At 44.7% G+C, this 244,847-nt stretch overlaps 4 protein-coding genes, 5 long non-coding RNA genes and 1 pseudogene across 51 annotated transcripts; 4 read left to right on the forward strand and 6 right to left on the reverse strand.

Moving 5' to 3' along the window:
• Positions 1-440: 440 nt before the first annotated feature.
• Positions 441-16,220, forward strand: ZNF329 (zinc finger protein 329). Of its 4 annotated transcripts, XM_067019948.1 has the most exons (5): positions 508-564; positions 883-1,004; positions 2,093-2,171; positions 2,894-3,024; positions 13,113-16,214. In XM_067019948.1, the coding sequence occupies exon 5, from the start codon at positions 13,133-13,135 to the stop codon at positions 14,747-14,749; it is 1,617 nt and encodes a 538-aa protein (XP_066876049.1). In that variant the 5' UTR covers positions 508-564; positions 883-1,004; positions 2,093-2,171; positions 2,894-3,024; positions 13,113-13,132; the 3' UTR covers positions 14,750-16,214. The 4 variants fall into 4 exon arrangements, with proteins under 4 accessions (XP_058900690.1, XP_066876051.1, XP_066876049.1 ...); XM_067019950.1 differs by lacking the exon at positions 883-1,004 and having other exon boundaries at positions 500-564; XM_059044706.2 differs by lacking the exon at positions 508-564 and having other exon boundaries at positions 715-1,004.
• Positions 16,221-26,066: 9,846 nt separating this feature from the next.
• Positions 26,067-37,533, forward strand: LOC136793092 (uncharacterized). Its single transcript, XR_010837883.1, has 4 exons — positions 26,067-26,139; positions 27,236-27,759; positions 28,407-28,491; positions 37,241-37,533. It is a non-coding gene; the product is annotated as an uncharacterized lncRNA (long non-coding RNA).
• Positions 35,753-48,813, reverse strand: ZNF135 (zinc finger protein 135). 8 transcript variants are annotated; one of them, XM_067019928.1, is made up of 6 exons: positions 48,395-48,813; positions 47,928-48,016; positions 46,877-46,961; positions 42,100-42,226; positions 41,296-41,391; positions 35,753-39,251 (listed from the first exon to the last, which is right to left on the reverse strand). In XM_067019928.1, the coding sequence occupies exons 3-6, from the start codon at positions 46,907-46,909 to the stop codon at positions 37,537-37,539; spliced, it is 1,971 nt and encodes a 656-aa protein (XP_066876029.1). In that variant the 5' UTR covers positions 46,910-46,961; positions 47,928-48,016; positions 48,395-48,813; the 3' UTR covers positions 35,753-37,536. The 8 variants fall into 8 exon arrangements, with proteins under 8 accessions (XP_066876029.1, XP_066876028.1, XP_066876030.1 ...); XM_067019927.1 differs by lacking the exon at positions 47,928-48,016; XM_067019929.1 differs by lacking the exon at positions 42,100-42,226.
• LOC136793085 (protein S100-A11 pseudogene) lies at positions 35,760-36,064 on the reverse strand (annotated as a pseudogene).
• Positions 48,814-58,922: 10,109 nt separating the features above from the next.
• On the forward strand, positions 58,923-109,428 carry ZNF606 (zinc finger protein 606). 20 transcript variants are annotated; one of them, XM_067019870.1, is made up of 11 exons: positions 59,401-61,113; positions 73,502-73,675; positions 73,868-73,940; positions 87,329-87,436; positions 88,171-88,227; positions 97,136-97,262; positions 97,491-97,589; positions 98,062-98,105; positions 99,103-99,161; positions 99,964-100,182; positions 102,901-102,986. In XM_067019870.1, exons 3-10 carry the CDS (start codon positions 73,917-73,919, stop codon positions 99,989-99,991), a joined length of 546 nt encoding a protein of 181 aa, XP_066875971.1. In that variant the 5' UTR covers positions 59,401-61,113; positions 73,502-73,675; positions 73,868-73,916; the 3' UTR covers positions 99,992-100,182; positions 102,901-102,986. The 20 variants fall into 20 exon arrangements, with proteins under 20 accessions (XP_066875962.1, XP_066875963.1, XP_066875971.1 ...); XM_067019873.1 differs by lacking the exons at positions 59,401-61,113; positions 73,502-73,675; positions 73,868-73,940 and adding exons at positions 85,872-86,258; positions 88,857-88,945; positions 98,729-98,845 and having other exon boundaries at positions 102,901-109,428; XM_067019872.1 differs by lacking the exon at positions 99,964-100,182 and having other exon boundaries at positions 102,901-109,428.
• Positions 109,429-118,365: 8,937 nt separating this feature from the next.
• LOC131744841 (uncharacterized) lies at positions 118,366-150,564 on the forward strand. Of its 3 annotated transcripts, none has more exons than XR_010837875.1 (7): positions 118,366-118,539; positions 121,519-121,648; positions 122,316-122,386; positions 132,467-135,082; positions 135,876-136,005; positions 142,968-143,044; positions 150,325-150,564. It is a non-coding gene; the product is annotated as an uncharacterized lncRNA (long non-coding RNA). The 3 variants fall into 3 exon arrangements; XR_010837876.1 differs by having other exon boundaries at positions 135,879-136,005; XR_009332202.2 differs by lacking the exons at positions 135,876-136,005; positions 142,968-143,044; positions 150,325-150,564 and having other exon boundaries at positions 132,467-135,363.
• A 4,363-nt stretch (positions 150,565-154,927) lies between these two features.
• LOC136793088 (uncharacterized) lies at positions 154,928-161,418 on the reverse strand. 2 transcript variants are annotated; one of them, XR_010837878.1, is made up of 2 exons: positions 161,384-161,418; positions 154,928-159,912 (listed from the first exon to the last, which is right to left on the reverse strand). It is a non-coding gene; the product is annotated as an uncharacterized lncRNA (long non-coding RNA). The 2 variants fall into 2 exon arrangements; XR_010837879.1 differs by lacking the exon at positions 161,384-161,418 and adding an exon at positions 161,301-161,382.
• Positions 161,419-170,038, reverse strand: LOC136793087 (uncharacterized). Its single transcript, XR_010837877.1, has 3 exons — positions 169,889-170,038; positions 165,624-165,839; positions 161,419-164,562 (listed from the first exon to the last, which is right to left on the reverse strand). It is a non-coding gene; the product is annotated as an uncharacterized lncRNA (long non-coding RNA).
• Positions 170,039-170,256: 218 nt separating this feature from the next.
• Positions 170,257-202,346, reverse strand: LOC136793089 (uncharacterized). The gene is made up of 5 exons (XR_010837880.1): positions 202,111-202,346; positions 194,451-194,487; positions 170,992-171,140; positions 170,570-170,708; positions 170,257-170,322 (listed from the first exon to the last, which is right to left on the reverse strand). It is a non-coding gene; the product is annotated as an uncharacterized lncRNA (long non-coding RNA).
• Positions 202,347-204,378: 2,032 nt separating this feature from the next.
• On the reverse strand, positions 204,379-243,043 carry LOC131744773 (zinc finger protein 256-like). 11 transcript variants are annotated; one of them, XM_067019848.1, is made up of 8 exons: positions 242,738-243,043; positions 239,268-239,338; positions 238,802-238,923; positions 232,106-232,287; positions 226,965-231,690; positions 223,049-223,129; positions 221,209-221,335; positions 204,379-212,249 (listed from the first exon to the last, which is right to left on the reverse strand). In XM_067019848.1, the coding sequence occupies exons 7-8, from the start codon at positions 221,240-221,242 to the stop codon at positions 209,926-209,928; spliced, it is 2,358 nt and encodes a 785-aa protein (XP_066875949.1). In that variant the 5' UTR covers positions 221,243-221,335; positions 223,049-223,129; positions 226,965-231,690; positions 232,106-232,287; positions 238,802-238,923; positions 239,268-239,338; positions 242,738-243,043; the 3' UTR covers positions 204,379-209,925. The 11 variants fall into 11 exon arrangements, 10 of the variants coding, with proteins under 10 accessions (XP_066875949.1, XP_066875951.1, XP_066875950.1 ...); XM_067019850.1 differs by having other exon boundaries at positions 226,965-227,016; positions 242,738-243,014; XM_067019849.1 differs by having other exon boundaries at positions 226,965-227,198; positions 242,738-243,014.
• Positions 243,044-244,847: the final 1,804 nt, after the last annotated feature.

Here is a 244,847-nt window from a genome sequence, read left to right on the forward strand (position 1 = left end):
TTCCAAAAATGTGTAGCTTCTGTTTAGATTTCTAAGGAAATAACTATACTGTCAATGGATAATGAGTTGCCCTTATCTGAATTTTAACATATTTTTCTTTAAAGAAATGTAATGATATAGAATTATTTCAGCAAACTATACAGTACATAAAAATAAGGCTGCACAGTAATGATGTACCGGGATAAAGCGAAAATAAATGTCAGCGAATCCACACTGATATCAATAAATAACTGAATAAGTAAATGCGGCGAAGGGACAGACAGCTCTTCCTGACAGCACCGCTCTTAAGTCCCTGGGCTGGAGGCGAAGACTGGGCGCAGGGCGGGCGGTGGGAGACCAGAACCCTGCGGCCGACCCCCGCCCAGGGCGAGGGGACTGGATCCGGGGCGGTGCCGAGCAGAATCGAAATGCAGGCACTCGGGTCTCTACACCGCACGGGTCCAGCGGTGGCCGCGGAGTCTCCAGGGACGCGCACATCCGGGTCCCGGCGCGCGCACGCGCATTTGCACCGAACATGGCCGCTGCAGCTCCGCCGCTGCCGCAGGTGGCGCCGGCCCGCCTCCGGTGAGTCCGCTGCGCCCCTCGCCCTTTCAGTACCCCTATTTCCTCCCGAGGGCGGTGTGTGTGTCGCGGGGGGCGGTGTCCGCTGGGTCCTGGTGACGCAGGAGCGGAGCGTCTGCCGGCGGGTTTCCCGCGGGCAGTGGGCGCGTCCGACTCGCAGGGCCGGGGGTCCGCCCGAGGCGCGGCGGCCCTCGCGAGTGAGGACGCCCCCGGCCAGTGTAGACGCCTCCCTTCTGCGGTGTGGATGTGCCCCGGCGGGTGTGGACGCCCCCTTTCTGCGGTGTGGACGTCCCATGCAGTTGAGGACGCCCCCTCCGGCAGGTGTGGACGCCCCCCTTCTGCAGTGTGGACGTCCCCTGCAGTTGAGGAAGCCCCCCGGCGAGTGTGGACGCTCCGCTGCGGATGTGGACGTACCTCGGCGGGTGTGGAAGCTCCCTCTCCGGGTGAGGACGCCCTAGCGATTTCCTCCGCGTTTTCCGGCGGTTCCGCGCTCGTATTGAGCTCGTCCTTCCATAGGGGCCTTTTGCCCTTGCCTGCCGGGTGTCCTGGCCCGGTCGCTGGGGCGAACCCCGGGTCTGCCGCCCTTCTGCTGCCGGGTGGTGGGAGGGCCCCGTGTGGGCGTCAGTGGGTCTCGGGCCGAGGTGGCCGCGTTGCACCCGCAGACTGTGCCGTTTCCCACCACTCGGCAGACCGGGAGGTGTCAGATCACCTGTTTTTTCCCCACCTAATAGCTGCAAAATCAGATCTTGCTGCAGTTCTCAATGAGGGCTGCCTTTTTCCAGCTGTTAGTAGCCACTTCGCTCTCCTCTTCCTTGGTTTAGTGGGTTCGTTTCCTTAGCTCCTCTTCCCCCAATAGTTTATGATAAAAGTTTTTCTACATCTAGAAAAGTTGAGACACTTGTGCGTCCTTATACCAACTCATTAACTCTCTGCTCTACTTGCTGTATGCCCTATATTTGTTCCCTTTGTCCACCCTTTTAGCCACCCACAATCTTTTTGGGATACAGTCAAAGTAAATGGCAGATATCACTCCACTCCCCCCTCAAACACCTTACTATGCTTAACATCAATTAGAGTTCAATATTGCTTTTTAAATTTTTGAGGGAAAACTGACTTACATTGAAATGCACAGGTATTCATTGTATCACTGGATGAGTTTTGACAAATGCAGTCCAAACCTTTATCAAAATTACCATCACCCCAGAAAGATCCCTTATCCTTTGCCAATTAAAATAAATTGCTTGTTAGCGACTTGGGCTTGTAAAAATATGTTTTGAATACTAAGACTTTGTTATTTTTTCTACCCACAGCCAGTAACTTTTCTCCCTTCTATTGATTGTTTCTCTCCCTTAGCACCTGACTTTTTATTTTGAAGTTTTACACCTACAGAAATGTTGCAGGAATAGTTCAATAAACACTTGTAAAACTATCCAGATTATCAAGTTATTAATACTTTGCCTCATTAGCTTTACCCTTCTTTTCTCCCTGCCTCAAACACACATCTTTTTATATCTTACACACCCTCCCACAGGAAGACAAAAGGTTTATTACTCACGTAATGAGACTGTCTTGGAGAGCAGGGCAGACTTCCCATGATGATCAAAAAAAGGGTGAGTGGGGGCTTCCCTGGTGGCGCGGTGATTGAGAATCCGCCTGCCGATGCAGGAGACACGGGTTCGTGCCCCTGTCCGGGAGGGTCCCACATGCCGCGGAGCAACTGGGCCCGTGAGCCATGGCCGCTGAGCCTGCGCGTCCGGAGCCTGTGCTCCGCAACGGGAGAGGCCACAACAGTGAGAGGCCCGCATACCGAAAAAAAAAAAAAGGGTGAGTGGGACTTCCCTGGTGGTCCAATGGTTAAGTGTTCTCCCTTCCACTGCAGGGGGCATGGGTTCAATCCCTGGTCGGGGAACTAAGATCCCGAATGCCATGTGGTGCGGCCAAAAACCAAATAAACAAACAAAAATCGTGAGACAGCAGGAAAAGGAGGCTCGCTGGGCTTTTATAGTGATTAATGGAGTTGGGATGAGGGTGGCCTTGCATTGGTTGGGGCTTGCATGGTTTGAACTTCCTGCCAACACCAAGGAGAAAACACTCAGGCTTTCTTGTTAGTTTGCCTCGTTTGCAGAAGGAGAAGGGGCAGTAGGTGGTGGTGAGGACAGGGGTTGAAAGCTGTCAGCAGTCAGTCATCAAAAATGAAGTCAGGCTGTTAATCACAATTGGTAATGAGGTGGGTAGCTTTATTTGAACAGGGCTAAAGTTAGTGGCAAACAATTTATTTTTGTTAAAGAATGTATCATTTGAAGAAATAAACATTATCATGTGTGGTCCACAGAGATGGTAAGAACCATGCAGATGGGGTCAGGCATCTGGGGTCTGGCAACCATTGATATCAAACATCCAGTCATTGGGCTTAAGTGGATCCCTCTGCAGGGTCATAGAGACTGGGTATAAAGCCCTTCAGAGGTGAGTGCCTGGGAATGGAATTCTCCACAAGCTTTATTTTATTTATTTATTTATTTTTATTTTTGGCCACGTTGGGTCTTCGTTGCTGCATGCAGGCTTTCTCTAGTTGTGGCAAGCGGGGGCTGCTCTTCATTTTGGTGCACGGGCTTCTCATTGTGGTGCCTTCTCTTGTTGCAGAGCATGGGCTCTAGTCGCGCGGGCTCAGTAGTTGTGGCTCATGGGCTCAGTGGTTGTGGCAGATGGGCTCAGTAGTTGTGGCACATGGGCTCAGTAGTTGTGGCTTGCAGGCTTTAGAGAGCAGTCTCAGTAGTTGTGGCTCACGGGCTCAGTAGTTGTGGCTCACGGGCTCAGTAGTTGCAACTCGTGGGGCTAGAGCAGGGCTCAGTAGTTGTGGCCCACAGGCTCAGTAGTTGTTGCTTGCAGGCTTAGTAGTTATGGCTTATGGGCTCAGTCATGGCTCATGGGCTCAGTAGTTGTGGCTCGCGGGCTCTAGAGTGCAGGCTCAGTAGTTGTGGCACGTGGGCCCAGTAGTTGTGGCACATGGGCTCAGTAGTTGTGGCCTGTGGACTCTAGAGTACAGGCTCAGTAGTGGCACGTGGGTTCAGTAGTTGTGGCCTGTGGGCTCTAGAGCGCAGGCTCAGTAGTTGTGGTGCACGGGCTTAGTTGCTCCATGGCATGTGGGATCTTCCTGGGCCAGGGCTGGAACCTGTGTCCCCTGTGTTGGCAGGCATGTTCCTAGGCACTGCACCACCAGGGAAGCCCTCTCCACAAGCTTTAATCCTAAGATACCAGAAACATGCCAAGTGGAGTCTAGACCAGTAGTTCTGACTCCAACAGATTCAACACCTGCTTAATTGTTTAAATAGTTGTATCGAGATACAATTCATATACCGTATAATTCACCCTCTAAGGTATACCATTCAGTGCTTTTTAGTATATTCACCAGGTGTTGCATCCATCACCCAGATCAGTTTTAGAATATTTTCATCATCCCCCAAAAGAAAACCCCTGCCCATTAGCACTCACTTCCCATTTCCTCCATGCTTCTTAGCCCCAGGCAATTACTAATTACTTTCTGTCTCTGCATTTGCCTATTGTAGGCATTTCATATAAATGGTCATACAATATGTAGTACTTTGTTTTGGCTTCTTTCACTTAAAAATGTTTTCAAGGTTCATCCATGTTACAGTGTATCAGTACTTGGTTCATTTTTATGGCTGAATAATATTCCCTTGTATGAATATATTAATTTGTTTATCCATTCATCAGTTGATAGCCATTTGAGTTGCTTCCATTTTGGGAGTATTACGAATAATGCTTCCATAAACATTCACGTACAAGTTTTGTGGCAGTTTTTTTGTGGAAATATGTCTTCATTTCTCTTGGATGACCTAGGAGTGGAACTGATTGTAGCCACCCTGGGGGATGTGAAATGGTATCTCGATGTGTTTTTGATTTGCAGTTCCCCGATGGTTAATGATATTGAGCTGCTTTTCATTGTGCTTATTGGCCTTTTGTATATCTTCTTTGGAGAATTGTCTATTCAGATCCTTTGCCCATTTATGAAATGGGTTATTGGTCTTTTAATTATTGAACTGTAAGAGTTGTTTTTATATTCTGGATACCAGTGCCTTATCAGATATATGATTTGCAAATATTTTATCCTATCCTGTGGATTGTCATTTTACTTTCTTAGTAACATTCTTTGAAGCACAAAAGGTTTTAATTTTGATTAGTCCAGTTTATCTACTGTGTCACTTGTGCTTTTGGTGTTGTATTCAGGTTTCTGAAGAATTATGCCTATGTTTTTCATTTAAGAGTTTTATAGCTTTAGCTTATATATTTAAGCTTGTGATGCATTTTGAGTTATTTTTTCTGTGCTCAGTCTTTTTTGTTTTTTAAGGTGGATTATCTGAAGCCATTCTGTCTCTGCTCTTTCCACAGGAGGAGTTCTACTTTTTTTAAAAAATTATTTTATTTATTTTTGTCTGTGTTGGATCTTTGTTGCTGTGCACGGGCTTTCTCTAGTTGTGGCGAGCAGGGGCTACTCTTTGTTGCGGTGCATGGGCCTCTCACTGCGGTGGCTTCTCTTGTTGCTGAGCACAGGCTCTAGGCGCGCGGGTTTCAGTAATTGTGGCTCGCGGGCTCTAGAGCGCAGGCTCAGTAGTTGTGGCTCGCGAGCTTGGTTGCTCCGTGGCATGTAGGATCTTCCCGGAGCAGGGCTGGAACCCGTGTCCCCTGCATTGGCAGGCATATTCTTAACCACTGTGCTGACAGGGAAGCCCAATGCTCAGTCTTTATGATCAGTAGTTACAGTATGCCTTTTACTGTCCTGAAAAGAATTTTATAGATATTAAATATCCATATAACTTTAAAAAATAAATGTAAAGAATCAATAAAAGGAAAGGCATTTGTATTAAAAAAATTATTTCTATGTTTAAATGTTTGGCACAGCTACCTTGAAAACATAAGAAGCAGTCCGCTGTTGGAGATTGTAGGTTTGGATTAAGAGAAATAGGACAGTCAGAATTCATTGTCTTTAGTGAAGTTGCATGAGGTGAAGTATGGCCTGATGCTGCTGGAGCAGTGAGTGTTGTGGGTGGATCCAGACTAGGTGTATTAAATAGGAATGGAAGAAAGTACCTTGGTGGAAGCAGGTTCTAAGCACGTAACACAGTAAGGCAACCCAGGCTATCTGGATGATCTGGGGTGACAGGTGAAGGGTTAGTCACCCCCTCTGCTATGACCTGGAACAACATCAGGACAATTTATCACAGAAAACAGTTCTCCAAACAGACCTGAAGTCTCAACATGTGCTGGGGCAACATTCAGTGTATAGAAAGCCTTAGAGACTACCTTCTTCAGCGGCCATGGAGAAGAGAAGGGCAGGCTGGGGAAAATGAGTCATACTGGGGCTCCGGAGAACTGGTATTGTGAATATCTGAGGTCAGAGGACGAGTGGGGTTGGGGGGGGGAGATAGAGACCGCCCCCACCCAAATTTGTGAACAGCATCAAGGTGAATATTTTACAACATAGTTTTGGTATCATTGTACTGCCCAAAATAGCTACACAGATATGTATGAGGGCAATAATACAGGATTTTTAAAACAACCTTAATTAATGAAATTCAGTGTAGTTCCTGCATTAGATACCCTAATTTAATACTATTTCCCTGAAGTCTGTCCTAACGTCCTCCTGTATGCTTGTGATGGTTTGTTCTTTTTGCAGTAACCACTATGGCACTCAGGCCCTCATTGATTGAGTGTAGAGTTGGAATGGCCAGTTTTGGTCACGGAGAGAGATGCAAAATAGGGAATGAGTTCATGAATTCAGGGCTGTATCTGGACTTCCTTTCAACTTCCTTCCCCTAAATGAAGGCACCTTTTCCCTGATTTCTTGTAACACATGTAGTATTGTTCCGTAGTGCAGTACCCCAGGTTAATACCTGCAGGGACTTTGGTCCACCAGTTGGTCAAGCATCACGTGGAGCAGTCCCAAGTGTGTTAGCAAATATGCATCCCTGGTCCAGGCCCATCAGCTGCTAGCAGTTCCCCCTGCTTCCATCTTTGTGACAACCTGACACCTTCACAGATTTCTGGATGCCCCCAGGCGAAATACTGCCAAGGTCAAGCGCTGCAGGTCAGGCTAGGTGAAACTTGTCCCCTTATAGGTGTAAATTTACTTATCACAGCTTTATTGAGATATAATTCATATATCATATGGTTCATTCATTCAAAGTGCACAACTTGGTGGGTTTTAGTATATGTACGAAGTTGTGCAGCCATCACCACTATATATTTCTAAAACATTTTCATCAATCCAAGAAGAAACCCCATACCAATTAGGAGTCACTCCCCATACTGCCTTCTCCCAACTCCTGTCAGCCACTAATTGACTTTCCGTGTGTATGGAATTGCCTCTTCCGGATGTTTCACTTAAATGTGATCATACAATATGGAGTCTTTTTTGTCTGAGTTCTTTTACTGCATATAATGTTTTTAGGATTCATCTGTGTTATGAAGCACTTATCAGTATTTCACTCCTTAAGACTGAAGAATATTCCATTGTGTGTATATCCGCATTTTGTTTATCCATTAATCGGTTGGTAGACATTTATTTGGGTTGTTTCTGCTTTTGTTTATCATGAATAGTGCTGTTATGTACTCATAATTCAGGGAGAAGTTTATGTGTAGACATATGTTTACATTTTTCTTGAGTAGATACCTAGGAGTGGAATTGCAGGGTCATATGATAACTCTGTTTAACTTTTTGAGAAACTGTCAGACTGTTTTCCAAAGCAGCTGCACCATTTTATTTATTTATTTATTTATTGGCTGCGTTGGGTCTTCGTTGCTGCTCACGGGCTTTCTCTAGTTGTGGCAAGCAGGGGCTAGAGCATGGGCTCTAGGTGCGCGGGCTTCAGTAGTTGTGTCACATGGGCTTAGTTGCTCCACAGCATGTGGGATCTTCCCGGACCAGGGCTTGAACCCGTGTCCCCTGCATTGGCAGGTGGATTCTTAACCACTGCGCTACCAGGGAGGTCCCAGCTGTACCATTTTACATTCCCCCCAACAGTGTGTGAGGGTTCCAGTTTCTCCACATGCTCACAACACTTGTTATTGTCTTTTTTTTTTTTTTTTTTTTTGCCGTGCTGTGCGGCTTGTGGGATCTTAGTTCCCCGACCACGGATTGAACCCAGGCCCATGGCAGTGAAAGCCTGGGTTTTGATCAGCATTTCCCTAATGACTAATGATGTTGATCATCTTTTCATGTGCTTATTGGCCATCTTTATGTCTTCTTTGGAGAAATGTTTATTCAGATCCTTTGCCTATTTTTAAAATTTGCGTTGTCCTGTAATTATTGGATTATAAGAGTTTTTTATATCTTCTGCAAGTCCTTTATCAGATACATGTTTTGTAAATATTTTCTCCTGTTTGGTAGGTTGTCTTTTCACTTTCTTAGTGGCATGTAAATCTTATTTCAATAAAGGAAGTATCTATTATAGATGAAATGGACATTCCCTTTGCTCCTCTAGGGCTGTTCCCTTCCACACTCCCAAGACACTCATGATCACAGCATTGGTAGATGTGTTGCCAGGGCATTTTAATATTTTTACTTCGAGAATACTTTGTGTGTCTAAAAATTTTCACTAAGTGGTATCATCCTATATATATGTTTGACTTACCTCATTTCGTTTAAGTGCCACATACATCCTCCCCTTACAGACTTGTAGGGAGGTGCTCTCCATCTCTTGTTTCCACAGGACAACTGTAGGCCACCCAGGCCCCAGTCTACTCAGAAGGCTCAGTAGAGGAAACATGTAGCATGGTAATAAGGCAGCCTCAGGAGGTCTGAAAAGTAGGAGCAGCCAGGAGTGACAGCTGGGGATATGGTCCTCCTGGCCAGCTGGGCCCTCCGCATCACTGTTGAATGCTGTGGACCTAGCAGGCATCTGGGGTCTTGGCCTTGGCTTTAGACTGAACAATTCTCATTTTTCCTCACGTGTGATGTTTACCTTAATTCCCTGTGTTCATAGTTGATAAAAATTTTCATCATGAGTTGGAGCTTTCCTTAAAATACCTTATCAACTTATTGACTTAGGGTAAAGGGGTCTACTACTTTAATCTGAGAGCATTTTGATCAAGAGTCTGGGTGAGATTTGTTGAAATTACTTTCTGAATTTATTGAGATAGGATGTAGGGGGCTGTCTTCTATTTTAATCTGAAAATGTAGGGAATCGTATCAGTAGATGTTCTAATATTTCATAGGCCTTCTTTTGTAGGATACATCCAATGTTGCCATTTTGATGACTTTCTTCTGTTTCTTAATTAAATCCCCTTTTTATGACGAATATCACCTATGTATGCCTTCTTGTTCTTTATTTTATGATTACTCTTGCCAAAGGTAATTTCATTAGTCTTTTCAAATAACAGACTTTTGTTTTTTTTCATGTTCTTGGCTGTTTCCTTGTTTTTGGTTTCTGTAATTCTTGATCTTACCTTTATTATCACCTTCCTTTCACCTCCTGTTGGTTTTCTCTGTGGCTCTTTCCCTTACTTCTTAAGTCGAACAGTGATCTTACTAACTTTCAGTCTTCTCTTTACAAATACAAGCATTAGGGACTTCCCTGGCAGTCCAGTGGTTAGGACTCTGTGTTTCACTACTGAAGGTGCAGGTTCAATCCCTGGTTGGGGAACTGAGGTCCCGCAAGCTGCATGGCATGGCCACAAAAAACAAAAATAAAAACAAAACAAAACAAAAACAAAAAACAATAACAAAAAAAACCCAAATCAAACAAACCCCCCATGCATTAAATACCAACATTTTTTGCCTAGGAACTTCTTTAGCTGCATCCTCCTTTGCTACATGTTTTGAGATGTGCCATAATCATCAGTTGTTCAGTTCACCATGTTTTCTAAGTAGATGCTTTCTAATTTGCATCAAGATTTCTCTGATGTGTGAATTACTGAGAAACAGGTTTTCATTTTTCCAAATAAATAGGGTTTTTTTTTTTAAAAAAACTTACTATTATTTTTTGTATTTGGCATTCTTTCTGTTACTGGTTTTTAACTTGACCACATTTGTAGTCAAGAGACTGTGGTCTGGTCTTTGTTGAACTTATTCTTTGGCCTGGTTTATGACCAATATTAGCAAATGTTCCACTTGTGCTTGGAAAGCCTTTGGCTCTAATTGTTGGTAGTGGGTCTTCATTCAGCTGTGTGAGCAGGCTGGCTAATTACATTCTCTTATGCTTGTCTCTATTCAGTCTTTCTGCATTTCCATTTCTGAAGGAGGTTCATAAACCCTCCCAGTATGTTTGGATTTGCTGACTTTGCTCTGTGTTTGGAGGCATGCTGTTAATGTAGACGTCTTTGCCATTGTTATATTGCCCTGTTAATCATCCTTGAAGTTTATTGTTGGTTAGCAAAGCATCATTCAGTCTTTGTTTGGTTAGCATTTGTCTGTTCCAAACTTTTGCTTTTGTCTTCTGTGTCCTTTTGCTTTTGGTGTCTGTTACAAACACGTTTTTTAATGCAGTCTGACACTGTTTATCTTGCCCATCAAAGCCACTTACATTTATTATTATTGGTGATGTCCTATTTTATACTTTCTATCTTAACCTGTCCTTTTTGAGCTTTCCCCCTTAGCACCTTCTTCTGGATTGATCTGTTTTTTCTCCTTTTCTTTATTATTCTTTTCTCCTGTAACAGGGTTTTTCCACTTCGGCACTATTTACATTTGAGTTTTGAGGCTGGTTATTCTATGTGTGAGAGGCTGTCTTGTGTTTTAAAGGTATTTCACAGCATCCCTAGATTCTAGTAGCATCTGACCCCAAGTCATGACAGCCAAAAATGTTCCCAGATGTTTCCAAGTGTCTTTTGAGGGTGAAACCGTCTCTGGTTGAGAACCACTGCTCTGTGGGCTTGGAAGTTTTACATGACATTTATTCTTTTATTCCTGACTTGACCAGGTCTAACATGAATCATGAACAATATAAGAATGTCATGGCACTTAATTTTGCTACCCCGTTTTCATCTCATGGGCCCCTGCCATTCAGTATTTTAGTCCATCCCATTGTTAACCCCTGAGTCATTGTTATTGCTTCATTTTATGTGGTCAGCGCTGGATTTTATTTAGATAAATGTTCTCTCCATTCCTTCCTTCTGGGTTTTTTTTTTTCCCTGAAGAACATTTTTTTTCTAATTCTTTTGGCAAGTGTCCTTGGAGATAAACCCTGCTTTTGCTTTTCTGAAGCTGCCTTTACCTTACTTTCACTCTTTTTTCTTTTTAAAATTTTATTTATTTATTTAATTTTGACTGCGTTGGGTCTTCGTTGTTGCATGTGGGCTTTCTCTAGTTGTGGTGAGCGGGGGCTACTCTTTGTTGTGGTGTGCGGGCAGTGAGAAGCAGTGGCTTCTCGTTGCGGAGCATGGGCTCTGGGGGCATGGGCTTCAGTAGTTGTGGCATGAGGGCTCAGTAGTTGTGGCTTGTGGGCTCTAGATTGCTGGCTTAGTAGTTGTGGTGCATGGGCTTAGTTGCTCTGCGGCATGTGGGATCTTCCCAGACCAGGGCTGAAACCCGTGTCCCCTGCATTGGCAGGTGGATTCCCAACCACTGTGCCACCAGGGAAGTCCCTTACTTTCACTCATGAACAATCATGTATCTGACAGTTTTTTCCCTCGACACTTTGATGGTAATCTTCCATTACTATCAGGTTTCTATTTTTGTTACCAAGTTAATCACAGTACTGTTCATTCCTTCACGGGTGGTCTTTTTCCTGGTGGCCTCTAAGACCATCTCCTTAGGTATACCTTGATGTCCAGTTATGCTTGGGACTCAGGCCTTCTGAATCTTAAGACACCACCAAGTGGAATTGCACCGTGGCAGAATGTACCTGTTTTATGTTTCTATGGCGACTATCAAGTTACATCGCCAAGTGGACTGACCTCTTTACATGCCCACCAACTCTCTTCTTGCATGACATGCTCAAGCATTATATTATCATGCCTTATTTTACTTTTACTCGTGTGAAATGTGCATATTTTGTATTCTTAAAGTTACACTTTGTAAATGCCTTTAGGTGTGAATGAGCAAGAATTTCATGTATTCAGGACATTTCTATTTTCTCTCCATCAAGTTCCTCCTTGTATCCTTTACCCATTTTTTTCCCTTTTATGTGCTGTTCTGTAAGAATTTTTTTATAGATCTCCGGCACTATTTCTTTGTCTCTTTTATACTTTATAGTATCATCTCTCCACCTGCCACTTGTATTTTGACTCTTACTGTGTTTTTTGTTGTTTGGAAATTTTTTAAAAATCAATTCATTAATTAATTTTATTTTTGGCTGTGCTGGGTCTTTGTTGCTGCATGCGGGCTTTCTCTAGTTGCGGCAAGCAGAGGCTACTCGTCATTGTGGTGCGTGGGCTTCTCACTGTGGTGGCTTCTCTTGTTGCATAGCACGGGCTCCAGGTGCACAGGCTTCAGTAGTTGTGGCATGCAGGCTCAGTAGTTGTGGCTTGTGGGCTCTAGAGCGTAGGCTCAGTAGTTGTGGCACATGGACTTAGTTGCTCTGTGGCATGTGGGATCTTCCTGGACCAGGGCTCAAACCCGTGTCCCCTTCATTGGCAGGCGGATTCTTAACTACTGTGCCACCAAGGAAGCCCGAGAGCCAGTTTTCTTGATATCTTCTTTTTTTTTTTTTTTTTTTTTTTTTGTGGTATGCGGGCCTCTCACTGCTGTGGCCTCTCCCGTTGCGGAGCACAGGCTCCGGACGCGCAGGCCCGGTGGCCATGGCTCACGGGCTCAGCCGCTCCACGGCATGTGGGATCCTCCCGGACCGGGGCATGAACCCGTGTCCCCTGCATTGGCAGGCGGATTCTCAACCACTGCGCCACCAGGGAAGCCCTCTTGATATCTTCAAGTCAAAGGGGTGGGAGCATGGTTAGAGAAAGATCCATAACAGTGAAGACACTGGCAACCACTTACAGTACTGTCTGTTCTCCAGCTCAGAGCCAGCCTCACACGTGATGTAATTCTCGTAATAACCCTACAGGAAGGTCGTTGACAGATCTAGGAATTTCAGAACTTTCAGGTCACCAGGCCTATGTTGTGTCCCATCCACGAAGGCAGAACTCTGACCACAAAGGTGCGGTGAAAACTGCTCGTTCAATGCTATTGTAATCCCATTGTGAAGTGGAGGATCTGGAGTGTGTACTGTTTGTTGGTAAGGGAAGTGGGTGATGGGGACAAGCACACAGTGGCTGAGATGTGTTCCTGTGTGATCAGAGTGACACCTGTCCTCTGATCTCCCACATCTTAGGCTAATCCTTTTGGTGATATTTACCCCCAACACCATTCCCCCTGCCTGTTCTCTAGGAGGGTGGAAATGCCATGTGGCTCTTCTTGAACCTGTTCTTGGCTCCATCCCTCGACTCTCACAGTATCTCCCCCTCATATAGATATGAATTTCAAAAAGAAAACAAGTAAAAAGACACACAAACACACTTGACCTGTCACCATCTTTCATTCCTCTTCCATACATGGCTTCATGTACTTAAGTCTGTCTTTTTCATTCTTTGCTTTCCAGCCTGGGACAGAAGATTGAAAATGACAGCTGAGAACATTCCTGAGGAAGAACTGTTCTGTGACATGGAGATGGAAGGATTTACACGAGAGGGTCCTCATTTCTCCATTCTAGGTAACAGTTGGGACTGTGAGAACCAGGAGGAACATTTGAGGCAATCAGCCTTAACTCAGGAGGAACCAGGAGCTCAGGAAGCAATTCGTGAATATCCTGGATTTGGGGAGCATTTGAGCGTGAGCCCAGACCTCCCACGATGTCAGAGAGTTTCCACAAGAAACGGTTTCCATGTATGTGGCTCAGGTGTTAAAAGCCTGGATTGTGACCCAGCTTTACACAATTGTCAGAAAAGTTATGTAGCTAAGAGAACAGGTGACAGTGACACCTGTGGGAAAGCCTTCAACCATTCCGTGGAAGTTATTCAATTTGGAAGAACTCAAACTAGAGAGAAACCCTATAAATACCCTGAAAGTGTTAAGTCTTTCAACCATTTTACCCCTCTTGGTGAACAAAAAATAATGAAAAGAGGGAAGAAACTGTATGAAGGTAAGGGCTTTGGGGACATCTTTACCCTGAGTTCATCTCTTAATGAAAACAGGAGGAACAGCCCTGGAGAAAAACTGTACACATGTACTGAATGTGGCAAGTGCTTCAAACGGAACTCTTCTCTTGTTTTGCATCACCGAACTCACACTGGAGAGAAACCTTATACCTGTAATGAGTGTGGAAAATCCTTCTCCAAGAACTATAACCTAATTGTGCATCAGAGAATCCATACAGGAGAGAAGCCCTATAAATGCAGTAAATGCGGGAAAGCCTTCAGTGATGGGTCAGCTCTGACGCAACACCAGAGAATTCACACTGGGGAGAAACCTTACGAATGTCGAGAATGTGGGAAAGCCTTCAACCGAAATTCGTCCCTGATTCTTCATCAAAGAACTCATACAGGGGAAAAACCATATAGATGTAATGAGTGTGGGAAACCTTTCACCGACATCTCCCACCTCACTGTGCATCTCAGAATCCACACTGGGGAGAAGCCTTATGAATGTAGCAAATGCGGAAAGGCCTTCCGAGATGGCTCATACCTCACCCAGCATGAGAGGACTCACACTGGAGAGAAGCCCTTTGAATGTGTGGAATGTGGGAAATCCTTCAACCGTAACTCTCACCTCATTGTGCATCAGAAAATCCATTCTGGGGAGAAACCCTATGAGTGTAAAGAATGTGGGAAAACTTTCATTGAGAGTGCTTACCTCATCAGGCACCAGAGGATTCATACTGGTGAGAAGCCCTATGGCTGTGATCAGTGTCAGAAACTTTTCAGGAACATCGCTGGTCTCATACGTCACCAGAGGACTCATACTGGTGAGAAGCCCTATGAGTGTAATCAGTGTGGTAAAGCTTTCAGGGACAGCTCCTGTCTGACCAAACACCAGAGAATTCACACTAAGGAGACCCCGTACCAGTGTCCAGATTGTGGAAAGTCCTTCAAGCAGAACTCTCACCTGGCAGTACATCAGAGGCTCCACAGCAGGGAGGGTCCCAGTCATTGTCTTCAGTGTGGGAAAACATTCAGAAGGAGCTCTTCCCTCATCCGACACCAGAGATCACACCCTGGAGAACAACCCATGGATATTTAATGAATGTGGGCCACACTCATCTTCTGACTGGGTCTCAAAAACCTATGTGAGGGAAAAGTGTCTTCAGTGGTGGCTCCTCCCTGTCAGTGGAAAAGACTGCTCTGAGCTGTCCAGCGAACTGGTGGAAGTGAGACATTCCTTAGCCATCCTGTTAAGTCTATACATTAGGGAACTCTTGCAGAGGATACAGGATGGTAATTAATGTGGCAAAGGCTTCAGGGATGATTCAGCCTGTACCAAACATGATAGTGCATACACTGGAATAAAACCTGAGAAAGTCAGGTAGATACTTCCCTGGAGAACTCACCTACCCATACATCCGAGTCCTTAAACTGGAAAGAGCCTGTATAATTGGGAAGAGGAATCCTTTAAGAGGGAGTGTGTGCCTTACTGTATGTAAGCAAACTCTTACTGGAATCCAGCGAGGGAAGCTGTCGGCAGGAGCCCTTGCTATCTTAGCTGTGTCAGCAAAGGCATGCTGGTGAGAAACCCCACACAGTGCTCCAGCTCACAGCAACCACAGAATTACAACGGATTGACATTTGAATGTATTTCCACGTTACATTCCTGCCAGGTGTTGAGGACTTGTTTCAACAGGGGCACCTGGGTGAGGAAGTCGCTTGTGAATGAACAGTGATGTTATCCCTCTTAATATGGAGGCCAAAGCAGGTTCTCCTAAGAAGGAAAGGGCTGCTGCTGAGAAATATGCGTTGCTTGAGTTGTTGAGACAAACAACCAGAAAAACACTGAGTTGTTATGTTTACGTTGTCACCCCTCATTGTTCATTTGGGACATTTGTGATTTGTTCCATGCAACCATGCCAAACCATGATGATAAAGGTTTTGTTGCCATATTGAAAATGCTTATAATATGGCTGGCAACCAAGAGCATAAAATAGAAGATTTGCCATGTAAAGTGTGCACACGTATGGATGTAGGTTGGGAGTTGATCATGGAGAAATAAACATGGGGTCTCCTAAGTGACTGTTACTTGTGTATGATTTTTCCTCTATCACAAATCATACATTGTTATAATCATTTGATGAGGAATAAAAAGGTGGAGATAAAAAGAGGTGAGTTTGGGTTTTCTTTGGACCTTATTAAAACCAGAAGTGGCTAAGTCAGGGTCGCAGGGCAGTTGTAAGCATGGATGGGGGCATCTCGGCAGAAACTTCTCTGAATCAGCATCCCACAGCTCAGGGCCTAAGAATAACTTCTTTTTTGGGGACTTGGATGATGAGAGGGTGTTATTGTGAAGAAGAGGGTGGGTCTCCGGGAATGGGGAGTAGGAGGCTACAGAGAGGTCTGGGAGGACCTGGGAGCATCCCTCCTGAGGCCCAGCAGTGCTGGCTGGCTCAGAGCTGCTCACACTGGTTGGCATAGCCTCGGAGCCCCAGGGTGGCTCCGCTTGGAAGTTTGACTTGTTCCTATGGAGGCAGAGTCAGGGAGAAGGTCACTGAGCTAATTAAGGCTATGAGATAATAAATCTGCATTGTTTTAAGCTATATTTGTGGTACTTTATTATGGCAACGATAGAAAACTAGTACAAGCATTAAAGGAAACTCCTTCCTGCCCTTTTCCTCTTTCTTCTGGTCCTCCTTGCATTCTTTCAGCCTGCTCCTGGCTGAGACGCAGCAGGGCCGCTGATAGTCTACACCCCACCTTCATACAAGTTAGGAACACCAACCCCACCTTCCCCCCCACCCCCCGCAGGGCAATGCAAGAGGAAAACTCTCTCCTTGGAGCAGCTCTTGCTTTGGAGATGGTGCAACTGGATGTTGGGCTTCTCTGCACCAGGCGAACAGCTGAATCTGAGAGAGACAGGGCATAGCCTCTTTATTTATTTATTTAATTTATTTTTGGCTGCGTTGGGTCTTCGTTGCTGTGCGCGGGCTTTTCTCTAGTTGTGGCGAGCAGGGGCTACTCTTCATTGTGGTGCTCAGGCTTCTCATTGTGGTGACTTCTCTTGTTTCAGAGTGCGGGCTGTAGGGCGTGCGAGCTTCAGTAGTTGTGGCACGTGGGCTTGATTGCTCCGCGGCATGTGGGATCTTCCCAGACCAGGGCTCGAACCCGTGTTCCCTGCATTGGCAAGTAGATTCTTAACCACTGCACCACCAGGGAAGCCCCAGGGCATAGCCTCTTAAAAGCCTTGACTGATTGGTGGCCAGTACGGCTAGTTTTAACCATTCCTGTCCAGACCCAGGCCCTCTTCTGTTCTCCCACAGGCTGGGTTGCAATACTTGATTAACACAGCAGTCAGGAAGGTTTGATCCCTGGTTGGGGAACTAAGATCCCACATGCTGCGTGGTGCAGCCAAAAAAATAAAAATCAAACACAGCAGTCAGGAACCCTCATTGGTAGGCTGAATAATGGCCTCCCACATAGGTCTACATCCTCATCACTGGAACCTCTGATGATTTATATGGCCAAGGGACTTGGAAGGAGTAATTAAGTCAAAGATCTGAGACAGGGAGATTACCCTGGGTTATCTGGGTGGGCCCAGTGTCATCACAGGGGTTCTTCCAATAGGGAAGCAGGAGGATCAGAGTCAGAAGGGGATAAGATAATGGAAGCAGCTTCTAGAAGCTGGAAAAGGCAGGGACACTGGTATCCCCCCTGGAGCCTAGAAGGAACCAGCCCTGCTGACACCTTAATTTTAGCCCCATATGACTCATTTCATATTTCTGGCCTCCAGAATACATTTGTGTAGTTTTTAAAAATATATATATAAATTTATTTATTTATTTTTGGCTACATTGGGTCTTCCTTGCTGCATGCAGGCCTTTCTCTAGTTGCAGTGAGTGGGGACGACTATTTGTTGCAGTGCGCAGGCTTCTTATTGCGGTGGCCTCTGTTGTTGTGGAGCACAGGCTCTAGGCACGCAGGCTTCAGTAGTTGTGGCACGTGGACTCAGTAGTTGCAGCTCACGGGCTGTAGAGCACAGGCTCAGTAGTTGTGGCGCCTGGGCTTAGTTGCTCCGCAGCATGTGGGATCTTCCCAGAGCAGGGCTCAAACCCGTGTCCCCTGCATTGGCAGGCAGATTCTTAACCACTGTGCCACCAGGGAAGTCCATTTGTGTAGTTTTTGTTTGTTTGTTTGTTTGTTGCGGCACGCGGGACTCTCAGTGTCGTGGCCTCTTCCGCTGCGGAACACAGGCTCCAGACGCGCAGGCTCAGCGGCCATGGCTCATGGGCCTAGCTGCTCCGCAGCATGTGGGATCTTCCCGGACCAGGGCACGAACACGTGTCCCCTGCATCGGCAGGTGGACTCTCAACCACTGTGCCACCAGGGAAGCCCATTTGTGTAGTTTTAAGACACAAAGTTTGTGGCAGTTTGTTACAGCAGCCATAGGAAATGAATAAATTGCCCTTTCTAGTTCTTTTAGAACTTTAACCTTCCCTCCTCCTACCTGGAGAAGTATTTGGTGTGCATTCCCTTGCCCAGCAAGTTAAAAAAACTCAGCTTGAAAAAAACAAAAGGAATTCTGTGGCAGTCCAGTGGTTAGGACTTTGTGCTTCCACTGCTGGGGGCCCAGGTTCAATCCCTGGTCGGGGAACTAAGATCTCACAGGCCTTACCACGAGGCCAAAAAAACAAACAAACAAAAACCCTCTGGTGGTGTCTGTTTGCTGCTTTGAGAGTAGGCATGGCCTGCTCAGCCGAGTGCCCTTTGGGGAATTCCAGAACTAGTCTTGAATATTAAGTCCTATTAATGAACAGTCATTAGTGAAAAGAGATCTCAGAAAAGTTAAGGAAGAGATGCCCCATACCTGTACTCCCAGCTCCCGCCCCCTTTGCTGGCTGAGGGGAAGGCACCTTTCAGCATCCTAATAGAAGTCCATCTCCTAAGAATGTGTGGAAGTTCCAGATGTGCTCTTGGTTCATAGATGGCCATCTTCTCGCAGTGTCCTCACTTGGTGGAAGCGGCAGGAGAGTTGTCTGGGATCTTGTTTATGAGGGCACTGATTCCATTCATGAGGACTGCATCCTCAGACCTAATCACCTCCCGAAGACCCGAGCTTCACATACCAGCATATTAGAGATTAGGAGTTCAACATGAATGGGATGGGGTGCGGGACCACAAACATTCAGTCCATAACAGTACATAGGTTTTCATTCCTCTTGGTTAAACACCTAGGAGTGCGATTGTGGGTCATTACAGTAAGTCTGTTGAGCTTTGTAAGAAACTGCAAAGCTCCTGTCCAACGTGGTTGTACCATATTGCTTTCCCACCAGCAACAAATGAGACTTTGTGATGCTTTGCATCCTGGCCAGCCTTTGAAATTTCAATTTTAAAATTAGTTTATTTTTAATAAATAAATTAATTTATATTTTATTTTTGGCTGCGTTGGGTCTTCATTACTGTGCGCGGTCTTTCTCTAGTTGCGGTGAGCAGGGCTGCACTTCATTGTGGTGCGTGGGCTTCTCACTGCAGTGGCTTCTCGTTGCAGAGCACGGGCTCTAGGCGTGCAGGCTTCAATAGTTGTGGCTTGTGGGCTTCAGTAGTTGTGACTCACGGGCTCTAGAGTGCAGGCTCAGTAGTTGTAGCGCACGGGCTTAGTTGCTCCTTGGCATGTGGGATCTTCCTGGACCAGGGCTGGAACCCCTGTACCCTGCATTGGCAGGCGGATTCTTAACCACTGCGCCACCAGGGAAGCCCCATAATGTTTTAATTGATAGCCCCTGTCACCTCCCTGTTCCCTCTTCTCCCGTCTTCCCCTTGATCACTCTGTTCAAGTTTCAGTGGCCTCCCTGTTCTTCCTCATACACGCCAGGCATGTTCTCATGTCAGGGCCTCTGCAATCCTTGTTCTCCCCATGGGGATCCTCTTCCCCCAACACCTTCTGGCTCAGGTCCTCACCTCCTGCAATTCATCAGTCACACAGCACCTACTCAGTGAGGCCTTCCCCGAATTCTCTATTTAAAACTGCAACTGCCCCTGCCCAGCAGTCACACTCTGTCCTCTTTCCCTGCTTTATGTCTCTCCAAGGCATCAACCCATCCGACTGATACATGATGCATTGTGCTTGTTTACTTTCCCTGCAGGACTGTAAACACCTTGTTCTGTTTTCTGCTTTATCCCTGGCTGCTGGAATACTGCAACAAGTACTCAATAAATGTTTGTTGAACTAAAAGAGCTAGATGGAGGTACACCAGCACAAGTGAACAGTGGACAGCCACACCTTGGGTGCATGTCTTTGTTTTCTGATTCTAAAGTAATCCTTGCTCACTGAAAGCCACGACTTGCAATGTCCAGAAAAATATGAAAATAAGAAATCACATCCAGAGTCTCAGCTGTCACCAGCAATCATGATTCATGTTTTGGAAGACATCTTCCAGTTCATACAATCCACAAACACTTGATGAGCATCTCCGTTGTATGTCAGCACGTTGGTCCCTGTGGAGTCTAACTAGGAGCATGACAGACAGTGTGTCTAGCCTTGTGGAACTGGCTAGTTAGAAAGCAAGATGGGCATTTATCAAACTATCACAGAAGCATGGACCTGAACTTGAACAGGAAAAAGAAACAACGTAACAGCAGAGAGCTGTGAGGAGTGATTAACCAAGGGGTAGAGAAGGAAGACTGCCCCTACAGGGAGTGGTATGTGCTGATGTGGGAGGGGAAGTAGGGGCATCAGGGAGAAAGGGGTGAGGGGAGTGGGCAGGATGAGGTAGGTAGAGCCTTGTAGACCTCAGATTATGTTAGGGGAACACTCAGGGAGGAGACCCAGGAAGCAAGCAACCATGGGAAAAACGGAAAGGAGGCAGCCAGATGAAGACAAAATGGCCAAGAAGGGAGGAGGGAAGCTAAGGGTGGGTGATGTTATGGACCAAGAGAGAATGGGATTTAGGGAGGAGAGACCCCCTCCACTGTGGGAGGGGCAAAAAGTCATAGGTGAAATCCCTTCGTGGACAGCAGTTGGGGAAATGGCTTCACTGGAGAAGAGGTGGATATAGGGTTCAAGTCTGCCTTTGCCAAATTAAAACCCACATTTACAAGGGTAGCACTTAAGACCCCGAGATGAATGGGTTGAGAGTGTGTTCTAACCCAGAAGAAAATAGCAAATACATAAGTCTAGGATGTCTAGGCTTAGAGTGACCAAAGGAATTCCACTGAATCCTTTCTGGTAAAATAGATTAAACAATTTTTAAGTAGAAAAAAATTGTAGGTGTACAAATCAGTGGATTTTAGTATTTTTATGAGTTCATGAAGTCATCACCATTCTTTAATTCCATTTAATTCCAGTACATTTCATTACCCCCTCCACCCCCCCCCATTAGCAGTCACTCCCCATTCCCTCCTTCCTCCAGCCCCTGGCAACTACTAATATACTTCCTGCCTCTACAGATTTCCCTACGCTGGACATTTCATATAAATGGTATCATACGACAGGTGCTGTGACTTCACTCAGCATAATGTTGTCAGGGTTCATCTGTATTGTAGCAAGTGTCAGTACTTCATTCCTTTTTATGGCTGAATAATATTTCATCATATGGCTATACCACATTTTGTTTATCAGTTGATGGACCTTTGGGTTGTTTCCGCTTTGGGGCTCTTATGCATAAGTCTACTATGAATGTTTATGTACAAGTTTTTTTTTTTGGTGAATATATGCTTTCAGTACTCTTGAGTAGATGCCTTGGAGTGGAATTGCTGGGTTACATGGCAACTCTGTTTAACCTGTCGATGAAAATTCAATGAACAATCAAACTAAGAAGAGAGAGGGGAGGATTTTATTTGAGCCAAACTGAGGATTATAACCCAGGAGACAGACTCTCAAAAAGCTCTGAGAACTGTTCCACCTGCTAGAAGTCAAAGATACATTCATACATGGGCTTCCCTGGTGGCGCAGTGGTTGAGAGTCCGCCTGCCGATACAGGGGACACGGGTTCGTGCCCCGGTCCGGGAAGATCCCACGTGCCGCGGAGCGGCTGGGCCCGTGAGCCGTGGCCGCTGAGCCTGCGCGTCCAGAGCCTGTGCTCCGCAACGGGAGAGGCCACAACAGTGAGAGGCCTGCGTACCGCAAAAAAAAAAAAAAAAAAAAAAAAAAAAAGATACATTCACATACATTTTCGGTACAAAGGAACGTACATCAAAATGATACACTGATATTGTACATAAAGTTCATCAAAGACACATAGTCCAGGTAAGCACAGACAATGTGAGCAGTGAGTCACCACGACCCCCTATAGAGTTGGGAAAAAACCCCCGGCGCCTGGCCCCGCCCCCGGCGCCCGGCGAAGCCGCAGCTCGGAACCTGCGCATGCGTACAGCCAGGTGGCGCGCTGACAGGGACGAGCAAGTCGACGGTCTGGTGTCCGGCACTACGAGTTCCCTTCAGGTGGTTCTTGGGCCTCGGTTTTAAACCCCAGGGCGGGGAGAGAGTCCTAGGCCTTGCTGTGGGGAGCGTCAGGGCGTCCAAGGCGACTGGGAGCTGCGCGGCGGCCACCTACGGGCGGGAGCGGGGTGGGCGCGGGTGCCCGGGAGTGGGGGGGGACACCTTTGCCTGAGTGGCACGGACCCCCTTATCTCCCGTTCTCCCCATGGGGCGCGGACCCGGTATTCCTTCCTCCCATGCCGCGCAGACTTCCTAGTCTTCCCCCATACCCGTGAGGTACGGACCCCCTGTTCGCTCCTCCCCGTGATGTGCAGACCCCCATTCGCCTCTTCCCATGGGGCGCGGACCCCTATATCCCCCTCCTCTCCCTTCGTCCTTTCTCCTCCCGCGTGGGCGGATTCCCCTTCTTTCTCCCTCCCCCTGGGCACGACTCCCTAACCTCCTCTCGGTCCTTGCCTGTCTTCACCCTCTCAGGTGCGCAGCCCTCCGCCCCCCTGCCTAGGTGCAAACGCCTCCACCCCCGTCTCACAAGGTTTGGGCTTGCACAACCTGTTCAGTTTCCTGTGTCGCACTCCCAAGGATGCTTTCCCCTCTGTTCGTCTTCCTCACCCAACAGCCTTGTTCCGGCCCACCCCCCTTTGCTGCCCTTACCCACAGGCCCCTAATCCCCTGAAGCTGTCATCCACCCTCACCGCCCCCCCCCGGGTCCCCCCCGGACAGACACCTCAGACTGGGGTCCTCAGCAGAACCTCTGGGCCCCAAAGCCAGTCCTTCCGCTCTCTGCAGATAGCGTCTCCGCCTTCGGCCCACGTTCCTCACCGTCCGCCTTAATGTTTCCCTTTCACCAACCCCCACATCATCTCTGCCTGAAAGTCCCATGCCTGTACCTCCAATATAGTTCCAGAGTTCAGCCACTGCACCACCCCTTCTCCCTGTAACGGGACTGCTTCCTGCTCCGCTGACTCTGCCCTCCCCACCGTCAGTTCCCCAGTAGGAGCCCGTCAGCTCATGTGTCACATCACGTACCATCTCTGCTCCAAGTCCCCCATGGCTCCCCTTGCTCGGTAACAGCCGGAATCCTTCAGGGGATGGGGCTGCTGGCCAGGAGCTCTTTGCCCCTGGACTCCGGGTGGTAAGAAGCTTGCATGACAGTGAAAATCAGAGCCCTGCCTTGTTCCTTGGGCAGCGTGTTCCCTGAATCTGGTTGGTTTCTGAGTTGTGGATAGTGCTGGAGGTTGGAGCAGTCATGGCCACCAGCCGTAACTCCAAAAACTGACCCAGGTCTGTGCGCTGAGTTTGCAGTGAGTGTTTGATAGCGACAGATTTTGCATTTTGTCCTTTGTTTGCATCTTCCCCACCAGAATGCTAGCTAGCTTCACCAGGTGGAGGTCTCTCTTTTTTGTCATTTATTTATTGTTATTTTTATTTATTTATTTATTTTAATTAATTTATGGCTGCGTTGGGTCTTTTTTTTTTTTTAAATAAATTTATTTATTTATTTTTGGCTGCGTTGGGTGTCCGTTGCTGCTCATGGGCTTTTCTCTAGTTGCGGCGAGCGGGGGCTACTCTTCGTTGCGGTGTGCAGACTTCTCATTGCAGTGGCTTCTCATGTTGCGGAGCACGGGCTCTAGGCACGTGGACTTCAGTAGCTGTGGCACGCAGGCTTCAGTAGCTGTGGCTTGTGGGCTCTAGAGCACAGGCTCAGTAGTTGTGGTGCACGGGCTTAGTTGCTCCGCGGCATGTAGGATCTTCCCAGACCATGTCTTGGCTATTGTAAACAGCGCTGCAGTGAACATTGTGGTGCATGTATCCTTTTGAACCATATTTTTCTCCAGATATATGCCCAGGAGTGGGATTGCTGGATCATATGGTAGCACTGTTTTTCATTTTTTAAGCAACCTCCATACTGTTCTCCATAGTGGCTGTACGAATGTACATCCCCACCAACCGTGTAGGAGGGTTCCCTTTTCTCCACACCCTCTCCAGCATTTATAGTTTGTAGACTTTTTTTTTTTTTTTTTTTTTTTTTTTGCGGTATGCGGGCCTCTCACTGCTGTGGCCTCTCCCGTTGCGGAGCACAGGCTCCGAACGCACAGGCTCAGCGGCCATGGCTCACGGGCCCAGTTGCTCCGCGGCATGTGGGATCTTCCCGGACCAGGGCACGAACCCGTGTCTCCTGCATCGGCAGGCGGATTCTCAACCACTGCGCCACTAGGGAAGCCCTGTAGACTTTTTGATGATGGCCATTCTAACTGGTGTGAGGTGATACCTCATTGTAGTTTTGATTTGCATTTCTCTAGTAATTAGTGATGTTGAGCCTCTTTTCATGTGCTTTTTGGCTATCTGTATGTCTTCAGGAAGTTTTTGGTGCAATGGATCTATTCTTTGTTCTGATTGTGTTGGCGGTTATATAAGTTAAAATTCATGGAACCGAATACCGGAAAATGGGAGTATTGTTGTAAATAAATATGTAAAATAAACTGTTCAGAGAAACATTTTTTAAAAAATCAGCTTGCACAAAATGACAGCCTCATAAACTGCCCTCTAAAAAATTCTGGAATGGGAAGCAGCATCCTGACCCTGGCCCTGTCTACCAGAGTGGCAACACCTATTTGGGGTTTTGGAGGACATCACTCACTCCAGTCGCTTCTCTTACGTTTTCCTCCATTTCAGCGGCTCCTGAAGCCCCCAGCATGGCTAGTCTTCAAATTCTGTCAATTCCCTGGATATGCAGACCCCCCCCCTTTTTTTTGGCTGTACGCGGGCCTCTCACTGTCGTGGCCTCTCCCGTTGTGGAGCACAGGCTCCGGACGCGCAGGCTCAGCGGCCATGGCTCACGGGCTTAGCTGCTCCGCAGCATGTGGGATCTTCCCGTACCGGGGCACGAACCCGTGTCCCCTGCATCGGGAGGCGGACTCTCAACCACTGAGCCACCAGGGAAGCCCGCAGAACCCGTTTTTTTTGCCCCCACATCCCTGTCTCTCAGTATCCCCACCTCTATTTCTTTTTCTTTTTAAAATAAATTTATTTATTTTTATTTATTTGTTTTTGGCAGCATTGGGTCTTCGTTGCTGTGCGTGGTCTTTCTCGAGTTGCGGCTCACGGGCTTCTCATTACAGTGGCTTCTCTTGTGGCGGAGCACGGGCTCTAGGCACACGGGCTTCAGTAGTTGTGGTGCACAGGCTTAGTTGCTCCGTGGTATGTGGGATCTTCCCGGACCAGGGCTCGAACCCGTGTCCCCTGCACTGGCAGGCGGATTCTTAACCACTGCACCACCAGGGAAGTCCCTCACCTCTATTTCTAAGGCTGTAGGTCTCTCTGTCTCTGTTGTCTCCCCATTTCTGCTTCTCACCTTCTCTGTCTCCATCTCTAGGTCTTCTTATCTCAGGGTCTCTGTTTTCCCTATTCGAGGCTTGCCCATTTCTACCTGTCCCTGTCTTGGGTCTTTCTCCACATCAGAGTCTCCCAAGCTTTGGATCTCCCCTTCTCTGAGTCTGTCTTCCTCTCTTTCTCTGTGTCTCCATCTGTTGGTATCCTTGTGTCTGTCCTCCTCAGTATCTCACTATCTTGGGGTCTCTGGGCCTTCTGGTCTCTCCATCTTTGGATGTGCGCGCCTCTTGTCCTCACCTTTCTCTCCCTCCCTGTCTCTGCGTCCGTGTCTCCTTCTATGCCCCGCTCCCTGTCTCTGCGTATGTGTCTTTTCTCTTCCTTTCTCCGTCTGTCTCTTGGGTCTTCTCTTGTTTATGCCGTTGCCATGGCATCAAGGACGGCGCAGGCGCAAGGGGGGGTTCGGACGCCAGGCTAGGCTAGCTCGGCCTCTGATTGGCTGTCTGGTCTGCCGTCGCGTCTTCTCTCTGTTCCCGTCCGCTCCGATGGCCTGCTGCCTTCTGTGCGTCGCAGGTTCCGCGCACGCGCAGGCTGGCCCGATGCCATCGCGCCGGGCTCCCGGGGCCGCGGCGCCGAAGTAACGCAGGCTGGCGGCCGCGAAGTACCGTTCCTGACGGGCGAGTTGTAGCGGCCCCGCCCGTGTACGCGCGCAGCTGCGTCCCGAGGTGACCGGAGGGTCTTGACGGCTGAGGGTGTCTGTGGTGGGCGCTCAGGTGGGAGCCGGGGACGGTGCCAAGCCGCCCTGGGCTGCGGCCTGGAGCGCGGGGTCGTCTCTGCCGGCCGGTCGCCCTGCGTCTCTACCCCGTCACCCGGGCGTGGGTTCGGTTTGAGTGAGGTGCCTGCCTCTGCTCTGGGACCTCTTAGGTGGGCGAGGGAAACCATATCGGGGAAAAGGCAAGAATGGGTCAGCCGGCAGCGGGCATTGAGGACCACAGAGGATTGTTTTCTGGACCTTTTAAAAATAGTGTCAGATGGGACTTCTTCATACTCTTTGTTCAGATTCACCTGTTGGTATTTTATGTTTTGCACACCTCTGTCTCTCGCCCTTACCCCTCTCTCTCCAGTTTCTCCGCCCCCCCCCCCCATCCCATCATATTCAGACCTGTCTCTTAGCTGACTCATCGGAGACCAAGTTGGACAGTTCCACCATCCTTGACTCCATACCAGGGTCTGGTCCCTGTTCCCCCAGTCACCCCAACAACGTCCTGTAGACATGTCTTCTCCTGCTCCCCAGCCAGTTCAGGGCCCGGCGTGACACATTGTTGCTTTTCCTCTGCTTGCTCCTTGGGACTGTGACTTCCTTAAATTCCTGGTCTTGAGGCTTTTGGGGTGCCCAGGCCGGTCACGCAGGATGTCTCTTGGTTGTCTGTCTCTCTTCGTGAGCGGATCCAGTGTGCGCGTTCTTGGCAGGGACTGAGGAAGGCAGCTGAGATACTCAAGACACTCCTTGCTCCACGTGTTTTTCATTCTAAAGGCACTTTTTCCCCCTTTATAATGAGTGAGTAACCTCTGAGTGAGGCCAGGAGACGCTGTGAATACCCTGAGTCATCTGATGTGGAAATGTGGGGAGAAGGCGACATGGGGGTAGGGCTGGGCCTGGAGGTGGGAGCGAAGCTTGAGCTCTGCACAGCCCTGTGTGAAGGGGATTTGCCTCCACCCTTCAGGATCAGCTGGGGATGGGGAGAGGGCTGGCCAGGACCTGAACTCCCACTCACAGGCCCGTGCCTCTCACTGTGTGGGTACCTCTTTGTCCCTCTGCAGGTCTGGACTCTGGCTAAGATCCCAGAGCATATTGTCATCCCTGGTCTGTCTCCCTTGGAGCCTCAATCCTGTAAACTCACCCTCCACAACAGGCGCCTTGCATGTTTGGAAAGATGCTGCCTTTGGAGAAAGCGTTTGCCACCCCCAGGAACTCCCCAAGTCCCCTGGAATTGCCCACACTGGAGTCAACAGCTGGGGACCAGTAGGAGGGGCCCAAGACCAACCCTGGAAGGGCTCCTGCTGACCTGGAGTTCCCCTGCCTGCACTTCCGGAACTTTGTCTACCAGGAGGTGGCTCAGTCCCACCAGGCCCTGGCCCGGCTCCGGGACCTGTGTTGAGAGTGGCTGCAGCTTGAGGTGCACTCCAAGGAGCATGTGATGGAGCTGCTGGTGATGGAGCAGTTCGTGGGCATCCTGCTCGACAAGCTCCAGCCCAGGATGGTGGCAGAGCAGCCCAAGAGCTGCACGAAGGCAGCCTCACCAAGCCCCTGGCAGAGGACCTCACCAAGGCCCTGGCAGAGCCAGGTGAGGCCACCTCCCCAGAGGAGAGTATGCCTTTGAGGAATGGGAGGGGATCAGCCCTGGAAGGAGTGACACTGACAGCATGGAGCCCAGACCCCAGCCAGCGGGTTACCTGAGAGAGTTCAGTTCCCTCATGTATAATAGGCACAGAAGCTAAACACTCTGAGCTGGTGGGGCAGCTCCTCAGTCAGCAGGGATCTGGGCCCCACCACCCTGCCCAGGGGCATTACCCTCATGGTTGCCTCATGGGCCAGGAAGGCTGCTTGGGTTCCTGCCCTCACATCTACCTTCCAGATGTAAGGAAGCAGCCCCTTAAAAACTAAGTATGTATTCTCGGCACACTTCCGTCTCCTTATGGGAAGAAGGGGAGCACTGGGGCTGGGTGGGCAGTCTCCACCACATCTGAGGGCAAGGCCTATGGACTGGTGGTAATGGGGCCGTGGCGCCTTGGGCTCAGGGTCAGAAGCCTGGGTCCATGTTTGTCTCCCACCCCCAGCCCTTTGGGCTTACTGTGAACCTCTTGGGCTTACTCTCCCGTTAGGTGTAAACGGGGATGTCATCAAGATCTCACTTGGGGTCCACCCACAGCTTTGAGCAAGGCAGTGTGTCACAGGGAAGCACACTGAGTCTTTCCTGTCTGCCATTACCAGGTGGGCCGGCGAGAGCCAGCGAAGACCCAGAACCCAGGAAGACCCAGGCACCCCCGAGACCTGTGAGTGACCAGCCAGCTCTTGGGTACGTGTGGTGGGCCAGAGTCTGTGGTTGGGAAAGGCCAGGAGGGAGACATCATGCTGGTTCTTGAGGGAGCCCAAGGGAAGCCAGGTAGCTGAGGCCTGGAAGTCTGTGCTGTAATTCCGACTTCTCCCCACAGGCTCTGTGAATGTCACGAGTATTTTTAATTAAATTCCTCTTCAGAGATGATTCAGATTATATGTGCTTATCAGAAACAGTGAAAAGCATCAAGTTTTAAAGAAGAAAGTAACAATCTCCCCACTCCCTCACACCCTCTGCTAATCAAACCAAGGTGTGCACCCTGGCATTTGCCCCTTCGTGTTCTTTTGTACATCTCACCTGAGTGCTCACACATCTCACCCGTGTATGCACACATCTCGCCCACGGGCTCTGCAGAGGTTGGCAGCCCGTTTCCCTGGAAATGATGCCTGTAGCACTGGCTGTTTGCATGGAGCAACCCCTCACTCACCCAGGCCCCTCTAGGCAGTGGCTCGATATCCAATGCCATCTCCTACTCACCTCCATGGCGTTTCACAGGATCCACCGTTTGTTGTCCTAGAGTGGGAATTTTGCTGCCGTTAAAGTTTCTGCCTCTTCCTGTAAATCTGCAGTGAAACGTCCTCAGACATGTGCCTGGGTGTGGGAAGTTAGTTCTGTTTGGGTAGGGTGGGAGCCTCAGGACCATTGGACAAAGGGCATTTCCACATGGTTTTCCAAAAGTTCTATAGCATATATGTACAGTGCCAGCATACAAGGGTGCCTATTTTCCCACATCTGTGCCAGCACTGCATATTGTTGCTTTTTAAGATCTCTACCAACCTGATGGGTAGAAAAGTGTGTTATCTTCTTTGGGGCTTTTCTTTGAATATCTAGGGCCCCTGCTGAGCTTGACCTGCTTTTTGCTTTCTTCTTGGCTGTTCTGCTCTGTCAACTGAGGACACACGTGGGGTCAGTGGAACCCTGGGGCCTGCTGTGATGTGACCATGCTGGGGCCTCCCTGACTGGCTTGGGGGTGCCCAGCTGTGAGATCTAGTCTCCTCAGCTTTGTCTTCTCTTCTCCCCAGTCTCTCCTGCTCCAGACCCCGTGCTTCTGGAACAGGAGAGCATCAGGGAGGAGAAGACCAGAGAGGCCAGGTCCACAAAGGCTGAGCCAAAGGTGGGTGGGTGGGGGCCCACTTGCCCAGCAGCTCACAGGGCCTGTCCCACCCTGTCTTATCAACCTCCCTCCCTCCCTCCCTCATCAGTGTGCTGCCAGCTGCCCCAGGGAGGCCAGAGGACGAGGAGCGGGGGTGGGCTGAGGTTCCAGGGCTGGGCACCCAGGCTGCTGCCTCCCCAGGAAGCTAAGGGACGAGCCTGGCCCTGAGCAGTGGGTGAGGGTGGGGGAGTTCTCTAAGACCAGGAGGAGGGCTCTGACTCGAGCCGTCCCGCTGCCTCCTGGGGAGTGCTGGCCAGCTGGTCCCTGACTGCAGGCTCTCCGCCAGCCCACTTTGTGGTGACTCCATGGCCTCTTCCCTGTCCTTCCGGCTGTGTCTGGTGCACCCTGAGTCCCCCTGAGGGTGCACTGTGGCTGCCAGCAGCAGCTCCCCTCCTCACCCTTCCTGCTGCGTCTGCTGTCCCCAGGTCCCACCTCCCACCAACCAGGACTCCTGGCCTTGGCCGGCCCCCCACCCAGCAGCCGCCTCCCCGCCCTCGTGCACCTTGCTCTTCTGCATCGAGACTCAGGTTTTGTTGCCCTTGGGCCTCACAGGTCCCTCAGACCTCCTGGGCTGGGCAGAGTGCAGGGTCCCTGGCCACGTGGGCCACCTCTAGCCATGTGCTGCCCTGCAGTACATGAGCCTGGGGGGTGTCCCAAGGGACGCCCTAGGTGGGCAGCACTTGCGGGGAGACCTTTGTGTGGATCTCCCGTTCACGGATCATCTCAAGAGCCACAGCAGGAAGCTCTACACGTGCCAGAGCTATTGGAAAGCTTCCACTTCAGCCTGGCCCTGGCTGAGCACCAGAATTCCCATGAGGAGAAAGTCAGTGCATTGGAGAGCGCCCTGGGCGCCCCCGTGCTGCATGTGGAGCCCATGCCAGTGGAGGATTGGCGGGCTCCTGGAGAACATGCAGGGTGATGTTTGCCCTGTGCACGCTGAGGCACGGAGATGAGCCACTTTGCTGTAAGTGCCCCCAGAGAAGGACAACTACCTGCCTGAAATTTCAGAGTAACACACTGGGCTCCTTCGGAACCCTTGCGTGGCTTCCTGCGGTGTCTGTGTGGATGTGAGTCTGCTTGTTTTCTAAGCGAGCTAAGGTGGCTGAAGCACTTAGAGCCCAGGAAGGGCCCCCGTGACGCCCTCAGCTTGCAAACACAGCTGTAAAGATGCTTACCTGTGAGCACAAGCCGCCAGGAGTGAAAGGAGACTCTGCTTTTTTCTCTGACCATTTCAGCACCACCCACACATTGGAACATTGGTCTTTGTGCAAAGTGTAGAGTTGCCTTAAAGTGTGTGATTTGCCAGCTCTTTCTTGAGGTCAGCCTTGTCTGTTCCTCTTGTTAGAACGTCCCAGGGCTGCTGTTCAGAAGAAATCTTGCCCGCTGTTTTGTTTTTTTCGTAAATATGTGACGGCAGGTTTACTTCTGAGTCCTCAGTAGCGTACCGTTCTCCAGTTTAACTCACGTGGGTATGGAGAGGCTTACAAAGATCACAGAAACACTCGGAGCCTAGTAATGCAGTGTTTTCAAACCATGTCTCAGCCCATTAGTGAGTTGCAAACTTAGCGAGTGGCCACCGGCATCACAGAGCAATGAAATAGAATAAAATAGGTCAAAATTCATAATGTAGTAAAGGCAAATATTGTTTTGTGAAACTTTTCAGCCATACATCTAAACATGAGAACTGGTTGCAATGTACAATGTATATCTTACTAGGCAGGGAGTCGGGGGGACTGATCAAAACCAGTTGAAAACACCAATAAAGCTTGATGAGATCCGTCTATGTGGGCAAGGGGAACTTAACTACTTGGGCTACGTAAGGCGATCTTTTGAGTTTTGCATTTAATCTCAGGTTCCAGCTTTTCGTTGCCTGAGCATAAATTTAACTGCTTTCTGTGGATAGAGAAACTGGTGCCTCTTTCTGTCACTGTGTTTGGGCAGGCAGTCTGTTGTAATGGAGCCCGAATCACGGGGGCTCAACATAACAGAGGATTTATTTCCTCACTCACATCACAGTCTTGTGGTGGTTGCTGCTGCTTGAGTGTTAGTGGGTTCACACGGAGTGTCAGAGGGTAGCTGTGTTCATAGGGCTAGGGGGAAGGTAAACCACATAAATGGAAACCTGGCAAGATGGGAATGAGTTCCAATGGGAAGGAGATGCTTAAATACCTTCTGTAATGGACTGAGTTGCGTGCCACCGCGCCCCCCTTCCCACCTTCCCCTTGCCCCCAGCTCATATGTGGAAGCCCTAACCCCTAATTTAGAGATAGGGCCTTAGGGAGATAATTAAGGTTAAATGAGGTCATACGGGTGGGGCCCTAATCCCATGGGACCGGTGTCCTTATAAAAAGAAAGAGCAGAGATTGCTCTCTCTTGCCAAGTGTGTACAGAGGAAGCTAGGAAAAAAGGTCTCACCAGAAACCAACCCTGACAGCACCTTGATCTTGGACTTCCAGCCTCCGTAACGGTGAGAAAATAAATATGTGCTGTTTAAAGCCACCTAGCCTGTGTGTTTTGGTTTTTGTTTCTCATGGCAGCCCGAGCAGACTAATACATGACCCCCATTATTATTTGGGTTGGTGAGTTTTGTAAATCAGTGTCAACCAGTGCAACTATCTGGAACACAAACAGCCCAGTTGCTTAAGAACTACTTTGACATTTGTGTTCCTTGAACTTTCAATTTCAGGTGTGGTGATTTTTCCTAAAGAATTAGTGGGGAAAAAAAGGAGAAAGCTACATACATTGAGAGGCTGAAATCCTTTCTGGATCTAGGTGGAATACTAAAAGTAAAATATATACAAGTGACTAGGATACCTATTTACATGGAGTTAAATACCCAATTACAGAGGAACGATGACTTAAATTTTGGTAGAACCATTCAAAGGAATAATGAAGCATAATGATAATTAAGAAGACTATGTAGCAACATGGAAGAAAAATTTCTAAGTATAGCTCAAGAAGTAGAATACAAATATTTGTTATATTGTAACTATAAAACATGGTGGAATTTTAGCTGCATTTGATTTTGCTTTTTGAATTCCCTTGAAAATTCTTTATTTACAGCACTTCTATAATAAAATTCATTTTTCACCATTTTGAAAAAAATTCTCCCAATCATGGAAAACTTAAAAAAAAAAAAAGAAAGAAATGAAGTAGAAAAAAATTTTTCTCATGTTTCCAGCTAATAGGAACTTTTGACATCTCAGTATCTGTCCTTCCAGTCAGATTTTTTTTCTGTGTACAAAAAAATTTTTTGTGTGTACAAGATTTGGTATGTATGTGTACAAGATTTTTTTGTACACAATTTTTTTTTGTACACACAATTTTTTGTGTACAAGATTTGGTATGTATGTGTTCAGTGCATATATAAAATTTGTGAGCATCTTCATTATAAATGTGTGTGTGTTTCTTGAGTATCCTGAGTGAGGGATCAGTCCAGATTCATTGGGCCTGTCGCTCACACGACTGAGAAGTCCCTCTTTGGGAAGAAGAATTAAAAATTACTAAGATAGGGCTTCCCTGGTGGCGCAGTGGTTGAGAGTCCGCCTGCCGATGCAGGGGACACGGGTTCGTGCCCCGGTCTGGGAAGATCCCACATGCGTCGGAGGGGCTAGGCCCCTGAGTCATGGCCGCTGAGCCTGTGCTCTGCAATGGGAGAGGCCACAACAGTGAGAGGCCCGCGTACCACAAAAAAAAAAATTACTAAGATAAAATGAGGTGTTAGGCTTTGGAAGGGGTGCAATAGAGTGAAGGACCTTGGAGCTTCAGCTTCATTTACTTCATGGCCAATCCATGAAACCCAATCCTCAAAACATAATGTAACTCAGGGCTCTCTCAACCAGTGAGCACCTGAGTTTATAGAAAGGACAGTTTCCAGAAGTCTCAGTGAAACAACCAGCTCTCCAGCTCCAGCCTCTGGCCGACAAAAACTGTCTCTTGAGAGTTGGGCTCCTGAGAGGCCACACACAAACTGAGGCAGCTCTTAGGGAAACCCTCCCAGGCTTCCCAGAAGTGTGGGGAAAGGAGCGTGGCTTCTGCAGTAGGAGGTTCTGGTTTCCTGTAGTGGAGACTGCTCTGAGAGGGAGACTCTGGGACAGATAAATCTAATCCTCCCCAGGTTCTTACCAAGTTTCTTCTCAATGGTTCATGTCCCTGCACCTTTGGATGGGAGTTAAGACCCTCAGCACAGACCCGTTTTCCCTAATGCCTGACCCAACCCAGCTTCCCCTGAGGTTAACAAGTGGGACACCTGGCGATATGTTTGTCTCTCTGTAGAATAAATCATCCATTTGTGTGCTTTATCATGTGTTGGGCAGGGTGGTGATGGAAGAAGAACAGCAAACAAATTCTAAATTTCTTTTAGTAGGTTTGTTTTTTGTAGTGGTTTGAAAAAAGCAACTCTGAAACTATTTTACAAGTATTTTAGAATTCAGCAAATTAGTATGTTTATTTTAGGGGTCTCAGCATTCTCGCTATTGAAGAGGGACATAAAAACAAGGGGAGTCACAGATTGGAATGGGAGGTATTTCTGTGTATGTATATGCACCCATATACCTTTTTGTGTGTATCTATATAAGTGTTTATACATGCGCCTTTATTTCCTAGCTCAGCAGTAGACAACCTAGTAGCAATGAGCACACCTGGCACTCAGATTTGGTCCTGAATAGCATCCCCTACTAAAATGAACCAGTTCTTTGGACCTGCAGAAATATGGCTGATTTCGGGGCTGATTTCAGGGTAGAAACAAGATGAGTTTATAACATCTTATACTGAAAATGATGAAGCCATGTCACAGGGATGGCAGGAACTTTTCTGAAGGGACTGGGACAACATCTGGGACATCTGGGACAACATGAGCACCAAAAAACCTAAGAACAGCAGTAAGTCATAAAACAGGTGTTCACCAAGGCATCAGGGCAAGCCTCTAAAAAAGCCAACAAACCACAAGTGCAGAGGCTCCTAATGTGAGACCCACCCCCCCACCTCCCAATCCACCACACAATAATGCAGGTGTTATTATCTCTGGCCAATCTTCACTTTGTCTCCTTCTCTCTATTCTGACTGACTTTGATGCTGCTCTTCCCAGTACATCTAATTTCCTTGAGGACAAGAAGCTACACAAGGATAGAAGCACAGGGAAAGGGAAGAGGATACATGTAATAAAGGGAGGGAGGACAGAACACCTGACCAAAGGACCAAGGCTATTGAGCTGCCCTGTCCTGTACAGCCACTCGCTGGCTACATGTGGCGAATGAGCACTTGAAATGTGGCTACAGCAAATTAAAATGTACTGTAAATATAAAACACACACTGGATTTCAAAGACATAGTATAAAAAGAAAGCAAAATATCTCACTTGCGATTTTTTTATATAAACAACATGTCAAGGTGGTAACATTTGGGATATATAAGGGCAAATAGTAAATTAATTTCACCTGTTTCTTCTTTTTAAATGGGACTATTACAATATATTTCAAATTTACTGATGGGGCTTACGTTGTGCCTATTGGAGAGTGCTGCTATAAACTATTTACTGATTTTCTTAAGTGGTTTTTTTGTCACTCTTGTAGTATTCAACAAGTATTCACTTGTTGTGCCCCCACACACATTAGAAGGTAACCTCAGTGAAGGCAGGACCTTGTCTGTCTTGCTGACTGTATCCTCAGAGCCTATGACAGTGCCTGTAGTAGGGGTGTAGACATTTAATGAGTGAACAATAAGTGACGTCTCTCCATCAGTTTGAGTAATTTAGAGATGATTATGTTGGTATCATTAGTCATGATTATGTATACACCCAAGATGCATTTTTACTATTTACTTTGCAACTTCTGGTTACTGTTTCCATCAATCTAATTTATATTCCTCCCAGTCATCTCCCTCCCTTGCACAAATTTACTGACTCTCCAGTGTGTGCTTTAAAAAACAATATTGTTTTATTACTACCAGCAGGAGTGGCCTGCATGGGGTGGTGGGTGTGCCTGGCTCAGGGTATGTGTGGGCTGTGAGGGGTAGATGATAATTGGGATGCTGAAGGAAAGGGAGTGGGGCTGGAGGCCAAGTCCAAGGGCTCCTCTGATTTACTTCTGGGAAGAGGGAGACTTAATAAAGGAGTCATGGCAAGCTATGGCCAGGCCGCCAATAAGATAAGAAATTCTTGGAAATCTAGCTGCCCATCAGAGTGGAGGTCCAGTTTCTTCATCGTGTGGTCACACTAGGGTCCTTCTGGTTCTTTGTGAAGGCACCCAGCTCTGTATTCATGAAGATAAGGAACTCGGCCTTGGAGAGTTTGCTGTTGTTACCATCCCTTCCAGCACGCTTTTGGAAAACAGCAATCAGAAACAGTGCACCGCTCAGTCTCTGTAGGGCTGGATATTTTTACCATGTTCAGAGAGGAGCGAGGCACAGGGCTGTGAGCGGGGAGCGGTGCAGCAAGCCATGATTTTCTCACGTGGTTTTTAAATGACTGAAATTAAGTCTAAAAAAGAGGGGGCATTCCACAAGCATACTGAGGAACAGTATTCGAAGACTATTTGCAACATGGTTTCCCCAAGGGAGAAATTTCAAGTTAACTGGAAGCTTATATCTTAGCATTGTGATTAGAAAAGTTAAACTGATTGTTATAACCCTAACTGATGGTTAGTGACCAAAACCAGCCAATTCAATTTACATATGGGTTCTAATGAAAGTGACAAGTCACTGTTTAAGGATCACGGTTGTCAGGGTGACTGCTGTTAGTGGATTCAAGGTTCAGTGAAATACTATAGACTGCCTTCAAGTTAAATTTTATAAAAACAAAAGCTTATTAAACGCTAGGATAAAGAATCAATGAAAAAAAACTGTTCAAAAGAAGATTAAATTGTACATTTCTCAAGAGATAAATTTACAAAACATAGGGTTCCAATGTGGGTGTGCTCTTGCTCATAAGATGGTGGCTTAACAAAGAAAAAAAATCTTCCTCTTTTTGTGAAATAGCAACATCTGCATTTCTAATGCCTATGAGTCCTGTAGAAAAATTTATAGCAAGAACAGAGCAGCAAAAGCCATCTCAGAATCTGTAAGACTCCATAGAAGTGGCTTTACCTTTCAAGTCTTCCTATACAAATGTTTTCAATTCCATTGCATATAAAGATTAACTTTTTGCAACATAATGCATATTACTATAAAATCTGTTTATAGTACATGGATACTTTGTCATATGGCATTCACATCTGTGAGGCTGGTGGCCATGTAACTTGACCAAAGAATTTACATGCAAATCAGAAAATTTTGTACTGAGACAGCTGAATATTCATGGTGATTCCATAAAGTGCCACTCTCATGACTGGAACACTCTGCCATATTGTTTTTAGGGAATATCAGAGTCAAGTTGCACCATTCATAAGCAACCCCTGCCAAGAATGTAATGTACAATAATGATAAATTCTGACTGCGTTTGGTTCTTTTATATGAAAGGCATTTGCTGAGTTTGTCACCACTTTGAAAATCTCTGGTTTGGAATATGGTGAATCCTTAGAAGCCACCCCAGATCCACTACATTTTTACCATTTCTCTTTTGTAGGTTGTATAATGAAGCATTAGTGGCCACTCATGGCTGAAGGTCCTCAACAGTGATTAACTCCACACTTCCCTACTGTCTGGATGATCTGATATCCCAGGATGGATGACCCAGAGCTCGGTATTCCCACAATCATTTCCTTAAATGTGAACTCTCTGTGGGGGTGTGAGGAGTTTGCTGAGCATGAAGGCTTGTGTATAATGTTTGTGTTGTTTCTCAGGAGTATGACTGGGTCAAATCTAGTAAGCGATGCGCTATGGCTTAAGGCTTTGCTGTGTCCTGGAACATGTGGAGTGGGTCTACCCAGCATGAGTTCTCTGGTGCTTGGTAAGGGAGGAGCTGTGTGTAAAGGCTTTCCCACAGTCCCTGCACTCATATGGCTTCTCTCCTGTGTGGATCCTCCGGTGCTGAGTGAGGTGGGTACTCTGCCTGAAGGATTTTCCACAATCCTGGCACTCGTAGGGCTTTTCCCCAGTGTGTGTCCTCTCATGCTGGCTGAGCGATGAGCTGTGGCTGAAGGATTTTCCACATTCGTTGCACCCATAGGGTTTCTCCTTGGTGTGAATCCTCTGGTGTTCTATGAGGAGGGAGCTCTGGCTGAAGGCCCTGCCACACTCGTTACACTCATAGGGCTTCTCTCCCGTGTGGATCCTCTGGTGTTGAATGAGTGGAGCAAGCTGGCTGAAGGCTCTGCCACACTCGTTACACTCGTAGGGCTTCTCCCCAGTGTGGATCCGCTGGTGTTTGGTCAGCGACGAACTGTGGCTGAAGGCTTTCCCGCACTCGCTACACTCATAGGGTTTCTCCCCGGTGTGTATTCTTTGGTGCTGAGTGAGGTGTGTGCTCTGTCGGAAGGCCTTCCCGCACTGACTGCACGAGTAGGGCTTCTCACCCGTGTGCGTCCTCTCGTGCTGGCTAAGCGACGAGCTGTGACTGAAGGTTTTCCCACACTCGTTGCACCCGTAGGGCTTCTCTCCTGTGTGGATCCTCCGATGCTCGGTCAGGAGCGTGCTCTGGCTGAAGGCCTTCCCGCACTCGCTGCACTCATAGGGCCGCTCGCCTGTGTGTGTCCTCTGATGCTGAATCAGTGGTGTGATCTGGGTGAAGGCTTTTCCACATGCCTGGCACTCGTAGGGCTTCTCCCCCGTGTGGATCCGCTGGTGTTTGGTCAGGGATGAGCTGTGGCTGAAGGCCTTGCCGCATTCTCCACACTGGTAGGGCTTCTCCCCGGTGTGGATTCGCAGGTGCTGGGTGAGGTGGATGCTCTGCCGGAAGGCCTTCCCGCACTGACTGCACGTGTAGGGCTTCTCACCTGTGTGTGTCCGCTCGTGTTGGCTGAAGGAGGACCTAAAACTGAAGGATTTCCCACATTCACTGCACTCGTAGGGCTTCTCACCTGTATGAGTTCTCTGGTGCTGGATCAGTGGGGCAATTTGGTTGAAGGTCCTCCCGCACTGAGTGCACTTATAAGGCTTCTCACCAGTGTGGATTCTCTGGTGTTTGGTAAGTGCTGAGCTGTTTCGGAAGCCTTTTCCACATTCGTGACATTCGTAAGGTCTCTCTCCCGTGTGTGTTCGGTGGTGTTCAATGAGTGCTGAGCTGTGACTAAAGGCCTTTCCACATTCCTCACATCTGTAGGGCTTCTCTTTTGCACAGGTTTTCTGTTGAGTATCTGAGTCTGGATTCTCCCTCTTTCCATGTGTTCCCCACATGGGGGGGCCTTGCCTTTTAGGAGTCATTGGTTGAGTTGGGAGATCAGGCCTCAGACTCAAGTTTTCCCCAAACCCATTCCCCTGCTGCTGCTCCTGAGTGGGTGTCTTCACAGGCATGAAGGCAGCCTGCACCACATGGCTATCTGGCCTCTTGCGACCCTGTTCCCAGTGGCCCTCAGCATTTTCACCCTTGGAGTTCCACAGACTTTCCCACAGGAAGCTTTCTACCAGGGCATTATTGGGTATTTCTTCAGTTATGTCTTGCTTCACAGTTGATAGTTTGGTTTGTCTAGTTTCAAAGTCTGAAAGAAACAGAAAAATGGAAATGTCCCTTAATCCCAGTTCTGGGGGAAGAGTTTGTGGTGGCCGGGTGGGTGGATGGAAGAATAAAATTGATGGTTTTGAAAGGTCCAAAGAACACAGGTGGCTTTGTCCATTAAAAAAAATAGAGTTATGGGCTTCCCTGGTGGCGCAGTGGTTGAGAGTCCACCTGCCGATGCAGGGGACACGGGTTTGTGCCCCAGTCCGGGAAGATCCCACATGCTGCGGAGCAGCTAGGCCCATGAGCCACGGCCGCTGAGCCTGCGCAACTGGAGCCTGTGCTCCGCAATGGGAGAGGCCACAACAGTGAGAGGCCCACGCCCACGTACCGCACCAAAAAAAAAAAAAAAAAAAAAAAAGAGTTCTGCAAATCAGAGAAGAAACAGGAGAGGGAGGAGAAGCACAGAGAATAACCAGGGGTGGGGGACTTGGTGTAGGGGTGTGGATGAGGTTTTCAGGGGGAGCACAGAGAATGAGGGTGGGAGACGGTGCTGAGGAGAGAGCTAGCATCCAGGGAAACTGCTGACAGACGCCCCGGGCCTGGAGTACCCCCAGCCCAGAGCAGAGCTCAACAGGCACGCTGAACGAACAGATATATTTGCTCCTCCTCCTCCTTCATTTTGGCCCTCTCTGCACAGCCATGGCTTCGGTGTCCCCACCCTGACACCGAACTGGCCTAAAAGTGTGACATGGGCACCTTTCCCATTTATGTTACACTCTAGTGAAAAGCTAAAAATAAAAAAGGTCAAGCCAGATGTAGTTGGCAGAACAGTGGCTCCCAAATATATACACATCCTAATCTGTGGAACCTTTGAATCTGTGCTTACATGTCAAGGAAGAATTAGGCAGCTCATCATTTGACATTAGCAATCATCTGTGATTACCTTCATTGGCTTATCAGGGTGGGCCCAATGTAATCAGAAGAGTTCTTCAGTGTGAAAGAGAGAGGCAGGAGGGACATGATGTGAGAAGGCTTGACCAGCCATTGCTGACTTTGAAGCTGGATAAGGCCTGTGTCAAGGAATGTGGGAAGTCTCTAGAAGCTGAACAATGAAAGGAAACGGATTTTCCCCAAACCCTCCAGAAGAAACACCGCCCTGCTGACACTGTACTGTAGCCCAGGGAGACCCATTTTGGACTTCTGACCTCTAGAACTATAAGGGAATTTGTGTTGCTTTAAGCCACTAAGTTTGTGGTAATTTGTCACAGCACCAATCGGAAGCTGATATACTAAGTAAGGACTGGTTATTATTCGAGGCTAGGGAGACCATGTTATAACCCCCCCTACACACTGGCCCATCCCTTCTTAGGGCCTGGTGATGGGCCACTGCTTACATAGGGTCAGGGCCTGTCACTAGAGGGCCGGGACACTCCCACTCCCAACAGACTTGCCTGCTGGTCTCAGGAGCTGGACAAGAGGTATGAAGAGCAGAACTACCCAGCCAACCTACAGGCACATGGAAGAGCCCAGCCTGGATCCACCAGCCCACAGATACATGAGTCATAAGTGATTCTTTGGTTTAAACCACTGAGGCTGGAGTGTTTGTTACATGGCAAGAGCTGGCTATTGCACTGCCTTGGTGGCTTTGTGCTTGCTGTTTCCTCTGCCTGAAGTTCTGTCCTCCCAGATTGTTTCATGGTCACATTGTTCTCATGGTTTAGGCTTCAGCTCACACACCACCTCCTTGGAGAGGCTAGCCCTCATCTCTCTGCTCAGTCCTCTCCCCTAGTCCTAATCTCTACCTCATCCCCTGCTTCCATTTCTCAGCATTCATCATAATCTGTAATCATCTTGTTCACTGTTATTATTATTTTAGTTATTAATCGTGTACCCCTCTGCCTCACGAAAAATGTAAATTCAGTGAAGATGGGAACTTGGTCTCACTCACAGCAAAATGGATGCTTGGTGAATGTTCCCTGAAAGACTGAGTAGTTAATTTGCTCTGAAGAATCTGAGGGCAGAAATGGAGAGAGAACCTAGGGGGTGAATGGGTTCCCCCCAGACCTGCAGGGCTTTCATCTCACCTGTGCACACACCTCGGGGGGCTCCCTTGTCCACCAGCCACAGCTCTGCCTCGTGCTCCAGCAGGGAGATGACGTCCGGCTTTGGGAGCCAGTGTCCTGCTCAGGGAGAAAGCCATGGAGTGAGCATCTGTGTCCCAGGACCCTCCCCAGCCTTCTGCCCACTCCGCCCTCAGTCTTCCAGGACCCAAGTGGCTGGGGTTCCAGGAGGCCATGGTGTGGTAACAGCCTCTGACATTCCTTAGGGACCCTCCTCCCCTCACGCAGTCCCCGACCCCATCCCTGGCCCCGGTGTGGCCAATCAGAGCTCTGCTTCGTCCTGTGCCTGCTGGCAACAATGACCAGCCTGGAGGGGACCTGGCTGCCAAACCAAGACAACCCAGGGGCCTTCTGTGGGTGCCTGGGACACAGAGCCTGCCTCTTCTGCTGGTCTCAAACCTGGGAGAGGCACTCTCTCAGCTGTCTTGTCACCTTCAGAGGGGCCTGTCTGCGAATGGAGGCAGAAAGGGGTACGGGGGCAGGCAGCAGAGGGGGCCCGAGAGCATCACTGGAAGATCCAGGTGTACCCGGGGTTCTGTGGGCACGGGACCCGGTATGTCCCTCTTACCCCATGACTTTCTGCTGGCATTGTTAGCTAGGGTCTGTCATTCGTAACCAAAACATCCTAATTGACATTCTCTGCACTGAAACAGGTCCCTGAAGGCCAAGTATTTGCTTTTATGGCCTAGATCTACTCCCACTTTTAATCCCAGGAAAATTAGAATCTGTACTGTAGGCAGACCATCAGGGGCACGGGGGTGGCCTCACCCACAGAGGCTAGGAGCCCAAAGGTCTCCAGCATCACATCTCGGTACAGGGTCCTCTGGGCCGGCTCCAGCTGCCCCCACTCCTCCCAGGTGAACTCCACGACCACGTCCTCAAAAGTCACTTGCTCCTGAAACGTCACACGTGAGCATCCTCAGTGTCCCCGGCGTGGCTGCCAGTGGCAGCATCTGGTGAACGGGGGCCTTGGCCAAGTGGGTGGGAGGGTCTGGGGATTTGGATCAGGTTTTTACTGTGGGGCCTGGGACCCTGCTGGAGAAGAGTCTTTTGAAATGAGAAATGCTGCTGATGCGTCATCAGTGAAGGGGAGGACAGTCCTGGCGTGTTGGGTTCACAGGAAGTGTGCTTGTGTGGGTGGCCCCTCCGAGAAGCAGCTGGGTCTGGGCAGCAGGGAAGGAGCATCTGGAAACTGTCAGGTTGGCTCCCTGCCTCACCCTTTGGCCAAAATAACATCCTGATGGGTCCAAGATGCTTACATAATGAATGAAACAAAGCCCTCTTTAAGAGATGAGAGGGTCCATGCTGCCACGAGCACATTTTACAGAGACTGGGAAAGCTTAAGTGTCTTGCCCAAAGTTGTAAAGCTAGTAAGCAGCAAATCCAAGGACTGAATCTGGGTAACTTTATTAAGAATCTGTTCACGTGTAAATTAAATTCAAGTACATGAAGATCCATGTATACATGGAAAATCAGTGTGGTAGTGGGAGCATTTCGAAGCAATGGACACACCAGGGCAACTGGCCCTCTGTTAGGGAGAAAAATCAGTAGATCCCTACCTCACCATCAATAAAAATAAATTCCAGAAATATTAAAGAGATGAATGTAAAAAAGGAAAACGTTGGAAAAGTATAGGCCATGAATTTAATAAATGGGTGGTAGGGAAAGTCTTCACAAATAAAACATAAAACACTAAAAGTCAGAAAGAAGACAAATGAGTGTGGTAGGCAGCATTGTGTCACTACCATCCCTGGATTACGTGGCAAGGAGGAATTAAAATGGCAGATGGAGGGGACTTCCCTGGCGGTCCAGTGGTTAAGACTCTGTGCTTCCACTGCAGGGGGTATGGGTTCGATCCCTGGTCGGGAAACTAAGATCCCACATGCCATGGTGCGGCCAAAAAAAAAAAAAAAAGATGGTAGATGGCATTAAGGTTGCTAGTCCGCTGATCTTAAAATAAGGAGATTATCCTGCAATATCCTGGTGAGCCCAATATAATCCCAAGGGTCTTTTAATGGGGAAGAGGCAGAAAAGTCAGCCTCACAGTAATAGTATGTGAGGAAGACTCAAATGGCCAAAGCTGGCTTTGAAGAGAGAAGCGGGTCAGGAGCCAAGGAATGTGGGAGGCCTGTAGAAGCTGGAAAAGGCAAGGAAGTGGATTGTCTCTTAGAGCTGCCAGAAGGAACACAGCCCTGCTGACACCTTGATTTTAGCCCAATGAGATGTATTACAGACTTCTAACCTCCAGAACCATAAAATAATAAATTGTGTGGTTTTAAGCCACTAATTTGTTAGGATTTGTTACAGAATCGACAGGAAAATAATACATTCAGCAATCAAAATTTATGACTTCCAGATGACAAAGTCTTTACAAGCCACTTCAAGGACCCATGACAGCAGAATGAATATTTGCAACATAAATGGAAGGAAAAGGGTTAGTGGCCAGCACGCGCAAAGAGCTGACATGTCAGTAAGTCAAAGGCAAACAAGAGGACAGAGAGTGTGGTCCTTCTGAGAAGAGGCTGGCTTGGTACCCAGGCATGGATTACTTTCACAATTGGCAGGGTTTTAAAAACACATACACTTGTGACGCCAGCAATTCCGCTTCCCCTCCATCTCCCCCTTCCCCCGAGAACCTTGCTCCCCTGCTGCAACGTCGCAACAGGCAACTGGTAACGGCCTCGATGCCCATCGTGGCAGAGCAGCCAAAGTCAGGTTCTGGAAAACCTGCAGCCAAGCACAAGACGGGGGGCACTGATACGCACAGCTGGGGAACAACCTTCCACGTGGAAAAATCCTGGATGGTGGGACGTTGCCAGCCCAGTGCTATTTATGTAAAAGGAAACGAAGCTTTAATTCTAATATTTGTCTGAAAGTGTGTACATAGACACAGGAAAATGAGGCACGTGGAAGTGACAGCAGTGGCAGCTTTAGACGGAAGCCTGGGAGATGGGGCTGAGGAGCAAGGGGGCCTTTATAAGTGCTGCTTGACATTTTTATAATGAGAATATCATTATGGGATTGTGTGGCCTTAAAAAAATAAATAAGCCAATTCATCAACCTAGAAATCACTATGAAAGATATCAGGGTTTTTATACATTAAGAACTTTAAATTTGTGAACCTTAAAAAAAAATTCAGAGCAAACACATAGATGGTGCTGAAAGATGCACATGGATTGCTCACTAAATAACCCCAGACCACAGGTGATCACATCCAACCACTGTTCACCCGGGGAGGATGCCAACGAAGTCACCCAAAATCACCCAGGGAGAAAGGACTGAGCCAGGATTTGAACTTGGGTAGTCTGGGTCCAGCACGTCTGCCTACTGGCCATGTGGCTGAACCACCTCCCTGAAAGACAAGTGAGAGAAAAACACACCCCGGGGGTCAGAATGGAAGTTCTGGGCCGGCAAGGAACTCGCATCCTCCTATCGGTTCCTCCTTGGACAAACAAGGACCCCTGAGATGTCACAGCAGCAGCGACTGAGGGAGGGGCACGAGGGAGCCCCAGGGAGGCCGGGAACTTCCTGTGCCTCATTTGCACCATCCACTGGTGTCCGTACAGGCAGCTGCCAGGCTGCACACTCAGATAAGTCTACACTGTGCATAAATGACGCCTGAATACACAGAAGAGGGGCTGGGGAGACAAAGAGCCAATGGAGAGTGGCCAGGAAAATGAAATGGGTGGGGGTCTCCAGTGGCAGGACCCCTGAGGACTGTTTCCTACTCTTCAACTTTGGACATTTAGATAATGGGTTAATAGAACTACCATGTGATCCAGTAATCCCACTCCTGGGTATATATCTGAAGAAAACAAAAACAGTAATTCCAAAAGACACATGCACCCCAGTGTTCATAGCAGCTAAGTGTCCATCAACAGATGAACGGATAAAGAAGATGTGCCATACACACACACACACACACACACACACACACACACACACACAGATGGAATACTACTCAGCCATAAAAAAATGAAAATTGGCCATTTGCAATGGCATAGATGGACCTGCAGGATACTATGTTTAGTGAAATAAGTGAGACAGAGAAAGACAAATACTGAGTATTAGCTCTTATATGTGGAATCTAAAAAAACAAAGAAATGAATGAATATAATAAAACAAAAACAGACTCATAGATATAGAGAACAAGGCCAGTTTCTTCCGTGATCAAGTGTGTACCCTTGGCCCGGTGCATAGTGGGTGGTTTACCTGAGGACCCTCCGTTCCAACAGCTGTGCTGGGGGGCCCGGGGAGGTGTTATTTTCTCTCACCAACCCTCCCTGCTTGCTCCACACCTTCCAGACTCATTAGGTCTCGCTCAGTGGTTATCTGCGGAGTCCTACTGAGTGCAAGTCACCGTTCTGGGCACCGCAGAGGCCGTGGAAACAGGACAAACACAGCCTGCCTCCTGGTGCTTGTATGCTAGTTGCAGGGTCAGGGAGCTGGCAAAAATGAAAACCCCAGCAGAGGCCAGTGCTCTGGAGAAAATGGTGGGATGCTGCTGGGCAGCCACACAGGGATCTGGAGGAGGAGCCTCGAAGGCAGCGGGATGTGTGCTGGGCACTGGGGACCTCAGAGGGAGGGTGGTCTGAGCCAGGCCAGGGGTCCTGAGCTCACGCCTGCCTCAGCCACTCCCAGTTGCATGGCTTGCCCCTGTGCCTTGATCTACTCCTCATCCCACCTCGTGGGACTGATGTGGGGGCTGAACAGAGTGACGTGTGTCCAGCATTGACCAGAGTTCCAAACATTCATTGTTCACCCATTCACTGTGCACCTACTGTGTGCCGGGCCTTTGCACATGGCCAAAATGGCCAGAACTGCTTCCCGAGGCCCCAGGCCCCTGCAGCCGGCCTAGGAGACCTGGTTCTCAGTCTTCCTGCCACACGTGTGCCTGGTCTTCATGTTAGGTGCCTGCAGTGATCCCACCTCCAGGCCTTTGCTCGTGCTGTTCCCTCCACCTGGAACATTCTCCCTGTGGGCCCTGGCCTCACCCTCTCCTTTCCTGCAGGTCTGTTTGGGGGCCACTTCCTCAGAGAGGCCTCCTGGGCTGTGCTGGTTAATGCCTGGTCCCCAAGCCCACCCTCTTCTGGGCCTCATTTCCCTGCCCAACACTTGGCACGTTTACATTCCTCATATGGTCTGTGAGCCCCCGGGGATGGAGATTTCTGCTCATCTCGTCTGTTCCTCTACCTGGAGTACCTGGAACGGTGCCTGGAATGGTGCCTGCTCATTGGCAGTGCTCAGTACAGGTTGGCCAAGTGACTGGATGAGGAGAGTGAGCTGGGAGAACAGACCTAGAGCCCTGTGTTGAGGAAGTGCCAGACACATCAGTGGGATGGATGAACCATGTCTGCCAGGGTGGCACGGGGTGGGGGGGAATCCAGGAGGTCTTCTCGGAAGTGGTGAGGTGAGATGTGGAGGAGGACATGGAGCTGATTAAAGCACATTCCTGGTGAGGGCAGAGCCCTGAGGGCAGAATGAGCCTGGTGGGGACCACAGGTAGAGCCTGGGAGGCCTGAGAGTGAGGTGGTGGTGTACTCACCGGGTCCCTGGCAGTGAGGAGCCCGGCGGTCATTCCCTCCTCCTCGGGCCTCTTGCGGGAACAGCCAGCTCCTCGGCAGGCAGTTCTAGGGGGAAAGGGGATGTGAGAGACTGGACAGTGTCAGGTGACCAGTAACCCCAGGCCCTGGAAGCCCTGTGTGCAGGTGGAAGGAGCTCAGCACCCAGGCCAAACTCAACAGCAGTGCAACCTCAGCTTGGCATTTTCCGAACTCCTGCTGTGCACCCAGGTGCTATTCCAGGCACTGGTGAAGTATGAGCTCAAATTTTCCTTACCCATTCCAGACAGGAAAACTGACCACCAGGTGGGCAAGGAGCACAGTCTGGGTTGCACAGATGATTTCCAGGGTGATGACTTACTGTGACAGAAAGCCAGACGGTACGGGGGTCTTGGGCACTGTATGGTGTGCGTCAGCTTCCCTCTCATAAAATGAAGGTGGTGACCCAGCACAGAGCTTATGGGAATTAAAATGTGAAAACGGCTGGAAATGGAGCCCAGCAGGTAGCAGAATACACAGGAAGGCGATTGTTGCTGGGTGGCAAGTCTCTTGCTTCAGTCAGCATCTGTTTAGCATCTCCTACATGCACGGCCCAATTCCCAGTGATTTACAATCCGTTCCCTGGCTGATTGCCCAAAATGAAAGTCAGGCCAAAGGTAGGACATGTTTCCCTTCTCTCTGTACTGTCCGTTGACAACCCTGCCTATGCACCCCTGATTCTACCCCATCCAGCTTGTGCTCCGTTGTCTTCACTGCAGTTCCCTGGATGGGAGTTATCTTGTTTAGTGATGTTTTATGGACTTATCATCATCTCCCTGACTCTCCTGTGGCAGTGTGGAGACAATGTTGGGGGGCTCTAGGATATAAGATGGGCCTGGCATCCAGGACATATAAATACCTGCTTGTTGAATTAATGAAGGAGCCTGGATGGTGCCTGGCATGCAGTCGGTGCTCAATAAGATTTTAATACAATGAGTCTGTTTCCTGGGTCCCAGGTGGCTAGGATCAAATTCTGGTGCTTTGGCTCTCCCTCACCTTCATTCTTTAGACAGAAGTCCCTCAGGAAAGTGAAGCTCCAGAGATGACACTGTGGTGGGGCCTCGGCCTTACTCACTCTCCAAACCCTGGACGTCCCGCCAAAACAGGGAAGGGATGCAGGTCTGGCTGGCTCCAGGTTCTGAAGGGTCCGGCCAGCCAATCTCTTACTATGCTCGCGAAGCCAGAGACCCCAATGCCTTCCACCAAAGCCAGTACCCAACTCCTGCCCCAAGCCCTCCTCTCGGACCCTGAGACCACCCCCCAAACCCCTACCCAAACCGGGCCCCGCCCACTCGGCCCCGCCCATACTACCCCCAGCGACCCGCCCTGGGCCCAAAGCAGCAGAAGAGACAAGACACAGACGCGCGCCGTTAGGTACACACCCGGGCCGGGGCCCCATAGAAGACCTTGGACCCGCTCCCGGCTCGGCCTCCGCCGCCCCGGCCACCCCCAATCTCACTTACCCGGCGGACTGTAGGACAAAGGCCACGGCAGCCACCAACCAACCTGCGCCTGCGCAGGGACACCTAACTACATCTCCCAGAAGGCAGCACGTGCGCTTCCGGTCGTCTTCCGGCGCGCCCCGCCCCCGCCCAGAGCCTAGGCTGAGGGGTTCGAATACTGAGCTCTGCCTTTTCTCCCACCCTGGGACCCTCCCACGTCGAGCTCCTTCTTGGAATGGAGGACGAAGGTCACGCCCGCCACGGGCCGCTACTGCGCCTGGGTGGGCGGGCGCCGAACTACATCTCCCAGAAGGCGGCGCGTGCACTTCCGGTCATCTCCCTGGTCGCCCCGGTCATCTCCCTGGTCGCCCCGCTCCCGCCCGGGGCGAGACTGAGCGGCTCGGAACCCTCCTTCTGCTGTGCTCCATGGAATGGAGGAGGAAGGCTGTACCGCCAAGGGCCGGGACCGCGCCTGCGAGGAGGGCGCTGAACTACATCTCCCAGAGGGCCACGTGCGGCCTCCCTGCGCATGTGTCCCCTCCCGTTGGATTCATCTAGAACAGGGGTTCGAGTCCTGACGCCTGTACCTGTGTCACCGTCAAAAATATTCCCTACTCGCTGATGTGTGAGGAGCCTTATAACCGTGGCGCCGGCGCTCAGTGGGTGATTGGCTGGGGGACTAATTTTGGCAGAGGGTTCAGGAGTGAAAGGGAGCGATCCCTGGATGGGCTCTCTTGGTAACAGAGTCCTTTGTGTTCTCGAATTTCTTGCTTAAAGAAAAACTTTAGTCCACTGAACCTTCCCGGAGTTTCAGAAAGTCTGGCTTGAAGGTTAATGATCAGAGGAGTGAAAGCAAGCAGAGACAAAGAACAGAAGTCCAGCTGGAGAACTTGTAACAATTTAAATAGTGGATCAGCCATATAGCAGAGTCATAGGACCTTTAGTTCCTCCCTGAAGGACGTAGATAACAATGTCAGACTTGCATTCCTAAGTGGTTTGTACAGAAACCAGACTCCCATCAGATGGAAACTGCTGACCATAAGCACATAGACTCCAGGCCAGTTGGAACCAAAGGTTGATGATGTTGACTCCGAAAACATCATCCTGTTACCTCGCCACCAACCGATCAGAAGAAAGTCCGTGAGCTGCAACCCTTACCCCAATGTTGCCTTTAAAAACCCTTCCCTGAAAGCCAAGGGGGAGTTCAGGTCTTTTGAGCATGAGCTGCCTATTCTCCTTATCTGGCGCCCTGCAATAAACACTACACTTTTCTTCACCACACCTGGTGTCGTTAGATTGGCACATAGGGCAAGTAGACACGAGTTCAGTTTGGTAACACTATTGGAAACTATACTGTAAACTTTATTGTTGTAAAACAAACCAGTGTTTAAAAATACATTAAAAATTGAAATGAGAGACTTCCCTGGCAGTCCAGTGGTTAAGACTCCATGCTTCCATTGCAGGGAGCATGGGTTTGATCCCTGGTCGGGGAACTAGGATCCCACATGCTGTGTGGCGTGGCCAAAAAGAAAGAAAGAAAAAATTCACAAAAACTTCAAATACAAGAGCAGTTTACATTTTGCCACACTGACCCAGGCTTGAACAGTTGCCAGTATTTAGTACATGGTTGTAAGAAACATCACAGGCTAGACACTTGAACATTTAAAAACCACTTTACACATTGCTATGTAATTGTCAAAATGGTGCATTTCAACAGCAGCATAATATTCAAAGCTGATGTGCCCTCACATGATTGCATTCGCCATTTGGTGAACACTGACCAAGACCTACCAGGTGGCAGGCCCAGGGTACAGCAGCCAAGTGTACAAGGTGAGAACATTCCCCATTCCCCCACTTGAGCTGGACTTATTTTCACTAATGCAAGTGGAACGTGCATGGAGTAGTGAATGGAAAGAATCTAACCATAGCTGAGACATGTGCCTTTACCCTTTTAGGAAGGGACTGATTGATTCTGATCAGTTGGGGCTTGCGTGATGGATCTGAAGCTGAGAAAAAGTTTCAAGACAAGGGCATTTCTTTATTTGACTGAAACAACTATTTCTTTGGAAAAACTCTGACTCTGAAAACAGGAGAGAAGACAATAAGAATTCTCATGTTAGGAAAAAAACCTAGCTGGTTACATCTTCTTTACACGTATAGAGACACATGAAGAGATTTGGCTGGTTCACGTGTGAATGAAAGACTTTAAATCTTGTAAGCTCTATAACAGTGGTTGTTATGAGGAGACATGACAGATGGCTCAAAATTGGAATGCACTGATGTAAACAAAGCAAAGCCAAGCTTAGCAGCTTTTCTTTAAAGGTGTCCTGTCCTGAGACTATAACCTTTAAAATGCACATAAAACATCAGTTATCGGGCTTCCCTGGTGGCACAGTGGTTGAGAGTCCGCCTGCCGATGCAGGGGACGCGGGTTCGTGCCCCGGTCTGGGAAGATCCCACATGCCGCGGAGCGGCTGGGCCTGTGAGCCATGGCCGCTGAGCCTGCACATCCGGAGCCTGTGCTCTGCAATGGGAGAGGCCACAACAGTGAGAGGCCCGCGTACCGCAAAAAACAAACAAACAAAAAACAACAAAACAAAAAACAAAAAAAACATCAGTTATCACTTCCCTCACCCGCAAATCCAAATGCAAAAAAAGAATTAATTTTTTTTTCTGTCAACTTTTTCTTCCACAAACTGTGTACCCTTTTCTCCCCAGTTTCCTTTTACCAGATCATGAAGCATGAACACACTTGTCATGATGAAATCTGTTTCCCAGAGGTCTGGGCAGAGTCCTGGTCATGAGCTGTTGGTGGAGCCGTGCCAGGTTTGCCTGCCCATGAGGACACACCCCAGCCCGGACGTGGGCCAGTTCGCCCTGCTCAGCTCCCCTTGGATTTGCCCCTCTGTCCCCTGCCTCTGACCATCTAATTCTTGTTTTTTCCCAACCAACTTTCACAAGCTTAAACGCCTGCAGGGGCTGGGTTTTTTCCAAAGGGGCTGATACTAATGGCTCCAGCCAAGTGGTGTCATGTGGACAGGTAAGCCCAGTGTCCCGGGTCTGGATTTCTCAAAACAAGCCAAAGGTCTGCATTTGTGTGTGAAATCTCTTGATTTTAAAAAGCTGGCAGGGATTCAAAGTTTTTAAAAACACTCTGCCAGTCAAATAACATATACTGAAGGCTACCTCTGAGCTGACCTCACCCTCCAGACCACGATGTCACCACTGGCTGGGGCTTTTTGAGCCCAGTCTTTCTCCAACCACAGGGGGGCGCCTCCATGTATCTGTGACAGCACCTACCGTGAGCAGCTGCATTACAAATCAGTGTAACTTTCAAGGAATTCTATAATCATATCCTGGAAAGCCCAACTGCATTAAGCTGCATTTTTGTTAATTTGTTTGATATGTACATCTAAATATACTACAATGTTTACATAACCCTGGGAATACATTTTTTCCTTTAAAAAAATAGCATTTCGGGAGCCTCAAAACCTAGCAGTGCCCAGCCGTCCTCTGACCCCAGAGGCCCTGGCTGGGGTGGGGAAGAGTCCTCCGGTGCATGAGACGATGAGGGCTAGCAGTGCATTGCAGCACCCAGGACCCGGCTCAGCAGCTGCTGAGCTCAGACCCCGGGGGTGCGGAGTCTGAAGCCTCTAAGGGAAGCCGGGCTCTGCGGGGCTGGGTGAGGAAGGACTGATGGCGGCAGGGAGCTGGGATGGAGTGGTGCAAGATTATTCCACTTTCAGGTTGGGGATCCGTGGAATGGTGTGTTTGGCTGGATTCTGGATTTTTTGTTTCTTGCTAAACACTAGGTTTGATTGTAAAACAAACACCGCCGAATTCTGTAATAGTCACCAGAGCACCCGCCGTCCACAAGGGGGAAGGCAGGACTCCCTTCGCTCTTCTGGCTTGTGTGTGACAGCCCGAGACCCTCAGCAGCAGTGAGTCCTGCATCCTCCTCAGTGGCTGTGACCGTGACCAAGGATGCAGAGGGACTGCGTGAGTGAGAAGACCAGGACGTGTGTGTGTTGGTGGGTACGTTAGGGCATGTTTAGTACCCCCTCCCCACTTGGAGGCGTGGGCTGCCATCCGGAGGTGTCTAGATACATACGCTTGGGCTGGGCACCGACACCAGGACATTCCCAAGCCCTGTCTGTACCTCCAAATACAGGAAACATCCCGAAAGTCCCGTGGACCTGGGCTTTGATCATTACAGAGACTGCAAGGGCGGTGAGTGGGACCTGGGGACCCAGATCTGTCGTCTAACCAACGAAAGAAAAGCAAAGAAGAGTAATGGGGAAATGTGACTGCCACCTGGTTATTTATTGCTTTCAGGGACAGCAATCGGGGGGGGGGGACAGTCAGGAAGTGGGTGAACATGGTCAAAATGTACAAACTTCCAGTTATAAAATAAGTCCTGGGGATGTAATGTACAGCATGATAATTAGAGTTAATACTACTATACAGGCATCGCCCTTTATGGGGGTGAGAGGGGATGCATTCTAAGACCCCGCAATGGATGCCTGAAGCCACAGGTAGTACCGAACCCTATATATACTATGTTTTTTCCTATACATGCATACCTATGATAAAGTTGAATTTATAAATTAAGAGATTAACAACAATAACTAATAATTAAATAGAACAATTATAACAATAGACTGTAATAGAAGTTATGTGAAGGGAATTCCCTGGCGGTCCAGTGATTAGGACTCTGCGCCCTCACTGCGGAGGCTGGGGGTTCAATCCCACAAACTGCGAGGCGCGGCCAGAAAAAAAAAGTTAGGTGAATATGGTCTGTCTCTCTCAAAGTGTTATACTGCACTCACCTTTTTTCTTGTGATGTGAGACGATACAATGCCTACAGGGTGAGATTAAAGTGAGGGGAAAGACATAGGTACCGTAACCTAGCGTTAGGATGCTGCTGTTGCCCTTCTGGTGATACTTCAGGAGGCGGATCATTTGCTTCGGGTGATCCAGGATCATCACGGGATGATGTAGGTGGGTGGGTATCCGAGGCAAGACGGAGCAGGACTGCTGAGATTTCATCACGCTACACAGAAAGATGTGCAACTTAAAACTTATCAATTGTTTATTTCTGGAAATTTCCTTTTAAGATTTTTGGACCACAGTTGACCTCGGGCAACTGAAACCATGGAGAGTAGAAGCTTGGATAAAGAGGGACCAGTGTATTGTATACTTGAAATTTCCTAAGGGAGTAGATCTTAAAAGTTCTCATCACAAGAAAGAGATTTTGTAAGTACAGGCAAACCTCGGAGATATTTCGGGTTTGGTTCCAGACCACGGAAATAAAGTGAATGTCGCATAAAGCAAATTACACAAATTTTTTGGTTTCCCAGTGTATATAAAAGTTATGTTTAAACTATACTGTAGTCTGTTAAGTGTGTCTAAAAGCACAATATACATGCCTTAATTAAAAATACTTTATTGCTAAAAAATGCTAAACATCATCTGAGACTTCAGTGAGTCGTAGTAGTAACCTGAAAGATCACCAATCACAGATACCATAACAAATATAATAAGAATTTAAAAGTTTAAAATACTTTGACAATTACCAAAATGTGACTTAGAGACATGAAGTGAGCAAATGCTGTTGGAAAAATGGTGTCAATAGACTTGACACCATTGTGTCAAGTCTCCAATGCAGGGTTGCCACAAAATTTCAATATGTAACAAATGCAATATCTGCAAATGGCAGTAAAGCAAAATATGCCTGTGCATGTATGGTGATTAATGTTAGCTAGATATATTGTAGCGATCATTTCATAGTACAGTAGTCCCCCTTATTTGAGGTTTCATTTTCTGTGGTTTCAGTGACCCTGGATCAGTTGCAGTCTGAAGACATTACATGGATAATTCCAGAAATATGAAACAATTCGTAAGTTTTAAATTGCAGGAGACGACATTCTCCTTTTATTACAGGATATTGTTATAGTTGTTTGATTTCATTATTAGTTATTGTTTTAACCTACTTTATTGTTTTAGCCTACTTTATAAAGTAAATTTTCTCAAAGGTATGTATGTATAGGGACAGAACATAGTATATATGGGGTTCGATACTGTCCGTGATTTCAGGCATCCACTGGGGGTCTTGAAACGTATGCACCTTGAGTAAAGGGGGACCACTGTATATATAAATATTGGATCACTATGTTGTACACCTGAAACTAATGAAGAAAGAAAGAAAGAAAGAGAAAGAAAGAAAGAGAAAGAAAGAAAGAAAGAAAGAAAGAAAGAAAGAAAGAAAGAAAGAAAGAAAGAAGAAAGAAAGAAAGAAAGAAAAGAAAGAAGGAATTCGTCAAGCCCAGGCCTTCCTTGCTGTGCGTGGAGATGGCATGTGAGCATGTCTATGGGGAGAATCCAGGATGGAAAAGGAGTTCCATCTACACATCTGGCTATCTGACAGGCACTGGTATTCCACCCGGGGCTGACTTCTCCATCAAGCACTGGAAACCTAGTGCCCAGGACCCATAAAACTTTTCTTAGAAGAGGAGATTTCTTATGATAAGTTTTAAAATTTATTTACTTATTTATGGCTGCATTGGGTCTTCGTTGCTGTGGGCGGGCTTCTCATTGTGGTGGCTTCTCTTGTTGTGGAGCACTGACTCTAGGCACGTGGGCTTCAGTAGTTGTGGCTCACGGCCTTGGTTGCTCCGTGGCATGTGGGATCTTCCCAGACCAGGTGGATTCTTAACCACTGCGCCACCAGGGAAGTCTGTGATAATGTTTTAATTTCTTTTAAAATCAGACGAGGAAAAAAATGAACATAGTAACTACTACAGCCTGGAATATATTCACCTCTATACCAGCATGGTCATAAAATATAAGTTTTTTTTTTTTTTTTTTTGGCGGTATGCGGGCCTCTCACTGTTGTGGCCTCTCCCGTTGCGGAGCACAGGCTCCGGACACGCAGGCCTAGCGGCCACGGCTCACGGGCTTAGTTGCTCCGCGGCACGTGGGATCTTCCCGGACCAGGGCACGAACCCGTGTCTCCTGCATCGGCAGGCGGATTCTCAACCACTGCGCCACCAGGGAAGCCCAAAAATATAAGTTTTTAAAAATTGAAATAAAGTTGGCTTACAATGATGTTAGTCTCTGGTGTACATTAAAGTGATTCAGATCTGTATATACATATAGATATAGATATTCTTTTTCATATTCTTTTCCATTATGGTTTATCACAGGATACTGAATATAGTTTCCTCTGCTATACAGTAGGACCTTGTTGTTTATCCATCCTTTATGTAATAGTTTGCGTCTGCTAATCCCAATCTCCCAGTCTATTGGAGGCAGGAGATAGATGGGCTCCAGGCTAGACATTTACAACTGGTCTCCTGTTCACACTTCCTAGGGTGAGAAGAAGATGGACTCCAGGCTGGACATTTATTACCAGCCCCCTGTTTACATCTCCTGAAGCAAGAGACAAACGGCCTCCAGGACTACATATTTATGACCAGACTCCTGTTTATGTTTTGAGATCTGCACCTCTATATAAAAACCAGCAACAGAAATAGGGTAAGTAATTGGAGATTGGACATTCTTATGGCAGGGACAGAGTGGGACTAAACCCTGTTAAAAGATCAAGAGGTCATACATTTCCCATCCTTGGAGCAAGGGAAACATTGCACATGCGCAGAAAGGTTCCTTGGGGGTCAAAAAGGAGGGGGCACCACCCCATAATAGGTGATGCTAAGGCTGTCCCATAGGCCTCTGGGCTGTAATCCATCTTCAAAAAAAGTTGAGCACGCATGTTGGGGAGGGTCCTAGGGCAGGGCAGGTGTGGAAAAAGAAACCAGATAATTGGCCAGAGGTAAACAGAGACCCAGAAGAACTGCCCTATATGAATTACTTAACTGCCTCTTTACTGATCTCCTCCTCATTCGGGAGGATGCCCACACCCTTTCTCTCTGGGTTGTATCTTTGCCTTGCTTCTGGGGGCAAAAGCCATGGGGTGTAGTGGCCAGGATTCCTGGTTTTCATCCAGGCTCCCCAGGTTCAAGTCCTGGGCAGGGAATTAAGATCTTGCTTCACGCCACCACTCACTGCTGCCTCTCTGAGATCCTTCCCCACACCCCCTACCCCTTGGTAACCCCAGGTCTGTTCTCTGTGTCTGTGAGTCTGTTTCTGTTTCATAGATATGTTCATTCGTGTCATATTTTAGATTCCACCTATAAGTGATATTATATGGTATTTGTCCTGAAAGAGCTAATTTTAACTGTGTTCTGTTTCTTTTAGAATCTAATCAGATATATGACTATTAGTTTCACATAATGTTTAAGATTTTTAAAAAATGTAACCTGGGACTTCCCTTGTAGTCTAGTGGTTAAGGCTCTAAGCTTCCACTTCCAGGGGCACGGGTTCCATCCCTGGTCAGGGAAGTTCAACATGCTGCAGCACAGTGAGGCCAAAACAAACAAACAAAAAACATGTTCAACTAAGTTGAATGATCATTCTGACACATTTTTATATCAATAGTAATTATGATCCATGGGGTATCAACTGAAGGATAATTTTCAAGAACCTAACTTCACATTAAGAAATTGGACTCATGCTAATTTCTTAATTATTTAACGATCTTTGGATACTGGAACAATTTCTAAGTAAGACAGAACACTGAAAGTCTGGTCTCAAAGAATAGATTTGGTGTTTTTGTTTTCGTTTTTGTTTTGCCGCACCGTGTTGTTTGCAGGATCTTAGTTCCCTGAACAGGGATCAAACCTGGGCCCCCTGCAGTGAAAGCATGGAGTTCTAACCACTGGACACCAGGGAATCCCCTAGATTTTGTATTTCTACCTTGACTTCATATTTCTACACATTGTAGGGTAGCATAGATTTGGGTCGTGTTAATGAGTGTGTTTATTTTTGACACTTTAAAGTGTGTAGAGGATGTGTGTGGCTTTAGGGGGGTAACATCACGCCTCCCAACATACCCATCCTCAACAGCCTTTGGGTTGTTGGGTCTTTTGACGTGTGGCTGTGATGCTATCTCATTGTGGTCAGAACAGCAATTTAATCTCCAAAGGAAGGGGTGGCAGAATGGGTGAGAGTTGCTGTCCTAGTCGGCAAGGGCTGCCATAACAAAATACCACAGACGATGTGGCTTAAAGAACAGAGGTTAATTTTCTCAGTTCTGGCGTCTGGACATTCAAGATCAAAATGTCGACAGCATTGATTCCTTCTGAGGTCTCTCTCCTTGCCTTGCAGATGACCACCCTCTTCCTGTGTCCTCACATGGTCGTCCCTCTGTGCATGTCTGTGTCCCAATCTCCTCCTCTTCTTTTTTTTTTTTTTTTTACTGAACGCGGGTCTCTAACTGTTGTGGCCTCTCCCGTTGCGGAGCACAGGCTCCGGACGCGCAGGCTCAGCGGCCATGGCTCACGGGCCCAGCCACTCCGTGGCATGTGGGATCGTCCCGGACCAGGGCACGAAGCCGTGTCCCTTGCATCGGCAGGCAGACTCTCAACCACTGAGCCACCAGGGAAGCCCCCCAATCTCCCCTTCTTACATGGCAAGTCCACTGTGGCCGTGGAGTGATGTAGCTGAAAAAAGATGAAAAATGACATTTTATGAAAGAACTATCCAACAACCTACGACTGATGCTTGCCTTCATTACCCACCTAATAAACAAAAACACCCAGGCACAGGATATAATATTTAAATATGTCTTTGTCAAAATAAATAAATACATCTTTGTCTCTTATTTTAAAAACACAGGGCTTCCCTGGTGGCGCAGTGGTTGAGAATCCGCCTGCCGATGCAGAGGACACGGGTTCGTGCCCTAGTCTGGGAAGATCCCACATGCCTCGGAGCGGCTGGGACCGTGAGCCATGGCCGCTGAGCCTGCGCGTCCGGAGCCTGTGCTCCACAATGGGAGAGGCCACAACAGTGAGAGGCCCGCGTACCACAAAAAAAAAAAAAAAAAAAAAAAAAAAAAATTTAAATATGTCTTTGTCAAAATAAATAAATACATCTTTGTCTCTTATTTTAAAAACACAGGGCTTCCCTGGTGGCACAGGGGTTAAGAATCCGCCTGCCAATGCAGGGGACACGAGTTCAAGCCCTGGTCCAGGAAGATCCCATATGCCGCGGAGCAACAAAGCCCTTGAGCCACAACTCCTGAGCCTGTGTTCTAGAGCCTGCAAGCCACAACTACTGAGCCCACGTGCCACAGCTACTGAAACCCATGTGCTTAGAGCCCGTGCTCCACAAGAGAAGCCAATGCAATAAGGAGCCTGCGCATTGCAATGAAGAGTAGCTCCCGCTCTCCACAACTAGAGAAAGCCCGCACACAGTAAGGAAGACCCAACGCAGCCAAATAAATAAATTTACTTTTAAAAAAACAACAACAACAAACCAAATAAACAAATAAGGTGACATTTATTTTTACTTCATCTCCAGGAAGGTATATTTGTGAAGGTAGCATCTTCCACACCTGGTGTGAAAGGCAGGCTGTCCTCAGAGGCCTCACGAGGCCTGTAGACAATGGACTACAACTTCCAGAATGCCTCGCTCCAAGAGGTCGCAGACTGGAACCGCCCACTGCACCGCGAAGCCCCCTGGGAGATGTAGTAGGACGCTCTAGTGCCCACGCGCGCCACCTGGCGGACAAGGTTAGTGTGATTATGAATTCCTAGAACGCCCAGAACGCTCATCCTCAGGCTCCCCGGACCCTCTGGATGCCCGCCCAAGAGTTGCTTCTGTGTGTTACAGTGAGATTAAGTGGTCTCAGTGCGTCCTAGGCCTGGCCCGGGAGCCAGGACTTTGATTCCCGAAGGCCCTATTCCCAGCCTAGGCCCGGCCCTGCAAACCCATTGGGCGGTCCCCCGCGCCGCCACGCCTTCTGGGAAATGTAGTCTGGCTCCCTGGACGCACTGGTCCAGAGTCGGCTGCAGGAATACAACTCCCCGAAGCCCCAGCGCAGCGGCATCTCAACGTCCCGGCCTGCCCCGTCGCGCTCTCGCGTTGGTCGGTAGGTCGCGCCACAGGGCCTTCTGGTAAATGTAGTCTGACTCTCTGTGCGCTCAGGAACAGGGCTCCAGCAGGGGCGTGCACGTGTTGGTAGGTAGGCCGTGCCGTGGGTCTCTTGGTCGTGGTAGTTTCCCCGGAGGGCGCTCTGGGCCGGGGTCTCCGGAGTCCGCGGTCTGGGGACGGAGTAACCGTCGGGAGAGCTGCAGGGTCCGGCCGGCCGGGGCCTGGTGCGGACGGTGTCGGGAGCTGACGGGGCCCGAGAACCGTGGCCCTGGCCCCTCCCTGTGTGTAGAGAATCCGGGGTGGGCGCTACGGGTCGGACCTGACCACCGTCGAGGTTTGTTACTCGTCTTTCCCAGCTCTGACTCGGTCGAGAGCTCGGGGTCGGAAGAGATGACGGCCACGGGGCTCTTGGCTGCCTGCCTCTTGGTGAGTGGCCGCTCCTCTCCCTTCTGCTGGGCTGGGCCTGGACCCCAGGCTGGAGGGCATAACTCCCCCAACTTGGGACCCTCAGCCCGTCGTTCTGGCCGAGGAGAGATGAACAGAAGAGGCAGAAAACTGCGTGGTCCTGCAGTCCTTAAGTGTATCAGTAAAGCCCTAGAGCCAGTGAAGATCTAGTCACAAAGCCCCCCGACAAGAAACTTCCTGACCCAAATGGCTTCAGCTACCACCCGTTTAAGGAACAAACGATTCTGGTCTTTCCATCATCTGGAATGATTTGTCTAAAAGAGGGAGCGTGTCTCTGTTAATTCTTAGGAAGCCTGCGTAACCTGTGTTCCAAAACCTGTGCACGTCTCTCAGCTCAGTCTCCTCCTTTGAAAGGACAAAAAAACAGGCTCCAGGAAGTGGCAACTACTTTCTCAGACTGTTTCCAGGGTTAAGTGAATTTCCGTTAGAGAAAATGCTGACTTAGCACTGAGCTCAGCCTGGAGAACTCTTGGCAAATGTTAACATTATCAGCAGTTAATGACATCATCTTTTTATGCCTGGTATATAAAAAGGAAGAGGAATCCTGAAGGATAACTGTACATTTTGATCTTGTGGAGGATCCCTAGTTTATCAAGAAATGAGTGAGATTCTTAGGGGGTCAACATTTCAGTATTATGGGAGCTCTCCTCTGAAATGGCTGATGCAGGCCCCCAGATCCCCCGGGGAGCCTTGAGTATCCCTCAGAAGCCAGAACGCTCTCAGGACATCTCTGTGTACACCTGACTCCATCCTCACGTTCTCATGTACGCCGCTCCAGCCCTTGTGGGAGCTTTGCAGAGATCAGGGTCTTAGCTAAGCAGACACGACGGTGACATTTCAGGGGCAGGTAACCTTCGATGATGTGGCTGTGGACTTCACCCAGGAGGAGCAGGAGCTGCTGGGCCCTGGCCAGAAGGCCCTGTACCACGATGTGATGCTGGAGACCTTTAGGCACTTGGTCACTGTGGGTGAGGCTGTGCCTTGTGTTGACTTGCATCTGCCTGGGGTCTCGGCAGAGTGGGTGTGACCTGGCTGGGAGTGTGGGGTCAGTGAACCCTAGAAGGGTTTCTCTTCTTCCAAGCCCTCAAGGCCTGATCTCTCACTTGGACAGTGTCTTGGATCTCCAAACCAGCTATCGTGGCCCAGCTAGAACTCGGAGTAGAGCCATGGATAACGGACAGAGGACTCTCCCAAGATTCCTGCCCAGGCGAGAAAGGATCTTTACAGTCAATGTTTATATTTTCCTTCATATCTACCCTTTCGTATACTCTTCACTCATTTTGGTATTGCCGTAATTCCTCCGAGGATCATTTTCCTTTTGTCTGAAGAGCTCCCTTTATCATTTGTTTTAGAGTGACAGAATTCCCCCACTTCGTGTTTGCCTGAAAATGTCTTTATTTCATCTTCATTTTGGAAAGATACTTTAAGCAGAGAATTTTTTTTTTTTTTTTTTCTGTATGCGGGCCTCTCACTGCTGTGGCCTCTCCCGTTGCGGAGCACAGGCTCCGGACGCACAGGCCCAGCGGCCACGGCTCACGGGCCCAGCCGCCCCGCGGCATGCGGGATCCTCCCGGACCGGGGCACGAACCCGCGTCCCCTGCATCGGCAGGCGGACTCCCAACCACTGCGCCACCAGGGAAGCCCTAAGCAGAGAATTTTAAGTTGGCAGTTCATTTTTTTTTTCAGCCCTTTAAAGACACCATGACATTGTTTTCTGTACTCCATGGTTTCTGTTGAGAAGTCAACTCTCCGTCTTATTATTGTTACTTTGAAGACAGTGGGCCTTTTTGTATGTATTTTTGCTAACAGTGCTTTGTTAAATACACAAATTTTAAGTGTACAATTGAAAAATTTTGACAAATGTATACCTATATGTAATCATTCAAATTGAGCTTGAGGACATTTTCATTACCTCACAAATTCCTTTTGTTACCTCTTTGCATTTTTTTAAAAAAAAATTTATTTATTTTTGGCTGTGTTGGGTCTTTGTTACTGCATGCAGGCTTTCTCTATTTGCAGTGAGCGGGGGCTACTCTTCTTTGCAGTGCGTGGGCTTCTCACTATGGTGGCTTCTCTTGTTTTGGAGCACAGGCTCTAGGCACGTGGGTTTCAGTAGTTGTGACACTTGGGCTCAGTAGTTGTGGCTCACGGGCTCTAGAGCACTGTCTCAGTAGTTGTGGTGTGTGGGCTCAGTATCTGTGGCACACAGGCTTAGTTGCTCGACAGCATGTGGGATCTTCGACGAACCCATGTCCCCTGCGTTGGCAGGCGGATTCTTAACCACTGTGCCACGAGGGAAACCCACCTCTTTCCATTTAACAAAGGCAAGCACTGTTCAGATTTTTTCCACCATAGAAATTTTGCCTCTTCTAGAACTTCATATGAAGAGAATCATACATTATTTCTTTGTGTAAGGCTTACCCTAAGATTTTTGAGATTCATCCATGACATTGTATGCATTGTTAGCTTGTTTCTTTTTACTGCTGAGTAATATTCCATTTTTTGAATGAACCACAATTTATTTATCCATTATCTTGTTGATGAACATTTGAGTTGTCTCTTCTTTTGGGCTTTTATGAGTAATGCTACTATGAACATTTTTGTACAGTGCTTTTAGAAGAACCATGTTTTTATTTCTCTTGGGAAAATATCTAGGGGTGGAATTGCTGGGTCATGAATTAACAAGGTCTGATTTTATCAATTTTTTCTTTTATGTTTAGGGTTTTTTTTGTGTGTGTGTGTGTTTTTTTTTTTTTTAAGTGTCTTAAGGAAGCTTTGCCAAAACTCCAAACATATTCTCCTGTTTTCTTCTGGTAGTTTTATAGTTTTTGCTTTTATATCAAGACTTAATATCCACCTTGAATTAATTTTTATGTAAGTGTGAGGTAGTAGACAAGGCATTTATTTTTCTTATGGTTGTCCAGTTGTTTCAGCACTGTTTCATGAAAAAATCTTCCTTCATAGTATTGTTGAAAATCTATTGAATGTATATGTGTGGATCTATTTTGTTGCTCTTTTCTCTTCCATTGATCTATTTTGCTCACCCTGTGCCAACATGATATGTCCTTTTTTTAATATTCATATTTTGACCCACGTGTCACTAGATCTACTTTATTTTTTATTTATGTCGCACCTCAACCTCCGATTAGAATGGAAAGTATGGATAGAGCTAGTACTAGGTTTAGAATGATTGATGGTAAGATTTGATATAGGATTGATAGGGGTGCAAGTTTTTGTCATGTTAGTAGGATTAGGCCTGCTGTTAAAGGGATGCCTTGTGTTACTTCGGGCACTCAAAAGTAAGGAGATAGTCCTAGTTTTGTAGCTATGAAATAGAATGAATTAGCTTTTTCATAGCCATGAAAAAGAATGAATTAGACTTGTTTTAATGAGACTTTCAGGAAACAAAAATTTAATCATAAAATATCATCTTGAAAATGAACACACTCTTATCAGTATCGACTGGTAAATTAATTGTGTTATCCAAAAAGGCCAACAAATCCTAGCTAGTATGAACAGGATATTAAATTCATTAATGATTCATACAACTGTTTTGAGCATACAAAAAATCTCTGGTTTTATACCCACTACATTTCAGAATTCTGTAATCTATGAGGCATTCAATGTGTTTAATGTGGCAGAAAATCATAATAAATGTTTCATTATTTTATTTTGTTCTGTCCTTTTCCCATTAAGCATGCAAACACTGTCATAACCATCTTGGGTTTCACTTCCGCGAGGTCATCAGGTAAGGCATATATCCGGGCATTGATCTTATCGGTGTTATCATTGTTGATTCTGTTGGGTTGAATAGTTTTGTGATGGTTCATTGGCCGGAGTGTAATAGGTTAATGATGACTGCTATTATAAGTAGTAGGGATGCGGTGGCCTGTGTTAGAAAATATTTAGTGGAGGCTTCTGTGGCTCGTGGATTAAATTTTTTTATTGTAATAGGGATGATGGCTATTATATTTATTTTGAATCCAATTCAAGCTAGTAGCCAGTGAGAGCTGGTAATTACTATTATAGGTCCTAAAATGACAGTTGTCAGGATAATGCTAAAGATAATGGGATTTATTAGTACAGGAAGGATATAAACCAACATTTTCGGGGTATGGGCCTGATAGCTCGTTTAGCTGACCTTACTGTAGAATGTAGTGTAATATGGTAGCACGTAGAACTTTGAATTCTTAAGGGTAGGTTCAATTCCTATGATTCCAGAAATAAGAGTGTTTGAATCTCTGTTATTTACTCTATCAAAGTAACTGTTTTGTCAGACATATTTCTTATGTTTGTGGAGGGATGCTTGCTGTTATGACGCACAGTGATACATGTCATATGCATAGGGCTAGTGTTAGAGGTAGGAAGCTTTTTCAGAGTAAGTGTATCAGTTGGTCATACCGAAATCGAGGGTAGGATGCTCGAATCCATAGGAAAGATATTGTTAGTAGTAGTGTTTTAATGATGAAGTTAATTGTATATAATTTTGGGGTGTAGGGGTTGTGGAATGCTCCTAGAAATAGAATTGTTGTGAATATATTTATTGTAATGATGTCGGCATATTCTGCTAGGAAGAGCATGGTGAAGGGGCCTGCTGCGTACTCTACATTGAAGCCAGACACGAGTTCGGATTCTCCTTCTGTTAAATCAAAAGGGGCTTGTTTGGTTTCTGCTAGGGTAGAAATAAATCATGTTATGGCTAGCGGTCATGATGGGAAAATTAGTCATAGTTGTTCTTGTGTTGTGGTTAGGGTTGATAGGGTGAAGGATCCATTTATTAAGAGTACTGATAAGAGGATGATTGCTAGTGTTACTTCGTATGAGGTTGTCTGTGCTCCTGCTCGTAGGGCTCCAATTAATGCGTATTTTGAGTTGGAGGCCCAGCCAGATCATAGAATAGAGTATACGGCTAGACTTGATATTGCTAGTATGAATAATACTCCTAGGTTTATGTTGATGAGGGGGTATGGCGTGGGTAGGGAGATTCATATTGTGAGGGCTATAGGCTTAGGGCTAAGATGGGTACGATGATAAATATGGAGGTGGAGGTTGTAGCTGGTCGTAGGGATTCCTTAGTGAATAGTTTGATTGCATTGGCAATGGGTTGGAGTAGGCCGTGAGTTCCTACAATGTTTGGTGTTTTTCGGAGTTGTATATAGCCTAGGATTTTACGTTCTACTAAAGTCAGGAATGCTACGGCTAGGAGAATAGGAATGATGAGCATTAAAATGATAATTATAAACATTTTGTTAGAGAGAGGATTTGAACCTCTGGGCATAAAGGTTTAAGTTTTACGCAATTACCGGACTCTGCCACCCTAACAAAACCCTGGCCTTGGGTGGTTAGTTTGTGCTTCCTTATTAAGTTGAGATTAGATCATTAATTGTTTTGAAGGCGCTTTTTAAAGTGGGCCTTTTTTCTCTTGTCTTTTCATACTGGGAGAAATGTGTAATAGATAGAAACCGACCTGGCTTATTCTGGTCTGAACTCAGATCACGTAGGACTTTAATCGTCGAACAAACGAATCCGTAATAGCAGTTACACCATTGGGATGTCCTGATCTAATATCGAGGTCGTAAACCCTATTGTCGATATGAACTCTAAAATAGGATTGCGCTGTTATCCCTAGGGTAACTTGTTCCGTTGATCAATTTTTTGGATCAATAAGTGATATTATGCTTTGGCTAGTGGGCCTAGGCTTTAATCACTAGGAGGGTTTTTTGTGCTCCGAGGTCATCCCAACTGAAATTGTCAACCCGTGTGAAATTTTGTTATTCCTTGGTGGTTTGAGATTATGGTTTTTTGGGTTGATTAGTTGAAGCTCCATAGGGTCTTCTTGTCTTATTTTGTTATCCCCGCCTCTTCACCGGGAGGTCAAGTTCACTGACTGAAAGTAAGAGACAGTAAAACCCTCATGTGGCCATTCATACAAGTCCTTATTTAGAGAACAAATGATTATGCTACCTTTGCACGGTCAGGATACCACGGCCGTTTAATGGTTGTCACTGGACAGGTGGTGCCTCTAACACTGGTGATGCTAGAGGTGATGTTTTTGGTAAACAGGTGGGGTTTGTATTTGCCGAGTTCCTTTTACTTCTTTAAATCTTTCCTTGAGTGCGTGCCTGTGTTGGGTTAACAGAGTATTTAATAAATAGATTAGTGTTGGATTGTGTTTATTTACTGTTAATTATCAGTATATTATTAGTTGCTGATGTAAGCTTGTGCAAGGAGAAATATTTCTTGTTACTCATGTTAACAGTATTGCTTCTATAATCTTATAGATTAGTCCAGTAATAAGACTAGAAGTTGATTTTACTTAATATTGGAATTGGGATGTGTTTTGTTGTTGAGCTTGAACGCTTTCTTAATTGATGGCCGCTTCTAGGCCAACTATGGTGTTGTTTGTTTCTACTCTCTAGTTAAGGTTGTATCTATTTCCAAAAAGCTGTACCGTTTTAGACTAACGTTTAAATATACGTGGAAGCTTATTATGGTTTTTAGTATTATTTAACGTTGAACTGAAATTCTTTTCCTGGACAACCAGCTATCACCAGGCTTGTTAAGCTTGTCACCTCTACTTATAAATCTTCTCACTATTTTGCCACATAGATGAGTTTGTTCTAGTAACTGTTCATAAGTAGCTCGTCTGGTTTCGGGTAGTTTAGCTTAAGTTCTCTTTGTTAAGTTGTTGCTAGTTAAGTCATTAAGGAAGAGGTACAAGGGGTAGGCTTTGCTTTTTATTACTTTTAATATTTCTTTCATCATTCCCTTACAGTACTTTTTCTGTAGCGCCATCAGTGTCTAAATTTCTATCTCCTATACTTTAGATGTCTGGTGAATCTTTTATTTGACTAACTTGTGTTAGTGTGGTGGGAAAGGTGTGGGCTAGGTTTAGTTCAAGACATACATAGCTTATGAAATCTTCTAGGTGTAAAGTAGGTGCTTTATTTAAGCTATGCCTTGTTTTATCCAAGCACACTTTACAGTATGCCTACCTTGTTACGACGCATCTCCTCTCGTATAATTGTTTAGCACGTGTTAATGAATTGTGGCTTTGTCATGGCACTTGAGGAGGGTGACGGGCGGTGTGTGCGTGCTTCGTGGCCTTATTCAATTAAGCGCTCTATTCTTCATTTACTACTAAATCCTCCTTTAGTTTTTAGGTTTCATCAAAACTTTCGGGTGGATAAAGGGTGTTCTTGGTGTAGCAAATGCAGCCTATTTCTTCCCACCCCATAGGTTACACCTTGACCTAATGTTTTTAGGTGTTATAATTGTGCCTACTTTTGCTTCTTTTTAGGGTTTGCTGAAAATGGAGGCATATAGACTGGGGTAGCAAGGGTTGGTGAGGCTTATCGGGGTTCATCGATTATAGAACAGGCTCCTCTAGAGGGCTGTGAAGCGCCACCAAGTCCTTTTGAGTTTTAAGCTGTTGCTAGTAGTACTCTGGTGAATAGTCTAGTTCTTATGATTATTTGGGTTTAGGGCTAAGCATAGTGGGGTATCTAATACCAGTTTGGGTCTTAGCTATCGTGTGATCAGAATATGTTAAAGTCACTTTCGTTATTTATTTTTATTTTAATTATGGCTGTTTACAGCTTAATTAAGGTTTAACTTTATCGTGTATGGTTCTTTAACACGCTTTACACCCATAGTTCTATTAATTTGGGTCAATCATATGACCACGGTGGCTGGCATGAAATCTACCAAACCTGATTAATATGGCTTAGTCAAACTTTCGTTTATGGCTTAATTTTTATCACTGCTGTCTCCCGTGGGGGTGTGGTTAAGCAAGGTGTTGTGAGCTGCTGGTGTAGCATGCTTGATACCTGCTCCTTTTAATCTTAGTGATTTAGAGGGCATTCTCACCAGAGTGCGGATACTTGCATGTGTAATTCTATTAAAAACTAATAGAAAGGCTGGGACCAAACCGTTATGTTTATGGGGCTAGTGAGCCCATCTAGACATTTTCAGTGTCTTGCTTTAGGAAATGTTTAAGCTACATTAATTTGTTGCACATAGGCGGTGTTTGTATGTTTGTATTATGTGGCTTATGTCAGATTTAGTATTGAATTTTTGATAAAATGGCTGGCGAATCTAGGGGGATGTCTGTCTATATGGGTGGCGAATACCTAAGTAGCTCATTGGTGTGATAGGGAGGGGGTTGAGGTTGATTTATTGTGATGGATAAATATTTTAAGCCGGGGCAGGGAATAGTAAAGTGCCAGGTCCTGTGACCATTAAGTGACTGTACAACGCAGGTTGCTCTTGCCAATTAATAAGTACATCCAGGTCCAGCTACAATTTGCTTGACTGCGTTAAGAACGTTTAAGGTCATAGATGAGCCTAAGCACTTCCCCCCGCAAAATAAAAAATGCCAAATGTATGAAATCGCACTTATACGTGAGCATGGGCTGATTAGCCATTAACCCAGTGAGATGTCTTACTTAAGGGGAAAGAGTGGGCGATTGTAGGTGACATGGCCCTGAAGTAAGAACCAGGTGTGTGATAAAGTTCGGTAGAAACCCCCACAAGTTACGGGCCCGGAGCGAGAAGAGGGACACCTGCCGAGCGGGTTGATGGTTTCACGCGGCCTGGTGATTAAGCGCATGGTCTAATGGACAGGGTTCCAAGCATGTTGATTTAAAGTGATTTAACTTAATGTACTATGTTCAATCAATAATATATATGTATTATGTAATATCAGTGATTAAATTACATACTGATATTCCCCATCTTAGTTCTGTTTGGTTATACAACGGCTGTAGCCACTGAACAATATTCCGAGGTTGGGGTTTCTAATAAGGTTGTATTGGGGACGTTTCTTTTAGGGTTAATAGTAGAGTTTTTAATGGTGTTTTGTATTTTGAAGGATGAGGATGTGAAAATTGTGTTTAAGTTTAATGGGTTGGGGGATTAGGTTATTTATGATACTGGTGACTGGGTTTTGTAGTGAGGCGGCTATGGGGATAGCGGCATTATATAGCTATGGTACTCGGTTGGTGATTGTTACTGGCTGGTCATTATTTATTGGTGTTGTGGTTATTATGGAGATTACTCAGGGTAATTAAATACGAGTATACTAAGGGTGATGGTGATGAGAAATGATAGAAAGTATAATTTAATAAGCTAAGGTCTTTTTTTTTTTTTTTTTTTTTTTTGCGGTACGCGGGCCTCTCACTGTTGTGGCCTCTCCCGTTGCGGAGCACAGGCTCCGGACGCGCAGGCTCAGCGGCCATGGCTCACGGGCCCAGCCGCTCCGCGGCATGTGGGATCTTCCCGGACCGGGGCACGAACCCGTGATCCCTGCATCGGCAGGCGGATTCTCAACCACTGCACCACCAGGGAAGCCCTAAGGTCTTTTTGATTTGAGATTAGTGTGGAGGATTTTAGTTGAATGAAGGCTGTAGTCTTTGGTAAGATAGTTTCTAGTCAGATTAAGTCTAGGAGGGAGGTTGCTAATTTTTGGCTCATTAATAGGTTTAGATGGGGAGGTGGGCCATGTATGATGGTAGGGAAGTATTCTAGGAGAGTAGAGAATTTAAAGGAGTTTGAGGGTAAGTATATTTTGAGTTTTGTGTGTTAAGGTTGGTTTCGAATGCTGGTACAAAACCCAAGCTATTACTATGAGGGCAGCTAGTTTTAAGTGCAAAGGTATGGTTATTAGGGGGATGGTTGTTGGGGAAATGTTGTTGGAGATGATGAATCCAGCAAAGATACTTCCGATTAGTAGGTGTTTGGTAGAATTAACTAGGAGGGGATTGTTTTCATTGTTAGGAGCTGAGGGAGCGAGGCGGGTTGCCCCAGTAGTGTGAAGAAGAGGATGCAAGTGCTCTAGACGGCTGTGAGGGAGGTAGCGGTTAGTTATTAATAGCGCTCCGGCGTTGATATAAGACGCGGTGGTGGTTTCGATGATTAGGTCTTTAGAGTAAAACCCAGTGAGAAAAGGCATTCCTGTCAGTGCCAGGCACCCACTGATAAGGGCTGTTGCAATGAAGGGCAAGGTTTTGAATAGGCCTCCTATTTTTCCAATGTCTCGCTCGTTGTTTAGGTTGTGGATAATGGACCCAGAGCACATGAATGGTATGGCTTTAAAGAAAGCATGTGTGCACATATGTAAGAATGCTCGATGGGCTTGGTTGATACTGATTGTTACCATCGTCAGACCTAATTGGCTTGAGGTAGAGAAAGCGATAATTTTTTTAAATGTCGTTTTGGGTGAGAGCGCATATAGCTGTGAATAGGGTGGTAAGAGCTCCGAGGCATAATGTTATTGTTTGAACGAGTTTGTTGTTTTCTGTTAAAGGGTAAAATCGGATACGTGGGAAAACTCCTGCTATGACCATTGTGCTTGAGTGGAGTAGGGCTGATACTGGGGTAGGACCATCTATTGCTGAAGGGAGTCCGGGGTGAAGTCCAAATTGGGCTGATTTTCTGGCTGTGGCTAGTACAAGTCCTCTGAGGGGGAGGTTTAGAGAGTTTAGGTCGAGTGTAAAAATTTGTTGTAGGTCTCATGCATTTGAGTTGGACAGAAGTCCTGCCCTTGATATAATGAATCCGCTATCTCTGATGTGGTTACGTAAGATTGCTTGGAGAGCAGCTCTGTTTGCGTCTGTTCTTCCATATCATCACCCAGTGAGTGGGAAAGATGTGATTCCTATCCCCTCTCACCCAATAAAAAGTTGGAAGAGCTTGTTGGCTGTAACAAGGATTAGTATAGTCATGAGGAAGAGGAGTAGGTATTTGAAGAATTGGTTGACATAAGTATCTGAATGTATGTATCATATAGAGAACTCTATGATGGATCATGTGATAGACAATGCCACAGGTACGAACGTAATTGAGAATCTTTTGAAGCTGAGTGTCAATTTAAGGGTTTGGACAGTGATTCGGTGTCAGTTTGAAATGATTATTTCTTGGCCTGTATGAAGGAATATTATTGTTGGGATAAGACTGGTAACGAAAGCACATGAGATGGTATTTTTTACATATGATGGGTATTTATCACTTTTGTAGGAGTTTGTACTAGTTATCATGATTGGAATAATTAGTACTAGTAATGTGATTAGGGCAAAAGACGAGAACAGGTTTATTACTTTTATTTTGGAGTTGCACCAGTTTTTTGGTTCCTAAGACCAATGGATAACTACCATCCTTTAAAAGTTTGGGGCTTCCCTGGTGGCACAGTGGTGGAGAGTCCGTCTGCCGATGCAGGGGACGCGGGTTCGTGCCCCGGTCCGGGAGGATCCCACGTGCCGCGGAGTGGCTGGGCCCATGAGCCGTGGCCGCTGAGCCTGCGCGTCCGGAGCCTTTGCTCCGCAAAGGGAGAGGCCCGCGTACCGCAAAAAAAAAAAAAAAAAAAAAAAGAAGTTTGAAAAAGCCATACTGTTAGGCATGGGGGCGTGAATCAGCAGTTCTTGCAGTGCATTCCCGGTAGATAAGAAGTTTTAGTCTTCTGTTGCTAGATTCACAATCTAGTGTTTTTTTAAAACTATATTTGCAGTATAGGGGGCCCAAGATGATTTTAGGATTTAGTGACAGGAGTAGAAGTGGCAGGATATGGAGAGCTATGAGGGCGTTTTCTCGTGTGACGGAGGGTGTAATGTTACTGATGTGGCGCATACATTTGCCGGGTTGTGTTGTGATGAGTATATACATAGAGTATAGGGTTGTAATTACAGTATTGGTTCCTATTAGGATAATAGTGAGGTTTGATCATGAGAAAGTTGATGTAACTACGAACAGTTCTCCAATTAGATTAATAGTAGGGGGTAGGGTCAGGTTTGTCAGGCTTGCTAGTAATCATCAAGTGGCTGTTAGTGGGAGGAGAATTTGTAGGCCTCGGGCTAGGATTATAGTTCGGCTATGGATTCGTTCGTAATTTGAGTTTGCTAGGCAAAATAATATAGGCGATGTGAGTAATCCTTGGTCAGATACTCTGCTTTTACATTCTTTTCACTTCCTTTGTATCATCATAAAGTTTCCACTTACCTGTCTTAGTTCACAATCCTTTCTTCTGCTGTGTCCAGTCTGCAGTTAAGTGCATTCATGGTTTATGTCAGATATTATATTTTTATTTAGTTCTAGAATTTTTTTAGGTTCTTTTCTTCTTTTTTTTTCCATGAAATTATTTATCATGTTTATCATAGTTACTTTAAAATCTTTTCCTGCTACTTCTAATGTTTGGGATATCTGTTTTTGTTGACTTTTTTTTCTTGATTATGTATCACATTTTCCTGATTCTTACATTTCCTGATTCTAGTCTTTTTTTTGTATACTGGACACTGTGGATGATACATTGTAGGGACTATAGATTGTTATCTTCTACTAAAGAGTATGAATTTTGTTTTGGGAGGTGGTTAAATAATTACAGATCACCCTGATCCTGATGAGGCTTGGTTTAGGATTGATTAAGGTAGAGTTACTTTGATTTTGCTTAATCCTTGGATGTAGCCCTTATTCTTAGGCATGGTCTTTCCTTCTGGGATGTAGTTTTCTAGGGTTTCAGCTGAATGCCTTGGGTGCTTACTGAAGTTCTTTTGCCCAAGCTGGGTCAGAACTCTAATGCCTCCCAATACTGTGTAACTCCTGAAACCTCTGCTCAGAACCCTAGCAGCTGTTCTTTGCCAGGTCTTTGAGAGCCTTTTCTGATACATTTGCAGTTAGGGTCCAGCTAAGGACTCATGGAGAAACCCGCTGCAGGTTTCTGGGTCCCCTCCTCTGCTCTGCTTGACTTTGCAAAGCTCTCCTCACAGTCAATTCCATAGACTCCTCCCTGTGGACAGGAATGTAAGGCCTCCCCACCTGGCAGGAGCACAATTGTGTACCCTCTGTCCACCTCACAGACATGTCCCAGGCACCCACAGGGCTACCAGTGCTGTGCTGGTGTCTGGGGAAGAGCAGACAGTAAAGGACCAAAAGAACAAGGTGATGTTAAATAGCGCTAACCAGTGCTGAGCAGCAGATAAAACAGGACAGTGAGCTGGAAGATGAGGAGGAACCCGTATAGGAGGGGAGGTCAGAAAGGGTCTCTTAGAGGAGGTGACCTGGGAGTTGTGACCTGAATGATGAGAAGAAAGGGAAGGGTTGCTGTCACCTGAGACTTTGGAGATCAAAGGCAGGTCCTCAAACAGACAGGAACTGTGTGTTAATGGGGGAAATGGTCACTTACAGGGAGAACTAAAGAAACCCAGCAGAAAAAGGAAGAAGGAGAGCTGTGGTAGTTTGACCCTGATTCTGAGTGCTCGTGAGGACTGGGTCTAAAGAGGTATTCTCTTGACATTGTGAAACTTGTTAGGAAGGTTAATATGATGTCAGTTACAGGAGGAATGGACCTAACTAGGGAGATGGATCAGAATTTGGAGATATCTAAGCATTAAAGAGGGGTGGCTGTTCAGAATATTTTATGTTTGGGATGTCTGCTTATTCCACATTTCCCCTAATGTGTCCTCTCCCCCTGTTTTGCTGATGACTTTTTTAGCTGATCAGTCTTCCTGTGGATTCCTCTTGTTCTGTGTGTACATTTTGTGACTTCTCTTATCAAAGTTCCATCTGTTCCCTTAGTTGTTATTTAAAAACATCTACTTGTATTGTGCACATCTTGTTGCTTTTTTCTCATCATTCTCACTCTAGGAGTTTTTTCCCAAGCACCTGTTTTTCTTTTCCTTCCAGCATGGAAGAACAAACCTAAAAGCCAAGAGTCACCATCAACAGAGGCCATTTCTGGTGACGGATTACCCAGCAGCATGAACCTGGAAAAGATACACAGTGGGTGATTCCTGGCGTTCTACCGTAGCAGATGACTGGAAATGTGAGGATGAATCAGAAAATCAGAAGATGTACAGTGTTAGTGTGGGGCCAGTGGAATATGAACAAGGGCAACTAGTGACCCCGGATGGGGATTGGGAAAATGCTGAAGTTGTGGGGAAATGCAGCTTCAATTCCGACTTTGTTTCTTCACAGAGATTTCTTATCAAAGAACATTTTCATCAAACTGACTCAGGAGTTCACAGTTTACAGCATAATTTTGTTTTACAGAATCATCAGGAAATCTTGGTAGAAAAAAAATCTTGTAAAGGCAATCCATATGGAAAAGTCCTGGAAAAATTGGGTAAGTTGAATGAGCACGGTAAATATACCAACCAGAGCATATACTTTTCTACACATGAAATAATTAATACCAGAGAAAAATGTTACAGATATAAGGAAAGTGGGGATTTTTTTACCCATAGGTCACACCTCTCTCAGTTCATGAGAACTCATGGTAAGGAGAAATCCTATGAATGTAATGAATGTGGGAAAGCCTGTAAGAAGCTTTCATCTCTTCCTCACCATCTAAGAAATCTCAGTAGAGAAAAAGACTATGAATGTATGAATGTGGGAAATATTTCTGGCAGAGTGTTCACCTCATTTTGCACCAGAGAATTCACACTGGTGAGAAACCTTATAAATGTAATAAATGTGGAAAATCTTTTAGCCAAAATTCTCACCTTAATGTACATCAGAGAACTCATACTAGAGAGAATCCCTATAAATGTGATGAATGTAGAAAATCCTTCAGTGGACGGTGTAATCTTAATGTGCACAAGAGAACACATACTGGAGAGAAAGCCTACAAATGTAATGAATGTGAGAAAACTCACAGTTTTCATTTATCCTTCACTCAACATAAGAGAACACACACTGGAGAGAAACTGTATGAATGTCATTAGTGTGGGAAAGCTTTCAATCAAAGTTCTAACTTTATTGGGCACCAAAGAACTCATACCACGGGGAGGAAATTACACATTTCATTTTAATTCACAAAAGCTATACACGTATATGTAGATTTTGTCTGTTTTAACCATTTCCAGAGAAGGGCTGAGACTGGGTGATATTTGATACCTGGGTAAATTGCCAATGAAAAATAATTAGTAAAATCAAAACTCCCTTTAATAATACAATCAACCAGTGTGGGAAAGGCCGTTGCTGAGAAGTCAGAATAGGTTGATGATATTTGACTCAAAGAGTGAATGTACTATTTCAGAGAGCCAGAGTGCTATTATTTACTTCTTTTTTTCCAATGCTAGAAAGTTAGGGCACTCTAATTTGTTTCAGGAAGTCACCATAAACTGTTATTATGAACACTGTGTAGAAATATGGAAAGCACCTGTAATGTGTACTGAGAAATGCAGAATTGTTGTGGCTGTGTTATCCTATGTGTGCATCTGGACAGGGCTTAGAAGAAAACAGAAATGAACATAGCTAATTTAATAAGAGTCTGGGAATACTGTGCCTTTTTTTTTTTTTTTTTTTTTTTTTTGTGGTACGCGGGCCTCTCACTGTTGTGGCCTCTCCCGTTGTGGAACACAGGCTCCGGACGCGCAGGCTCAGCGGCCATGGCTCATGGGCCCAGCTGCTCCGCGGCATGTGGGATTCTCCTGGACCGGGGCACGAACCCGTGTCCCCTGCATCGGCAGGCGGACTCTCAACCACTGTGCCACCAGGGAAGCCCAATACTGTGCCTTTTTATGTTTCTCTAAAAATTGGTACAGTTTTACAACAAATAAAAATACAAGGAGGAGAAAGAAGCTCAAATGTCAGTCTGAATCATTAGAAATGGGTGCACTGAAGTAGCAAAAACAAGAAGAAATGGAAATAAATTTAGTGTTAAACACAAGAAATTAGAAAAAAAATATTTATAATCAAGGCAGAAACAAGGATGTAATAGTGATAAAAGGAGAAAATACATGGTAAAAGATGATTCTGAGGAAAACAAACTATAAATTCCAAACTAACACGATCAAGAAAAATAACACAGATTTGTACCATTGGGAATGAAAAGGGAAATAAACATAGAGAAAATTATATCAAAGATTTGCAGGGCTTCCCTGGTGGTGCATTGGTTGAGAATCTGCCTGCCAATGCAGGGGAAATGGGTTTGAGCCCTGGTCTGGGAAGATCCCACATGCCGCAGAGCAACTGGGCCCGTGAGCCACAATTACTGAGCCCACGCGTCTGGAGCCTGTGCTCCGCAACAAGAGAGGCCGCGATAGTGAGAGGCCCGCACACCGCAATGAAGAGTGGCCCCTGCTCGCCGCAACTGGAGAAAGCCCTCGCACAGAAACGAAGACCCAACACAATCATAAATAAATAAATAAAGAATAGTCTTTGAAAAACAAAATTTAATACAAATGCTTTAAAAAAAAAGATTTGTACATTTTTGTGTTAACACACCTGAAAAACTTAAATGAAAAAGACAGTTTTCTAGGAAAACATAATATTGACTGAAGAAGACACAGAAAACCTAATAGACTAAACATTTCAGAATAAATTGAAAAAGTTCTCAGGGCATTAACTCCACAAAATTTCAAGCCCAAGCTATTTTACCACTGAATTATTTCCACCTTAAAGAAATAGACAACTCTTTGATATACAGCTATTCCAGAACATATAGAAAGTTGAATGCTACCTCTTTTGTGATACCAGTCTGTCAAAGCTCAAAGAAGGAAAAAGGCCAATATCTCTCAGGAATATTAATGCAAAAGTTCCAGATCAGACATTACAGCGAGTACGCCTGGATTTAGGAACAACCACTCCAGTAAACGGGTACTTTGTATTAGGAAATGTACAGCTACCATGCTCCATTCTAATCAAGCAGTGGAGAAGAACAAGTCATCTCAATGATTAATGAAAAAGAAGCTGATAAAATTTAAGATTTATTATTTCAGGGGAAAAAAACCCTGGCAATGGAAAAAGTATTTTTATAATATGATGATATCAGGCTTAATGGTGGCACTAGAGCTGAGGTTGGTAAAGTAGGGCCTACAGGCCAGATCTGGCCCATGTGTTTTTGTAAGTAAAGTTTTGTTGGAACATAGCATGTACCCACTCATTTCCATGTTGTCGGTAGCTGCTTTATGAGGTAGAGTAGCTGTGAAAGAGTTCACATGGCCTGAAAAGCCAAAATGCCAGAAAAGCTTTGCCAATCCCTGATCTAGAGCCGTTCCTGTTCCATTCAGGAAGGACCAAAGCAAGGTTGCTCACCAGTCCTTATGTATGAGCAGGCAGTTCACAAAAGGAGTACGTATGGACAATAAATACATGGAAAAGTGTATGAGCTCATCAATAATCAAAGAGATATAAATAAAAGTGATAAAAGTATATACTTGAGCACCTGTTATGAGGTAGGCAGTATCCCAAGCATTCAGTCTAAGTAACCTCATTTAATACAAAAATCCTAGTAAGGAAGTTCTGTTCAGACTGCAGAAAATTCAGTCCCGGGAGGCTAACTGACAGGTAAAGACTGGCAAGGATTTTAAAAGACTGTGTTGGATGTAGGCAAAATTAGTAGGGAAGTGGACCCTATAATTCAGCACCCATGGATGGTTATATGGGCGCACCCTCTTTATAGGGTGGTCAGGTTAGCAGTGTCCGTGTGTAAAGTATGCCTATGAGTTGATTCAGCAGTCCCACCCGTGGAAATAACTGCCCAGTTAGGAATGCACACGGGCCTAGGACCTTTGTTATGGCACGGTTTGCGACAGCAGAATAAGGAATGCTCACCAATAGGAGAATGTTTAAGTAACTGTGGTGCAGAACTTAAATGGCATATTGTTGGGATAACACAACATAACATAACAACCTGGATGATCCCAACTCTATGAAACCATCAGTCTCCGGGGAACTCCGTAGAAGAATGTCACCAACATGTTGACATTGATTATCTGTGGGTGACGGGACTTTTAAGCGATGTTTGCTCTACCTTTTCCTCAGTGGTTTTGCTTACAGTGAATGTGTACCATTTGACACACACGCAGCACAGTTCCCAGAATAAGTAACTGCTCAGCCTGTGTCTGATTTCTGCCTGCCTCTGAATGCTCCCACCATAGCGCTGTCCCCGGTGTTCACCCTGCTTGGCTTGCACTGGCCCTGTTCTGGTTCCTGGAATCTTGGCAAGGCGCCTGCAAACGTTTTTCCCTCCGTCTGGAGCCACGGTCCACCCAACGTAACTTTTGGGAAGCGGAGACCCATGCTTCTGGTCTGGGCTTAAACATCACTTCAGAAAGGACGTTCGTGACCAACCAGACTTAGCTGATCCTTCATCACACCGTTTATCGGAGTTTGCAAAGATTTGTTTACCTGTTTGTTCTTCAGGCAGCAGGCAGAATCCCTGCTGAAACGTTAACTCCTGTCATGCCAGCCTCTGTGGAGAAAGTTCCTGTGTCTTCCCAGTTTATCCAGAATGTAAGATTCAGATCCTTAACAGCTTACGGGGGCCCTCACCTGTGATTCTCCCCCCGACTGCATTTTAATCACAGAGGTAGCTTTAAAGAAGATGACAACATCAAACTTGTTTCCAGTGAAGATGTAGGAGTGCATGAACACCCTTAGCTCCCAATATAGCAATGAGTAAACCAAAGTTTAGAAATTATACTCTCCTATGGTACACTGCCAAAGGGGTTGGGAGCAAGGCAGCCTGGATGCATTTCAAGGAGGTGACGCCGTCACAGGTGCGCACGCTGGGGACAAGCAACTGGTCTCGGTGCAGGCAGGCCTCGAAATCGGCTAGAGCAGCTCTGAACAAAGAAGGAGAGAGCAGCAGAGCCCCGGACGACAGTGAGCAGGTGGAACAGAGCCCCAAACTCGGGGCAGGAAGGACTCCAAGTGCAAAAGTAATTTTCTCACCCTGAGAATCCTCTTGGCCTAGAATTTTGCTGTGTACCCAGAACAGTGACGTGCTCATATCTCAGATGCACCATTGAATCATTTTTGACAAATGCATATCAAGACACAGAACATTTCCATTACCCTAGCAAGTCCTTTCATGTCCCTTGCCTCATCCTGATAAAAGGCATCTACAAAAACCTACAGGTAATATCACACTCAGTAGTAAAAAATGGAATGCTTTACCCCTAAGATGAGAACAAGACAAGCATGTCTGATCTCACCACTTCTATTCAACATTGTGATGGAGGTTCTAGCTAAGGCAGTTGGCCAGAAAATGGAATAAAAGGAATCCGTATTGGAATGGAAGAAGTAAAATCTGTTGTTATTTATAGATTAAATGATCTTCAGTGTAAAAAATCTGATGGAATAAAAAAAAAACTATTAGGACTAGCAAGTGAGTATAGCAGGATTGCATGATACAAGATCAGTATTCAGAAATCCCTGGTGGTCCAGTGGTTAAGACTCTGTGCTCCCAATGCAGGGGGCCCAGGTTCGATCCCTGGTCAAAGAAGTAGATCCCGCATGCTGCAACTAACATAGCCCGCATGCCGCAACTAAAGATCTGGCACGTGGCAACAAAGACCCCACATGTCACAACTAAACCCAGTGCAGCCAAATAAATAAATAAATATTTTTTAAAAAATTTGCAGGGAGCTCCCTGGTGGTCTAGTGGTTAGGGTTCAGCACTGTCACTGCCATGGCCTGAAAATAACATTTTCAGTGTTATTGGCCACAGTAACTTTTTCTTGTTGGTGGTGTTTTTTTTTTGGTACGCGGGCCTCTCACTGGTGCGGCCTCTCCCTTTGCGGAGCACAGGCCTCCGGACGCGCAGGCTCAGCGGCCATGGCTCACGGGCCTAGCCGCTCCGTGGCATGTGGGATCTTCCCGGACCGGGGCACAAACCCGTGTCCCCTGCATCGGCAGGTGGATTCTCAACCACTGCGCCACCAGGGAAGCCCCTTGTTGTTGTTAATGATGTTCTTCTAGAGATTTTATGTGAGAATAATTTCCTTAGGTAAATATCCAATCATTTTGGAAAGATCTTTTTCCATTTTGTTTTTGTTGTTTTTTTAAACAGTTGAAATAACAAAAATCCTAAGTACTCAATAAAGTTAATTGCAGGGAGTTCCCTTGTGGTCTAGTGGTTAGGATTTGGTGCTTTCACTGCCGTGGCCTGGGTTCAGTCCCTGGTGGGGTAACTGGGGTCCCGCAAGCTGTGCATGCAGTGGAAGCATGGAGTCCTATCTTTTACTTTGTTTATGGTGTCCTTTGAAGAAAAGAAGGATTTTTTAAAAGTCTTTTCTTTTTCATTGTTTGTGTTTTATGTCTTCAGTTCAAAATCCTAACTACATTTGGGTCCTAAAAATAGTATCTTGTATTTTCTCCTAAAAGACTTTCTAATCAGCTTAATTGCAATATAATTGACACATAATAAACTGCACATGGACTTCCCTGGTGGCGCAGTGGTTGAGAGTCCGCCTGCCGATGTAGGGGTTACGGGTTCGTGCCCCAGTCCGGGAAGATCCCACGTGCCGCGGAGCGGCTGGGCCCATGAGCCATGGCCGCTGAGCCTGTGCGTCCGGAGCCTGTGCTCCGCAACGGGAGGGGCCACAACACTGAGAGGCCCGCGTACAAGAATACCTGCCAATTCAGGGGACACGGGCTCAATCCCTGGTCCTAGACGATCCCACATGCTGCGGAGCAACTAAGCCCGTGCGCCACAACTACTGAGCCTGTGCTCGAGAGCCTGTGAGCCACAACTACTGAGCTCATGCACTCTAGGGCCTGTGTGCCGCAAATACTGAGCCCGCGTGATACAACTACTGAAGCCCTTGTGCCTAGAGCCTGTGCTCCGCAACAAGAGAAGCCACCACAATGAGAAACCCGTGCACCGCAATGAAGACTGTCTCCCGCTCACCGCAACTAGAGAAAGCCCGAGCACAGCAACGAAGACCCAACGCAGCCAAATAAATAAAAATAAACTGCACGTATTTAAAGTGTACAATTTCAAAATTTTGACCTTTTTAAAAAATATTTATTTTTGGCTGCATCGTGTCTTAGTTGCGGCACTTCACTGCGGTATGCAGGATCCTTCGTTGGGGCACGTGGGCTTCTCTCTCTAGTTGAGCCGCTCAGGCTTAGTTGCCCTGCAGCATGTAGGATCTTAGTTCCCTGACCAGGGGTCGAACCTGCGTCCCCTGCATTGGAAGGTGGATTCTTTACCACTGGACCACCAGGGAAGTCCACCTGACTTTTTTTTTTCTCCTTGACCTTTTTTTAAAAAATTATTTTTTATTCCTTTGGCCATGCCATGCGACTTTTGGGATCTTAGTTCTTCTGTCAGGGATTGAACCCATGCCCCCTGCAATGGAAATGCTGAGTCTTAACCACTGGACCTCCAGGGATGTTCCAATTTTGACGTTTAAATCTGTAAAACCATCACCACAATCAAGAAAATGAATATGACCATCACCCCTGCACGTTTCTTCATGCCCCTTAAAGTCCCTCCTCCTACCTCTCCACACCCTTCCCCATTCCTGTTCCCAAATGACCACAGGTCTGCTTTTGGTTACTATAGATGAGCTTGAATTTTCTAGACTTGTATATAAGTGGAATGATATGTTGCATACTCTTCTTTTGGGGAGGGGGAACTGGCTTCTTTTACTTAGCATAATTATTTTGAGATCCATCCATGTTGTTGCATGTATCAATAGGTCATTCTATTTTACTGCTGACGAGTATTCCATTTTATGGATCTACCACAATTTGTCTATCCAGGACATTTGGGTTGTTTCTAGTTTGGGGCTATTACAAATAAAGCTGCTATGAACACTAGTATAGTGGACAAGTCTTTGTATGGACATATATTTCCTTTTGGATAAATAGGATTAAAATATCTGGATCATACAGTAGGTGTAAGTTCAGCATTTTAAGAAACTGTCATTTTGTTTTTCAAAGTGGTTATACCATTTTACATTCCCATCAGCAAAGTATGAGAGTTCCAGTTCCTCCACATCCCCATCAATATTTGGTATGATCAGTCTGTTTGACTTTTGCAGCTCCAGTAGATGTGTATTGGATTCTCGTTGTGTGTGTTTTTAAAATAAAATTTATTTTATTTATTTATTTTTGGCTGTGTTGGGTCTTTGTTGCTGCACGTGGGCTTTCTCTAGTTTTGGTGAGCGGGGGCTACTCTTCATTGGGGTATGCGGGCTTCTCATTGCAGCGGCTACTCTTGTTGCAGAGCATGGGCTCCGAGTGCGTGGGCTTCAGTAGTTGTGGCACGCGGGCTCAGTAGTTGTGGCTCACGGGCTCTAGAGCACAGGCTCAGTAGCTGTGGTGCATGGGCTTAGTTGCTCTGTGGCATGTAGGATTTTCCCAGACCAGGGACTGAACCTGTGTCCCCTTTATTCTTTTTTTTTGTGTGTGTGTGTGTGTGTGGTATGCGGGCCTCTCACTGTTGTGGCCTCTCCCGTTGTGGAGCACAGGCTCCGGATGCACAGGCTCAGCGGCCATGGCTCACGGGCCCAGCTGCTCCACAGCATGTGGGATCTTCCCAGACCAGGGCACGAACCCGTGTCCCCTGCATCGGCAGGCGGATTCTTAACCACTGCGCCACCAGGGAAGCCACTCATTGTGGTTTTAATTTATATTTCTCTAATTACTATTGATGTTGAACATCTTTTCAAGTGCTTGTTTGTCATTTGCCTATTTTCTTTCATGAAAATATTTTACCCTTTTTTCAAAAATTGGGTTCTTATTGTTGATCCACATTTATTTAATTTTTGTACACGGTGTGAGTTAAGGATCAAAGTTCTTTTTTTAAAAAAATGTAAAGATAGATATCCTGTTGTTCCACTACTACTTGTTGCAAAGGCTGTCCTTTTCCCACTGTGTTGCCTTCTGTGCCTTTGTAAAAAATCAGTTATCCATAGATGTATGGGCTTATTTCTGAACTATATATTCTGTTTCATTGATGTACCTGTTTATACCAATACCATGCTGTTTCAATTATGTACTTTATAATAATTTTTGAGATCAGATAGTGCTAACTCTCCAATTTTCTTCATTTCTGAGTTGTTTTTATTATTCTAGGTCTTTGCATTTTCGTGATTCCATGTCTACAAAAATTCCTGCTGGGATTTTGATTGGAAATGCATTGAATCTATAGATCAATTTGAAGATAATTGACATCCTAACAACACTGAGTCCTCTAACATATAAACAAGTATATTTCTCTATTTGTTTAGGTCTTCTTTAATTTCTGTCAGCAATATTTTGTTTTCAGTGTACGAATTCTTCACATCTTTTGTCACACTTATCCCTATTTCATATTTTTTGATGTTGTGGTAAATGTTATTTTTACTATTTTCAATTTCCAGTTGTTCATTACAAGCATATAAAAAGGCAGTTGTTGGGACTTCCCTGGCTGTCAAGTGGTTAAGACTTTGCATTGCAGTGCAGGGGAGTGCAGGTTCGATCCCTGGTTACGGAGCTAAGATCCCACATGCCTCATGGCCAAAAAACCAAAACATAAAACAGAAGCAATATTGTAACAAATTCAATATAAAGACTTTAAAAAAATGGTCCACGTCACCGCAAAAAAAAAAAAAAAAAAAAAAAAAAATGCAAGTTGCAGATGAAATCTTATGCTTTTTTTTTTTTTTTTTTTTTTTTTTTTTTTTTTTTGCGGTATGCGGGCCTCTCACTGCTGTGGCCTCTCCCGTTGCGGAGCACAGGCTCCGGACGCGCAGGCTCAGTGGCCATGGCTCACGGGCCCAGCCGCTCCGCGGCATGTGGGATCCTCCCGGACCGGGGCACGAACCCGCGTCCCCTGCATCGGCAGGCGGACTCCCAACCACTGCGCCACCAGGGAAGCCCGAAATCTTATGCATTTTTATGAATGCAAAATGTGCGTTGTATTGCTCTCAAATATAGGCATGTAAAGTTTCAGGAAATATATGGAGTGACCCAAATCTCATTCAGGATAGTGGCTGCCTCGGGAGGAAGGGGGGTTTCTAGTGGCAAGGGAAACACAGGTGTTTCAGCCTGTAGGTTGATGTTCTTTTTTTTTTTTTTTTTTTTCCCAGCTTAGGAGTGTGTTCACAGGGTTTCATTGAATCTCTTACGAGTTTACTATGTATGTGAGAAATTGGATGCTGAATGGTGAACTGGTGGCAAAGAAAAGCTATGGAAGGGGGACCTTCTGCGGGGTCACCAGCAGTAGAGAAGCATCTTGACGTCCTTCTGGGGGGACTCAGAAGCCCATAGTGTTGGGCTTCCCTGGTGGCGCAGTGGTTGAGAGTCCGCCTGCCGATGCAGGGGACAAGGGTTCGTGCCCCGGTCCGGGAAGATCCCACATGCCGCGGAGCCGCTGGGCCCGTGAGCCATGGCCGCTGAGCCTGTGCGTCCGGAGCCTGTGCTCCGCAACGGGAGAGGCCACAGCGGTGAGAGGCCCGCCTACCGGAAAAAAAAAAAAAATCTTGGACTCTTAGCTGGAGAAGATGAGTTAATCCGAGGATTTGAGAGCATAAGGTAACTTCAAGTCTAGCTGACTTGTGCTAGTTATTATACTATTGGTGACCCTACAACCCAGTTCATAAAATACCCTACTTGTTCCAAGTAATGTATCCTGGACTCCTCCTCCCTTTTCCTTAAAAAAAGAAAAAATAATAATTAATTTTTATTTATTTATTTTTGGCTGCATTGGGTCTTCCTTGCTGCATACAGGTTTTCTCTAGTTGTGGCCAGTGCGGGCTACTCTTCATTGTGCCGTGCAGACTTCTCATTGCAGTGGCTTCTCTTGTTGCAGAACATGGGCTCTAGGTGCACGGGCTTCAGTAGTTGTGGCTCACGGGCTCTAGAACACAGGCTCAGTAGTTGTGGCGCACGGGCTTAGTTGCTCTGCAGCACGTGGGATCTTCCCAGACCAGGGCTCAAACCTGTGTCCCCTGCATTGGCAGGTGGATTCTTAACCACTGAGCCACCAGGGAAGCCCCTCCCTTTACCTTTCATTCTTATCTGGTTATGAGGAAATGGAACCAGCTGAAGCCCTTCACGTGGCATGGGGTGACCACATTTTGGGCACCTCTCAGAGGAAGGGCATGTCCACAGACAACCTAGATTCTCCTACTGCTCTGGTCTCTCCCCACTCAGAAACCTCAGTAACAGCTCAGACGTAGCCCAGACTTCCATAATGTGGCATCCAAGGTGGCTGTTCGCCCCAGCGTTTGCCACCTCATGACACAGAGAATAAGGTACCATCCAACAAGCTGGGGTACCTGAAGTAGGAGAGGGCCTGGGTACGAGGGAAGCAGTATCATCACACACCTGTAACCCACTCCCCAACCAGGCCATGGTGAACAGCTCTGCATTGAGAGGCCTCCTCCATGCCCTTCCTTGGTCTGGGTATTACACACTGGACTGCAGCCCATGATGCACAACCTTTAACCTACTGCCTGTTGGCGCTCCCTTTAGAACACTAACATTTCCACAGTCTGACCACGGATCACCACCCACGTTGATTACTGCATTGGTACAAAGGTCACTCTGGTCCTTCCCTCACCCTCTTTAAGTCTGCTCTCCACACAGAAGCCAGAGTGAGTGATCCTTTGAGGAGGCCAGAGCCCATGACTGCTCTGCTCAGAACCATGGCCTGGCTGACAGCCAGAGCCACTCCGATGCCCCTAAGGCTCTCTGCAATTGGCCACTCTCTCTCTCTGACCACCATGCTGTTCCCCCAACTAAACAGTCGAAACTAGGGGGGAGAGATGAACAGGCATGGCGAATAAGGGGCAAGGAGGAAGGGGCTAGGGAGCTCTGGGCAAGGGTCACCTCCAACACAGCTGGTAAGGAGGCCTCGGTCCAGCGGACTCAAATTCGTCTCGGTAACAAGGAGTAGGGCTTCATATGTGAGGGGAAGCTCAAAATTAGGTTCCTTGTCCGAAAAGGGTATCATAACAACCACTTCCTTACAATCTTCTAACTACTGAAAGAAAAAGAAAGTGCTGAGACTTCAACCAAGTTCCCCCTGCTAAGTGCGGCTACCGCGAGCCGCCATTTTACGGACGGGCAAACTGAGGCTCGCCGACCGGCGATTTACCGAGGCCCCCTAACGTCGGGCAGCGGTGGCTGGGGAGCGCGATCCGCGGCTGGGAAAGCACCGCCCGCCTCGCCGAGGTCACTGGCACTGCGGTCCACGTAAATCCCTAGAAGGCGTAACTCCGGGGCCGAGCACCTCCAGGAACTTGCCAAGGTGGCGCTTCCAGTCCAACCGGAAGTGCTCCGCCTGGAACTACCACTCCCAGCAGTCTGCGCGGCGCGCCCCGGTCGACGCCGGGCCGGGGTGGGGGTAGCGGCCGCCATTGTCCGCTGCTGAGGTGAGGCGGTCACCCAGTCCGTGGGGTTGCTATTGCTGCTGCTGCCGCCGGCCGGGAGGATCGGGAGAACGGGTGGGGAGAGCCGACGCCTACACTTGCGGCGGGCGCGACGCCAGGGCGGGGCCCTTGGCCCGCCTACGGCCTCGCGGCCGCGCTGGAGCGGCTGGGCGGGCCCGGCTGAACCCTGCGCGTCGGGCCTTTGTCCTCCGGGCGGGAACCCCAGACGCACGGGCGAGCCGGGCCGAACGTCCCCGGCGAAGCAAACGCTAGCTTGTTAAGTCGCCCGCGAAGAGCGGCGGGCATAGGCCCGCAGGGGTGCGAGGCCGGTGGCTGCGAACCAGGTGAGTCCGGCCGTTCCCGGGACGGGCTGTGAGCATCGCACCCGCGGCAGGGTTGCGGAGGAAATCAGGGGCGGGAGGCCAAGAAGCAGGAGGCGAGGACGCCTCCGAGGCCGTTCCGGGGAGTCCACCTTTCCTTCCCTGGCGGGCGTTTCTCGTACGAGCCCGTTCTCATCTGACGCGGAGGCAAGTCAAAAGGGGGTTGGGAACAGCCCAGGGCTCCTTTAAACGTACAGTGACCGGAGGACTTTGTGAAGTTGCAGGCAAGAGTGCAGAATACTCAGTGTGCCGACTTGGAGTTTGGGCGCAGATCCCGGTGCTCCTGGTGCCCAGTGGGCGTCCCAGCGCTTTATGCACGCTCCCAGGAATCCGCAGAGCTCTGCCAGTGGGCGTCGGGCCCTCAGAGAGGTCGCGGGACTTGCATAAATAAGCCTAGAACTTAGGGAGTTGGGGGTGGTCTGGGCTCCAAACCCGGCTTTCTGTTGGCCTCTGCACCAGAAGAGACAGACAGACTTGGGCCTGGTAGGTCTTCCAGGTGGATTTTTTTTTTTTAAAGATAAAATTTTCGTAACATAAAATTAACCATTTAATCGTACAAGTCAGTGATTTTGTTGTGCTTTCAGAACGTTGTGCAGTCATCACCACTATATAATTCCAGAACATTTTCATAACCCCCCCCCCCAAGTAAAAACCCCCTGAACCCATTAAGCAGTCATTCTCCCGTTTCTCCTTCCTTTCTGCTCTAGCCAACCACTTAACGTGTGAAGGTTGTAGGTAGATTTTACAGTAATTTTGGTTAAATCAACAGAAAAGCTACCTTGTCGTTGTCAGTAGCTGTCTGTTGAGACTGTTGACAAATTTCTGCCCTCTTATTCTGGAACGTGCCCATTTTTCAGCTAATTCTTGTCACCCTTCATTTCTCTTAAATTCTGTTATGTTTCTGACATGTAAATTGTATTCTTATAATGCTCTGTAGGAGTCTTTTGTTGTTTCTATGGATGTGTTTTCTTTATTCCCACTGGATCTTCTGTGAGAAAAGACCATTTTTTGTTTTTTTACACTTTTATCACTAGGTGGGTATTGCAGTTGCTTTCATTAATCACCCAATCCACTGCTCCTGGGCAAGCTCCTGGTGGATTAATCCTGCAGGATGGCAGCCATCAACCCGTGGGCTTCCTGGGGTGAGTACAAATCTCGTTTCTTCTGGGCCTCCCCAGCAATGATCTGCTGGAGAGGGACTGAGGGCTTTTGGGATTTGGGGTGGGGGGGGCTCCTCTGTCTTGGTACAGAATTAGAACTGAGTGAGATTTCTTTAAAAAATTGGTTGTTTGTGTTAAAGACAATGTAATTTTTGTGTAATTCATAGTCATCTCCTGAGAAGTCTCATTAGTTCTAAGAAATTTTCTAGTGATTTGTGTGACAGTCGTATGTACAACCAAAATTTCTCTACTACTCCCGTAGTTTTTACTATTATTATTGTTTCTCACTATATAGCACTGGTTTATAATATAAGAGCAATGTTAAAATAGTGTCAGTGGTGTGTTTTATCTTTAAGCGAGCTTTCATGTATCTGTCATTAAGGACATCAAAGGAGTTTCTTTCTACTAATATTTTTTTTTAATTAAGTAATGTTAAATTTTATCAAATACCTCTCCAGCCCGTTTAAGGAGTTCTGTTTGTAATGGTTCTGTTGCTGTATCATATCAATAAAATTCCTGAAAGTGACCCACCTGTGCATTAATGCTATAAATCTAGCTGATGTTGCGTTTGTTTCACATGTCCTTGGACTCTACTTACGGAATTTTGTTTTGCGCATTAGTGAGACAGTTCTCCTTTTCCATTTGTAGCCTTTAGTCACTAGGATTGGTGTCCCAGTTCTCTCCTTTCCTTGTCCTAACCGGATCCTCTGATGCAGGTATCCTTAGGGACCAGTCCTGGGGGATGGCGGCTGTTGACCCGTGGGCCTCCTGGGGTGAGTCAACAACTTTTGTCCCTGGACTTCCCTGGTGGTCCAGCAGTTAAAACTCCACGCTTCCATTGCTGGAGATACGGGTTGCATCCCTGGTCGGGGGACTATGATCCAACGTGCCTCATGGTGTGGCAAAAACAAAAAACAAAAAAAACAGCTTGTGTCCCCATCAGCCACATTGCTTAACATGTTGTGGTCTCTCCCAGCAGTAACTTGCCATTGCCAGGGAATTCGAGCTGGGGAGGAGGGGGCCGTGGGTGTGGGGTCTGGTCCAGCTCTGTCTCTGGGCAGAGCTGGAACAGGGAGGGACCGGAACACTCCACTGGGGGATACAGTGTGATGATATCTTCAGGACAGGCTGCATGAGAATGAATGTGTGGCCACTTAGGGCTCAGGCCTGGAAGGTCGGTGAAGAGACACTTTGTCTAAGACAGTGCCTCAGAGCAAGGGGGGATGGTTCATGTGTTTAGGCACATTCTTTAACTTCTCGGTCCCACTGCTTTCATCTGTAACATGAGGAGGTAGGGTTTTTCCCTTGCCCAAAGGGGAAGGACAGCGTCAGGAGTTGGAACTCATGTGGGCACACTTCTGGCAGAGAGAACTTCCTCTGTGACTTCACTTTCCTCCCCCAGCTCTGTGTCCTCAGGACTCTACCTGGTGCCTGGAGAAGACCCCTGAGGAGAGGAGGAGGGCCCCCAGGCTTCCAACAGCCCAGGCCCAGGTGAGATGGGGCTTCTGCTTTTTCTTGAAGGGTTGCTCCGTTCCCTAAGGTGTTCAGGGTGTTCCCGGCCACCCCAGTTGATGTTCTTCCTCAGTTGACCACAGCTAGGGTTTGGGTAGAGAAGGAATCGGTTTATTGATTCCTGAGCACAGATCGGGAGAATTCTGTTTTCCATGACTTGCAGCCTCATTGTCAACCAGCCTGTTCAGAGTCCCGAGCCCCAGCTGTGCTGTGGGCTGTTTGGTAGATAAGAGGCAACCCCCTTTTGGCTAGCAGCCCCCTCCTCTTTTTCCCTCCCACCTTCCCTCATGTATTCAGTACCTGACTCAGATTGATGATGGCTGCTGAGCTGGGAGGAGAACAAGGTGAAGTATTAGCTCCCATCCTGAGGAGCTCCCATGCCACTTTTCAGGGTGGTTCAGTCAACTACTGAGACCTCACCATCCGCCTAGTGCTGCACATGTGGTTCAGGACACAAGCCAGAGGTGCTTAGGGAGGCCCTGAGCCCTGGAGGAGCTGAGCATAACTGATGCCTTGGGAGAGTCTTCATAGAGGCCATGGGGCACAGAGCACCTGGGGTCCTTTTGCTGTGGAGAGGAGGCTGCCTGGGAGATAGAACACCCCTGAGCCAAGGGGTTAAGGGGACACATCAGCTGGGTGGGCGTAGCCTGGTGAGCAGGAACCTGGCCTCCTGTAGCACCATGGGGACACACTGCGTGAGCAGCATCTGGGTGAAGGCTGACCATATTAGATTTTAGGCCAGAGAGGCGAGGACAAACCCAGCTGCATCCTGAATGCCCTCCACAGAGCTGGGTCTCCATCCTGCTGGTAATGAGGAGCCTCAGACGTGTTGGGAGCAGGAGGAACCAGGGTGTAGAATGAGGCTGGAAAGTTGCCCCTGGCAGGGAAGTGGAAAGAAGGGGGGCTGTGGGAAGCAGGCTGGCGTATCAGGCTTCAGTCTAACCGGCACCTGGGAGCAAGATCTGAGGTATAAAGGAGTTGAAGCAGGAGGACTTCGTGACTGTAAGGGCACAAGGGTGGCTCCTGAGAGAAATAGGGCAGCACAGTTCATGCTGTTGGACAGGTGTCACCCCCCTCCTCCCCTCTTGCTCAGCCCCCTTTCTTGAGGCAGCCACTTAAAAAAATGGCTGCCTTTTTAAATAAAAGCTTTATTAAAATATTCATGTACCATAAAGTTCAACTTTTTAAAGTATGTAGTTCAGTGGGCTTTAGTATATTCACAGAACTCTACAAACACCACCAGTATCTAATTCTAGAACATTTTCATCATTCCAGAAAGAAACCCTATACCCATTAGTAGTCACTCCCTGTTTCCCCAGCTCTCAGCTCCTGGCAACCACTAATCTACTTTCTCTGTATTTGCGCATTGTAGGCATTTCATGTAAAGGGAATCATGTAATATATGGCCTTTTGTGTCTGGCTTCTGTCACTTAGCATATTTTCAAAGGTCCTGTATGTCATATCGTTCATCAGTATTTTATTTCTTTTCATGACTTAGAAGTAGCCATTTTTAACTTACTGTTTCAGCTTTTTAGGGTTTTTTTCTAAATGAGAGATTTTTATCCTAGTTCTTCAAATTTACATGTACTCTAATGATTCTCTGCTGTGAGAGACAAAAATAGTTTCATTACTATATTTAGGTTTTTCATTTCTGAGTTAAAATAATGAATCAAGCAAATGTGAGATACTGTGATATAAAAATGTTAATAACATCTCTGCTTAGCTTTACGCCTCCCGCCAAGTTAAAAAACAATTAAGGAAACCTCCCACGGTTTCAAGGCTGCCTGGTGAAGCACGTCGTGAGTATGCTGTCCCCACGTCACAGCACTGCCGTCTCAGGTCTGAGCCACGTAATGAGGGCATCACAGCTTGGGTGACTGGTGTTCGCGGCTCTTACAACGTGCGGTCACTTGCAGACGATCGATAGTGAAGCTAGACTAGGCTGAAAGGGGGGCCCTGACCAGTTGCCTGGGAACAGAGGTGAGCTGTAGTGAAGCGCTGTGAAGAAGTTCTAATAACCGCTGTGCTGAACTCTGCTGTCGATTTACGTGAGGGTTTCTGAGAGTTATTAGAGTTAATGCCGAGAAAATAAAACGGAGAATTCAAATAACACCACCCTCTAGTGTCTGAAGAGTTGTGATTTGTGAGCATGTACTCCTGGCCCCTCCCCACACCCACTTTGGATCTTTCCCTGTGGGAAACTCAAGACTTGAATGCGTGAATTTTGTATTAAGTGAGGCCTTGGGGACACAAGAGCCCCTTATCCCCCTATTGTTCCCTCCAAATTAAATATTTATTGAAATAAAGCATACACCTGGCGAAAATATCAAATGCTGTCATCCCTTGTTATCTGAATAGTCCGATCTTACAAACATGTTGGTTAGTGAAGTTTCAGCTAGTGGGAGCCCATTATTTTGATGAATAGGGAAAATAATAATATCCCAGCCCATATAGAAACCCCAGCCAGCACCCCCAAATATGGAAACTCTCAAACCCCCACAATAACAATCCACAAAAGATTTCTGCACAGTAAACATTCACATAAAACACCAATTAATGGAATAGTCTGCCTCCATCTTTGGTTGTCTCAAGGATGAGCACGGTTTAGTTATATTTTCCTTCTCTGCAAAGAGCTTGCCCTAAAATATTAATAAATAATGAAATTCTGAAGATGCCAGAGAGTATATCTGAACTTCCCCAGGTTCCTTGAAGGGGCCAGTTGTCAAGAGAATTCAGGTAATGCAGGAGCAATCAGATGAGATCCTTAGCTGTCAGGCAGACAGCTTAAGACCCAGCTCAGCACCCCCTACATCCTCCCTTAAACCCTCCTGTAGTTTAAACGTGAGGCTGGTGTGTCAGATTTCATAAAGTGCCTCAGAATGTCTAGATAAACGATTATACTTGTGTACAAAGCAACATGTCCAAAAATGTTTACAAGAATTTGGGTGAAACATCTTTGCAAGTCATCCTGGCAGATGATATTTGGAAAGTAGGAGTTCAGGTAAGGGTTACCTATGAAATGGAAGGGCTCACTCCTACCTCGGGGGTGGGGCCCTTCTCTGTCCTGCTTCCTTGCTCCTAAGCATTAGGTAACAGTGAGACTTTCGGCTCCCAGCCCCACCTCTTGTCTCCACAGCTGGTGAGACTAGGTGCCTATCTTCTGCTGTCTCTTCTGTCTCATCACCAGCCTCAGTTTTGCATTTTCTTTGCATCCCTAAAGCCTCCACGAGTTGTGGGCCCTGACATTGGGGCATATTCCACTGGGGGTCTTTTTTCTTCCTGATTGGCAGTCCATGGGCCCTTCCAGTTTTGACGACATCTCTCAACTCTGAAAATATTTTTTATTTAAATTTTTATTTTGACAAATTCCATAACTGCAGCAAAGTGTAAGAAGTGATTAACCAGGGCCCCACTCCAAGTTACTCTGTTAATGTTTTGCCATATTTGCTTTTCGTTCCTTTTAGTCCCCAGTCACACTCTTTTCCCACCCTTCCTGACAACCACTTACGATACGTACACAGTTAATCCATCTTCATATTCATATGTACGTAGTAAACTATGTAGACATTATAAGGTAATCATCTGGTTTTTTTAACAATGCTTTTTCTACATGTAACTTTTCTATGCCTTTCAAGGTCAATTTTGAGGTCCATCCATGTGGTAGATGAAGGTCAAGTACATTCCTTCTGCCACATCAGAGAAGCACACTCTATTCATCTCTTCTGAGAATAGGCTTATAAGTCCTTCCTCCTTCCACCATTTTTCCTATTCCAAACAGAGCCCTGTGGAAGTTCTCATAGTTTTACTTTGTGCGCACATGTGAGTTTATCTGGGCATACCCTGGAGGCAGCACTTTGCTGAGTTTTAGGGTGTTTGTGTTTTCAGTGTGACCAGTGCTGCCACGTGGCTCTGAAAGGGCAAAGCCCCTTCTTAGTCTCCCCACTTAGAGAAGGTGCCTACTTCCCTGCATCTTTGCTGCCACTTGACAATATTAATATCGGGTCTTTGAATTTTTGTTTACCTCAAGACCACAAAAGTATAGTGCATTATTTTAATTTGCATGTCCTTGATTGCTAGTGAGGTTGAATGTCTTTAAATGAGTTATCGGCCATCTGTATTTTCTTCTATGTGTGTCTCCCATCCCTAAATTTCTGTAGACTCTCACATTAATACATAGGCATTTCATGCTTTCTGGATCCTGAGTCTTTGCTGCATATGGATTATCTTCTCCAAATCTGTAGCTTGTCCCTATGGTGTCTTTTATCAGTGAAATGTTTTTTGGCATATTTTTGTCAAATATATCTGTCTTTGTTTATGGCTAGTGTTTTGTGTCTTTTTTAAAGAAGTCCTGTGTTTTTAAAAAATTCCCTCCTGTTTTCCTTTATATTATTTTTCTGAGGTTGTCTGTTAGATGGCCCCCTGATTGCTGTGTTTTTTATCTCTTCTTCATATTCTCTGAGCCTCTTGTATTATCCTGTCCTATTTTATACCGAATCTTTCCAATCTGGGAATTAGAAGTATAGGTCATTGGAAGTTGGATGTTACTGCTGCCTGGATTCTCTGTCCTCTTAGCTGCTAAGTTCAGTCTTTCCACCTGTGCAGATGTTCCTCATGTGTGCAGGGGCCCCCTGGTCTGTCTTTGTTTACCAGAGAAGAGCTGTGAGGCTGTGTCTGACAGATCTGCTTTGTGCACCTGAGCAGATCTGGTTCCTGATTGACCTGCCTCTAGGTCTCTGTCTCTATCTGTCTCTCTCCCTCTCTCTCCCTCCGTCCCCTGACAAGTCTCACTCTAATCTCCATGTGCCTCGGTGGGCCAGGATCACCAGGTCAGTTCTGCTTCTGCTTTCCTGGGTGCACAGCTGGCTGTTAGGCCACAGACTTCTCCCCTCTCCCTGTGTTGGGCTGAAGGGGTCTCAACTCCAGGGTGGTCACTCATCCAGGCAGCCTGAGAACCTCCCACACTCTTGAGTATGAGGAGGGTCCAGGGAGTTTTGCCCACAAGGCAAAGTGGCTGGCAGGGATGTGGGGCAACTGGCAAAGTTGTCCTGAATGTAGAGGTCCTGAGTATAGACCTTGCAGCCTCAGTCTCCTGACTTCAGTGGCATTTAAGCTCAGAGCCTCTCCTGGGGTTCTACTTCCCCTGCAGCCCCTTCTAACGTGCAGGCCTGGGGTCTCCTTTGCTCTCTTTCCTTGGTCAGCCACACTCCTCTGCTCCCCATCTTGTGGGAATGTGTAGAACACCACCTGCCGATGGCCTCTTCGCTGGCCCGTTACGTGGTTTACTTTCTTAAAAAAAACTTTAGGAGATTTTAAAACCCTACGAGTTTCCTGTTGCCGCTATAACAGATTACCACAAACTTAATGGCGTAGAACAACATGAATTTATTCTCTTGTTCTGGAGTCTGAAGTCTAGAATGGGTCTACAGGGTTGTGTTCCTTTTGGAAGCTCAGGGGAGAGGCTGCTTCCTTGCTTTCATTTGCTTCTAGAGGCTGCCTGCCATTTCTTGGCTCATGGCCCCGTCCTCCATCTTCAGTGTGCAACACTCCGACCTCTGCTTGCATTGTCTCCTTTTCTCTGATGCAGACCCTCCTACCTCTTTCACTTGTAAGGACCCCTGTGATTTCATTGAGCCCATTGGATAATCCAAGATAGTCTTCCCATCTCAACATCCTTAACGTAATCACATCTCTGTAACTATGACATCTTTTGTCATATTAAGGTAACAGTCATTAGGAGGTGGACCTCTTTGGCAGTGCCATTATTCAGCTGACGACAGACACCCACATTCACCAGCCTTAGCAAATGTCACCTTCCAGCTTTCTGCCTTTTCATTTATTCGGACAACCTTTAAAAAAAAAAACGAGTATTTTATAGTGAAGCACAGATACTGTATCATTTCACACTTCTCTGTATGTATCTGACATACATACCTTTTAGAAAGTAAACACAATACCTTTATTACACCCAACAAAATTAACAACAGTAATTCCTTACTATTACCTAATACCAAGCCCGTATTCACTTTTCCCCACTTGTCCCCAAAACGTCTTTTGCAGTTGGTTTATTCAGATCAGGATCCAAGCAAGGACCGCACGTTGCATGTGCTTCATATACTGAAGAAACCAGGTCACCTGTCTGGTTGGGTTGCCTGATTTTGCCCTCGTGATGTCCTTGGATGAGTTCCTCTATCCCAGTGTCTCCCATAGACTGGTAGTTGAGCTAGAGGCTAGGGCAGATTCAGGCTTTGTATTTTGGGCAAGAGTACTTGATAGGTGGTGCTGGGTCCTTCTTACTCTCCTGCATCAGTGAGCACAGGTTGTCTGGTTGGCCCATTTCCAGGTGATGTGATGGATTAGTGGGTGCAGGTATTGTCAGCCTGACCCCTCCATCGGACATTTCCCTTTCTGCCTTTCACCTGTGGTTTAGCAATAATTGATGATCATTGCCAATGTCCACTATTTTATTAGGGGTTGCAGAATCTCTAGTGATTTCATTCCTTCTGTGTCAATTAGATGTGGTGGTTTGATTCCTTTTTAAGTATGTGTGTGGGGATCTGTTGGGGTCTTGGGAAGGGTGGGAGGTGAACTTGTGGCTCAGTCCACCAACTTGACAGCTGCCACGGTGTGGGTTTGGACCTTGTTAACTATGGACCTTTGAAGCCATCTAAGTAGGTGCCACCCTTCAGGGAGATTAGGGAGCGTGAGACGGGCACACCAGGAGCACCCTGGGCAGGAAGCCCGGCCTCCCAGCTCGTCTCCCAAGTGTGATCACGCTGAAAGTGCACTGAGTTTATGTATGGTGCACGCTTAGGTTTTGTGCACTTCTCTACCCGAGTGTTACACTTAAGTAAAAAAAGTTTACCCCCAAAATGTAGAAGCAGCAGCCAGTAAGGAAACAGGCCTGGGCATGTCTGTAAGAGGAAAATCAAAAAATTGGAATTGAGGAGTCCAAGGTTAAGGAGGGTTTCACTAAAGGATGTTGTGATTAGCGGTTGTAAATGCTTTTTGGAGTTAGAGAATCACTGGAGCAGAAGCAGTTCTGTGTTTCGAGCCAGTCCTGTGAAGGTGGAGGAGGAGCAGTTCAGACCAGCAGAGTAAAGTCTACACTGAAGACCAGCATGAGGGCTGACCCTGATCGGAGATGACTTGCAAGACAGAAAGGAAGGCCGCATGCGAGTGAAAGAGAAGTGATTAGCAGGCTGTGAGGAAGTGGAAGGTTGCTTGGAGTGGAAGCGCACTGCACGTGTATCCATTCAGTGGGTGTTTGTCCTGGGGATGATTCTGCACTGACATGGAGGGGAGGACCGTAGTGCACAGACAGGCCAAGAGGGGGCCCTAGGAAGGAGCAGGGACTGTGGGGTTTGTTGCTCGCTCACCTCCCATGAAGCACAGCTCGTTCTCCAGTCCCCTGCCCCATCCTGGAAGTGCCCAGATACCTGGGGCTCACGTTGATGGCTTCAAAGGACTGTAAGGGATGCATTCATTGCAAAAATCAGACTTCCCTTTAGCTTTCTAGTGGGTATTCCTGGTTCTCTTTTTTCCTAAAAACATCAGTTTGAACTTTTTCAAACTCAAAGTGCTTTGACAGCAACTGTAAGTGATTCTCTTTGGCTTGGGCTGCTCTGCTCAATCCTGTCTCACCCCTACCTCCAGTCCTTGGGTCGGAGACAATCTGGGAGTAGAAGTGTCTCTGCTGTGGCCAGGAAGGTGGTCACCCTTCCAGGTCCTAGATCCACACGTGGAGCAGACTTGAGCCCCAGGTTCTCTGGTCTGTGACCAGGGCACAGAGTCTGCCTCCATCCTGGTCCTGGTCTCGGTCTTACTAAGTGACTGCAGTTCCAGAGAAGCAGGAGGAATTGCCCAGATGGGAGTCCTGTCCATACTAGCCAGTGTTAACTAGAATTGGGCAAGATCTTAGGAGAGACCTGCTCATCTTTATTGTGGTTATTGTGGGCCCAGATATCTAACTCCCTAAGAGTACATCCCAAATTCAGGGTCCTGGGTGGCTCCCAGTGAGACCTGACCCACGTCAGTGAGAATACTGAATGCATCCAGGACAATTCCTCTGTGTACTTTCTCCTCCCCAGGGCTGTCAGCCTCACTCCAGCCCCAGAAAACACTGGAGCGGGGGTGGCTCTGGGCTGAGGAGGAACATGTGTGTTCTTTTAGGAACCAGTGACCTTCAAAGATGTGGCTGTGGACTTCACCCAAGAGGAATGGGGGCAGCTGGACCCTGTTCAGAGGACCCTGTACCGTGATGTGATGCTGGAGACCTATGGGCATCTGCTCTCTGTGGGTAAGGCGGGGACTGCCCAAGTAAACGATGCTGTCCCCCTTGCTATCCCCTGTGCTACTCTCTGTTTACAAGCTTACGAGGCCTTAGAAGGGCTGATATGATCTTGAGCCCTGAGGTTCAAGGACGAAATCCCTATTGCTCATAAAGCATGAAGTGAAGTCATTCATGAGAAATAGGCAAGGGAGAGTTACATGGCTCTACAAGTCTGTGTTTTTCCTCCACATGTAGGGAATCAGATCGCCAAGCCCGAGGTCATCTCCCTGTTGGAGCAAGGAGAAGAGCCGTGGTCAGTGGAGCAGGCATATCCTCCTCAAGGCACTTGTCCAGGTGAGAGCAGACCCCAGGTGGGAGCGAGGAACCTTCCTCCAAGCCCTCCTTGTTTGAGAAGTGGGCTGAGGCCGTGAGGAGTTCACTTCCTCAGATACGGTCACAGTTCCTTCCAAGGAGCTTTATCCCTTATATTGACTTTTTTCTGCTGTTGATTCAGAGCAAATATGCCCACCTTTTTAACGCGGTAACAGTTTTTGTATGCTACAGTTTCCCTCCTCACCTCTCATGTTCTCTGCTTTGTCCCTTTGTCTAAGAAGACTTCTATTCGTTTACCTGCTTTTTAATTTTTTATTGCCAAACTTGTGGCATGTAGACACTGACTCTTCTTTCAAAAAACAACAAAAAATGTTTTTAAATATAGATAATGTATTTACATGATTCAAAAAACTCAAAGCTATATAAAATGTGTAAGCTGAAAAAAATCTCACTTATACTCTCTCCTCTTATCCACATTATTATTATTCTCCAGAGAGGCACACAGACAGACACACAGACACACAGAGGCACACACAGGTAACCACTTTCCTTTTACTATAAATTTTGGGGTTATTTTGTTAGTGGTTGCCCTGGGAATTATAATTAATATCTTAATTTATAACAATTTAGTTTGGGTGACTATCAGTTTAATATTGATAGTATATAAAAACGTTGCTTCTGTATATCTCTGTCCTCCCTCTTTTGTGCTATTATTGTCACAAATTACATCTGTACATGTGTCTCAACATAGATTCATAACATTTATAATTTATTTATAATTATTGCTTTATGTAGTTGTCTTTTAAATCAGATAGGAAAGAAACAAAAAATGCATTTGTATGGTCTTCTTGTATTTACCTATGTAGTTACATTTACTGGTGGTCTGTATTTCGAGTTCGTGTCTTTCCATTTCAACCTAAAGAACTCCTTTTAGCATTTCTTGTAGGGCAGGTTTACTAGCAGCAAACTCTTAGCTTTTGTTTATTGGAGAATGTCTTGATTTCTCCATTTTTGAATGATAGTTTTGCCAGGTATAGAATTCATGGTTGACATATTTTTTTTTCCTCTCTGGCCTCCTTGGTTTCTAAAGAGAAATAAGCTGTTTATCTTGTTGATGATCCCATGTATGTGATGACTTGCTTCTCTCTTGTTGCTTTCAGGATTCTCTCTTTGGCTTTGGCTTTTGAAAGTTTAACTACAGTGTGTATGCGTGGGCCTTCTAGATTCCCAGGAATAATGTTAGAACTTTTCAAATCTATGGACATCTCACTCCTCAGGTTTTCCTTTCATTTTCTGGTTTGTGTATTGTGTACCCCATCTGTTTTCCATCACCTCAGACAGTAACGCTTTAAAACATTGCCATTAAATGTTTGACAAATACCTACTTCCTAGAAGTTTTTAGCGCTATGCAAGTTCCCACAAGCCTTTCAAGTTGGGTCTTCCTGGGAACCACCAAACAGGTCAGATAATGACTGTTCTTTGGGAATGAGGCTTTGAAAAAGCTCTAGCTTTGTTCTGTTCCTTCTATCACCAGAAATGTGAGCTGTTATTTTCCAAGGCAACTGCTGAGTTGAGGAGTCAGATGGGATTAGGGTAAGTTAAAATGCCACAAAACTCACCGTTATTATTGAAACTCAGTTTTCCTTGAATAAACTCCCTGGGTTGCTGCAAGGCTTTGGTTAATTTAGAGAATTCTGAAGAAACTTATTCTGTCAGGTTTTGCCAGTTTTATGGTTGCTTTTATGGAGTGGTGAAATTTCACTGACGTCTTACCGAGGTTAATTACTTGTGATAATTTCTATTGTTTGTTTCCTGAGTTTCTTCATGCAACTATAAGCATATAGGCATATGTAGTTACTTTTCATCTTTCCAAAGGTAGAATACAATATACATCTTTCTGTATCTTGTTTTTTTTTTTTTTTTCTTTTTTTTTTTTCGGTACGCGGGCCTCTCACTGTTGTGGCCTCTCCCGTTGCGGAGCACAGGCTCCGGACACGCAGGCTCAGCGGCCATGGCTCACGGGCCCAGCCGCTCCGCAGCATTTGGGATCTTCCCAGACCGGGGTGTCCCCTGCATCGTCAGGCAGACTCTCAACCACTGCGCCACCAGGGAAGCCCTATCTTGTTGTTTTTAATTTAACGATGTACCATGGCCCCCTCTTGAGTCCTGAAGTTGGACATCTTCCCATCTAACAAAGTGGACTTTCGTGGAGTCTTACCAGTTGCCCCCTATCTGGATCTGAAACCTTCCACCAAGGAGTCATGAATTCTAGTAGCTTTAATGGTCAGTGCTGACCATTCTAAGTAACTGTCCTGAGCCCTGTGGTTCCACCACCTCCATCCTTACACTTCTGCCTTCTTGGAAATCATCTCAACTGTCTCTTTGATCTCGATAGAACCAGGAATATCGGCTCTCCCTTCTAGATTGTTTCCCTGTCTTCCTGATCTATATCCCTGATGCCAACCTTCTGTGAGTCCGCTAAACTGGAAATGGGGAAGTCATCCTGACTGCCTGCTCTTTCCTCTCTAAGAAGTAATCTCTTGTCTGACTTCTGAGATTTTCTTCCTCTGAAATGTCAGCTGTGTCATTCAGCTTCCACCAACATCACCCTCAGGTAGGCACCCTCATAAAATTCCAGCTCAAGTTGGTGAGTGAATTATTATTTGTTATTAGCCCCCTCAGATGTTGTTTCTAGATTTATATCCCTGAAATCTTCCATTATGAGGTCTCTGCCAGTAAACCTACAGTGACTTGAGTTGCCTTTTAAATAACTCTGACTGGATTTCAAGACCTTCCAATTTTGTCTATTATTTTGCTCATTTCCTGACTAGTTGCTGCAGTTTACTCAGCTGGCATCCTTAAGGCCCTCCTTACATTTCAGTCACATCATGCATGCCTTTGCTCATGCCATGCCAGCAGTCTGTCTGTATATGAGCCATGCCCAAAGACTGAGCTCATGTCATTTCTCTTGTGTGAAACCTTCCTTGATTGCTTCTGTCATGGTCTCCTTTTCTGACCTCCCATCCGCTTAGCATCTACAACCCCACAAACTCTCAGTGATGTAATGGGTGTATTCATAACTGTTTAGATCATCACCTCATCACATAGATTATAATTTACAGGTGGAAGAGACACTCAGGCCATAAGTACTGAGTATGAAGCTGGACAGACATTGTTTATCTAATCAGTGACTTGGTCAGCTACCATTTTTAAAAATTTCTACTGGAAAAACTCAAAAGTTGTTTGAAGATCATTCCCTAATTACTCGGAGCTAAGCTTAAAATTGATAGTAAGTGCCATTTCTTGAGCAGAGTAGAATCTCTCTCTGTTGTAATGGACTTGGGTAGTAAAAGGGGGAAAATGGTGTATAGTGAAGAAAGAAGAAAAACCTGGAGAAAGAGGACAAGGGTCTAGGCCCTGTTGGGTACCTGCAGCATTAGACCCTGTGGTATGCTGAATAATGATACCCGACCCCACAAAATGTCCACATCTGAAACTTGTGAATATGGTGCCTTATATGGCAAAAGAGACTTTTTCAGATGTGAATTAAACTAGGGATCTTGAGATAGATTATCTTGGATTGTCTGGATTGGCCCATGTTATCGTGAGGTTGTTCTAAGAGTGAGGCAGGAGCGTCAGAGACACAGAGATGTGACTGACAGAAGCAAAGGTTGGAATGATATACTTTGAAGATGGAGGGGGTAGCTACAAGCCAAAGAATGCAGGCAGCTTTTAAAGCTGGAAAAGGCAAGGATGTGGATTTTCCCCTAGAGCTTCTGAAGGAAAGCTATCTTGATTTTAGCCTAGTGAAAGCCATTTAGAACTTCTGACTTTCAGACTGTGAGACAGTGAGTTTGTTATTTTAAGCCACTACATGTGTGGTAATTTGTTACAGCAGCAATAGGAAACTAATACAGACCCCTGTTGTTGGAGGACTGATACCTCAGCAGTGATGATAGGTAGCTTCCACATATTGAATTTGCCAGACATTTTGCTGGATTCACAATCTCATTTAATCTTCAGAAGAGTCACGTAAGGATAGTGGCAGAGCCAGTACTTAAATACAGATTATCAGACTATAACTCCTGTATCTGCTTCATTGCAGTGTGCTGTCTTTCAAGTCTATCTCTTTTGTCATTATTCTACACATGTTAGAAGAACTTTAGGAGTATCCTGAAACCATGTGATTTTTGCCATTCAGGTGGATGATTTTGTGTTATTGATTGAACTCCGTGAGATAGGAAATAATGTGATAGCTTGAAGCCTTTGTTGGTGATACTTTCTCTTAACCCTGTCCCCTTCTTTTTTTGGCAGGTGTCAAAGTAGGGGAACAGTAAGGACATTATAACATAGAAATGAATTAGCACACTTTAATAATTTAAACATTAGTTGCTGAGGGGCTGGTTGTTCATCTGTCTTTTGTTAAGCCAGTTATTATTTTTTCACCTTAATAGTATTAAATGCATCTGGATCCTTCAGACAACCCCCCAGGTTCAGTGATTCACTAGAAGGACGCCCTGGACTCAAAAGGCATTATATTCAGGGTAATGGTTTATTACAGTGCAAGGACACAAAGCAACATCAGCAGAGGGTAAAGGTGTATGGAGCTAGGTCTGGAGGAAACCAAATGCAAGCTTTCAGTAGTTCTTTCCCAGTGGAAAGAACACACTTAATTACAAAGAACACACTTAGTTCCTTCAGCAATGAGTTGTGTGAAGTGTCACCTACTAGGGAAGCTTGCCCAAGCCTGCAACTCCAGGGTGTTTATTGGGGGGTTGGTCATTTAGACACACATGACTGACTGACTAATCATGGAAGCTCCAGAACCCCAGAAGCAAAGCAGGTGTTCACCATAAATGACATTGTTTGTACAAACTATCTAGAGAAGTTGGTACAGTATACTTCAAGGGTTCAAGCACGCAGAACACTCTTATGAGTTAGAACATTCCAGGATCTCAGTCCTTAGGAGTTGGCCGAGGGCCAGTCATGAAACAGGCCTTCTTGGGAATGTGCAAAGTGTGACCAACTCAAGTGTGTAGAGTTAACTCTTCCCTGCACACATGTAATAACTGGTCCTCCTTTTCATGGGAAGATACTCCTAAATGGGTTTTGTTCATATTCAGTGCACACTTTGTATTCTGGTTAACTACTTTTGTTCACTTTTTACTATTCTTCTCTTTCCTATTAACAATCTTCCTCTGGGTTACAGGTCTATTTAGAAACAAATTTATGCTTACCTTTTCAATAATATGGACAGTAAATCTTACCTTTTCCACTCTACTCTTAGGAGTTCTTTCCCTATGCGCTCATGGATATTTTCTGTTTATTTCAGAATGGATGAGAAACCTTGAAAGCAAAGCATTGATCCCAACACAGAGCATTCTTGAGGAGGAACAGTCCCATAGCATGAAGTTGGAGAGATACATATGGGATGATCCTTGGTTCTCCAGGTTAGAAGTTTTGGGATGTAAAGACCAATTAGAAATGTATCACATGAACCAGAGTACAGCTATGAGGCAAATGGTCTTCATGCAAAAGCAAGTACTGTCTCAAAGAGGCTCTGAGTTCTGTGAACTTGGAGCAGGGTGTAGCCAGAGCCTAAGCATTGTTCCATCTCAGAAAGTTTCTCAAATAGAACATTTCTATAAGCCTGATACAAATGCTGAAAGTTGGAGATGTAACTCAGCCATAATGTATGCAGATAAGATTACCTGTGAAAATAATGAGTATGACAAAGCCTTCTACCACTCCATGCAACCTGTTCACCCTGCAAGGGTGCAAACTGGAGATAATCTTTTCAAATGTACTGATGCTGTTAAATCTTTCAATCATATACTGCATTTCGGTGATCATATGGGAATGCATACCGGAGAAAAACTATATGAATATAAGGAATGCCATCAAATCTTTAACCAGAGCCCATCATTTAGTGAACATCCAGGACTTCATATTGGAGGAAACCAGTATGATTACAAAGAATATGAGAATATCTTTTACTTTTCATCCTTTATGGAACATCAAAAAATTGGTACTGTAGAGAAAGCATATAAATACAATGAATGGGAGAAGGTCTTTGGGTATGACTCATTCCTTACACAGCATACAAGCACTTACACTGCAGAGAAACCCTACGAATATAATGAATGTGGGACGTCTTTCATCTGGAGCTCTTACCTTATCCAACATAAGAAAACTCATACTGGAGAGAAACCCTATGAATGTGATAAATGTGGAAAAGTTTTTAGGAATCGTTCAGCCCTTACTAAACATGAACGGACTCACACTGGAATCAAACCCTATGAATGTAATAAATGTGGAAAAGCCTTCAGCTGGAATTCTCATCTTATTGTACACAAGAGAATTCATACAGGAGAGAAACCTTATGTATGTAATGAATGTGGGAAGTCTTTCAACTGGAACTCCCATCTTATTGGACATCAGAGAACTCATACTGGAGAGAAACCTTTTGAATGTACTGAATGTGGGAAATCTTTCAGCTGGAGCTCCCATCTTATTGCCCACATGAGAATGCATACTGGAGAGAAGCCCTTTAAATGTGATGAATGTGAAAAAGCTTTTAGGGATTACTCAGCCCTTAGTAAACATGAAAGAACTCACTCTGGAGCAAAACCATATAAATGTACTGAGTGTGGAAAATCCTTCAGCTGGAGCTCCCACCTTATTGCCCATCAGAGAACTCACACAGGAGAGAAACCCTATAACTGTCAGGAATGTGGCAAAGCATTCAGAGAACGTTCAGCCCTCACTAAACATGAAATAATTCATTCTGGAATTAAGCCCTATGAATGTAATAAATGTGGAAAATCCTGTAGCCAGATGGCTCACCTTGTTAGACATCAAAGGACTCATACTGGAGAGAAGCCCTATGAGTGCAATAAATGCGGAAAATCCTTCAGCCAGAGTTGCCACCTTGTTGCCCATCGGAGAATCCACACTGGTGAGAAACCCTACAAATGTAATCAATGTGAAAGATCCTTTAACTGTAGCTCTCATCTTATTGCACACAGGAGAACTCATACTGGAGAGAAACCATATAGATGTAATGAATGTGGGAAAGCATTTAATGAGAGTTCTTCCCTTATTGTACATCTGAGAAACCATACTGGAGAAAAACCCTACAAATGTAATCATTGTGAAAAAGCTTTCTGTAAGAATTCTTCTCTTATTATTCATCAGAGAATGCATAGTGGAGAGAAACGCTTTATATGCACTGACTGTGGAAAAGCCTTTAGTGGTCACTCAGCCCTACTTCAACACCAGAGAAATCATAGTGAAGAGAAACTCTGTGAATTGAATTGATGAGAGATTTTTCTTTTATTGTACATTTGATAACACACTGAAAAAAACCCTATAAGTGTAATCAAGATGGGAAATTTTTAATACGAGTTCAGTAAGACTTCTCCCCTTATTAATCAGTAGAAATTATCTTCGTAGAAGAAACCTGTGAATGAAAAGAATAGGCAAAAGCCTTCCATAATTGTGTAGCCTTTATTTAACATCAAATAATTACAGTGAAGAGGACACCAGACTTCCCTCATGGTCCACCAGGAATCCTACTTGAGCAACATGAATGTAGGGGATGAGACATCTTTTAGTAAGAGATCTCAACTATTTGTGGATCAGAGTGCATTGCTAAGGGAAAAACTTTATCCTAGGAAAAGTGTTTCAACTAGATATATGCTGTTTTGCATCAAGCTGGAATATTGGATGGAACTTTACAATAACATTTTGTGCATCATTACGGAAACACAGATTGTGCTATTATAAGGGGAGGGTCTGGGTGCCCTTTAAGGAATAGAATATGGAATACTAAACCTGAATTTAAGGAAAAAAAAGTGTTGAATGGGATATTTACTGTTGATCGAGATTAACCTTAGAAAACATTAGTAAATGAGATTACTAATGATGGAAAGGTATTGCCCATAAGTATGAGGCTGATGTTGTTGGAACAAAAGGTGATACTTAATAACCCAGTGTGTCAGTGACCATGGTTTACTCATTACTGCATTGTTGGACAATTAGTTTGTAATCTGTTTTAGGCAGTCACTGTTAAGTTATAATTATGGATACTGAGTCAATACACATAACAAAAAAGGAATAAAAAAGACACAAAATTGTATATACATATCAACTATAACATCTAAAAAGTGTATATGCGTAACAACTGGAAAGACCCATGGATAAATTAACCCAGTTAAGGTTTCTTTTTTAAGTTTTACGAACACATACAGCACTTATCATGTGCTAGACTTTGTTTTAAATACTTTTCAAATATTAACTTGTTCAGTCCCCTTAATTCTATGAGATAGGTACTATTATTATCCCAGTTTTACAAAGGGAGAAACTGAGGCAGAAATCATGAGAAACCTACCTAAGGACACACAGCTAGTTAGGAGTAGAAAGATTGTTTGGCTCCAGAGATTGTTTTAACCAATGTGTTGCACTGCCTCTGCAGTGATTTTTTTTCCCCTAATTTTTTTTTTTTTTTTAATTTTGTCCAGTATTCTTATAGTAGATATTTGATAATAAAAATCAAATTCCTAAACAATGAGAAGTAAAGTTACCTGGCTTTCTGCCCTGTGGGATTTCGGGTACTATGAGAGCAAAGCTCCCTTTGGAATATAAGTCTGGATTGGACATTCAGAATCAGTGCATTTTCTGGGCCCTGGGTTCCCTAGAATTTCACCACCTATGACCCTGAGGATTACAGCAGAGCAGGGGCTGGAGGACTCACTGGAGGTTTGGGCAAGTCCGAGGAAATGCCCCTTGATGGGTTTAGAATGCCCTTCATGAGGCAGAGGGCAAGAGACACATCTGCACATGAGAGCACCATTTCTCAAGGTCTCCCTAGAATTCAATGTTTATATTTTCTTTATCTTCTCCAGATGAAGAGATTACTTGATAATGGGGAGGATTCAGAAGGGAAGGGAGCTAATCAGTCATAAAATGAGGAAGTGTCTCTGAGTGTTCAGAGTGGAAAGGGGGCAAGATGAATAGGAGGACTTGGGTGGTGTTTCTTCGGTTCACAAATATTTCCTGTATTTCCCTAAGGTAGGGCTATAATTAAGGGCCAGCAGTCCTTCCTGGATGGGTTTCAAGGGCATTGGTTAGAAATCCAGAGTACAGAAGGTTCATCTCGTTCTCGAGGGGTCCATGACCCTCCAGTGGTTGAGAAAAAGTGGCCTGCTGGTATGGTGGAACTCTGTGCTCACTGTCAGACTCCCGTAGCTGGCGCTTCCATAGGTATGTAACACTGACCCTACCTTAATGTATAGGGGTTGCCCAGTAAAGGTTGCAGGGGTAAATTAATTGGATTTCTTGTGTGATTTGTGCAGAGATCCTTGGAGAGAATAGAGGCAGCACTATTAACCTCTGTAAGAGACAGCAGCCTAATGCATCAAGAGGTGTACTGCCAATATATGGGTATTGTATTCTAACACCCAAAGTAATATACTTTGAACCCAGATTCTCTGATTTAGGGACTACAAAGGATTTTATAAGTCATACACAAATATTCCACAGGCATCCTGGCAAGTTCTGTAACTGTACCACCAAGCTTAGTATCTTTTAAAAAATATTTCTAAAAGGGCCTCCTGGACTTCTAAAGTGTCCTTCTAAAAGGGTCCCAGACTTCTCCTTCCTCCTAGAAGGATTCCCTACCTCCCTACCACCTATTACACAACCTTATATATGCCCAGGGCTCCCAGGTCCCCTCTTACCTCCCTTATTCTAACCCACATGTAGCTCAGATCATTGCCCTTTTGACACTCTTCCCCAACTCTGAAACCTGCTGGGCCCAGTTGGAACTCTCCATTCAGCCATCTTTTGCTGTGTCTGAAACTTGGGTCTCCCCTCTGCACAGTACCTTTTCTTAATGATCCTTGCAGGGAGTGGCTGCTTTCTCTCCCAGTCTTCTTCATTTGTTGCTTCTAGATGGTGTTCCCTCCCTTCTCTCTAAAGCTGAGTTCTGACTCTTGGGACACCAAACTGTCATATATCACTCTTGCTTCCCCTCTGTTCCAATCACCTTATGAATGGTTCACTCTTGCCATCCGTAAAGATTTCAGCTCTTGCTGTATTGCATCTAAAACAACCCCCATCATAATACTTCCTGATTTTATTGTCCAGGTGGATGATCTTCCTGTGTCCTGACCTCACAGTTCTTTGACCTGTCTGCTTATGGTTTTGTCACCCACCCTGCAACAGACAGTCACTCCCATTGGCATCCCTAGGACCATTCCATTACCAGTGGCTGGAACCTCCCACCATCCATTTCAAGTGTCTTTTCCTAAGCTAGTTGGCTGTTTAGTACCAAGATTCCAACAGTCCCTTCACTGAATCTTCCCTTACGCTTGCTCCCAGCAGACGACTTTGCTTCCTGTTTCCCTGAGTGAATAGAAGCCAGCAGGGGCCTTGCATGACATCTGTCCACCTTCTCTGCCCACTTTCCATAATTTCCGTGCCTTCCCACTGGTGCCTGTATATGAACTGACTGGGTTGGCACCAGAGCCTGTCCCATGTCCACTACTCCAAGACATCGCTTCAGCAAGTTTCCCTTATCTCTTGTATCTTCAGGTTTTCTATATATACTGGATTATCCCCATGAACATGTAAACATACTTAAAAAAAACAAAACAAAAAACCCTCTGGCTCCTGAATCATTCTCTGCTTTGTTTCAGAAAGCAAAATATCTCAAAAGTTGTCTGTTCTTGCTGTCTTCACTTCCCTTTCATTCTTTCTTTTTTTAAAAAAAAATATTATTTTTGGTTGCATCAGGTCTTAGTTGGGGCACATGGGATCTTTTGTTGTGGCGCATGGGCTTCTCTCTAGTTGTGGCACACAGGCTTAGTTGCCTGGCAACATGTGGAATCTTAGTTCCCCGACCAGGGATCGAACCCACGTCCCCTGCATCGGAAGGCAGATTCCTAACCACTGGACCACCAGGGAAGACCCCTTTCTATTCTTTCTTGGACCCACTCCAAAACCTACCTTGCTGCCAGATGACCTCCACATTGCTAAATCCAGTGGTCATTTCTGTTTTCTTCCTTGACGTTATCAGCAGCATCTTAGATTCTTAGGTAATAGATCATTTCCTTCTTGAAACACCTTCACCTGGCTTTTGGGACTTGCCTCCTGCCTCTCTGGCATTCATTTCAGGACCCCTTTGCTGTTCCTTCCCCACCCCCTTTACCTCTTACCGTCAGACTGCCCACTTCCCATCTGCTCACAGTGCCTTGATCTCATCCAGTCTTGAAGCCCTGTGAACACCACTGGTATGCTGATGACTCTCCCTTTAAGGCCACAGTTTGATGAGTTTTGAAAAATGTCAACACCCTTGCAACCACCACTACAATAAAAATAGAGAATATTTGCCCTTCTCCAAAAAGTTCCCTCATGTCTTTTCACAGTTAATCTCCACCCTACCCCAAGACCCGGGCAACCACATGTCTGCTTTGTCAGTACCTATTAGAATCGTCTTTTAGAGTTTTATAAAGATAGGATCATACAGTATTCTATTCATATGCTACGTTTGTATCCAGATTCTTTGGCTCAGCATGTTTTGGAGGCTCATCCTCATTGTAGCATTTGTCAGTAGTCTACTTTCTTTGCTGAGTGGCTTTCCATTATGCGGATGTGCCACAGGTAGTCATCCTGTTCACCTGTAGACGGACATTGACTTGTTTCCAGTTCTGGGCTGGTGTAAATACAGCCGCTGTGGACATTCTTCTTCAGGGCTTTTTTGTGTATGCAGGTTTCCATTTACCTTGGGTAAAAACCTAGGAGTGGAATAGCTGAGTTGTATGGTAAGTAAATGTTTAACTTCATAAGACACTTCTATGGGCCTTTTAATCTGATGTCTTTATTCTGTTTTACATTCTGGGAAATTTATCTCTTATTTTTTAATATTTCATTTTTGCCATTTAAAAAGTTTCTCTTTTTAGGACTCCTGTTATTTAGATGTCAGCGTGTCTGTGTCTGTTGTTCATATCTGTTACCTGCTCTTTTATGTTCTCTAGTTCCTTCTCCTTCCTTTTGTCTGGACATTTCCTCAGCTTGCTAATTTGTTTCTCAGCTGTCCATTTTGCTGCTTATTTCCTCTATTGTGTCTTCATTTCAACCACTATTTTACATTTCTAATATTTCTACTTGGTTCTCTTTTATGTGTTCTTATTCTCATTTCCTATTGTTAGTATCATGCCATATCTCTTTAAACGTGCTTAATTGACTAAGTTAAAATTTTGGTCCATCTGTTCTAATATACGTGCTTCTGGTGGAATCTGTAATCCAGTGTGGTGTTTTTCTTTCTGAAATAGTTATGCTCAGAAAATTGCTTACTGCCTGGCCAGTGAGCACATTTATTTCTCTTAGGGAAGCAGCTACTCCCATCAGTTTTTATGCATACATGAGACAGGATCAGATCCTGGTCCCTGTAAACCCCACTGAATTCAGGGGTGGGAGGATGGATCCTAGGATGGAGAGGTGAAGGCATCAGAAAGCCAATCACTGACTTCTTACCTCACAAGATAACTGAAATGTGATTCACTAGCCCAGGGCTCTGTGGAGGCAGGGTGGAGAAACATGTGCCTGATGTGATGTAGTCTCTGCCTGTCTCTCAGCTACTCTGAAGCCCTGCCTTGATTCCACTCCTCACGAAGCCTGAACCAGAGGCTGTGTCACTGCAGCTGTCGGTGATGCGTGACCGTCCAGTCAACAAATTCTCCTCACTTTCCACCTCACTGCCCTGTCTTTACTTGCTTCATCACACACGTCACTATGGAACATCACCTGGTCTATATTTTTCCTTCCTTATTGTCCACACCATCTCCCGAAACCACACACTAGGCTGTGATCTCCATGGGGGAGGGCACCTCGTTGGTCTTGGTCGTGCTGTGTCCCTAGTGTCCAGCACAGCACCTGTGGTTCTGTGAGTGCTTGGAACGCACCAGCTGGTTGTTGCTTGTGCTTCCCAGCAGCCTGACCTCATCAGGTGGGGTGGCCATGAGTTCTCATCATCCTGGGTCTCCTGACCATGGAGAGGAGACTGGGGGTGACTGTGGGGTGGTGCCCACAGGGAGAAGGGCTTTGTAATCATAGACAAATGGTCAAGAACCCCTGTATGTGGGAGAAGGACTAGTCAGAAGGCTTGAACATAAAACGGGGGGTGGGGGTGGATATCAGAGATGCCACAAATCAGACTCATCTTGTGGGCAGAGGGGAGAAGTGGCCAGGAATGTGGGCGGTGCTGGGAGCTCCCCAGCAACACAGTCTTCGAGTCACGAGGGTCAGGGCTCATCCCAGCCTTCCCTGCAGATACTGTTATGTCTGCACAGGCAACACCCTCCCTTGTGTCGTCACAGAGACAAAATCCCTCTGCAGATGGAGTGAGCAGCACTGTGCTCAAGGTGGGTCCTCTTGGGAGGAACTGCTGAAGAGTCTAGACGAGTATTTATACCCTGAGGATGGAGGGTCCCCAGGTGGAGAACTGGGGGCCCGAATCACAGGGAACCCGATAAGATTTTCCAGCAGGAAGTCACTAAGTTTGGCCTTGCTCCCCAAACTCCTAATCCTGGAAGTCACTTGGGCGCTTATTAAAAATGTAGACCTCCTGGCCCCAACTCCGATCCGCTAGACCCAGTGCTCGGGAGATTCTTGTCATGCTGGGAGCAGACATCCAGTGGGACCTGACATGGAAGGAAGCCAGCTTGGATTGGGGTCATTATGGGTCCACGTTGGGCAGGACCCAAGCAAGGTGTGAGGGACTCTAACCCGGCCCCATGCAATGATGACACCATAGGAAACGGTGGTAGCCCAGGCTTCATGTGGCCTAGAGGGGCAACCCCAAGATCCTCTTCAAAGGGTTCTGGGATAAAGGAGGGGTGAAATCTGGAGGTGAGGGGTGACAATGTTGAACCTTAACCTCCAGGCTCCTGGAAAACAGAGACAGTTGAATCCCTCCAACCTTTTGTGTTCCAGGAAATGGCTTACTGTGAAGGACAGATAGGCCTCTTGACCCCTCTTTCACATAGGACAAGGCCAGAGCCAGACTCTCCAAATTTCCATTCACTCTGATAAATGATTAGCTAGACTGTCCGCGCTGATCAATCAGAACAAAAGTCTGTTGACTTGACTTCACCAAACTTTAGTTCAGCTTCTTCCCTCCCCAAAGACCCTTGAACTCTGACTTACTTCTAAGGTTAAATAAGTATTCGAATGCAGGAAAGTGGCCCCTCTCTAGAACCAGCTGACGGCAAGACATCTCCTGCTGCAGTCCGATCTTCCACTCCCCACACCCGGTTCTTTCTAGCCTTGTTCACTCCTCCCTATGAAAGAAAGTTCCTTTCTGCGCAACCTTGGAGATGCTTGCAGATCTTACTGTCAAGAGTGTTCTCCCTACTGCGACAGTCCCTCTCTCCTTACTGGAATCATCTTTCTGAATGTAGTCTCTCCTTACCTAAGCTTGATTTTGTTTTCTGTTTGGCAGAAGTTGACTCCAGGCCCTGCTTTTGGGTCTGGTCAAAACCCACAGAGAGGATGACCTCCCACAAGGCCTTGGTGAGCTGCCCAGACACGCATGAAGGCTGGGTTTCTGTATGGGAACCACTGAGCAACTTTAACCAGGAAGGACAGAAAATGCTTTTGTTTTTAAAGAGGTCCTAGTGGCTGCTGTGTGGATAATGAGCTGATGGAGGCAACCGTTACCAAGGAAGGCAAGCGCGGAGGCTACTGTGGTCTTTCCGGCAAGAGATGGAAACTTGGACCAACGTGGTGCAGAAGTGTGCAGAGAAGTGATGAAACGCTTCACCGTACAGTTTCAAACTGCTCAGTGAACCTCAGAGCAAGATAAACACAAAGAAACCACATTATTAAAAAGTACTGAAGCCCAAGAGAAAAGGTCATGGTCATGGTGAAGCTTGGATCGGATTTACCTTCTTTCCGGTAATAATTAAAAACTCGTAACCTTGAGCAAAAAGCTTAAGGCAACTGGAGAACAACCGTAGCAGGAAGAGACTATGGTGGAGCCCATCCTCAGTTACCTAGGAGACGCGGCTGGGCTGCACAGCCTTCTGGGAGTTGTGGTCCATAGGCCGGGCCCTGGCCTCCTCGGACAGGGGAGCACCTGTGAGGTTCAGACTACAACTCCCAGAAGGTACCGTGGCGTGCCTCCGACTCAGGCCGCTGGGAGACAGCGGCCTGTGCGGCCTTCTGGGAGTTGTAGTCCATGGGCTGCACTTAAGATCGCCCAAACTCAAAGGCTTTTCTCATTTTTAAAAAATAATAATTTTGGAGCTTCCCTGGTGGCGCAGTGGTTGAGAGTCCGCCTGCCGATGCAGCGGACACGGGTTCGCGCCCCGGTCCAGGAAGATCCCACATGCCACAGAGCGGCTGGGCCCGTGAGCCATGGCCGCTGAGCCTGCGCGTCCGGAGCCTGTGCTCCGCAGCGGGAGAGGCCGCAACAATGCATGATGAACAAAATACCAACATTTTAAATACATGATCAGTGACGGTGTCGGGCCAAAGCATATTGGAGACTAAGCGAAAGGAAAAATCAGCGGTACCTATGCTACCTTTATTTAAAATGTTGACATTGTGTTCCTCATGGATTTGTTAGCATTAATTTTTCTTTTGTAAAATATTGCATTAAGATGTTATTGAACTTGATCCTGGAGGTTTGTGCCCAGCCCGAGTGCCCCATTCCTGTCACCTGGCTCCAAATCAGTCGCCCCTTTTCTGCGTGTCAGCCCCAATCTGAGTTCTATAATTATTTGGGTTTAAGTCTATTTGTGCCTCCTCCCCCGTGTACTAGTGACCCCTTTTCGGTCAGAAAGTCACAAGATTAAGACAGGATGATTTAGTGGGAAAATTGTGCTTTTAAATTTATCTATTTTGTCCTCCAGTCGACTGGTACAGGCTGAGGAAAAACAAAAACTTGCATCACTCTATAAAAATGTCAAGATGCCATTATTAGGAGATGAAGAGAAGGGCTCTGAGGATGAGGGCCAGGATGAGTCCACGCACCTCCTTCCAGAGAGTGAGAAGGAACTGGAAAAGTTCATTCATTCAGGCAGAGGGTCAACCAGCTTTTCTTGTCAGATCCAAAATCCAAGGGAAGCTGAGCTGACAATGATGGTTGGGTTTTCAAAGGCAAAGCTAATGAATATTTACAGCTACACATGCAGGAATGAGCCGTTCTCATCAAATTACACATAGGGGCAAACAGCTGTGTGGTTGGTTGATTCCTTTTGCAAGGCAATTCCAAGGACTGAAAAGACAGTTCAGGAAACAAGACTTTTCCTGGACTCAACATTTCCCTTAAACATACTTATCAATGTCGTGTTGTTGCCGAGTTTTGACCACAGACAGGCAGATGCCCTCCTGCGCTGTCTGCCTCAGTCTGATGTGGAAATGGGATGCAGGCCCACGAAACAGAGGTTACGACCCCCAGGTCAGAGACGCCCCAGTGAGAATTGCCCGCTACCCCTGCAAATCCTTGTGAGGAGAGAACAACATATATGCTCATAGAAACCTGATTTTGTAGAAGTTCTGAGATTCTTCAGTACTTGCTTAAAAAAATTCCAGAGCAAAACGATGTAGATTGCAGTGTCTGATTCAACACTATTAAGCATCTGCTGCATGGATCTGCTCTCTAACCACCCCAGAGATAGAGAGAGGCTGAGAGGCCAAGAGTAGAGAGATAATTGATGCTTACTGAGGCAGACCACCCTTGTACTCTTAGAAAATATTTTTTAATGTCTTTTCATTGCACTGAATTGTAACTTTTCTAAATGTTTAAAAATTGAAGTATAGTTGATTTACAATATTATAAATTTCTAAAACTGGATATTTATAAAGCTTGAATCCAGAAAGTGGGAAAATCATTTCAAAATGCAATTTTCACCATCCTTATCAGACAAATAACATTCATGAAAGTCTGAAAATTCCATTGTTTGTTCCTTTTTTTCCCCATATATTTCCTCACTTCTTTTGTCTCTAATTCCTGATTTATTAGTATCTAAATAATTTTATGTCTACATTTTAGTCATTAGATCAAAAAGAAGAAAATATATGGAAAAGAAGAGATTGAACACAGAGCAAAAGTTGGTAAAGGAAGTGGAAATAAAGGATGCTATACATAGTGCAAATCCGGGACATCTGTGAAAGGAAATGAAAAAGAGGCAGGGCATGCCAGCCAGTGTGGAGGAGACAGTGACAGATGACGGAATGTGAGCATGACTTGCTCCTGGAGAACCTTGTGCAAGAGCACTCTAAAGGAAGAACACCAGACGTAAAAACAGGAAACAAATTCATATGATATAGCAATCTTGCTTCCTAGTTCTTAGAGTTTATGAATAAATACAACTTAATTGGAAAAGAAAAAAATCCACCTTCATAAGTGTGAAAGAGAAATTGTCAGGATTTTCTTTTCTCACTCCTAACCAGTAGTTTCTTCGGGTAAGTCTCCCAGACCATGTGAGGAAGCCACTTTCATGAAACAAAGCTTCCCCAGTGACATTATCTGTTAATTCCAGTAGCTCGCTTCCATTTTACGTATAACAAGACTGAAAATGTCAAAATGAATATGACAGCAGACAATAACCTTTGTTTTTAGGGATCTGGGACCTGGTGCAGGAAATAGGTCTGCGGGCAAAGAGCTACAAAGCATTGCCAGATGTACTGAGTGCTGTAAGCGGGGAGTCACCGAGAGCTGTGGAAACACAAAAGGGGCAGGATTTAATATGAGCGGTGTTGTTGGTGTGGAAAACAGTCTGATGGTTCCTCGAAAAGGTAAACATAGAGTCACTACCTGACCCAGCAATTTCACTCCTGGGTATATATCCAAAAGAATTGAAAATATATGGACCTGCACACAAGAGAAACCCTCACACAAATGTTCATAGCAGCATTATTCATAAGAGCAAAAAGGTGGAAACACTGCATATGTCCATCAACTGATAAATTAACAAGATGTGGTCTCTTCATAGAGTGGGATGTTATTAAGCAAGAAAAAAGATAGAAGTACTGACACATGGTACAACATAGATGATCCTTGAAAACATTATGCTAAGTAAAAGCGGTTAGACACAAAAGGTCCACACTCGTATGATTCCAATTATACAAAATACCTAGAATAGGCAAATCCATAGAGGGTCAAAGTAGATAAGTGGTTCTAGGTGCCCAGGGAGGGGAGAAAAGGGAAAGATGGTTGGTGGGTAGGAGGATTCTCTTGGGGGCAATGAAAATGTTGAAAAAAAAGATTAGTATAACTTGAGGCTGGTACCAAACCCAAGTTCAGCTGCTCACCACTCAAAAGACCAATACTCAAGAGACAAGTGTTATATTTGATTTACAACATTGTTTTAATTCCTGCTGTACAGCAAAATGACTCAGTTTTATATATATATATATATATATATATATATATATATATATATATATATATATATATACATATATACACTCTTTTCCTTTCTTTCTTTCTTTTTTTTGGCCTCACCTTGCAGAATCTTAGTTTGCCGACCAGGGATTGAACCTGGGCTAACGCAGCAAAAGTGCTGAATCCTAACCACTGGACCGCCAGGGAAATCCCTGGACTGCTTTTTATCAAGTATCAAGCAAATGAGAAGAGCATGAATGTTCTCAGACAGATGTGTCTTAGCAAGAATCACTGAGGCAGGCAGAATTCTAAGGTGGCCCCAAGACTCCTGACCCCTGGTGTACACAGCTGTGTAGTTCCCTTCTCTTGAGTGTGGGTCTTTGAATATGACAGATGTCACTCTTGTGATTATGCAAAAGTGATGGGATTGTCGCTCTCTTAATTGTTACATTAAGCCACCTGTCCAAGTCTTTAGGGGCTGGCTCCATGCAGGGAAAGACCTTTACTAATCAACCCAGTGTGAAGGCTTCAGGCTTTCTCAGATTTTTTCCAGACATGCATCTTCCCTGGTGTGTGTGTGTGTGTGTGTGTGTGTGTGTGTGTGTGTGTGTGTTTCACCAGTTCTACCATATACAGTATGCTGCATTTATTTTTATATTTTTTAAAAGTAGGATTGAAAGCCGTTTAGTCTTTTTTTAAAAAATTAATTAATTAATTAATTTTCGGCTACATTGGGTCTTTGCTGCTGCGTGCAGGCCCTCTCCAGTTGAGGCTAGCCTGGGCCTTTCACTGCAGTGGCCTCTCCCTGCTGCAGAGCATGGGCTCCAAGCACATGGGCCTAGCAGTTGTGGCTCACGGGCTCCAGAGTGCAGGCTCAGTAGCCGTGGCGCTTGGGCCCAGCTGTTCTGAGGCATGTGGGATCCTCCCGGACCCATGTCCCCTGCATTGGCAGGTGGACTCCCAACCCCTGCGCCACCAGGGAAGTCCCTATGCTGCATTTAAATGTCTTGATTTCCCTAATAGTCTCACTCTCCACCCTTGCTCCGATTTTTCTCAGGGCATTAAACATTCTATTGCATTCCTCTGCCTTAGTCTTTTTGTTGCCCTGCAAGGAAGGACTGCAATCTCCCTGCAGCTGCCCCAAGGTTTGGAATCTACCAGTGCCCTTACTGGCAACTAATATTTGTGTATAGTTTGAAGAGGAGGTCTAAATTCATATTTTACCATTTGTGTACTTCAGTGCTGCAGACCTTATTTATTTATTTATTTATTTGGCCACGCCACTCGGCACATGGAATCTTAGTTCCCTGACCAGGGATCGAACCTGCACTCCCTGCATTGGAAGCGTGGAGTCTTAACCACTGGACTGCCAGGGAAGTCCCCAGACCATATTTATTTATTTATTTTAATTAATTTATTTTATTTTTGGTTGCGTTGGGTCTTCGTTGCTGCACAAGCTTTCTCTAGTTGCGGCGAGCGGGGGCCACTCTTCGTTGCAGTGCGCAGGCTTCTCATTGCGGTGGCTTCTCTTGTTGCGGAGCATGGGCTCTAGGGGCGCAGGCTTCAGTAGTTGTGGCACGCAGGCTCAGTAGTTGTGGTTCGCGGGCTCTAGAGCACAGGCTTAGTAGTTGTGGCACACGCGCGTAGTTGCTCCGTGGCATGTGGGATCTTCGCGGACCAGGGCTCGAACCCATCTCCCCTGCATTGGCAGGCGGATTCTTAACCGCTGCGGCACCAGGGAAGTCCCTGTGTTTGTTTTTTACTGTAGATTTATATCTCAATTTGTTTCAGAGCAGTTACTTCAGACTTACATAGTTAATTTATTTTTGTCTATCTATGATCATTGCCGTATGATTGTTAAAGATAATTTTTTGAATTCCTAAACATGGTTGAATTTTTATAATTTTGACGCTTGAATTGCATACGATAATTTTTATGAGTTTCCTCTACCCGGGAACACAACTTTTGTGACTCTATGGAATGACAGGTTCATTTGTATCTGTAGCCTTTAGGAGCGTCTGAAAGAATTTGTTTAGCCTCTCAGAGCATGCTGAGCTTCCCGGGAGTCCAAACTAATACGTCTCCAAACACCTGCACGATCAGTTGCAGAAAGGGCTCCCCAGAAATCTCAGTATGGCCTCTTCAAGAAGGAGCTAAGTCCCTCCTCTGCCCGGGAACCCAGACGCACCATTTCCCAGCGCCCCTGGCAGCGGAGCTCTGCCTTTTTTTTTGTTTGTTTTTCCTGCCTTCTTTACTAGAGGTCGGCGGGCAGAATCCTCACACTCGGCCAGTGGCTCTGCGGGAACTACATTACCCAGAACGCTCCACGACGGGCGGCAGCGCCACTCAGCCAATCAAAGTCTCATAAAAGGGGCCTTTCCGTATCAGGTGCAATTCATAAGGGAGGGACTTCCGGTTTCCTTCTCGTGGCGGCCATTTTAACTGCGGTGGGTCTGTTCTGGTTCCGGACTTCTGGGTTTGGACCGACCTGACGGCCAACAAGGTCCGAGAAGAGGCCTTGTTCCCCGAGGACAACAGACCTCAGTGGCAGCGGTGGTGCTGAGGGACCCGCCTCAGGTAGATGCCTGTCCTTCGGGACCTCACTGCCCTCACCCCAGCAGACACTAAAGCCCCCAGTGCGGGGCGCCTGCTCTCTTGCTCGGAGCCCAGGACCCGGTGTCCAGGACGATGAGGCGGCCGTGGATGTGATGCCAAAAGCTTGGCCTCTGTACACAGGTGCCGAATCGAATCTCGGAGACAGTTTTCGGTGAAGCAGAAAATAATAGCTTTATTCCTTTGCCAGGCAAGGGGGGACACAGTGGGCTCGTTCCCCGAAAACGTGTTGTCCCAACCCTGGGGGAATTTGGTGAGGAGTTTTAGAGCAACAGTTGAAGAGCGGGGTTGTTGATAAGGATTAGGGTGTGAGCAGGGCTTGCATTCTTTTAATCTGGCCTCAGGTGGTCTCCTGATCTTCTCTGAAGAATGCTTCATCAAGTAGTTAGCATCTTCTATTTGTTGGGGGTTTTAGTTCTGCAGTTCTGCAGTAGAGCTCAAGGATATTGTTATGCGTATCCCTTGATCTACAAACAAGAAACGCCAGACACAGAAAGGCTTTGTACCCAGGAGCCCCTCAGGGTCCTGCTAGGTTTCTGGTGGGGCCGTGTTTCTGACAGTGTGGTGGCAAGTGGGGGAGGGTGACAGGCACAGGGACACCTTGTAAAAGGCGAACTGATCACTGAGGGTCAGAGATTAAGTAGCTATCCCAGACTTCAGGGCCAGGCAGGGGTACATGGAAACCTGAGCCCATCAAACCCCTCCATAGACTCATCACTTGTTCCACGTTTCCATGGTTGCTTATGGAACCAACTCAGTCAAGTGGAAGGTGTCCCATTCCCTCGTTGGGCTTCACACTGAATCACATGTTCTCTGGATTGTGGTATCTTGGGACTCTTAAGTGCTACTTCCCCAGTCCTTGAGTCCCAGCTGGGGTGATGGAAAAGGAATTGGGGAGGCTCTCAGAGATTATTGTCTGGCAGCTGGCCAAGGCTCCCAAGAAAAGACTGGACATGAGATGTATGCAGAGTCATAGTAGCAATTGAAGTGAGATGACACTGAGGCCAGAACTGGTGCTTATTTACCACTCTGTACACATCAGGATTTTGTGAGGACTTCGGTGGAGCTTGTTTCTCTCTTGTATTTAAAAACTAAATAAATTTATTTATTTATTTATTGGCTGAGTAGGTTCTTTGTTGCTGCACGCAGGCTTTCTCTAGTTGTGGCGAGCAGGGGCTGAGTGGGGGCTACTGTTCGCTGCAGTGCGCATGCTTCTCATTGCAGTGGCTTCTCGTTGTGGAGCACGGGCTCTAGGCACGCAGGTTTCAGTAGTTGCAGCATGTGGGCTGAGTAGTTTTGGCTAACGGGCTCTAGAGCACAGGCTCAGTAGTTGTGGTGCACGAGCTTAGTTGCTCCGTGACATGTGGGATCTTCTTGGACTACGGGTCGAACCCGTGTCCCCTGCTTTGGCAGGCGGATTCTTAACCACTGTGCCACCAGGGAAGCCCATGGAGCTTGTTTTTCATTCAGCCTGGAGGATAAGGTCAGGAGCAAATGTAGTCATATGTGAGAGTCACTAGGCCTGGGGTAGGCCACCTGTGGGCTGTTCTTTGAACAAAGGGTAGGTGGACAGAGGAAGGTTGTGAGTGGTAGGGGGACAGCAAGTGAAGCACACAAGTGGAGGAGAGCCATGTATGTCTGAGATACACGTGTGATTCTGTGTGACTAAGTCAGAGTTAAGGAACTGAGCCAGGCAGGGAGATCTTCATGGAAAGTTTTGGGGCTGTGACTGCTAGTGGAAGCCATGGGATGTCTGGCATCATACTGGATTGTGTTTAACTATGTCAAGCATAATCTGTATGTCATTTGCCAAATTGCAGCATAGGCCCATTATGGGTAGCCTTAACATGGGTGGTAGAAAATGGGATGGCTCAAACGTCCTCAGTGCAAGTTGCCCTCCCCACTCTGCTCCTATCAGATACCCCCTTTTGAGCAAGGAGACCAGAGCAGTTCCTGTTCATCCCTTTGTAGCAGGTTTCAGTTCCTACCTATCCATGGAATTTTGCACAAAGCCTATCACATCCTCCCATGGGAACCAAGGAACACTTCTCCCTCTTGATACTACAAAGCTTATGTTCCACAGCCCCCAGTGTACAGCCTGTCTTCTGGAGTACAACCTCCATGTGGCCCTGTGTAGTGTGGTGTGTCCTCCTCTCTCAGGCTGTGAGTATATGTGATTTATAAACTGCTGTCTATCTCATATGTTCAGTGTCAAATGTCACATGTTTGGCTGTCTCCATAACTATACACTGGGTATTCCACCCTCAACAGTGGGGTGAAGAGGTGTTGATTAAGACATGAGTAATGTGGGGAGACCAAGGACATGCCTATGGTTTGGGCCCTAAGGTGGTGGTGGCCGTGGGCATGTGGCCGTGGAATCTAGGGATGTGAGGGATGTGCATTCTAAAGAGTGGTGTGAACTTAGGGAGTATACCTGAAGGTTCCAGGATCTGGTATTGAGACTTTGGTAATACTAGGGTAATATGAGCCACTGGATCCTCTATGCCAGGCCCATGGCTTAGATATAGTTGACCCTTCAACAACAAGGGGTTAGGAGCACCAACCCTCTGCACATTCGAAAATCTGCATAAAAGTTTACAGTGAGGCCCTCTGTATCTGTAGTTCCACAACTGCTGAATCAACCTACCTATACACAGATCCTGAGTACTGTAGTATTTATTTATTGAAAAAAATCGAAGTATGAGTGGACTCTTGTGGTTCAACCCTGTGTTGTTCAAGGGTCAACTGTATGTTTGTCCACCTGCCTCCTGGACCCAGTGATTAATGGGCACATGAAGACACAATGGCATCAGTGGTGCCAAGGCCTAGTTTCTCAAAACGCTGAGTTAAGGAGCTTGGGAGGAGGGTGGGCATGGAATAGACGTGTGGAGGAAGGGATTGTGACTCAGAAGTGGACTACTTTTGGTTCTTCTGTCATCTTAGCAGGGCAATGTGACCTTTGAGGATGTGGCCATGTACTTCTCTTTGGAGTAATGGAATCTCCTTGATGAGCCTCACAGATGCCTGTACCAAGATGTGATACTGGAGAATTTGGCACTTGTAACCTCCCTGGGTAAGACCCTCAAACCTACCCCTGTGCCCAGAGATAGTCTCTGCCCTTTCCCTTTCCCCAGGGCCAGCTATGTCCTTCTCAAATCAGGACTGTGGGTACTGCTTCCTCAGTTTCCTAAGTAGGTTCTGTGGTTAGTAGGACTGCCCTCTCCTCTCTTTGAGCAGGCCCAACACCTGCTTTCCTGAAGACTCCCAGGGAAGGATGCAAGGTCAGGAGTCTTGTACTCATCCTGAGTCCTACTTTACTTGCCTTCTCCCTGGCCAGGTGACTTTGTCCAGATGCAAGGCACTTGTGTGACCCAGGTCTAACTTTCTCTAGTTGACATTTCCTCATTCCTGCCTGTGCCAGCAATTACCATCACTGACATAGTCACTACTTGTATGGATCATGTTCTGTTCTTGTAAGAGCCTCCCCCAAAGTTCTGTTTGTAATAGTTTTCTTTCCTGTGGGCTATCAGTATTCCGGGCCAGTCCTGAATGCCATCTGTCTTGTCTTGCCCTTAACACTTCCATCACCCAGGTCCCATGTAGTTGCTCATCTTGGGGGTGGGGTGGAGAGCCCTGGGTGGTTCACAGAATGGAAATAAATTGTTGTAGTCAGTTCGTGCTGCTATAACAAACTAACATGGCTGGATGGTTAAACAAACATTTATTTCTCACTCTTCTAGAGTCTGGGAAGTTGAAGATCAAGGCACTGGCCTTGTGGAAAGAGCCTCCTTTTTTTCTACGAAAAGAATAGGTATTTACTGTCTACTCCCCTAGGATGATTTGCCTCTCTTTAACAACTTATCAAGATTTGGACAACATTCCATGAGGACATAAAACAAAAAAGTCCTCTCCTGGAGCCTCTGGTGAACAGTTGGGTCTTGCTTTACAGTGTGGTTCCATTCACAGCCTCCATCCTCTACCCGATCCTACTTCTAAACATGGCCTCTCTCAGCAAAGATGCCAAGCATAGATTATGGGAAAAATGGTTAATAACCAGGAAACTGGGTCTCACAGAGGAGAAGCAGCTTGTCCAAGGATCTATGGCCTCAACACCCACAAATCCCATTAGGGACTTCAGGGTTCCAAATCCTGCCTTAGCACTTGCAACCTGGAGTGCTTAAATGAGTAACAAAACTCATTCTCCTTTAGATCTGTAGAGCACAGTGATCTTCACATTCTAGGAACTATATCCTGACACTAAATTTTATTTTATTTTATTTTTTGTGTTACACGGGCCTCTCACTGTTGTAGCCTCTCCCACTGCAGAGCACAGGCTCCGGACGCGAAGGCCCAGCGGCCATGGCCCACAGGCGCTGCTCCGCGGCATGCGGGATCTTTCCGGACCGGGGCACAATCCCATGTCCCCTGCATCAGCAGGCGGACTCTCAACCACTGCGCTACCAGGGAAGCCCTGACACTAAATTTTTAAACCTGCATTTTAGGAAACAGTTTAAAAGGTAGAGAGGGAGCTAAAGGGCAGAAATTATGATTACATAATACATTACATTAGTGTGTTGCTTAGTAGCTTACCAAACCCTTTTACCCACATGTTTAACCCTATCTGTCTTAATACATTCAGGCTGCTGTAACAAAATACCACAGACTGGGCAGCTTATAAACAACAGAAATTGATTTCTCACAGTTCTGTGGGCTGGAAAGTCCAAGATCAAGGCACCAGCATGGTCCTGTTCTAGTGAGGGCCCTGTTACTTGTTCATAGCTGCCACCTTCTCTTTATGTCCTTATATGTTGGAAGGGGCTAGAGAGCATTTTGGGGTCTCATTTATAAGGGCACTTATCCCATTTATGATGGCCCCACCTTCATGACCTAATCACCTGCCAAAGACCCCCACTTCCTAATACCATCACATTGAGGATTAGGATTTCAACATACGAATTTTGGGGGGACACAAGCATTTAATCTATAGCATTCTACCCCTGGCTCCCAAAATTCATGTCCTCTCACATACAAAATACATTTATCCATTCCAACAGCCCCCAAAGTCTTTTTTTCTTTTTTTTTTTTAACATCTTTATTGGCATATAATTGCTTTCCAATGTTGTGTTACTTTCTACTGTACAACAAAGTGAATCAGCTATACCTATACATATATCCCCATATCCCTTCCCTCTTGCATCTCCCTCCCACCCTCCCTATCCCACCCCTCTAGGTGGTCACAAAGCACCGAGTTGATCTCCCTGTGCTATGCGGCTGCATCCCACTAGCTATCTGTTTTACATTTGGTAGTGTAAATATGTCAAAACCACTCTGTCACACTGTCCCAGCATACCCTATGCCCTCCTTGTGTCCTCAAGTCCATTCTCTACGTTTGCATCTTTATTCCTGTCCTGCCCCTAGGTTCTTCAGAAACTTTTTTTTTTAGATTCCATATATATGTGTTAGCATATGGTATTTGTTTTTCTCTTTTTGACTTACTTCACTCTGTATGACAGACTCTAGGTCCATCCACCTCACTACAAATAACTCAATTTCATTTCTTTTTATGGCTGAGTAATATTCCATTGTATATATGTGCCACATCTTTTTTATCCATTCATCTGTTGATGGACACTTAGGTTGCTTCCATGTCCTGGCTATTGTAAATAGAGCTGCAGTGAACATTGTGGTGCATGACTCTTTTTGAATTATGGTTTTCTCTGGGTATATGCCCAGTAGTGGGATTGCAGGGTCATATGGTAGTTCTATTTTTAGTTTTTTAAGGAACCTCCATACTATTCCCCATAGAGGCTGTATCAGTTTACATTCCCACCAACAGTGCAGGAGGATTCCCTTTTCTCCACACCCTCTCCAGCATTTACTGTTTATAGATTTTTTGATGATGGCCATTCTGACCAGTGTGAGGTGATACCTCATTGTAGTTTTGAGTTGTATTTCTCTAATGATTAGTGATGTTGAGCATCCTTTCATGTATTTGTTGGCAATCTGTATATCTTCTTTGGAGAAATGTCTGTTTAGCTCTTCTGCCCATTTTTCGATTGGGTTGTTTGGTTTTTTGCTGTTGAGCGGCAGGAGCTGCTTGTATATTTTGGAGATTAATCCGTTGTCAGTTTCTTCATTTGCAAATATTTTCTCCTATTCTGAAGGTTGTCTTTTCATCTTGTATATGGTTTCCTTTGCTGCACAAAAGCTTTTAAGTTTCATTAGGTCCCATTTGTTTATTTTTGTTTTTATTTCCATTTCTCTAGGAGGTGGGTCAAAAAGGATCTTGCTGTGATTTATGTCATAGCGTGTTCTGCCTATGTTTTCCTCTAAGAGTTTTATAGTGTCTGGCCTTACATTTAGATCTTTATCCATTTTGAGTTTATTTTTGTGTATGGTGTTAGGAAGTGTTCTGATTTTATTCTTTTACATGTAGCTGTCCAGTTTTCCCAGCACCACGTATTGAAGAGGTTGTCTTTTCTCTATTGTATATTCTTGCCTCCTTTATTGAAGATTAGGTGACCATATGTGCGTGGGTTTATCTCTGGGCTTTCTATCCTGTTCCATTGATACATATTTCTGTTTTTGTGCCAGTACCATACTGTCTTGATTACTGTAGCTTTGTAGTGTAGTCTGAAGTCCGGGAGCCTGATTCCTCCAGTTCCGTTTTTCTTTCTCAAGATTGCTTTGGCTATTCAGGGTCTTTTGTGTTTCCATACAAATTGTGAAATTTTTTGTTCTGGTTCTGTGAAAAATGCCATTGGTAGTTTCATAGGGATTGCACTGAATCTGTAGATTGCTTTGGGTAGTAGAATCATTTTCACAATGTTGATTCTTCTAACCCAAGAACATGGTGTATCTCTCCATCTGTTTGTATCATCTTTAATTTCTTTCATCAGTGTCTTAATAGTTTTCTGCATACAGGTCTTTTGTCTCCTTAGGTAGTTTCATTCCTAAGTATTTTATTCTTTTTGTTGCAATGGTAAATGGGAGTGTTTGCTTAATTTCTCTTTCAGATTTTTCATCATTAGTGTATAGGAATGCAAGAGATTTCTGTGCATTAATATTGTATCCTGCTACTCTACCAATTTCATTGATTAGCTCTAGTAGTTTTCTGGTAGCATCTTTACGATTCTCTATGTATAGTATCATGTCATCTGCAAACAGTGACAGTTTTACTTCTTTTCCAATTTGGATTCCTTTTATTTCTTTTTCTTCTCTGATTGCTGTGGCTAAAACTTCCAAAACTATCTTGAATAGTAGTGGTGAGAGTGGGCAACCTTGTCTTTTTCCTGATCTTAGAGGAAATGGTGTCAGTTTTTCACTATTGAGAATGATATTGGCTGTGGGTTTGTCATATATGGCCTTTATTATGTTGAGGTAGGTTCCCTCTATGCCTACTTTCTGGAGAGGTTTTATCTTAAATGGGTGTTGAATGTTGTCGAAAGCTTTTTCTGCATCTGTTGAGATAATCATATGGTTTTTATTTTTCAGTTTGTTAATATGGTGTATCACATTGATTGATTTGCATATATTGAAGAATTCTTGCATTCCTGGGATAAACCCCACTTGATCATGGTGTATGATCCTTTTAATGTGCTGTTGCATTCTGTTTGCTAGTATTTTGTTGAGGATTTTTGCATCTATGTTCATCAGTGATATTGGCTGGTAGTTTTCTTTCTTTGTGACATCTTTGTCTGGTTTTGGTATCAGGGTGATGGTGGCCTCGTAGAATGAGTTTGGGAGTGTTCCTCTTTCTACTATATCTTGGAAGAGTTTGAGAAGGATAGGTGTTAGCTCTTCTCTAAATGTTTGATAGAATTTGCCTGTAAAGCCATCTGGTCCTGGGCTTTTGTTTGTTGGAAGATCTTTAATTATGGTTTCAATTTCAGTGCTTGTGATTGGTCTGTTTATATTTTCTGTTTCTTCATGGTTCAGTCTTGGAAGGTTGTGCTTTTCTAAGAGTTTGTCCATTTCTTCCAGGTTGTCCATTTTATTGGCATATAGTTGCTTGTAGTAATTTCTCATGATCCTTTGTTTTTCTGCAGTGTTGGTTGTTATTTCTCCTTTTTCATTTCTAATTCTGTTGATTTGAGTCTTCTCCCTTTGTTTCTTGATGAGTCTGGCTAATGGTTTATCAATTTTGTTTCTCTTCTTAAAGAACCAGCTTTTAGTTTTATTGGTCTTTGCTATTGTTTCCTTAATTTCTTTTTCATTTATTAATGATCTGATCTTTATGATTTCTTTCCTTCCGCTAACTTTGTGGTTTTTTGTTCTTTCTCTATTTGCTTTAGGTGTAAGTTTAGGTTGTTTATTTGAGATTTTTCTCGTTTCTGATGTAGGATTTGTATTGCTATAAACTTCCCTCTTAGAGCTGCTTTTGCTGCATCCCATAGATTTTGGGTGGTCGTGTTTTCATTGTCATTTGTTTCTAAGTATGTTTTTATTTCCTCTTTGATTTCTTCAGTGATCTTTTTGTTATTTAGTAACGTATTGTTTAGCCTCCATGTGTTTTTTTTTTTTTACAGTTCTTTTCCTGTAATTGATGTCTTGTCTCATAGCATTGTGGTCGGAAAAAATACTTGATAAGATTTCCGTTTTCTTAAATTTACCAAGGCTTGATTTGTGACTGAAGATATGGTCTCTCCTGGAGAATGTTCCATGGGCATTTGAGAAGAAAGTGTATTCTGTTGGTTTTGGATGAAATGTCCTATAAACATCAATTAAACCCATCTTGTTTAATGTGTCATTTAAAGCTTGTGTTTCCTTATTTATTTTCATTTTGGATGATCTGTCCATTGGTGAAAGTGGGGTGTTAAAGTCTCCTACTATTATTGTGTTAACTTTTGATTTCTCCTTTTCTGGCTGTTAGCAGTTGCCTTATGTATTGAGTTGCTCCTGTGTTGGGTGCATAAATATTTACAATTGTTATATCTTCTTCTTGGATTGATCTCTTGATCATTATGTAGTGTCCTTCTTTTGTCTCTTGTAATAGTCTTTATTTTAAAGTCTATTTTGTCTGATATGAGAATTGCTACTCTAGCTTTCTTTTGATTTCCATTTGTATGGAATATCTTTTTCTGTCCCCTCACTTTCAGTCTGTATATTTCCCTAGGTCTGAAGTGAGCCTCTTGTAGACAGCATATATATGGGTCTTGTTTTTGTATCCATTCAGCCAGTCTATGTCTTTTGGTGGGAGCATTTAATCCATATACATTTAATGTAATTATTAATATGTATGTTCCTATTACCATTTTCTTAATTGTTTTGGGTTTGTTTTTGTAGGTCTTTTCCTTCTCTTGTGTTTCCTGCCTAGAGAAGCTCCTTCAGCATTTGTTGTAAAGCTGGTTTGATGGTGCTGAATTCTCTTAACTTTTGCTTGTCTGTAAAGGTTTTAATTTCTCCATCAAATCTGAATGAGATCCATGCTGGGTAGAATGGTCTTAATTGTAGGTTTTTCCCTTTCATCACTTTAAATATGTCCTGCCACTCGCTTCTGGCTTGCAGAGTTTCAGCTGTTAACCTTATTGGGGATTCCCTTGTAAGTTATTTGTTACTTTTCCCTTGATGCTTTTACTATTTTTTTCTTTGTATTTAATTTTTGATAGTTTGATTAATATGTGTCTCGGTGTGTTTATCCTGTATGGGACTCTCTGCGCTTCCTGGACTTGACTGACTATTTCCTTTCCCATGTTAGGGAACTTTTCAACTATAATCTCCTCAAATATTTTCTCAGACCCTTTCTTTTTCTCTTCTTCTGAGACCCCTCTAATTCGAAAGTTGGTGCATTTAATGTTGTCCCAGAGGTCTCTGAGACTGTCCTCAATTCTTTTCATTCTTTTTTCTTTATTCTGCTCTGTGGTAATTATTTCCACTATTTTATCTTCCAGGTTACTTATCCATTCTTCTGCCTCAGTTATTCTGCTATTGTTTCCTTCTAGAGAATTTTAAATTTCAATTATCATGTTGTTCATCATTGTTTGCATACTCTTTAGTTCTTCTAGGTCCTTGTTAAATGTTTCTTGTATTTTCTGTATTCTATTGCCAAGATTTTGGATTATCTTTACTATCATTACTCTGAATTCTTTTTCAGGTAAACAGCTTATTTTCTCTTCATTTGTTTGGCCTGGTGGGTTTTTACCTTGCTCCTTCTTCTGCTGCATGTTTCTCTGATTTCTCATTTTATTTAACTTACTATATTTGGGGTCTCCTTTTTGCAGGCTGCAGGTTTGTAGTTCCTGTTATTTTTAGTGTCTGCCCCCTGTGAGTGAGGTTGGTTCAGTGGTTTGTGTAGGCTTCCTGGTGGAGGAGACTGGTGCCTGTGATCTGGTGAGTGAGGCTGGATATTGTCTTTCTGATGGGCAGGACCACATCTGGTGGTGTTTTTTGGGGGTGTTTGTGAACTTAGTATGATTTCAGGCAGCCTCTCTGCTAATGGGTGGGGTTATGTTCCTGTCTTGCTAGTTGTTTGGCATGGGGCATCCAGCACTGCAGTTTGCTGGCCACTGGGTGGAGCTGGGTCTTAGTGATGAGACGGAGATCTCTGGGAGAGCTTTCGCCAATTGATATTACGTGGGGCCAGGAAATCTCTGGTGGTTCAATATCCTGAACTCGGCTCTCCCACCTCAGAGGCTCAGGCCTGACACCAGGCCGGAGCACCAAGACCCTGTCAGACACATGGTTTTCCTGGGCCTTGGTTTGCTCATTTTAGTTTTTGGTTGAGCTCCAGTTGACATTTGGTTTGGCACACCATCAAGATTCTGGATGTTTCCAATTTTATTTCTACAATTTCCTTTCTTCTGATGATTTTTCTCAAAGCTTACTCTTCAGGTTTATAGAATTCTCATTTTTTTCTTCTCAGTAATTCTGTGAGGTGGGTCCTGTTGGTCAAATTTTATAAAAAAATTCCTAAAGAGAATAAGTTGCTTGACTAGGATCACACAGCAAATAAGAATGCTAGGATCTCTTGATTCTTCTCAGTAACTTCTCTCTTCCCCCATATTTCTCTTTGTATCCTGATCCAGCCCCACTTCCACAACCTCTCCAGTCTAAATCTCAGCAAGGGTCTATTCCATCATTGCCTTTTTTCAGCTGGTTAATGAGCTTGGGCTCCTTTTAGCCCTATTGAAGACAGATATGGCATATACCGTTAATTTTCCACAAAGATTTCCAGAAACCTGATTCCCAGCCAGAAACCCAAACCCTGTGGGCAGAAAGGAAAAAAAAAACAAAACGAAAACCTAATATGCCACCATTTCCACCTTGCAGGGCCAGCAAACATGCCCCCCAAATCTTAACTAGTTCTAGCATCAACTCTAAATTCCAAAGTCTCATCTAAATATCATTTATATCAGATATTGGTGAGACTTGAAATACAGTTTACCCTGCAACAGATCTCTCTCCAACTGAGAACCTATATAACCAAACAAGTTATGTGTTTCCAAAATATAGTGGTGGAACAGGCATGAAGTAGACATTCCCATCCCAGAATGAAGCAATTCCCTTTCTAAAGGGATGGAAGAAAGGAGTGATAGGTACTGAGTAAGTCCAAAGCTTACTGGGGCAAATGTCTTTGGACCTTAAGCCTCAAGAATAATCCTCTGTGGTTCAGTGCTCTGCCCTCCAGGCCCACTGGGGAGCATTCCTGCCTCTGCTGCTTTCCTGGATTGGGATCTCATGACGGTGGCTCTCAGACTGGCACTGTTAGCTGGTGGCTCTGTTGTTGTTGGGTCCAGGTGCTACAGCTCTGGGAATCCCTGGCCCCATGTGTCCACCGAGCACACCATAGCTCTCTTCCGGGGCCCCACTGTGAGGCATGGAGCAGGAACATTGGGGTGTGCCTGACCCAGATAGGTGACCCCACCCATTGAAGTCATGTTGCTCTCCCTTGACCCTTGCTCTTTGGGCCTGTGGTGGGGGTGGCAGCCATGAGGGTCCCTGATCACCTTAAGGGGGATAATTTTTGAGATGGCACATGAGGTTCCTGGGTCATATGCATGCTAATCTTATCAAAGTCTTAGTGTTCTCTTCTGAAAACACTTTCTCATTCTTTTCAGAATGGATAGGCTGAGAGTTTTTCAGATCTTTAAGTTCTGGTTCCTTTTTGCTTAACAATCCCGTCCTCAAGTCATCTTTCTAATTGTATTTTACTCTAAGCAGTCAGGAGGAGCCAAGCTGCTCTGCAGCACTGTTTAGAAATTTTCTCAGCTAAATATCAGATTTCATTGCTCAAACATTTTACCTTCTATAAAACACTAGAACATGAACAAAATTCAGCCAAATTCTTTTCCACTTTATAAAAAGGATCTTCAGTGTTCCTTGTCTAATAACATGTTCCTCATTTCTTTCTGAGACCATCAGAATAGAATAGCATTTACTATCCATATTTCTTTGCACATTTTGTTCATGATTCATCATCATCTAAGAAGATGGAAACTTTCTCTATAACTCCCCTCTTTTCTTCCTAAGCTCTTACCAGAATTACTTAGCATTCTTGACAATGTTGGCTTTTGCATATATGCACCTCAAAACTCTTGGTAGCCTCTGACCATTACCCAGATCCAAAGCCACTTCTTATTTTTCAGGTTTTTCTTGCAAGCAGCATCCCACTTCACAAACCAATTTCTGTTTTAGTACAGTCAGGTTTCTATAACAAACTACCATAGGCTGGTACTTACACAACAAACATTTATTTCACAGGTCTGGAGGCTGGACAGTCCTCGATCAAGGCACTGGCAGTTTCAGTGTCTGGTGAGGCCCACTTCCTTATTCATAAATGGCCTCCTTGTTGCTGTGTCCTCATATGGCAGAAGGAGAATGAGAAGGCTTTCTGGGGTCAGTTGTACAAGGGCACTAATCCCATTGGTGAGGGCTTCACCCTCATGACCTAATCACCTGCCTAAGTCCCCCACCTCTTACTACCATCACATTGAGGGTTAGGATTTCAACATATGGTGTTTGCAGGGACATAAACACTTGAGTTTGTAGCGTAAATCCAGCTATAGCAGTATGGATTCCATGGGAGCCTAGCCCTAGGGGAGGCACGATGTCTGAGGTGTGCTCAGATCATACAGAAACCTATTCTGTTTGAGTAGTATTTTGGTGCTGCTGACAAAGGCAGCCTAATGCCTTTCCTTTCCCATTCTTGACACTGCCAACTTGTCAGCTCTGCTATTTGTCACTTCTGCTCTTCCAGCTCAGGGATGTTCACCACATCTGTGGGGTACACATCACTCACCATTCTCATTGCTTCACCTGTAAGTACTCTCTGACATTGGCCTCTACACGTGCATCATAACATGCACACGTATTTTTTTTTTTTAAGATTTTTTTGATGTGGACCATTTTCAGAGTCTTTACTGAATTTGCTACAGTATTGCTTCTGTTTTATGTTCTGGCCATTCAGTCCCAAGGCATGTGGGATCCCAGCTCCCCGACCTGGGATCGAACCCACATCCCCAGCATTGGAATGCAGAGTCCCAACCACTGGACTGCCAGGGAAGTCCTGCACACGTATTCTTAATCAGTCATTGAACACCAGCTACTCTGTTGCAATTGCATTTTCTTGGGCCTGAACACACTCTTCTACCTAACACACCCATGTCAGCAGAAGACCAGATCTCTGGAGAGAGTTGTTTCCAAAGGAAGGAATTGTAGACCCTTTCCTCCCTGTGCCACACCCAGTGGTGGTGTATTTAACTTCGTGAGTCCTCCCCTGTTCTGTGATCTTTAGAGGCCCAGTTCTGCTAAGCAACCCATTCTCAACCTGTACCCAACTCTTTGGTCCCCAGAACAATCCCACTGATTGTTCCTGGGTTTGTCCCCCACACTTCTACAGGTTACCCTTTTCACCAGAATCAACATGCACTTCACCAGCATTTCTTTCTTTCAGGTTGTTGGTGTGGAGTGGAGGATAAGGAAGCATCTTCTGAGCACAGCATTTCTGCCAAAGTAATGCCACAGGATAGGACTCTCAAAGCAGGTCTGTCTCCCCAGAAGGCCCACCTCTGTGAGATGTGTGGACCCATGTTGAGAGACAGTTTGCACTTGGTTGTACACCAGGAAACATACCACAGGCAGAAACTGCACATGTGTGGGGCATGTGGAAAACAACTTCCTCTCACTGCAGACCTTTATCAGCTGCACAAGCAGCATGTTGGAGAGAAATGCTTCAAAAGCAGCATGAGCAGAGCCTTGTTCTTGAAGAGCTGCTAATTCCATGTGTCAGGGAAATCCTTTACCTGTAAGGAGGTTGGGAAGGACTTTCTGGCCAGCTCGGGACATCTTCAGCAACAGGTCACTCACACCAGGGAGAAGTCAAACAGTGGAGCAGAGTGTGTGGTGGCCTTCCACAGTGTAAACAACCATTACAACCGGCTAGAGTGTATGAAAGCTTGCAGCCCCAAACACACCCTTGTTCAGCACCAGAGTCCTCAAGAGGGAAAGATCTTACAGGTGCTGTGAGTGTGGGAAATCCTTTAGAAAAAACTGTAGCCTCAGGGAGCATTTGAGAGTTCACACTAGAGAAAAGCCTTATGAGTGTGGGGAAGGTGGAAAATTATTTAGCAAGAAGTACAACCTTATGCATCGAAAAGTTCACCGTGGTGAAAAGCCATGAGTGCAGTGAACGTGGGGAATCTTTTAGCCAGAGCTCTCGCCTCATTAGACACCAGAGAATTCACGCTGGAGAAAGGCCTTATGAGTGCAGTGAATGGAAAGTCCTTTATCTTCAACCCCCATCTCCTAAAATGCCAGAATGTTCACAAGGACTAAAGGCCTTTACATAATATAGGTAAGTCTGTTATGGACTGAATTGTATCCCTCAAGATTCATATGTTCAAAGCCTAACAGCCAGTGTAACTCTGTGTTTAGGTATGTCCTATAAGGAGATAACTAAGGACAGATGAGATCGTAAGAACGGGGTCCTAATCCAGTGTGACTTGTGTCCGTGGAAGAAGACAAGGCACCAGAAGGTGCTCACTTTCTCGCTGTATTAATGAACAGAGGAAAGGCCATTTAATGACACACCAAGAAGGTGGTTGATTAGAAGTCAGAAAGAAAGGCCTCACCAGAAACCATTCCTGATGGCACCTTGGTCGTAGACTCCCAGCCTCTAGAAATAGGAGAAAATACATTTCTTTAAGCCACCCAGTCTGTGGTATTTTGTTGTGGCAGCCTGAAAAGAAACAAAGATGCAAAGAAGGTACCACATTGTATTCTGTTTTTGCCACTGATAATAGTAGACACAAATAACCCTGAGAATGTATAGAATAGTAAAGCATAGTGAAATAATTAGGAAGTTACAAATTTTAAGAGTTACCTTTGGTTTTTAAACAGCTTTACTGAAGTACAATCAGTTGTCATTCACGCTAGTCTTGTTCTCTAATTCACTGAATCAGTGAATATAGAGCCGTTGTTCCTAGGGGAAATCTGGAATTAGGTTCCTGGTCACAACATTTTTGTCAACTGGTCAGTACATAACATGGTTTTCCGTGTGTTTCTGTTTAAAGACAACTCATTTACTGTATACTGTTGATTCGTTAACACTGAAATCATGGCCAACAGCACTGTGATTCATGCCTGAACAATGCTTACCCAACATGTATTTTCTTTAAGCCACATTGTTTGGGCTTAGGAACTCTAGGCGGCACATAAGCGCCAGGTTTGGAGGCCATTTTGGGCCACAAAACCACCAAGAAGAAGCATAAATGGGGCACTAAATACATCATGGGAAGAATGCTTGTTTACAGTTTGAGAGCTGCAAAGAGAAGGCAGAGCATCATCTTGTGTATCTCACGTACACTGGGTGACTCGGATTTTTTGTGTCTCCACATGTCTGTGAATAAGTAAAAATGTAAGTATTGATTTGGGGGGTTTCCAGTTTTGGCAGGTAGGCAAATTTACAAATACAGAATCCATGAAAAATTAGGATTGACTAATTGCCTTGCCATAAATTGTGCATACTTAAAGATATACTCAGGCTGAAACTTGTGCTTTTTCACCATTTTATGGACTCACCAAGATTTTGTGAGGACTTTGGTGGAGTGTAGGATGTTTCATTCAGCCAGGTGCATATGATCAGGGGCAAATTCAGTCATCTGTGAGTCACCAGACCTGGGTGTGTTATCCGTGGGGCTGGGCTTTGAATGATGGTTGGATGGACAGAGGAAGGGTGTGATTTCTGAGGGCACAGCAAGTGCAGAAAAAGCAGATAGGACCATGGGTAGCTGAGATCCACACATGGTTCTCTGTGGCTGCGTCTGAGCCAAGGAGTTGAATGAGACCTGCATGGAGTGATTTGAGGCTCTGGTTGCTAACAGGAACCATGGGAAGTCTGTAGTCATACTGGATCCTCTCTGAATTTGTCAAGGATATTCTGGATGCTGTCTGCTAAGTTGTGTTGTAAGTTCTAAAATTAGGCCAGTAGATATGCTGCCTTGACATCTGGTGAAACAAGGATGCCCTCAAATGGCCGTGGTGCAAGTTTCCCTCCACATGCTTCTCACAGGTAATGTCTCCTAACCTTACAACCCTTTTTATCAAAGGGAGCAGGCACAGTTCCTGCTTATCCCTTTGTAGTGAGTTTCAGTTCCCTACCAGCCTGCAGAGTCATTTAAACAAGCCAGTCATGTCCTCTTGTGGGAAGCAGGGCACCGTACCCTCTCGATCCCACAGAGACTGCATCCCACAGCCCTTGGTTGTTCACTCCGCCAGTGTGTGGCCTTCCCATGGCCTTGTGTGTTGTCTCCCACATGTTAATATGTGGATAATAAATGGCTGTTGATTGCATCTGGCCAGTGTCAGGGGTCATGTGTTTGGCCACACCCTTAGGGTGGGAATTATACCCTCACCAGTGGGGTTAGGAGGAGGTGACTGAAATACGAGTAATAAGATGCCTACAGTAAGGGGCACTGATGCTGGTGGCCATGGGCATGGGGCTGTGAGGGATGTGCGTTCAGACAGGAGCACATCTGATGGTCTAGGGCACTGCCCTGGAAACTACATAACTGGCCCCATTCGGGCAGTAGCCTGTGGAGGTGGTACATCCTTCTATGCTTGTCCCAGAGCTTAGCTGTTAATTGCCCACGTGCCTCCTGCTGCTGATGCCTTTGCCCAGTGATCAATGGGCCCCTGAGGAGACAGAGGCACCAGTGGTACCAGGGCCTGGTTTCTTCTCTGAGTTGGGGAGGTTGGGAGGAGGGTGGGCATATGGTAGACGTGGGGGTGGGTGGGCTGGTGGAGAATGGATTGTGGCTCCTTGGGAGTGGGGCTGTTTGTGATTTCATCTGTCACCATCGTAGCAGGACGGCGTGACCTTTGAAGATGTGGCTATGACCTATTCCAGGGAGGAATGGGGTCTCCTTGATGAGTCTTGGAGGTGCCTGTATCGTGATGTGAAGCTGGAGGACTTGGCACTTACAGCCTCCCTGGGTAAGAACCTCAGATCCACCCTCGTGTCCTTCCCCTTTCCCCAGTGGCAGCTCTGTCCTCTCATCAGGACCACGGATACTGCTTCCTTTTCCATTTCCCTGGGTTGGTGCTGTGGTTGGTTGGGATGATGTGTGAGCACTGCCTTCTGCTCTCCTTGAGCGGCCCCAACACCTGCTTCCTGTGGTGTCATGTGGAAGGTGTCAGAGGCAGAGGTTTTGCAGTCACCTTAATGGACCCCCCTTGTTTGGCCTTGCCCCGGCCAGGTAACTCTCCAGATCCAAGGCACCTGTGTACACCAGGTTCTAACTTTTTCCTCTAGCTGACATTTCATCATGCCTGCCTGTGCCAGGAATTGCCATCACTGACATGGTCACTACTCATGTGGACCGTGGTCTGTTCTTGAAGACCCGCCTCTGAAAATTCTATTGTATTTTACTTTATTTATTTATTTGGCTCCGTTGGGTCTTCGTTGCTGTGCTCAGGCCTCCTCTAGTTGTGGCGAGCGGGGGCTACTCTTCGTTGCTGTGTGCAGGCTTCTCATTGCGGTGGATTCTCTTGTTGTGGAGCACGGGCTCTAGGCGCGCAGGCTTCAGTAGTTGTTGCTCGTGGGCTCTAGAGCACAGACTCAGTAGCTGTGGCGCACGGGCTTAGTTGCTCTGTGGCATGTGGGATCTTCCCGGGCCAGGGCTTGAACGCATGTCCCCTGCATTGGCAGGCTGATTCTTAACCACTGTGCCACCAGGGAAGTCCCTCTTTATTTTTATTTTAAATTTAATGTTAATTTTATCGAAGTGTAGTTGATTTACAATATTGTGTTAGTTTTAGGTGTACAGCAAAGTGATTTAGTTATATATATATTTTTTGTTTGTTTTTCTCAGATTATTTTCCATTGTAGGTTATTACAAGATATTGAATATAGTTCCCTGTGCTCTACAGTAGGTCCTGTTGCTTAACTATTTTATATATATTGTTGTGTATCTGTTAATTCCATACTTCTAGTTCACCCTTCCCCCCTTCCCATTTGTCAACCATAAGTTTTTTTTTCTATGTCTGTGAGTCTCTTTCTGTTTCGTGAATAGATTCATTTTTATTATTCATTAGATTCCACATGTAAGTGATACATAATATTTGTCTTTCTCTGACTTCATTTAGTATGATCATCTCTAGGTCCATCCATGTTGCTGCAAATGGCATGATTTCATTCTTTTTTATGGCTGAGTAATATTCCATAGTGAGTATGTGTTGTGTATATGTGTGTGTGTGCATCACATTTTATCCATTCATCTGCTAATGGACACTTAAGTTGCTTCCATGTCCTGGCTATTGTAAATAGTGCCGCTATGAACACTGGGTTGTATGTATCTTTTTGAATTATGTTGTTCTCCAGATATATGCCCAGGAGTGGTATTGCTAGATCATATGGTAGCTCAATTTTTAGGTTTTTTGAGGAACCTCCATATGGTTTTTCATGGTGGCTGCACCAATTTACATTCCCACCAGCAGTGTAGGAGGGCTCCCTTTTCTCCACACCCTCTCCAACATTTGTTATTTGTGGACTTTTCTTTTTAAATTTTATTTATTTATTTTTGGCTGCTTTGGGTCTTCGTTGCTGCACATGGGCTTTCTCTGGTTGTGGTGAGGGGGGGACTACTCTTCATTGCAGTGCACGGGCTTCTCATTGCCGTGGCTTCTCTTGTTGCGGAGCATGGCCGTAGGCGTGCAGCCTTCAGTAGTTGTGGCTTGCGGGCTCTAGAGCGCAGGCTCAGTAGTTGTGGTGCACGGGCTTAGTTGCTCTGCGGCATGTGGGATCTTCCCAGACCAGGGCTCGAACCCGTGTCCCGTGCATTGGCAGGCAGATTCTTTACCACTGTGCCACCAGGGAAGCCCCTAAAAATGTCCAGTTCTTAAGGATACACTCCAGAGCTGTTTCTTCTGGCTTAGAAGGGGATCCTCCCATGTTGAGCAACCTACAACCATGCATTCCTAGAAATGGAATCCGGCATCCCAGAAACATTTACCCAGGAGGCTTTAACTTGAAGGGGTCAGAGCAGCCTCCAAATTCCTTTCGAACCTAATGGGGTTCTCAGTGTCTTCTGCTCTCCCATCGCCCAACCAGATGTCTGTGGTCAACCCAGTCCCTTTCACGAGGGTCCCCAGGGGTTGGGGGTGGGGACGTTTGAACCGGTGCCAGTGTGTTGCCAGGACTCCCTGAAGGAGATCTGTTGTGTATAAGGCCTGTGTCCTATAACAAGTTTCCCTACACTGGGGTGTATTCCTCACGCTTGAGCATCTACAGAGTTTATAATATGGGCTTCTGGGCAGCGGCCAGCCCGATAGGCTGTCCGTAGCAGTGTATGGGCTGCCAAGGCCTGGAGTGAAGGGGGTCCGATAGATTCAAAGAGGAATCCTTGGAGAAAGTGGAGCTGGGCCATGGGTTCAAGACCCGAGGCCGGGAAACAGAGAAATTCTTTAGATTTTTGGAAGTTGGGTGAGGTGAGAGACTAGAGAGCAGAAGAACCCCAAATCCTTTCCCATCTGTTTGGTGGCTGTGAAAAAACTGGGGAGAGACTCATGATTCCATCTGCCACAGGCAACAGCCAGCTTGGACAATGCCATGTAATTTAACACACCAGGTGAACCCAACTAGTTTAGGATCTCTCTCTTTGGGATGCTCCAGGGGCCCTTTGAAGCACCCCGAAGTTAGCTGGAGTTCAAAGAATCTTGATATTTGGAAAGTCTGTTCAAAGTTTTCAAAAGCTTTAAAACACCTCGTCAGAGAGGATCATATCCAAAAGATTAAAAGCAGGGTCTGGGACAGAAATGGGTACACCCACATTCCAAGCAGTGTGAATCACAATACCAAGAGGCAGATGCCACCCAAGTGTCCATCGATGGATGAATGGATAAACTCCATGTGATATCCACACAAAGGAATGTCATTCAGCCTTAGCAACAAAGGAAATTCTGACAACTACAGCATATATGAACCTCCAAGGCATTATGATCAGTGAAATAGCCCTGTCACCTTAAAGGGACACACACGATGAGTTACCACATACAGGAGGTATCCAGAGGAGTGCAATTCAAAGGCAAAAAGTAGACTGTGGGTGCCAGGGACTGAGGGGGATTAGAGTTCAATCAAAGTACAGCGTTTCACAGGTGAAAGTGGAAAAGATCTGGATGTGGATGGTGAGGATATTTGTACAACGTGCCTGTGGTTAATGCCATAGAACTGTGTCCTGAAAATGGTTCATATGCTAAATGTGATGCCCATTTAGTCACAACAAACAATGAATGAAGTACTGATCGTGTTACCATACACAAAAGGCCACCCACATCATACTCATGTTGTGTGCTCTCAGTCCATCAAGGTTGTGAAAAGGAGGGAAAGGCTCTGTTAGTGTTTCAGAAAAAGAAACCTGGATCAGAATGGAAAAAGATATTTCCCTAGCGTTGGGGCACCTGGTGAAAGTGGACGTGGGCCTGTGGATTGGATTATAATGTGGAAACCATAAAAATGTCCTTACTTGGAGGTCACGTGCTGCTTCCCTGGAAGAGGATTTCTGCTTTGCATAAAACACAATACAGAATTCTGTGTGAAATGGCAAATGTGAGTCTTCTACTGCCAGGGACAATTTTCTAGACTTTGGAAATTACTGCAGAGTCAATTACTTTTCAAAACAACCATGTCAATGAAGGGACAGAAAAGTAGAGAAGATGTCCTAGTTCGTTATGGAGGCCAAGCCCTACCCAGATCCGGCTCCCGAAAGTGATGGTTCAGTCCATCGCTGTAGGATGGCAGAGGTTTGAGGGGTTCGGCGGGAAGATTATGTTAGTAGCCACCATGTCTTGGTGTCCTGAATGACCTGGATGTTTTAGAAACAGTGGTATTTCTAATTGAAGTTTTCCACATCCAAACACCAAAAAACGGTTAGCAGTAGTGCATGAATTCAGGAAAGTTGCATGATACAATATCACAAATACACAAAAGTCAGTTGTGTTCCTATATACTAATAGTGAAACATCAGAGAGAGAAATGAAGAAAACCATCCCATTTACAATAGCATCAGAAGGACATAACCCCTAGGAATAGATGTAACCCAAGAAGTGAAAGACCCGCAAACCTGCCCAAAGAGAGGCCAGGCCTCTGCTCCTGGCTCCAGGTGGTCACCTTGCATCAGACGGGAGTGTCCGTGCTCTGTGGTCTTCACACTGGGCTGGTCTGCGCTGACGGCGTGACGCATGGTGGGACTTCCTGAGCCCCTCACAGGCGCTGGAGTGAAACTCCAGCCACACGGGGTTCCCCACGTCAACATGGTGGACCTCAGTGACACCCTGCACCCCAGGACTCGGGTCGCTTCCCTAGGTGGCCACACCTGATGGACTCCCAACTCTCCTCCTGACCTCTGCTCTCAGCTGATGTTATCTGATTTCTTTCACAGAACAAATCCTGAGCCTGAGTATAAAGCTTCGGTGAGTCCTGGGAGACTCTAAGAAGAAAACCTGGGGTGGTCTAGGGGCTCCCAGTCTTGCAGTTGGGGTCAGAAGTGGGGTGGTCCCAGAGCTCTAGAACCTGCAGGGCCCCTCTACCAGGCACGGTGTGGGAGACCCCTGAGTCTAGTTCCCTCAGCATATGGGGCGTCCTAGGCCCGTGGATCAGGAAGGGGCCCGCTCCCTCTCCTTGGCTGAGTCTCTGGCTTTTGTAAAATGCCCTGGGGGCCGAGGGGATGGGGGAGAGTTGGAAAATCACCCCGCCCTGATCTAAACCTCCCTCGCATTAGGGGCAGCCCCCTGCACCTACACTGTTTGCACAAACCATGTGGTTAGTGCTGAACAAGGCTCCTCTTCTGGGCTCTGGCATTTGGGAGGGTGAGGGTGGAAATCACGTGGCCAGCCCCCAGCGGAGTGCCAAGTCTCTAATGAGCTTCCCTGGGGGAAACGTCATGGTTTTATCCTTCGTCACTGGGGTAAGAGACGTTCTCGAGACCCGTGAGGAAAGGAGGGGTCACGAAGAAGCTGGCGCAAGGATCCCCCTTTGCATCCCTACTGCAAGTCCTGAGCCTTGAGCGCACAGATGTGCTGAGCCCCGTGACCTCCCAGTAAGTCCCCGAAGGTGAGGGAGGCCCTGCAGACCCCACCCCTTTCCTCCACGTCTAGTAGGTGGAAGACCCACTTCTTGCCATTCTGGGAGCAGTTCTGGGGTTTTCCGGGCTGAGCCCCTGTTGCTATGCCCCCTCTTCCCCACAAGAGCCTCCAGAGCAAGCTGTTTGCCCTGTTGCCTGAATGCCCCCCTCCACCAATATTCTCAGGAAATAATCAGGGGTTTCTGTAGCAGCGTCTTCAGGCAGCTCTGCATCTCCAGGTGCCCCACCCCCCCAGCAAGAAGCATCCCACATTTTCCTCACCTTGCCCTCCCAGGGTGGAACCTCCCAGCAGTTCTTGGGGAGAGCGAGCTACTCTTCCATGTGGATGCGGGTCTGCATTTTCCGAAGCCAAAGCCCTGGCCGGTCCCAACGCCTGTCAGCTGTGCACAGGGCCAAGCCTGTGGGCAGAAGAGGCAGGTCCCGCACTGGTGAGAGAGGCCGGCTTGTCGCCCTCCGCTGGCCACCTGGGAAAGTGCAGGCAGCACCCACTCCCACTTCAGGGGAGGCTGAGTTCCCTGTGGGCAGCCCTGCTCAATGCACTACACTCTGCAGATTCCAAGGGACAGAGGCCAATATCCCAGGACTTCTGGAACCTAATTACAGGATAATTAGGAACCACGTGCCACGAAACGCATGTAGGCACAGACGTTACAACTTGCACCAAAAGTCACTCCAAACTGTCCACAGGCAAACTTAAAATATAAAACCTTAAAAATTATAGAAGATAATAGAGAAGAAAATTGACATGGCCATGGTTTTGGTCACATAGACCATGAGCCTTGATTTCTAACACCACGTGAAAAGCTCTCACACAAAAGAGAAAAAATTAATAACGTACTTTATAAAACTGAAAATTGTACTCGGTGAAATACCTTATTCTGAAAGCCAAAAGATAAGCCAGAAACTGGGACAAAAATATTTGCAAAATACATATGTGATAAATAATTTATACTCACATAATATGAAGTGCTATAAAACAAATAGCTACATTCAAAGCGAGTCTGCAGCACAGCAGCCAGCGCCCACCTGCTGACCTTCTTGCTCTACGTGAGCCCACGCAGGGTTTCAGGAGCCCAGTGTCTCCTGGTTCTCATCTCACCCCAGCACTGCCCAAGGGTGAGGAAGCAAACGTGTGCTGGTGGCAAAGACGATGCTCGTTCCACAGCGCCTCCCACTGCAAGGGCTATTTTACACAGGCCCCTCCCAGGATATGGAGCTCACCTGAGTAGGCACCCAGCAGCCCACGGGGCTAAGGTGGGCAGGCACCTTCCAGAACATGGGACTTACCTGGGCAGCCCATGGGGCTTATCTCGTCTCCCTCCACCGGGTCTTCCAGAGACTTCCACTGCAGCCGGGGTACCAGGCCTCTGTCTCCACCCACCACCCCTCCTCTCCCTGACTCCTGGGTTCCTCTCATGAGGGGAGGGTCTTCTTGAAGTTGTCTCCCACTCATGGGCCAGATAAAATGATTAGAAAACAAGCCAGGGCTGCAGCTCCTTGTCTGTCCTGACCCTCAGGACCCCACACCTGTTCCTTAGACCTGGCTGGTACAGCAAGGCCCATTTTGTGCAACTCTGAGCCCCTGATGGGCGAGGAATGGCTGACCTGGGCAGTCTGACCCGGCCGGCCAGCCCTCCCCAGGTGTGCCTGGTCTGAGGTCAATATAAACAACCCTCCAGGCAAGAGTACCTGCAGCTGTGCCTGACGCCATATTCTCTGCCCCGTCGGCAGTCTCGGGGCTGGGCTGCTGGGAGGGAGTAGGGCCCACGGCTCTGTGCGTGGCCCGGTGCGAGTGGGGCTCTGGTGGACTTTCTGCAGGAGTTGCCGGGCTGCCTCCTGCTAAAGAAGAGGATGTGTCACCCATACCTGCCGCTGGAATTTCTCCCCGGGCAGAGGTGAGGACGGAGAAAAGCGGTGGGGGCCGGGACAGGAGGGGTACATTGGGCAGGGAGATGGAAAGCTTCCAGAAGAGCGCCCGGGGCCAGGACCATGCTGGCTGGCCTGCAGGCCCCAAGTCGGCCTCCGTGCTGGTGTGGCTCCATGGCCCTTCCTCTAGGCTTTCAAGTCCTTGCACACATTCAGGTGTTTTAGCTGGGAAGGGTGGGAACAGCTCAGCAGCCGCTGGCCTGGGGGTGAGCTCACGTTTACTCAGGGACGCCTCGGCCCGGTCCCCCAGCTTTGCAATGAGGACGCTCCTTGCGGGGGGGCTGCTGGTTGCCTGGGAGACGATTCCCCGCCTCTGACCGACTTCAGAATTGTTTCCCACTGGAGCAAGTGTCCTGATAGGGTTTTCCTCTGTGTAACTGGTGGGTTCTTAATTGGCAGCGTGAACGGTGATATCAGAGGTCCCGAATCAGGATGGAAATACTTATCCCCAACTTGTACAGGCAGGCATAAAAACCTGGGGAGGCCGTGTGCAGCCGGCACCCTTAGGGATGGGCTTCCGACTGACCCCTCAACGTTCTGGTGTCCAGCCACTGCTTTAGAATTTCTGGGGCCCAGTGCTGACTCTAAGGGTTCTGTAACCCAGCCTCTGTTGGTCTTTAATGAGACCCGCACTTCCAGGGTCCCACAGAGCAGGGTCCGTGTGACTGTTCTGTGGCTTCTGTAACAAACGACCACAAGCTGGGTGGTTTAAAACAGCAGGAGTTCATCGTCCCCGAGTCCTGGAGACCAGGCGTATGAATCGAGGTGTGGGCGGGGCCGCGCTCCCTCCGGAGGCTCCAGGGGAGTGTTCTTCGTGCCTCCACTGGATTCTGGGGGCTCCAGGCGTCCCTGGGGTTGTGGCCGGCTCTCTCGCATCTCTGTCTCCGTCTTCACGTGGCTTCCCTGTGCCTCTCCTCTGCCGTCTCATATAAAGACACTGTTATTGGATTTGGAGCCACCCTCATCCAGGATGTCCTCATCTCAGATCCTTCACTAATCCTGCAAAGACCTTTTTCCCAGACAGGGTCCCTTCACACGTTCTGAGGGACACATCTTTTGGGGCCACCATTCAACCCACTATGTGTAAAATAACCCTCTTCTTTTAGTAGGTGACTGAGGTCCCATATAGACTGGCACTGGCAGCAGCCGTGTGTGGGGGGGTCTGGGGAGAATGAGGACCCTGGAAACACCCTGGATGGGCTATAGGGTGAGTGGCCAGGCTACCTCCCAGATTGCCTTTCGGTTTTTCACTTCGATGTTGGGGCAGCGTTGGCCTCACCACTGGGTTTTGTTTGTTTTGAAGCAGTCAGATAATCAGACTTTCTATGTGGCTTTTCCACTTATGACATATTTGGAAAGACCTTCCCTATTCTGATAATATAAAAATTATTATCCGTCGAGTTCTTCTACTACTGTTCTTATGCTTTTTGGTTTCTGGTTTCACATCTTTGATCCAGCTGGAGTGTGTGTGTATGTGTGTGTCTATCAGGTGTGAAATAGGAGGCTTTTTTCCTAAATGACAACCTAATTTTCTCAATTACCAGTCAATGAAAGACCCCTCTTTTCCCAACTATCTGCGATATTTATCTTCTACTAAAGTCACGTATGATTTTGGGTCTGTGTCTGGCATTTTTATTGTTTTGTTCATCTGTCTGAGAATCCATGCATCGATGCCATTCCGAGGCAGATATCTTTTCATACTTGCGAGATCTTTGAATCAGGAGGCATCTAACAAGTCATAGCCTAACAGCCAGTGTTTTTCTTAGTGGCACACGAACCAGTGATGCACCTTATAATACAGTATCCTAGATTCAACAAGATTGTAATAATTGTGGCTGTAAAATATGTTTTACCTCCTGGTAGGCCTTATCACACCTCATTACTTGGGCCCATTTTTTCCCCCTCAGGGTTTTCCTAGGTATTCTCGCTCATTTTTCTGTATGAAATTTAGAATCAGATTATTCTGAAAATAAATCTGAATGGTTTTTAATTAGGATTGCATTAGATGATAGACTAATAAGTGACATTTATCTGACATTCAGTCTGAGCCCTAAGAACATTATGTGTCTTCACGATGACCCAAGTACTCGTATGTGTGTATATCCCTCCAGAGAGTGTGGAAGTTTCCTTTACGTTCATTCTGTAAATACTGGGCATCTACATTGGAGATGCAGCATTAGACATCACAGACACAAATTCCTGCCCTCAGATTTTTGCCTACATGAGATCATGAAGACATTCTCCTACATCATCTTCTGGTTTTTCCTACCTTTCCCGTTTAGATCCACTATTCACTTGGAATTGACTCTTGATGAATTTTATTCCATCTAGATGGTCAGTTGATGAAGCACCATTTACCGAGAATCTGCTTCACTGTTCAGTACTCATATTGTAATAAAGCAAGTGCTCATATATGGGTAGGTATAGATGTATTTCAAAATCAGAATCAGCTTTTTCAATTCAAGTCTGGAGTTTGTGGAAAAGGAAGGAGCCAAGAATGACCCGGTTGGTTGGGCCTGAGAAACAAGAAGAGGTGTCAAATATGGGGGAGGCATCTGGAGGAACAGAGTGGGGGTGGAAGGTCATAGCTTTGGACGTGGGTGAGGTTGAGGCAGTTCTTAGACATCAAAGTGAAGATGTAGGATAGGCAGATGGAGATGAAAGTATCAAATTACATCTCTGAGAATCATTACCTTTACAAAATTTAAATCTTAGTATTTTTTTAAAAGATTTTTTTGATGACCATTTTTTAAGTTTTTATTAAATTTGTTACAGTATTGCTTCTGTTTTATGTTTTGTTTTTTTGGCCGTGAGGCATGTGGGTTCTTAGCTCCCTGACCAGGGATCGAACCCGCACCCCCTGCATTGGAAGGCAAAGTCTTAACTATTGGACTGAGAGGGAAGTCCCAATCTTTATGCTTTTTTGCTTTCAATTCTTTTTTTTTTTTTTTTTGCGGTATGCGGGCCTCTCACTGTTGTGGCCTCTCCCATTGCGGAGTACAGGCTGCGGACGCGCAGGCTCAGCGGCCATGGCTCACGGGCCCAGCCGCTCCGCGGCATGTGGGATCTTCCCGGACCGGGACACGAACCCGTGTCCCATGCATCGGCAGGCGGATTCTCAACCATTGCGCCACCAGGGAAGCCCTTGCTTTCAATTCTTTTGCTGAAATTAAAAACTGCCATTACTGTTTCTTTTTATTTCTTTGAGAATTGGTAATTTTAAGTGTATAATTTTACACTTTAAGTGTATAATTCTGTGGCATTAATTACATTCAGAATGTTTGCAACCATCACCCCATTTCCAAATTTTTTTCATCACCCAAAACAAAACTCTGTACCCAATCATTCCATTTCTTCCCTCCTCCTAGTTCCTTGTAACCACAAATCTGTCTCTCAGAATTAGTCTTTTCTAGATATTTGTCCTTTTGCATCCAACTTCTTTCAATGAGCATAATGTTTCTAAGGTTTATGCATGTTGTAGCATGTATCGTAACTTCATTACATTTTATGGCTGAAAGACATTCCACTGTATGTACAGTTGACCCTTGAACAATACAGGGGTGAGAAGCGCTGACCCTCCATGCAGTCAGAAATCTGTGTACATTTTACAGTCAGCCCTCTGTATCCTCAGTTTCACATCCATGGATGCAACAACCATGGATAGTGTAGTAGTACATATTTATTGGAAAAAAATCCGAGTATAAGTGGACCCCTGCTGTTCAAACCCGTGATGTTTGAGGGTCAGCTGTCTAACACGATTGTGTATCCATTCATCTGCCTATGAACATTTGGGCTGTTTCTACCTTTTGGCTGTTGTGAGTAACACTGCCGTGAACATTCATGTACAAGTATCTGTTGGAATCCCTGTTTGCAGTTCTTTTGGGTGTAGACTTAGGAGTAGATTTGTCAGGTCATATGGTAATTTTTTTAAAAGTTATTTATTTTTGGCTGCGTTGGGTCTTCGTTGCTGCACGTGGGCTTCCTCTAGTTGCAGCAAGCGGGGGCTGCTCTTCTTTGCAGTGTGCGGGCTTCTCATTGCAGTGGCTTCTCTTGTGGGGCAGGGACTCTAGGCACGCGGGCTTCAGTAGTTGTGGCTTGCAGGCTCTAGAGCGCAGGCTCAGTAGTTGTGGCACACGGGCTTAGTTGCACCAGCATGTGGGATCTTCCCGGGTGAGAGCTCGAACCCATGTCCCCTGTATTGGCAGGTGGATTCTTAACCACTGCGCCACCAGGGAAGTCCCCAATAGTATCTTACACTGTAAATTCTTCTGTTGCTTGTTTTCAGCTCACAATATTGTTTTCAGGATTCATCCATGTTGTTACATGTGGGTGGAATTCATTCTTTCTCACCATTGTGTAAAATAACTGTATGAATGAAACAGTTTATCCATTCTACTGTCAATGAACATTTGGGCTTTTCCCTGTCTATGCGATTATGAATGTTGCTGTCGTAAGTATTATTTACATATTTCCAAGTCTATTTTTATATAAAAATATTTTCTACAGTATAAATCTGGGAGCAGAATTGCTTACTAGATTATATAAATAGTCAGGTTTCCTAGAAAATGCCAAAATGTTTACCCAGTACTTGTTTGAATACATATTCCTAAAAGAAATACATAATTCTTTTTTTCCATATTACTACCAGGAATACATCAGACTGATCTGCCAGTATCATTGTGGTTTAAATTTGTATTCTCTGATTACTAATAAGGTTGAAAATCTTTTCACGTTTGTCATTTGTATATATTTATCAAATTCCTTGTATATTTTGTTCTTTTAAAAGATAAAAATAAATGTCTGTAGAGAAGTGTATTGGCCATGCCAGTATGATCGTGCCAATAACAATAATAAAAAGAATTCGAAAACAGTCCGCCTCAATATATACCCCCCCAAATTCCAAAGTTCAATATCATTTTCAAACAAGTGATACTTTTTTTTTTTTTTTTTTTTTTGCACCATGCGGGCCTCTCACTGTTGTGGCCTCTCCTGTTGTGGAGCACAGGCTCCAGACGCACAGGCTCAGCAGCCATGGCTCACGGGCCCAGCCACTCCACGGCATGTGGGATCTTCCCGGACCGGGGCACAAACCCATGTCCCCTGCATCGGCAGGTGGACTCTCAACCACTGCACCACCAGGGAAGCCCTGTAGTGGCTTTTTTTATTTATTTATTTTTTTTTTATGGTATGTGGGCCTCTCACTGTTGTGGCCTTTCCCGTTGCGGAGCACAGACTCCAGACGCGCAGACTCAGCGGTCATGGCTCACGGGCCCAGCCGCTCCGCGGCATGTGGGATCTTCCCGGACTGGGGCACGAACCCGTGTCCTCTGCATCAGCAGGCAGACTCTCAACCACTGCGCCACCAGGGAAGCCCTGTAGTGGCTTTTAAGGAGCATTTTTATTTTACTATTTTAAAAAATTTATTTATTTATTTTTGGCTACGTTGGGTCTTTGTTGCTGCGCGTGGGCTTTCTTCTTAGTTGTGGTGAGTGGGGGCTACTCTTCATGGTGGTGCGCAGGCCTCATTAAGGTGGTTTCCCTTGTTGCGAAGCATGGGACCTAGGTGTATGAGTTTCAGTAGTTGAAGCACGTGGGCTCAATATTTGTGGCTTGCGGATTCTAGAGCACAGGCTCAGTAGTTGTGGTACACGGGCTTAGTTGCTCCATGGCATGTGGGATCTTCCTGGACCAGGGCTCGAACCCATATCCCCTACATTGGCTGACAGGCATTGCCTGTCTCAGAAAGGATAGAGTCTCCAGTCCATGAACCAAGTCTTGCCCTGGGTTTTGTGGGTAACTTGGCAACTTGAGGAAATCATGACTCACGCTGTATTTAGAGAATAATTTGTCCCCAAGAGTCCTGTGACTGTCCTATTTATAGCCAAGTCTCTAATGATTTAAGAAACTGAAGGGCTGTTGTTACGTCAATTAGTACTTCAAACACACCAATGACAGCAGCAGTTTATTCTAAAGCCCAGAGCCTGAATGAACAGCAGGTAGAGTGGTGATAACAATGATGACTGGCTGACTTCAGTATTTGCTATGTTCCTTTCACCCTTTGGGTGTTGTCGGTGTCTCTTTTACATGTGGTCTCTTCTGTCTCCCCCTGCATCAGTCTGTTTCTTTGAAAACGCCTCATTTTAATCAATCTTCTTTCCCAGATTCCATATTGATTTTTTTTCAATAGAGGAACGTATGATTTTTAAATTTTTGATTGTGTTGGGTCTTCATTGCTGTGTGCAGGCTTTCTCTAGTTGCAGCGAGCAGGTGCTACTCTTCATTGCGATGCACGGGCTCTAGGCATGCAGGCTTCCGTAGTTGTGGCACGTGGGCTCAGTAGTTGTGGCTCGCGGGCTCTAGAGTGCCGGCTCAGTAACTGTGGTGCACAGGCTTAGCTGCTCTGCGGCATGTGGGATCTTCCCGGACCAGGGCTTGAATCTGTGTTCCCTGCATTGGCAGGCGGATTCTTAACCACTGTGCCACCAGGGAAGTCCCCATATTGATTTTTTAATAGTGCCTTTGTCATACATCGTGATACCTCTTTTTCTAGCTTCTCTTGGGCATTTTTCATTTTATATAAGCTTTGAGCTTTTAAATCTAAAACAACATAAGAGGTATGATATAATATTGAATTATATATTATTAGGAGAGAAATGATTTTCTTTTTACGGTATTATGCCTTCCCACCTAGAGAACATGATTATATTTTCTATTTCTGCAGGTCTTCTTCTATGCCCATCAGTGAAACTGTACAGTTTTTTCATTAAGGCCATATACTTTTCTTGTTAAATTTATTACTAAGTATTTTCTAGTTCTTGATCATTACTGTGAATAAATTTCCCCCCAGAAACTCACTATGGATTTATCAATGTACCAAATCTGTTTTTAAACAAATTGCCTAAATTTTCCAGTTACATAATCACCTACCCAACAAAAAAAATTCATTTCCCAAGTTTTTAAAAATTATTCATTATTTTGTTTTCCACATCTGTCTAAAACACACACACAAAAATTAAAAAGTATAAGGGCCTATTTATTACCTCAATATTAATGTAACTGGTTTTAATAATTCTTATAGTTTAAGTGTTTTTATAATATTTTATCTATTAAATTTGCCTGTGGAGAACTTGGAGTGACTTTTGGTGTGAGTTGTAAAGTCTGTGGCTACACTCATTTGGGGGCATTGTCTTGAAACAACTAGCGTTCCAGAAGTCTTGGGACATTTGCCCCCATGCGTTTGTTTCCACAGGGTTGTGAATTCAGCAGGACTGCCCCCATGGAACTCAGCTTCCACTGAAGTGTGAGTGGATGCAACCTGTATTTTCCCAGGTGGCCAGCGGAGAGCGACCAGACTGACTCTCATGCCAGTGCAGGCCCTGTCTCTTCTGCCCACAGGCTTGGCCCTGTGCACAGCTGACAGGTATTAGGTCTACACAGGAGCAGCCAGGACTGGCTTCGGGAATATGCAAAGCTGCATCCACACTAGAGGAGCAGCTTTCCACAAGACTTCTCAGGAGGTTCCACCCTCGGAGAGACAGGTGAGGAAGATGTGCGGGGACGCTTCCTGCTGGGGGCTGAGGGCTGAGGGTGTGTGTGTGGGTCCGTCTTCAGAAGACCCATAGAGGAAAAGGTTGGGGAGGAATATTTTACTTAGTCATGTGTGTGGTGCAGGAGGAGTCCTGCATCCTTTTAGGGGGTCCTGATCAGTTTTCCAGGTCACTGATTTGGCTGATTGTGCTTTCAATGATGTAGGGTCCCGGCAGTTCTGTCTCACACTAACAAACCACATATGTGTGGGTCCCTTCATAAGCTCTCTCGACTCTTCCTCACAGACTGATGAGTTTATTTCTGGGATCTCCATTCAACTCCATTCATCTCATTGTATATCTTCAAGCCAGTATCAGTGTTTTCCTCATTGTGGCTGTTTAAGTACATATGCAATTGGGAAGTGTGAGCCTTCAAATTAGATTTTCCTTGTGAAAAAAATTTTTTTAGACCTGTGGGGTGTCTGAATATTATATATTTTGTGGGTTCCATTTCTGTTTCCCCATTACCTGAATGTACCCCCTCCCTCTTTGCTTATGACTTCACGTCCCTATGATCTCCTGATTGTTTTAAGGTTGTCAACAGTATGAACAGAGCTTCCATGGAAAAAAGGGTCCTTGCTTTTGTCTGGATACCGTTTCTAAAAACAATTCCATGACTCCTTGGAAGCTTGAAAGAGGTCTTCAGTGTTGGATTTGATTGGCTTTGGAACATGTTTCCAAAGGGTGTCTCGAGGGGCCTGCAGTGTGTTCCATCAGCAAGGAAGGAGATTCTAGGTCCATGTACCGCACTACAAATAATTCAATTTCATTCCTTTTTATGGCTGAGTAATATTCCATTGTATTGCCACATCTTTTTTATCCATTCATTTGTTGATGGACATTTAGATTGCTTCCATGTCCTGGCTATTGTAAGTAGTGCTGCAATGAACATTGGAGTGCATGACTCTTTTTGAATTATGGTTTTCTCAGGGTATATGCCCAGTATTGGGATTGCTGGGTCATATGGTAATTCTATTTTTAGGTTTTTAAGGAACCTCCATACTGTTTTCCACAGTGGCTGTATCAATTTACATTCCCACCAACAGTACAGGAGGGTTCCCTTTTCTCCATACCCTCTCCAGCATTTATTATTTGAAGATTTTTTGATGATGGCCGTTCTGACCAGTGTGAGGTGATATCTCATTGTGGTTTTGATTTGCATTTTTCTAATGATTAGTGATGTTGAGCATCTTTTCATATATTTGTTGGCCATCTGTATGTCCTCTTTGGAGAAATGTCTTTTTAGGTCTTCCGCCCATTTTTGGATTGGGTTGTTTTTGAGGTACTGAGCTGCGTGAGCTGCTTGTATATTTTAGAGATTAATCCTTTGTCAGTTGCTTCATTTGCAAACATTTTCTCCCATTCTGAGGGCTGTCTTTTCATCATTTATGGTTTCCTTTGTTGTGCAAAACCTTTTAAGTTTCATTAGGTCCCATTTGTTTATTTTTGTTTTTATTTCCCTTACTCTAGGAGGTGGGTGAAAAAGGATCTTGCCATGATTTACGTCAAAGAGTGTTCTTCTTATGTTTTCCTCTAAGAGTTTTATAGTGTCTGGCCTTACATTTAGATCTTTAATCCATTTTGAGTTTATTTTTGTGTATGGTGTTAGGAAGTTTTATAATTTCATTCTTTAACATGTAGCTAGGTGTCCAGTTTTCCCAGCACCACTTATTGAAGAGGTTGTCTTTTCTCTATTATATATTCTTGCCTCCTTTGTCAAAGATAAGGTGACTATAGGTACATGGGTTTATCTCTGGGCTTTCTACCCTGTTCCATTGATCTATATTTCTGTTTTTGTGCCAGTACCATACTGTCTTTATTACTGTAGGGTTGTAGTATAGTCTTAAGTCCGCAAGCCTGATTCCGTTTTTCTTCCTCAAGATTGCTTTGGCTATTCAGGGTCTTCCGTGGTTCCATACAAATTGTGCAATTTTTTGTTCTAGTTCTGTGAAAAATGCCATTGGTAATTTGATGGGGATTGCATTGAACCTGTGTAGATTGCTTTCGGCACTACAGTTATTTTCACAATATTGATTCTTCCAATCCAGGAGCATGGTATATCTCTCCATCTGTTTATGTTATCTTTGATTACTTTCATCAGTGTTTTATAGTTTTCTGAGTACAGGTCTTTTGCCTCCTTAGGCAGATTTATTCTTAGGTATTTTATTCTTTTTGTTGCCATGGTAAACGGGATTGTTTCCTTAATTTCTCTTTGTCATGTTTTGTTGTTAGTGTATAGGAATGTCAGAGACTTGTGTGCATTAATTTTGTATCCTGCAACCTTACCATATTCATTGATTAGTTCTAGTAATATTCTAGTGGCATCTTTAGGATTCTCTATGTATAGTATCGTGTCAAATGCATATAGAGACAGTTTTAATTCTTCTTTTCCAATCTGTATTCCTTTTATTTCTTTTTCTTTTTTGATTGTTGTGGCTCGGAATTCCAATACTACGTTTAATAGTGGCAAGAGTGAACATCCTTGTCTTTTTCCTGCTCTTAGAGGAAATGCTTTCAGTTTTTCACCATTGAGAGTAATGTTTGCTGTGGATTTGTCATATATGGCGTTTATTATGTGGAGGTAGGTTTCCTCTCTGCCCACTTTCTGGAGAGTTTTTCTCATAAATGGGTGTTGAATTTTGTCAAAAGCTTTTTCTGTATCTATTGAGATGATCATATGGTTTTTATTCTTTGTTAATATGGTGTATCACATTGACTGTTTTGCATATACTGAAGAATGCTTGCATCCCTAGGATAAATCCCACTTGATCATGGTGCATGATCCTTTTAATATGTTGTTGGATTCTCTTTGCTAGTATTTTGTTGAGGATTTTTGCATGTATGTTCATCAGTGATATTGGTCTATAATTTTTTTTTCTGATATCTTTGTCTGGTTTTGGCATCAGGGTGATGGTGGCCTCGTAGAACGAGTTTGGGAGTGCTCCTCCCTCTGCAAGTTTTTGGAAGATTTTGAGAAGGATAGGTGTTAACTCTTCTCTAAATGTTTTATAGAATTCACCTGTGAAGCCATCTGATCCTGGACTTTTGTTTCTTTGAAACTGTAGTTAAAAATCTTCCATTTCATTACCTGTGAATGGTCTGTTTATATTTTCTAATTCTTCCTGGTTCAATCTCAGAGGGTTGTACTTTTCCAAGAAGTTGTCCATGTCTTCCAGGGTGTCCATTTTATTGGCATAGAGTTGCTTATAGTAGTCTCTTATGATCTTTTGTATTTTTGTGGTGTCAGTTGTAATCTCTCCTTTTTCATTGCTAATTTTATTGATTTGAACTCTCTCCCTTTTTTTCTTGATGAGTCTGGCTAAAGTTTTATCAATTCTGTTTATCTTCTAAAAGAACCAGCTTTTAGTTTTATTGATCTTTGCTATTGTTTTGTTTCCATTTATTTTTGCTCTTATCTTTATGATTTCTTTCCTTCTACTAACGTTGGATTTCTTTTGTTATTCTTTTTCTAGTTGCTTTAGCTGTAAGGTTAGATTGTTTGAGATTTTTCTTGTTTCTTGAGGTAATCTTGAATTGTTATGAAATTCCTTCTTAGAACTGATTTTGCTGCATCCCATAGGTTTTGGATCATTGCGTTTTTGTTGTCATTTGTTTCTAGGTACTTTTAAATTTCCTCTTTGATTTCTTCAGTGATCCTCTTGATTATTTAACAGCACATTGTTTAACCTTCATGTATTTGTGTTTTTTTGCTGTTTTTCCTGTAATTGATTTCTAATTTCATAGTGTTGTGATCAGAAACGTTGCTTAATACGATTTCAGTTTTCTTACTTTTTCCAAGGTTTTGTGACCCAAGATTTGATCTATTCTGGAGAACGTTCCATGTGCACTTGAAAAGAAAGGGTATTCTTCTGCTTTTGGGTGGAATGTACTAAAAATACCAATTAAGTCTATCTTGTCTACTGTGTCATTTAAAGCTTGTGTTTCCTTATTTTCTGTCTAGATGATCTATTGGTGTAAGTGGGGTGTTAAAGTCCCCCACTACTATTGTGTTACTGTCAATTTCTCCTTTTATGGCTATTAGCATTTGTCTTATGTATTGAGGTGCTCCTATGTTGGGTGCATAAATATTTATAATTGTTATATGTTCTTCTTGGATTGATCCCTTGATCATTATGTAGTGTCCTTCCTTATCTCTTGTAACAGTCTTTATTTTAAAGTCTATTATGTCTTTTATGAGTACTGCTGTTAGACCTGAACGGTCTCCGAGGGATCCCAGCTCGCCCAAGAACCGCCAAGAGTCTAGAGTCGTTGCAACACGCAAGAGGTTTATTAGGAGCTGGTGCACCGGGGTTCCTTGGTCCTCACGCAGGAGGCCGAAGAGGAACCCGTAAAAGCGGAATCACACACATTTTATAGGTTTATTCACTTATAGGGCGGGTATATTTGGAGTTTCACAATGATTGGGTAAACGGGGCGACCTTTAAACTCATTGGCTGAGGCGACCTTTAAACTCATTGGCTTAGGCAATCTTGCCCCCGCCGTACTTGTTTGTTCGCGGTTAGGGCATGTCTCAGACATGTCCTGTTTTCCAGGCCTTTTTCTCGGAACGGTTTCTGCCCAGAGGGACATTCCAGTATCTTATCTACACCTGCCAGCCAGAAAGCCCAAAAAGTTTTTGGGTATCAATAGGGAAGTAGGGGTGTGAGTATAGTTGAGGCCCTACATTCCCCCCTTTTCTTTTTGCAATTAATTTCAATCATGGAATTTCAGCTTCTTTTTGTAGGCTTTGGTATTGTTGTCTTAACATTAACACCTGTACCGTACTGACACGCTGTCTGATAAAGACTATCAAGCGATTTAAAATGCATGGTCCAAAAGTTAAGAGCAACAACAAATAATGAGGGGTCCTAACAAGGTGGAAATTAAAGTAGTAAGCCAGGGAGATTTATCAAACCATGATTGGAACCATCCTTTTTGATTTTCCCTTTCTGTTGCCTTTTGTCCAGGTGCTCCCTAAGCCTGTCCATAGTTTTGGTGATAGCCCCAGAATGATCAATATAAAAACAGCACTCTTCTTTTAGTGTGGCACATAGTCCACCCTCCTTAAGGAACAGCAGGTCTAGTCCCCTCCTGTTCTGCATTACCATTTCTGAGAGCGAGGTGAGTGATTCTTTTAACTGAGTTATGGAACTCTCTAACGCCTGGAGGTCGATATCTACAGCCTGTCTTAAGTTAACATAGTAGTGAGGTTGTTGGATGAGGGCTGTTGCACCTGTTTCTACTCCAGCTGCCATTCCTAGTCCTAGGAGTACAGCCAGGGTGAGGGTTACGGGCTCTCTCTTAAATCTCCTTTTGCCTTCATATTCGTCTAGAAAGGATGAATCTGAATGATAGATGAGTCTGGGGACCAGCTGGACTAACACACAAAAGTCGGTTGAAGCATTGAGGACCTCTAGAGAAATGTAAGGGGTCAGTCCTGTGCTACATGCCCACCATCCATCCTGAGGAGGGAGGAGATATCCTGAGCCCTGTGGGAGGCTTGAATTGGTACAGAGATGTCGATGGGATGGCGGGGGGGGGGGGGGGGTGTTCCTACACATGTACCATTTCCTGATACTGAAGACAGGGTCAATTTACTATTTCCTTCTTGTTTCCATCGACATTGATCTGGAGAGTTGGCATTACTAAAATTAGAACTATATCCTATAGCATCATAATAAGGGGGAGGAGCAGCATAGCAAAGCCAACATGATTTGGTAGCCTCTGGATTTGTGGCATTTAGGACCCCGAAAGCCGCCTGAACCAACGAGAGCATTCGGTCCCGGGGGGTTTTGGGTTCGATTGTTATTTTCCTTGGTCCAGAAGTCTGGTTTCTTATCCCTGGTAGCATTGTGGGTGGGGCCAAGGGTAGCAGAGAGTGCCCAATCTCAGGATTGGGGCCCACAGGAACGGGAGTAGGGGTTTTGATCTTTAACTTGATGGTCATTAGCAACCCATCATCATATGAAAAAATATCAGGTGTGCAAAACCTGATACCCCATGAATGGCCATTTGCCCAATTTTTGTTTTTTTTCCCAGGTTCACTAAAAGAAATTTTAAGGGGATGGCACCAGTTTGAACATTCGGGCACGTTGGCCCAGTGGCTATTTTTCTGATGGGTGTAGTTGGTCATTACCTTGATAAAGTCTCAGATAGAAGTGGGCTTCCAGTAGGTGTCCCCTGTGGTTTCATATCCCCAGCTTTTGCAATAGAAATGTTCTTTCCCCCCGCATTGATAATTCAGGGATTGGTGACGATGGAACCTGGGGCATATATAAAAGGAGAGGGCCCTGAGCATGTTTCTCTGACTCTGCCCCCCATATTAATTTTGGGTGTCCCCCCCCGAGCGGGGAAGGTTGAGTCGGGACAGTTTGTTGATTGTAATATCCTTCTAGATCCCAGCCGGGGGTTCCCAGGGCCAATTTACAAATATCGGGAAAGAGGTCTGGCCACCAGGTCCAAGGGGCAGCGGTATGGCTAACAGACCATATTATATCTCCAGTTTGGGAAATTACCTGCCAGGTTAAGCACTGGGGCAGGTGAGGACTAAAGTTATTCACAGCCAGTAGGGGTAACAAAGTCAGAGTTATGAGTCTGATGATCGCAGGAGCTTGAGGTTGAGCGGGTTGCTGGTCTTTTGGGCCCGCCATTCCGATGATGATGCAGACGCTGGCACAGCTTTTACGTGTGAGGCGTGAATCCAAGCAGCGATGCCGTCTACCTTTATAGCCGTGGGGGTGGTGAGCAGGACGATGTATGGTCCTTTCCATTGAGGCTCTAGTGTCTGGGTTCGGTGCCGACGGACGTACACGGAATCTCCGACTTGGAAGGGATGAGCCTCTGCTGGTGTTCCCAGTCGGTAAGCCTCTGCCAGCTGGGATTACACCTCCTTTTGGACCAACTGGAGTCCCAACAGCCTAGCATATAAGTCAGTGTTATTCTGGCAGTCAGGACTTATTTTTTCCCCTAGCGTGAGAAGGGGAGGTGGGGCCCCGTATAGTATTTTAAATGGAGTGAGATGATAGCGGGAGGGGGTATTTCTAGCCCGGAACAGGGCTAAGGGAAGGAGCACCGTCCAATCTGTACCACCAGTCTCTGTGGACAATTTAGTTAGGGTCTCTTTTAGAGTTCTATTCATTCTTTCTACCTGTCCTGAACTCTGGGGTCTATAGGCACAATGTAATTTTCAATCAGCCCCCAGGTATTTGGCCACACCCTGACTTACCTGGGCGACGAAGGCGGGACCATTATCGGACCCTATTACCTTTGGTGCCCCGAACCGGGGGGAAATTTCTTCTAAGATCTTGGCTACCACAGTAGCTGTCTCCTTTTTCGCTGGGAAAGCTTCTATCCATCCTGAGAAGGTATCTATGAAAACTAGGAGATACCTGTTACCATACCTTCCAGGGCGTATTTCAGTGAAGTCGACCTCCCAATAGGCTCCTGGGCAGTCTCCTCTGAGCCTTTTCCCGCTCTCAAGTTTTCCTTTTTGGGAGTTTACCTGTTGGCATGGAATGCACTCCCGTGCAATCTGTTCAGGTAATTTGGTTAGTCCAGGGGTATCATAACCTGTCTTGTGTAGTAGGGATACCATCTTTTTGGTTCCCAAGTGTGTCCATCTGTGAATCTGTTGTAGCATGGATTTTGCTTGTTGAGGAGACAATGTTTCTTTGGTTATGGCTGGGGTGGTTATTCCCCTGTCATTTGGTTCCCCAGGACTCTTGTCCGATAGTTCTAGTATGATTTGCCCTAGCGCCACTTCTCGTGCTACCCTATCTGCCATGTTGTTGCCCCTTGTCACCAGGGTATTGTCCTTCTGGTGCCCGGGGCAATGAATGATGCTGACTTTAGTGGGGAGCATGAGGGCAGCTAGCAGGGCCACTATTTCTTCTTTGTTTTTAATTTCTTTGCCCGCCGAGGTTAGCAACCCTCTTTGTTGGTAGATGGCCCCATGGACGTGGGCGGTAGCAAATGTGTACCTACTGTCCGTATAGATGTTTACCTTTTTGTTTTCTGCTAGTTCCAATGCCCTGGTCATGGCAATTAGTTCAGCCCGCTGGGCCGATGTCCCTTGCGGTAATGCGGCTGCCCAAATGACCTCTTTTCCATCTACCACAGCTGCTCCCGCCCGACGCTTACCTTCTTCTAGGAAACTGCTTCCATTGGTAAACCAGGTAATGTTGGCATCAGGGAGAGGCTGATCCATCAAGTCTGGCCTGCTACCGTGTGCTGCAGCCAGTACTTCCTGACAATCATGGATGACGGTGGTGCCTTCCAGGTCGGGGTCAGGCAGCAAGGTGGCCGGGTTAAGTCCTGTGGCTGATGTAAACTTAATACGGTCTGAATTTAACAGCAGGGCTTGGTAATGAGTCATTCTGGCATTTGTTAGCCACCTGTCGGGTGGCTGACGAATCACACTTTCTAATGCATGGGGGGCTGTTATCGTTAAGTTCTGTCCCAAAGTCAATTTGTCAGCATCTCTGACCAAAGCGGCCACGGCGGCGATTATTTTTAAGCAGGCGGGCCATCCTGCTGCCACAGGATCCAATTTCTTTGATAGGTACGCAACCGGGCGATTCCAGGGGCCCAGTTTCTGAGTTAGTACTCCCTTTGCGATACCTTTATTCTCGGCCACGTACAGATGGAAAGGCTTAGTTACATCTGGTAGCCCCAAAGCCGGGGCTGATAGTAGGGCTCGTTTAATTTGGTCAAAAGGCCGTTGTTCTTTATCACCCCAAGCGAAAGGGATGCCGTTCTTGGTCAGGGGATACAAAGGGGCTGCTAATTCAGCAAACCCTGGAATCCATAGCCTACAGAATCCGGCCGTCCCCCAAAATTCCCTAACCTGTTTGGGACTCTTGGGGGCCGGTATCTGGGCAACGGTGTCTTTCCTGCTTTCCGAGAGCCATCTCTGTCCTCCTTTTAACAAGTACCCCAGGTAACTGACCTGTCGTTGACATATTTGTGCTTTCTTTGATGAAGCCCGATATCCCAATGTCTCAAGTTCTGTTAACAGTCTCTCAGTTCCCCTGATGCAGTCTTCTTGGGTCTCAGCAGCTAAAAGAATGTCATCAACATATTGAAGTAGAGTTACCTGAGGATTGGATTCTCTATAAGATGCCAAATCCTGGTGGAGAGCCTCGTCGAAAATGGTGGGGGAGTTCTTGAATCCTTGTGGCAGGCAAGTCCAGGTCAGCTGGCCTGACATCCCAGAAGCTGGATCCTTCCACTCGAATGCAAAGTAGGGCTGGCTGAGAGAGGAGAGTCTCAGGCAGAAGAAAGCATCTTTAAGATCCAAAACAGTGTACCAAGTGTGCTGAGGCGGAAGAGTACTTAAGAGATTGTAGGGGTTGGGCACTGTGGGGTGGAGGTCCGCTACCCGCTTATTCACCTCACGTAGGTCTTGTACCGGCCAGTAATCATTAGTTCCTGGCTTTTTAACTGGTAAAAGAGGGGTATTCCATGCAGATTGGCACCTTACCAGGATCCCTAATTCCAGCAACCTTTGTATGTGAGGACGAATGCCATCCCGGGCTTCTTTGCTCATAGGGTACTGGCGGACTGTCACCGGGGTGGCGGTTGCTTTGAGTTCTACCACCACGGGGGGGCGATATTTTGCCATTCCCATACCGGCAGTTTCTGCCCAAGCCTGTGGAAACCTGGTCACCCAATCCTGCATATCAACTTGTGGAGGCGAGGGCACTTCATATAACCTATGTTCATCTTCCAGCTTCATAGTCAAAATTTGGAGTAATCTCCCTTGGTTGTCAGTTATGGTGGGCCCTTCTGGTTGAAAGTGGATTTGGGCCCCCACCTTAGAGAGTAAGTCCCTGCCTAGCAGAGGGTATGGGCACTCAGGTATGACCAAGAATGAGTGGGTTACTTGTCTTACCCCAAGGTCTACTGTCCTTCGTGTGGTCCATGAGTACTGCTTATTTCCTGTAGCCCCCTGGACTTATGACCTTTTAGTTGAGAGGGGGCCTTTTGGGTGGAGGAGGACTGAGTGCTGAGCTCCAGTGTCTACCAAGAACTGGACGGGTTCTCCCTCCACTTTAAGAGTTACCCTGGGTTCGGGGAGAGGGTCCGAGCCCTGACTTCCCTAATCTTCCTCTTCCAGGGTTAAAATTTTGTCTCTGGTTGGTTTTCCCCCGTTCTTCCTTTTCGGGCATTCTCTTACCCAGTGACCTTTTTCTTTACAGTAAGCACATTGATCCTTGTCTAATGGTCGCCTTTTATCCATTGTCCGCCCTTCCTGTCTATTCCTGTCTATAATATTTCCTCCTCTGACTACAGTGGCCAGTATCTTACTCAAATTTCTCTCTTGCCGCTTGTCCCGCCTTAATTCATGGGCCTCTTGCTCCTTCTGCTTTCTTTCTTCCCTTTCCTCTTCTGTTTCCCTCTTATTATATACTTTATCTGCCTCTTTTACTAAGTCCTGAAGTGAGTAACCTTGTAGGCCATCCAGCCTTTGTAACTTCTTTCTAATGTCAGGGGCCGCCTGGTCAATAAAGGCCATTGCTATGGTGGCCTTATGTTCCTCAGAAGTTGGATCATAAGGGGTGAACCGTCTAAAAACCTCCATTAAGCGTTCTAGGAACACGGTTGGCGACTCCTGGGGCTCCTGAGTTACCTCTCTTACCTTGGCCAAATTCGTGGGGCGCCTGGCCGCTCCATGGAGACCCGCCACCAGAGCCTGGCGATACATCTTCAGGTGCTCCTTACCTTCTGGGGTATTGAAGTCCCAATTCGGCCTGACGAGTGGAAAACCAGCATCAATCTCGTTAGGCAACTGGGTAGGTTGCCCATTGGCGCCTAACACATTCTTTCTAGCCTCCAAGAGAACCCGTTGCCTTTCCTCAGTTGTGAGGAGAGTCTGGAGGAGCTGTTGACAATCGTCCCAGGTGGGTTGGTGGGAGAAGACAAGAGACTCTATTAAAGCAGTGAGAGCCTGTGGATTTTCAGAGAAAGTAGGGTTATGCATCTTCCAGTTATAAAGATCTGCAGAGAAAAAGGGCCAGTATTGGAGGGGCCTATTCCCGTGGTTATCGGGGGGGCCATATTCTCTAAGGGGTAGAGCGGTAGAATCCGGGGAAATAGCCCTCCGGCTTCTGGTGCCCGCCGAGGGACCCCCCCCCCACCCCCCGTCACAACAGGTGGCCCTATTGGTGCAGAGGGTTGTGGAGCTGAGGGATCGGGAGGCGGTATGGGGTCTAGGGCTGGAGGGTAAGGTGGTGGTGGGGGATCGAGGAGAAGCAGATCGGACTGCAAGTCTGGATATATCGCCTTTGGTGGGTCCGGGACTGCAGATGACTTCTCGGCGTCTGGCGCTTTTTTCAGGGCCAGTACTTCCGACCGTGCTGGTGCGCATGCAGACATGCCTGTTGAGGGAACAAAGGGCCGGACCCACGGAGGCGGGGAGAGAACCAGATCTTCCCAGGCCAGGATATATGGTATCTGGTCTGGGTGTCCGTGGGGTCCTGTGTTAAAGACCCTAGACTTGACTAGCCTGACCTGATCTAACAGAAAGGATCCCTCGGGTGGCCACCCTGTCTGAAATGTAGGCCACTCAGAGGTACACAGCGTTTGCCATCTCCCTTTCCTTACTTCTACCGAAAGGTTGTGGGCCCTAGCCCTAACTTCGGTCCAGTGACTTAGGGTGAGAGAGAGAGAGGAGTCGTCATAGTTTGTCCCATTATCGTCCATCAGGAGAAAGAGCACAGGAGAACAATAAAATTTCAGAAGACACACATTAATATTGCCGCCGCGAGCTCGTTTTAAAACTGAAACCAACTCAGATTCAGATGGCAGTTTGTATATCCTGCCAGGACTGGGTGAAAGGGAGACAAAATTTGTCTCTCCTTCCAGATGGACCACCAGGGCGTCCCCCAGGGTCCGTGGACACCAGCTATTGGCACGTCTGCCTAGCCAGGAGTCCAATACAGATTTCATAGCGAGCCGGTTCGCACAGCTTCTTTCTGATGGCGGCTTACAGAGGACAGAAGACAAACAGACAAACAATTAGGCCTACCTGATACCTCCGACTCCCGATGTTCTTGTGACCCGGGGGCGAGTGGGGATCCCGGACGAGCCCCCAAATGTTAGACCTGAACGGTCTCCGAGGGATCCCAGCTCGCCCAAGAACCGCCAAGAGTCGAGAGTCGTTGCAACACGCAAGAGGTTTATTAGGAGCCGGTGCACCGGGGTTCCTTGGTCCTCATGCAGGAGGTCGAAGAGGAACCCGTAAAAGCGGAATCACACACATTTTATAGGTTTACTCACTTATAGGGCGGGTATATTTGGAGTTTCACAATGATTGGGTAAACGGGGCGACCTTTAAACTCATTGGCTGAGGCGACCTTTAAACTCATTGGCTTAGGCAATCTTGCCCCCGCCGTACTTGTTTGTTCGCGGTTAGGGCATGTCTCAGACATGTCCTGTTTTCCAGGCCTTTTTCTCGGAACGGTTTCTGCCCAGAGGGACATTCCAGTATCTTATCTACACCTGCCAGCCAGAAAGCCCAAAAAGTTTTTGGGTATCGATAGGGAAGTAGGGGTGTGAGTATAGTTGAGGCCCTACACTGCTACTCCAGCTTTCTTGTGATTTCCGTTTGCATGGAATATTTTTCCATCCTCTCACTTTGTCTGTATGTATCCCTAGGTCTGAAGTGGGTTTCTTATAGACAGCATATATAAGGGTCTTATTTTTGTATACATTCAGCTAGTCTGTGTCTTTTGGTTGGAGCATTTAAATCCATTTATATTCAAGGTAATTACTGATATGTATGTTCCTATTACCATTTTCTTAATTGATTTGAGTTTGTTTTTGTGGGTCTTTTTCTTCTCTTGTATTTCCCGCTTAGAGAAGTTCCCTTAGCATTTGTTGTGAAGCTGGTTTGGTGATGTTGAATTCTCATGGCTTTTGCTTGTCTGTAAAGCTTTTGATTTCTCCATGGAGTCTGAATGAGATGCTTGCTGGGTAGAGTAATCTTAGTTACAGGTTTTTCCCTTTCATCATTTAAAATATGTCCTGCCACTCCCTTTTGGCTTGCAGAGTTTCTGCTGGAAGATTAGCTATTAACCTTATGGGGATTCCCTTGCATGTTATTTGTTGCTTTTCCCTTGCTGCTTTTAATATTTTTTCTTTGTATGGACTTGAATGACTATTTTCTTTTCCACGTTAGGGAAGTTATCAACTATAATCTCTTCAGGTACTTCCTCAGACCCTTTCTTTTTCTCTTCCTCTTCTGGGACCACTATAATTCGAATGTTGGTGAGTTTAATGTTGTCCCAGTGGTCTCTGAGACTGTCCTCAATCTTTTCATTCTTTTTTCTTTATTCTGCTCTGAGGCAGTTATTTCCACTATCTTATCTTCCAGGTCACTTATCCGTTCTTCTGCCTCAGTTATACTACTATTGATTCATTCTAGAGTATTTAAAATTTCAGTTATTGTGTTATCTTCACTGTTTGTTTGCTCTTTAGTTCTTCTAGATCCTTGTTAAATGTTTCTTGTATTTTCTCCATTCTGTTTCTGAGATTTTGGATCATCTTTACTGTCAGTACTCTGAATTCTTTTTCAGGTAGGCTGCCTATTCTGTCTTCATTTATTTGGTATTGTAGGTTTTTACCTTGCTCTTTCGTCTGCCACATTTTTTTTTGTTTTTGTTTTTTGATGGGTGGGGCTGTATTCCTGTCTTACTGGTTGTTTGGCCTGAGGCGTCCAGCACTGGAGTTTGCAGGCAGTTGGATAGAGCCGGGTCTTGGTGCCAAGATAAGGACCTCCAGGAGGCCTCACTCTGATTAATATTCCCTGGGGTCTGAGGTTCTCTGTTAGTCCAGTGGTTTGGAGTTGGAGCTCCCACCACAGGAGCTTGGGTCTGACTTCTGGCCTGGGAACAAAAATCCTGTAAGCCACGTGGTGAAGCAAAAAAAACAAAAATACAATCACAAAAAATTAAAAGCAAAATAAAATTAGATAAAAATATATTGCGAAAAATAATAATATAATTGAAACAACAATAAGGTAAAACAAAACCACAACAGAAAAAAAGCCCAAAGCAGCAGAATAACAAAGTATAAAAAATAAGATTAGAAAAAATATATATAAAGGGATCGTCAGTGAATCAACAAGGTAAAACAGAACCCCAATCTAAAAGGAAAAAAATAAAACAAAACACCTTGGCTACGGGGTTGGGGGGGCAGTGTGGAGTGTGGGCAGAGGTGGAGCTCAGGCAGGGGCAGGGTTTAGGGTGGCGCAGGACCTAGGTGGGTGGGTGGGGTGACATTTGAGTGTGAGGCGGAGCCTAGGCACAGGACCCAGGCAGCCAGAAAAGGCCTTGGGGGCAGAGTCAAGGCAGGGCGACATTCAAGCGTGGGGTGGGGCCTCTGCTTAGGACCTGCTGGTAAGTGGAGAGGCAGCATATCTGAAGGGCTGCCTATGGAGTGTGGACTTCTGGAGTTTGGAGGTAAGGCCCTCAGTGAGGGTGTGTGGGTGGGGTTTAGGCCCAGTGTGTTGGAGGGGGTCTCGGAGTATAGAGGTAGGCCCCTGGGGGTATAGGGGTGGGGCTTGGGTCTGTGGGCAGTAGGGAGGCTCCAAGGGCAGAGGATTAGGCCTGGGAGCCCAACAGGCTCCCTGGTGCCTAAGTGGACAGGGAAATCACTGCCTGTGTTCCCTTCCATTCCTCTGCAACCCCCATATCCCCCCCATTCCTCCTGGACCCCAACCGTGGGTGTAGGAACTCCTCCCCTCCCCCAACCACCCCTCAGGGGTGCCAGTTCTGTAGGTCCAGCATTTACTTTTGCTCCCCCTTCCCTCCCTCCCAATCCCTTAGGACCTGCGTGGCTGGAGGGGGCCTCCGTGAGTACAGGATCAGGACCAAGAACTCAGCAGGCTCCCAGGGGCCCAAGAGGGCAGGGGAAACCTGGCCATGCTTCCTTTTTAAAAAAAATTTATTTATTTACTTACTTTTGGCCGTGTTGGGTCTTCGTTTCTGTGCGAGGGCTTTCTCTAGTTGCAGCGAGCAGGGGCCACTCTTCATCGCAGTGCGCGGGCCTCTCACTGTTGCGGCCTCTCGTTGTGGAGCAGAAGCTCCAGACACACAGGCTCAGTAGTGTGGCTCACGGGCCTAGGTGCTCCGCAGCATGTGGGACCTTCTGAGACCAAGGCTCGAACCCATGTCCCCTGCATTGGCAGGCAGATTCTCAACCACTCCACCACCAGGGAAGCCCCATGCTCCCTTTTGATCCTCTGCCCTCCCAATGGTCCCCTAATTTCCCCCATTGGGCATAGGATACTTTCTCTCCCAGCCACCCCTCAAGGTTGCCAGTACATTCCCACCTCCTCTTCTCCTTACCCCTCACTCCCCTGCCATGCCCCACATCCTACCCGGTCACTGGGGGTTCCTCCCATCCTTTTATGTGTCCGAGGTCCCCCACCGGTGCCTGGTAGGTGCCCTAGTTGTGCAGAGATGCGAATTCTGCATCAACCTAGTCTGAAATCTTGACTCCTCTCCCAAGTCATATTTTTGTCTGCACTTCTTTATTATCTCTAGATCATCTCAGGCCCAGTGTCTGTTCAGATCTTTACCCATTGTGAATATAGCTGTTTGGTTTCTCATTCTTTTCACAAACTGAGTAAACTTTTTTTATCTGATATATGTTTGGGAAATATATATTTCTCAGTGTGTGGCTTCTCTTTTTGCTTAGGGAGGAGGGTAATTCACAGAGAATAACACATGTATCAGGTGTTACTGCTGTTTGTTTCCTCTTGTATGAGGGCTTTTTTTTTTCCAAATCCTGCTTCATGAGCTATGTGACCAGACCCATGGCTGCCCTCATACTGTCTACACCTTAAAGGAATCAAGAGATCTTCAATACATGTGTGCCTCAGCAAAGGGGAGCGGGGTGTACATCTCAGTGAAGGGGAACAGAAAAGGACACACCAAAATATGGAATTTCAGTGACCCCACAGCTCTAACACAATTATTTTAAAAAACCTGAAAATTTGAAGGCTCACACCTCCCACTTTCAAATGTTCTGAACACAACCCCAGGAAATGAAACATGGTGAAACTGACATGAGGATATATACTGAGATGAATAGAACTGAAAGGAAATCCAAGAAGTAAACACATCAGTCTGTGAGAAAGAGTCAAGAGACCCCAGGAAGAAGACTCATGTCTCTGGTGTGTTAGCCAAAGACAAAGCTACCAGGGACCTAAAGCAGTGAAAAGACAGTCACGCTAACAACAACAACAAAAAACCCCTAGAATATGGAACATCATGACCCTAAAAGAGGACACCAGACTCCTTCCCCACACAAGACTCCTCCTCCATTTTTCCTCTGTTGGGGCCTCTGAGACAGACCTCCCTGCCCCCAGTATCCCCCCACCCCATTTCCTCACCTTTCCCTACCAGGCCAGCACCTCCCAGCAGGTCCAGAGGACACCTAGCTATCCTCCATGTGGATTGCAGCTCTGCATTTTCCCGAAGCCAAAGCCCTGGCCTGTCCTGGAGAGACCTAACGCTTGTCAGCTCTGCACAGGGCCAAGCCCCGGGCACAAGAGGCAGGTACCACATTGGTGAGAGAGGCTGGTTTGTCTCCCTCCTCTGGCCAACTGGGAAAATGCAGGCAACACCCACTCCCACTTCAGTGAGGGCTGAGTTTTCTGCAGGCAGTCCCGCTCAATGCACTACACTCTGCAAATTCCAAGGGATGGAGGCCAATATCCCAGGACTTCTGGAACCCTAATTATAGGACAATTAGGAACCACACGCCACGAAACGAATGTAGGCACAGACTTTACGACTCACACTAAAAGTCACTACAAATTGTCTGCAGGCAAATTGAAAATATGCAAAACCATAAAAAATTATAGAGGATCCCAGAGAAGAATATCAACATGGCCATGGGTCTCGTCACATCCATCATGAGCTGTGATTTTCAACACACATCATGAAGAGCCCTCACACAAAAGGAAACAAAAAGTAACAACAATTACTTTATTAAATGAAAGTTTTTCCATGCTGAAATGTCTTCTGGCTTTCGGCATAAGGTAAGCCACAAACTGGAAGAAAAAACATATTTGCCAAACACAGATCGGATAAAGAATTTTTCCTCAGAGTAGACAAAGAACTAGAAAACACAGCTCCATTCAAGATAAGTCAAGATCTGAAGAGACACCAGGCCTATAAAGATATACAGATAATACATAAGTGGATAGAAATATGATCCAGATCGGACCTTATGAGGAATGCAAAATTACAACCACAAGACAGCACTACACACCTCTGAGTCCTGCTAACCTCTTCCCAAAATGACGATACCCATCACTGCAGGATGGGGGACAACAGCAACTCTCCTTTCTTGCTGATGAAACCCATACAACAGCCCACAGAGACACCATTGGGTACCATTTGCCAAAGCCAAGATAGTCTAACACCTGCACACCACCAGGCAGGTCTCCCAGCATCACACTATTGATTTGAAAACCTGTAACAAAACCAAAACAAAAACAATGTTTTGCACAGAAGCTCCACTCATACTGTCTACACCTTAAAGGAATCAAGAGGTCTTCAATACATGCGTGCCTCAGCAAAGGGGAGCAGAACAGAACACCCCGAAATATGGAATGTCAATGGACCCCACAGCTTAACATAATTATTTAAAAAAGAAAAACCTCAGGCTTCCCTGGTGGCGCAGTGGTTGAGAGTCCGCCTGCCAATGCAGGAGACATGGGTTCGTGCCCCGGTCCGGGAAGATCCCACATGCCACAGAGCGGCTGGGCCCGTGAGCCATGGCTGCTGAGCCTGCGTGTCTGGAGCCTGTGCTCTGCAACGGGAGAGGCCACAACAGTGAGAGGCCCGTGTACCACACACACACACACAAAAAAAATCTCAAGATAGAAGGCTCAGACCTCTCACTTTTCAAATGTTCTGAACAGAACCCCAAGAAATGAAACATGGTGAAACTGGCATAAGTATGTATATTGAGATGAATGGAATTCAAAGGATCTCCCAGAAATAAACCCATCAGTCTGTAAAGAATAGTCGAGAGACCCCGTCAAGAACACACACATCTCTGGTATGTTAGCTGAAGACAAGAGCTGCCAGGGACCTAGAGCAGTGAAAGGACAGTCACCCTAACAACAACAACAAAAAACCTAGAATATGGGACATAATGACCCTAACAGAGGACACCAGACTCCTTCCCCACCCCACACAAGACTAAAAGTCACAATATTCCTCCCCATTTTTCCTCTGCTGGGGCCTCTGAGACAGACCTCCCTGCCCCCCGGTAACCCCAACCAGCAGCCTGTCAGGAAACATCCCCTCACCCTGCCATTTCCTCACCTTTCCCTACCAGGCCAGACGTCCCAGCAGGTCTAGAGGAAACCTAGCTACCCTCCATGTGGATGCAGCTCTGCATTTTCCCAAAGCCAAAGCCCTGGCCTGTCCTGGAGAGACCTAACGCCTGTGAGCTGTGCTCAAGGCCAAGCCTGTGGGCAGAAGAGGAAGATCCCGCACTGGTGAGAGAGGCTGGTTTGTCTCCCTCCACTGGCCAACTGGGAAAATGCAGGGGGCACCCACTCCCACTACAGTGGAGGCTGAATTTTTTGCAGGAAGTCTCGCTCAATGCACCACACTCTCGAAGTTCCCAGGGATGGAGGCCAATATCCCAGGACTACTGGAACCCTAATCATAGGACAGTTAGGAACCACATGCCACAAAATGAATGTAGGCACAGACTTTATGACTCACACTAAAAGTCACTCCAAATTGTCTGCAGGCAAATTGAAAATATATGAAACCATAAAAAATTACAGAGGATCACAGAGAAGAATATCGACATGGCCATGGGTCTCGTCACGTCCATCACGAGCTGTGATTTTCAACACACATTATGAAGAGCCCTCACACAAGAGGAAACAAAAAGTAACAACAGTTACTTTTTTAAATGAAAATTTCTCCATGCTGAAATACCTTATGCCAAAAGCCAAAAAACAAGCCACAAACTGGAAGAAAAAACATATTTGCCAAACACAGATCAGATAAAGAATTTTTCCTCAGAGTAGACAAAGAACTTGAAAACAAAAGCTCCATTCAAGGTAAGTCAAGATCTGAAGAGACACTTGGCCTACAAAAATATACAGATAATACATAAGTGGACAGAAATATCCAGATTGTATTTATGAGGAATGCAAAATTATAACCACAAGACAGCATTACATACCTCTCAGTCCTGCTAACCTCCCGAAATGACGATACCCATCACTGGAGGATGAGGAACAACAGCAACTCTCCTTTCTTGCTGATGAAATGCAGATAATGGCCCTTGGAGACACCATTGGGCACCATGGGCCAAAGCCAAAATAGGCCAACACGGGCTTCCCTGGTGGCGCAGTGGTTGAGAGTCCGCCTGCCGATGCAGGAGACGCGGGTTCGTGCCCTGGTCCGGGAAGATCCCACATGCCGCGGAGCGACTGGGCCCGTGAGCCATGGCCGCTGGGCCTGCGCGTCCGGAGCCTGTGCTCCGCAGCGGGAGAGGCCACGACAGTGAGAGGCCCGCATACAGCAAAAAAAAAAAAAAAAAAAAAAAAAAAAATAGGCCAACACCTGCAGACCACCTGGTAGGCCTCCAAGCATTCATGCAGTTGCTTTGAAAACCTGTATACAAACAAAAACAAAAACGATGTTTTGCTCGGAAGCTCCACTCATGCTGTCTACACCTTAAAGGAATCAAGAGGTCTTCAGTACATGTGTGCCTCAGCAAAGGGGAGGGGGGTGTACATATCAGCACAGGGGAGCAGAAAAGAACACCCCGAAATATGGAATGTTAACAGACCCCACAGCTCTACCAAAGTTATTAAAAAACAAACAAACAAAAAACTCAAGACTGAAGGCTCAGACCTACCACTTTCAAGTGTTCTGAACACAGCCCCTGGGAAGTGAAACACGGTGAAACTGGCATGAGGATATATACTGAGATGCATGGAATTGAAAGGTGATCCCAGAAATAAATCCATCGGTCTGTGGGGAAGAGTCGAGAGCCCCTAGGAAGAACACACACGTCCCTGGTGTGTTAGCTGAAGACAATGCTGCCAGGGACTTGGCAGGACGGTCATGCTAACAAAATAAAAAGACCTAGAATATGGAACCTCATGACCCTAAAAGAGTACACCAGACTCCTTCCCCACCCCACACAAGACTGACTAAAATTCACAATTTTCCTCCCTCATTTATTCCTCTGCTGGGACCTCTGAGACGGACCTCCCTGCCCCCAGTACCCCCAATCAGCAGCCCCCGTCAGGAAACATCTTCCCCTCATTTCCTCACCTTTCCCTACCAGGCCAGCACCTCCCAGCAGGTCCACAGGAAACTTAGCTACCCTCCATGTGGATGCAGCTCTACATTTTCCCAAAGAAAATCGACACGGCCATGTGTCTGGTCACGTCAGTCACAAGCTGTGATTTTCAACACATACCCTGAAGAGCCCTCACACAAGAGGAAACAAAAAGCAACGACATGTACTTTATTAAATGAACAGTTCTCCTCACTGACATACCTTAATCTGAAAGCCAAAAGTGCAGCCACAAAAAAAATGGAGGTAATGAATACAAAAATAAAAAAAAGAAAACCTTGAAACTGGCAGAGAAAAACATTTGCTGAATACACATGGGATAAAGAATATTTACTCACATAAGACATAGAACTAGAAAAGCATCAACTACACTCAAAATACATAAACATCTGAATAGACAGGATGGGCAACACCTGCAGATCTGGTGAAAGGGCCAAAGAGTGTCTGCTTCTCAACTGTGTGCTCCTGTGCAGAAGATAGTGACAAAGCTGCCAGACAAGGCCGGAATGTGCAAAAGAGTCTGGGGCATTCATTGATGCCATGGATTGAAATAAATTCAGTGGACTCCCGATTTCATGGACATCTTTCCAGGACAGTTAAGAGCACAGATGGGCACTCGCTAGACAGGGATACGTTTCAGTGGTTGGCCATGCAGTGATTCAGTTGGAGGTGGTGAGCCTGGATGTAGAGGGTCCTGCTGGGAAACTCCTGGGACATTCCTGTAAGAAAAAGTTGAGTCCTATGCCAGGGCAATGGTTGTGAGGCTGGGCCATTGGGAAGAGGCAGTACAGATATTCAAGTGGCAGAATCAAGTACCGGGAGTTAGCTGTAGGAGGGACGGCAAGGAAGGAGTCCCGTCTATACTCAGATTTCTGGCTCAAACAACTGGACTTAACACTGCACCAACTGGCACATTGGAAGTAGATGGGCCACGAAGCAGGTGCAGACAGACAATGAGCAGTTCAGGGATGGGTGTCAGACATGTTGTGAAAGCCCCGGTGGAATAAAGTTGTGCTCGTCTGAACTCTGACTCCTGGTTCATTCTGCCTGCCCAGTTTTGTACATCACACCTCGTCAGTTTTAAAACACACATCCTTTTTCACTTCTCTGAAATCAGGATTTTTTAAATGACTGTGTGACATGGTTTAGTGGGCAGTGTACTTTTTTAGAGGTACATAAAATAGTGGTTCTTCCTACAATGGACGAAATGTTGGCTTTGGTGAAATATGATAATGTCTATCAAACTCAGAAGAAATAATACATGAATGTTTCTCCATTTGTCCTAAATTTTACCGTGTTCCAAAAAGATCTGAAGTACCCTTTCAAAATAAAGCTGACAGGACAGGACAATTTCTGTAAAAAGACAAAACCCATGCCTGGGATCGAATATTGGAAAGAATCCTCAGAAGGCCCTTCTCTCCCACAGGAGGGGTGGGGTTATCAGTTGACTGTGTTTACAGCTCAAATAAAAACAACAGAATGGGAATCCTCTGATGGTCCAGTGGTTAAGAGTTGGCCTTTTCACACTTTCACTGCTGTGGCCTGGATTCAATCTGTGGTAGGGGAACTAAGATCCCAGAAGACTTTTGGCACAGCCCAAATAAAAACAAAAAACACAGAAAGACAAGCTTCCAGAAGCTCCCAATCCTAAGAACTAAAACCCAAACCAGGAGACAGAATAATCTAGAAAAAAAAAAATAACAGGAATAAATTGACTTTCAGACAGCACAGAGATGGGTGCGGCCTGGAGGTCTCAGGAATGGCATCTTTTAAAAAGATTGGATTTCGTGGGGACTTAAGAGCTTCATTGCTGCTCTTCCCAAAAAGAATATGATGAAAGACAAGGCTCATTAATATCTTTGTGATACTCTTCACGGCTTCATACATCTTCACTGAACAAACATCTGAAGAACTGAACAAAAATCTGAAGAACTGAACAAACATCTCCTGGGACAAACAAAACATTCTGAAAGAACAGCCTGTGTGCTTTCTAGACTGTTCTGTGGCACAGTACATAGCTGGGTCCACACTCATTTTGGGGAGAAGCCAGGCTGCTGCTACATGCAGGAAGCAGAGCCTCTGACTCACTGAAAGTAATGAGTCCTTCCACATTGGGGTTCACAATGCACACCACGTGGCTGCCTGCCTCCTCCACACAGTAGCAAAACAAGGGCTCCAAGACGTCAGCATCTGAAACTCCAAGGGCTTTACTTCAACTCTCTTCTGAAACTGCATCTCCCCACCCATCACTGAATGCCAAGTCACCCCTTTCCTTTCCACAGCTCTGACCTTTTCCAGCTTCTGTAACCAGGCTCTACTTGGGGCTAATAAGAATAGCAATAGGACTTCCTTGGTGGTGCAGTGGTTAAGAATCAGCCTGCCAATTCAGGGGACATGGGTTCAAGCCCTGGTCCAGGAAGATCCCAAATGCTGCAGAGCAACTAAGCCCATGTGCCACAACTACTGAGCCTGCATGCTACAACTACTGAAGCCTGCATGCCTAGAGCCTGTGCTCCACAACAAGAGAAGCCACCATAATGAGAAGCCCACGCACTGCAACAAAGAGTAGCCCCCGCTCGCCGCAACTAGAGAAAGCCTGTGTGCAGCAACAAAGACCAAACACAGCCAAAAATATATATTAAAAAATAAATAAATAAATAAAACAAGAATAGCAATAAGTACGGAAGTGTTCATACTAACAGCTACAATTTTTGAGAATCTGCCATGTGCCATGCTTTGTTTATATGCTCTCATTTAATTCTCACACAAATTCCTTGGGAGCATGAATCCCATTTTCTTAATGAAATCTTGGACAGTGAAGGCAGAAAATATGGTTCCTATGTATCAGTTTAAAGAAAAATATCTTCTTTAAGTCAGAAGTGGGGGGAGGTGTTATATTAGTATTTGTTATTATCCAAACTCATTCTACCAGGCAAGCATCACCCTGCTAGCAAAACCAAAGGTATCACAAAAAAGGAAAATTACAGGTCAATATCACTAATGAACATAGATGCAAAAATCCTCAACAAGGGCTTCCCTGGTGGCGCAGTGGTTGAGAGTCCGCCTGCCGATGCAGGGGACACGGGTTTGTGCCCCGGTCCGGGAAGATCCCACATGCCACGGAGCGGCTGGGCCCGTGAGCCATGGCCGCTGAGCCTGCGCGTCCGGAGCCTGTGCTCCGCAACAGGAGAGGCCACAGCAGTGAGAGGCCCGTGTACTGCAAAAAAAAAAAAAAAAAAAAAAAAATCCTCAACAAAATATTAGCAAATTGAATCCAACAATACATCAAAAGGACCATACACCATGATCAAATGGAATTTATCCCAGGGATGGAAGGATTTTTCAATATCCACAAATCAATGTGATACACCACGTTAACAATTAAAGAATAAAAACATTTCATTTTAATAGATGCACAGAAAGCTTTTGGCAAAATTTGACATCCATTAATGATAAAAACTCTCCAGAAAGTGGGCATAAAGGGAACATAACTCAACATAATATAGGCCATATATAAGCCCACAGATAACACCATACTCAATGGTGAAAAACTAAAAGCATTACCTCTAATATGAGGAACAAGACAAAGATGCCCATTCTTGTCACTTTTGTTTAACATAGTATTGGAAGTTCTTGCCACAGCAATCAGAGAAGAAAATGAAATAAAAGGAATCCAAATGGAAAGGAAAAAGTAAAACTGTCAGTGTTTGCAGATGACATACTATACATTGAAAACAGTTTAAACCACACATACATAAAATATACCTTTTGATCTGCTGATGCATGCTTACAACCCTGAAACCAAGTTTCCTCCTGCCTTTTAAAATTTATCCTTCTCAGCATGTAAAACTACTGATACAAGGACATATATATTTTTATTATGAAAAAAAGACTGTTATGAAAAAACAAGAGACTTATGAAACCAGATGAATCCATCCCCATCTTCAATCATTTCATGGCCATTCTTATTTCATCTATCCCCGTTTACACCAGGGCATTAGTTTACTACAGTCTCTTCCTTATTCACAGATTTGCTTTTTGGAGTTTCAGTGACCCAAGGTCAACTAAGGTCTGAAAATATGAAATGGAGAACTCCAGAAATAAACAAGTCATGAGTTTTAAATTGTGTGCCTTTCTGTATGCTGCAATCTCTCATTGCCCTCTTCGACCCACCCACAGCATGAATCATCCCTTTGTCCAGTGAATCCACACAGGCATTGTATCATCTCACATCATCACAAAAAGGGCGAATACAGTACAATAAGCTATTTTGAGAGAGAGAGACACCACATTCACTTAAGTTTTATTACAGCTATTGTTATAATCTTTATCACAGGTATGTATGTATAGGAAAAAACATAGCACATATGGGGTTCGGTACTATCTGTAGTTTCAGGCATCTACTTGGAGGTCTTGGAACGCATCTGCTGCAGATAAGGGGGAACTACTGTACTAATTCCAGACATGGTATCATTTAATGCATAATCTCTTCAGAATAGATTTTTCATAACAATAGTTATCAGAATAATATAAATAATTGTATCAATGCTGAATTGTCTCAAAAATGTGTTTGTTTCTTAAGTCAAATTAGTTGCAATCAGAATCCAAAATATATCCTTACAGGGTTCAGCAGCTGTGTCTCACAGATGTCTTAACATGTGGGGTCCATTTATCTTTTAAAATTCTTATTTGTTTCTCATAATTTGCTGTCATTGGTTCATCAGAATTTGGCACATTCAAGATGGGTCTTAATGAGTCTCTAATACTGTTTAACTGGTCACCCTCCCCCCATATACCCTGTATACTAGATCTTGACGAGATGGGTGATGAGGTTTGATCCCTGCAGACAGGTAGGTGCCTGATGATGACTGTTAGAGAAGTAAAAACAAAAATGTCTCCCAACCTGGTAATCCTTTCCACAATGGTAGTAGAGAGAGAAAACCACTTTTATTACTGAATAAGCATTAAAGCAAAGTACTAGTGCATCACAGGCAATCCACTAGGAAACTGCAAAGACAGAAAAAACCTAACTCCCCTACTTATCCAAACAGATACAACCCACTGCGTATGTATATTCAAGATAAACAATACCTAGTCATCAAGTAAGAGGAGTTGACAGTACCATTTGTCACACAGAGTCCTAATTTTACCTGGTAATTAGGATGACTATCTGTGTTTGCTTATTGGTTTTAGCCACAGGAAACACAAACTTCTCATCTTTGTAATAGGAGGTAGTTTTTTAAGTTGGAGCACAGCATCCACTAAGATGAGACTCCTATCCTGGCACAAGAACTGATAAATGAGCTAACTCCCTTATGTCTGCAGTTTGAGGAGAAAGCAGGTTCTAGAGAAAGACATTTCTGAGTCCTAAAACTGGAAGAAAAAAAAGACCAGCTGAAAAAAGCCCTCTCTAGTCTTCAAAGACATGCATTTTAAAAGAGATGAGACAGTTCCTACAAGTTTTCTAAGGTAAATCATCTGAGGGAGAGGAAGGAAATCTCATTCCCTATTTTCAACAGGGAGAAGTAAATCTCTTGTTTTTTACGTGTGTATTTGTCAAATAAAATAATTTGTATGTGACATACCTAGAAACACAAATAGTGTGACTGTGTTTTGCTACCACACCATAACACAGCCTGTAAACAAACGTTTCAGGTATTGGATATGACCTGCCTATATATATCTGGTGACACAGCGTAACAAGTGTGGCACACTGTTATCCTGTCATATGTGAAGGATGCAGGATTTACAAGACAGGTCAGACTTCATCTAGCCCATTCAGGGAATGGTGGTCAAGTTTAGTTCCCCAGGAGGGAGGAGGAATATTCTTAGGGATTAGCAGTCATTGGTTTGCTTTTTACCTAGAGTGTTGAGGAGAACCAAATTCACCAGCTGGAGGGAGTGAGAGGAAGAACCATGGGGACAGGGACTGGGGAAGGTTACAGTAGACATTCTTAGTCCTTAGCATCTCTTCCAATGTCCACAACAGTGACAGCTGAGTAATGGGGCACTGATTGGAGAAGACGCCCTGAGGTGATGTTAGTAGGAAGACCAACAGCCTTGGGATGACTCACATGTGGCAGCAAGGGCCAGTCATGTGTTTGGGGTGACACCTGGGGAAGGTGCTGCATGCCTGCGGGGGAGGGGAGCCATGTCAGAGGGAAAGCCATGTAAAGACAGAGGAAGAGGACAGCTATTTACAAGCCTCTGAAGAAATCACTGTTAACCTCTTGATCCCAGACTTCTACCCTCTGGAATTGTGAGGAAATAATTTTCTGTTGTTTAAAGCACCCAGACTATGGTGCCATGTTTTGTCAACCTTAGCAAATTATCACAGGGACCATCAGCATCCGGGAGAGGATCTGCAGGGCAACAGGGAAGAGGTTGAGAAGGCTCCTAAGAGGAGCCCGAGGGAATAAGGAGAGGTTTCTTGGGGTGGAACCAGGCCAGAGGGAAGGGGGGACACAGTGGGTGAGCCTGTGATTGATTTTTGCATCCCCACCTCTGCCGGGGTCACAGTAAGAGATACCTCCTCCAGTCCCACACATCCTCAGTTTCCCCCAGTGCAAAACAAGGCTAATGATGGAGCTGCCTTGGGGCTCTGGGAGGATGCATAGGGCCGGGTGCATAGTAAGGCCCCTAAGGAGGTAGTTGTTGGAGTCCTGATACCCTGGAGAGTGGTGGCAGTGCCCTTGGGGAGGCTGAAACAACAGGAGAGAGTTCCAGGGGCTGAGGGGCCCCGGCCCATCAGGGGGCTCTTCCCAGAGTAGCTCTGATCTCTACTTGGGGTCCTACCTGGCAGCTGCACCTGTGTCTTCAGCCAGCAGGGAACTGCCCAGGGCACCTGTATACATAGGAGGCACCCTGAGATACTTCTGCCACAGGGGTTCAGGTCTCTGCTCTGCCTCTTCCCAGCAGCAGGACTGTCCCCTGGTTCTGGACACTCAGTTTCCCTGCCTGTGGAATGGGTATGCTACAAAAGAAAAACAGACTCACAGACATAGAGAATAGACATATGGTTGCCAAGGCGGAGGGCGGGTAGTAGAAGGAAGGATTGGGGGTATGGGATTAGCAGAGGCAAACTATTATAAAAAGGATGGATAAACAAGGTCCTATATAGCACAGGGAACTACACTCAATATCCTGTGACAAACCACAATAGAAAGGAATATGAATAAGATTATACATATATATATATATATATATATATATATATATATAAAACTGAGTCACTTTGCTGCACAGAAGAAATTGACACAACATTGTATTTTTTTTTTTTAGTGGTACGCAGGCCTCTCACTGTTGTGGCCTCTCCCGTTGCGGAGCACAGGCTCCGGACGCACAGGCCCAGCGGCCATGGTTCACGGGCCCAGCTGCTCTGTGGCATGTGGGATCCTCCTGGACCGGGGCATGAACCCATGTCTCCTGCATCGGCAGGCGGACTCTCAACCACTGCGCCACCAGGGAAGCCCCCACAACATTGTAAATCAACTATATTTCAATAAAATTAAAAACACCCAAAAAACAAACAGGAAGCAAAATGCTGGAGGCTGCTCAAAACAGGAAACAAAATCCTAGAGGACAGAAGCCGGCAACAGAGACCACCCAAATAAACTAGAACTTCTACCAACATGGGTGGCTTAGGTACAGGAGGACTCACCACCACGATCTGGGATCACCAAGGAGATGATAAAGCATAACAGGCTCTTGCAGGCACCTTAACTGAATCCAAGGCAGTGTTAGATAAGAGTTGGTGAGGGCTTTTGCAGGTTGCTCTGTATCCCACTTCTGACACCATGTAATGCCAACCAAAAAACAATGTAGGAGGCTGCAAATAAGAAGAGTTTAGGGACTTCCCTGGTGGTGCAGTGGTTAAGAATCCACCTTCCAATGCAGGGGACATGGGTTCAAGCCCTGGTCCGGGAAGATCCCACATGCCGCGGAGCAAGTAAGTCCATGCGCCACAACTACTGAGCCTGCGCTCTAGAGCTTGCAAGCCACAGCTACTGAAGTCCGTGTATAGCCCATGCTCTGCAACAAGACAAGCTACTACGAGAAGCCCACACACCGCAGTGGAGAATAGCCCCCATTCGTCACACCCAGAGAAAGCCCACGCGCAGCAACGAAAACCCAACATGGCCCAAAATACCCAAACCAAACAAACAAAAAAAAACCGTTATAAAAAAAGAAGAGTTTATTTGGAGTCTGCAATTCAGGAGACACAGATTCAGGTAACCCCAAAAGATGTTGCAGGAGAAGAGAGTAAGGGGCTTACAAAGACAAAAGGCTCTGAGTTTGTTAAAGCTGCCTCTTGAGAATTGTGATTGAGTCTGATGCAATTTAGGAACTATTTGTCCTTAAGCAATCAGGAGTTATTTTAGGGTTTGGGTCTGATAAGTAGACAGGCTGTCATGAGTTATTTTAGGATGAAGGTTTGATAAGAATCTTGACTTTCTGGCAGATGTTCTGGATGGCCTCATTAGGACAATAAGTAGTCAAAAGATCAGATTCCATCTAGGCTGAGAGGTGCATAAGTCATACTTCCTTAATAGATTCCCAGCTCCATTTTAGACAGCCCTGAGCAACATCGACTCCATTTTTATTGTCCTTTCACAACAGTCACCCCAATTGCCAGATAAATTTAGAAGAACCATGTGTGACAAATGGTACTGTCAGATTCTCTTGACTATTTTTTTCTTTGTTTTCTGGGCCTATTTCTTACTTTTAGAGTAGACCTACTTTGATGGTTTTAAGATAAGGAATCAAATGGAAGTTTAAGAATCTGAGAGAGACCTGCTAAAAGATTATTCTGTTGCCTCTTTGCTCTGACCAAACCATATTTAAAATTAATCAAATATTATCCATACAGTTTCAGTTCTGGGCAGCCATGAAAGTAGGCTGCTCAGTTCCTCCTTTACGATGTATCCTGCTCTGAGGAGTGTAGCTGGCCAACAGCCCCCAGCTGTGCTGCCTTGGGAGCCACGACAGCGTTCTAAAAGCCATTCTCAGCAAGCTGTTCTCAGCCAGTGACTGAGCATGGCACAGGTACTAGAGCTAGGCGACTAGTTATTATTGTCAAAACATGTATGTAATGAGTTGTATCTGCTTAGCTAGGTGCAGTTTTTTTTCAGCCTTTGCAATTTCTTAGCATATGACCTGTGATACACATCAAACTCTGGTTTAATGCTTACTCAATAATAACAGTGTTTTCTGTCACTACCACCTTTGAGGAGAGGATTTCTGAGTCCAGAAATTTTATTTTTATTTACCCAATAGTCACCATCACACACTTTGCTGGGACCAAACTTCAATCACCTACCTCATTAATATCTACTGCACAGGATTATGGGGAAAGGGTGATCAGTTAAACAGTATCAGAGATTCAATAAACCACATCTATAATCTGCCCAATTCTGATCAACAAATAAGAATAAAAATGGCAAGTGAGACTTAAAGGTTAAGAGACTTAGTGTGACACAGCTACCAAAAACCCTAAGAATACATTTTGGATCCTGACCGTAATTAATCTGCCTTAAATACATTGAGACAGTTGAGAAAACTGAGCATACTTCCAAATTCTTAAGTGTTTTCATTTTATGTGATAGTTATTAGAGTTATGAAGGAGCACTCAATTTCTAAAAATGCATCCTGAAGAGGTTATGCATTATATGTTATGTCTGGGATTAAAAGTAGAATAATCCACTAGCATAAATGAAGATGAATGAAACAATGGCCAAGAAATGATAAGTAATGGTGGCAGATTGGAAAGGGGTTCATCCAGCTTCCTAATACAATCTTTTCCATTTTTGTGTATATTAGAAATAACAAATGTTATGTCACTGTATCAGTAATTTTATATGTGGAGAAGGCTAAGTTAAAATAGGGAGCAGAAAAATTTTGGTTTCAGTTGTAAGCATGTGTCAAACCATTAAAATGTACATTTAAAATATGTGCAGTTTACTTTATGTAATTTTACCACAATTGAACTGTTTAAAAATACATAAAAGCTTCTAACTTCTTAGTCATTTCACTACATTTTTCTTCTGTTTTTGAAGCTTGTGGCTACTGTATCACTACAGTGGAAATAGAATATATTGGTGTGCTACTGTCAACTTTCAAACTCCATGTTCAGTGATATCACATCAGAAGTTTTAAATTGACGAAAGTGGGAATATTCACACTGGGGAAACTGCAAACAATACAAATCTTGGCTTGATTATGGAGAATATGTTAGTAATGCTGATTAAACTTTTAAAAGTATATGCTGTATGTGGCCACTGCACTGTGTATAGCAGAAAAAAATTTAGGAAATAGTATTTCAGAATTCAAAAATAATTATTTCTGGGGCTTCCCTGGTGGCGCAGTGGTTGAGGGTCCACCTGCCGATGCAGGGGACACGAGTTCGTGCCCCAGTCTGGGAGGATCCCACATGCCGTGGAGCGGCTGGGCCCGTGAGCCATGGCCGCTGAGCCTGCGCATCCGGAGCCTGTGCTCTGCGACGGGAGAGGTCACAACAGTGAGAGGCCCGTGTGATGCAAAAAATAAAAATAAAATTAAAAAAAATAATAATTATTATTATTTCTTATGGCTAGGAGTCACATCACTAAAGAATGAAGTTTCTGGATCGAGCGAGAAGATGGCGGAAGAGTAAGACGCGGGGATCACTCTTCCTCCTCACAGATACATCAGAAATACATCTACACGTGGAACTTCTCCTATAGAACACCCACCGAACGCTGGCAGAAGACCTCAGACCTCAGACCTCAGGCAAGAAACCCCCCCACGTACCTTGTTAGGGCAAAAGAAAAAAGAATAAACAGAGACAAAAGAATAGGGACGGGACCTGCACCAGTGGGAGGGAGCCGAGAGGGAGGAAAGGTTCCCACACACTAGAAGCCCCTTCGCGGGCGGAGACTGCGGGTGGCGGAGGGGGAAGCTTCAGAGCCGCGGAGGAGAGCGCAGCCAACAGGGTGCGGAGGGCAAAGCGGAGAGATTCCCGCACGGAGGGTCGGTGCCGATCAGCACTCACCAGCCCGAGAGGCTTGTCTGCTCATCCGCCGCGGCGGGCGGGGCTGGGAACTGAGCCTCGGGCGGATCCCAGGGAAAGGTCTGGAGTTGGCAGAGCGAAAACAGCCTGAAGGGGTTAGCGCACCACGGCTGGCCGGGAGGGAGTTCGGGAGAAGTCTGGAGCTGCCGAAGAGGCAAGAGACCTTTTCTTCCCTCTTTACCTCCTGCTGCGCGAGGAGAGGGGTTTAAGCGCGCCGCTTAAAGGAGCTCCAGAAACGGGCGCGGAGCTGCCGAAGAGACATGAGACTTTTTCTTGCCTCTTCGCTTCCTGGGGCGCGAGGAAAGGGAATTAAGGGCACCACATAAAGGAGCTCCAGAAACGGGCGCGAGCCGCGGCTGTCGGCACGGACAACAGAGACGGCTGTGGGGCGCTACGGCTGCTGCTGCCGCCACCAAGAGGCCTGTGTGCGAGCGCAGGTCACTCTCCACACCGCCCCTCTCGGGAGCCTGTGCAGCCCGCCAGTGCCGGGGTCCCGGGATCCTGGGACTGCTTCCCCGGGAAAACGCGCGGCGCGCCTCGGGCCGGTGCAGCGTCACGCCGGCCTCTGCCGCCGCGGACTCGCCCCACATCCGTGCCCCCCCACCCACCGCCTGAGTGAGCCAGAGACCACGAATCAGCTGAATCAGCTGCTCCGTTAACGCTGCTCCTTTGACCCCGCCCTCTCTGAGCGAAGGGCAGACGCCCTCGGACGACCTGCGCGCAGAGGCGGGGCCAGGTCCAGGGCTGAGCCCCAGGAGCTGTGCGAACAAAGAGAGGGGGTGGTCCCTCCCAGCAGCCTCAGAAACAGCGGGTTAAAGCTCCACAGTCAGCTTGAAGTGCCCTGCATCTGTGGAAAACCTGAATAGACAGCGAAATATCCCAGGTTGAGGAAGTAGACTTTGGGAGCAAGATATACTATTATTTTCCCCTTTTTTCTTTTTGTGAGTGTGTATCTGGGTGCTGCTGTGTGAGATTTTGTCTGTTTTGTTTTCACCATTTGTCCTGGGGTTAGACCGACCTTTTTTTTTTTTTTTTTTTGGTCTTTTTTTTTTCTTTAATAGAAATTTTTCTTCTTAATAATTATTTTGTTATTTTAATAACTGTATTTTACCCTGCTTTATTTTGTCTTCTCCCCTTTCTTTCTTCCTTTCTTCCCTCCTTTCTTTCCTATTTCCCTCCTTCCTTCCTTCCTTTATTCCCTCCTTCCTTCCTCCCTTCCTTTCTTCCTCCCTCCCTTCCTTTCTTTATTCTCTCCTTCCTTCCTCCCTTCCTTTATTCCTCCCTCCCTTCCTTTCTTCCTCCCTCTCTTCCTTTCTTCCTCCCTCTCTTCCTTTCTTTATTCCCTCCTTCCTCCCTCTCTTCCTTTCTTCCTCCCTCCCTCCCTTTCTTTATTCCCTCCTTCCTTCTTCCCTTCCTTTCTTCCTCCCTCCCTTCCTTTCTTTATTTCCTCCTTCCTTCCTCCCTTCCTTTCTTCCTCCCTCCCTTCCTTCCTCCCTTCCTTTCTTCCTCCCTCCCTTCCTTTTATTCCCTCCTTCCTTCCTCCCTCCCTTCCTTTCTTTATTCCCTCCTTCCTTCTTCCCTTCCTTTCTTCCTCCCTCCCTTCCTTTCTTTATTCCCTCCTTCCTTCCTCCCTTCCTTTCTTCCTCCCTCCCTTCCTTTCTTTATTTCCTCCTTCCTTCCTCCCTTCCTTTCTTCCTCCCTCCCTTCCTTTATTCCCTCCTTCCTTCCTCCCTCCCTTCCTTTCTTTATTCCCTCCTTCCTTCTTCCCTTCCTTTCTTCCTCCCTCCCTTCCTTTCTTTATTCCCTCCTTCCTTCCTCCCTTCCTTTCTTTATTTCCTCCTTGCTTCCTCCCTTCCTTTCTTCCTCCCTCCCTTCCTTTTATTCCCTCCTTCCTTCCTCCCTTCCTTTCTTCCTCCCTCCCTTCCTTTCTTTATTCCTTCCTTCCTTCCTCCCTTCCTTTCTTCCTCCCTCCCTTCCTTTCTTCCTTCCTTCCCTCCCTTCCTCCTTTCTTCCTTCCTTTCTTGACTTTCTACTTTTTTCTCCCTTTTGTTTTGAGCCGTGTGGATTAAAGGCTCTTGGCACTGCAGCCAGGTGTCAAGGCTGTGTCTCTGAGGTGGGAGAACTAACCTCAGGACACTGGTCCACAAGAGACCTCTCAGCTCCACGTAATATCAAACGGCGAAAATCTCCCAGAGATCTCCATCTCAACACCAAGACCCAGATTCACTCAAGGACCAGCAACGAACAGTGCTGGACACCCTATACCCAACAAAGAGCGAGACAGGTCTACAGCCCCATCCATTAGCAGAGAGGCTGCCTAGAATCACAGTAAGGCTACCGACATCCCCATACACGCCCCCAGACGTGGACCTACCCACCAGGGAGACGGGATCCAGCCTCATCCACCAGAACAGGGGAACTGGTCCCCCCAACCAGGAAACCTGCTCAACCCACTGAACCAACCTCAGCCACTGGGGACAGCCACCAAAAATAGATAGAAATACGAACCTGCAGTCTGCAAAAGGGAGACCCCAAACACAGTAAGATAAGCAAAATGAGAAGACAGAAAAACACACAGCAGATGAAGGAACAAGATAAAAACACACCAGACCTAACAGATGAAGAGGTAATAGCCAATCTACCTGAAAGAGAATTTAGAATAATGATGGTGAAGATGATGCAAAATCTTGGAAATAGAATAGACAAATTGCAAGAAACAGTTAACAAGGACCTAGAAGAAATAAAGAGGAAGCAAGTAACGATGAGCAACACAATAAATGAAATGAAAAATACTCTAGACGGGATCAGTAGCAGAATAACTGAGGCAGAAGGACGGATAAGTGACCTGGAAGATAAAATACTGGAAATAACTACTGCAGAGCAGAAGAAAGAAAAAAGAATGAAAAGAACTGAGGACAGTCTCAGAGATCTCTGGGACAACATTAAACGCACCAACATTCGAATCATAGGGGTCCCAGAAGAGGAAGAGAAAAAGAAAGGGACTGAGAAAATATTTGAAGAGATTATAGTTGAAAACTTCCCTAATATAGGAAAGGAAATAGTCAACCAAGTCCAGGAAGCACAGAGAGTCCCATACAGGATAAACCCAAGGATAAACACGCCGAGACACATAATAATCAAACTGTCAAAAATTAAATACAAAGAAAACATATTAAAAGCAGCAAGGGAAAAACAACAAATAACACACAAGGGAATCCCCATAAGGCTAACATCTGATCTTTCAGCAGAAACTCTACAAGCCAGAAGGGAGTGGCAGGACATATTTAAAGTGATGAAGGAAAAAAACCTACAACCAAGACTACTCTACCCAGCAAGGATCTCATTCAGATTTGATGGAGAAATTAAAACCTTTACAGACAAGCAAAAGCTGAGAGAGTACAGCACCACCAAACCAGCTTTACAACAAATGCTAAAGGAACTTCTCTGAGCAAGAAACATAAGAGAAGGAAAAGACCTACAAGAACAACCTGAAACAATTAAGTAAATGGTAATAGGAACGCACATATCAATAATTACCTTAAATGTAAATGGATTAAATGCTCCCACCAAAAGACACAGACTGGCTGAATGGATACAAAAACAGGACCCATATATATGCTGTCTACAAGAGACCCACTTCAGACCTAGGGACACTTACAGGCTGAAAGTGAGGGGATGGAAAAAGATATTCCATGCAAATGGAAATCAGAAGAAAGCTGGAGTAGCAATTCTCATATCAGACAAAATAGACTTTAAAATAAAAACTATTACAAGAGACAAAGAAGGACACTATATAATGATCAAGGGATCAATCCATGAAGAAGATATAACAATTGTAAATATTTATGCACCCAACATAGGCGCACCTCAATACATAAGGCAAATACTAACAGCCATAAAAGGGGAAATCGACAGTAACACAATCATAGTAGGGGACTTTAACACCCCCCGTCATCAATGGACAGATCATCCAAAATGAAAATAAATAAGGAAACACAAGCTTTAAATGATACATTATACAAGATGGATTTACTTGATATTTATAGGACATTCCATCCAAAAACAACAGAATACACATTTTTCTCAAGTGCCCATGGAATATTCTCCAGGATAGATCATATCTTGGGTCACAAATCTAGCCTGGGCAAATTTAAGAAAATTGAAATCGTATCAAGTATCTTTTCTGATCACAACGCTATGAGACTAGATATCAATTACAGGAAAAGATCTATAAAAAATACAAACACATGGAGGCTAAACAATACACTACTTAATAACGAAGTGATCACTGAAGAAATCAAAGAGGAAATCAAAAAGTACTTAGAAACAAATGACAATGGAGACACGACGACCCAAAACCTATGGGATACAGCAAAAGCAGTTCTAAGAGGGAAGTTTATAGCAATACAATCATACCTTAAGAAACAGGAAGCATCTCGAATAAACAACTTAACTTTGCACCTAAAGCAATTAGAGAAGGAAGAACAAAAAACCCCCAAATTTAGCAGAAGGAAAGAAATCATAAAGATCAGATCAGAAATTAATGAAAAAGAAATGAAGGAAACAATAGCAAAGATCAATAAAAGTAAAAGCTGGTTCTTTGAGAAGATAAATAAAATTGATAAACCATTAGCCAGACTCATCAAGAAAAAAAGGGAGAAGACTCAAATCAATAGAATTAGAAATGAAAAAGGAGATGTAACAACTGACTCTGCAGAAATACAAAAGATTATTAGAGATTACTACAAGCAACTCTATGGCAATAAAATGGACAACCTGGAAGAAATGGACAAATTCTTAGAAATGCACAACCTGCCAAGACTGAACCAGGAAGAAATAGAAAACATGAACAGACCAATCACAAGCACTGAAATTGAAACTGTGATTAAAAATCTTCCAACAAACAAAAGCCCAGGACCAGATGGCTTCACAGGCGAATTCTATCAAACATTTAGAGAAGAGCTAACACCTATCCTTCTCAAACTCTTCCAAAAGATAGCAGAGGTAGGAACACTCCCAAACTCATTCTACGAGGCCACCATCACCCTGATACCCAAACCAGACAAAGACGTCACAAAGAAAGAAAACTATAGGCCAATATCACTGATGAACATAGATGCAAAAATCCTCAACAAAATACTAGCAAACAGAATCCAACAGCACATTAAAAGGATCATACACCATGATCAAGTGGGGTTTATTCCAGGAATGCAAGGATTCTTCAATATACGCAAATCAATCAACGTGATACACCATATCAACAAACTGAAGGAGAAAAACCATATGATCATCTCAATAGATGCAGAGAAAGCTTTTGACAAAATTCAACACCCATTTATGATAAAAACCCTGCAGAAAGTAGGCATAGAGGGAACTTTCCTCAATATAATAAAGGCAATATATGACAAACCCACAGCCAGCATTGTTCTCAATGGTGAAAAACTGAAACCATTTCCACTAAGATCAGGAACAAGACAAGGTTGCCCACTCTCACCACTCTTATTCAACCTAGTTTTGGAAGTTCTAGCCACAGCAATTAGAGAAAATAAAGAAATAAAAGGAATCCAAATAGGAAAAGAAGAAGTAAAGCTGTCACTGTTTGCAGATGACATGATACTATACATAGAGAATACTAAGGATGCTACCAGAAAACTACTAGAACTAATCAATGAATTTGGTAAAGTAGCAGGATACAAAGTTAATGCACAGAAATCTCTGGCATTCTTATACACTAATGATGAAAAATCTGAGAATGAAATTAAGAAAGCACTCCCATTTACCATTGCAACAAAAAGAATAAAATATCTAGGAATAAACCTACCTAAGGAGACAAAAGACTTGTATGCAGAAAACTGTAAGACACTGATGAAAGAAATTAAAGATGATACAAATAGGTGGAGAAATATACCATGTTCTTGGATTGGAAGAATCAACATAGTGAAAATGACTGTATTACCCAAAGCAATATACAGATTCAATGCAATCCCTATCAAATTACCACTGGCATTTTTTACAGAACTAGAACAAAAAATTTCACAATTTGTATGGAAACACAAAAGACCCCGAATAGCCAAAGCAATCTTGAGAACGAAAAATGGAGCTGGAGGAATCAGGCTCCCTGACTTCAGACTATACTACAAGGCTACAGTAATCAAGACAATATGGTACTGGCACAAAAACAGAAATATAGATCAATGGAACAGGATAGAGAGCCCAGAGATAAACCCACACACATATGGTCACCTTATCTTTTATAAAGGAGGGAAGGATATACAGTGGAGAAAAGACAGCCTCTTCAATAAGTGGTGCTGGGAAAACTGGACAGCTACATGTAAAAGTATGAAATTAGAACAATCCCTAACACCACACACAAAAATAAACTCAAAATGGGTTAAAGACCTAAGTGTAAGGCCAGACACTATCAAACTCTTAGAGGAAAACATAGGCAGAACACTATACGACATAAATCACAGCAAGATCCTTTTTGACCCATCTCCTAGAGAAATGGAAATAAAAACACAAATAAACAAATGGGACCTAATGAAACTTAAAAGCTTTTGCATAGCAAAGGATACCATAAACAAGACCAAAAGACAACCCTCAGAATGGGAGAAAATATTTGCAAATGAAGCAACTGACAAAGGATTAATTTCCAAAATTTATAAGCAACTCATGCAGCTCAATAACAAAAAAACAAACAACCCAATCCAAAAATGGGCAGAAGAACTAAATAGACATTTCTCCAAAGAAGATATACAGATAGCCAACAAACACATGAAAGAATGCTCAACCTCATTAATCATTAGAGAAATGCAAATCAAAACTACAATGAGATATCATCTCACACCGGTCAGACTGGCCATCATCAAAAACTCTGGAAACAATAAATGCTGGAGAGGGTGTGGAGAAAAGGGAACCCTCTTGCACTGCTGGTGGGAATGTAAATTGATACAGCCGCTATGGAGAACAGTATGGAGGTTCCTTAAAAAACTACAAATAGAACTACCATACGACCCAGCAATCCCACTATTGGGCATATACCCTGAGAAAACCATAATTCAGAAAGACTCATGTACCAAAATGTTCACTGCAGCTCTATTTACAATAGCCAGGACATGGAAGCAACCTAAGTGTCCATCAACAGATGAATGGATAAAGAAGATGTGGCACATATATACAATGGAATATTACTCAGCCATAAAAAGAAATGAAACTGAGTTATTTATAATGAGGTGGATGGACCTGGAGTCTGTCATACAGAGTGAAGTAAGTCAGAAGGAGAAAAACAAATACCGTATGCTAACACATATATATGGACTCTAAGGGAAAAAAATGTCATGAAGAGATTAGTGGTAGGATGGGAATAAATCACAGACTTACTCGAGCATGGACTTGAGGATATGGGGAGGGGGAAGGGTGGGCTGTGACGAAGTGAGAGAGTGGCAGGGACATATATACACTATCAAATGTAAATTAGATAGCTAGTGGGAAGCTGCTGCATAGCACAGGGAGATCACCTCTGTGCTTTGTGACCACCTAGAGGGGTGGGATAGGGAGGGTGGGAGAGAGGGTGATGCAAGAGGGAAGAGATATGGGAACATATGTATATGTATAACTGATTCAGTTTGTTGTAAAGGAAAAACTAACACACTATTGTAAAACAATTATACTCCAATAAAGATGTTAAAAAAAAAAAAAAAAGAAATACAGTAAGGCATAGACACATATCATAGCTTCTAACATAACAATGAAAAGAATAATGATACAATTCAACAATACAAAAGATAATCCATTAGAAAATGAACAATGCACTTCAGTGGACATTTCTCCAAAGAAGACATACAAATAATCAGTGATCACATGAAAAGATGCTGAACATCACGAATCATTGTGGAAATATAAATCAAAACCATAATTATATACCACTTCATACACATTAGAATGGCTATTATCAAAAAAGCAGAACTAACAAGTGTTGATGAGGATGTGAAGAAATTGGAATCTTGTATATTGTCGGTAGGAATGTAAGATGGTGCAGATGCTGTGAAAAATGGTATGGTCGTTCCTCTAGAAATTAAACATAATTGTGTTATGTAACATATCTGTTCCATATCTGGGTATACATTCAAAAGAATTGAAAGCAGAGACTTACAGATATTTGTACACTCATGTTCATAATAGCATTATTAACAATAGTCAAAAGGTGGCTGCAACTCGTGTCCATTGATGGATGAATGGATAAACAAAATGTGATGTATACATACAATGAAATATTATTCATCCTTTAAAAGGAAGGGAATTCTTATAAGTACTACAACATGGATGAACCTTGATGACATTATATTGATACGAAGTGAGATAAGCCAGTCACATATGTGAAGTACCTAAGGTAGTCAAATTTATAGAGATAAAAAGTTGAATGGTGGTTGTCAGGAACTGGGTGGAAGAGGGAATGAGGAATTATTGTTTAATGAGTATGAAATTTCATTTTGGGAAGATAAAAATGTTCTGGAAATGGATGTTTGTAATGGTTGTACAACATTGTGAATATAATTAATGCCTCTGAAATGTACACTTAAAAATGGTAAATTTTATGTCATGTATATTTTACCACAATAAAAAAGAACCTTAACAACAATTAAAAAAAAAAAAAAAAAATCTTCCAACAAACAAAAGCCCAGGACCAGATGGCTTCACAGGCGAATTCTATCAAACATTTAGAGAAGAGCTAACACCTATCCTTCTCAAACTCTTCCAAAAGATAGCAGAGGTAGGAACACTCCCAAACTCATTCTACGAGGCCACCATCACCCTGATACCCAAACCAGACAAAGACGTCACAAAGAAAGAAAACTATAGGCCAATATCACTGATGAACATAGATGCAAAAATCCTCAACAAAATACTAGCAAACAGAATCCAACAGCACATTAAAAGGATCATACACCATGATCAAGTGGGGTTTATTCCAGGAATGCAAGGATTCTTCAATATACGCAAATCAATCAACGTGATACACCATATCAACAAACTGAAGGAGAAAAACCATATGATCATCTCAATAGATGCAGAGAAAGCTTTTGACAAAATTCAACACCCATTTATGATAAAAACCCTGCAGAAAGTAGGCATAGAGGGAACTTTCCTCAATATAATAAAGGCAATATATGACAAACCCACAGCCAGCATTGTTCTCAATGGTGAAAAACTGAAACCATTTCCACTAAGATCAGGAACAAGACAAGGTTGCCCACTCTCACCACTCTTATTCAACCTAGTTTTGGAAGTTCTAGCCACAGCAATTAGAGAAAATAAAGAAATAAAAGGAATCCAAATAGGAAAAGAAGAAGTAAAGCTGTCACTGTTTGCAGATGACATGATACTATACATAGAGAATACTAAGGATGCTACCAGAAAACTACTAGAACTAATCAATGAATTTGGTAAAGTAGCAGGATACAAAGTTAATGCACAGAAATCTCTGGCATTCTTATACACTAATGATGAAAAATCTGAGAATGAAATTAAGAAAGCACTCCCATTTACCATTGCAACAAAAAGAATAAAATATCTAGGAATAAACCTACCTAAGGAGACAAAAGACTTGTATGCAGAAAACTGTAAGACACTGATGAAAGAAATTAAAGATGATACAAATAGGTGGAGAAATATACCATGTTCTTGGATTGGAAGAATCAACATAGTGAAAATGACTGTATTACCCAAAGCAATATACAGATTCAATGCAATCCCTATCAAATTACCACTGGCATTTTTTACAGAACTAGAACAAAAAATTTCACAATTTGTATGGAAACACAAAAGACCCCGAATAGCCAAAGCAATCTTGAGAACGAAAAATGGAGCTGGAGGAATCAGGCTCCCTGACTTCAGACTATACTACAAGGCTACAGTAATCAAGACAATATGGTACTGGCACAAAAACAGAAATATAGATCAATGGAACAGGATAGAGAGCCCAGAGATAAACCCACACACATATGATCACCTTATCTTTTATAAAGGAGGGAAGGATATACAGTGGAGAAAAGACAGCCTCTTCAATAAGTGGTGCTGGGAAAACTGGACAGCTACATGTAAAAGTATGAAATTAGAACAATCCCTAACACCACACACAAAAATAAACTCAAAATGGGTTAAAGACCTAAGTGTAAGGCCAGACACTATCAAACTCTTAGAGGAAAACATAGGCAGAACACTCTATGACATCAATCACAGCAAGATCCTTTTTGACCCATCTCCTAGAGAAATGGAAATAAAAACAAAAATAAACAAATGGGATCTAATGAAACTTAAAAGCTTTTGCACAGCAAAGGATACCATAAACAAGACCAAAAGACAACCCTCAGAATGGGAGAAAATATTTGCAAATGAAGCAACTGACAAAGGATTAATATCCAAAATTTATAAGCAACTCATGCAGCTCAATAACAAAAAAACAAACAACCCAATCCAAAAATGGGCAGAAGAACTAAATAGACATTTCTCCAAAGAAGATATACAGATAGCCAACAAACACATGAAAGAATGCTCAACCTCATTAATCATTAGAGAAATGCAAATCAAAACTACAATGAGATATCATCTCACACCGGCCAGATTGGCCATCATCAAAAACTCTAGAAACAATAAATGCTGGAGAGGGTGTGGAGAAAAGGGAACCCTCTTGCACTGCTGGTGGGAATGTAAAATGATACAGCCACTATGGAGAACAGTATGGAGGTTCCTTAAAAAACTACAAATAGAGCTATCATATGACCCAGCAATCCCACTACTGGGCATATACCCTGAGAAAACCATAATTCAAAAAGAGTCATGTACCAAAATGTTTATTGCAGCTCTATTTATGATAGCCAGGACATGGAAGCAACCTAAGTGTCCATCAACAGATGAATGGATAAGGAAGATGTGGCACATATATACAATGGAATATTACTCAGCCATAAAAAGAAATGAAACTGAGTTATTTGTAATGAGGTGGATAGACCTGGAATCTGTCATACAGAGTGAAGTAAGTCAGAAGGAGAAAAACAAATACCGTATGCTAACACATATATATGGAATCTTAAAAAAAAAAAAAAAATGTCATGAAGAGATTAGTGGTAGGATGGGAATAAAACACAGACCTACTAGAGCATGGACTTGAGGATATGGGGAGGGGGAAGGGTAAGCTGTGACGATGTGAGAGAGTGGCAGGGACATATACACACTACCAAATGTAAATTAGATAGCTAGTGGGAAGCTACAGCATAGCACAGGGAGTTCACCTCTGTACTTAGTGACCACCTAGAGGGGTGGGATAGGGAGGGTGGGAGGGAGGGTGACAAAAGAGGGAAGAGTTATGGGAACATATGTATATGTATAACTGATTCACTTTGTTGTAAAAGAGAAACTAACACACTATTGTAAAACAGTTATACTCAAATAAAGATGTTAAAAAAAAAAAAAAATGAAGTTTCAAGTCTTCATTGTTTCATTACCTTATTAATGAAGAAAGAAATAGTCAAATTAATTATTTTAAAATGGACAAAAGCTATGAAAAGACATTTTACCAAAAGAGGACACATAAGTGGAAAATTTAAAAAATGAAAAAAGTGCTCCACGTCATAAAACATCTGAGAAATGCAAATAAACCACAGTGAGATACTTCTACACACTTATTCAAAGGGTCTTATTAAAAGACTTGGGACTTCCCTAGCGGTCCAGTGGTTAACAATCTGCCTTCCAATGCAGGGGACACGGGTTCGACCCCTGGTTGGGGAACTAAGATCCCACGTGCTGTGGGGTAACTAAGCCCACATGCCACAACTAGAGCGCCCACACGACACTAGAGCGCCAGTGCGCCACCACTGCTGAGCTCACGCTCTCTGAAGCCTGTGCACCACACTAGAGAGAAGCCCGCACGCTGCAACAAAGAGCCCACACACCACAACAAAAGATCCTGCATGCCACAATGAAGATCCCATGTGCCACAAACTAAGACCCGATGCAGCCAAATTAAAAAGAAAAAAAAAAAAGTATAAAAAGACTAAACATATTGGCAATGATATGGAATAACTGGAAGTCCCAAACTCTTCTGGTAGGAATACAAAAGGAAACCACCATTTCAGATCACACTATAGAGTTCTTTACAAAGTCATCCATTCATTAACCCTGTAACTCAGGCAACTGCACCCCAAAGTATTAATACAGGAAAAGTGCAACATAACCATGTATAGAATTATATTCAAAAGTCTGCAGCAATTTTACTTCGTACAGTCAAAAGGTGGAAACAACTCAAATACGGATAAACAGATGAATAAACAAATAGTGGTATATCCTCAGAACATCATACTTCTCGTAATATAAAAAGAATGAACTACTCACCGATGACTCTCAAAATAAATATGTCACATGAGGGCACCTGAGGCGAAAAGAATAAACACTTTATGACTTTAATCATATAAAATTCTAGACAGTGCAAACTTATCTATTGTAAAGAAAAATAAATCAATGATTGACTAGATGTCACAGTAACATCAATAAAGGAAACAAGGTAAATATGAAGGTAGATAGGTTTATTATGGATGTGATGGTGGTTCCATGGACTTATATAAATGTCAAAACTTATCAAATTGTATATTTTAACCATGTGCATTTTATTGTATGTATTCATACCTTATTAAAGCTTAAAAATATTATCCAAAATAAAAATCTGGATTTCTTACTCTTTTTGTAAAATCCCCTATATTGACTTCACCACTTTCTGCCTCACACCCTGGGAGGGTCATCTTGCCTCACTGGTCAAAAATATAAGTAAGCAATGAAGACTGTTCCCACCTGATTCAACAGGAATACTGTCTGGGTCACAAAGTCCACTACTTGATGAAAAGATATCCCTTCTCTCTATTCTCATTTTTCTGTTTGCACAGAAATGGCCTTGAGGAGGATAGCCCACAGAGGCTACAGAAATCCACAAAACCTTCAGATTATTTTCTCTGAAAATTATCTGCTATACAAGCTTCATAATTCAGGAGATCTGAGAATTTCTGTACATGCTCATTCTTCACAGCCACACTGTCACTGTGGATGCCCCTTTAAATGAGGCACATTCCAACCAGCTTGTAATAGTGTCCTCCTCCCACTATTAATCCAATGTTTTCTGTAACAATTATCATTCCCCCTATAATCTTACATCCAGTGATGCTACGCTACAGAATTCTGTTCTGCACATAAGGGCACATGGCTCTACTGCAGGACCTGGGAGAATATTTTCCTCACTAATGCTGAGCTCAAGGCAATATCCCCTGTGAACAAGACAACAATTTCATGTTACTCTCAGAAGCAAAGAATGTTGTCAAAACAATTGCTCCTTCCCCAGGCTGACCTCTGAACCAAGAAAATATGGCACTCAGGCCACAAATTAGTACCAGAAAGCTCTGTAGTCTTTCCTTGGAAGCCTTAGGCAATAATGCAAACAAGGCCAAAATGGAGAGAGGTATATCTGCTATCATACTGTGCCCTTAAGGCACACAAAGCGTGAGATTCCCAACAAAAGCTTATCACTCCTTTACTTTAGCAGAACCCAAGTGTTTTCAAATCATCCCCTACAGTGAAGGGAACCTCAAGATTAAATGTGGCTTATACAGTGAGACCTTTATAAATGCACAAACCAGAGCAACGGGAGGGAAGCTACTCCTGGACTGGTGACTTGATGGCTAGAAAATCCTATCACAGGAGTTATGTGAGGCCAACAATACCCCTGAATAAGGTCGTCCATTTTTGCAAGTCATGAGCAGAGTCCTTTGGGCCAAAAATGGGTCAGGTCAGGTCTTAACTCATCAAAGAAATGAGAAAGGAGTGAGTGCTCAGGCTTCTCACAATCCCTCCTGTGAGTGGGAAAAACCAAGATTTCTTTCCCTGAATACACTGGGGAGGATGAATGCTGTACACTGTGAGTACCTGCCAGGTGGGAGAGGTGAAATGGCTTTAGCCACAGAAACTGTCAATGACAGAAATCTGGCAAGGGACCTGGGCAGGTTAAAAAGTACAATGCAGCTCCCACATACCTGGGATGTTTGCAGATGTTTGGATGTATGAGGTTCAATTCACATGGTACCACAAGGAGGGATCTCAAGCGTTGACATACTGAAAAAGGAAATTGTACATCCCTGTACCTATGTTTTTTTCCTTCTGAAATCTGTGGTTCCAGAGTCAAAACCTTGGGCTAATGGCCTTATCGTATTCATTGCATTAACAAGGCCTTGATCCAGTGTAAACAGTCTAGTGTTTTAAGAGACTGGAGCTGTAGGTAAAGAATTCAGCATATTCCCCAAATTGTAAGGCTTTTTCTCACTGTGAACTCTCTGATGTGTGATGAGGTTAGAGCTTTGACTAAAGGATTTCCCACATTCACTGCACTCATAAGGCCTTTCTCCAGTGTGAACTCTCTCATGTCTAATGAGATGGGAGCTTTTGCTAAATGACTTCCCACATTCGCTGCATGTGTAACATCTTCCCTCTAGTGAGGACTCTCTGGTGCTGAACAAGTGTGTTTGCCACTGAAAGTTTCTGGGCAGTCTCCCCATTTATAATGATTTTTTCCCCTTGGAAAGGGGGTCTCACGCTCAGTTCCATTATTTGACTTCTCCCAGGTGCATGTGGCCTGTTGGTGAAGAAATCCTGAGTTGCCCAGGAAGTCCTTCCCAACATCCCCAAAGGTAAAGGGCTTCCTTGATACATAGAATTTGCAGCTGTTCACAAACAATGTTCTCCTCACATCACTTCTCAATGGTTTCTCTCCAGTGTGCTGATTTTGGTGATGGAGATTTGCTCTGAAATAGAATGGTTTCTCACACGCCCCACACGTGTAGTTTCTGCCCACAGCGTGCTACCTGGTACTCAGCCAAGTGAAAAATGTCACTCAAGATCGGGCCACACATCTCATAGAGGATGGCCTTCTGGGGAGACAGACATGCCTTAACAATTCTGACCTGTGAGCTTCCTTGATCAGAGATACTCTGCTCAGAAAGTGCCTCCTCATCCTCTTCTCCATGCCAACAACCTGAAAGCAGGTTGTTGCTCCAGCATTTGCTGGAGATGTACACGTTGACTCTGTGCAAGGAGAAATCCCCAGTACAAATCTGTGTCTCACAAATCCAAGGATGACTCCATGGGATTGCTTGCAAGACAAGGTGGTTGGGTTCAAGTTGAGGATGCGGCTGCTTAGCAGCACTGGGCCTTTAAAGATTACAGAATGGGGGAGGCCTCACAAGGTGAGGAACACAACCATGTGGAGTGACACAAAGAGAAGAGGCAGGGCCTACAGCTCATTCTGCAAACAACTTTCAGCAGGACCTTGTTTGGTGGTGACACATGAGTACTATGTAGTAGGTTGTATCCAGGCTCAGGAAAATCCAACTGCAACAGAGCAGGTGGTGTTCAAGGATTAAGAATGTGCACACTTCATGACATAAATGGTATAGGCCAATGTTGTACAGCACTGCAGACGGACCAGTGTGAAAAAGTATTGAGAGATGGAGTCCAGGGAGATGAGAATTAGCCCTATGTTGGAAATAAAAAGTGACAAGTAGTAGAGTTGAGAAGGTGGCTAACTGAAGAATGGGGAAGTACAGGCAGAAATGAGGTGTGGCCGCCACTGTGACTGGCACCAAAAGGCTAGTCAGAGGATAGCTTTCTGGCATGATTTGTATATGGCCCTGACATCACGCCCTCCCCTAGGTGCCACTTATCAGGGCCAGACTATGTATGAGTCCTTGCTGTAGTTGGAGTCCTTTCTATTCTGTGAACCTCTCCACTTCACCCCCTTGATGAGCAGCTATGCAGAACCTGGATGATTAAATTACTAAAGTAAAGACAGGACAGATAAGCAGCCAGCACTGGCCAAAAAGATAGAGCACAAGAAATAAAATTAAATCTTACAAAAAGAACTTCAGAGAAATACCTTGCAAGAATAGCCCATGGTCCATATAATAACAGTGACCAGGTCAGTAACAGCAATTTCTGGCACAAGCAAGAATGAGGAAATGTTAGCTAGGTGAAGGAAGTAGAACCTGGGGTACAAAGGTGCCTTGGATCTGGAAAATTCACCTGGCTATGGAGAGGGTAAACAAGGTAGGATTCATGCCTACAAGACTCCTGACTCTGGATCCATCCCTGCAAGGCAAGGGGTAGCAGGTGCTGGATCTGTCAAAGAGAAGAGACAGCAGCGCTCACACCTCAGCCCTACCAACCACAACACCTACTCCGGGAACTGGGGAAGAAAGCAGTGCCCAGGGTCCGGATGTGAGAAGGGGAGACTCGCCAATGGATAAAAAGAAAGGGCAGAGACTAGCTCAGGGCACAGGGGTGGGTTTGAGGGCCTTTCCCAGGGAGGTTGTAAGTGCCAAGTTCTCCAGCATCACATCATGGTACAGGCATCTCTGAGCCTCGTCAAGGAGACCCCATTCCTCCAAGGAAAAGTTCATGGCCACATCTTCAAAAGTCACACTGCCCCGTCATGATTGGGACAGATGAAATCACAAACAAGTCTCTCTCAAGAGGACCTACAATCAATTCCCCTATTTATCTATTCTATGTCTATCCTCCTCCCAATCTCCCCAGTCACAGGAGAAACTAGGCCCTGGCGCCATTGGTGCTATCGTCTCCCTATGGGCCCAATGACTACTGGGTCCAGCCGTCAGCAACACGAGACAGGTGCACAAACAGATATTTAAACTGTGGGCCTGACATAGAGGCATCCAACCCTCCTGCCAGGCAATACCCCTGGTGTGATCAAAGTCATGTAAGTCCCAATAACAGGGACCTGGGACCATCAGACATACTTCCTCTCCATGTACATATCACTCTCGAGACTGCACATCCCTCATATCTAGACATGCCCATGGCGACCACCACCTCACCATCCCACTCTATAAGCATATCCCTGACCTTCCCACACGTTGAAGTATTTTTATCACCTCTTTTTTTTAATAGAGTTTTTTTTTTAATTTTAATTTTTTATTTTTGGCTGTGTTGTATCTTTGTTGGTGCACGCAGGCTTTTCTCTGGTTGAGGCGAGCGGGGGCTACTCTTTGTTGTGGTGCACAGGCTTCTCACTGCAGTGGCTTCTCTTATTGAGCAAAGGCTCTAGGCACGCGGGCTTCACTAGTTGTGGCACAAGGGCTCAGTGGTTGTGGCTTGTGGGCTTAGTTGCTCCGTGGCATGGGGGATCTTCCCAGACCAGGGCTCGAACCCATGTCCCCGGCATTGGCAGGCAGATTCTTAACTACTGTGCCACCAGGGAAGCCCTGATCACCTCCTTTTCACTACACTGGTGAGGGTGGGATTTCTGCCTAGGGTTAGGGCACCTGACACTGGACAGATGTTATCAGCAGCATCTTATTAATCATATACACCCACAGCCTGGAACAGGAGGATACCACATTCCACACAGGGCTACATGGAGTTACACTATGGAAAACAGTGAACAACCAAGAGGTGTGGGACAAAAGCACTGTAGTATCAAGAGGGTAAGGTGCCCCTGGTTTCCATGGGAGGATGCAATTTCCTTTTCTGAATAACTCCAAAAGGCTGACAGGGAACTGAAACTCACTACAAAGGGATAAGCAGGAATTATACCTGGTCCCCTTTATTAAAAGGGTTGTTTGGTTAGGAGACCTTATCCACTGGAGCAGAGAAAGGTGGGGAACTGCTGCTCAGGCCATATGAGGTCCTGCCAGTTTCAACACATGCCAAGGAAGCATATAATACTGGGAGTTAATTTTAGGCCTTACACCACAACTGAGCTGACAGCATCCAGAGTATGCTTGGCAAATTCATAAGGGATCCAGTAATTCTCTAGACCTCCATGGCTCCCACTAGCAGTGGCAGTGCCAAAATCTTCTATAATGGCCTCCCTGACAGGCTCCATTCCTCACCTCAGACTTAGCCACACAGAATCGACTGTTCATTTCAGACACCCATGGCCCTATTCTACTTCTATGCTGTACTTGCTGTTCCCTTACCAATCACAACTTTCCTCCATCCACTTAACCCTCATTCAAAGCCTAGCCCATTGGTGGCCCACCCCAGGCCTACTGATGCTCACATATGACCACATTTTCCCCCGATCTTATCCTCCAGGCCGAATGAAACATGCCAGAGCACACCAAAGTCATCAAAAAATCCTGGAGCATCCATAGGGAAGTAAGCACCAGCTCCAGCCTGACTGTCATCTTGCCTCAATTACTTCTAAGCTTCTGCATCCATCTCATTTCCATTGGCCTCTCAGAATGTCTAGTCATCTGCCACACTATGCTGTCCCCAACACTACCTCCCTTTATGGCCACTTACCTTCCTCACTTTTGTTTGTGAAGCCCAATACCATGACCCAAGTACTCAAGCCAGATATTGAGTCCACAAACCACCCCCCCTTTCCTGGGCACCTAACAGTTTTACACTGTAACCTGAAGACTGCCCCTCCTTAATGTCACCACGCTTACTCATCATGGTCTAAAGAGTACCGACCACATTTTGGATGTCTCCATCCTGAATCCCTCCACATATTTCCACACCTATGTGTTCAGCTGCTCCTTTCACGCCTCCACTCAGTGATCTGATACACCTCAGACTTTAAACATGGCTAAAACAAAGCTCTTGTTGCCCCCAGTGACTATCACTTACTACAGTCTTTCTCATCCCAGATGATGGAGTTTGCATCCCTACAGATGCTAAGGCTGGAAACCCCGGGGTAATCTCTGACCCTGTGTTTTACTCCCTCACTGTTCACATTAGAAAAAAATCTAGTTGTCCCTTTTAAAAACATGCATCCAGAATCCAACCACTTTTCCTAAGCCACCATTATGGTCCATTAACCCTCACCTGGACTATGATAGGAGCCTCTACCCTGATTTTCCCCTCCTCCTCCCTCAACTTCAGTCTGTTCTCCACTTTACAGCCAAATGGAGCCTGTTTATAGACGCTGGTAAGAACATCTCCCTCCTCTGATCCAAATCTCCCTTCACCTCTAGAATAGACATCCATCTTTTCAGGGAACCATTTCTATACTGACTCCTGTCCCTGCTCTTTGTTCTCACCTAAAAGAAAGGAGACCTGTCGTTTCCTGAACAATCCCTGCTCAGTTTTACCTCAAAACATCTGGAAATCTTGGAACCAGTTCCTGGAAGAACCCTCCATGCCTGTTTACACTGGTTGCCAATCATGAGAATACTTCTATATAAAGCCTCACATGGATTCAGGGCTATGGGTTTGGAGTTTCTCCAGAGTTCCAGACTCAAGAATAAGAGGGATAGCATTAAGAGTCCCAGGAAACCACAATTCAGAGAACACAGGAGTGGGGTTTGTGGCCCTGAGGGACTGGGACACGCTCCACCTACCTGTGTGAACTCTACAAGAACTTCTGCAGCCATGGGAACCTGTGCAAAGAGGCAGGCCTCGGAGGAAGGGATCCATGGTGGGGTTCCATGTGCTGATCACCTCCCTGTACCCTTCCCTGACCCTGGAGCCAGGTGACCTCAGGCTGATGGTCTAATCTTAATGATCAGTGTCCTTACCCGCTGCGTGAACCTGAACAAAGATTCAACCTCCCAGTACCTCAATGTACTCATTGCCTCTCTCCTGTTTTTCCTTTGAACAGCTTTTGGGAAATTTTTAACCTTTGACGTAGATCCTGTATTTCTTTTCTTAAAACTCCCCATGGCTTCTAGAGTTCTAACATGAAGAACCCTCATCCTGCTATTCCAGGCTTCGCCTCACGTTGTTCGTTCCCTGCAGACAGAACATGGTTCCCAGGTTTCCCGAATCCTTCCGCCTCAATCCAACCTCCAAGCCTTTGCACCTGCGGTCCCTCCACCTGAAACCTCTCCCACGCGCCATCACACTGTCTGAAACAGGGCCCCACCCACGACCGCCTCACCGTCCAAGACACCGCGGCCTGGGGTGCGGGCACGTGAGCAGGCGTCCCGCACTCGGGGCTTTAGTGTCTCGTGGGGTGAGGACGGTGAGGGGCCGGAGAACGAGCGTTTACCTCAGGCGGGTCCCTCAGCGCCGCTGCACCTTCGGACTCTGTGGGCGGGGCGGGGCCGGTAGCGGCGGAAGAGGAAGCGGGACGCGGACACGGCGGTCCCTCTCCCTGGCGTGGCGCTGGGCACCCCGAGCGGCGTCGCCGAACCTCAGGCCCGCCTCTATGCCGCAGGGACAGCCCCTCTTCTCGCACCTCTTCTGTCCCGTCACCTCCGTCCCTACCCAGCGTTCCGTAGCTGAAACAGCCCAAGGCCAATTAAAATGGCCGCCTGGAGGAGGAGACAGGAAGTCCCGCCCGACCCTTTGTGCCCAAACAGAAACTCATTTTTCCTGAGCCTTTATTGGCTCAGGGACTCTGCCTTCGACGCAAATCATTCTGGGTCATGTAGTTCCCATTTCCAGGAGAAAAGGCCAAGATCCACAGCGAGGATGCGCTGGGAAATTGCGTGCAAAACATCTAAGGGACACTTTGACAATGGCTAATGAAAGCGAAGGCATCAAGCATTTTCCTTACTTTGCTGTACAGACTGCACTTTAGGGTAAACAAATAGAAAATTAGGAAAGTTTCTTCTTTATATATGCAGAATTCCTGATAAGAATTAGGTAGAATAGGGACTGGTCTACAGCGCATAAAGTAATGAATTTAATCAATGATCACCAACCAATTACTTCAGCCAAATAACTGCAAGGGACAGCTAACACAACAGATAAAAGTCCAGTGGGGGAAAAATGACATTGGATGAAAAAACCCTAATAACATTTGGACCCACTGTGTGAAGTGTCCAAGAAAACTTAATCGGTCTACCTAAGAAAGAAATGGAAAATTTTATTCAAGCCAAGTGGGATTATAATCCGGGAACACCCTCTCAGAAAGCTCCAAGAACCGTTCTGGTCGTTAAAGGTCAAAGCAGTTATATAGGTTTATAATTATATAGACAGAGGGCTGTACTTTAAATGCCGTAGATAGTTTGCACAATCTAGATCTGTAAGTACAAAGTGGTGGGTCATCGTGACACCTTACAAGATCAAGAAGGCATGTTATCTTTTAAGGAGTTTTCTTGTTGGTGCTAGGAGAATGTTGCTCTTTATGGTTGAGCAGGTATTTCTGCCAATGGGGAGGTTTGGTGGATGCACAATGCAGATATACAATGCACAGTAGAGGGGAAAGAAGAGGCCAAAGAGCGCAGAAAATTTTTTATGTTTAAATTATCCTTGACTTGCCTCAGAATACAAATTTTTATTGCATCAATCGTTAACTTTGAAAAGCAGAGACACTCAGACTTCAGAGCATCTGTTGGTGATGCAGTCATAAGTCTCAGCCCTGCCTATGGAGTACAGTGACCAGAGTGAATTTGATCAATGCCTCTGGCTCTATTTATACATTTATTGGAAGCAATGCAGAACATGTTAGGCCATCAGAGAAATGCAATTAGAAAATGTGGGAAATTATACCAAGTGACCTAGTTATGCCACCATATATATGACAAATATAACACAAGAATGTAAGACAAATCTTTGAAATAAAAGAGAACTAAGATGCATAATTAAACATAAAATGGGAGTATATTGTTTATAATTTAAAAATGATTATGAAAAAATAATTTTAGAAAAAGTAGGAAAATTGAATTTCAGTTATTGGTATTTCTGTTAGTGTGAAAATGATATTGTAATTGTCATAATGAAAGAGAATTTGTACTTTATAGACATACTGGAAAGATTTATAAGTGAGGTGATGTGTCTGGCATTTTCAATGCTGTAAATTTAGGAACATATTTATGAATTATATATAGAGAAAATGAAAAACTACATATTCATACTGAAAGTTGACCTATATATAGCTGAGAATCCTTTAAAAATCTTTGAAATATTATAGTTAACAGATTATGGGTATGCATATATGCAATAAAAATTAAAAATCAATATTAATCTAGTAAGAAGAGTTCTATTTAAAAATTTAAAGCAAATTTACTGAAATACAAACAAAAGTTTGAAAAACATTAAAACAAAGAAATGTGAAAGAATTGAAGAAAATGGAAAACTGTAGAAATTAAACCAGAAATTATAAAAACCACCTCTAAATAAAAATAGATATAAAGCAAGTTTCTATATAGAAAGGTTATTATGAATAAAAATATTAAAAGAGGTCATTTACTTTATGTATTTCAAACAAAATGCTAGTGTTTCAGAGTTTATTAGTTAAAGCTTACTTAAAGGGATAACAAAAGTATTTATTAGAAGAAATTATAAATATATCCAACAGCTTATTCTGGCAGAGAAAATTGTAGTGGGGTTAACAGTACATAGTAGTGAGCCTGGAAACACACCTTACTGATATGTACATATTGAATAATTTAAGGGGGCATATATATATTAAACTTGATTATCAATTTGGACAGAAAATATATAATGCAATGAAATATTAAAATGGATTAAAATTTGGTCTTGCATGCCGTGCAGCGTGGCCACAAAAAGGACTTTTAGCAGCAAAGAAAGCACAGGTTGCCACCTCATAAAGAAGGCACATCTTCTACACTGAATAACTTGAGGTTTCTGAGGGACTCACTCAGTGGCTGTATTTTCCTTATTTTGCAGAAGCAGGATGTTGGAATTCAAGGAATGCAGTCTGAACAGTGCCTGCAACAAACCTGATACCTGGTCCGTGCTTATAGGAACTTGGCTGTGGCCAGTGTTACAATTTAAAAGAGTTTAAATGACCTACAGTTTATTTTTCTTATATAGATTGCATCTTAAAAAGAATATTTGTATCTCTCTGCTAATTGGGAAAACCAATTTGACCTGGGACAAGTGGAAGTTTACCATGAAAATACAATGAAATCAAAATAATGCTCTGAAGTCCCAGGGACCTCATGGGGTATGCTCACGGGTGCTTCCTCTATTAAAAAGGGATATTAGTTTCATGTCTCTGTTCGGGCACCAAAAAAGGGGAGGGGAATATTAGTAACAGTGGGCAATAGAGATCTAGCAATATACAAAGAAGACTTTCTCCTGACAGCAGCAAGGGAAAGAGCAGGGAAAAAGAATCGCTTTCTCAGAGTGTCCAGGCATTCCACTTGATGTCGGATCTGTGCACCCTCTAAAATCATCTCCTGAAGCAGCACAGGAGCATGGTCCAGGCCTTAAGAAACAAGGGACAACGGTGTAGTATTCAGGAGCTACCCCCACCTTTTTTTTTCGGCTGTGCGGCATGTGGGATCTTACTTCGCCGACCAGGGATCGGACCAGTGCCCCCTTCATTGGAAGTGTGAAGTCTTAACTATTGGACCACCAGGGAAGTCACCAGGAGCCTTTTTAACTGGGATTGTATGGTTTAAGAAGATACCCTGGATGAACTGATGGCAAATGGTTCTCAAGAAGTACTGCCTGACTCACCCTCTTCTCTGAAGCAGCCTATCACCCATGACCCTGCTAACTGGACCGAGGGGACACATGACCCAACCAGGCTAGGCTAGTCAGTTCCCCTTCTATAGAATCTGGAATGGGGACCTCAGATGTGGTTAGAGTGTGCTGGGCACTCAGGTGAGGACTTGTGTTTTTTACCAAAAGACCCTTGGTGCAGACAGAAAGGTTGGAATAGAGGATGTCGGTCCAGAACATGGTGAGGAGTGCAGGGAAGAAGGACGGTGCATGCCAGTGGTCTTCTCAATCAGCCAGTCCTGGACAGAGAGGACAGAACCAAATAGGCAGCAGGTCCATGAATGGAGCAGAGGTGAGCTGTTACCCAGTGAGACCAGGAGCCCAAAGGTTTCCATTATCACCTCCTGGTACCAGGTCCTCTGGGCTGGGCTGTCTCTACTCCTCCAGGATGAAGGTTACAAACACCTGAAAAAGTCAAACTTCATATTGGGATGTTAGATGGCATCAGAGGCTGTCACTCAGTCGCTGATGAAAGTGGAGAGACCCAGCCCTTAATCACTGATTCTCGAGGGTTAAGCTCTGTGCTGTGCTCAAAGGGGAGGAAGGTGCGGCCTTTGGACATAATGCAATTGCAGCTGAGAGAAAAACCTCCCATGGGGGAGGCCACTGGCAATGACAGACAAGGGCATTCCTGTGAGAACTGTGAGGGCAGGTGGTAAGTGGGGAAATGGTTATGTTGACAATTCCAACAAAGGTAACAGCAGCTGAGACTCCTTGGAACTCTGTGCATGCCTGCCCAGGGATGAGTGCTTCACGTGCTGAGGTAAAGGGATTAAACATCCCCAGCTCTGGAACTAGACTTAGGGGTATGAATCCAGCATCTTGAATCAGACACTTGTCCATTGTGACCTTGGGGAACCCACAACATCATTCTGACCCTGGATTTCCCCAGCAGTACAATAATAGTTCCCACTTTCTTGGGTTGTTGTGAGAATTAAAGAGAATATGTTCATAAAGCAAACCCTGGAATCCTGGCACCGTTAGGTACTCAGTGTTTTGTTACTTTTATTAATCCTCACAGGGACCAAGGTAAGTGCCTCATCACCTCCATGTCAGTCAGCAAACTGAGGCTCAGGGAGCTCTAGCAAGTTGCCCTGATTCCCAGGTGGGGAACCCACACTGAGATGTCAGTGCTCTGCAGCCTCTGCCTCCTTGCGGGTGGGTGGGGTGGGTGGGTAAGTGGCTTCTGAGAAGCCCCATTTCTTTCCCAAATGTACCCGGGGACTTTGGGGAAAATGAGGGGTGCCTGGCCAGGGAATGTCACGGCAGGCAGAGGCTAGTGCTGTCTAGGTCCAATGAGGTTGCAGGTATAGCCATGACACAGTAAATGGGCATTTCAGCTCTTCACCTCCCACAGCTCATTGGTAGAGCCACACCTTATACCTGTTTTACAAAGGGGGAAACTGAGGCCCAGAGTGGGTGGTCATTTGCCTGTGAGTCACAATATTTTGGGATCAGGATTCAAACCCAGGCTGCCTGACCCAGAGCTTGGGGAGTCTGATTACTGCCCTATTTCCAGTCCTGCTAGGCTTTGGGACTCATAAAACACCCTGTTCATCCTGATGCCATCTTTTCTTCCTCCCCAAGAGTTCTGCTCCAACCCACCAACCCCCATGATGATAGACCAGGCAAATGGGCAAACACTACTAAACAAGGGTTTGTGGTATTATTAAATGTCTGGACTTTAGAAAGTGATGGAGAGTACATTAATGACACAGATTAAAATTAAAAGTATATGGTAGGGATTCCCTGGTGGCACAGTGGTTGAGAGTCCGCCTGCCGATGCAGGGGACGTGGGTTCGTGCCCTGGTCCAGGAAGATCCCACATGCCGCGGAGCGGCTGGGCCCGTGAGCCATGGCCGCTGAGCCTGTGCGTCCGGAGCCTGTGCTCCGCAACGGGAGAGGCCACAACAGTGAGAGGCCCACGTACCGCAAACAAACAAACAAAAAGTATATGGTATATGTGTCCATTACATTGCACATAGCATAAAAAATTGAAAAAATTAGAATATATTATTCCAGTGTTAAAAACAATTATTCCATAAATTAAAAAGTCACAAAATGAGTGAAATTCTAATACAACTTGACTGTTTCACTGTTCTTTTGTGAAACGAAGAAAATAGCCAAAATTCATAGAATAGGCAGAAGATATGAACATTTCACTAAAGATACAGAGGTAGCAAATATGCATCTGAAGAAATGCTCATCATGAATCTTTAGGGAAATGCAAATAAAACAACAGTTAGATAGCTGGACAAACTTACAAAAAGGGTTAACATTAAGAATGATTGACTATAAAAAATACAAATAATAAAAAAAACACATTCCCAATAAAAAAACTAATATCCTGGAATGTTATCTTTTACCCCATTTATGTAGAAAGACATATATGTACAATACAATAAAGTGAAAACTTTTGTTTAAAAAAAATAAATGATTGAACAAACTAAGTATTCACCAGGATGTGGAAGAAATGGAGCCCTCATACACTGCTGGTAAGAATGAAAAAAATGGGAATTCCCTGGTAGTCCAGTGGTTAGGACTCTGCACTTTCACTGATGAGGCCTGGTTGGGAAACTAAGATCCCACAAGCTGTGCAGCGCGGCCAGAAAAAACAAAAACAAAAAAAGAAAAAGGTATAATTAGTTCAGATCACAATTTGTTAGTTTGTTTAAGTTAACCATTCACCTACCCTATCACTCAAACTTTGCACTCTGAGTTACTGAAGATAAACATATATCCACATTAAAAACTTATACACAAAGTTTGTATCAGCTTTTTTTTCCAGTAGTGAAAAATTAGAAAAACCTCAAATATCCATAAGCAAACGAATGGATAAATAGTGGTATATTCAAAGATAAGAATGTTTCTTAGAAAAAAAAGTTCGAGCTGCTTATATATCATTGATGACTCTCCAAGTGTTTATGCAACATAAATAAAAGCAGGAAAAAGAGTAAATACTTTGATTCCCATCACATGAATTCTAGAAAATGGAAAGTTATATATTATAATGTAAAGTAAATCAATGGTTACTTGAAGGGGTGTGAGGGGCAAGGAGAGAGAGATTATAACAGGTCATGAGATAAATATACAGTAACAGATACAGTCATTACCATGACTACAATGATGGTTTCAGTTCCATATATATGTCAGAGCTATCTGGTAACAAATTGCTTTTGCAATGTTTCAAGATTAAAAAAAAAAAAAAAAAACCTCTATGTCCAACTGTTTTGGGAAAATAGGTTTGGCAATCCTACATTCATTCCACTTTGTCATGCCCTCTGGGGGTCGGTCTTACCTCAAAGACAGCAAATACAGTGAGCAATGACTTTCCACCAGAGTCAACAGGAATGCAGCCTGGGTCACAAGAGACACACCTGTGGACTACAGATTCTCCTTTTCCCTCTTTTAAAAAAAAAATCTGCCTGGCTCTTTGTAAGACCTGGGGAAGAGAGTTCCCTCAGCATTGCTGACACCCCCTGTGAACAAGGGAAAAAATTCATGCTGCTCCCAGAAGCAGCTGAGGTTGTCACACTTGAACCCTCCTCAGGGTGCCCTCTGAGTCTCCTAAAACTCATAGCATCCAGGCCTCAAATGAGGACAAGAAAGACCTGCAGTCTTTCCTAGGAGGCCATGGGCAGAAATGGAAATTTGGCAAAAACTGGTAAGTTAATTTCTCCCTTGTAATGTCTCCTCTGAGGCATAGAAAGTTTGATACCCCCATAAAAGTTGCCCACCCCTTCATGCTTGAGAGCCCAAATCTGTTTATAACCTACCCTACTTGGTAAATAGAATGTCCAAGATTAAAGAGGACTTAAACAGTAAGGTCTTTGTTACTGTTCAAACCAAAGCAATGTTCTGGCAGATCTGCGAGCAATGGCTGGCAGTTCTTTAGCTGGTGACTCACAAGCTAGAAAAATTCATCACAAGTATCTTGAGACCAACGTGTCCCTGAAAATGGTAATCCTTCTCTGCAAGCTGCCAGATGAACTCATATGATGTTCTCTGGGCCAATAGTAGGTCAGGCCCATGCCCAAGCTGGTCAGAAAGGGAATGAGGACATCCTAAAGGTTCAGGCTATTCCTAATTTCCTCCCACAAATGAGAGAACAAAGTTGGCTTCCCTGAGCACGCTGCAGTAGTGACTGATGCACACTGTGGGGACATGCCAGGTTATAGAGGTGAAATGGATCTGGCTACAGAAAGTGGCAGTGACATAAATCTATCAAGAGCCCTGGGTAGGTTAGAGAGTGTAACACAGTCACACATGCTTCCCACATAACTGAAAATTATGAGGAATCTCTATTCCTGATGTTTGGATGCATGGGACAACTAGTGCCTCAGTTTCATCCAATGTCATTACACTGAACAAGGAAATTACACATTTAAGGCCTTTCTCCAGTGTGAACTCGCTGGTGCTGAGAGAGGTTAGATTTTCGGCTAAAAGATTTCCCACATTCACTGCAGTCATAAGGCTTTTCTCCTGTGTGAACTCTCTGATGATAATGAAGGGTGGAACGAGAGGTAAAAGATTTCCCACATTCACTGCACTCATAAGGCCTTTCTCCTGTGTGAACTCTCCGGTGAATAATGAGGTGAATTCTTTGGGTAAAGGACTTCCCACAGTCACTACATGCATGAGGCCTTTCTCCTGTGTGAACTCTCCGATGGCGAATCAGTATGGAGCTATTGGTAAAAGATTTCCCACAGTCACTGCACTTATAAGGCCTTTCTCCAGTGTGAACTCTCTGATGATAGCCAAGGGCAGAGACAGAAGTAAAAGATTTCTCACATTCACTGCACTCATAAGGCCTTTCTCCAGTGTGAACTCTCCGGTGTTTAGAGAGGTATGAATTCTGGCTAAAGGATCTCCCACAATCACTACATTCATAAGGCTTTTCTCCAGTGTGAACTCTCTGGTGTTGATTCAATTGGGAACTGTCCCTAAAAGATTTACCACATTCACTGCAGTCAAAAGGCCTTTCTCCTGTGTGAACTCTCTGATGACAACGGAGGGCAGAGCTAGAGGTAAAAGATTTCTCACATTCGCTGCACTCATAAGGCCTTTCTCCAATGTGAATTTTCTGATGATAACAAAGGGCCGAACCAGAGGTAAAAGATTTTCCACATTCACTGCACTCATAAGGTCTTTCTCCTGTGTGAACTCTCTGGTGTATGTTGAGATGATTTCTTTGGGTAAAGGATTTCCCACATTCACTGCACTCATAAGGCCTTTCTCCTGTGTGAACTCTACGGTGTCGAATGAGTATCGGTCCATTGGTAAAGGATTTCCCACATTCACTGCACTCATAAGGTTTTTCTCCTGTGTGAACTCTCTGATGATAACAGAGGGCGGAACCAGAGGTAAAAGATTTCCCACATTCACTACATTCATAAGGCCTTTCTCCAGTGTGAACTCTCTGGTGTTGAGACAGGTAAGATTTGTGGCTAAAGGATTTCCCACATTCACTGCACTCATAAGGCCTTTCTCCTGTGTGAACTCTTCGGTGTATAATGAGGTGATTTATTTGGGTAAAAGACTTTCCACAATCAGTACACTCATATGGCCTTTCTCCTGTGTGAATTCTCTGATGATAACGTAGGCCAGAGCTAGAGGTAAAAGACTTCCCACATTCCCCACATTTATAAGGCTTCTCTCCAGTGTGAACTCTCTGATGATAACGGAGGGCGGAGCTAGAAGTAAAGGATTTCCCACATTCGTTGCACTCATAAGGTCTTTCTCCTGTGTGAACCCTCCAGTGTTCAATGAGGTCAGATTTTCGTCTAAAGGACTTCCTACATTCAGTGCACTCATAACTCATTTCTCCAGTGTGAACTGTCTGTTGTTGAAAAACGATGGAGCTATGGCTAAAAGATTGTGCACACTGATGGCAAATGTGGCAATTTTCTCCAGTGTGACTCCTCTGAGGATAAATGAGGACAAATTCTTGGCTAAAGGATTTCTCACATTTGCTGCACTTGTACTGCCTTGCCCCAGTATGAATTCTTCGATGTTGAATGAGGGCTGAGCTTCCCTTAAAAGATTTTCCACAATCGCCACAGTCATAAAGCCTGTCACCAGTGTGAACTCTCTGGTGCACAACAAATGAGGATTTATACTTGAATGTTTTCCCACATTCACTGCACATAAAACACTGTCTTTCAGTGTAGACACTCTGGGCCTGAACAAGTGTGTGTTTGGGGCTGAAGGCTTTCTTGCATTCTCCCCTGGAGCAATGACTTTTTCTGCTTTGTAAAGTTTCCATGCAGTGGGTGGCTGTGTTTAGCTTTTCCCCAGTGTGAATGGTCTGTTGATTCAGATGTCCTGAGGTGGCTAGGAAGTCCTCTGCAACTTTCTTGCAGGTAAAAAGCTCCCATGACACATGGAAATTGCTGCTTTGCACAAATGAGGCCCTGTCCACACCGATTATGAACGGTTTTTCTTGCATGTGTTGCTCCTGGTGCTGCTGAGTGTCTGCACTGAAATAAAATCCTTTTGCACATGCCCTACACTTGAATAGTTTCTGGTTGTGTTGTGTTCCCTGCTGCTCAGTCAAACGGAAAATGTCTCTCAAGACTGGACCACACATCTCACAGGGGTGAGTCTTCTGGGAAGATGAAGGTTCCTTGGAAGTCCTGACCTGTGACATTACCACAGAAACACTCTGTTCAAAGGATGCCTCAACATACTCTTCTCCACTCCAGAAACCTGAATGCAAAGAAACACTGATGAGGTACACATTCACTTTATTGGAAGGGGCAACCCAACCACAAACGTGCAAATGAAACAAAACAAGAGTAGGGGTAATTATACTATGTCAGAAAAGACAGACTTTAAGTAAATAGACAAAGGAGATCATTATATAATGATAAAGCAGTCAATTCATCAAGAGGATATAACAATTACAAGTATATTTCCACCCAATATTGGAACACCTGAATATATTAAGCAAATACAAACAAATCTGAAGGCAGAAAAAGACAGCAGTGCAGTAATATTAGGGGTTCAATGCCCCACTCTGAATAAGAAAACGTTGGTCTTGAACTGCACCTAAGACCAACTGGACCTAATAGACATGTACAAAAGATGCCATCCAACTATAGCAGAATACACATTCTTCTCAAGTACACAGAGAACACTCTCTAGGATAGATCACATATTAGGTCACAAAACAAGTATTAACAAATTTAAGAAGATGGAAAACATATTAAATATCTTTTCCAACCACAATGGTACAAAACTAGAAATCATTAACAGGAGGAAAGCTGGAAAATTCATGAATGTGTAGAATTTAAATGACACACTCCTGAACGACCTATAGGTTAAATAAGAAATAATTTTAAAAAAATATTCAAACAAATGTAAATGGAAACAAAACACACCAAAACTTATGGGATGCAGTAAAAGCAATTGTAAGAGGATAGTTTATAGCAATAAATGACTACATTAACAGAGTGATCTCTAATAAACAACCTAACTCTATATCTCAAGTTATGAGAAAAAGAACAAACTAAGGTTAAAGTTAGCAGAAATAAAACAAATAATAAAGAAAAGATCAGAGCAGACGTAAATGAAATAGAGACTAGAAAAATAACAGAAAACACCAATAAAACTAAGAGGCATTTTTTTTTTAACTTTTTATTTTGTTTTTTGGCCACTCTGCATGGCTTCTGGGATCTTAGTTCCCTGACCAGGCATTGAACCTGGACCCTCTGCAGTGGAAGTGCAGAGTCCTAACCACTGATCACTAGGGAAGTCTCAAGAGTTGGTTTTTTTGTTTTTGTTTTTGTTTTTGTGGTACACGGGCCTCTCACTGCTGTGGCCTCTCCCGTTGCGGAGCACAGGCTCCAGATGCGCAGGCTCAGCGGCCATGGCTCACAGGCCCAGCCGCTCCGCAGCATGTGGGATCTTCCCGGAGTGGGGCACGAACCCATGTCCCCTGCATCGGCAGGCGGACTCTCAACCACTGCGCCACCAGGGAAGCCCAGGAGTTGGGTTTTTTGAAAAGATAAATTGACAAGCATTTAGCTAGATTATGAAAAAAAGAGAGACGACTCAAAATCAGAAATGAAAGAGGAGACATAAAAACTGATACTGCAGGAATACAATCAATCAGAAGAAACTAGAATGAACAATTATTTGCCAACAAATTGGATAACTCAGAAGAAATGAATAAAACTCCTATAAACATAAAACTTACCAAAATAAAATCGTGAAGAAATAGGAAATCTGAATTAATCTATAACTGGTAAGAAGATTGAATCATAATAAAAAAACTCCCAACAAAGAAAAGCCCAGGACTAGACAAAAACCCTGGGGATTCTACTAAATATTTAAAACATTAATATCAATCCTTCTCAAAGTCTTCCAAAAATAATTGAAGCAGGAACACTTCCAAGCTCATTTTATGAGACCAGCATTACTCTGATATCAAAGCCATTTAAGAAGAATACAACAGAAGAAAATTAAGGTCAGTATCCCTGATGAGGATGTCCCTGGTGGCACAGTGATTAAGAATCCGCCTGCCAATGCACAGGACACAGGTTCGAGCCCTGGTCTGGGGAGATCCCACATGCTGCGGAGCAACTAAGCCCATGTGCTCTAGAGCCTGCGAGCCACAACTATTGAACCCGTGTGCTGCAAATACTGAGGCCTGTGTGCCTAGAGCCCGTGCTATGCGACAAGGGAAGCCACCACAATGAAAAGCATGTGCACCACAATGAAGAGGAGCCCCCACTCACCGCAACTAGAGAAAGCCCACACACAGCAACGAAGTTCCAACAAAGCCAAAAATAAATAAATAAGTAAATTTAAAAACAAAATCCCTGATGAATTTAGATGCAAAAATCCTCAACCAAATACTTACAAACCAAATCCAACAGCACATTTACAGGATCATACCTCACAATTAAGTAGAATTTATCCCTGGGATGCAAAGATGGTTCAACATCATGTGCAAATCAATAAATGTGATACACCACATTATCAGAATGAAGGATAAAAATCATAATCATATGAATAGATGCTGATAAGCCATTTTAAAATTCAATATCCATTCATGATAAAAACTCTCAACAAGTTAGGTATAAAAGGGGGACTTCCCTGGTAGTCCAGTGGTTAAGAATCCACCTTCCAATGCAGGAGACACGGGTTTGGTCCTGGGTCAGGGAACTAAGCCCATGCACTGCAACTACTGAGCCCATGCACTGCAACTACTCAGCCCACGCACTGCAGCTACTGAGCCCACACGCTCTGCAGCCAGCCCACCTGCCACAACTAGAGAGTCCATGCACCACAACTACTGAGCCCACGTGCTCTGGAGCCCGTGTGCCATAACTAGAGAGCCTGTGTGCCACAACTAGTGAGCCCATGCGCTCTAACTAGAGGGCCTTCAGGTCACATCTACTAAGCCCGCACACCAAAACTAGAGAGAAGCCTGTGCACAACTAAAAGATCCTGCGCACCACAACTAAGACCAGACACAGTCGAATTAGTTATTTTTAAAAAAAAAAACTAGGTATAGAAGGAATGTACTTCAACACGTCTGACAAGCCCATACCTAACATCATATTGAACATTCAAAAGCTAAAAGGTTTTCCTCTAACATCAGGAACAAGACAAGGATGCCTACCCTATCCATTTTTATTCAACATAATATAGGAAGCCCCACCCAGAGTAAGTAGAGAAGAAAAAGAAAGAAAAGGCATTCAAATTGGACTGGAAGAAGGAAAAGTGTTTGTAGGTAATGCACTCTTATATGTACAAAACCCTAAAATTCCACCCTAACAAATGAATTCAGTAAAGTTGCAGGATAAAAAGAACCAATATACAAATTTGAGTTGCATTTATATACTCTAATAAAAAACTGTCTGAAGAGAAAATTAAGAAAAAAATCTTATTTTAAATAGCATCAAAAGAATAAGATACTCAGGAACAAATTTAACCTAGGGGATGAAAGATTTAAATTCTGAAAATCATAAGACAAACATGAAAGAAACTGAAGAAGACACAAATAAATGGAAAGATATCCAGTATTCTTGGATTGGAAAAATTAATATTGTTAATTTTACCAAGAGCAATTTACAGACTGAAAACAATCCATATCAAAATTCCAATGCCATTTTCCACCAAAATAGAATAAAGAATCCTAAAATTTGTATGGAACAATGAAAAATCCAAAATAGCCTAAACAATGTTGAAAAAGGACAAAGCCAGTGGCATCACACTTCCTGATTTCAAAATATTACAATTCTATGGTAATTAATACATTATGGTACTGGCATAAAAACAGACACATAGACCAACTGAACAGAATACAGAGCCCAGAAATAAACTCACACATATATGGTCAACTCATCTTTGATAGGCACAACAAGAATACACAATGGAGAAAGGACAGCTTCTTCCAAAAACGGTGATGGAGACACTGGTTATCCACATGCAAAACAAAATGAAACTAGAGCCTTATCTCACGCCACTCACAAAAATTAACTTGGATTGGATTAAAATTTTTAAACATAAACCCTGAAATTTTAAAACTTTTAGAAGAAAATACAGAGAAAAAGCTCCTTGACATTGGTTTTGGCAATGATTTTTTTCGATGACACCAACAGCACAAGCAATGAAAGCAAAGATAAACAAGTGGGACTATATCAAACAGAAAAGCTTCTTTTTTGTGTGTGTGTGGTATGCGGGCCTCTCACTGTTGTGGCCTCTCTCGTTGCGGAGCACAGGACAGGCTCTGAACGTGCAGGCTCAGCAGCCATAGCTCACGGGCCCAGCGGCTCCGCGGCACGTGGGATCCTCCCAGACAGGGGCACGAACCCATGTCCCCTGCATCGGCAGGGAACTCACAACCACTGTGCCACCAGGAAAGCCCTGGAAAAGCTTATTTATAGCAAGGGAAACAAAACGAAAACACAACCTAAGGAAAAGGAGAAAATACTTGCAAAGGATTTATCTGATAAGGGGTTAATATCCAGAAAATATCAGAACTCATACAATTCAACAATAAAAAACTAAAGAATCCAATTAAAAATGGGCAAAAGGACCTGAACAGATATTTATCCAAAACATACAAATGATCAACAGGTATATGAAAAGGTGCTCAACATCACTAACATCAGGGAAATGCAAATCCAAACCACAATGAGATATAACCTCACACCTGTCTGGAACAATACTATCAAAAAGACAAGAGATACATGTTCAAGAAGATGTGAAGAAAAGGAAAGCCTTCTACATTGTTGGTAGGAAGGTAAATCGGTACAGCCATTAGGGAAAACTGTATGGAATTTCCTAAAAATTAAAAATAGAACTCTGCATGGTCCAATAATCTCAATTCTGTGTCTATTTCCAGAGGAAACAAAATCTGTATCTCAAACAGGTGTTTGCACCCCCATGTTCACTGCAGCATGATCCACAATAGCCCAGGTATAGAAACAACCTAAGCACAGGCATACCTTGTTTTATTGTGCTTCACAGATAACGCATTTTTTTTACAAATTGAAGGTATGTAGCAACCCTGTGTCAAGCAAGTCTACTGGAGCCATTTTTCTAACAGCATTTGCTCACTTTGTGTCTGTGCATCATGTTTTGGTAATTTTTGTGATATTTCAAACTTCTTCATTATTGTTATACTTGTTATGGTGATCTATGATCAGTGATCTTTGTTTTGGGGTGCCACAAACTGGACCCATAAGACAGCAAACTTAATTGATAAACACTGTATGTGTTCTGCCTGCTCTACCGACTGGCCAATCAATCTCTCTCCCTCTTCTCACACCTCCGTATTTCTTGAGATGCAACAATATTGAAATTAGGCGAATTAATAACCCTACAATGGCCTCTAAGAGCTCAAGTAAAAGGAAGGATCACATGTCTTTCACTTTAAATCAAAAGCTACAAATGATTAAGCTTAGGCAAGTTAAAAGCCAAGACAGGCTGAAAGCCAGGCCTCTTGGACCAAACAGTATTAACCAAGTTGTATCAATAAATGTAAAGGAAAAGTTCTTGAAATAAATTAAAAGTGCTACTCTAGTGAACACACAAATAATAAGAAAAAGTCTTATTGCTGATATGGAGAAAATTTTAGTGATCTGTATAGAAGATCAAGCCAGCCACAACATTACCTTAAGCCAAAGCCTAATCCAGAGTCAGGCCCCAACTCTCTCCAATTCTGTGATGGCTGAGAGGTGAGAAGCTAGAAAAAAAAAAAAAAGTATGAAGCTAGCACAGGTTGGTTCATGAGATTTAAGGAAAGAAGCTGTCATGATAACATAAAAGTACAAGGTGAAAAAAAAAAGTACAGAGTGAAGCAGCAAGTGCTGATGTAGAAGCTGTACCAAAGTTATCCAGATGATCTAGCTAAGATAATTAATGGACATGGCTACACTTAACAACACATTTTTAATGTAGATGAAACAGTCTTATGTTGGAAGAAGATGGCATCTAGGACTTTCAGTTAGAGAGGAGAAGTCAATGCCTGGCTTCAAAGAACAGGCTGACTCTCTTGTTAGGGGTAATGCAGCTGGTGACTGAAAGTTGAACCCAATGCTCATTTATCATTCTGAAAATCTTAGGCCCTTAGCAATTCTGCTAAATCTGCTCTGCATATATTCTATAAATGGAACAACAAAGCGTGGATGACAGCACGTCTCCTTATAACATGGTTTACTGAATATTTTAAGACTACTGTTGAAACCTACTGCTCTGAAAAAAAAAATGTTCTCAAAATATTACTACACACTGACAATGCAGCTGGTCAGCCAAGAGCTCTGGTGGAGATGTACAAGATTAATGTTCTTTTCATGCCTACTACTACAACATCTATTCTGTAACCCATGGATCAAGTAGTTTACACTGTCAAGTCTTAAGAAATACATTTCCTAAGGCTATAGCTGCCATAGATAGCAATTCCTCTGATGGATCAGTGCAAAGTAAATTGAAAACCTTCTGGAAAGGACTCACCATTCTAGATGCCATTAAGAACATTTATGAATCATGGGAAGAGATAAAAATATAAACATTAACAGGAGTTGGGAAAAAGCTGATTCCAACTCTCTGGATGACTTTGAGGGGTTCAGGACTTCAGTGGAGGAAGTAACTGCAGATGTAGTGGAAAAACCAAGAGAACTAGAATTAGAAGTACAGCTGGAAGATGACTGAATTGCTGCAATCTCAAGAGAAAACTTTTAACAGATGAGGAGTTGTTTCTTAGGGATGAGAAAAGAAAATGGTTTCTTGAGATGGAATGTACTCTTGGTGAAGATTCTGTGCAGATTGTTGAAATGATGGCAAATGCTTTAGAATATTACATAAACTTAGTTCATAAAACAGCAGTAGGGTTTGAGAAGAGTGACTCCAATTTTGAAAGAAGTTCTACTGTGTGTTAAATGCTATCAAACAGCATCACGTGCTACAGAGAAATCATTCCTGAAAGGAAGAGTCCATTGATGTGGAAATTGCCAAAGCCACCAAAACCTTCAGCAACCTAATCAGGCAGCACCTTCATCAGTCAAAATTAAGGCAAGGGACTTCCCTGGTGGCAAAGTGGTTAAGAATCCGCCTGCCGGGCTTCCCTGGTGGTGCAGTGGTTAAGAATCTGCCTGCCAATGCAGGGGACACAGGTTCGAGCCCTAGTCTGGGAAGATCCCACATGCCACGGAGCAACTAAGCCCACACGCCACAACTACTGAGCCTGCGCGCTAGAGCCAGCAAGCCACAGCTACTAAGCCCGCATGTCGCAACTACTGAAGCCCGTGTGCCTAGAGCCTGGGTTCCGCAACAAGAGAAGCCACCCCAAACAGAAGCCTGCACACTGCAACGAAGAGTACTCCCACTTGCCGCAACAAGAGAAAGCCCACGTGCAGCAATGAAGACGCAACGCAGCCAAAAATAAATCAATAAAATTAACAAACAAACAAAAAAGAATCCACCTGAGAAAGCAGGGGACATGGGTTCAGGCTCTGGTCCGGGAAGATCCCACGTGCCACAGAGCAACTAAGCCCGTGTGCCACAACTACTGAGCCAGCACTCTAGACCTCGTGCGCCACAACTACTGAAGCCCATGCACCTAGAGCCTGTGCTCCACAACAAGAGAAGCCACCGCAATGAGAAGCCCCGGTACCGCAACGAAGAGTAGCCACACTCGCTGTAACTAGAGAAAGCCTGCGCACAGCAACAAAGACCCGACGCAGCCATAAATAAATAAATATATTTATTTTAAAAAATTTTTTTTAATAAATTGCTCCAGCAGCAAAAAAATACAATTCAGATGATGATTAAAACTTTTTTAGCAATAAAGTATTTTTTAACTGAAGTATATATGTTGTTTTTTAAGACATAATGCTATTGCACACTCACTGGCTACTATACAGTGTAAACAACATTTATAGGCACTGGAAAACAAAACTCTTGTGACTTGCTTTATTGTTTTACTCACCTTATTGCGGTGGTCTGGAACGTAACCTGCAATATGCCTGTATCTGTCTACGAATGAATGGATTAATAAATTCTGGTATTTATATGCAGTGGAGTATTATTCAGCCATTAAAAAAGGAAATCATGCATTTGTGACAACAATGATGAACCTGGAGGGCATAATGCAAAGTGAAATAAGCCAGAGAAAGATAAATACTGTATGCTATCACTTATATATGGAATCTTGAAAAAAAAAAAACAGTTGAATCCGTAGAAACAAAGAGTAGAATGCCAGGTGTACAGGTCTAGGGGAAATGGGGAGATGTTGGTCAGTTTTATAAGATGAATAAGCTGTGAGGAATTAATACAGCATGGAGCCTATACTTAATATAATGCTGTATGGTATACTTCAAATGTGCTAACAGAGTAGATCTTAAGTGTTTTCACACACACGAAAAATGTAAATACAATTATGTGAGGTAATGGATGTGTTAATCAACCTGACAGTAGTAATCATTTCATACTGTATGTGTGTATATATAAAATCATGATATTATACACTTCTTGTACTTTTTAATTTTTAAAAATTTCTTGGCCACACAGCGCGGCTTGTGGGATCTCAGTTCTCTGACCACGGATTGAACCCGGGCCACGGCAGTGAAAGCGCTGAATCCTAACCACTAGACCACCAGGGAACTCCCTGTACACTTCAAATACATAGAGTATTATTTGTCAATTATACCTCAATAAGCTGGAGAAAAGAAAAGAGAAAAGAGATCTAAACACCACAAGCAGAACCATTAAGGACAGCCTTGGAAAACAGCCCATGGTCCAGGTAAGTAATGGCCATGACAATACCTTCAATTCCTGGCACATGGAGGCAGAACAAAATGTCAGATGATAAAAAGGAACAAAACCTGGGACACAGAAGTACCATGGACCTGGATATACCACCTGAGCAGTGAAAGGGCAAGTTTAAGATGCAATCCTTTAGCCTCACTGCAAAACTGCTTACCTAAAATCCATCTCTATGAGGGTTGAGTGCAGATTGTATTGGGGCTACGGGGAGAGAAGGGGGCAGTGCAAACAACCCAGCCCTACCTATCACAGCAACTACCCAGAAAGCTGAGGAAACAAGCAGTGCCCAAGGTCCATATGTGAGAAGGGCAGAGCACACCTTGGAGAAAAGAGGGTGAGGCAGGATACAGAGCCTAGCCCAGGTCACTGGGAAGGGTGAGGCTCTTACCCAGTGAAGATATAAGTGCAAAGTTCTCCAGCATCACATCATGGTACAGGAGTTTCTGAGCCTCATCAAGGAGCTTCCATTCCTCCCAGGAGAAGTACAGGGCAATGTCCTCAAAGGACACACCACCCTGTCATGAATGAGATAGATGAAACATAAACATTCTCTCTCTGCGGACCCACAATTCATCTCCTCACACATGTATTCCACGGTCATCCTCCATCAGAGCTCCCCACGTCAGGCCTGGTGCCAATGATGCCTGATCTCTCCTCACTGTGTTCAGCCCTCAGCAACAAAAGGCGGTGGCCAGGGGGATAAACGCCATCTAAACTCTGGGCCTGGCCTACAGGGCCCCATCCCTCCCCCCAAGTAATTCCCCTGAGGTCTCCCACATTGTGCCTCCAAGACACAGCCAAACATGGGCTCATCTTTACCCTTAATCCCCAACACCAGGGCCTGTGGGCCCTCAGCTCACACTTCCCCTTGATGTGCATGTCATTCAGTTGACCAAACCTCTTTCACATCTTCAGACCTCACGGTTGCACTCCCACAGCTCTACCACCTCCCTGTCCCACATCACAGGCACCTCTCTGGACTCACTCAGGTACTTGGAACGTGGCATCCACAGAGTGCTTCACAAAATCAAACATGATCTGGTACAATCCCAGTTCTCTGAGGGAGCCCATAGCCAGGTAAAGCCCTGACATGTTTCAGTATTAGCCACCCAGAACCAGTGAGGGACTGGGACACCCTCTCCTGCCTTACATAGGTTCCATAAGTGCCTCTTCAACCTTCAGAACCTGGGCGAAAAAGGAAGGCAACCATGGCTGGGCTCCATGTGTGCAGGACTCCACTGTAACCCCACCCAGCCCTGGAACCTAGTGACCTCAGGCTGACTGACTAACCTCTGCTGCCTCTTGCCAGATCCTGTGACCTTGGACGAGGACTCAACTCCCTGTGCCTGTTTGTCACCCTCATTCCAATCCGTTCGTACTCTTCTTCAGCTTTTTGAAAACTTTTAAAGCCCTCACATACACTGCTCCTCGTCCGTTCACAGCCCTCCGTGGCTCCCAGGTCCCTCAGAATAAAGGAACAACCTCTCTCTCTGCCGGTCCAGGCGTGATTCCACCTCACACTCTCTTTACTGCAGTCATAAAATGCACCCCAGGTTTCCCGAATCCTCCTGGCTCAGTCCGACCTCCAAGCCTTTGCACCTGCCGGTCCCTCCGCCTGTCACCCTCGCCCACGCGCCGCCCATGGCTGCCTCACCATCCTGGACACCGCGGCCTGGGCTGCGGGAACGTGAGCAGGCACCCCACACTCGAGGCTTTAGTGTCTGGTGCAGTGTGGGCGGTGAGGGGCCGGAGGACGAGCGTTTACCTCAGGCGGGTCCCTCAGCGCCGCCGCCGCCATCGGACTCGGTGGACGGAGCGGGGCCGGGAGCTGCGAGAGAGGAGGTGAAACGCGGGCACGGCGGTCAATCTCCCGGGCTTGGCGCGGGATACCCCGGGCGCCAGCCCTGTGTGGCGGGGACAGGCCCTCCTTTCAGATCTTCTCGGTCCAGTCACCTCGATCCTGACACAACGCTCCAGAGAGCGAGCAAATTGGAGGGGAGCAAAAATGACCGCCACAACAGGGTCGCCGGAAGTCCCGCCCAGACGCGCACGCGCGGGAACCCCTCACCCTGATTGGCCGTTGCCTCGTAACTGCGGCCTCTCGGCCCGTGCCTTCTGGGTAATGTACTTCCCAGAGCTCCAGAGGCCGCGGCGAAGCTAGTTCATAATGTTCAACCGGAGCATTGGATTTGCAGCCCCCTGAGGAACGCTGCTGGTGGTGTTCCTACCTCAAAGGAAGGAGGGGCTTTGGTCGTTGTTAAAGGCCGCGAAGAGACATTATTTCAGACTCCATGAAGCCCAGGCAGCTCCTAGAGGATAAAACTATTATTTGCGATGCTCTCAAATCTACTTATATAAATGGCCGTATCATTCCAGTCATTCGTACATTAAATGAGTCCACACATAGCTAGAAACATTGTTAATTGCTCTTCAAATGCATGTGGCCTGAAGTGTTATTCAGTTTTTAAAGTTTCAGTTTGTTTGGTCAGGAAGAAGAAAGACTCCATACAGGTCCATGACAGAAAAGCAAGTAGTGCGATGTTAGGCTGCCCTGAAGCAGATGGACAAGCATGAGCTCTGCCTCTGGTTCCCATAGAAAACGCTTCCCCTGCCTATGTTATCAGTCAGTTTGAGGAGTAGAAGCAAAAATGAACAGGCTCATCAGAAATGGAAGAAAAATAGGAATTGCCAAACTAAATGCCCTAAATTGTATAAAAGCTAATTTTTAATTTTGTGGCCTTTTTAGAACTATTACATTTGTGTCCCCTCTCTCTCTATATATATATATATATATATGTATTTTGTTACACAAATCAACCCATTTATTAAAGGCTAGCAAGGTTTCAAATGGTGGTGCTTCTACTGGTCCTTCAATTCCTTCAGTTGTCTGATGGCAGACTTTACTGTGACAGAAGTGGTGTTGTAGGCCTAACTATATTTCTTGGGTGTTGAGGTCATTTATTTGGTGATGAGAAAATATTAAATGAGAATTGTGTTAGTCTGCTAGGGCTGCCATAACATTTGAATACTACTGAAACCTCGGGTAGTCGTAAGTTATAAACTGTAACCTGCCTTCACTGATCAAGCTCACTTTGCTTTTTACAAAAACTTGCAGGCACTCCCAAGCGGCAAATAGCCTAAACAATAAGATCTTTGCCCAAGTTGTGTTTTAGGAAATTGGGAGTCAGCTGTGTCCAGTTTGAGCTCGAGCTGGTTAAAACTGGTTAAGACCACCGACCCTCCATCTGGGCATGTGCAAATGTTGGCGCAGTGACCTTCTGATGTCAGACGGCCAACAGCCCACCCTCAGAACATGCTAACGCTGCCATTTTCTGAACAGGTGTCTCATGAAAAAGTCTGTAGCTTACTTTTACCTGTGCAGAAGAACAATCACCTTTTCTCATCTTCAATTTCCATCCCCTCACCCCCACCCAGCTTTATCCCATAAACATTCCTAGCCCCTCCCCTTTGGGGAGGTGAATATGAGATCTCTCTTTGCTTCAGCTTGCTTGGCTAAATTACGAAAAAAGTTTCTCTGCTGCAAACCTCAGTGACTCAGCGTTTGGCTTAATGTGCATTGGGCAAATGAAACTGGTTTAGTAAGAGTATAGACTGGGTGGCTTAAATAACAGAAATTAATTTTCTTGCAGTTCTGGATGCTGAAAGTCTAACAGGAAGGTGTCAAAAGGTATAGTTTTTCCTGAGGCTTCTGTTTTGGCTTTTGGGTAGCCAACTTCTTGCTCTGTCCTCACATGGCCTTTTCTCCCCGTGTGCATACTCCTGGTGTCTATCCCTCATCTTATGAGTGATGCAATGAAATTTATATTTCAAGGCAGGACAAGAAAATTTAAACATAAAATTTTCTGCTTTGGCCTCTCGACCTCCTTAATGTGCAGTGTGCATCTGCATTACACACTAACTAGTCTTCCTCAAAGATGGGAATGCTTTCTTAACTGTAAAGATCAATTTTTTTTTCCCTTTCTTCTGATGCTAGCAATGTAACTTCTTAAAAGATTAGCATTCCTTCCCAACTCTATTGGGGGTTCTGGTGACTCACTGACTGCTTTGTACATGCTTACTTCACCTATGAACTTTGTGTAAATGTCAGCATGTCATTTTTCTGTATGATCCTTTGTCTCATAAATGTGTATCATTGTGCCTTCAACTTCTAACAGGCAGAACAGATCTCAGACATTCTGAGACTCTGTCTCCCGCGTTATAAACCTGTTTAATTGAATAAAGTTCACTTTTTTCTTTTTTTTTTTTGTGGTACGCGGGCCTCTCACTGTTGTGGCCTCTCCCGTTGTGGAGCACAGGCTCCAGACACGCAGGCTCAGCGGTCATGGCTCACAGGCCCAGCCACTCCGCAGCATGTAGGACCTTCCCGGACCAGGGCACGAACCCGTGTCCCCTGCATCGGCAGGCGGACTCCCAACCACTGCACCAGCAGGGAAGCCCCTTCTTGATTGTTAATTGAGTTGTCAACAGAAGGAAACCAGTCTTAATGGAATACAGCCACACTCTTATAACCTCACTTATCCTTATTTACCTCTATAAATATCCTATGTCCAAATACAGTCCCTTTGTGAGTTAGTGCTTCAACATTTGACAGGTATTATGTTAATAAATGTTAGTGGTAATAAAAGGCAAATAACTTACTACAGCTGGATAATAAAGAGGAAAAGAGCATTCAACTTTAAAAAGTATCCTCCAATTGCCAACAGATCACAATTTCTGAAGTGCACTTTCATAAAAGCATAATTTCCAAAATATGCCTATTAAATACTGTAAATGCATCACTTCTAAGAACTACTTCAAACACAAAGTTTTCAATTAAAACATATTAAATGATGCTAAAATGTAGAGTTTAATAAAGTAAATTTATTTGAATTGGATACTTACACTTGTTATCATATACAACACTGATTATTATCCCACCTGACTAATCCCCCACACTCATCATCTTCCCTACAAAAAGTTCGGATCATTCTCATCACTGAGATATCCTCTGATACCCGACAAAAAAACTTTCACCTGCTTCCTCTGCTTCTTTTCTCATCACTCTTCCCATCGCACACTGTACCAAAAACACATCGATCTTCCTTCAGTCTTTGAATTCCATATGACTTTACAGCTCAAGAGTATTCCCAGGTCTTTAGCTCTCCAAATGAAACATCTATTTTCCCCACTATGCTTTGTAAATTCAAATAAATCTTTTAAGTGTCAACATAATGTTTAACGTTTAAATTAAAGTGCTGTTATAACCTACACTCCTAAATCTTGAACATTCTCTATATTATCATAAAATTCCCTGAACCTGTAGTGAATAACATATAATTTTAGAAAATTATTTTTGAATAATTATGAGTAGCTTTCATGTTATTATACTCTACATGTAATATGAAGCAGAGTTATTATCACTGTTATCAATTTTGAGTCAAAATCTTCTGCAAGATGAAATGACATAAAACATGAGCCTACAAATACATAAAGTTGATTAAATAAATGGCAGGGTGTTCTAGAGAGAACTTAAAGCCCAGGAACTACACTCAGAGTATTTGTTTTCCTTGCCCAACAGGAAAGCTAAACTGAGAGAGCTGAATGTCACTGCCAAAGAGCACTAAGGGATGAATGTCAGGAAACCTGAAAATACCTTTGCAGAGGCGTTCATTAGACCATGGTGTGGGTTCATAATCAGGGTTATCCAAAAAGATAAAATAAAAAGAGAGGGTAAAAGCAGACAACATATTCACCAGAATGAGAATGGTGAACGTGGGTTTTTTCCTCAGCACGATAAGAATGGTGCTTTGGTCTCATGGGAAAGTCTAGGGGAGAGGCAGCTGCTGTGAACACATTGGATTCTCTGCTTGTGTCTGTATGGGAAAAGACCCATGGAGCCGCTGGTATACCATGAGCCCGTAACACATCAGGTCAATGAAGAACAACATGAATGCATGTAGTGAGGCAATACACCTTTCTGAAATGACTGAAAAACAGTATCTATGAATTTTTTCTGTAGTTGTTTTTCCTCTCTTGGTCCAGTTTACTCACAGCAACTAAAGGTATTTATCAGGTGCTACAGTATCCAGCAGAGGAAAGAGCAGAATCGAATGCACTTGGGAGATGTCACTGAATTCCACCCACCTTGAAATACTGGGGCAAAGCTTAATGGCTAAGACAACTCCTCCTGCCCACTCTGTGAAGACAAAGGACAAATTTATATCCAATATCATCCAGAAAATACTTCCTTCCAAAACTGCCACTGTCTTCAAAGACGCTTTACAGAGACACCATGAGGAGAACCTCTTGGCCAAGACAAGCTGTTCTATCAAATCTCTTGAAACATAATCCCATCAATGCACGTCAGTCTCTTTGAATCTGTTAAAAATAAGTTGATAAATATTGGACACTTTGAAATAATTAGGCGTCACTCTTTCATCCAGTACATTTTCTGATTCTACCATTTCTCACACTCTTTGCAACTCCAGTTTTTTTAAATTTATTTTTTGGCTGCGTTAGGTCTTCGTTGCTGCGCACAGGCTTTCTCTCTAGTTGTGGTGAGCGGGGTCTGCTCTTCATTGCGGTGCACCAGCTTCTCATTGCTGGGGTTTCTCTTGTTTTGGAGCATGGGCTCTAGGCAGGCAGGCTCAGTAGTTTCGGCACGCGGGCCCTAGATTGTGTGGACTTCAGCAGTTGCAGCACGTGGGCTCAGTAGTTGTGGCGCATAGGCTTAGTTATTCCGCAGCACCTGGGATCTTCCCGGACCAGGGATTGAACCCGTGTCCCCTGCATTGGCAGGCAGATTCTAAACCACTGCACCACTAGGGAAGTCCCTACAACTCCACTTTTTTAGAGCGTTTTCCCTCTCTTATTCTATTATCTCAACTCTTAGGTAACTCTTCACCCATTCTACGTGCAGTTTTATCCTCACAAAACCAATGTCATGAGCAAACTCCTAAACATAACAGTGATAGGTAAGATTCTGGTTAAACTTCCTCTCAGTAGCTCTTGACACCATTGATAATTTTTGCATTTTTAACTTAAATTTGCTGATTTTTCATTTTCTCTCATCCACGTAGTAATGGAATTCCTGGGAGTTTAATCAATAGTCATCTCTCCTCACAATCTGCACACATTAGTGAGCTCATTCAATGTCATGGCATAAATACCACTGTAAGCCAAAATTTTCCAAATTCCTATCTTTGCACATGTACACAGGGGTCGTTTTACCCGGTAGATAAAGGTCTGAGACAACATCAGGTCATGTACTTGCTGGGAAGGAATTTTTATTTCATACGTAAATGTAGTGGCAGTGTGAGCATGGGGACTTGAGATTATCTTAGAGAAACATTTTTAAATGATCAAATTATTGAGAACTCTTAGTAGTGATTAAGTAATTTATTGAGGAGGGGGAGAAGCCAGGAACCCAGGCCATAACATATCTGAAGTGGCTGGAAAAGATCAGGTAAAATTGATAGGCAAGACACAGTCTAAAAAGTGACAGAAAACAGCTAAGACAAAGGATGGGCTTCACGGGCTGTGTTTCTCGCCAACCCAAGTGTTTTACCTAGAAAATATTATTATTTTTCATTTCTGATTTCTGAGCACTATTGCAGCCTGGAAAAAGGAGAAAAGAGAAAAGTAGGGAGAACTTACAGAATCTTAAAAAGGAACATGAACAAAATGGGTATACTTTTATTCACTGCTTCAATAGGCATGTGTTAAGCATCTGATGTGTGTCAAACATTATTCGTGTCTATAAGAGGTATCAGGAAGAAAAATATCTGGTAAAGGACCTGCCTCTATTAAGCCAATACTAGCAACAAAAAAGATATACATCAGACAAAACAAATAATAAATAAAATATGCAATATACTGTAAGATGATAAGGGTACAGACAAGGATAGAAGGAACTGTGCCTCCACACTGTGTGTACACACACACACACACACACACACACACACACACACCCCTACTGATTCTGTTTCTCTGAAGAACACCGACTAGTACAGACTTTGGCACCATGAAGAGGGGTGCTACTATGACAAATACCTACACATATTCAAGTGGCTTTGGAACTGGGTAATGAGCAGAGCTGAAGGAGTTTTGAAGAACATGTTAGAAAAGGCCTAGACTGCCCTGAAGAGACTGTTGATTGAAATATGAAAGTTAAAGGTGATTCTGAAGAGGGCTCAGAGAGAAAAAAAGGAGAGCTGTAGAAAAAGCTCCTGTATCATCTTACAGATATACATATATCATCATAAACAGAAGAGTGGTAGAAATATAAATATTAAAGCTGCTTTTGATGAGGCCTGAAACAAAAATGTGGGAACATGTTATTTGAAACGGGAGAAAAGGCAATCATTGTTATAGTGGCAAAGAACTTGGCCAAACTGCATTTTCACGTTTTGTGGAAAGTAGAACCTGTTAGTGATGAACCTGGATACTGACATGAGATTTTTAAGCAAGCTCTTGAAGGCATGGCCTGGTTTCTCCTTGCTGTTCACAGTACATGCAAGAGGAGAGAGAGAGAAACTAAAGTAGGAATTGTTAAGCAAAAAGGAACAGGAACTTGAAGACTAGGGGAATTCTAAGCCCATCTCTCTTCTAAAAACTGGGGAAGCCTGCTCCTGAGAGAACATCAAGGCTGTGGCTGGATGATTATTTGTTGAAGATATGATGGGCATGTGATGCATGATCCAAGGGGTTAAGACTTTGCGGGCAAGTGGGTTGGAGTCAATGTATTTTTTATGTGAGAAGGACATGAATTCAGTGATGCCAGAGTATGAAGTATTATGGGCTGAGTTGTGTCCTCCCATGTCCCCCACCAAATTCATATGTTTAAATCCTAACCCCCAGGACCTATGAATAAGCCTGTATTTGGAGACAGGGTCTTTAAAGAGTTAATTCAGTTACTGTGAGTTCATTAGGGTGGGCCCTAACCCAATATGACTTGTGTCCCTATAATAGGAGGAGATTAGAACACAGACACTTACAGAGGGAACTCGGCCTATAAGCTGTCTTTAGACGGCAACATCTGCTATTCCTGCAGTCTCCAACCTGCCAGCCTTCCCTGCAGGTTTTGGACTTGCTATCCACAATTTTGTGAGCCAGTTCCTTAAAATGTCTCTCTCTCACCACTGTTATCGCTGAGAAAAGATAAATAGATAAATAAATAATAAATTAAGTCTCTCTCTCTCCCTTTCTATACATCGGTTATATTACTACAGAAAACTCTGAATAGTCTCTGTAAACTTTCAGTGACTAGTATAGAACTGAACACCTCCATCTTCTTTCTTACTGGTTCTGGGAAACAGGATGCACTTTATTTTATCAGTAATTTTACGTCTACAGCAAATTACTGGGATCAATGCAAAGAAGGTACCTCTCATCCGAAATAATAAACACTTCATTCAATAAATGAAAGAATGAATGAAAGATTGCCAAGCTTAGAGGGAAGGAATAATGAAGGTGCATAATGGTATTAAGGTCTAAGTGTTTCCCTGAAAGTCACCACTGGCTCCAGATCTCTGAGGATTTCTAACGACTTCTCCCCACTCATTCTTTGAGCAGTGATAACTTGGTCTGATCTGACCTCCAAAATTCAAGCCACAGAGCTGGGTGGGGGTGGGGGTGGAATTTTCCTGTCACATCCCCTGAAAATAAGATGTGCTTGATTCAGTCCCTAAGTGTCCTTCCACAACAATCACTCTGAAAAAGACAGGACACAGACTAGATGTTTTTCATGAATGACTGCAATTTTTAATGGGGATGAGACAAGTGACCACAACTGGTCCAGGTTTCAAAGATATTTTGTGATATCTTGTAATTACCCAAACTTTGTGGTGCTCACTCCCATTTAAATGATGTATCTAGTTATTATTTAAATTCATTTATGTAATTTCTCTTTATTATAATTCCCTATATCTTTCTATAATTTGCATGTATTGATTAATTTCATACATACCCCCCTACACATTTTTTGTTTTGGTTTACCAGTGTTTTCCTGATTATTTTTTCAATGTGTACTATAAAACCTAGACCTTTTGGTTAGAAAATTTTGAGTAGATTTAAGTGTATATACATAAAATGCTATTTCCTCATTCTTCTGTTTACTCCCCCATCCTCTATAATACAGGAGTTAAGTTCTGTTATCAACTACTGTGTATCCTGCCAGAAATATTTTATTTGTTAGCATATAATCATGATAACTACTCTGTACTTCATCAAAAGTTAGATGTCCCCTAAACTCTAGTTTGAATTAACCATTTGTTATTTAATAATTTATTAACTGGGACTTCCCTGGTGGTCCAGTGGTTAAGAATCAGTCTTGAAATGCAGGCGACGCCAGTTCAATCCCTGGTCAGGGAGCTAAGATCCCACATGCCATGGGGCAACTAAGCCCACATGCCGCAACTACTGACCCCATGCTGAAACTACTAAGCCCGCGCACCACAACTAGAGAGCCCGCATGCTTCAACTACAGACCCTATGCGCTCTGGAACCCTCGTGCCACAACTACAGAGGCCGTACACTCTGGAGCCCGTGCACCAAAACTAGAGAAAAGCCCATGCACCGCAATGAAAGATCCCGTGTGCGACACCTAAGACCTGATGCAGACAAAAAATAAAATAAATAAATAAAATAAGTAAATATAAAAACAGTTTAATAATTTATTGACCATTAACATAAACAAGTAAATATGAATCTGAAGAATGTGATGCTATGATGAATCCTAATTTGAATTCTTTGGAAGCATCAAAATTTTAGGTGGTTTAAAAAAATTGCTCTTGGGACATCCCTGGCGGTCCAGTGCTTAAGACGCCGTGCTTCCACTGCAGAGGAACGGGTTCCATCCCTGGTTGGGGAACTAAGATGCCGCATACGGTACAGCACAGCCAAAAAACAAGACAAAAAATTGTTGTTCACGTAAATGTGGTTAATAAACTTGTTTTGCTCTTGTTTTTCTTTATATGACAATAAACAGACACCTCACAAAAGAAGATACATAGATGGCAAACAGCATATGGAAAGATGCTCAATATCATTTGTTATTAGGAATTTCAAATTAAAACGAGGTATCACTACATATCTTTGAGAAATAGCCAAATCCAGAACTCTGACACTACCAAATGCTGATGAGGATATGGAGAAACAGAAACTCTCATTCAATGCTGGTGGGAATGCAAAATGGTAGAGCCACTTTGGAATACAGTTTGGCAGTTTCCTATAAAATTCACCATACTCTTTTCATATAGTTTGGCATGGAGCTCCTTGGTATTTACCCAAAGCAGCTGAAAACTTATGTCCACACAAAATCCTCAGATGAATGTTTACAGCAGCTTTTTGTTCTCCAAGTTGGATCTTCATTGCTGTGTGCAGGCTTTCTGTAGTTGTGCGAGCAGGGGCTACTCGCTCAGGCAGGATAAACCCAAGGAGAAACACGCCAAGACACAGAGTACTCAAACTGACAAAAATTAAAGACAAAGAAAAATTATTGAAAGCAACAAGGGAAAAACAATACATAACATACAAGGGAACTCCTATAAGGTTAACAGCTGATTTCTCAGCAGAAACTCTACAAGCCAGAAGGGAGTGGCATAATATATTTAAAGTGATGAAAGGGAAGAACCTACAACCTATATTGCTCTACCCAGCAAGGATCTCATTCAAATTTGACAGAGAAATCAAAAGTTTTACAGACAAGCAAAAGCTAAGAGAATTCAGCACCATAAAACCAGCTCTACAAAAAACGCTAAAGGAACTTCTATAAGTGGGAAACACAAGAGAAGAAAAGGACCTACAAAAACAAACCCATAACAATTAAGAAAATGGTAATAGGAACATACATATTGATAATTGCCTTAAACGTGAATGGATTAAATGCTCCAACCGAAAGACACAGGCTTGCTGAATGGATACAAAAACAACACCCATATATATGCTGTCCACAAGAGACCCACTTCAGACCTAGGGACACATACAGACTGAAAGTGAGGGGATGGAAAAAGATATTCCATGCAAATGGAAATCAAAAGAAAGCTGGAGTAGCAATACTCATATCAGATATAATAGACTTTAAAATAAAGAATGTTTTAAGAGACAAGGAAGGAGACTACATAGTGATCAAGGGATCAATCCAAGAAGAAGATATAACAATTATAAATATATATGCACCCAACATAGGAGCACCTCAATACATAAGGCAACTGCTAACAGCTATAAAAGAAGAAATCAACAGTAACACAGTAATAGTGGGGGACTTTAACACCTCACTTACACCAATGGACAGATCATCCAGACAGAAAATTAAAAACAAAACAGAAGCTTTAAATGACACAATAGGCCAGATAGATTTAATTGAGATTTATAGGACATTCCATCCAAGAACAGCAAATTACACTTTCTTCTCAAGTGCACATGGAACATTCTCCAGGACAGATCACATCTTGGGTCACAAATCAAGCCTCAGTAAATTTAAGAAAATTGAAATCATATCAAGCATCTTTTCTGACCACAACGCTATGAGATTAGAAATCAATTACAGGGAAAAAAAGGTAAAAAACACAAACACGTGGAGGCTACACATACGATACTAAATAACCAAGGGATCACTGAGGAAATCAAAGGGGAAATCAAAAAATACCTAGAGACAAATTACAACAAAAACATGATGATCCAAAACCATGGATGCAGCAAAAGCATTTCTAAGGGGGAAGTTTATAGCAATACAAGCCTACCTCAAGAAACAAGAAAAATCACAAATAAACAATCTAATGTTATACCTAAAGGAACTAGAGAAAGAAGAACAAACAAAACCCAAAGTTAGTAGAAGCAAAGAAATAAAGATGAGAGCAGAAATAAATGAAACAGAAACAAAACAATAGCAAAGATCAATAAAACTAAAAGCTCATTCTTTCAGAAGGTAAACAAAACTGATAAACCTTTAGCCAGACTCATCAAGAAAAAGAGAGAGAGGACTCAAATCAATAAAATTAGAGGGACTTCCCTGGTGGTGCAGTGGTTAGGAATCCACCTGCCAATGAAAGGGACATGGGTTCAAGCCCTGGTCTGGGAAGATCCCACATGCCGTGCAGCAACTAAGCCTGTGTGCCACAACTACTGAGACTGAGCTCTAGAGTCCACAAGCCACAACTATGGAAGCCCGAGTGCCTAGAGGCTGTGCTCCGCATCAAGAGAAGCCACTGCAATGAGAAGCCTGCACACCACAATGAAGAGTAGCCCCCACTTGGCGTAACTAGAGGAAGCCCGCGTGTAGCAATGAAGACCCAATGCAGCCAAAAATAAATAAATAAAATAAATAAATTTATTAAATAAATAAATAAAATTAGAAATGAAAAGGGAGAAGTTACAATGGACACTGCAGAAATACAAAGAATCATAAGAGACAACTACAAGCAACTCTATGCCAATAAAAAGGACAACCTGGAAGAAATGGACAAATTCTTAGGTATAAAACCTTCCAAGACTGAACCAGGAAGAAATAGAAAATATGAACAGACCAATCACAAGTTATGAAATTGAAACTGTATTAAAAAATCTTCCAGGAAACAAAAGTCCAGGACCCCATGGCTTCACAGGTGAATTCTATCAAACATTTAGAGAAGAGCTAACATCCATCCTTCTCAAACTCTTCCAAAAAATTGCAGAGGAAGGAACACTCCCAACTCATTCTGTGAGGCCACCATCACCCTGATACCAAATCCAGACAAAGATACGACAAAAAGAGAAAATTACAGACAAATATCACTGATGAATATACATGCAAAAATCTTCAACAAAATACCAGCAAACAGAATCCAACAACACATTGAAAGGATCACACACCATGATCAAGTGGGATTTATCCCAAGGATGCAAGGATTCGTCAATGTACACAAATCAATGTGATACACCATATTAACAAACTGAAGAACAAAAACCATATGATAATCTCAATAGATGCAGAAAAAGCTTTTGACAAAATTCAACACCATCTTATGATAAAAACTCTCCAGAAAGTGGGCATAGAGGGAACGTACCTCAACATAATAAAGGCCATATATGAATAACCCATAGCAAACATCATTCTCAATGGTGGAAAAGTGAAAGCATTTCCTCTAAGATCAGGAACAAGACATGGATGTCCACTCTTGCCACTATTATTCAACGTCCTAGCCATGGCAATCAGAGAAGAAAAAGAAATAAAAGGAATACAAATTGGGAAAGAAGAAGTAAAACTGTCAGTGTTTGCAAATGACATGATACTATACATAGAGAATCCTAAAGATGCTATCAGAAAACTACCAGAGCTAATCAATGAATTTGGTAAAGCTGCAGGATACAAAATTAATGCACAGAAATCTCTTGCATTCCTATACACTAACAACGAAAGATCAGAAAGAGAAATTAAGGAAACAATCCCATTCACCATTGCAACAAAAAGAATAAAATACCTAGGAATAAACCTACCTAAGGAGACAAAAGACCTGTATTCAGAAAACTATAAGACACTGATGAAAGAAATCAAAGATGACACAAACAGATGGAGAGATATACCATGTTCTTATATTGGAAGAATCAATATTGTGAAAATCACTATACTACCCAAAGCAATCTACAGATTCAATGCAATCCCTATCAAATTACCAGTGGCATTTCTTACAGAACTAGTACACAAATTCTTAAAATTTGTATAAAGACACAAAAGACCCCGAACAGCCAAAGCAGTCTTGAGGGAAAAAAACGGATCTGGAGGAATCAGACTCCCTGACTTCAGACTATACTACAAAGCTAAAGTAATCAAGACAGTATGGTACTGGCACAAAAACAGAAATAGAGATCAATGGAACAGGATAGAAAGCCCAGAGATAAACCCACGGACCTATGGTCAACTAATCTATGACAAAGGAGGCAAGGATATACAATGGAGAAAAGACAGTCTCTTCAATAAGTGGTGCTGGGAAAACTGGACAGCTACATGTAAAAGAATGAAATTAGAACACTCCCTAACACCATCCACAAAAATAAACTCAAAATGGATTAGAGACCTAAATGTTAAGATTAGACACTATAAAACTCTTAGATGAAAACATACGAAGAAAACTCTGACATAAATCACAGCAAGATCCTTTTTGACCCACCTCCTAGAGTAATGGAAATAAAAGCAAAAATAAACAACTGGGACCTAATGAAACTTAAAAGCTTTGCAAAGCAAAGGAGGCTACAAACAAGATGAAAAGACAACCCTCAGAATGGGAGAAAATGTTTGCAAACAAATCAATGGACAAAGGATTTATCTCCAAAATACGTAAACAGCTTATGCAGCTTGATATTAAAAAAACAAACAGGGGCTTCCCTGGTGGCGCAGTGGTTGAGAGTCCGCCTGCCAATGCAGGGGATACGGGTTCGTGCCCTGCTCCGGGAGGATCCCACGTGCTGCGGAGTGGCTGGGCCCGTGAGCCATGGTGACTGGGCCTGCGCGTTTGGAGCCTGTGCTCTGCAGCAGGAGAGGCCACAGCAGTGAGAGGCCCGCGTACAGCACAAAAAGAAAAAAAAAAAAAAAAAAAAAAAAAAAAAACAACCTGGGCTTCCCTGGTGGCGCAGTGGTTGAGAATCTGCCTGCCGATGCAGGGGACACAGATTCGTGCCCTGGTCAGGGAAGATTCCACATGCCGCGGAGCGGCTGGGCCCGTGAGCCACGGCCGCTGAGCCTGTGCGTCCAGAGCCTGTGCTCTGCAACGGGAGAGGCCACAACAGTGAGAGGCCTGCGTACCACCAAAAAAACAAAAACAAAAACAAACAAAAACAACCCAATCAAAAAATGGGCAAAAGACCTAAACAGACATTTCTCCAGAAAAGACATACAGATGGTCAAGAAGCACATGAAAATCTGCTCAACATCACTAATTATTAGAGAAATGCATAGGGCTTCCCTGGTGGTGCAGTGGTGAAGAATCTGCCTGCCAATGCAGGGAACATGGGTTCAATTCCTGGTCGGGGAAGATCCCACATGTCACAAAGCAACTAAGCCCATGCGCCAGAACTACTGAGCCTGCGCACTGGAGCCCGCAAGCCACAACTACTGAGCCTACGTGCCACAACTACTGAAGCCTGCATGCCTAGAGCCCATGCTCCATAACAAGAGAAGCCACTGCAATGAGAAGCCCATGTGCCACAACAAACAGTAGCCCTCACTCTCCACAACTAGAGAAAGCCTGCGTGTAGCAACGAAGACCCAATGCAGCCAAAAATAAATAAATAAAAAAATTTTTAAAAAGAAATGCAAATCAAAACTACAATGAGGTATCACCTCACAGCAGTTAGAATGGGCATCATCAGAAAATCTACAAACAACAAATGCTGGAGAGGATGTGGAAAAAAGGGAGAGGCCACCACAACGAGAAGCCCGTGCACAAGAACGAAGACCTAATGCAGCCAAAAATAAAATTAATTAATTAAAAAGAAAACAAAACAAAAAGACACAGGCACACCAATGTTAATTGCAGCACTATTTACAACAGCCAGGTTATGGAAGCAACCTAAATGCCTATTGACACACGAATGGATAAAGATGTGGTACATATATACAATGGAATATTACCCATAAAAAGGAACAAAATTGGGTCATTTGTAGAGATGTGGATGGATCTAGAGAATGTCATACAGAATGAAGTAAGTCAGAAAGAGAAAAACAAATATTGTATATTAACACATACATGTGGAATCTAGATAAATGGTACAGATGAACTGGTTTGCAGGGCAGAAACAGAGACACAGATGTAGAGAACAAATATGGACACCAAGGGGGGAAAGCGGTGTTGGTGCTGGTGGTGGTGGTGGTATGAATTGGGAGATTGGGGTTGACATATACACACTAATATGCATAAAATAGATAACTAATAAGAACCTGCTGTATAAAAAAATAAATTCAAAACCTCAAAAATAAAACAAAAAAAACCCCCTGAATGCATATGACAAAGTGAAAGAAGCCAACCTGAAAAAGGTATATACACTGTATGACTGCAAATATATGACATTCTAGAAAAGACCAAACTGTGGAGAGAGTAAAAAGATCAGGGCTTGCCACAGGTTAAATGGGAAGGAGACATGAATAGGCAGAGCACAGATTTTTAGGGCAGAAACTACTCTGTATGATACTGTAAAGGTGGATACATATCATTATACATTTGTCAAAACCCACAGAATTCACAACATCAGAAGTGAACCCTAATGTCAACTGTGGATTTGAGGTGATAATGATGTGTCAGTACAGATTCATAGATTGTAACAAATGTCCCACTCTGGTGTGGAATGTTGACAGTCAGGGAGGCTCTGCTTATGTGGGGAAAGAGGGTACATGGGAACTCTCCTGTACCTTCCACTTGGATTTGCTGGGAAACTAAAACTGTTTTGTTTTGTTTTTTAAAAAAATATTTATTTATTTATTTATGGCTGCGAAGGGTCCTAGTTGCAGCACACAAGCTTCTTAGTTGTGGCCTACATGCAGGATCTAGTGCCTCGACCAGGGATTGAACCCGGGTCCCCTGAACTGGGAGTGAGGAGTCTTAACCACTGGACTACCAAGGATGTCCCTTGAAACTGTTCTTAAAAATAAAGTCCAGGGCTTCCCTGGTGGTGCAGTGGCTGCAAGTCCACCTGCTGATGCAAGGGACACAGGTTCGTGCCCCGGTCTGGGAAGATCCCACATGCCGCAGAGCGGCTGGGCCCATGAGCCATGGCCGCTGAGCCTGTGCTTCCGGAGCCCGTGCTCTGCAATGGGAGAGGCCACAACAGTGAGAGGCCTGCGTACCACAAAAAAAAAAAAAAAAAAAAGTCCAATTAAAAAATCTGGATTTGATAACCTGCTTAACAGAGTGAAAAATTAATCAGAGCTGCAAAACAACAGTACACTTAGTTGTATCTTGTCTTCTCCAGTTTGCAACTCTACCCCCGTGGTTAACTGTACTCCTTTGACTTACATCTCTTGAAGCTGTTGACCATGGCTTGGGTAAAATGATGAAAAACAGAGTGAAAGAGACTTCATTGTAATACTCTCTGAAATTTGAAGGCTAAGTAGTGCAATATAAAGAAGAGTGGTGCCCTAAAAAAAAAAAGGATAATACTTTAGCAAATAGAGGGAAAATATTTGTTTTCCAATATTTGTTCATTATGGAAATAATGACATTTTAAATATTAACTTTAAATTTTCAGACATTTGTGAAAAAGGGTTAATATTGATAAAATAAACCAAGTGAACCCATCACAGTTTCACAGGACCCACCCACAGCCAAATTTACTTCATGTATAAACCCACCCAATTTCCCTCCAAATTATGTTAAAGAAAATTCAAGAAGCTATATAATTGTGCCTCTAAACACTTCAGTGAATATTTATAAAGAAGAGGGATGGGAGTTGCCTGGCAGTCCAGGGGTTAGGACTCTCTACCTTGCCACTGCAGGGGGCACAGGTGCGATCCTGGGTCAAGGAATTAAGATCCTGCAAGTCACATGGCGTGGCTAAAAAAAAAAGAAAAAGAGAGAGAAGGATATTTTACTTAACATATAGTATCTTAATCACATATAAGTTAAATGGTAATTGCTTAAAATCATCAAATACCAAGTCAGTATTCAAATTTTGATGTGTTGATTAAACATTCAGAGTAGTTTGTTGGAATCAGCATTGATTTTTCTGACCATTGTTTCACACTTATATATTGTCTAGGTTTGATTATATTCCATAGATATCCTGCCTCTTTTATCTTAACATACTTTATGAAAGTGTTCATTATATCTTATAGAATTTAACATGGACTAATTAGGCTTACTGCCTCATGATGTAATAAACAGGTACTTAATGGGTGGGTTAGAATTAGATTTGTTATTTGGGTAGAATTATTAATATGGGGTCATTGCTACTTTTTTTTTTTTTTTTTTTTTTTGGCAGTACGAGGGCCTCTCACTGTTGTGGCCTCTCCCGTTGCCAAGCACAGGCTCTGGACGCGCAGGCTCAGCGGCCATGGCTCACGGGCCCAGCCGCTCTGCGGCATGTGGGATCCTCCCAGACCGGGGCACGAACCCGCGTCCCCTGCATCGGCAGGCGGACTCTCAACCACTGCGTCACCAGGGAAGGCCCATTGCTACTTTTTTAAAAATATGGTATTCCAAAAACAAGATGTCTCCTTACCTCTATTTTTGTCATATTAATATCAATATATTCAGCAGGTCCTTGTACTATCAGCCAATCTACCCATAATGACACTCAATTGAAACATAAAAATAAATTAATTTTCCTTCCATTCTTAGAAAAATAAAGCTATCTGCCCAAAATATTGTAACACTTTCTTCTTCCCCTTCTTCCTGTTCTCCATCTTCTTCTTTTTCACTTAACAGTATTTCCTGGAGCTGCAGCAATCAAGAGAACTTCCTCTTCACCTCCACAGCAGTCTAATGCTCCATCTTGGGAAGCACCATGACTTATTCAATCTTCCATGGACAGACATCAGATTAGTTCCAGTCTTTGTTATCATAAAAACACTTCACAAAAAATAAATTCATATGTATGAAGGTCCTGATGTTGGAAAAGCAGGTTATGTGAAAAATCACTTATGAGTGTTAATGATAATCAGCCAATTTTATTTTAAAGTTTCCTTACTTATCTGATTCAAGAAAAATCAAGCCCCTCAAATCCTCTAAAAGGATAAAAATGGATCTGGGAGTTTTAATACTACACTGACAGGAGTGACAAGGGTGGACATCCTTATCTTGTTCCTGTCTTAATTAAAGGGGTAGTTTTCAGTGTTTCACCATTGAACATGTTAACTATGAGCTTGTCATATATGACCTTTAATATGTTGAGGTATGTTCCCTGTAACCCACTTTGTTGTATGTTTTTACCATGAATGGACGTCAAATGGTGTTGAATGCTTTTTCTGCACCTATTGAGATGATCAGATGGTTACCCTTCATTTTGTTCATGTTGAACCATTCTTCTGTCCCTGGAATAAAACCCACTTAATCATGGTGTATGATCCTTTTGATGAACTGTTGAATTGAGTTTGCTAAAATTTTGTTCAGGATTTTTCCACGTATGTTCATCACAGATATTGGCCTGTAATTTTTTTGGTGTGTTGTCTGTGGTTTTGGTATCAGGGTAATGTTGGATTCATAAAATCAGTTCAGAGGTATTTCCTGGAATCCCCTGGCAATCCAGTGGTTAAGACTTCTCACTTTCACTGCTGAGGACCTGGGTTCAATCCCTGGTTGGGGAACTGGGATCCTGCAAGCCACGTAGTGTGGCCAAAAAAAAAAAAAAAAAAAGTTTATCCTTCTAATTTTTTGGAGTAGTTTGGGAAGGGTAAGTATTAAATCTTCTTTGAACATTTGGTAGAATTCACCTGTGAAGCTGTCTGGTCCTGGATTGGCTTTGGGAGCTTTTTGATTACTGTTTCATTCTCTGTACTAATGACTGCTTTATTTAGATTTTGTTTCCTCCTGATTCAGTCTTGGAAGGTTGTATGATTTCAAGAATTTGTCCATTTCTTCTAGGTTGTCCAATTTGTTGGTGTATAGATATTCATAATAGTCTCTTATAATCTTTTGTATTTCTGTGGTATCTGTTATCTTCCCTCTTTTGTTTCTGGTTTTATCAGGGCCTTCCCTCTTTTTTTTTTTTTTGGTGAGTCTAGCTAACAGTTTGTCAATTTTGTTTATCTTTTCAAAGAACCAGCTCTTAGTTTGATTTTTTTCTATTGCCGTTACAGTCTCTATTTCATCTATTTCTACAATGATCTTTATAATTTCTTCCTTCTACTAACTTTGGGTTTCATTTATTTTTTTATTGTCCCTTTAGGTGTAAGGTTAGATTGTTTATTTGGGATTTTTCTTGTTTCTTGAGGTAGGCTGTACCGCCTCACTAGTTGAGGTCAGGTTTGGCTGTCATGCCCAGTACAGAGTTGGGGGGGTGCGGGTGGGAGGGGGCACTTCCTGCTGGCTGCATCCTGCCCTGCAGATCCATTCCTGAAAACGTCCTTACACACTTGGGAGCTAACATGTGGGCATCAGCCTCTGGTGGGAGAAGTAGGGGTTCAGCCTATGAAGCACCTGTGTGCACCTGACCACTGATGTGAGACAAAGGGTCTCCATCTCTGTGGGGAGTGGGACTGACAAAGCCTGGCCTAATGCTTCAGATTCCTTCCCACTTACCACTGCCCAAGGAGGGCTCTCCCTGAGAGGACTCTGCCACAGGATTTCCTGCTGACTGACTAGCCCTGAGCTCTGTTGTCTCCACCTCCTGCTCTCTGGGATCTGCTTCCCTGTGTAGGTCTGGAAAATGCCCTGGCGGGAGGATAGGAGGATGTGATCTGACCTGGAGTGCTATCCTGTTCTTTCAGGGTTATAGCCCTGCACTGTTTTTTGGCCTTGCCCCACAGCATGTGGGATCTTCGTGCCGCGACCAGGAATCACACCAACGCCCCTGCATTGGAAGCGCACAGTCTTGACCACTGGACCACCAGGTAAGTCCGCGATAACTTTTAAAACCCTAACACATAATATGTTCCTTTTCTATCCACTACCCTCCGTGGCCTCCAGGTCCCTTAGAAAAAGGAACAACCTCTCTGCCGAACCAGGCGTCACTCTACCACACACTCTGTTCCCTGCAAGCGGAAGGCTCATCCTAGGTTTCCCGAATACTCCCGCCTCAATCCGACCTCCAAGCCTTTGCACCTGCCAGTCCCTCCGCCTGGCACCCTCTCCCACGCGGCATCACACTGTCGGAAACAGAGTCCCAACCACGACCGCCTCACCGTCCTGGACACCGTGGCCTGGCCTGCAGGCACGTGAGCAAGGCGCCCCGCACTCGGGGCTTTAGTGTCTTATGGGGTGAGGGCGGTGAGGGCCCGGAGGACGAGCGTTTACCTGAGGCCGGTCCCTCAGCGCCGGCGCCGCCATCGGACTCTGTGGACGGAGCGGGGCGGGGACAGGCCGGACGCGGGCACGTCGGACCCTCTCCCGGGCCCGCGCGGGCCACCCCGGGCGGCGTCCCCGAACTTCAGACCCGCCTCTGTGCCGCGTGGACAGCGCCTCCTGTCGCATTTTCTCACCCCGTCACCCTAGTCCCAACCCAGCGGCCGAGAGCCAAAACAGACCCGGACAATTAAAATGGCCGTCACTAGGAAGAGGCCGGAAGTCCCGCCCCGAGCCGAGGAATTTTCCCGGAAATGCCATTATCCTGTACTATCACTGGCTCAACCTGCCGCAATTTCTTCTGGGTAATATAGTTCCTAGAGCCCTAGAGGCCGCAGCGAAGGGTATTTTCATTCCTGACCAACTAGAACCTGTCCCACGCGGATCCAGGAAGGATGCTGTGAGCTGGTCATCCGGCCTCAAGAAAGGCAGGGCTTTGCTCGTTAACTGCAGCAAAAAGACATAATTTTAGACTTCGTGAATCTCAGCTGCCAAAGGATTAAAATATCATTTAAGGTAATTCCCTGGTGCTCCAGTGGTTAGGACTCAGCGCTAACACTGCAGGGGGCCCGGGTTTGATCCCTGATCGGGATATTAAGATTCCGCAAGGCGCGCAACGTGGGGGGAAAAAAAAAATCATTTGAGACGCTCTCAGATCTACTGTTCTAAATGGCCATTTTACTATAGAGTCATTCAGACATAAAATGATTCAGTGCATAGCTGGATATATTATATACTTGTCATTCAAATGCATGTAGCCGGAAGCTATCCATTGTAAGTGTGTGTGTGCATTTAGTTGTATTATGACTGGCTATAAGCAAAACAGTCCGTACAGAACCATGACTGGGAAGAAAGAAGACGGATATTCTGAGGGTAGTCACATTCCACTACCCTCCCCAGCTCTGACAACCACTCAATTTGATCTTTTAGTTTACCGACAGAGTCAGACATTTTATGCAGCTGCTTTACATTTTATCTCAATAAACCCTCAGATTGATTTCCACTCCTTGAGAAGGTACAACCTTAGAGTCATTTGCATGCCAAAATGATGAGATGTAAAAGCTTATTTAACTCCCAACTCTCATATTATTCTTGGAATATGACTTCATATTTATACAATTTCATACACTCTGTAAATATTTATAGGGAATAAGTTCGTGCAATAAGCTGTAATAAGGCTGTGTCCTTCCCATGCCTCCCCCTTCCCATGCCTCCATTTACAGAATCTTTATAATCAGGTCAAGGGTGTGTTTTGGTAAACCACAAAGACTTTAATACTTTCCAATTAGCTAAATGGATCACCAACTAACATTTGCCCCCAGTAGTCTAACTCAGTCACACCTGAATAATTTTATGATGAAACATCAATATAAAATTATACCTTTGCCCAATGACAGCTAATAAATACTGTTAAACAATGAAGCCACAACAGATAAAACAGTTTAGTTTAACCACACTGATGCCACCACCTCACACACACACACAACCTTCACAAAGTGAGCACTCCCCAACTTGCTCTAACTTTGTCTTTCTCAGTTATTTCATTTCTTCGCATGCCTATCCCTCTATTCATTTCTTATTGCCCCTGCAACAAATGCAGAACCTGAAAACAGTACAGATGTATTATTGCACAGTTTCTGTAGACAACATATAGTTTGATCTTGCTTTTGATCCACCCTGAAAATCTTTTAATTAGTGCATTTAGACCATTCCCATCAAAGTGATTATTGATGCAGTTGGATTAATATTTACCATATTTGTTATTTCTTTTTAAAAATTCTTATTTATTTATTTATTTATTGCTGCGTTGGGTCTTCGTTGCTGTGCGCGGGCTTAGTTGCTCCACAGCATGTGGGATCTTACTGGACCAGGAATCAAACCCATGTCCACTGTATTAGCAGGCAGATTCTTAACCACTGTGCCACCAGGGAAGTCCCTTGTTATAAACTTTTATTTGTTACCCTCGTTCTTTGTTCCAAATTTTGTACTCCACTCTCTTCCTGCTTTTTGTGGTTTAAATTGAGTTTTTTATAAGATTATATTTTCTCTTGTTTCTTACCAT

Source organism: Kogia breviceps, chromosome 18 (assembly GCF_026419965.1).
Source record: "Kogia breviceps isolate mKogBre1 chromosome 18, mKogBre1 haplotype 1, whole genome shotgun sequence".
NCBI classification, from domain to species: Eukaryota; Metazoa; Chordata; class Mammalia; order Artiodactyla; family Physeteridae; genus Kogia; species Kogia breviceps.

Excerpts from the sequence above, each read along its gene's own strand:
- ZNF606 (XM_067019861.1), top strand. The coding sequence starts at position 73,917 with ATGGAAAAGTCCTGGAAAAATTGG. Across the intron at positions 73,941-87,328 it reads AAAAGTCCTGGAAAAATTGG|GTGGGTATTGCAGTTGCTTT; the intron begins GTAAGTTGAATG and ends TTTTATCACTAG. Across the intron at positions 88,228-97,135 it reads TGACCCGTGGGCCTCCTGGG|GAACCAGTGACCTTCAAAGA; the intron begins GTGAGTCAACAA and ends GTGTTCTTTTAG.
- ZNF135 (XM_059044653.2), bottom strand. Across the intron at positions 41,392-42,099 it reads TGGGCTCCTAGCCTCTGTGG|GACACTGGCTCCCAAAGCCG; the intron begins GTGAGGCCACCC and ends CTCCCTGAGCAG. Across the intron at positions 39,252-41,295 it reads CCCCCGAGGTGTGTGCACAG|ACTTTGAAACTAGACAAACC; the intron begins GTGAGATGAAAG and ends TGTTTCTTTCAG.
- ZNF329 (XM_059044707.2), top strand. The coding sequence starts at position 13,133 with ATGACAGCTGAGAACATTCCTGAGGAAGAACTGTTCTGTGACATGGAG.
- LOC131744773 (XM_059044613.2), bottom strand. The coding sequence starts at position 222,618 with ATGGCGGCGGCGGCGCTGAGGGACCCGCCTGAG. Across the intron at positions 221,336-222,585 it reads CGCTGAGGGACCCGCCTGAG|GGTGGTGTGTCCTTTGAGGA; the intron begins GTAAACGCTCGT and ends CATTCATGACAG. Across the intron at positions 212,250-221,208 it reads TGCACTTATATCTTCACTGG|GTTTCTGGAGTGGAGAAGAG; the intron begins GTAAGAGCCTCA and ends CTTTGCATTCAG.